General features: G+C 38.3%; 9 protein-coding genes across 21 annotated transcripts; 6 read left to right on the forward strand and 3 right to left on the reverse strand.

Annotated features, from left to right (window-relative positions):
* Positions 1 to 6,264: 6,264 nt before the first annotated feature.
* Positions 6,265 to 26,924, reverse strand: LOC139978347 (kinase suppressor of Ras 1-like). 2 transcript variants are annotated; one of them, XM_071988470.1, is made up of 12 exons: positions 26,641 to 26,924; positions 19,875 to 19,961; positions 18,347 to 18,438; positions 17,568 to 18,161; positions 16,537 to 16,603; positions 15,531 to 15,632; positions 14,586 to 14,747; positions 12,388 to 12,612; positions 11,795 to 11,929; positions 11,430 to 11,559; positions 10,979 to 11,059; positions 6,265 to 9,378 (listed from the first exon to the last, which is right to left on the reverse strand). In XM_071988470.1, the coding sequence occupies exons 1-12, from the start codon at positions 26,712 to 26,714 to the stop codon at positions 9,298 to 9,300; spliced, it is 1,830 nt and encodes a 609-aa protein (XP_071844571.1). In that variant the 5' UTR covers positions 26,715 to 26,924; the 3' UTR covers positions 6,265 to 9,297. The 2 variants fall into 2 exon arrangements, with proteins under 2 accessions (XP_071844571.1, XP_071844570.1); XM_071988469.1 differs by having other exon boundaries at positions 15,531 to 15,635.
* Positions 19,891 to 69,770, forward strand: LOC139978348 (uncharacterized). Of its 3 annotated transcripts, none has more exons than XM_071988471.1 (6): positions 19,891 to 20,031; positions 59,262 to 59,418; positions 59,946 to 60,084; positions 61,164 to 61,745; positions 62,538 to 62,678; positions 66,921 to 69,770. In XM_071988471.1, exons 1-6 carry the CDS (start codon positions 19,967 to 19,969, stop codon positions 67,148 to 67,150), a joined length of 1,314 nt encoding a protein of 437 aa, XP_071844572.1. In that variant the 5' UTR covers positions 19,891 to 19,966; the 3' UTR covers positions 67,151 to 69,770. The 3 variants fall into 3 exon arrangements, with proteins under 3 accessions (XP_071844572.1, XP_071844573.1, XP_071844575.1); XM_071988472.1 differs by lacking the exon at positions 19,891 to 20,031 and adding an exon at positions 45,967 to 46,237 and having other exon boundaries at positions 66,903 to 69,770; XM_071988474.1 differs by lacking the exon at positions 19,891 to 20,031 and adding an exon at positions 45,967 to 46,229 and having other exon boundaries at positions 66,903 to 69,770.
* Positions 69,499 to 106,529, reverse strand: LOC139978349 (monomeric sarcosine oxidase-like). 6 transcript variants are annotated; one of them, XM_071988476.1, is made up of 7 exons: positions 106,310 to 106,529; positions 89,255 to 89,380; positions 80,195 to 80,339; positions 77,098 to 77,233; positions 73,390 to 73,968; positions 72,481 to 72,621; positions 69,499 to 71,771 (listed from the first exon to the last, which is right to left on the reverse strand). In XM_071988476.1, exons 3-7 carry the CDS (start codon positions 80,318 to 80,320, stop codon positions 71,518 to 71,520), a joined length of 1,236 nt encoding a protein of 411 aa, XP_071844577.1. In that variant the 5' UTR covers positions 80,321 to 80,339; positions 89,255 to 89,380; positions 106,310 to 106,529; the 3' UTR covers positions 69,499 to 71,517. The 6 variants fall into 6 exon arrangements, with proteins under 6 accessions (XP_071844577.1, XP_071844580.1, XP_071844578.1 ...); XM_071988479.1 differs by lacking the exon at positions 89,255 to 89,380; XM_071988477.1 differs by lacking the exons at positions 89,255 to 89,380; positions 106,310 to 106,529 and adding an exon at positions 82,335 to 82,473.
* Positions 84,641 to 147,994, forward strand: LOC139978350 (homer protein homolog 2-like). Of its 3 annotated transcripts, none has more exons than XM_071988482.1 (10): positions 84,641 to 84,776; positions 91,237 to 91,373; positions 108,685 to 108,841; positions 109,549 to 109,680; positions 122,921 to 123,058; positions 126,388 to 126,491; positions 126,961 to 127,117; positions 129,068 to 129,172; positions 136,828 to 136,908; positions 137,638 to 147,994. In XM_071988482.1, the coding sequence occupies exons 2-10, from the start codon at positions 91,369 to 91,371 to the stop codon at positions 137,827 to 137,829; spliced, it is 1,071 nt and encodes a 356-aa protein (XP_071844583.1). In that variant the 5' UTR covers positions 84,641 to 84,776; positions 91,237 to 91,368; the 3' UTR covers positions 137,830 to 147,994. The 3 variants fall into 3 exon arrangements, with proteins under 3 accessions (XP_071844583.1, XP_071844584.1, XP_071844582.1); XM_071988483.1 differs by lacking the exon at positions 84,641 to 84,776 and adding an exon at positions 90,574 to 90,709; XM_071988481.1 differs by lacking the exons at positions 84,641 to 84,776; positions 91,237 to 91,373 and adding an exon at positions 106,759 to 107,871.
* A 5,391-nt stretch (positions 147,995 to 153,385) lies between these two features.
* On the forward strand, positions 153,386 to 177,989 carry LOC139979026 (myelin expression factor 2-like). Its single transcript, XM_071989662.1, has 13 exons — positions 153,386 to 153,625; positions 158,975 to 159,234; positions 159,433 to 159,485; positions 161,018 to 161,188; positions 165,847 to 165,987; positions 166,780 to 166,933; positions 167,469 to 167,518; positions 168,365 to 168,431; positions 168,800 to 169,240; positions 170,412 to 170,761; positions 171,661 to 171,712; positions 172,416 to 172,517; positions 173,398 to 177,989. Exons 1-13 carry the CDS (start codon positions 153,510 to 153,512, stop codon positions 173,457 to 173,459), a joined length of 2,019 nt encoding a protein of 672 aa, XP_071845763.1. The 5' UTR covers positions 153,386 to 153,509; the 3' UTR covers positions 173,460 to 177,989.
* On the reverse strand, positions 161,654 to 165,839 carry LOC139979001 (E3 SUMO-protein ligase ZBED1-like). The gene is made up of 3 exons (XM_071989641.1): positions 163,475 to 165,839; positions 162,810 to 162,982; positions 161,654 to 162,537 (listed from the first exon to the last, which is right to left on the reverse strand). The coding sequence occupies exons 1-3, from the start codon at positions 164,579 to 164,581 to the stop codon at positions 162,030 to 162,032; spliced, it is 1,788 nt and encodes a 595-aa protein (XP_071845742.1). The 5' UTR covers positions 164,582 to 165,839; the 3' UTR covers positions 161,654 to 162,029.
* A 16,018-nt stretch (positions 177,990 to 194,007) lies between the features above and the next one.
* On the forward strand, positions 194,008 to 211,293 carry LOC139978579 (neurotrypsin-like). 3 transcript variants are annotated; one of them, XM_071988910.1, is made up of 5 exons: positions 194,008 to 194,449; positions 194,922 to 194,948; positions 200,583 to 200,918; positions 201,392 to 201,572; positions 210,010 to 211,293. In XM_071988910.1, exons 3-5 carry the CDS (start codon positions 200,594 to 200,596, stop codon positions 210,050 to 210,052), a joined length of 549 nt encoding a protein of 182 aa, XP_071845011.1. In that variant the 5' UTR covers positions 194,008 to 194,449; positions 194,922 to 194,948; positions 200,583 to 200,593; the 3' UTR covers positions 210,053 to 211,293. The 3 variants fall into 3 exon arrangements, with proteins under 3 accessions (XP_071845011.1, XP_071845009.1, XP_071845010.1); XM_071988908.1 differs by lacking the exon at positions 194,008 to 194,449 and having other exon boundaries at positions 194,490 to 194,948; XM_071988909.1 differs by lacking the exons at positions 194,008 to 194,449; positions 210,010 to 211,293 and adding an exon at positions 202,750 to 202,798 and having other exon boundaries at positions 194,497 to 194,948.
* A 446-nt stretch (positions 211,294 to 211,739) lies between these two features.
* On the forward strand, positions 211,740 to 227,721 carry LOC139978584 (uncharacterized). The gene is made up of 4 exons (XM_071988926.1): positions 211,740 to 212,082; positions 219,955 to 220,284; positions 220,848 to 221,110; positions 225,610 to 227,721. The coding sequence occupies exons 1-4, from the start codon at positions 211,956 to 211,958 to the stop codon at positions 225,730 to 225,732; spliced, it is 843 nt and encodes a 280-aa protein (XP_071845027.1). The 5' UTR covers positions 211,740 to 211,955; the 3' UTR covers positions 225,733 to 227,721.
* Positions 227,722 to 237,141: 9,420 nt separating this feature from the next.
* On the forward strand, positions 237,142 to 247,030 carry LOC139978588 (uncharacterized). Its single transcript, XM_071988930.1, has 4 exons — positions 237,142 to 237,876; positions 241,735 to 242,070; positions 242,557 to 242,753; positions 245,236 to 247,030. Exons 1-4 carry the CDS (start codon positions 237,750 to 237,752, stop codon positions 245,356 to 245,358), a joined length of 783 nt encoding a protein of 260 aa, XP_071845031.1. The 5' UTR covers positions 237,142 to 237,749; the 3' UTR covers positions 245,359 to 247,030.
* Positions 247,031 to 258,996: the final 11,966 nt, after the last annotated feature.

Below are 258,996 nucleotides of genomic sequence, written 5' to 3' on the forward strand. Positions count from 1 at the left end.
ACAAACGGAAGCGGGCTCGAAACTGCTATTGTCTTTTCTTGATCATAGTTTGATGAAATGTGATTTGATGATTCTACTTGCATAATTGTGGGTGGTGTGGTGGGGTTGGGGTTGGGGTTGGGAGAGGAGTTCCGGTTGATGAGGTTCCTCTTGCAGTGTCTCGTGTCGTGTCAATTAATTTGTATGTATGTGTATGTATATTATATCCTCATGCAAGCAGGAACTCGCGAAGATGCCTCATTGGCTTATCAAAGCTGCAAGCTGACTGAAGTCAGTCTCTCACATTCATACTTAACATCCATGATTATGAATTGTCAATTGTCAATAAGGGGTTAATCAACGGTCTAGCGTGCGTTACTCACAGGATTAATGCACGATCGGGGGATAATGCAAGCGATGCACGAGGGCGGAGCCCGAGTGCATCCAGCGATAGCATTAACACCCGGAGTGCATTAATCATGTGAGTAACGCACGCTAGACCGTTGATTAACCCCGTTCATTCATACACTACCATTTGTGTGGGGGAAAAATCATAAAACAAAACATTTTTGGTTACATATAACCAAAGATTTATTAAAGTGATGCCCCGTAATTTTACCGTGCGTTACTCACAGGATTAACCACGGTCAGCTGACCTGAATGGACCAATAGGATTTAGGAATCTTTACTAAGTATGAATGAACAACTCTGTAACTGGACGACATACATTAATCTTGGAGTGACTCGAACCGAGGACCTTATGATTGGAAGGTACCGGCGTTAACCACTGAGCTAACACTCCACTATATCCACTCCACTATCCACTATACCACTGAGCTAACACTCCAATATCTCAAAGTAAGTTTATCGCATTACCCATGCAGATAGTGGTTCCAATAGGACTAAATACCGCCGATTGAGTTTCGCTGTTCAATCAAATGACCATTATACCCAATTCTCGACTGGGATTAATTAACGTCACTATCTGTATATATTCCGTACGATTGTTTTTATTTATTTCTTGTCGCACAGACGCGTTCACATGGCTGTAAAGTTAAACTAACATGACAGGTTTATGACCAAAAAAACGCCAGCCTCGATTTTTATATTCAAATTAGTCTAGACATATATATAAATATATAATGCCGATCTGAATATGACATCACTTTAACACGATGATAAATGACCGTCAAGTCTCACAAACCAGGGACGTAGTAAAACTCTTTTTTTTTGTGCGGGTGGGGAAGTCGGGGGGGGGGGGTAACACTTCTCTACGTGGGCACGTAGGCAGAGTGTATACTCACACCTATTATCTAAGGAAGGACAGACAACAAGTTCTACTCCCTCCCCCACCGTAGCTACCCCACTCTTCACATATGAAATCGGTGTGTAAAACCTTGCCGTATTGTTAATGTGGTGACCAATCCGGCGTAAGTTTTCTTGGCGTTACTATGTATCAGTAACTGTGATCTTATAAAACACATGATGTAAAGATGTTCTTCAGGGCCAGTTAACGTTGAAGTGAATGTTCTATATAACGACATACCAGTACTATCGCTGGTAATGGTAGGTTTTGAAGCTGCCTATGTATATGACCAATTTTGTCATTTTTGGGATATTGATTTTCTTCTCTAACCTCTGCAAAAAAAAACAACAACTATTACGTCACTTTGACGCCAATTTGAAAAACGTAAAATTTTACCTGGAAGAGCTGCAGTCTACTTCCCAACACCCAGTACCGTACCGGAGTAGATGAAAGACACATTTACCGTTATAGTAGTAATGACATGCTACCTGTATGGAAATATAGTTTAGAATAAATTTGGAATATTAAAATTTGTTTTCCTTGGCCTCATTAAACCCCAACCCATCCCTACAACTTCTCCCTTCCTTATTCTGTCCATAATAAATGAAAAGTTGGCAACGCAAAGTATCCCCCCACCCAAAAAAAAAAAAAAAAATTCCATACACAGTCAAATTACGTCATCGTTCTGTCCAAAACTTTGTTTGATAATCACCAATTCAGATTCCTGTTATGTATAGTATTGTATCATTTGAAATGAAAGGTCGAAAGTATACTAGTATAGTGAAGTCCTTCAAGTGGTCTTTACCAATTACGAGGTGATTTCACATTTTTTTTGGCTGAAAGTGTAATATAGACTTGGCAGGTTTCGTAACGAGTGTTAACGCTAACAACTCGTGCAATTATGTCAAGGTAATCAGAATTTCCCCAAATTTTAGTTTTAAAAAAAAGGGAAAAACAAGCTCTCTTCCGGAGATTCATATTCTTCTACTTTTTCACTGAATTATGCAAGCGTGTTACAACATACATCTCGGTATGTAAAACTACGCTAAATCGAGTGACAAGAAAATGTATGATCACGAGTGACCATATCTGAATTTCTACCATATTTTGGGGAAGTCCGGATTGTGAAGGATAACTCCTAATTGTGTTGCATGTGCTAAGCGAAAGCTTCTTCAGGCTGGAGGGGAATTTAGCCAAGAGCAAAGAAAAAAATATGATGAAATTTTCGGTATTGGCATAAAACAAAAAAGTAACAGTGAGGCATTAAAGAGGCATTAAAAATTAGAGACATTAGAGGCATTAAAAACAAGTCAAGGACCACGAGAATGTGGACGGGGACGCTGGCTTTATTGAACTCTGCCCCAGACCTGACAAAGCCCATACTTCTATAGTGAAAGGCCACACCCCCCTCTCCATCCCCATCAAAGTGTTCTTCACCACGTGTTGTCACTCTAGCCCACGTGCCAGCGGCGTAACGATGAGTCTGCAGGCCCCTGGGTCCAAGGAAGGAAGGGCCCCCTGGCTGCTGCGGAGAATCAACAGATGTGCGCGCAGCGCACATGACGAGCGCGGAGAGCGAAGTCCCAAAGGCGTGGGTCCAGGGCCCGCCTTAGGGCCCTGGAAGCTCTGGGGTTCTACAAGCTCTCTGGTGCAATCTAAGCCGTATATATGTAACATTTCGTGGTGATTTTATCGACTGAGATTTTGGGGAAAATCTGCGTTCATAGACACATTTTTGGTCCGCCTTGTCTGTCATACTGGGAACATGAAAAATGTGTTGCAAAGCTAGAATACATTAAGAGATTGAAAGGACAATAAGACCAAATGACCAATGTCCAATTAACATAAACATGTATATTTCCACCCGTGGCAAAATATCAGCAAAACGGTGGAAAATATGCCAAATTCGATTTACTGTCTGATACGGAAACATACAAATCCACACACAAATCTTAGGCATCGGCGATTTGGCCGATAGCTGAGGAAAGCATCAGCCAAAGGGGTTCAAAATATGCCAAATTTGTGTCATTTGGCCAGTTATCGGCCAATGTCATGTAGCAAAAGTATTGTATAGAGTGCGTGGAGTGCTTGCAGTATTAGGAAGAACTTTTCGGTTGTTCATATGTTATTTTTTTTGGGGGGGGGGGGGGGGCAGACAACACACCAGGGAGTATAGTCTGTAGGTACTTACAAAGTGAGGGAGTTGGCTACGCTGCTAGTCTTTGAAACTCCGAATGTCAAGCGAGTATATGAAACTTTAAGTTTAACGTCCAGTCATGTAGGTATCATCCACTGGACCAGTAATGCCAATATTGTAGCGCGCACGCGCACGACAATAATTAGCCGGACTGGAGCCGCCGTGGAGTAAACTTGGCTAAACCCCGCCCACGCACACTGGTTCGACTGATCTCAGAGCCAACTAATTCCACCGTTGTTACGTGGAAAATCTTCGGAAAATCTTTATTCGTGATGACTCATAGCCCTACGACTGACCCCCTTTCCACATCAACCTACTGATCGGCGCACGTGACAACGACTGTCTGCTGTGAACGACCGGGAACTGGTTTAGGTCATATCAAAGAACTAAATGGGTCAAATACAAAGTTATTAAACCCGTGATTGGTTGTATTTGATAAAAACTGTACATTTTCAGTCGTGAGACCGGCCCCCCCCCCGCCCCTTACCGCACACTGCACGACTGCTATAGTCGGGAAAACCTGTACTAACCTACAGAACATAGGCTATTCCGTATTCCGTATGCAGCACAGACCAAGTAAAAAGATGCACGTTCGTCCAACTCCCAAATATATAGCGTGATACGCTGTTGCATGAGACATATCATTTGGAAGCTTACTCGATCATTTGTTATATCTTCGAATGTTAGAAAATTTGCGTACAAAGTTGTGAATGTCTTTGTATTTTATAGCTGATGCATGTAACTATAGCAACCATTCGCACTTTCGGTTGCTTTTCAAATGTTAATGAAGTCACCAGATTAGAAATATTTCATACCAGCAGAAAATAAGTTCCCGTGACACAGTTGAAGAATGATGATTTTCAACGGTTATACTGTATGCATCACTATAAATAGAAAAAAAAATCAATTTGAATGGAAAGGGAGAAACCAATATGTTTGTGTAATCCTGTATTTGCACCACATCACAGGTTATTGCACATGCAGTGTACTATTAACATTCAAAGTAAATTGCATTTCAATATGTTATACCTAAACAACAGAACAAACAACAACATCGAGACTGTATCCCTGTGCTTCCTTTATGTACAAGATCAATATTATGTTTTGTCTATGTTGTCATTTGACATCGTGTTTCTTGTTTCGACCTGAAATTCTAAACCATAACGCATGTGAAAAGCTTATCGCATCTTTATGATCACATGTGTTTGGTGATAAATTGTAACGGGAGGGGTTGTTTTGGGGCTAAAGGCAAAGGAAGTCTTCACTCATGTGGTCTCAGTGTTAAGCTCTATATGCTATATTCAACTTTACTCAGAAACTAGTTTTTTTTTCTGTTTGTAGTTGGCAGAACGTGAATCAGTTTCCAATTGGAAGTTGTACACACCACATTAGTTAGACCACAAAAGAGCTAGGGGCGCGGGGCGATGGGCGGGTGGAACGGGCGCGATGAAGGTGGGAAGTGTGAGGGAAAAACGGAGAGAATTACTTTTGTCAGTACCTGTGTAGGGTTCAATCGCGGATCAATTTAGGTTAGAATTCAATTGTGTGCATATATATATATATAGCCTATATATATATATAGCCTATATATATATACAATTGAAAATCGTAATGAGTTGGAAAATCAAGAACAATGAAAAAACTTCCAGCCTCCACCGGGATTCGAACCCGTGCCTCTCGCTCTATACGCGGACACCCTAACCACTAGGCTGTGGATGCTGATTGTATGTCCAGAGGTTCGAAACCGGTAAGGAAGGCCATAATTCCACTGTAGGCGCTTGTCACCTGTATCGAACTATAGATATATTTGTTGAGGACATTCCGCGGTGGTGGTATTGCAGTGGTGTATTGGGTTTGTTCCTATCGTCTCGTGTCATTGTGTTACGTAATAGTTCTAGCGGTATAATGGCGTTTACGCCTGCAATAGGCAGACCTGCCCTGTTAGTTCTTAGGAACGGACTATATTTTGTTGTTGTTATAGTGTGTTCTTTGTATATTTCATGTGTATTTTGGTCTAAGGAGCCGACGACGAGTCCGACGCCCGTACTAGTAAGTTGTTTATAGCTTTACTTTACAAGGATGTACCTGTTCCGTTCCCCGGTCAATTCCCCGCTTCTTGTTTTAATGATATATGTTATCCAGGAGAATAAATTATACTTGTGTGTTTCATTGTTACTTTAACGTTTGCTTTGTGTACGTAAATGTCCTTCCTTCACCGTAACAAAACTTCATTAATTTACGCCTGCATTGTTTCATATAGACCTTCATTTTCATCTCTCTCTCTCCACCCCCCCCCCCCCACCCACCCCTTTCCTCTCACTCTCTGTCGTAGTTCCTTAACCGTAGACACACGGTGAATGATCTTACCTGAATTCATTGGGAGTTACAAAACACCGAAAATAAAAGGAATAAAAAGAATAACACACAAAGAAGACAAACTGAGTAGTTTTTGGTTTTGTTTTTGCTGTTTATATTCTATTATTTTCTGTTAGTGAGGTAGAAGGTACAAAAGTGTCTTATAAATACCAATAGGTTTTGTTCGTTTTGATCCGAGTATCGATGGTTCCTCTAAGTCGATGCATCTTTATAAATACTTCACAGACAAGTAATTAACTTGTTGTTTTTCTATCGTTATTTACCACAAAAAAAAAAAAAATTACCCCAATCATGAAATGTTTAATAATAATACAGTATGAAACACTAATGGTAACAAGAATAAAATAAATACAAATATCTTAATTATCATTGCACATGCTCTGGTGTAAGGCACTCGCTAACCCTCCTTCTTCTTCTTCTTCTCATCGCTACACTTTAATCACCGCCCCAAACACCTTCTTACTCCACTCCGCCAATAAAATAAACATAAAAATCGTCGTTACTTGACGTTTATCTCTTCCTCTCTTACAAAGCTAAATGATTTATGCTTCTTTAAGTTGTTGTGAAAACCTTTTTTTTTTGCGCCGTTTTAATTGTGAAACCATTTTGATTAATTTTTTCATCTGGCAATTTAGAAACAGTAAAGATGAGATAAATTCACCAACAGTTATAGAACCAAGCAGGATATCAAAATGAAATCAAAAAGTCAAATTAAGCTATAGGTAGAAGTTCCCTTCAACAGTATATATGCCAAACTTGAATAAGTATGGTTAAAGTTTAAAGTTATGTACTAAAGTCTGTATGATGACGTAACCAGATCACAGACGGTGGAAGGGACAGTAACTAATTTTTTTTTTTAAATTTTAACGTAGTTTTCACACATGGCTTCTAGGTATTGATTAACTGTGTTAATATATGTTATTTCAAACTTTTATTTTCAACTTGGAGGAAAAATTGAAAGTAAAAATATTAAAAATGAAACTTAACTCAAAAAGGGAATATCACAAAAACGGACCGAAACCAATACTTCATCACTTAGAAAAATATAAGAGAGGGGAACAATTTTGATGAGAGAATAAATTAAATCATAAACAAAAAAATATGACACAATGTTACATACATTGCACCACAAGATAAAAGTGCAGATTACTACGTAAATTTATGTCAATGAAATTTCTTCCTATACTCAGAAAGGTTGAAAGGTAACCTTATTTCTTAGAATCCGCTAAAAGATTTTGAAAAAAAACCACGAGAAAAAAAAAAGGGTTGACATCTTTTCATTAGTTATAAATCAAACAAATGCTGCATGACAGGTTAATTTCGTTCGCGACCCTCCACCCCCCCCCCACACTCTTAAAGTGTAAGTTCCTGGTATATGGTAAGTGATCTATCAATCACATCATAACAGGGTTTATACTTGATTACATACTGTCAGTACTAACCGAAGTCGATCTGTTATCTTTCCTTTTATTACCAGGGACCTGTTATCAATTAAGTTCATATGTATCACATCACCCTGCTCTGCTTTTCGTGCTTGTTTGGCTTCAGAACGTGGAAAGACCCTTTGAGGGGGTTTCCCTGGAATTTTTTAGTTTCCTTGTTTCAGTATACGTATCTCTACGATATGACATGCTATATATCACTTCCTCTTGTGGTATTCAACGTGACGTTTTTACTATAAGATTACGTTACTCATATCATAAGGAAAAAACATGAACCTATAACCCAGGCTGATTAACCTGAATTAAGTTCTTCCCCCCTTTTTTTTTCATTTTATAGAATTAGAAACATGTACACGTCCTTCGATGTGTAAATTGAATAAGAAACACTGTTTACTGTCAATGGACATAATATATAGGTTCAGTATATAGGAACGTTTACAATGCAGCAACATACATAGCCATGGTCTCTCTATTAGACCCGCTCCTCTTTTGCTTATAATAAAAGCCGCAGTATCGGGACGGGGGGGGGGGTAGGAGGACCGGGCCCGTTGCTAAAGGTGACCTGTAGCTTATAGAGAGAAAGGGTTCACTGGGGTCTTTGAGGGATGGTTCGAGCGAAACCGAAGCACAGCTGGACAATACCTTTGACTTGATGGCTATTGGCCAACATCTAGTCAGTCTATGCGCTAAATGTTTGTGGAGGTATACCTGTTACAGTATAGGAACCTCAACACGGGTCAATAAACTACTTAACAAGTATTTGAACGTGTATGACATATATTATGATATTACGGAGTATTATCAAAACCTCTTTGTATTAATACGGATAAATAATATTTTCGAAAATAACACCTCCACCCCTCCCGAAAGAAGTTATTTCATAATATTTTGAAAATATTAACTGATATTTCACGAAAATTTTTCAATCTTCCTGATAACATCCTATTCACTTAACTCGAAATGAACATACACAGTTTCTAAGAACAAGAGTAAATCAATTAACTTTCGGAAAACTTTCACTCTATTATTATAACCAAATACTTGAAAATGAAAGTGGAATTACTTTATGAAAGCTAGCCATACAATGGGAATGATGAAACTTGACAACCTAATTTTTTTCCTTTGACCTTTTAGGGTGGAAATGGGTGTCACAATTCCCAAGAATACAAGGGCGTTTTATCCGAGACTCACTGTGTCTGACAAAATCTGAAAAAAATATATTTCGCTGAAGAAGAAAATTAATGGTTATAGACCTTCATTTCAGCTGGTGAACTAGACATGAGAATAATATATAACTATACAACACATGCGGACGGACAAGAACATTCTTAAAATTCCTGGTACAGCCTATATATGAGAATTCATTACACTACTGTATCATCCATTTACACCCATAAACGTCTCCAATCACAATTCCTTATACAAAAAAAAAACTTCTCTCTCGATAGAACTTCTAAACTCTTTGGCAATTAATTTCTGAAAAGACATACCGTGCAAGCTTTCTTAATTTAATACCAGCAAGATCACCACTTTAGGTGACCATGCATAATCTTCATAAACTTCCGAATTTGACCATTTAAATACAGAAGTCGTTTGAAGTATTTTAATTCGTGGTCAAAACAGTAGTCTCTATCTACCAGTCGTTCCTTGTATGAATAAATATCTATCAATGACTTTAATTGGTTTTCATTTTGAAAGATAATTGCTAACCGTTGAAAGAGTTTGTTATACTTATATTACACGATGACCAAAAACTTTCGACTCTTTTAAGACTCGAGCTGTATAGTTGTGGCCTAGTCTTTTATCATGCGTTTCAGTAGCTTGATTGCTCTATCAGCTGTTGTTTTAGTCTGCAGAGGGAGTTGTCCTCAGCAGTCACGGGAAGCGTCGTACTAATAATGATTCCATCGGCTTGATTATGGGCTCATCTTTTATTCGTAACTGTAGTAGTAATAGTAGTATTAGTACACATAGCGATGCCGTATAAAATGTTCTGTTTATGAAGATATCCACGAAGGCCTACTTCGTCCCTTTAAATCGGCTTCAGAGAGGCTGTGTCGTCTGTTAACAAGGGCGACCTATCGAAGATTTAAAAAAAATACATATAAATATACATATATGGATAGCTTTATTCACTAAACAATAAAACACGAATTTCGCTATTCTTGACAATACCATATACAAGTCCTGACGGGCAAGAAAGCTCTAGCTGAGACAGACTATTTTAAATTCAAGTAAGTTATTATGCGGATCAAGAATTTACTTCTGAAGAGGAAATCAGTAATATTAGTTATCATGATATACCATCAACATTTTTTCATTCAATTCTTGTCTTTTATGTTTATGTATTGTTAATTTTTTTTCTTTTTTTCATACTATTCTTACACTTTTTCGTTATTATTATCTCTGATTCCTAAAAAGTTTGCCGACTTATTACTTCAAAGTCCTCTTGTTTCTTCATTATTGCCATCATCAAATTTAAAAGGGAAACAAAAATCAAGAGTGCATGTAGAATGGAGACAGGTAAGAGAGGAGTAAAAATAAATACATAAAAACCAACAGATAACCTATATACGGTGAAAACCATCACCACCACCTTCACTGAGCCATTTTCGTCAATCAAAATTGATATATTTTCTTCCATGTCTGGGAATTATTAGATTTTTAAGGCTTTAGGGACAAACAGGAGAGTATTTAATAACCGGAAGTGTATCTATGATTACTCTCCAATGTTCGGGCTTTTTATATTGTCTTTATTAACAGTCGAATTTTCATGACTTTCCCTCGTTTTACAAAAAAAAAAAAAATTGTATGTACAATTCTTAACGTTGTATGCAATCACGAAAATAAATGTCCATATAATCTAGTTCGGAGAAAATCATTGTTTACTTAACACTTTTCCAAACCTATATGGTACTTCAGCTGTAATTTTTGTTTTATACTGTAGTCTGTAGTGTATGCGTTGTAGGAGTATACTGCAGTAATAAATAGATATTTGCACAAAGTGACAACTTTCACGTATCTGTCATATTTAATACATTACTAGGATTCAACAGCTGCTCATAAATCGCGTATGAACAAAATATTGATTGTTCTTTTTTTTCTCTCGATAATTGCGCAATATATATCATACATCGAAAGCATGATGGGTTTTTTTTTCTTGGTGCATTGGTAGAATTCATTGCTTAATAAAGCATGTAAAGGAAATATCCCTAGCTATGTTATTGTAATATTGGCAGAATTAACTGGGAACTTATCCGGGTAGGGGTGGGGAGGAGGAGGGGGATAAGAATGGTGGAGCAAGGTGAATATAGTAAATCCATTTAACCAAATGACCTTGTGACACATGAAATATGGGGAAAGCCAATTCAACATGGAACAGAAAAGTAGCAGGCCCACTGCCATTCCCTACACCAAGTATCCCCTTCACAACCCCACCTATAAACCCCACCCATCTCGTGGGTAATATTTATATATATATATGTATATATATATATATATATATATATATTTATATATATATATATATATATATATATATATATATATATATATATATATATATATATATATATATATATATATATATATATATATATATATATATATATATATATATATACTGTTGACATGGTGCTCGAGAGTAAAAGTGTAAGCAATTAACTATAAAAGTCTTACGTTTTGGGAAAGCCGGGCGAGGATTGATGAGAAAGAAGGTCTTCCCTCTGGCTTTAAAGTCCAGCAGTCTTCATGTACTTTCTGATTAAAAAAGACACAAATGGAAGGAAAATTACTATTTGTCATGACTACAAATACATGTAAACAGAGATGCAATTCTTTGCTTTCATTTTATCAATCGTAGAGTATGTATGTGGTTAGTATCTTCATATATGTTTACACACCACAGCGAGAGAGAGAGAAAGGACAAATTCATACAGATTATACTAACATCTAAACTGCTTATCACTTCTTAAGAGAAGATTATCTCGCATCGAATGTTTGAAAGTCATTCAGAATGTCATACAATAGTTCTCTATACATGGAATAGGGCTTTACAATTCGTAATCAAAGACCAGACCAAAGATAACCTTCAACTTTAAGAAAATTATGATTGTTCACAAAAGCTCACCTTAATTGCCGGTGGACAACGAACACCATCTAAACTTGCCCTTTGACCCTTGCCGACCTTGTAGACTATGGTTTCCAGGCATTCCTTTTGAAATGGGAATCTTCCCGCCAATAACTCGAACAGTATCGTACTGCAAATGAGAACATCATACAGGTAATTATGCAAATTATGCAAATATGCATATTCATTATTTGATTTGTACATAATGCATATTATACATATCATAAATTTTCAGCAATATGCACAAACTCAGACATATTACTTCTTTCAATATGGAGACTCACATGTTTGTATTTATACATTTTCAAACAGTATTCGTCTATCAAAGCACAAACTTTGACTTTACTCTGGTTAATTAAACTTACCCAAATGCGAATACATCTGAGGCGGGTGTCTTAGCGTTGTTGTATTTCAAGTTTGGGGGATGCACCGCCGCTCCTCGTAACGTTTCTGGCGGTAGGTATTGTATTTCGCCTTTCTGTAGGCATGCATAATTTGGTCTGTGTAAGCAAGAAGAAATAGCACATACATTTATAAGATTTTCCTTCATCCAACCTTTCCTTTTGCAATTTTAAGACTGGTTTTTGTTTTCTTCTTACATTTAACATAGACTTGATGGTATGTGGCAAGTAGATGAATTTTCTGCATTGCTTATGTATCTCTCTGTTTTAGTTGGATGGGTGTTGCCAGTAGATGGACACTATTTACATATCTCTGATGGGGTGTGGCCAGTACATCTCCGCTGTTTTTTATATCTTCTTGTAAACATATCAATATACTCTGTACTATGTTCATGCAGTCTTCATGCTTGTCACTATAGCAACCAAGTAACACTGAACGGTATTAAAATGTCACATTTCATCTTAGATTTTTTTTTCAACTTTTTCAAAGTAATTAATATATTAACGATATGACAACAATTTATACATATGCATCATTTTTGTATGTAAAGCTGTACCTCTCATATTCGTCCGTTAAACAATGAGCATCTCCCATCATATCAATCTTGACCTTTGCCTCGAGGAAAACTGTTCGTGAACTCAGGTGGGGCACCATGATGTCTTTAGCATGGAGGTAGCTCATACCCTGGGCAATCTGTCTGGCCACGTTTACCCTGGATGATAGGGACATTTTACCGCACTCCACATGAATCCGTTTGTAAAGGGAGGGACCTTTATGGATGCTGTGATTAACAAAAGGGGGAAGAAAAAAATAATAATTGTTGGAAATGTCATGAACGAGTTTAAATATATGTCAGTTTGTAAATATGACCAAAAATCCCCCATAATATAAAGAAAACATATATATATATAAAATAATAAGTTTCCAAAAAATAAAATGATTTTATAACATTGGATTCACCTATACGCAGACATATTGTGTCATGTTGCTTGGGAGGGTAAAAACCCTTTGTAGTTTTTTTTTGTGACACAAAAGGACAGCATATTTTGCATTTCAAGTGTAATTTTCGAGGCGGAACAAGCTCGTTATATCTGTTAGAACTACAACCCCGAATAAATTTCTAACCCGCGTATATGCATAGCGTGTCAGCCGAGATGTAAAATTTGGACATGTGTGATGCAACATTTTACATACGTTTATACTCAAATTGAAATCTGTACAACCATTTAAGGTAATAGCGTCGTAATATTGTCGAGGAAGAGTATTTTCTCACGTTTTACTAAATTCCCACACGAATATCCAACCTAATTCCAGCCCATTTGTCGCCAACACAGGCCCTAGGTGTTATACTGCCCGACAATCGCTTTGAATATTGTATAACGGAATTAATCGATAACATAACCATGGAGTAAGAGACTCCATGATATAACCAAAGTTATACGCAGGCAGCGTGTTTCTGTGATGAAATGTTATTTGACTGACCATAATCTACCTGATGATTGTAGCTATATTCCCACGGTTAGAAACACTGGTAGATTTGTGTATGGCCTATTCAATCTTTTTATTTGTTTTTGGCCGATATTTTGGAGATAACTGTAGATTTGTAGTTTTCATGATGCACTGTGTAAAACTATGCTTGGTGGGCTTTCCCTTATTCCCGTTTTGAAATCACACACGTACAACATACAGACCTATTGTCACTATCATCATGAATATAGTACGGAAATGTAATATTTTAACGACATAAAAAGATGAGGATTTTTTTGTCTTCCTTCCCGCTACTTACGACGCGATATTCACAAGTCCAACAACAAGGAATATGTCAAACCTTATTAATTTTCCTATATTATAATTGTTGAAGTTATATGATCAAACTGTTTTTATTTGTTTTACAATCCAAAGACGTGCATAGGGGATCGCCTATATCAGACAAGCTTGTGATATAAGGCCACAAACACACACATGTAGGGATGCTTATATATATATATGTAGATATATATAGATATATATGTAGATATATATGTAGCCTACATGCAATGCGGTAACATAATAGCTATATAGCTTGCAGTCTCCAACACACGCATACTATATGTATACGTCCCTGTACAATAAAACGGGCAAACGTTTCAGTTCTCTTTATCTCTACCAGCAACTTTTTTTTGAATAAGAGCTATACGCACTCATACGAAACCGGTGGTAATTTAGACGTAACGTGTAGACTTTAATGCCTGCATATAAGACTAAATACTATAGCCTAGCTACACGCAATATCGTTTTCAATGTGTAATAAATTATTGTACTCTTTTTTAAGTCGGATGGTGGTCTTCATATATTGAGTTGTCTACAATATATATATATATATATATATATATATATATATATATATATATATATATATATATATGTAATATATATATATTTATATATATATTTTATATATATATATATATATATATATATATATATATATATATATATATATATATATATATATCTGTATTTAAAGTATTATTGAAAGTTGATTAAATATTAAGATAGCATGGACAGAAATACAAAGATGCAATCATACAAAAGGGCAAATGATCCCCCCCCCCCCGTCCCTGGTACCCCGTCCCTCCAGTCATAGATCTCTGACCCCTTCTCTCACATCAATTTTCTCCTCCTTTTAACAATCACATAGGTTTTCATTTTTTTAAAACTAAACTTTAAGTCATAAGGCTTACCATGGAGCTATAGCTCCATGGGCTTACTTACCTAGTTATGATTGCTAGGTGTGGTTCGTCAATACACGCACCCATGAAGAGGGCGATATTTTCGTGACGTACCATACTGAGCATGGCTACTTCGTCCAGGAAATGTTCAAGATTTTCGGCATTTGTTCGTGTGTGGATTAACACTTCCCCGTGCCAATGACCCCTGTAAAAAGGAGAAGATAAAAAAAAAATATTACATACAAACAAGGTATACTACGAATTTGACAAAAACACAAAAACTCAAGAGAGCGTGATACTGTATATAACAAAGTCTCTGTTATAAAAATGACATTTAAGAAATGATTAATCAAATTTTGACAAACCTCGCCAGATGTTTTTATTTTCTTTTGGGGGTTTTACTTTTCTTTTTAACCAATCATGACAAATTAACAAATGGGCAATGAAGCAAATACTTTTCAAAGCTTCAAGACGATGTAGGGGAAAGTCCCATATATTTCTGACGACTTCCCGACGATGTGTTTGCAACAGTTGCAAGTTATGACTATGCCGCCTATTTGTCCTATAGTTGGAACGGTTCCAACCATCGTCAAATTTACAAGTCATGTTGAATGAATGATTGAAATATCGCATAGGGCGAATTTGAACGGTCACGTGCATAATAGTACAGGGCACTTGAAACGTCTTATTGCACGTGATGAAGTCGTTAAAGGCGATGCATGCATATCCTGCTCGAGATATATCTTGCTACAATGAACAAACTTCATCCTAAATGTGAGAGCACAATAAATTATAGATGCATAGGGTAGTAAAACCCCGGAAAAGCTTCGAAAGAAGAAGTTCATGCTAATAAATGAATCATGTCACAGTCGAGATGTAATCTAGTTAAGGACCCGACAACAGGAGCCGTGGGGAAGGCACAAAATGGCCCCTTCATCACTTCCCAAATTTTCCACTATTCTGATATCCAATAAGCTTTCTCGTTTACCTGTACAAAGCACGATCCCGTCCTTTTCTGACGCATTCTCCGAATTTAAAGTCACTGTAGCTGATGGTCCACTCCTTCAGTCGTTCTCTCGCAGATATAGCGCTGCTGAAAACATGGAACGCCAAACGGTTACTCACGTCATTTCTAATAACATTATCACGTAAAATTACTTCCTTCAAGACAGATACATTGTTATACGTTCTGGTCGGTATGCTGTGGCCAACATAGATACAGTACATATGCCAACCGTATTCATACACACAGTAAATATTACACACACACAAATACATGCTTGTACCCATGCACACATTACATATTACACACGTTAAATTTTACACACAAACACGCATAACCTACACGCCTATACAGATAGGCCTATACATAGAGCATGTCATTTATATACAGTCATGGTCACCGCGTGTTGTGTTGTTACGAAAACCCACGCCTTTGGCCTGAAGCCACAGGCGATCACAATTTAACGTGAGGCGAAACTTAATATGTATACATATGTGTGTGAATATATATATATACTCTACAGCCTAGCTCCGAACTGGTTCGCTGATAGTGAAAATACCTCCCACTGTAATAGATTGCTATTTCATGCAATTATCACGTGGGTGGGAGAGAGGTGATTAATGGTTTCCATCAAGAGGAGAAATATATATTAGAAATTGTTATATCCGTATGCACTTCATAAGCTAATACTGAGATCAAACATGATTTCTCTACATGCAGGTCTAATTCTCATAATAAACAAATAAATATTAAATGGCTCCCCCCCTCGTCTTTCTTTTTATTCTCCTTTACTTAGCTTATCCCGACCAAGAGAAGCAGAGCGTGTAGTGGTTAATCTTACTGCAAGTTGTAGCCTAGTCACTAACATGGATACCCCCTCCCACCTCCACCTTCCCACCAACCCTACCCCCCCCCCATCCTCATCAATCTCACTCAAAGTTTCGTTTCAAAGTGTATCCATAATTGCTTCTTATTTCAAAGCTTTCTCTACCTTGATTCCTCGTTATCAGCCCCCTTCAGCCACTCCTGTACTCTGTCTTCAATCTCGTCGCATACATCTGAAAAAAGACAGACAAATATATATAGAAAAAGGGTGAATAATTAATACATATCACTGACTAACTTTCACCGCTTAATTGAAACGGCTGAGCGCCCGCGACTCGATGATTTCCAACGAATGTTTACCAACCCTAGTTTGTTGTCAATAATGTGTGCTATTGAAACGACCAACTATATTGTGTATTTTCAACTTTGTCCATATTTTTCTTCTCCCTTTTGTTTGATTTAACAATGTATGTTGTTAATAACTTTTTCAAAGAAAACAGTGCCGAGCGTATGTTCATTTCAAAATTAATATCACGTATGTTTAACAATATATGTATACATAAGCCTATAGGTAAGACGAGATCGTGTGTCTGTTGCAAAGTGCTTGATACTTAATTGCGTAGGATGTATTTAGGACGCACTGTCATTTGTCACAACTGAATTCTAATTTAATCGGCTCTTTTGGGCCAATTTCTCAGAATTTTTGTTAATTTAGAAGATGCGATGTTTATACGAGCTGGATCTCTTGTCCATGTATTCGATAAATTTATGAAACAAGATGCTATAATCCTTAGGGAAACGGACATATTGTATCCAACTTGTGTGCTTATCCATGCCCTTCCAGTTGATGACGTAGCGTGACGTCAGATGTCACACGCTTGACAAAGTAACGTATCGTTTGTCTCGACGGGTTTTCCATTAAGTTGCTGCAAGTTGCGAGCATGTGGGCGTTTGGGCATCTGGATCTGTTTTTTAATCCATTTTGTCCCCGTCTAATTTCAAGTACTTCGTAAACGATTTGTCCTGTTTGTTTCTAACGTTTTAGCACAGTATTGTAAAAACGGCTAAAACCCATATGCATGTATAAGCAACGTTAGCACACAATATTGAAATTGACATGTGAAACGAGAATAGAGATAGGGAGGGATGGAGAGAGGGTAGGGGGGATGATAAGCCCTGATGAAGTATTCAACTTACCATCTTGTACACCATGACAGTAAGGATCAGTCGGCCACGTGCCCGTGCGAGAGAAGCTGGCGTCCGTTGTAGCGCGATCCCGACGGTTGGTCCCTTTCGCTGGCGATACGGTATCTAATGTCTGCACCTTGCTAGAGGTCTTTGACCAGACTTTTCGCCGATCCTCCGCACGCATGGTGACGGATGAAACTGATCTGGTGCGAATACTGGGAGAGTCGCTCTCGGCCTGCCAACAACAGGTCTCCGACTCGGAGAGAGATCCGTAACCCTGAGATAAAGACGAATGGTTGGAATGCTCGGGTTGATCGACCCCGCAGAAGAGCATCCGATGGTCCTCGTAGAAGACAGAGTCCACTCCTGGGCTTAACATGCCACCGTGATTGCAGGGTGTTTCCAAGCGATTTGCGGCGGTAGAAAGGCACCCTTCCGAGCGGGTCGGGGCGGCTGAGATCGAGCCGGGCTTACGGGTGTCGGAGTGAGATCGTCCGCAATTGATCTTCCTACCGATGGCTCCGCTTCCGGTACCTGCCAAAAATTCGTCCACCCGCTCGCCGCTAACTGGGACCCTCCTGTCCCTGGTAACTAATTGGTCAGCTGGAGAAGAAATATGGCAAAATTTGAGTCAATTTATAATCATTAATATAGTATCATGACTGCAACATATATTCACTTCAGTTTCAGGTCGGTTCATATATAAACAGATATACGTGTGCAACATATGCATATCTATATGTTTATGCATATGTATGTGCAAAATATATATAAGGATAAATACTTACTGCTTTGTAATGCATCTCCGTTTGGAATTTTAGGAGCCGCTACGAAACACGTGGCTGGCGCGTGACTTGCACACTTGCGATGATAATTTTGCCTAATTGAAAGTAAGAGAAAAATGTACACAAATTTATGAAGAAATGTTTCGTGCTGCGAATTAATGCACATATAGAATGTGGTCTGGAGCACGGTTTATTTATACAGGATTTAAGCAAAGTCATTTTGTACTCTCAATTTGTTTTTCTACTTTTATAATTGCATACAAGGCGTTCCAAAGAATGTTCGCCATACATTATACTATTCTATATACTAAAATCTCACGCTCATACCCACGTTGTAGTGTAAAGTAACCGTCCGGTATATAATATGGTATATACTTCCTTCTTGGAGTGTTGACTCGGGGACGTACGGTAACTTATATGCACTATTTCGTGGAAACGATATAAACTCTATAGCAAACTGTAGAGGTATAATTGTATAGTGAAATACATACGTTTATGATTTAAAGGACTAGTGCCGTTCGTCGCTAACGACTTTTTTTATTTTTTAACCAAAAGAAGGTTTTAAGTCAGATAGCTCTGTATCAAGCCTTGTTCATAATTATGCGGAAAAAAGGAACTGTGCCAAAAAAATCGACCCTCTTAGAAAGAAACGTAGAGGTAACTCTCATACACACTCTGTCAAAGCGCTTACGTATGCTGTTTTGGGAAGCCGAAAGTACCACAGACAACAATGAGAACATACGTAACAGCACTATAAATAGGCACACTGTCACACTATTTAGTAGTATTACGACTGAGTATAATAAGTGAAACTTAAATCAGTAATAACGAAACAGGCACAACTCTCCATGTATGTATGTCTGCGTGTGTTTAAGTTCAACTTTCTGTTTAAAATTGTCACGTCCATTGAGTGCAGTAGTATAGCAAGCAAATTGTAGTACGACATGCTGCCTGCATTATATTAATTCCATATGCCACATATAGAACAATATATACATACTATACTATACTATGCTATGCTATGCTATACTATGCTATGCAATGCTATACTATACTATACTGTGGGACCTGTGACTGGCATGCAATAGAAACAGGAAATGCATTTTTGTTTTGTTACCAGCTCTTGGGCAGCCTCGGCAAAATTCAACAGATGTTTGTCTATATCTATACTTAAACTGCTTCACAAAATGCAGGCGGTATGGACTCCCCCAACAAAATGACTCAGGGGAATCATGGGAATGCAGCCCCGGGGACGGGGAAGGTGGGTCAGGGGAAACAGCCTCGGGGACGGGGAAGGTGGGTCAGGGGAATACAGCCCCCATGACCCGGTGTGTTTCTTCCTGGGCCCGACCTGGTTCTGGAACCCCTTGTAAACAATCAAACCAACAATTAATCTTGTTCTTTTGTTCCATATTTTACAGGTCTTCGTGTGGGGTGTCATGGGGGTGTGGAATGAATCCCACCCGGCAGGGGGGGGTCCCTACATGTATAAACAGAGGGATATCAAGAATTGCACGTCATGGATTCTTACCTGCAACCCTTGCACCGCAGAGCGACAAGAAACAACGATTTTTGGCAGAAATCGCACTTCTTACTGGTCACAATCTTCCGTGAATAACTGTAATGAAAAGAAGAGGTATACCGGTATATGAAGATAAAGTATATACATTTGACCCAAGGCTTTCCAGGTAAGAACATTTTCTTGCGATATTATGAACGTGCTATCAGAAATATCCTTCAGTATATCAGTTAAGACCATCAATATTGCCTCATTAGTTTATAAGGAAAAGACAATCTGCTAAAACTTTTTTTTTCAAACGTAGACACTCAAACTAATTTCCTAGACAAGAACTTTCCGCGACGAAATATGGTTTGGGTGACTCTTGAAACGTTTGCTGAAGATTGTATATGAGTGACCATTTTTGAGGGTTTATGGACGGTCTAGCATATTTTCGGGCGATATACCGTGCTCGTTAGATATCTGAAAATATTCAGCATCAATTTCCTCGATTTCTAACGAAAAAAAGTTACTGCATGGCGAAAACATATAGGCTGGTTTGAGACGAAATTAATCTAAAAATAACTTTAAAGAAAATTATTATTACTGTAATTATACCATTCCATAATGATAGCTTGGTTGTACGGCTTTATTACGACCTTGCCCAAATGTTTGTCATATTAACACCTATCATAATTATATTCCCACTCAGTCTATCTCACAACTAATAGATATATGCGGTTACAATCATACTCCTACATTTAGAGACCGTGTATATATATATATATATATATATATATATATATATATATATATATATATATATATATATATATATATAAGCCGTTTGAATCCAATGTAGCAAATTCCGTTTGTCACGTAAATGGATTGCATTAATATTTTATCTTTCTTTGCAAAAACCCTCGCGTCTAATTTTGTCATCCCACGTGCTATTTAAAACGATAAGCCGAGTTACGTGTGATAATGTTTACAGATACTGTGTATATGGTGAAACCAACCCTTAATAGTATAGCAAAATATGAAAACATATCTTTGACTGAAACCCACGCAAGGGGGAAAAACACATTACCGACCTTTCTAAACAAAACATGAAGCAATGTATATGTCTCTGCGTGTTGTTTTCGTAAACACTTCTCTGAAATATGTGTTCTATACCTCCCTATGTGACTTCCCTTTATAGACATAGTTTGCTTTTTTCCCGGATTTAGGTTTGGAATCTTTCGCAATATGTATCATGTTTCTGAGGGTTGTCTATACAGGTACAACCGAAACATTCAGTACAAATAATGTACGGTACCTCGCAAATATATAGGGAGAAATGTTGACTAGAGAGAGAAACTTAGACACAACGATATATTCATCATGATGGGTTGGAGGTGGGGGTGGGGAGGGGGGAGGCGTACTCATGTATCACGGAGGGGCGGCGTATGAAGTATACCGGTATCGATACGCATTTAATTTGAAGATTTTATATACTAAGAAATGAGATTGACAGACCACTGCAGTAGACTCTACCCCATCACGTATACTAAACAGTTGTCCTATATAAGGCGAAAATGGAAGGGAATGGTAGGTCAAGTTAAATCAAGTACATGGGCATGTGGGTTGACTGGAGTAAGGTTAACATGTAAGCCTGGTTACTCCCAACCCCCCCCCCCCCCCGGCCTTCTCCTCCCAGTTTACATTAAATTTCAAATTTACATCGCATTTAGTAATAGTCTAATAGTCTTAGAAGAGAGATAAGAAAAATATTTCGAGGATCCGACAATATATGATTGGTACTCGAACAACTGTAATGGAGGAAATATACTTAGTGTGTTTTCTGTTTCCATAATACAAAACTGAGCTATCATCACCGCGCGATAAAGCATGCTGCATAGTCCATATAGTTATTATTGGATGATTGCACCATTTATAAGACAATCGTCTGTCTGGTTCCCTGATAAGGTGACCATATACTAGAATTGCTTGGCGAGGTCAAATAGGCTAGACGAATGACATTACCAGGCACGGCCAGTTATAAGCAGACTATACTACGACGTGTCTTAGGAGATCATGCATGCACGTATCTCCCAAATTAACAATATGTTAACAATTTCTTTAAGGCTTTCCATATGTAGTATACTTTTCCAAGGACTCTTACCCACCCCCCCCCCCACCAACACCCCTACAACCCGAAAAATAGGTAATTTACCCCACGTTGCTGGTCTACATGTCCTCCCCCCCCCCCCCTCACCCTCCTCCTTGTTTGTTACACGCATATACTCGATGGAGTGTAAGGTTGTGAGCAAAATCGAAAGTGCAAATAAATTATGCGCAGTAGAAGTGAAAGGTAGAACTTGTATCATGATATACGTTGCGACATGTCGAAAAATGAAACTTCGACAAGTAGTTTATAAACAAAAGAAAAACAAAGTGTTCTTCATAGAATATCGTAGACGGGCAAACTCATTTTGGGAGTGGTTAATTCGTTCTAAAAATGGGAACTGAATGTTTCGAGAGAGGGAGATTTCAACTTTCACTTCGGTTGTATTCATTCGAAAAACACCCAGTGCATCATGTTATAAGGGAAAGTCATGACTTGGCATTCACCTGTTTATTAATCGATAAATAGGTGTGTTCTCATTCGAAAACGAAAGAAAGTTAAACAGACGGTTGTAAAGTTCATAGTTTGCATTTTTCAAAAGGTTACGAATGCCTCGATCGATACTCCTGAGAAGAGGTAACATGTGAGTCACGGGCGTGCCTGTGAGGTCACGTGTTTATGTTTTACCTTCAAAATGATTTTCGACCATGCCATGTGATGTTTCTCGCTCTTCAACGTGCGTGTTGGTTTCAATTGCTATAGGTTATAAACACGTCGTACTCCTCGCCCCTATACAGCGCAATTAAATACAACAGTATACAACAGCAGCCATATGGTCATGTCTATTATTTTGGTCTTCCATCACTGAGCACAATTGTAACATAATAACGGATTTTTTTTATTTTAAATCACATAAAAAGCCTGGTGTTTACATCTCATCTTCCACGCACTGTATATAAAGATCACCGAGTCAATTAATTCAATATGTTTGCTAATAAACAAACAACCACTAACATCATGTTAGGTGTGGCCCTCATTATGGTTCGTCTAAGCGCCTCTATAGGAACGTAATAAAGAGTAAATGATTCAACCTGCAGGTAACGGATATCATAGGAAAGCGAATACATTACACACACACATGCACACACAAATCGCATTCTTCCTTTGTAGTTTATTGCTTAAAATTTGATATTGCAATTCCTTGGACTGCGATATATTTTAAGTCATGGATTGTTTTTTCCATGCAGCGAGTATCATGATTATCTGTACATTAACGTATACAGACACATAATACCTGTTAACATTTACATACAGACACATAACATACAGACACATAATACCTGTAACATTAACATACAGACACATAATACCTGTGTCATGATGATTATTGTTGACAATATGCATCGTTGCCAGACGCACTGATACTAAGAAAGAATGTTGTTGACGACCGAGCGCCTTGCTGACGTCAGAGCCCGGGTTTATTTTACAGTGAACTGGCTATCAACTCTTCCGTAACTGGCTTAATCGTTCGGCGTATCTGATTGCTAACATGTATAATTATGGTCGTCTCTATTGGTTTTTATGTAAACACATGCTGATGTCAGGGGCACTATTTTCTCGGAACTCCAATTCATTATGCATGCAACATGTTATTATGTATGCAGCATAATATCATTATAGATTTAGATGCATGTACATATAGCATGTTGAGGTTGTTGATAAATATATATATATATATATGTCTATATATATATATCCAAATACTGAGGTAAACTTTTGTGTATAGTATGCATTCCGATATATTTTAATTCCGAAAGTGTCATACCGTATACATCTTAGCAAACATGTTGACATCTGCGCGATCTATATATATATATATATAATTTTCTTTATGTAACAATTTTTTGTATAACCATATCCTATGGTTGTTCCAGTTTACCTTGTAATGTGTTGTTTTGTGAAGGCTTATAAATAGTCTATCACTTGATAATGCGATGGCCGTCAGTTGACCCCTCGTTTCCATAATATTCCGACCATATAACTAATCAATGCCTGGTCACTTTCTCTTGACCCAATATTTCAGCCGCTCTGCATTTGGCTAAGTTCATCCAGGGTAGCAATTTCCATCGTCTCCCCAGGTACGTCCTCGCCCTTTGTCCGTCAACCTTATACCAATACATATCAACCACTTATTGTGGCGAAAATGTATCCTTGTTTTTCTACTCTTTTTCTACCCCCTTCTTTTGTTTATTAAGAAATGGAATTTTGCTTAAATCGTTCAGCTCTGAACTAATCTTTAATATGACCAGTCTTCTTACGATGGCATATTATTATCAAACAGAATCCTAATTTCCATAAGATGCTTGCAGGAGATGAGTATAAATTGGATTTCGTGAGGAGAAAAAGCAACAACCTTGAACTGCAGTTAACCCGTACCACGTGACTATAGCTGTGTTAATTATGGAGACAGGTGACTTTTTTTTGGCATTACAAGACAATTTTATGAAGAATGGCTTGTAGAGAAATCTTCTGTTAAAAAAAGAATAAACTTTAAAAAAAAAAAGGTTTTTGTTTAGATATATGTAAGAAAGATAATACATATGCAGCCAAGTTAATCTTCCTATAACCGGTTTTCATTCTAGGTCGAAGGTTCAGGGCTCGGCATTATAGCCTAAGGGCTACGATTTCACAATGCACTGGCTATTGTATAGGGATCAAGGTCGAATCGCTACAGGGAACAAAAGAGTTTGGCACACCCCTTGATAAAGAAACCCCAGTTTGAAAATATATGAACCTTTGTCGATAAACCACTGCACATTTTGGTAAAGGTTTAGGAATTTTCGAAAATGACATCCACATTTTGCATAATCTTTTCAAATCACTTTTATGTAAAACCGCGTGCAAATCTGCATAAAAACAAGATTGTGGTCATATAATATTTATTACAAAGGACTACATAATATTGCAATTTGTTTCTCGGGCTAGAACTCTACAATAACGGTGTGTAAAAAAAAGGAGACAAATGCAGTTAACAACTACATGTATTTGACCATTTGTAAAGATGTGATCCAGTTTATATAAACTAATGCAGTTTAAAAATACCCTCATAGAATCAGCATCAGCTGTGTCACTTTCTTACACTGAGTCTAGTAGAAGCACGTACACTGCGAACAGTCTCATTGGCTTTCACACCACTTATGACACGTTGTCGAAGACCACTACTACGTGATGTGTGTGAACTTTTCACCTGACAAGGGTCTGTGTGAAGACTAATTTACCAAAAGAATATTTAAAAAAAAAGAAGCTTAATAGCAATGACCTTGAGGGCAAACCTCGTTGACTGAACCTGTGTATAGCTTCGGGAATGTCAAGTTGGCCAGGGAGTGTGTACGAGATAATGATAATCTCGATATATAGCCTATGTGTAAGTGTAGATGTCTGTACGTATGAATGGTAATCGAGTGAAGCTTCATTTAACATAATACACACACACATGTGCATGATTGTTCCGCGAATAGACATGCGTCATATACCAATTGCACTATACGCAAAAGGCATATCAGCCAAATACTGGGAAGTACCTAACCGAAGCTCATGTTTACAGTCCGTATCGTGGAATGTCACGAGGGAAAACTTGATACGTACAGAAATGAATGTCCTGGTAATTTGTTTATGTTTCTATTGGCAAAGGGACACATCAGTGAAGCTCCGTAAAGCCAGGCATGGGACTTGGCTCGTGACAAGGATCTCTACTAGATAATGTGAACTATACTCGGAATGCGGAAAGGGGGATACGTTAGGGGAGGGGACCGGTGGAGGGGGGGGGGGTTAATTGTACATGCAAATATATTCGGAGGTAACGTGAATCTTCAAGGTAGGCTAACAATAGAGTTAAGAGGGAAGGGGGGAGGGGAAAGGGGCGCCAAAATTTCAACCACTGTATCCCTATACCATACGGAGATATAAACATCATTGTGAATGAACGCATGAACCGACTGTCATACTTCATGGCGTAAAGTGGTTAGACATGTCTTGATCAATTTATTATACAGACGGGAAAGAATGCACAGACTTTATAACACCAATAGAACCATAGGGCCTATATTAATCGGATCCGCTAATTTTGACCAACTGATGTTTCTGTACAAAAGAATGCTATAGCACAGCCTGTTGCGTTTTTGCTATGTGATGCTGCATCAACACTTGTTAGAAAATTGGCATATATATATATCTAACCTACGTACTAAGACAATAATTTAAGTGGATATTCAAAAGGGGAAGGCAAGCTCAAATATGACACCACAAAACGATCGACTACATTCCCAAACGATTAAGCCTTCCCCACAATCTATAACAGATAATAAAAAACCACTACCATGGACCCCTATACACCGCGTGTAGTGTTTGAATAGGAACATTTGGGGAAGTGTAGGTGAACAATGCAATATGAAAATTTGTCAAGGCTGAGAAAACACGAGCATCGCACACAAGATTTACGCCAAATAAAACCCGAGATTGATGCATGTCTCAAATTGATCTATTGAACAACATACAAAGTATTACACACGTACACCACAGAAGCAGATTGATTGTAATAAACTCCGACTGACGATTTAAAAAAAATAATAATAATAATGATAAAAAAAAACATGACAGTGTTTGAAAATATTAACAGAGCAAAATTAAACTTACCAGTGTGACTCCCGTTTAAGACAGTTTTCTCGTATAAATTCCAGAAAATTTCTCCGGCTATCTTGTTTCTCCATCGTATTTGCACGAGTTATAGAGCAAACAAGCACTTGTCCGTATTCGGTATTTTAAAATCCAACCGCAGTATATTGGCTTTCACAGGTACAGCAATACACAAAACTGAACGTGGATAATGTCAACTTGTTCGAAACTCCGCTACATGTTAGTTTATATACTCCGAACACTATAGGCACAGAATCTCTTCTGATTAGCTTTTCCACGCGCGATCGTATTCATTGCCAGTTTATTCTTCCCCATATAATAAACGTTATCAACCGCCACAACAGCACGTGCATGGGCGGGGCTTAGGAGTTAAAAGTTTACCATACTCGCGAATTCAATACGTACGTGAAAGGCGGGCCACGGTTGGGTAATAAATTTAGTTGTGCTGGAAATAGAACAAAGTGGGAAATTTCAACGAGCAATGATTGACACCAATCAGTAAGGAGAATTCGCAGTGGTTTCGCTGATAGGTCTTTGTGGGGAAAGGGTTTCCTTCTTCTGTTATTACCTCCATATTCTTCCCGACCAAGTAAGGAATGTCTTTGTTTGCGGTGTGGAGTTGTTCGACACTTACCTGGGGAAAATTACCAAGAAGTCTTTGTTTGTTTTCAGCAAGTTTTCTGAGCAAGTTTACCTAAGTTCTCCGCCTCAGTAATGATGTCAAACCATGAAAGTATTAGTATTACCCTGTATTGTCGGGTATGCAGCTGAATATAAAAAATATATACAAATAAAATACTGTGTCGTGAAGAAGATTAAAAGACAAGTTGGAAAGTTAAAAAGACGAGTCCAAATCGCAAAATGCAATAGAATTGCATGAGAGGGGACACCTGTATTTCATTGAGATGCCTAGTAACAATGTTCCTTAGTTGTATCATCAGGTGCGTATCCAGGGGGGGCGTTGGGGGCGCGCGCCCCCCGGGTAAGGAAAAAAAGGAGAGAAAAAAAAGAGAAGAAAAAAGGGAAAAGGAGGGGAAAAAAGAAAAGGAGGAGAGGAAGGAAGGGAAAAGAAAAAGAAAAAAGAGAGAAAAAGGAGAAAAGGAGGGAGTAGAAGATAGCCAAGACCTCGGGAAGAGAAAGATCCCTATTATATACACAGGACAGCCAGTGACAGATCAAGGATTACGGAGGGGGTGTGCGCCTCACCCTACCCCTTACCCCGACAACTCCATTTTTGACGTTTCCGTTTTTCCTCTCTTACTAATGTACTTGAACTCGACCGAGTCGTCGGGGAACATAACGCATTTCGGGAAGGGGGCGACCGCCCCCCCCCCCCGAGCAAATTTTCTTTATGACATCGCTAGTAATTTCAAAATAGACAATGCTTAGATGCAACTTACAAGGCCTGGGAAGTGTCATTTCCAGCGATCTGGGAGGCATTTTCGGCCAAAATTTTTCTTGTACGCTTCGCGCCAACTCATGGTGGCGCTTCGCTTAGATAGTTTGCTTACAGGCTTCGCCCTCCCTTGGCAATTACTCGCTACACGCCTGTTCGAATTTGTAAAGCAAAGAGCAGATATAACATCGTATCAATGAGCATTGAAATGCATGTTCCACGATGTACAGCCTCAAAAACTGTCAATGTGTGTAGTCAAAGGCGTAGGAGCCAGATTGGATTTGGGGGCTGTAATGACTTGCCCGAAAAAAAAGCCAAAATTTTTCGCGCAAGAAGCGCGCATTCAACATGTCGATGCCAATACCATATAGGCAAGATCGGTCATTACATCAAATGGCATCGTGTACCGCACGGTCCGTCAAAGTTGCACAGTATACCGCCGGATGCTAATGTAAACAACCAAATGTCTTATGTAGATGGAGAAAAACCATACAGATCCATTTATGTCAAAACTCTCTTTTACAGTAGTAATGTCGGCCAAGCTTACAACTTTATTTCAATTACCAAGGAGATCATTTTAAGCTATTCATTGCTATTTATTTTTCTTTCAGTAGGTGCCCAAAAAAATGGGAAAACAATTGGGGGGGGGGGGCTGCAGCCCCCGCCTCCTACGGGACCTACGCCTATGAGTGAAGTGTTCGGTTTCGATATACCTGATATCGGAAATATCTGCTATTTTTCTGTTCCTTCAACCAAGTTTTGTAAAAGCCATTATAAGAGGTTGCAATATTTCTACACCAATAACTTAACTCTGTCGGAATTTTCCAAAATTTCCTCACCAACATTCTTCATCATACTTTCCTCTACTCGTTCAATTTGGACCTGTCTGTTAGGGGTTCAAGGAGGTTTTTCTATATTGGTTGTCTATAGATTGAATTTTCTGCAACATTATGGGTATCTTTTCAAGTGATTTTATTCACGAGAAAAGTGAATTTTCAAATTCTCAACAAGTAATGGGCTTAAAACCTTCAAAAGTGGGGCTTTCGGATATTGTGGGCCGTGACGTAGAATAACCTACAAAAGCAATCATCCATAGGACATGCAATCAGGTCCAACATGATGTGTGACTGGTGACAATCTTCAAAAAGGTTATGGATGGAAAAAACTTTTGGGAAATACTTGGTTCTCAGGCAAAAGTCTACATCTGGTTGCTCATTTTCAAGCCCGAGAAGTGCCATTTCCGGTGATCTGGGGGGTATCAAAACCAGAAATTTTCTTGTACGCTCCGCGCCAACCGATGGTGGCGCTCCGCTTAGATAGTAATTCGCGCCCCCCGGGTTAGAAAATCCTGGATACGCGCCTGATCATGGATGATAAAACACACACAGGGAGCAAGCATCAAATATTATAAGAATAATTACATTGTTGCAAAATTGAGACAGTTCGGCGATGTCTGTGTTACATGTAGGCTACATATTGTTCAACAAGTTGGCTTTTTTTTTTAAGCTGGTGTGGTTCAAATGCAGTGAAGGTTAAACGATTCCACCATATACATGTTTCCTGGTTCGAGGATCAGTTTTAACCTTACAGTGAAAGAACTTAAAATTCTTGGATCAGGTACAACCATTACCCGGTAACAGTGAGTCACGCAAGTAGGCTGAACTAAGGGAGGTGTTGAAATTTGTTTATAAACAGGCATTGAAAAGGAAAATCTCTTCAATTTAGTGTAGAATACGCAATACGTATTTAGCGACATTAGTATTTGATAAAATCAAGAAAATCTCTACCCGAATGTCGATACTTAAATGTGCGTCGGAGGGGTGGGGTGGAGATGGGGGTGTACTTGGTTAAACACAATGTAACCTTATTACATTGGGGGGGGGGGATGATGCGACGATTGACGGCTATATCAACATGATTATAGGGGGTGTGGTTAAGGGGTATACATTCTTCGAAGGGGAAGGGGGAGGGGCACATGATGCGAATGGCAGTGAGACATGTGACTTTGATTTGAGGAAGCAGATCACAAAGTCACCTCAAAACGTAACAACATACGGACCCTCTGTACTTTGAACCCAATGTAGAATCCACCACATGCACAAGTGTCGTTAAAGCAGAGATTATGATGGTTTGAATGAACTTCAGGTGTCACGTTTATCATAGAATAAATGCATAAATACAAAACGATGGGCGTCAAACTATAGTCCAATAACGGAAAGTAAAAGCCAATCTTTCTCTTCTCCGCCCTTCCACGCTCCCTTTGTTCCAGTCTCGAAAAAAAAAACATCGGGTGTGGTCATTATTTACATCAGCGTTCATGCTTCCCTTTTACTCAATTCGTTTCAAGGAGCAGGTTCTTAAAACGAGGCTTATTGTACAATGATGTTAATTAGGGGGTTCTGGGACGGAGAGGGGGGGGGGAGAGTGTGTGGGGGTTGGGAAGGGAGAGGGTGGGGGTTGGGAAGGGGGTACGGTTCTTTATGTATGTATCGTTCTGTTGTTTATTTTTTTACGTAAGTGACCCTTGACCTTGTGATAGTCAAAATCTCCTCCACTTTTGAATAATATTAAAATGAGCCGCTGTCATGCTGGTCATTTAAAGTTTGCCATTTATTTGCTTCATTTTTCTTAAAATTATTTGATATTTCTATTGTATATGCATTTCAAGTCAATGGCTATCTATATAGAGAATCAAATCCATGCCTGAATATTAGCGCTATCAAGTTCTACTTTACATACTGCTTGAATTTATCAGACGGATTGTTAATTTTAAGTCATCCAGAGACGCAAAAACTATCACGAATCAGAGTAGACGATTTATCTGGCAGTATACCTCACAAATCAAGTAATTTCAATTCAATTCAATTCATAAGACTTTATTTATAGAAATCAAGGGCGTAGGAACCGGGGGGGGCTGGGGGCGCCAGCCCCCAGTGAAAAAATGTGGAGGGGCGGAAGTATCATTCCGCCCCCCCCCCCCCCCGCTTCGCAAGCCAGAAAACCCCTTTTTCATTTCCAAATGAGAAAAAAAATTTGGAGCACCAAATTGCATCTAAGGCCTGGTGAAAATACAAAATTAAGTTTACAAAATGGAGTGGGCGTTGAAGTGTGCTATATTGCACCAAATTGCATCTGAGGGACACCCCCTCCCCTTAGACCCCTCCCCCAGGCCGGCCATCAGTCTTCAGCCCCCCCCCCCACTCAAAAGTACCTTCCTACGCCACTGAATTTATCAGACGGATTGTTAATTTTAAGTCATCCAGAGACGCCAAAACTATCACGAATCAGAGTAGACGATTTATCTGGCAGTATAGCTCACAAATCAAGTAATTTATAGAAATGGTGGATGTTGAAAAGAAAATGAAGGACAATAGGTGGAGAGAGAGAGAGTGAGAGCAGGAGAGACAGAGAAAAGGAATTTTGGATGAATAAACAGTCATGTATGGATGCACGTAACCAAGGACACTTGTTAAATGTAGGTTGACTATATCGAACTGTTCTGTTATGAAAAGTGCTGGAGTATATATAGTATCTATTCATTTTTTTTTTGACACAAGATTAGTGCGCACATGTTTTTGTAATGAATTTTTGTTATCATAAATCATAAACCAAAGTCTGTGTGTGTGTGTGTTGGCGTTTAGTTGATGAATGTGGGTGTGTATGTATGTGTGTGCGTAAAGTATAACGATGCTAACAGGGTATGTTGCAACATAATACGACTTATAATTGTCACACAAAATACCAAAGAATACAGTGTTAAGGTAATGTAGCTATTTTCTTTGAACATGTCTGATACCTAGTGCCAGGTGAATCGAATCACTTTGTCTGTCAGTTTTCAGCGTAAAAGAGCTTCGTTCTCAGTCTTTCGAGGAAGGGGAGGGGGAGGCTGAAGGGGAAGGGTGAGTAGGTACCGGGTAGGCTATATCTAACAGCCATGTTGTTTATGTGCTTCTTGACAAGTGCATTTCCATTTATGGAGGGGATGTTTCTGGAAGCTTGCCCCTCCAATTCTTTGAAAAGATCGACGCCCGCCCACCCACCCACTCGGTTAACCCAGTTACGCCTAACACTCCCTGTCAGTCAATACTTTATATGATGTAATGTACGCAAAAGTAACCAATATAAAATATTACGGTACTGCATCCTGTTACTGCGGCACACAACGAAAGTATAGCCTATAGTGTCCGTGACACATAAGTCTATATATAGCCTATATATAGCCTATATACAGCCTATATATATATATATATATACATACATACATACATACATATATACATATATATATATATATATATATATATATATATATAGATATATATATATATATATATATATATATATATATATATATATATATATATATATATATATATATATATATATATATATATATATATATATATATAAACATGCGTGGGCACATGCCGGAAAAATATATATGATTGATAATCCATTTACCAGAATTGCGCATTAGGCCCACGCGTATATGTTTCATTATTGCATTTGATAATAACGTTGTACAAAAAACAGCACGGAAACCAATAATCAAGTTGCATTTTTTGAAAGTAAAAACCCCCGCCTGCTAACTTGAAGCAGAGTTTATAGGTGATGTCATTTGTTCTGGATGATATTATATTTTGATCATGTTCATGCTAATAACAATTGAAAGGTGCAATGTGGTCATATATATCGAATACAATAGGATGTTTTACTGAATAGTCTTCATCTGGTAGGAATTTAATGCATCACTCCCCTGGTTTGGAGGGAAGGGAGGGGGTGTGCAGAGAGGACGAAGCCCCAAGACGATGCAGTATCATTTTTTTTTTGATCTCTGGTAGTGATTTTCCAACACGCAGGTATATGTTATAAAGGGAAGATGCTCTGAAATTAATTTGGAATATTTGCTTATTTTTCTGTTTTCTTCTGATTGTTTGAGTTTTATGCTAGTTTTTATATTTTTTTTTAAATATTTTTTTCTATATGAGAAGTTAGTATCCTGTATTCCCCTCCCCCGGTTCCTATACGCCTATGCATATTTACACAATGTATATGCTCTGTGCATAATTTTATCTATACTGTAACTATATTCTGTATGAAATAAATCATATATGTATTTAACAGGTAATGCTGATCTGTTGTAACACAAAAGCTATATGCTGTGCCTACATCATCAAATGAAAGTAGATTAATCTGTAAATGTTTAAATCCCGCCGAAATTGTACCAGGAATAATAGGATTAGCCGGGTAATCCAATTTTGTCAATGCTGACGTAAGAAACATACTTGTCCAACTTGCGAAAAACTCCATACAGACGAAACAGTACCGTACACAATAATGCGTTGTTCAATCTTGTTATATAGGTAATAGAGCCATTAAGAGGGTGGGTGGGTGAGTGTGTATTGGGGGGGGGGGTTGTTCCGCAGTTCCATATATTATCAAGTAAGACATTTCAGCTTGAAACACAACTATGATATGTTTTATTACCCGTAATACGGTAACTAGTCAACGAGGAATGCAGAAAGGTCAATGGTAATTATGTTTAAAAGGTCTTTGGTCTCTATAAATATGACATGAGAAACCGCAAGCACCCGGTAACTTTATCCACAAGTATATATGGTCACACGTTATATTCTCTGTGACTTTCAGTTTGTTTTATATCACCTTAGACAGTGGGCTTTCTGACTAGTTTCAATGGTAAGAACTTAAGTAGAAGTTTTGGGGAAAACATTTTAGCAAATTCTAACTTGCAATCAATTTTTTGGCATAGCGTATCTCTAAAACGTGCTTCTTCTTTGTTTTTGCCAACCACTGCTTTAAACGGTCTTACATACATGAAAGTTAGCAAATTGATATTGGCATACAACAACTTAATATTTGCTTGCTATTTATGGCGGCACAAAGAAATTAATACAATCATATAGGCCTATATATATTTCGATACCCGATTTCTTATCTACAATGTGGTCACCCATATATATACATGTGGCTGGTTTTTGTTGTACTACCACCATCCAGCCATTGGCTTCAGTTCGATAAGTATAAAGTGTGATGAGTTCGAAAATCCAGAAAAGTGAAAAATCTTCGATCCTCCACCACCGGGATTCGAATCCAGGCTTCCCGCTTTATATATATATATATATATATATATATATGTATATATATATATATATATATATATATATATATATATATATATATATATATATATATATATATATATATATATATATATATGTCACTACTAATGACAACATATATCAAGGGGTTGTCTCATCCAGCTTCGTGCATAGGTTTATCAGCTCCTTGCATATGTTAACGAGAGGAAATATTGTTGAGACTGTCATATGTTGTATATCCGGACGTATTTTATCATACATTACCGTAGACGAGCCTTCCTTGTATAATAGCTGAACCGTTGTTACTCATAGACCATTATCACATCAGTGAGTAATCGATGGGTGACGCCAGTTTTGATTGGCAGCTTTTCGCTGCCAACAAAAGAATACGGCCTCTTGAGGACACGTGCCAGATGTCTCATGATACTCAGGGCACGCGAGTCTAAATTGTCGTTGCTATGGTGATAAATCCAGGGACCAAGGAAAGTCTGTGAAGGAACTGTTAGTAGATTTTAACCCGAAGCAAGCTAAAAATTGGTTTGAAAAGTACAGTATAATGACCACACTGCACAGCATTGTTCGTTAGCATATCATATATATAGAAATATATACAAGATGGTCGTGTCTATAAAGGGAGAATGATTGGTTCGAAATTAAGACGGATTGGCCGTCCCCGAAATACATTTGCGAAGCAATCACGGAACAACGGCCACATTATTACAACTGACGCCGATTTCTCGTCTGTAGTGATATTGCATCGCTAACCCTGCCAGTTTGAACAGACTATAACACTTAGGGCCTAACATTAATTACTGATGAAAGAAATGTTCATGTCTTCTTCTTGAGGACACTGGGATGTGTGTGTGCATGTGTGCGTGTTCGTGCGTGAGAGTGTGTGTGTGAGGGGACGGGGGAACACCCACAAGTGAGTTTCCGTCGTTTATTCGAACTGACAGTTAGGTGGGCGATATGAAAGGAAAAATGGATATAGCGTGATTGTTCAATTTCTAATATAGTTCGGTGCCAATATCCTTTACGAAAATTGACGAGTTTTCGTTTTGGAATTTAAGGCGTTGGAATTAGATATTGAATTACTTCTGTTTCATCATCAACTTCAAATGTCAACATTTCTGGAGGGACAAAACTGAGATTTTTTTGGGTCCGACGAAAATGCCAGCAACAAATTCAAAAGTCCATAATACGAAGTTAAACTGGGTCCATTTACAGTACCCTATCAGGACTGTGATCACGTGATCATAAAGATTATAGGAATATGTTAGGGGGATCAGAATATTTGCTTCTATAAAAGAGGGGGTCGGGGGAAAAGAAAACGCAGCCTATACGTGTGTATGTAAGCGAATGTGTTTGCGATATGTTTTGTTTGCGTCCACGGTATATAATATGTGTGTGTGTGTATACCGTATATGTCTTTCCGTGCGTGACACCTGTCACGAGTTATAAATTTGTCTCGTTTGGCCGAGTAACGCATGTAGCGTTCCCGTATAAGCCAGTCTACTATCAGGCCGCGATTTCTACGAACATTACGTGCAAAGCTTTCCGAAATAATCGTTATACACGATTACATCGAAGATTGGGTATTAATTCTTCTCGAGACATTGCCCGTGCTGTATGTATAGAGAGAGTGACGATGAATCAGACGTGAGCTGAGTCTCGAATTCCGAGATACTCAACCGATTGAATGACGTCATCGTATCAATCAGCCAATCAGAATCGACGGAACTTATCATTAGGAAGAATAACCATTTATTTATAGAATCTCGTCTTTGAATCATCGTGGTAGTTTTGAAAGACACAAAAACACTCTAAAAATGAAAAAAAAAAATATTTAGAAGAAATAAGAAAACAAACCCCACACATTTCACACCATATTTTTTTTTGTGCGTTATCCTCAAGTCAACGACCTTCCTTCTAGATATACCGGTTCATCTCCGGATTTCGAGTAATTTGTAACAAGCGGCATTTAGAAGGGGATCGCCTCCATATCCATCATTTTTTGGGGGGGTAAATTTACTCCTCTGGTTTTCCCGGTCTTTGTTCAGATTAACCCATATTATTTTTAACCTTTTTCATCATACACACTTCGCCTTGGAAAGGTGGGTAGGTTGCACGAAATGGCAATCTATTACTGGCAGATTACAGCACATTGAAATAACACCACGAATTATGATGAAATAACACCACGAATTATGAAATCAGGTATACACACTTCAAAGCTTTGGAAAAGAAAAGAAAGAAATAAACAAACAAACAAACAAATTCATTTTTAATCGTGAAAAATGATTCCCCCTTTGAGCAAAATAATTCATAACTTGCTTATTATAGATACATTAGTCAAATGGTTGTTAGAACAATTATATGTTAGTAAGACTGAGGGGGTTTCTAAGTTTTTGCATGAACCTGGCCGCATGGAGCACCCAGTTGGGACAATTTTTTCTATACTGTTATGTCATGTCCTGCTTCAGAGCACTCGTATTGTCAGTATAAGCAGTGTGAATATCATGTTTCTATCAGATCAAGGTTGGGAACTGTTTGTACTGTCAATACCAGTGCCTTGGAGAGCATGATACTGGAGTACAGTTTAGAGAGGCATTAGCATTAGTATCAGATCAAGGTTAGGAACTGTTTTTACTGTCAATACCAGTGCCTTGGAGAGCATGATACTGGAGTACAGTTTAGAGAGGCATTAGCATTAGTATCAGATCAAGGTTAGGAACTGTTTGTACTGTCAATACCAGTGCTTTGAAGCATGATATTGGAGGACAGATATAGAGAGGTACTAGCATTAGGAAAATGTCCCAACTTGAAGAATAGTTATACCAGGGAGGCTCAGTCAGTCAATTCCCTTGTGGGGGGGGGGGGGGGGTCTTCCCATAGAAACAAATCCACTTTTAGACGTGAAATGGTGCATTCCAAGTCATTTATATGCAATAAATCTGATCTATCATTAGGTCTCTTACAAGGTTGTTATAATGAGCTATTTTTAATTCTTTGTATATATATATATATCTATATATATATATATATATATATATACATACAGTGGCGTAGGAAGGTACTTTTGAGTGGGGGGGGGGCTGAAGACTGATGGCCGGCCTGGGGGAGGGGTCTAAGGGGAGGGGGTGCCCCCTCCCCTTTGGAATTTTTGTGCATTTCCAGGTGGCCTCAGATGCAATTTGGTGCAATATAGCACACTTCAACACCCACTCCATTTTGTAAAGAATTTTTGCATTTTCACCTGGCTTTAGATGCAATTTGGTGCTTCAAATGAGATTTTTTTCTCATTTGGAAATGAAAAAGGGGTTTTCTGACTTGCGGAGTGGGGGGGGGGCGGAACGATACTTCCGCCCCCCATATTTTTCACTGGGGGGGCTGGCGCCCCCAGCCCCCCGGTTCCTACGCCCTTGTATATTTATATATATATATATATATATATATATATATATATATATATATATATATATATATACACGTTGATCCCGAAGGACGGTCGAGTTGTGACGTTAGCGTGTTAGTATACCGGTAACACGACTAATCGTCCGGGAATACGATATTTGACTTGCTGACAAGATACATTAACATGACATCATCACGAAAATCATCGTGTTGCTGCGTTACACGTAACCCGTAAAATGTACATGAAAGAATGTAATTTTCAAATGATGCAAAACTCATTATACGCCTAACAATGTAACGCTTTCGCATCAAATGTTATGACAATAGTATCGTTACGCAATAAAAAATGCATGATGGCATATCGTTGGTCACCGACATGCAGAAAGTCGGTTACTTTTTAGCACAAACATCAACCGCACCCAATTTCAACAGTTTCATTGCAAGCATAGAATAACATAGCCTATACTACTTTAAATATAAAATCGGTGGGGGTTGTGCTTTGAACCGGTAGGAATAAGTATAACAGCCGGTGGTGTAGCAAGGAGGGACCTTGCCCCGGTCCAGCCATAGGATTTGCCCCTGGGCCAAAGAAAACTTCACTTTCACCCAAGCTCAACTTGTTCTTACATATATAGCACTAGATATAAGGCCTAGATAAGGCACTCTATATATTAGGCCTAGACATAAGGGCTTTCTCTGTTGAGGACAGACTTCCGTTTGAATTCCCAATTTGGTGACTTTCTGGAGAGATTTTTTTTTATGAACAAACCATACTGAAAAGTATTTAAGACATACGAAAATGAATCAAACTTTTCTTCAGCCGATTGGTGGTCATATACTTTTTTCGGCAGTTGACATCCAGGTCACACGGGCCTAGTTTCGCCACTGCTACACTAACTACCAGCCAGATAGCCTACTATATATGATATACTGTAGCGAATCGAGGATAGGCCTACTTCACACTATTGCGCACACATGTGCAGAGCCTTGTATGAACTATATAAACAACTGCTGAAACCCTTACACAGTAACTGTGTTAACATAGGAATTAAACTTGCGCAATCAGTAATACGGTATGAATTCACTCCGACTCTCCATACAAAAACGTGTTTTTCTTTCAATTTTCCTTTCTTTCTTTCCTTTGTGCCGACTATAGACTATGTAATGTTTTAACTGTACCGTGCTTAACTACCCGTAATTGTAACGAAGGAGATAGGGAGAGAGAAAAACAATAACAAATATAGTTCCTATTGTGCTTCCCCAATGAATGAGCCAAGTTTATAGTTATGCTAGAAATACTTACTGTACATGAGGGGTGAAAAGTTTAAAAGTTGCAAGACTAAGTTTGCAACCAAAACAAGAAAGTAAAATGGATTTTGAAATAGGGAAGTAAAATGTCGAGGCGAGTTTCTCACCTATTGAACCCTTATTATACCCACTACAAAAACCCACCAGTTCATAACTATACTTATGGCCTCTGGGTTGCCCCTGATGAGACTGGTTCATAAACCTGTCAATAACAGTAGATACTGTTTATAACAGGAAAATAGAGTTAAAAGTTCAAATTGTTATAGCTTACTATCAAAATGAACTGTAGAATACCAATTTCTGCCCTTTTGAACTATTCCCAGTTACGTTTGCCTCCTCAGAGGTGTCAAAGAATCCCCGAACGCCGTCCGCACACCCACCAATAGGGGGTGTATCTTTCCCCTGTAACCCTCCCCTCCGCTCCCGCCCCGCATCGGTCACCCACTACCAAATTTACATCTCTATATGGTGTTGTCATTAATAATAGATATGAGCAATGCACGTGCATGCATATACAAGGGAACGAGAAGTGGTTCCTTCGAGCGATCATTCATGAAGCAGCGACCCGTTGTATGGCGTGTATATACCGGAAAACGGGAGGCTCATTTAAAATTCCGGGTTTGATTTACCCGGCCGGGTATAAGTAAGGTGGGTTTTTCATCCAAGAGCAATCTATGGTTTTTCCAAATCTGAAATGACTTTCTAAATTGAAAAAATTCCAAATTTGAATGATCTTTTTCGGGTTCTCTCCCACATTTGTGGTCGCGTTAAGCGTCGTAAAAACACTGCTATGATTATGATTATTATGATTATTATGATGATTATGATGATTATGATGATTATGATGATGATGATTTTTATGATGATGATGATTTTTATGATGATGATGATTATGATTATTATGATTACGATGATTATGATGATGATGATGATGATGATGATGATGATGATGATGATGATGATGATGATGATGATGATGATGATGATGATGATGATGATGATGATGATGATGATGATGATGATGATGATGATTATGATTATTATGATTACGATGATTATGATGATGATGATGATGATGATGATGATGATGATGATGATGATGATGATGATGATGATGATGATGATGATGATGATGATGATGATGATGATGATGATGATGATGATCATGATGATCATGATGATCATGATCATGATCATGATGATGATCATCATGATGATGATCATGATCATGATGATCATGATCATGATCATGATCATGATGATGATCATGATCATGATGATCATGATCATGATCATGATGATGATCATCATGATGATGATCATGATCATGATGATGATGATGATGATGATGATGATGATGATGATGATGATCATGATCATGATAATCATCATGATCATATTGTCATCATTAAGTCATGTATTGCCAAATGACGACATTCTTAATCCCTGTCCTCCAACATTAGGATTGTGGTCACGTGATCAGCACACTTACATGCAGTACCTCATTATCGCATAAAAGAACAAATGAAGCAATACCGTAGGGAACCCGCGCCCCACACCCTCCACACACACGCAGGCATGTGCAGGGACGAAACGGTTGGGTGGGGACGGCAACAACAAAAAATGTCAAAAGAAAATTTAATAGCAATGATATACATATATGATCATAAATGATCTGCTTCTGGGTACATTGGGATACGTACCTCCATCTCTCCCCTCTCTCCGGCCCTCAACCCCCCCCCCCACCCCCGAAAAAAACCTCCCAATTGGCATAAACTTGATAACACATGCACACAAATTATACACAAAGGAAGAAAACGTGATGGAAATGACACGACTTTTCAACTTAAATTCCCCGACTCTTATATAACTGGCGTGAACGAAATTTACCTCCCACCCACCCCCCACCTCCACCCCCTCACTAATCACGAAGGCTGGCTACGAGCCTGTATATATCGAACTGTGATTATTTCAGTATCAAGTGTCGCATGAGAAAGAAACACCATAACACATTAAAAATAAGAAAAATGCAATATAGTTTTTGCGGCAACATAGTCACAATGGCCCTAACTCAGCAACAGTCCATTGACATCAAGGGTCGGGTGGGTCACAAGACAGATACAATGTATATATTGTATGTTGCTATCCCTCGCCTGAGACGCGTGCCAACATTTGTACAAAGAAACTACACACAGAAACAATTATTTTTACCAGGCACGCGCGCGACTCTTTTTCTTTGTGCTCTTTTCATTACCAGCAAGTGTATATATTTGCTAGCTGATGGCCTTTTAACTTCGTTTCTAAGACACAATTAGCTTTACTCTTTGTAAACAGAAATTTGTGGTCATTTCGGATTCACGGGGAGTCTCTTCTGTAACTAACAAAGATCTGTTGTTAAGTATGGAGAGGGCACGCGACACACAAAGGCAAGTGACAGGTGCCACGCGTGGGTATACATCGTCTACTGAATAGGTTCATTTATTGATTTCTTCTCACTCCTAACAGGGTTGTGTGGTATTCAAAACTGCTGGGTGCATGCTAATTGTGCTAACACCCTCTGAATGGCATTCACCAATTCCCTGGAAGTATTAACAGCTCCTCTGGTATTATATAATTAAAGGCTCCCTGATATATCCCGAACTGACTTAACGGCAATAAAGAGGGATTCCTTTATTACTAGGGCTGCTCTACGGAGAGCCAAACGTTCCATAAATGTCGAAAAAGAAAGTGAAGTGTCCAAGTTAATATATATATATGTCCAAATTATAGCACGACGTAAATATAGCATGTTGACATGGCCAGTGTAGTACGTGTCATGCTGTCACAAGTTTTCGACATGCTGATGCTGAATTTGACATGTTGATAGACGCAATGGCATATTGTATTTTGTTTCGACATGTTCATATGGAATTGTAACATGCTGATATCGAATTGTAACATGTTGATATCGAATTGGACATATATATATATTAACTTGGACACTTCACTTTCTTTTTCGACATTTATGGAACGTTTGGCTCTCCGTACTGCTCCTATCACATTTCAATTCAGCATGCATGGGCTTATGCATGGGCATATATAGGCTATATATATATATATATATAGCCTATATATATATATATATTTATATATATATATATATATATATATATATATATAGCCTATATATGTAGACAATATATACATATGTATATAGCCTATATATGTAGACTATATATACATATGTATATAGCCTATATATGTAGACTATATATACATATGTATATAGCCTATATATGTAGACTATATATACATATGTATATAGCCTATATATGTAGACTATATAGCCTATATATATAGCCTATATATATATACATATGTATATATATATATATATAGTTCGTAATTCCACTGTAGGCTTTTGCCACCTGTATGAACAATGCTAGTTCTGTTGTGGTGATATGTGTATATATGTATGTATGTATGTATGTGCGTGTGTATGTTTATGTATTTTGATAGACCTATAGATATGTCAATAGAAACATGCATGTAATAGGTCGATTGTACGGTCTAGCATATATCCTGTTCATAAATCATGATTTGTCAATAACTGCTTGATAGCGTACAACGCGGCAATGTCATTAAAATCAATTCCTCGAAAAGATGATCTTATACCGTACACCTACGTAATAAAAATGACGTTTATTATAACTTAGTGTCTTCCAATCCATGGTAGACATACATGGTCTCATTTGGGCTTTACATACGTTCATCTTTGACCAGGTGACGACGATAAGTACGATATTGTACGGACAGCATTGGATTTAGCAATGAACTAGTACCGAGTATTTGCTAAAATTAAAACTAGAAAAACCTTTTAACCACGCTCACCGACATTCACCGATAATAACAAAAACAACAACAACAGCAACAATAAAATAATATATAAACAAAATACAGTCGAATACTATATTGTATTTGAAATTTAAATGCAGCTATTAAGATGGAATATAAGGATGTAAGTAAGATATAAACTGCGTTGAACATTCGCCTATATGCATAGTGCGCGATTTCATACCCCCCCCCCCCCATGAGCAATTGAGATTCGACCGAAATATTAACCCCCTATAACCCGCTGTCGTTATATCTCAAGCTTTTCACGTTAATACACTTGGTCTGTATACTACGTCTATTCATTCAAAAACAAACACCAACCAACCACAAAGAAGAAGAAAAAAACCCTGTACATCTACTTGTTAAGTTATTAAGAATCGAGAGAAGAGACAAGTCTATGAATTACGTCATTAGGTACCTGGCGAAGAGACTAGGTATGTCTTTGAGTGTTAATGCGATCTTACTACGGACGTAAAACCCGTCATCGACACTTGAATGGAAACCCTGTTATCGCCCTCCCGCTGAAATTTGTTTTCCATATCAGAAAACATACTCAACAAATGGTTAAATATAGATTTTTTTTCGTCTTCTTTTCTTCACTTGTTGGTGAAACAGGCTGGATTACCTTACAGCTTACAAGTCTCAGCTGCTGACGTTAATCGCAATTGGAGACATATATACAACTAGTATGAGATATACCAATAAACTTATGACAAAGTATAATATATAACTTGCACTCAGACATAAAACAGAATCTTTCTTAATTGTGTGTTTGTCCCTCTTATAACATATAGATTCTATCACAAATCACATATACTTAAAAAAAAAAAATAGGTCCCAAAATTAACATACCTGCAACTTTTTTCATATTGTATATAATTTCCAAATATACATATATATAGCTTTAGTTGAGCATCAGGACGAGATTTTTTAATTTTTAATTTTTTTTTTATATATTTTTTTATTTCCTACGCAGGTGTACACGCCCCTATAGTGATAATTTAAACTAATTTATGTTTGCATAAAATACTGCACTTTCTAGTTAAGTGAAATCAGATAGGTTGTGAATTTATAATATATGACTGTAATTAAAAACATATTCAGGTATTTACTACAGGGACATGGTGAAGAGTCGTTCACAAAAGTGAAACCAGGAAATGGGTTGGTTTTTCGCTGATGCAACTATAGTCTATACAATAATCAAGGCTGCGTTGTCTCTTTTGTGTAATGAGGGATGTATCGGGCAAACGTGCAAAGCTCCAACCAGCTGTAATAAGGGAAGAGTTAACATAATGAAATAGGTGGTTCAAATAACAGTATATAATATTGTTTTCTAGTTGTGAATTGTCGCAATGTCACACGTGTTTTCTTTTCTTTTTGGCTGTGAATATGCAACATATCCATTTAGAGTTCTTATACATTTGAACTATTTCATCATTAACGACAAACACCGTCGTTCGTTTGCTGTCATCTGAACATATCGTTAGATGTATAACTATCAATGCCTTTGTTGTTGGTACTTTTCTATAAGTGTGCCTCATATATGAACAGCGCCAATAGATGGCGCTATAGCACAAAATCGGAATAGAATTCATTATAACGTGATCTACTGCGTTCCAAAAAATAGATAAATAAATAGGAAACAAAAAGGGAACCACCTTCAGAAGTACTACCCTGTCAAGGTAATCAATGTTATTCGCCCGCCCCATATTAAGAAAGTGACCGAAATTAATAATAAAAAAAAATAATAAAAAAAATTATGTCACTGGATTATTTATTATGAATCGGATCAACATTAGGCGCTCTCTACTAGACTGTTTTCAACAAAACTTTATTAAGCAAGTGGTAAATTATTCCACAGGCGATTCTAAGAAAATCGTAGTTCTTACACATATTTAAATTACTGTTCATCCTATGCATTTAAAGTAAATGAGAAAGTTTGAAAGAATGTCCAAAATGTTCCCTGTTGTTAAAATTTAAGTTAAGTTAATATATTGTATTGTTGAAGAATAAACAAATTTAAGCGAAAGTAAGAAGATCCTTTTTACAGAGGTAAACATGGGTTTTAGTTTCGATTTTCTGAAGTTGTTAACATGAGCGTTACAATCAGATTTTGTATTTTTCATTTTACAAGGAAAAACAGAATATTGACATTTTCAAAGTACATCATCATGGAAACTTGATAGGCTTGCCAGAAATAGCAATTTCGAATTATACCTTGCAAACAAAACCTTAACTGCTCAGAATCGAAACTAAAAATTGAAGTAACATTCACGATAGGCAGCACGAATATGCTCCAAGTTTTCATTTTCGATATGAAAGAAAATACAGGATGAGAGAGGCTGGGGCGGTTGGGGGGGGGGGGGGTTGGGGGTGGGGTATACTTCGCCATTTAAGGGACATTCCCCGCGGGAAAATATGGCATTAATATAAAAGCGAAATCGCCATCTAATTTGAGATTATCGTTGGAAAGAATAAAAGCAACTTTTACAAGATGAATCCGTCCATACTCTACAAAGTGGATCATAGCATCGGTGGTCTGTACTGCCATCATGTACGAATTTCTTAAACCGCTTCGTACTTCAGATATTGTTGGTGATTAGTCCATGCAGGGCCTGTGATACATATTTACAACGTTCAATGTTCTCCTCAGTTTTGTAGAATTTCTTCCATATGCAATTGTTTTGTTGTTTTAAGAGTCTCGCGCATGCTGTTGCTAGATAGGCTACCTTCATGATGTATTTCACCAAATAGTATAAATTACGATACAAATGTTGTTGAGATGTGGTTTTGGTCGTGTTATGAAGAAAACTTCCAGCAATTTTTTGACAGATCCCATTACTGAAAGCAAGTGTTTGGTTCCAAGGACAATGTGTATAGGAAAAGAAAATTGAAATTAATATGGAGGCTGAGTACGACACGAGTGGGAATTTTGTAACCTTATTCTCTTTATTTTTATCAGTAACGAGCATAAGCCAGCATTCCATTCTCTCTGGCAGTATAGGTGAAATGCCACCCCCACCCCAACCCCCAAAGGAGGATCATTTCTATATTACGAAACATTGGGTGTCCTCCAGCTCCATGGTTTAAGTAAATTAAAATGAATGAAATCACCTCGAAATACGAGTATATAAGTAAGAGGTGTTAGGTGGTATACGCGATTAAGCGGCAGTGTCTCTGTAAAGTAGTATAGCGCCGCCTTTTTTCAGTCGTTGCTTGTGACGTATGTCAAAGTATTAATCTAGGTTGGAAAATAATAACGGTCTGTTGGGTTTAAGGCACGTGTGCTCGTCACATTGGCGGAATGTTATCAATCTCCGACTATCGGATGTGATTACTACAGTGAGCTATATCAGGTGGTTCATAGTGCATCCCGGTAAACTGTGAACAAGAGTGACAACGGAAGTTGAATCCAGCCTGAGCAGAACTATAAGAAGCCAGTATATCAAAGTCCGAAAGTTTTGTATCTATCTGCAAAGGTAATACGGTATGTATTATTCATGGTATCATTCCCCAATTAGGTGGAAAGCATTCCCCTCTTGATATAGCATTCCTATACTATATGACATCTTGAGGAAGGGAAACGGGTAGAAATGGTAGAGCCTTTCCCTATTATTTCCTATACCAATCTGACATTTGTTAATGGCTGTGAATAATTGTCTTTCTATGACGTCTAGTTTGATCGAAGTGTCATATTGACGTTTCTTTGATTTCTACTGCATTGTATAGCGAGAGGTGCTCGCTTTAAAATTGAGTGGTTGTTACGTAACAGTTCAACCATATCTAAATGAAGGTATCATACGCCCCATTTACTTTACGCACTAAATCACACCAGTAATGTGATCTCTAAGTCTAGATAGAAGTTCTCACTAGCTAAACGCTACCTATCACCGGATGGATAGCTGACAAGTTGGCCTTTCATAGTACTATCAATTTTCCGTATCATGACCATGTAGATTTTTTTTTGCTATGAAAGCCTGAAGTTTTCGTCACTTGTAAACAAACCTCTTCACTCAGTAGTAAACAATTTTCATACGCTGCTCCTGGGAGGCGTAATGGGGCTTAAAATTGCCTCAATTGACCCACTTTTTGCATCACATGTACTCCCCCATTCATGCTCTCCAACACACACACATATATAGCCTATATATATATTTTTATATATATATATATACATATATATATACATATATATATATACATATATATATATAGATACATCTAGATCTATATATATATATACATATATATATATATATATATAGATATATCTAGATCTATCTATATATATATATATATACATATATATATAGATATATCTAGATCTATATATATATATACATATATATATAGATATATCTAGATCTATATATATATATATATATATATATATATATATATATATATATATATATATATATACATATACATATATAGTTGTCTGAAGATCGCAATAAAGCGTGAAACTCCGAGTTACAACTACTAGTGTTCCACTAGTCTCATCTAGTATCAACATATACATATATATATATATAGATATATCTACATCTACATCTACATCAACACCTACACCAACACCAACACTAACACCAACATCGACATCAACATCAACATCAACCTCAATATAAATATATAAATGCATTCAAATGCATGCTGCAGTAAACTAGAAATAGGTATATTGCAAACCCGTTAAAGTTTATTTGCCAACTGCAACTATCAAAGCTCCCGGTCATTCAGAGGATGAGATCTTGTTATCAGTTGGTTCCTGAAATTAACCTCGACTTTGGAGAAGAGAACAAATATATAACCTACTCATGTGTATTCTTCAAAAGTCAATGTAGGCCATCCATTGGATATCACTTGCTTCTTTGGAATTAGCTAATGAGTGTCGCTTATAGGTATAGGCTACCTTTTACTATAAATATGCCGGACGTATTACGTTCTGTAAAATCATGATTTTACCAATGCAAACGGAACTTTCGATATCGAAAAGGAGCTATTCTTACGCGAATATAGAGATTCTATGGGAATTGTCGTGAATTTCATAACTTTTTGTCGTAATACGTAAGTTGTAGAGGTGCATGTCGGAAACATATATAGTAAAAGCTAGACAAGGTAGAAATTAGATATATTTATTCGACAATGAGTAACGTTTACCTGTAGAAATTCCTAAGTTTGTCATAATTGAATCCTCTAGGTACGCTTCTAATTGTATTGTCGGCGAGGTCTGCTGTGAATGCATTTCTGCCTTGTTTACTTTTATGTTTGAACGTTAATTACACAGAAGCTGAAGCTCATAAATATGTGCTGAAGTTAAATAGAAATAAGTATTTTACAAACCCGCGTATTTATATCAACCTCCCATTAAAGAGGATGAGATATTAATTTGTTATCAATTGGTTCCTGGAGTTAACTATGGCAATATCAGTTGGTTCCTGGAGTTGCCATAGCAACGGTTGTTATGATAACAATATTTTTTTCTGACAAGCGAGTTGCTATAACTCCAATTAGAAGCACTGAATTGAATTGCGATCTCTACAGGTTTTTACATATCTTTACAAATCAATAGTTTTCACGGTAGCTGAGGTGAAAGGTCAACGAGAGGTCAAAGGTCAGAAATCAAGTCGAGCAAAGACGCGGGTCAAAGGGCGAATGCATATATATTTAGTGCTTCTATATGCAAAGGAAAATTGAGGTCAAGGCGCACTTGCAAAGGGTAAAAAGGCCTAATGCTGTTTGTCCGGTTCGGAGTTCACGAATGCAGGATGTGAACTTTAAAAGTGCAACTATATAGCCCATAATTGTTCACGAATGGTGATGAATGGTGATATTCACGAATGGTGTTTGCGATGAGATATGCAACTCCGACACCAGTGGTTTACCCTCTTCTTTTCTTATCAATTCCTTAATTCCGATACAAGCACGTCCCAGTAAATGCCCGTATGTCACTATCGACTGTGGTATAAGTTAATGACAAATGCGGCCATTTTATTTTGATCTGTTACAAATCGCATCATTATTTTTTACTTTGTACTTAAAACATGAAGTAAAACCATTTGATGCGTAGTATGTGATATTTACCTTCTTGTTCAGGTGAATCTTCGCATGTATTTAACACACACTGACTGGATAATGGATGAAAAGTTTAGTGTTCTGCAATGATAACCTTATTTCTTCAGTATACACCATACGCCAACTGTAACGTGCCCGATTGTGACATTCTTATATGCTGTGTTCCTTCCATGTCTCGCTTCAAAGCACTCCTATTCAAAGTATATAAGTAGTACGAATATCATGTTTCTATCAGATAAAGCCGGTTAGGAACTATTCATACTGTCATAATGATTATCAGTAAGGCTTGAATCGAGAAGCCAACCTCATCATCATTTCAGCCTTAGAAATTTAGCATATATTTTAAAGGTGAATCTCTTGAAGACCGAAATAGTAGTACCGTGTAGTAGGACCAGGTAGTAGTACCGTGTAGTAGTACCGTGTAGTAGTGCCGTGTAGTAGTACCGTGTAGTAGTACCAGGTAGTAGTACCGTGTAGTGGTACCGTGTAGTAGTACCGTGTAGTAGTACCGTGTAGTAGTATACCGTGTGGTAGTGCCGTGTAGTAGTGCCGTGTAGTAGTAGCGTGTAGTAGTAGCGTGTAGTAGTGCCGTGTAGTAGTACCGTGTAGTAGTAGCGTGTAGTAGTGCCGTGTAGTAGTGCCGTGTAGTAGTAGCGTGTAGTAGTAGCGTGTAGTAGTACCGTGTAGTAGTACCGTGTAGTAGTACCGTGTAGTAGTGCCGTGTAGTAGTACCGTGTAGTAGTATACCGTGTAGTAGTACCGGGTAGTAGTACCGTGTAGTAGTGCCGTGTAGTAGTAGCGTGTAGTAGTGCCGTGTAGTAGTGCCGTGTAGTAGTAGCGTGTAGTAGTGCCGTGTAGTAGTAGCGTGTAGTAGTACCGTGTAGTAGTACCGTGTAGTAGTACCGTGTAGTAGTACCGTGTAGTAGTGCCGTGTAGTAGTACCGTGTAGTAGTATACCGTGTAGTAGTACCGGGTAGTAGTACCGGGTAGTAGTGCCGTGTAGTAGTGCCGTGTAGTAGTGCCGTGTAGTAGTACTGTGTAGTAGTGCCGTGTAGTAGTGCCGTGTAGTAGTGCCGTGTAGTAGTGCCGTGTAGTAGTGCCGTGTAGTAGTGCCGTGTAGTAGTGCCGTGTAGTAGTAGCGTGTAGTAGTAGCGTGTAGTAGTAGCGTGTAGTAGTAGCGTGCAGTGGTACCGTGTAGTGGTACCGTGTAGTAGTATACCGTGTAGTAGTATACCGTGTAGTAGTACCGGGTAGTAGTACCGTGTAGTAGTGCCGTGTAGTAGTGCCGTGTAGTAGTGCCGTGTAGTAGTGCCGTGTAGTAGTAGCGTGTAGTAGTACCGTGTAGTAGTGCCGTGTAGTAGTGCCGTGTAGTAGTAGCGTGTAGTAGTGCCGTGTAGTAGTGCCGTGTAGTAGTAGCGTGTAGTAGTAGCGTGTAGTAGTAGCGTGTAGTAGTAGCGTGTAGTAGTATACCGTGTAGTAGTGCCGTGTAGTAGTACCGTGTAGTAGTATACCGTGTAGTAGTACCGGGTAGTAGTACCGGGTAGTAGTGCCGTGTAGTAGTGCCGTGTAGTAGTATCGTGTACTAGTGCCGTGTAGTAGTGCCGTGTAGTAGTGCCGTGTAGTAGTGCCGTGTAGTAGTGCCGTGTAGTAGTGCCGTGTAGTAGTAGCATGTAGTAGTAGCGTGTAGTAGTAGCGTGTAGTAGTAGCGTGTAGTAGTATACCGTGTAGTAGTATACCGTGTAGTAGTACCGGGTAGTAGTGCCGTGTAGTAGTGCCGTGTAGTAGTGCCGTGTAGTAGTGCCGTGTAGTAGTACCGTGTAGTAGTACCGTGTAGTAGTACCGTGTAGTAGTGCCGTGTAGTAGTACCGTGTAGTAGTATACCGTGTAGTAGTACCGGGTAGTAGTACCGGGTAGTAATGCCGTGTAGTAGTGCCGTGTAGTAGTAGCGTGTAGTAGTACTGTGTAGTAGTGCCGTGTAGTAGTGCCGTGTAGTAGTGCCGTGTAGTAGTGCCGTGTAGTAGTGCCGTGTAGTAGTGCCGTGTAGTAGTGCCGTGTAGTAGTAGCGTGTAGTAGTAGCGTGTAGTAGTAGCGTGTAGTAGTAGCGTGCAGTGGTACCGTGTAGTGGTACCGTGTAGTAGTATACCGTGTAGTAGTATACCGTGTAGTAGTACCGGGTAGTAGTACCGTGTAGTAGTGCCGTGTAGTAGTGCCGTGTAGTAGTGCCGTGTAGTAGTGCCGTGTAGTAGTAGCGTGTAGTAGTACCGTGTAGTAGTGCCGTGTAGTAGTGCCGTGTAGTAGTAGCGTGTAGTAGTGCCGTGTAGTAGTGCCGTGTAGTAGTAGCGTGTAGTAGTAGCGTGTAGTAGTAGCGTGTAGTAGTAGCGTGTAGTAGTATACCGTGTAGTAGTGCCGTGTAGTAGTACCGTGTAGTAGTATACCGTGTAGTAGTACCGGGTAGTAGTACCGGGTAGTAGTGCCGTGTAGTAGTGCCGTGTAGTAGTATCGTGTCCTAGTGCCGTGTAGTAGTGCCGTGTAGTAGTGCCGTGTAGTAGTGCCGTGTAGTAGTGCCGTGTAGTAGTGCCGTGTAGTAGTGCCGTGTAGTAGTAGCATGTAGTAGTAGCGTGTAGTAGTAGCGTGTAGTAGTAGCGTGTAGTAGTATACCGTGTAGTAGTATACCGTGTAGTAGTGCCGTGTAGTAGTACCGTGTAGTAGTAGCGTGTAGTAGTGCCGTGTAGTAGTGCCGTGTAGTAGTGCCGTGTAGTAGTACCGTGTAGTAGTACCGTGTAGTAGTGCCGTGTAGTAGTGCCGTGTAGTAGTGCCGTGTAGTAGTAGCGTGTAGTAGTGCCGTGTAGTAGTGCCGTGTAGTAGTAGCGTGTAGTAGTAGCGTGTAGTAGTACCGTGTAGTAGTACCGTGTAGTAGTGCCGTGTAGTAGTGCCGTGTAGTAGTACCGTGTAGTAGTATACCGTGTAGTAGTACCGGGTAGTAGTACCGGGTAGTAGTGCCGTGTAGTAGTGCCGTGTAGTAGTATCGTGTAGTAGTACCGTGTAGTAGTGCCGTGTAGTAGTGCCGTGTATTAGTGCCGTGTAGTAGTGCCGTGTAGTAGTATACCGTGTAGTAGTACCGGGTAGTAGTACCGGGTAGTAGTGCCGTGTAGTAGTGCCGTGTAGTAGTATCGTGTCCTAGTGCCGTGTAGTAGTGCCGTGTAGTAGTACCGTGTAGTAGTATACCGTGTAGTAGTACCGGGTAGTAGTACCGGGTAGTAGTGCCGTGTAGTAGTGCCGTGTAGTAGTATCGTGTCCTAGTGCCGTGTAGTAGTGCCGTGTAGTAGTGCCGTGTAGTAGTGCCGTGTAGTAGTGCCGTGTAGTAGTGCCGTGTAGTAGTGCCGTGTAGTAGTAGCATGTAGTAGTAGCGTGTAGTAGTAGCGTGTAGTAGTAGCGTGTAGTAGTATACCGTGTAGTAGTATACCGTGTAGTAGTACCGGGTAGTAGTACCGGGTAGTAGTGCCGTGTAGTAGTGCCGTGTAGTAGTATCGTGTCCTAGTGCCGTGTAGTAGTGCCGTGTAGTAGTGCCGTGTAGTAGTGCCGTGTAGTAGTGCCGTGTAGTAGTGCCGTGTAGTAGTGCCGTGTAGTAGTAGCATGTAGTAGTAGCGTGTAGTAGTAGCGTGTAGTAGTAGCGTGTAGTAGTATACCGTGTAGTAGTATACCGTGTAGTAGTGCCGTGTAGTAGTACCGTGTAGTAGTAGCGTGTAGTAGTGCCGTGTAGTAGTGCCGTGTAGTAGTGCCGTGTAGTAGTACCGTGTAGTAGTACCGTGTAGTAGTGCCGTGTAGTAGTGCCGTGTAGTAGTGCCGTGTAGTAGTAGCGTGTAGTAGTGCCGTGTAGTAGTGCCGTGTAGTAGTAGCGTGTAGTAGTAGCGTGTAGTAGTACCGTGTAGTAGTACCGTGTAGTAGTGCCGTGTAGTAGTGCCGTGTAGTAGTACCGTGTAGTAGTATACCGTGTAGTAGTACCGGGTAGTAGTACCGGGTAGTAGTGCCGTGTAGTAGTGCCGTGTAGTAGTATCGTGTAGTAGTACCGTGTAGTAGTGCCGTGTAGTAGTGCCGTGTATTAGTGCCGTGTAGTAGTGCCGTGTAGTAGTGCCGTGTAGTAGTAGCGTGTAGTAGTAGCGTGTAGTAGTACCGTGTAGTCGTACCGTGTAGTAGTACCGTGTAGTAGTATACCGTGTAGTAGTATACCGTGTAGTAGTACCGGGTAGTAGTACCGTGTAGTAGTGCCGTGTAGTAGTGCCGTGTAGTAGTGCCGGGTAGTAGTACCGTGTAGTAGTATACCGTGTAGTAGTACCGGGTAGTAGTACCGTGTAGTTGTACCGTGTAGTAGTACCGTGTAGTAGTACCGTGTAGTTGTGCCGTGTAGTAGTACCGTGTAGTAGTAGCGTGTAGTAGTAGCGTGTACCGTGTAGTAGTACCGTGTCTGGATCACAACCATTCAATATCCTATTTTTATAAAGGATGACGTCATGGTGACCTGAAGGTCATTCTTTCCTGTGTTTTAGACATTGACATCCTTATATCTAGTAACAATCGGAGATGTCCTTGGGAAGAACATAGGGTATAGCATACGCCTATTAAATGCCTCATTGACTTACACACTAAATCATAAAAGTAATGTGGGTCCAAATAGAGGTTCTCACTAGCTACACGCTACCCAGCCCTGGATAGATGACAAGTTGGCAATTCATGCATGGCACCATCAATTTTTTGCATCTTAACCATGCAGTTGTTTTGCTATGAGAGCCTGAAGTTGTCGTCACTTGTAAACAAATCTCTTTACTCCGTAGTAAACAATTTTCGTACTCTGCTCCTGCAGGGAGGGCTACAGTGGTCTAAAATTGCCTCAATTGACCGACTTTTTGCATCACATGTACTCCCCCATTCATGCTCTTCAACATCCAAATTCCTAATTGATAACATATCCAAAAAGTCGTTCTACTGCTGCTTTTGGCACTTTTCCTGCAAGAGAACACTTGATACGCTATTATAGTAGTGTGCATGGGGGAGGGAGTAGATCTGATTCGTTGATTTGTTGTTTGTTTGAGTGTTGACTATTGTTTGTAGCTGTGTCTGAGTTCGGAAGAGGGGATGACTATGAATGACAATAACGGTTATAGCAAGCCATGTGGGACAAACACCGCATATCCGCGTATTAATTTGAATAGATACAAAAGAAAGCTATAACAGTTGAAACATTGTCAGATTCCCCTACCAAATGCACAGACCAATGACCTGCCTGGACATGTCAATATACAATAACACTACAGCAGGTTAGAACACATAATAATAAAGCAATGACAATAATTGAGCAAATATTCGATTTTTTATAATATTATCATAGTGTAATTTTACATGATCATCGTGTAGACTCTTACATTACCATCGTATACACATTTTTTTCCAGTTTGCTTTTTATTCTTATAGGCTACAAAATCGGGTACACGTTGTCAGTCCGACACGTTTTCAGTCCGAAAATAAAATACACGTTTTTAGTCCGAAAAAACGAGTTTTCAGTCCGAAAAAACGTTTTTAGTCCGAAAATGAAAATCCACGTTCTCAGTCCGAAAAAACGAGTTTCAGTCCGACACGTTTTCAGTCCGAAAATAAATACACGTTTTCAGTCCGAGAATAAAATACACGTTTTCAGTCCGAAAAAACGAGTTTTCAGTCCGACACGTTCTCAGTCCGAAAATAAAATCCACTTTCTCATAAAATCCACGTTCTCAGTCGGAGCTTAAATATATACTGTTCATTATATATATAGGCCTATATATTATTAAATTATCATATATATATATATATATATATATATGAGTTGTCTGGCGATCGCTTTAACGCGTGAAACTCCGAGTTACAACTACTAGTGTTCCACGAGTCTCAACTAGTATCAACATATATATATATATATAGTTATATATATATATATATAGTTATATATATAGTTATATATATAGTTATATAGTTATATATGTTGTTTCGGATAGAATAAGCTGAGGAAAAGGTGAAGAAAGTGTTTTCCCTCAGTATGCTGTTTGCTAATTAATTTTTATACTCATATCCAGGTCTCGCATAAACCCCATGGGAGTCCGTGCACGGTTGGGGGGGGGCGGGGATAACCATTCCCTACATGCGCATGTATACGTTACGTTCGATTTATATCTGTAAATCTGTAAATGTTTACCTGCATCTCATAAAATTTGATTCGCTGTTCTTTTTATGTAGGTAACATTGAAAACGATATAATTAACATATATGTTCAGTGACGGGATACAATATTGAAAATAAATCTTTATTTGCACATAATAAATTATGTTCGTTACAAGTATATATGAGGACGCGATAACTTTTAATAATATTTTAATACCTACTTCTTTCTTTTTCTTTCTGGAATACACACGTCTACGCGGAAATATTATATTCAAAACTGAAATAATTAGTCATATGATATAAACCATTTAGACACTTTCAAAATTAATCATCAAAAAAGATGATTTGTTTCTAAAAGATCTTTCTACATTTTCCTTCAAAATTTGCTTTGTATACCGTATATCGGCCATACTGAACCTTGCTCATTTGTATTAATAATAGGCATATATGCAAAGCAGTGATAAAGCCATATGACGAAAAAAAATATCAATATGGAATTAGGAAAATTCTAAGAATAGATATATTTACATCAAAGTATATTTACAATGCTTGTGGTGATAATAATAAAAAAAATGTAATAATCTAAAGAGACAGCAGAAAACCTCCCCGTTTATACCGTATTATGTTGAGTTTTGAAGTTGAGTTATATTGCCTGTTGAATTACTTGAATGGCCAATATATATGAACATTTCTGTCTCAATAGATACATCTTACTGAGAGAACAAAGGCCGCACACATGAGTTTGAAATCGATTATCTCTAAACACCATAAAAGACAATTAAAAGGAATAACAAAGGGTTTCTTATCGTCATGTGTTTCTTTAAACTGATCATTGTGTACAAATTATCAATCTTGATAGAAGCAACCACGGCTTCAAAATTCTACAATATTAAAAAAAAAAAAAGTCGCTCGCTTCAAGATTATTACTACCTCATAAAAAAATCATAGCCCGAGTTTAGTTCATTTTGTGCGATTACTGATTTTTAATTGTTCCTCTTGTAAATATATAAGACGAAATGAACCATAATCCTCGGCTCCTCGGTCGAAGAGTCTTGTCAAGTCAAACTTAAATTAACGTTACGTTTATAAATGAATCAAGCTTGCCAGTGTTTAACGACAAGGCTTTCTTATAGCCTTTTCTGAATTGCATACAAGATGTCGGTTGTATTATTGCTGATACGTATTGTAGAAGATGTAGAAAAAAGTATCGTATATGAACAAGATTATCGAGTTCGAGGGCGAGGGGGATATAAGAGGGTGAGGAGGGGGTGAGGGGTGTAAGAGGGGAGAAGGGGGTGAGGGGGTGCACGAGGCCGAGAAGGGGTGAGGGAGTGTCCAAAATTACATCAGTTAAATGTTTGCTTTATAATCATTGCATTTAGAGGTCTAGTTATGATCACATTTTCAAACGTTCACGCCCCACCCTCCACCGTATAATAATAATAATAATAATAATAATAATAATAATAATATCCCTGCTCCTAGTATCCCTGCTCCTAGTAGAATGTGTCCAATTGTAAAAATAACAATTTACCTAGTTTGACGTCAGGTCTACGAGTCTATGTGTGAGTCTGAAGGTTCAGTTTATGGATGGGGGGCGCGGGGGTGACTTCCAAGGGCAGTGGTACACTTAACTTTGGTATGAAGGGGAAAACCACAAAATCACCTAAAACTGCCCCAACAAAGTGGACCTTCTGTGCATTTTGTACTACATATTCAAGTATTTGAATGTTGTTTTATTAAATTGCAAAAAAATATATATATATATATATATATATATATATATATATATATACATATATTTTGTTGTTGCAATTTTTGCAATGCTACGACTCATAATTGACAAATAAGGAGTAAAGTTTTAGAAAATATATTGAGACCTTCGTCAGCAATACTTGGCAGTCGTTTGAAAAGTACAAAATGTAACACAATGAAAGTATGACGCTAGGTAAGTGTAAATTGCATTGATGGAATTAGAACCAAATAAACCATGACTATACAGGAAGCAGATTAAGGAGCAAAGAACGGATTACATACGTTTGTAACTGATAGTTGTTAAGGGGTCCCAAGTATTTGTTGAGGCCGGCGATGTGAGACATAAAACGAAAGATTCAATCGATTTCTTTACTATCAGTTCGGGCTGTCACCGTTTATTGGTGGTATTATGGCATTAAAACTGCATGCTTTCATTTTCGGACTGAAAACGTGTATTTCATTTTCGGACTGAAAACGTGTATTTCATTTTCGGACTGAAAACGTGTATTTTATTTTCGGACTGAAAACTTGTCGGACTGAAAACTTGTCGGACTGAGGGGTGTACCCCACAAAATCACGATACATGGTTTCCTACATTTACTCCCTGTTCAAACTCGTTAACAGTTATTGGTTTTCAATACCCTGCATTTTACGCCATTTTTTTTTTGTTGGAGAAAAATATAAGCGGGTGAATTATTAATTACCTGATGTTATGACTGTGACATTGCAACTTAATAGCGTTACGGGCTAACATAGGCATCAAAATGCAAATGACTTTGGATTCTGAGGTATATGAAACGAAAAAAATCAACAGCAACTAAAAAGCAAAATAAGTCATCATTTGATTGCCTCACTACTCTTGTGTACGGGTGTGTTGGGTTGCAGGTTTTAACATTTCGGCAACCACAAGAGAGGGTAAAAGGTCATTTGTCGCCGACACTCTATTCAAGGTTCCAAACTACAGAATGCTGAGGGTGACGAAATGCATTAGTGTCCCGCCCTCCTCCCCGGGTACACATGTGAATTTACGTCCTTATTTTCTGTTAAGTACAACAATTCGACTGCAAAGTTTTCTTCTTTAATCATATGGATGAGTGTTTCCTACTTTCCTACTTATTTTTTACTGATGGTGGATCTGTAATACCACAATTGCCTTCGCATGGTAATGGATATACCGCATGTGGTCGATTTGCCTTTTTTTTGGTGTGTGGAAAAAGTCACTCAAGCAAGTACCTGGGCACGAAACCCAATCAACCAAACGACTGATCCGCTTTTGAAACCCTAATCCCCTTTCATCGAGACTTTGACTGCATGTGTGATCATCGTCAGATGTGTATCACGATCCCACTAGAAGGGGAACAGATACCTCATATGATAATTAGCCAAAAGGGCAGAGAAGCGATTGATGTGTCATATCACAAAACATACTACGTACGACAAGTGGTCGATTTACTTTCTACTCAACATCTGCATTTTCCCATCTATACCTAACTACACATTGGAACGTTTAAGCACTGCGCCCTCGCTCCCGAGACACCGCCCACTTACACCTCCTTCCGAATCTACCACCCAGGATGAAAACTACATAATTTTGTTAGCAAGATTTGCTTAGCATTTTTCGACCATATTTTACCGTTTTGGGGAATTTATGTCTGGTTTATTGAAGGCGATTTACAGCTTTCTCTAAGGTGTAATGATCTATAGGTATAGGTTAAGTATATATACCAATTTTGTATATTTGTGACAGTTGCGAAAACTGTCACTTTAAAGTTAGATAAAATAAAACTGTTAGCAAACTGCTTATCCACTATAGAGAGCCTGTTTAGGAGAATGTGTAAAAGTTAGTTGGCCTGACGTTTCGATCCTAACAGGATCTCTTTGTGTTCCCCATGTCTGTATTCTGTGCATGTTTTTCGGTCCCTTCTGTTATTGTTACTTGTCATTATAGCCTTTGAAGAAGATCATGCTAGGATCGAAACGTCAGGCCAACTTACTTTTACAGATTAAATTTAGCACAGACAGCAACAATTTCACGCAATAACACTTGCATTCATACCAAATGTTACGTGAGTGTTAATAACGACGGTGTTCTGACATGGGCTGTAGTGTAAAACTGTCTTTCGCTGGTTCGATATCCTTGGATCGTTGCTCTCAGAACGTTTGAACGTTGCCGCGTTTGTTTATTCGGTATTACGGTACTTTTACGTTCATAAAATTCAGATATTTTACAGAACGGGGAACGAACGTTAACTAAACATTAGCAAACGATGAATGCAAATGCTAAATAACTGTTCACGTTATTTCAACCTTACATTTTATTAAATATTATAAACACGGCGTGCCATAGTTATATTACTTCGACACTGCACCTTTAATTTACGTTGTTTTTAGTTGATAACAGTGAATATAGTTGTTGTTAAATCATTCTCACATTTAACAACAGTTTGAATTTTACTGTAAAGTCATCTCATCTCATTTTGTTTTTTTCTTTCCAGATATTGTGCAACTCTCGATTTTACTGCCATGGAGGACTCTAAATTCGATATCTGTGTAATTGGTGGCGGTCTTTGGGGTTCTGCTGCGGCCAGATATATCTCCCAGCGTGATCACATAAAGGTCTGTCTTATCGGACCAAAGGAACCAGGAGTTGATGTAAGTTAAAACATACTTCTGGTTGCCAACCCTGGCAAGAAGAAAATGCTAAAAACCAGGGAAATATCACGGGCCCTTTATCTTTCTGTTAGTTACTGTGTGTGTGTGGGGGGGGGGGGGGAGGGGCTGAGGGACCTTTAGAAATAGCATTATATTTGCATTTCCCAGCCTTGTATATATTGTTCTGTTTCTATTTTCTTGGACCGATATACTCTTTGTTAGTGATTGGTAGAGCTTATGGATTATTTTAAAGATTTTACAGTTGAAGTTAGGTGATGGTCAGTTACTTTAAGTTTTGTTGTATTAAAGTCTGCGAAAGTCGTTAAGTGTTCCATATGTATTGTTTTGTTATATCAGCCATTCGAATTGGGAATTGTACATAAATGTCAATAAGTTGATTTCTTACTATATCTTTCTATCGATATTAATTATGTTGGTAAAGAAGATTTCGTTCTGCTAAATGGTCTTATTATTGTGTTTGTTTCATTGTTTCTTTATTTGTGTCTTTGTTTGCTTGCTTGCTTTAGGAGTACCAAAACGCAAATGTTCTTGGATCTCATTATGACGAAGGCAGAATTGCATGTCAATTCGAACAGCCAGGAACTATTTGGCCAGTTTTAACCCACCGATCTATTTGTAGTTTTCGCCATCTTGAAACACTCTCTGGTAAGAACATCAAACATAGTATTACATTTATGAAAAAGCATTCAATTTGATAATTGTCTCTCTTACGCCTCGTCCAAGCCCTATTCGCTGAAGGCATGAACCAAATAATTTCGGCAAATGGAGTTTTCGCAGAACTGTAGTCAAGGCTATGGTGGTGCGGTAGGGACAGAAGAGAGTGTTTTTGGGAGGGGGGGGGGGGAGGGGGCAGGGGTGAAGTTCCACTGACGTTTAAGGAATTTAAAAGTTCTTTTGGAAGATGTCGATTGCTGCCATTCTCAGTAGTGATAATTAGCTCGTGTACGTCACTGTTATACAACTGTATACTCAATCAATCAATCAATAACGCCCAGCCAATTGCTGGTTAGCTGAATCAATATATTTATAATACCAATGACACCTTCATTCATTATAGTAAAAACGGTCTAGTCTCGGCATATCTGCTATTTGAAGTGTGTTAAGTTAAGTTTACTCAACCGTTTATTTTTGCTTTGAAGATTAGGCTAACAACAAGTTCTGAAGATTTTTTTGTTCGTGTTCGATTTTCATAATTGTCATAAGTTTGTATACTTAATACTGTGATGAGAAATAAGACTGCAGTGACGCTTGAAAATAAACCTTACCTAAAGTTACCTCGAGTTGACGGTAGTTTCTGTTCAGGCATTTTCCACAGCGAGAGAAAGTTACAGGTCAAACACAAAATAAAAACATTGTGGCTTGATCTACACCGTAACACAATCAAGCTTCTATCTTTCGTTATTCGCATTTCTGTTTGTGGGTTCCAGTTGGGTTTTTGGTGGTTGTTGTACAGACTGGGATTGTGTTTGGTTCTGTTGACCTTTGGTCCGTGTCCGTTTTCTTTGCACGTAAAAAGCACTTCTCGGCCATTTTATCTAACATCATGTGTAGTATATGTTCCCTTTCGAGGGGAATGGTGATACACACCCGACGATGATCACACAGTCACAGTCCCGATGCAAGGGGACTGGGGTTGAGAGTGGATCTGTCGTTTGTTTTTCGTGCCCAAGTTCTTTCCTGGGTGACTTTTCTTAAACAGTATCTTTTCGTTTTTCCATGTGCAGGTATAAACTTTTTCTCCGAAGTAGGCTCATTAATATGCCGTGAGGAAGGAAGTAACTTTTGTGAAGATGTTGAAAAGTTATCTCAAGAATTAGGTTTCGATATCACCATCTGTACGGCTAAAGAATTGAACCATTTATTTCCAGCAGTGAAAACTCGTCCGTTTAGGAAGTATTGGTATGCAAAAAACAGCTCCGGATACATTTCACCAAGGTCATTAATATCAGCTCAACAAAAAGTGGCAGCGTCACAAGGCTGTCGCATAGTGACTGACACAGTTTTAACGGTCAACGAGACGCTGCGAATGGGACAAAAGGTCATTTACGTTCGAACGAAAACTGGACAAGAAATGTACGCGAATAAGGTACTACTATGTACCGGTGCCTTTACAAACTTTTACGACATTTTACCGGAAAGTATGAAGTTGGATTTAGTGCCTTGTTCGGAAATGGTAGTCAAAGTTGAGATTGAAAGTAAAATAGCCGAAGACAAGTTTGGGGATTTGCCGCCTTTACTCTGTGAGAACGGAGTATCACCTGATCTCTGTGATTTCTATCTGCTGCCACCAATTAAATATCCAAACGGTGAGAAGCATATGAAATTGTAAAAATAATTAATTGTGTTGACATGTGCTTTGGGTGTTGATATGATAAAGGTAGGGGGGGGGGGTATACATATATATGGAATGTATGTGTATCAAGTGGTTTGACAATCAAGTGGTTTGACAATAAAAGATATACAATAAATTATTAAAGATCAACACACCAGAAAAATTCCATTTAACATGTTTTGTTCATCAGGCGAAGGAAGCTATTGAACCCCAGACCTTCGTGTCACATAAATTAGTTATATATATATAGCATCAAGATAAACAGGGGGATTAATAATGACGCCACTACTACGCACATTACAAGAGGCGTAACATCTGCCTTAGGCATTCAACCAAACTTTGCAGTGCATTTGACAAACTCGTTTTTTTCGTCGTTCAAAACAAGCAGATTATTGCGCGTCCACCGCCTGAACCCTTCAAGTAACACACATCATGTGACACATCATCGGCATATAACATGTACTTCAAACCATGAGGAGTATAAATATATATATATAGCCTATATATATATAGCCTATATATATAGCCTATATATATATATAGCCTATATATATATATAGCCTATATATATAGCCTATATAGCCTATATATATATATATATATATATATATATATATATATATATATATATATATATATATATCAATCGATAACCCCCAAATCACCTGTTAAACCTTTGGCAAGGAAAATCTGCATAACCAGCCAGTCTGCTATAAGTTGTTTGACAATTTCTACTTTTCCCCCTGTTTTTCATAACCTGTTATAGGTAAAGTTTACTTCAAGTTGGGCCACGGTGAAGACTTCTGCGTTGGATTACATACTTTAGAAGATATCAGAAGTTGGTATTGCAACAAAGGAAATGCCTGGCTTGGTCAAATCTTGGTGAAGTTATTCAACAGTGCCATAGGTAAACATTTCAACGTATCACTTTCCTTCATTATGCAAATAAAACAACGTCACTTTACAAGGTCTAAGTTAATTTGCTATGGTATTAATAATTGTCAATTTTACGTCGCCAATACCTCCACCTCTCCATCCCTCCATACTCACCTCATGCAAACAATGTCCAAAGAAATATGTGTCGTGACCATGTATATATGTATACTTTTACGGGTAGGGTGGCAGCATTGCTCTTTAGGATAATCCTCTGTTTGGAACTCGAACATTCAGGAACCTTCAAACTTTAGACGGCGACGTCGACAGCAGCCATGAGCCTCCATGATTTTATAAAGTAGAGGGTCATGTGGCCCTGCGGTCATGTAGCCCTGCGGTCATGTAGGGGGAAGAGGTAGGGGTTCTCCTCCAGATTTCTTTTTAAAAGATGAAAAAAGGGTGCATTCTGAGGCATATTTAGACTATAAAGTAGGTGTATTATTAGATCTTAACGCAAGATAGTGCTAATTAATGCTTTTTGTTTTATGTGAGTCTGGTAGGGTTGGGCGATATTTGCTTTTTAACGTCACGATAAATAGTTCAAAAATTATCGCGATATTTCGATAATTACGATAATTTTTCCTTGTTGTTTTTAGTGTGTTCGCAAACACACTAAAAACAACTGCCGATTTACCACCGGTGTTTTCGCGCAGCGAACACACCAACCCCTGTTGCGTGCGAGCATAATGGCGTGGGGTCAAGGGGCCCGCCTTAGGGCCCCAGTGGGGTTAAGGGATGGAACCCCTTGTGCGGGGTCCAGGGGCGAAGGCCCCGGAAAATTTTAGTATTTTTGCGTGTCTGGCGATAACAAACTCGCAGTTGAGGATTCAAAGTACTAACAACTTTTTGAATATAAATTGTCACGAAACTGATGAAAATTTGAAAATGACAAGTTAGAGTAGCTATATTATGTGATAAAATGAAAAGAGATTTAATCTGTCTTACAATCTTTAAAAAGTTTAACTTACAAAACTGACGATATTATGAAAGAAACTGTGTTCGACAAAGCCCCATTTCTAGACTGCCTAACAATGAAAAGCGTGCGCTATACGTACATCAGTTTACAAGTTAACTGCAGTGTTTACCCCTACTTAAATATCACGGTAGGCTACTGTACATGTGCTGCGGATTTTCCCAGGTAAATTGCCAAACAACCCCCCTAACACCTGTTTGTTAACATTTTTGGCACGTGTCCAAAAAACTTTTTATGGAGTAAACTATTTTGACTCCACTCTAGAATTAATTAGGTCAGTCAGTAAAGGATCTGTGAAGTTATGCGAAATATTATTTTAGACGTTTAAGAAAATTTATATCCCCGTAACATTAAGGTAGGTAAAACCATGGAGGTAAAAACACACCTCAAGCCAACCGACTCATCCGCATGAACAAAACAATATGTTCCCCATGATACACGAGGCACAGTCTATACCATACAGACAGCACGATATCAAGGCCCCAGTAGCTACAGTATGGCCATCTTTATGAAAGTATATCTTGCAATCCCATGTTTTAGGCCATTTGGCATTATTAACTAAATGCTAAATATTGTTTCCATGTCCTTGTAGAAAACGTCAACTTCGCAAAATACAATTAGTTGTGTTTTTGTTGTTACGTGAGATTCGTAACCAACGAAGTGGTTAGGCTATGTACTATACTCCTAACTATGGTAGGATATTTTTTTTTCCTTTTTTTGTGGAAATTCTAGAAAATACTTTCTCTTTCCCCCGCTTAACAGCAGATGTGGTCGTATGGTTTATTCATAAATGGGTGTACTAGAGCCTTGTTTACATGACATTTGTTGCATTTAGCACGATATGCCAGTTTCGCGTGAATTTTTCGAAAGTATTTTGCTCGATCTTTCGTAAAATTTGAAAGGTGTACCAACTTAATGTTCGTGCACATTTGGTAATTTCTCTACTGATTTTCGAGGTTTTTTATACAGTTAATGTTGTAAAGGACGGGTTTTTTACGAAGTTCAAAAGTCAGTAAATGAAGTTGATAAACTTTATTTTGTTTCAACTTCCTTAACCATGGAATGCTAGAATAAACATTTACACATAAAACGGAGAAAGGATAATCGCATTTTTATCCACACTTATTTCAAATTTCTTTCACAAGAAATTATCGTCATTTGTTCAATCCTCAAAAAATATCGTCTTGAAAAAAAATTATCGCGATAATAATAATTTTCGATATATCGCCCAACCCTAGAGTCTGGTGGAATCAATAACTTGTTTCCTCATTATACTTTGCTTAATAGTGCTATATTCGAACTCAATATCCCTCATTAGTGGCGGATGGGAATTTTTAAAAACACATTAAAAATGCTAGATTATTTATGTTTAGGTACACGAATGTACAAAGGGCCTAGCTCACCTTCCCTGGAAAGAGAGGAACTTGTCAACCCTTCGATACACTAGCCGTGTTGTGAGGAGGGAGAGAGAGAGAGAGTGGGGGGGGGGGGGGAGCAGTATTAAATTTAAAAAAACTATAAAATTAGTATTTGCAAATGAAGCCTGGGATGGTTTTCTCTGTTTATGGTTTGGCTCTCTACGTTACTGAATATGAAGTTATTAATACATCCTTTGATATCGCTCTTTTTGTGCTGATTTTGATGTTTTATAAAACTAACCCTATATCATATGAAAATACCCACAAGGATTTTTTTTAATATATAGGTCGTTTTGATAAAATTTTCTTTCATGTTGCTTTTCCTTTGTGATTAATGTAAGAAATATTGAAAATAGCTTTGCATGGATTCCTTATTTACTCGTCTTTGAAAATTCATTTGGTGGAAACAAAACTAGAAGGTTCTTATCGGTTTCAAAAATGGCAAATCTTATGATAATGGATAGTACTCTGTAGGTTTAATAAACTCATCGAAACGCTGTTTTAAACCAGTCATCAGTATCGGGCCCCAACTGTGCTAGAAAATCACATAATGGTCAATTAGACTCCAACTTCGATATCGTGAGACATTTTATTGAATTCTCTAATATGAACACATTTGTAATGTAACCTTTGGCGTCAATATGACCGATGATTTTTCCCCCACACAAATGGTAGTGTATGAACGGGTGTTAATGCTATCGCTGGATGCACTCGGGCTCCGCCCTCGTGCATCGCTTGCATTACCCCCCGATCGTGCATTAATCCTGTGAGTAACGCACGCTAGACCGTTGATTAACCCCTTATATACAACAGTCGATAAACTGTTTACAACAGTCGTTTACTGTTTACAACAGTCGATAAACAGGAGTGTTAGATCAGTGGTTAACGCCGGTGCCTTTCAATCATAAGGTCCCGAGTTCGAGTCACTCCAAGATTAATGTATGTCGTCCAGTTACAGCGTTGTTGACAATTGACAATTCATAATCATGGACGTTAAATATGAATCTAAGAGGTGCCTTAGTATACTCTTTGTATATTCTCAGTCATGTTTACGTAGACTTCTATTATCGGCTTCCGCAATTTTACCACGAAACCCGTAGCAGCTCGAACGGATACATTCATGATTCATACATACCTGTCTAATAAGTAGACAGCACCTTGGCCGACTGAATGCGACCAGACTCAAGTCGACTGTCCCAACTAGCTTCGGCGATAGTCGTCAAAACTCACGCATAGTCGTAAAAGTGTCCCCCGCATTCTGAACGACTGATGAGCGCAGACTACACGACTGTTTTATTCTGTCATCGAGCAGTAGTCGTTCAGGTCACATGCAAAAGTTAGTTCTCTGTGACTCTATAAAAGGTTACATCTGTTCATAGTTTGTTTGGCGCTATATAAAAATTATGTATTATTATTATTATTATCTGCTGAAACAGCAGGGCTGTTGAAGTCGTCGACGGCCAGACACAATTGATTGTCAATCGGGGTCGGGAAAATTAAATACTGAATTATCCCCGACTGCCTAAGTTTCCATCAGTAATATTCTTATAAGGATATACGCGCACTGCCTGACTATATTATTATAGGTATTCTAGGTAATACTGAGCTTCGAGTTGAGTCGGGTCTCGTTCAGTGTGCGACCGGCTTTAGAGTTCACAATTTATGTGTAGTTTGATATCACTGTTTTGTTGACGGCAAGAACAATTTTACTGGCATGAGTGGCACCCTTAAGATGATACATTAAAATTTAATAGTTATTTTTGACAGTATTATACGTTTATTTTACTTCAAGATTAACAATATGCAGTTTTTACCACCCTCGTAGATGTGAAAGCTACTTCAATAGAGTATGACGCCGGAGTGACCGCTCACACGCCCAATGATTGTCCATATTGCGGGATGTTGACCCCCAACCTTGGGGTCCTGGTAGGAGGTAACGGGAGTGGAGCTGGTAGCTCAGATGAACTTGGAAAGATGGGGGCTCAGATGATAATAAAAGGAGAGTGGGACCATGATCTGGACGAGCAACTCTTTAAACCACAATTAAGAAGATGAATCATGTGGTCAGTGTGTATTATTATTATTATTACTTAAGGGGATCACTCAGTTTTATCCCCAACTTTGCTGAAGAGAAAGATAATGGTCTTTCCATATCAAAACAATTAAACATTTAATTTACTGTCACCTTCGATAAAGCGTTATACCTCAGAGTGACATTTAACTGTTAAATTGAACATTCCATAAAACATCTGTGAACAAATTTGGAGAATCAATTTACTAGGTTAGAAAAATGCATGCGAGTCCCACGGTCAACATAAAAAGGGTGAATTCATTGCTACATATTATGCAATAGAAAAAGGCATGGTCAATGCTTTCTCACAACGTGGACTTGTCTAGAAGAAGGTTAATATATATATATATATCAGGCGAGTATCCAGGGGGGGCGTTGGGGGCGCGCGCCCGCCGGGTAAGAAAAAGAGGAGAGAAAAAAAGAGAAGAAAAAAGGGAAAAAAGAAGGGGAAAAGAGGAGGAGGAGAGGAAGGAAGGGAAAAGAAAAAGAAGAAAGAGAGAAAAAGGAGAAAAGGGGGAGTAAAAGAAAAACGCCAAGGCACCGGGAAGAGAAAGAGGAACAGTGACATCATTACAGCTCTATATACACAGGGTAGAGAGTGACGGATCAAGGATTTCGGAAGGGCGTGCGCCTCACCCTACCCCTTACACCGACAACTCCATTTTTGACGTTTCCATATTTCCTCTCTCACTAATGTATCTATATTTATATATATAGGGTCTATCATAACGCGTGTGTGAGTATACGCCATAAACAATTGTAGAATTGTGCTATGAAACCAACTGTGGCTGGTCTCGAACTCGACCGTGTCGTCGGGGAACATGACGCATTTCGGGAAGGGGGCGACCGCCCCCCCCCTTAACCTTTTTTTTATGATATCGCTAGTAATTTCTAAATAGAAAATGCTTAGATGCAACTTACAAGGCCTGGGAAGTACAATTTCCAGCGATCTGGGAGGCATTATCGGCCAAAATTTTCTTGTACGCTTCGCGCGAACTCATGGTGGCGCTACGCTTAGATAGTTTGCCTGGAAGCTTCGCCCTTCCCTTGGCAAATTCCTCGCTACGCGCCTGTTCGAAATTGTAAAGCAAACAGCAGATATCACATCATATCAATCAGCATGAAAATGGCGTTCCAGGATGAACAGCCTCAAAACTGTCTATGTGTTTAGTCATGGCCGTAGAAGCCCAATTTGATTTGGGGCTGTAACGACTTGCCCGAAAAAAATAACAATTTTTTTTTTCGCGCCCTCCGCGCGTGTTCAACTTGGAAATATCAATACAAGCATCGGTTATTAAATCGCATGCCATCGTGTACCATACGGTCCGTGAAAGTTGCGCAGTATACCACGGGATGCTAGTGTAAACAACGAAATGTCTTATGTAGATGGAGAAAAAGCATAGAGGTCCAATTATGTCAAAACTCTCTTTTACATTGGTAATGGCGAATTAGGGGCTGCAGCTCCCCCCCCTCCTACGCCTATGTGTGTAGTGTTCGGTTTCGGAAATGTCTGCTATTTTTTCATTTCCTTCAACGAAGTTTTATAATAGCCGTTATAAGAGGTCTTTATATTTCTACACCAATAAATTAACAGTGTCTGAATTTTCGAAAGAATCCTCACCAACATTCTTCATCATACTTCCCTCTACTCTTGCAATTTTGACCGGTCTGTTAGAGGTTGAAGGAGGTTTTTCTATATTGGTTGTCCATAGATGAAATTTTGTGCAACATTATGGGTATGTTTTGAAGTGAGTTTATTCACGAGAAATGTGAATTTTCAAATTCTGAACAAATAATGGGCTTAAAAACCTTGAAAAGTGGGCTGTCGGGTATTGTGGGCCGCGACGTAGAATCACCTACAAAAGCAATGATCCACGGGAAATGCGATGAGGTCGAACATGGTGTGTGACTGGTGACAATCTTCAAAAAGGTTATGGATGGAAACAAAAAACTATTGGGAAATACTTGGTTCTCAGGCAAAAAGTGTACGCATGGTTGGTTATTTTCAAGCCCGAGAAGTGCCATTTCCGGTGATCTGGGGGGTATCAAAACCAGAAATTTTCTTGTACGCTGCGCGCCAACCGATGGTGGCGCTCCGCTTAGATAGTAATTCGCGCCCCCGGGTTAGAAAATCCTGGATACGCCCCTGTATATATATATATATCCATTATTATCCATTTGCCGACATTATATGGTTCATGCCTTCAGCGAATAGGGCTTGGACGAGGTGTAATAGAGACAATTATCAAATTGAATGCATATTCATAAATCTATATATAACGTTTGATGTCCTTACCAGAGAGTGTTTCATGTGAGCAAAAACAACAATCTAAACGATTCAACATTATATTCATATATTTAAATAAATATTAATTTTGATAACAAAATCATTCATAAATAAAGATACAATCACCAGCATATATTATTTATATATATTATGAACTACCGAACTAGAAATACTTTTGGAAAATATTTTCACCAGTTTAATGGTTTATATATGATTAAACTTGATATCTTTTAGTATATTGTCACACACAAGGTTATAGTTTTATATGCACTGATTTCACCACAATACATCATAATGATTAAAAGAAAAAATAAAAACTTTTGGAATGTTATCTGGTTAACCCTAGCCAAGTGAACTCAGACGAGGAATGATGAATTGATTTATTTGCTTATGAAGAATGAAAGCGTTTAATAACATTTGCTTGAGACTAAAACTTCTCTAATGGAATAAAACAATTAATAAATCGCTAATGAATATTAGCCAAAGGTTGCGACCTTACATATCTCTTATTTAAGAGGTATCATCAAACAACATGCAAATAAAGTAATAGAGAGAGAAAAGTAAAGCCAGCTATCGATTTCAGCTATACGATAGTGAGCAAAATATCTATGGTAGACCTTGCTTTGTTTGTATCAGCTTTCAGGGGCTGCATTCAGACGTTAAAAGTGTTGGGGTTTTGCCCTGGGATTGTTGAAGCTGAGTCCCATGTAGGTGGGTTTGAGGGTCTTCCCACCCCCACCCAAACAAAATGTTTCTGTATTAAATTTTGCGTTTTATGTTTTAAATTATAGTTGTATGGAAAGTGGTGTATTCTGAGGCATGTTTAAGGTATAAGGTCTATAATTTGGTCTGCATGCAAGGTTGTTCCAATATCTTTTTGTAAATGTGCCTTGGGTCCACCCCCCCCCCCCCCCCCTTTCGGATCTGCACCTGGCTTCATCAATCTGTGGTGATGTAGTGCCACCAGGAGGTGAAACATTTTATATTCTCTATTTCTCATTATATTCAATGTTAATGTAAGGGTAATGTTTGATTATTATTACAGTGTTATTAAATACCACAAGTGCAACGACAAACCATTTTAATTTTTTTTGGGTTTTTGTAATAGCTGGACTAGCCAAGTCTCATTCCATATAATGATGGGAAAGGTAAGGAAAAAAAATGTGAAAACTTGTAAATTTTGCAGTACATGGGATTAATACTGATATGAAGATTTACCAGAAAACAATACATTTAGAATTGAATGGATTCAGTAATTATTTCCCTATAAAACTTTGGTGAAAAGGTCAAGGAGGGTATCCATCTTAGTTTGATTAATTTCAATACTATTTCTACGAAATACTTTGTCAGATTTATTAAAATTGCTGACCTGATGCTGAAAGCTTCTTCAAGCCATTCCTGTAAACCCCATTGAGATACCAGGAGGGTGTTTATACAGATGTAGAAGTAACATTCAAAATGCGTCGTCAATGGGCGCTTTTTCTTGTTCAATGCTTGTGCTTGAAGGGCCCTTTCTTTGCCCCTGAAAACCATGCAAGCATATAGACCCTCCTTCCAAATGGACGCTAAAGCTTTCCTACTTTGGGGAAATTCTCAGACAATGATGCAGTAAAGACAATGCTTGGTTGAGATACGTTGCGACAAGTAGAAGCAAGGCTTACCGATAGTCCTTAATACAAAATGACGATGACTTTCAGGGTGGTAGTCTAACAATAATAAATTCCTTTTAATTTTATAGTACTGAATTCTTTTCATAAAACATGTGCCTGAAAAAGAACGTTGATGGTCCTTACAAAGTGACAATGACTTTCGGGTGGGTGGTAGTCAAACAATAAAAAATTCCTTTCGATTAATAGTACTGAATTCTTTTCATAAAAAATGTACCGAACAAAGAATGTCATAAAAAAGTCAGATAAAGTGCTGTTTAGTTTTGCTTGGTTTGATCACTTCTAACGGTCTACATAAATTTGGCTAAGAAAATTAAAGCTGCAGAAGTGAAGTTAACTCACGCACGAAAAAAAATGGGGGAAAGACGAAAAAAAAAGACCATGCAGGATGAAAAGACTAAAGTTTTGACTTATTAGACTTCTGTGACTTAAACTGAGGTCTAAATAATTCCTCAGGCAAATCATGATCCCACTCTCCTTTAGCAATCAGCTTTGCACCCATCCTGCCGATCTCATCGGAAGATTTTGCTCCATAACCATTGCCACCTGTCAGAATACCAATACTGGGAGATACCATTCCACAGAAAGGGTACTTTGTGGGTGTACCTGCAGTTACTGCTCCATCAATTTCTACAGAAGTTTCTTCAAAATCTGTTAAAATAAAGAAAGAAGAAAAAAGAAAATTCACACTGCTAACTTCCTTTTGGCATTTGTTGATGAAAATATAGTCGGACTGGTTTTGAACCTGGCCGACATTTTATGGGTACGCGCAGTGTGTTTATCATGAAAAGTTCAGTCGCACATTACGGCTTGGAATTTATCTGAACCTCTTTAGCTGAATCCATTATCCAACCATTGTAACTTGTATCATAATACATTGGTATATATGCCTTCCTTGAGTGTACAGAGTGAACCACACAAAACACAACACAAATGGAACAGTAACATGTTGAAGCACTTTAACTAAAAGTCATTGCTATCATAGAATGGTTTGTATGGTCCGTTACAATAACAAACTACACTATAGTATAAAAAACTACACTAGTATAACAAACCACACGATAGTATAACAAACCACACCATAGTATAACAAACCACACCATAGTATAACAAACTACACTATAGTATCACAAACTACACTATAGTATAACAAATGTGACCATCTACATGTTTGCACCCTCCAGACAAATTATTCCGGCCTGACGTTATCTCTATACCGCACTGATAAGCTAGGCATGGTTTACAAGACATTATGGTATACTGAACAAAAAATATGAATAAAAGTGCAGAGAACTGATTGAAAAATTTAGAATGTAAGTTTTGCTTAACTGTTCTACCCCAATGTGAGAGGTAAACCAACCTATATAGTGGTGCAACAATTGCAAGAGGAATTCCCCGATATCCTTGTCGCCACTTTTCGCAAACCACTGTTTGACTTCCTCCAGATTTTTCAACTCCTTCTTGAAGGATTTGTGATGGCCAATTTTCATGTAATGCTTACCTGGTATAAAAGAGAAGGAATAATTCACATTTAATGATATGCAGATATATGCAGTCATATAGCTATCTATGCTGGATGGCAGCTAGTGGTTGGCATCCACCAACAAACAGCTCTTACCAACCAGCATCAATCAAAAATAGATACCTTTCCAACCAGCACTTGCTTGATTGCAACAACCAGCATTCTAGACATTTTCACATAATGACCAAAACTAACCAGACCACTGACAAAATGGAAAAGAGCCTATCCTGGCTTCATCCCTTAATATCCCTGAATAAGTCAACATTATACATCTACTGTATATACTGATGTCATCACTCCAGCAAAGTTTATTGGCTGACAGTTTACTTCTGGATTGAATGATCATAAAATAATATACATACGTAAACCATAGATTAGCAGTGTTGGTGAAGTTTTAACTTCAATCGGCAATGTTACTACAGCAAGCTTGGGTTTGAATTGAAGTTCTTTATCATATATCATCAAATTCTATGGGCATACATTACGATCACCGTACATAACTTTTCCTTGGGTTTGTATCCTAACAACTTTGGTGACCTAGGCGATGCTAGGCAATCATGCCCCCCCCCCCAAGAGATGGTGGCAATACAGTAATTGTTTATGAAATATCAGGTTTATTTAAATGATATTTTACGTCCCCTACAGTGCATTGCTTTTTTTCTTTTATCAATGGACTATCGCCATACATAATGTGTAGCTTTGCAAATCACACATTTATCAATCGGTATGATAATTATCGATACTCACCATTAGGATACTGGATTGGTGGAAGCAAGTAAAAATCATCGACGTCCGGCATCTTTCCCGTAAACATGATCATAACAGGCATCTCCTTTAACCTGGCTAATTCCTTTCCCGATACCTCGGCCCTGACGGCCAATTCGGTATCAACTTTGACCTCCACTTCACATCCTTCCGGTAACAGTCTGTGGTAGTTTATGAAAGCGCCCGGGCAGAGTAAGACTCTTCTCGCGTAGATGTCACCGTTCTTACGGGTGCCGATAACGACTTCACCTTGGTCACCCTCGAGAGCTTTCTGAATGGATATGGCAGTATCGTTGATGATTTCGCAGCCTCGGAGATGTGCGGCCGTCTTCTGCGCCATGACTAATCTTCTCGGTGAGATGTGTCCGGACCTGCTTTTGGTGAATAAGTAAGTCTTTGTATGATCCCTTCTCAGATAAGGAAACAGCGTCTGTAAGTCCTGCTTGATGCATCTCTGGATAGGTATATTCTGCTTCTGACTGTTTCTCTCTACAGATTCAGTATAGGCTGACCCCTTAGGTCCAATGGTCAAACATCCGACCTCCGAATAAAAGGATATTCCTAGAAAGAGAAAGTCATACATGTTAAAAAATTTACATTGCAATAAGCAAACCAAAAAGGCTGGCAGTATTCATATAGCAGTTCGGCTTTTACACGATATAAAGAAACACTTTTGATAAAATTTTCGCAGGAAATTGCAGAGAACTTTTCAAAAGTAGGCACCAACTTATAGACTTATTATATACTATTTGCTAATGATAATGAACAAAGGTTCATAAAAATGCTGTGATATGATGTCACAGATTTCACTTTTCAGTCGTTTTTTTTTATCAAATACGTCAAGTAGTTGTCAAACAAGCTCATAACTTCAAAATTTCGTTGATATGCTGTCTTTGTCTGAGGATTTTCTAGATCCCATGTGAAGGGCAAATCATCATTAGTTCCAAAAGGGGGTAAGTGATAGACTTGTCCATCACATGACTAGAACATGGAAAAAGGATTTAACTAACTCTCAGGTATGTATCTAAGGAAGGGAAGAGAGTGTTGCTTCTACTATCACCGCCCTGGTCACAGTCTAACAGAAATTTTCTGGGTGATGTTTTTGTAATTGTTGATTTATATTTATTAAAAATAACCTTCTGAAAATACACTTATTGAGATACTAATTATTGCCATGAGTATGTATTCACATACTTTAAAAACAAAAAAAGATAAAAAAAGAAGAAAGAAAAAAAGAAAGCAAAAGGGACAGAGAAAGTTTAATGAGTGTGATTTCACAAATTTTCATTTTCAAATGCTTTGTTCGAGAAGAATAACTGATTAGCAGAGCTTTCTATAGATAATTAATCGGAATAGCAGCACATGTCAATTGTTCATTTTGAAGGTCCACAAATTGTCAGGACTCGAGAGGTGCATATGTAACTGGAGCCTCCTCCCCTCCCACTACCCCCCACCCCCCATCTCCACTAAGCTTCCTATCTCAAATCTACCAGTGCCATGAAATAATTCATCTGGTTTAATAAAGCAAAACGTTATCCAAATTTGTCAATTTGCTATGCTACTGTAAACATGTATCAGACTATGATATTAGTATATTAAACCACGCAAGAACAGTGGTGTGGTAATTATGCTCTTTTGCTCTGTGTTGTTGACTAGCAGAGTTATTACTAAATCAAATTGTCAAAAGTAATTATAATCTGGTGGCAGATACCAGCAAATACTAGCGACTTCAGTGTACATAAATTTTAATTTAGTTGTAAAAGAAATATTAGGCAAAATCATGTTTTACATAATTAAGGCTTTAATAATCCCAAAGGATGTCATTTAATTAAACCATAAATTAAACCTCAACAAGGATGGAGGAAAAGTGTTAAATTAAAGCTAGCAAATGGTAGACACTGTGTAACAATACTGTTCCCTGTGATTAAATTGAATATTTTACTTGTAAGTCACAAACTGTCAAAACCCTAGAGGACATTGACCATTACTCTTGTTACTCTGTGATGAGAAATTAACACTTTTGACACTGGAAAAAATTTTCATGTAAATTTCTATATTATTACAGTTTAGAGGGAGGTAGATGATTTTAAGGAAATTGTAGAAAAGCATTTTCAAAAGTAATTATAATCTGTTGGCAGATACCAGCAATTACTAGCGACTTCAGTGTACATAAATGTTAATCATTTCTGACAAATTAAAATCTTTTGACACTGGCAAAAAAAAATTCATGTTAATTTCTCTATTATTACAGTTTAGAGGGAGGTAGACGGTTTTAAGGAAATTGTAGTAAAACATTTACGACTTGTTCACAAACTCTTTAGTTAATGTGAAATAGTCACAATAAATTTGTCTACAACTGTGACAAATTACAAATAACTGAGTAGAGAAACCCAAAATGTGTTTGGTTACTACAGAAGATTTTCTACACAACATCAGCTGATGACTCTTTATCCCTACCGACCAATCATCGCAACTCATGAGGTGACAGTGGGCCTAAGTGGTAGTTTTTAGTACAACTTTTAACATAAGAGGTCTTCCTTGTGGGTTAAGGCTTTGTCTTTCTCTTGATGCAACATTGTTGCGTAATTAAGCAAAACAGAAACAAGGGCATATTTAACTGATTTTTGTCATTACTTGAAACATGGTCTGGAGGTACTGATAGAAGAACTCAGGTTGGGAAAATTTTGCTAAAAACTAGTTGCAGTCCAAACAACCATCAACAGAAGGCATTTCAAAGGACAATATACTACATGTTGGGAAAATACTTCTATACACAGTAATTATATGGTTAAAACACACACACACTCGCACACACACACGTTTGTATTACATTCAGACCGAGGACCCCATTGTATTTTCCATTGTTCAAATCCACGTACCCTAACCTTAACAATACCCCATACAATAGAATTCTTCCGAGGACGTGGTGATTCTTTAGAAATCACAACCGAGGACTTGAAATTCTTTTGTTCAAGTCGTCGGTCAGATAGCAAAACAAACGCATGCATACACACACAAACCAGTACAAATTCAGCAGCTGGGGTAGTGTTATCTGAAGGAATTCTGACTTCTGAAGTCACAAGTGCAATGAATGACAGTTACTGATGTCTAAATGCAAATTATGCAAATTTATGCAAACACTTGCTCTACACATGACTAGACACTATCGGTGGTTGAATGAGGAGGCCGGTACGCTGTCCAGGCTACGTCACCATGCAGCTGATGCTAGACATGTATGAGTGCCATAGTTGTGAGGAGACAGGTAAGGCAGCAGTGTCAATTGAAAGACTCTTAAAGGCATTGAAGACTCGCCCCAAACCGTGTGCCGCCCTCTGAAAAAGTTAACTTGCCGTTGCTTGCAATTGAGGTTTTCTTCTTGTCGCTACAAAATGCAGACAGTAATGAAATGTGATACCTTGTTATCTGGACCTGAGATAACCATCGCTGCTATGTACACTGTGTTGTGGGTATTGACCGTAACTGCATGTATTTGACTGTACACTAGTGTCTAATTACCGACGATAGTAAGCTGTGTGTGTATTTTCTGGGATCGATTGTGGTGTCTAACACTTCTATTACACCTCATTCGAAACTAGGTCAAATTACCGGCATTAGACGTTTCTTGCGTGAGTCCTCACTCCCTTTGACTCTATATAAGTTCTCCATGAGTGAGCTCTCCAATGAAATTACCTGTTTTAGTTTCTAAATTTCTGTAGTTGGCTATCGATCTCTGAGCCAAAGTGGCCCAGATTGGATCTGCATCGGTCTCTCTTGTGATTCTACCTTCATCGTAATGGGACCCGAGGACATCTGCTTCTAGGTACTCCTGTAAAACAACATAAAAGTCACGAATCTCATTCCCAGCACCATATCACATGTTCAGTGGACGTGTCATTAAAGTTGAGCATACGTATAGTAGCTATCTTAAGTTCTTGCAAACAGTACCTTTCCTGGCGTTTCTAATGGATCAACAGGTTAAATCTCTGATATTGGTGAGAATCCAACTAGACAATCACACAGAGTGTAAGAGTGTACAGCACAGTATGTTGCAGAACAATTGATCCGGAATTGCATTGCAAACTGCTACACAAGTGCAAAGATAGAAGTACTTATAATAAGGGACAAAATTCACTACCTTCCAAAAGTAGATGCTACATTTTCTGCTGTTATGTACATCTGAAAATGAACAAAACGTTAGAGCTCACCATCCAATTAGCGAAAAACAATTTAAAACAATAAAACAGAAACTCTACCTAATGCTCAGTTTAACACAGCATGATTAAACCAGGACTTTTCCAAATCTGTTCTGTGAATTTAGACTCTTTTGCTTCCTATCTATGATGAGAATTGCTATTCTTTAGGGTATCACTTGCTCCCTCTGTAAATAACTGCAGCACAGTGACTCTTGGCAAATTTTCAATTAGTGTACACGTCATTTACTGTCAAAAGTCTACAACAATATTATTTTTGCACCTGAAATTCCGACATCAAGGTTTATTTTAGCTGAAAAACAATTGCGACAAGTTTTGTGTGTATACAATTTGCACAGTACCATAGATATGGTTCTACCTTTGTTGGATGTCCAAACGAAGCTCATGATTAAATCTAAAACAAATATACACAGACCAAACTTGATGTTGTTAAGCAAATAAAGAGATACTGCACACTGAAATGGGAAGTAGGATGGGAAGAGCAACATACGGACAGTGGGGTCGCCAAGGGGTGTCCTGGGGGGAGGCACGTATCCTACCCCAAAAAATTGTGCCCCCCCAGATGAGATTTGTAGTTTTAAAAGATAAATTACTCAAACAAAACGATTTGTAGTGTTAAAAGATAAAATACTCAAAACTTTTTTTACAAAGGACGAAATGTATTATTTTCATCAGTAAACTGACTTCTTTCCACCGACCATCACAATAACCAGTTGTTTTCTTAGCTTTCTGGTCACTTCGCCCAACAACCATTTCGCCCAACTGCCATTTCGCCCAACCAGCCTGGTCATTTCGCCCAACCAGGCTGGTCATTTCGCCCAACCAGCCTGGTCATTTCGCCCAACCAGCATGGTCATTTCGCCCAACCAGCATGATCATTTCGCCAAACCTTTTTGTACTAATATTCAGTCAGAATATTATTACTTTTTCTATTTCACTAGTTCAGTTTGATTTATTTTGGGTTATGTTACTTTGTGGTAGGTAAATAAAGTGAGGTCCGCTCGATATCGATCGGAGTCTAAGCAGTTATTTCGGGTATAATGGGAGGATTACACTACTTTAGGCGCTTAGGCATACAATGGAAGTTATTTTATTACACAAAGGGGAATCGGTGTGGAATAATATCACCTTTTCTATTTCATTAGTTCAATTTGGATTATTAATCCACAGCTATTGTTCTGCTTGATGACTTCGGTCAAGCGTTTATCAAGTCCGCCAGGCATTAATCAAGGGTATTGTTCATAGCAGTTAGGTGTTTATCTAGTTCCACATAGTGTTAATTTAATGTTTTACAAACAAAGGGGAATCGGTCTCCATAAAAACCTATCAAACCTAACCCCTAAGACACTGATCAATCCTACCGACTATTCCCGAACGTTTCCTTATTAAATTGAAAAAAATATCAAAATATAAAACCCGTCCGTAATATTGAAGTACTATATTTAATCAATGTAACCACTGTATCAATGTAACCACATATGTAATCACATATGTAATCAATTTAACCACGAATTCAAGTTTCCTTAAAATTTGGTTCGTATCCCGTAACGTTAACAATTCCCGAACGTTTCCTTACTAAAGTATCATATTTAATCAAGGTTGGGCGAAATGACCAGGCTGGTTGGGCGAAATGACCAGGCTGGTTGGGCGAAATGACCAGGCTGGTTGGGCGAAATAACCAGGCTGGTTGGGCGAAATGACCAGGCTGGTTGGGCGAAATGGTAAGGTTGGGCGAAATGGCAGTTGGGTGAAATGTTTGTTGGGCGAAGTGACCTGCTTCCGTTTTCTTACTACAAGGTCACAGAGGCCCTAGCGTGAACCACTAGTGCTTAAACTTTACCACTACCCTGCATAAATTTCAATTTCAACACTCTTATTACAAAAAAATCAAAGCAAAAGGGTTTATTTCCATTTTTTTTAATAACTTTTTTATCCGCCTCAATTATAAACATAAATATGGCACAGACTAAGCCGGAAAATTCTTGAACATAAAGTTACTTCAAGTTGCAAAATATAGCACTATATTGCATCTAAAGACCCTTAATTAATCATCAAAGTTTCTCCCTCCCCCTCCCCTTTAAACCCCTCCCCCAGGACAGCATTCACAAAAAAACATTGTTCCCCGCTAATTAAGTGCTGTGCCCTCCCTGTGCCCCCCAAGATTGAAACGCAACTGCATAGGGAATTACCAAATCTTTAGATTGATGTAATTTAATGTAAACAATATATGACCCCAAAGCTAACTAGAAATTTTAAGTTTGAAAGAGGAATAAAATGAATGGGTTGGAACAGGTTTTCAATCTGTGACCTTAAATTTTAAGTTCCTAGTACTGTCAATCTACCAACCGAGCTTTCAATGTCACAGTTGGTCGCTAATTCATATGATGAAACCTTGAAAGTGGCAGGAAGGTTATTCCAAGAGATATTTAAGGTTTTTATTTTTTTTTAAATTATAAATAAATAAAATATGAACGGAAATGTGACTGGGACATTGCATAAGAATTTTGAACGATAAAACAAAAATAAACACAATTTTGTCAAAATTCCAGCTCTGAGACATTCGATAAATACCATACCTCCTTATTCGGCTCCTCTGGGCCAACCAGACACACCCTGATGTTCTTGTTTTCAGATAAATATTTGGCAGCTGCTGATCCCCACAATCCTGCTCCAACCACACAAATATCAAATACTCTGTTCATTATCTCTTATGTCGGAGATCTGAAGTTAGAAAAACAAAAACAAAGGAAGGCTTTGGTGACAGTTAATTTGCAAACAGAATGACCACTGAATATGTTCATACATTTGAGATACAACAGTATAGTTACAAATTCAGTGTGTGGTATGTACATATAGTGATACCCTAAGGCAAAATAAGCTTACGTAATGTTCCCCCTTAATTGCTTGATCCTTCCCCCTTCCCCAACTCAAAAGAAGAACTAAATCTTTATAATTCGGAGAGTAAAAATATTCAGAACTGCAGTCTTCTAGTACTACCTTGTGGGATCTACTCAAGTGTTTACGTTGAATTCCCCCCCCCCCCCCCCTCACCTTGCACTTCACTAATTTGCTGCTGTGGGGCCAAGAACAATGATGCTTGGATTTACACTTTACATGTTAAAATTTACAGTCACCAACAGCATCACAATTCACTTGTCTATATTTTAATGACCAATTAATACCACATCTCCTGAGACTTTACTGTGGTCGTTTGCAAAACGCTTAATATGTATTGCAAAAGAGGAAGACTACCTCGAAAGATTGACTTGATGAAAAGGTCTAACATATCCTTGTAGGCTGGTCAGTTAAAAAAATTTCGGATTATTCTAACTGGTGTGTTCAGTGTAACATTACATTAATAGTTATATCACAACACAAACATTTAAAATATAAGACTTAGCTCTTATCATGTTGTTACTGGTACTTGGTAGGCTATCCCCTAACGTTAGGACTAGTAGGATTAGGAACTCAGTTACTTAGGCCTGAACCTAGGCTAAGTGACGGGAGTTAGTTCACAGTACTTGCAAAGTTTTAACAATTTTCGTCAAACTGACCTCGTGAACAATTGCGGTAAACGTTTAAGTAGTTAATGACGCTGGACCAATAACACCACGATCGACCATTTGGAGAGATCGTGTCAGCTGGAAGTTCTGAACTTACTTGAGTGACGAATTTGTTTACCTTTGGCCTTGCTGGTTTACATAGACGTGATTTACGGTTACATGCGTATATAATTAATGTTTCATGCACTTCTCCACTCTCTCCCGATTCACATAGTATCAAACAATAATATTGAATCATAATAATACAATTTAAAACACCACCATAATATTGTTGCAAATAGTATGGTACAATTGTTAACTTTTAAATATTACAGTACAAATATTGTATACTAGCAGGGCCATAACAACTCCCTGATACTAGCTAGCATGTAAACCGGTATCGCTGCCACTCTGCGCTAAATATGACCCATACGTGAAAGTAAAGTAACGTTAAAGTAAATCATGATTATCCATATTTTTTTTATTATTTTTTTATTAACTTTATTCGTAACCAGGGGTCCTGTCACTGGTAAACCAGTGTTCTCCCCAGGATCCCTGCACATATAAAACATACAAAATATAACAAACAGAACACATAAATAAATACAGAATACAGATATAAAAATTTAAAAAAAAAAAAAAAAATATATATATATAAAAATCTAATTCGATTTCAAAGATTCCAGAAAGCCAGGCCATTTCTAATTGCACATTTTAGTTTATTTTTAAAGGTATCAGTGTTATTGCACATACGAATATGCCGAGGCAGTGCATTCCATTGATTAACCCCATGGCAAGTTTGACGACGTCTCCCCCAAATAGTGTTGGAATGTGGAAGGCAGAAACCACCAGAGGTAGAAGCTCTTGTGGCAGATTCACTCGAGGAGACATGGGCATACTTGTCACAGAGATAGTCAGGAGCAGCTGCTATGTGGATTTTATGCATAAAAACCTGGCGGTGATAATTCCATCTTTGCTCTATAGGGATCCAGGATAGAGCTGAGAGAACATCAGCTGTAGGTGCAGTCCTAGGAAGATCTAGAATAATCCGACCAGCTCTTCCTTGCAGAGATACCAGACATTTTTTATACTTGGCACAGGTGTTAGACCAGGTACAACTAGCATAATCAAAGTGGGGGCTTATCAAACTATTGTACACCATATAACAGAATACCTCTTCAATAACGTGTGGATAAGATCAAGAGGATGCGTGATTTACATTGACCATCCTGCGCTTAGTTACACTTTCAGATGTTACTTTTTGGAGGCACCTTGTTGCCATACATATAGGCATTTAGAAATCATGACTGTTGTGGCGCTATTTAAATTTTGCTCGCCCAGCGTCAACATGTAAACATGCAACATCTGCATGAATGTGTTTATTATTACAAACGTTCACAGCTAGGCCAAACGCTACGTTAGAATTGAAATATAATCTAACGTTAATTCGGCAGCAGTCATCAAGGTAATTACTAACCGAGAAACATACTGGAAACAGCCGTTTAAAACACCTTTCAAAAGTTCATGAACTATGATTCATCTGTTCAGGTTTTGGTCTTATTTAGCCCTGTGTCAACGTTACTACGTTTTGTATCAGAAAAGGGCTAGGCTAAGCTACCAACTTTGCATAGCCTAGTAGCAGTAGCCCAGGCGCAGGAAGGCTAATTCGGACTTAGGCTAGGCCTTTACCTGCCGATAATATTGGCTAGCATAGGCTTAATAAATTATTCAGGCATAATCTAATAGTATACTAATAGATTATGCCTGAATAATTAATTTATCTTTTGCCTTCAAATGAGCTTCTGTTTGCTTCCAAACACTTTCAATTAAAATAACATTTTATACCTAACCCAAGCCTAATGTTAAGTCTAATTCATAAGGTAGCATACGCCCATTAAAAGCCCCATTGACTTACACACTAAATCACAAACGTAATGTGGTCTCTAAGTCTAGATAGAAGTTTTCACTAGCTTAACGCTACCCATCACCGGATAGCTGACAAGTTGGCCTTTCATGGCACCATCAATTTTCCGTACCATGACCGTGAAAATTTTTTGCTATCCGAGCCGGAAGTTTTCGTCACTTGTAAACAAACCTCTTCACTCAGTGGTAAACAAATTTCCTACGCTGCTCCTGGGAAGCCTAAAGGGGTCTAAAATTGCCTCAATTGACCCAATTTTTTCACCACGTGTACTTCCATTCATGCTCTTCAACATGAAAGCCACAAGAAACTTGGAGAGATCGTGTCAGCTGGAAGTTCTGAACTTACTTGAGTGACGAATTTGTTTACCTTTGGCCTTGCTGGTTTACATAGACGTGATTTACGGTTACATGCGTATATAATTAATGTTTCATGCACTTCTCCACTCTCTCCCGATTCACATAGTATCAAACAATAATATTGAATCATAATAATACAATTTAAAACACCACCATAATATTGTTGCAAATAGTATGGTACAATTGTTAACTTTTAAATATTACAGTACAAATATTGTATACTAGCAGGGCCATAACAACTCCCTGATACTAGCTAGCATGTAAACCGGTATCGCTGCCACTCTGCGCTAAATATGACCCATACGTGAAAGTAAAGTAACGTTAAAGTAAATCATGATTATCCATATTTTTTTTATTATTTTTTTATTAACTTTATTCGTAACCAGGGGTCCTGTCACTGGTAAACCAGTGTTCTCCCCAGGATCCCTGCACATATAAAACATACAAAATATAACAAACAGAACACATAAATAAATACAGAATACAGATATAAAAATTTAAAAAAAAAAAAAAAAATATATATATATAAAAATCTAATTCGATTTCAAAGATTCCAGAAAGCCAGGCCATTTCTAATTGCACATTTTAGTTTATTTTTAAAGGTATCAGTGTTATTGCACATACGAATATGCCGAGGCAGTGCATTCCATTGATTAACCCCATGGCAAGTTTGACGACGTCTCCCCCAAATAGTGTTGGAATGTGGAAGGCAGAAACCACCAGAGGTAGAAGCTCTTGTGGCAGATTCACTCGAGGAGACATGGGCATACTTGTCACAGAGATAGTCAGGAGCAGCTGCTATGTGGATTTTATGCATAAAAACCTGGCGGTGATAATTCCATCTTTGCTCTATAGGGATCCAGGATAGAGCTGAGAGAACATCAGCTGTAGGTGCAGTCCTAGGAAGATCTAGAATAATCCGACCAGCTCTTCCTTGCAGAGATACCAGACATTTTTTATACTTGGCACAGGTGTTAGACCAGGTACAACTAGCATAATCAAAGTGGGGGCTTATCAAACTATTGTACACCATATAACAGAATACCTCTTCAATAACGTGTGGATAAGATCAAGAGGATGCGTGATTTACATTGACCATCCTGCGCTTAGTTACACTTTCAGATGTTACTTTTTGGAGGCACCTTGTTGCCATACATATAGGCATTTAGAAATCATGACTGTTGTGGCGCTATTTAAATTTTGCTCGCCCAGCGTCAACATGTAAACATGCAACATCTGCATGAATGTGTTTATTATTACAAACGTTCACAGCTAGGCCAAACGCTACGTTAGAATTGAAATATAATCTAACGTTAATTCGGCAGCAGTCATCAAGGTAATTACTAACCGAGAAACATACTGGAAACAGCCGTTTAAAACACCTTTCAAAAGTTCATGAACTATGATTCATCTGTTCAGGTTTTGGTCTTATTTAGCCCTGTGTCAACGTTACTACGTTTTGTATCAGAAAAGGGCTAGGCTAAGCTACCAACTTTGCATAGCCTAGTAGCAGTAGCCCAGGCGCAGGAAGGCTAATTCGGACTTAGGCTAGGCCTTTACCTGCCGATAATATTGGCTAGCATAGGCTTAATAAATTATTCAGGCATAATCTAATAGTATACTAATAGATTATGCCTGAATAATTAATTTATCTTTTGCCTTCAAATGAGCTTCTGTTTGCTTCCAAACACTTTCAATTAAAATAACATTTTATACCTAACCCAAGCCTAATGTTAAGTCTAATTCATAAGGTAGCATACGCCCATTAAAAGCCCCATTGACTTACACACTAAATCACAAACGTAATGTGGTCTCTAAGTCTAGATAGAAGTTTTCACTAGCTTAACGCTACCCATCACCGGATAGCTGACAAGTTGGCCTTTCATGGCACCATCAATTTTCCGTACCATGACCGTGAAAATTTTTTGCTATCCGAGCCGGAAGTTTTCGTCACTTGTAAACAAACCTCTTCACTCAGTGGTAAACAAATTTCCTACGCTGCTCCTGGGAAGCCTAAAGGGGTCTAAAATTGCCTCAATTGACCCAATTTTTTCACCACGTGTACTTCCATTCATGCTCTTCAACATGAAAGCCACAAGAAACTAGATTATGATTGATAACAGGTCACAAGAGATGTTCTCCTGCTGCTTTTTGGCACTTTTCCTGAAGGAGAACAATCGAGCGGATTGATATAGACTCTAATAGGAGTATGCCACCTTAAGTGAGAGTTGAATTTTTTTTTTTTTTCCAAAATGATACTTTTCATAGTCGTCACAATATAAACCACAACAGAATTATATGCAATTATCATTTTAGGTCCATAAAGATGTATTTTCAGAGATTTCAGTATGCACGGTGCAGTGTGTAAATACACATATGAGCAATACTGTGTAAGCAGTAACCAGGTCTATGTCTGCAACAACACTTCCAGTCACCAATTTTGATAAGCTTGACCAATTTGGGTGCATCTATGATTCTTGCAGGTATTATTGGTATCCCTGATCACAATCCACTTGGTCTGGCTTGCCCTACCTGCAGAAACATCATCCATAGAAGGGTTAGCGGTGAGGGCTTTTTCGTCTCTGGCTCTGAAAAGTGATGAAAACTACTTTTGTTTAGCTCAGCAGATTCCTCACAAACTGACCCACAGGACATACCCCAATGTATTCCTGAACTGTTTGGAACATGTTAAACTGATATTGCATGTCACTCCAGTGCAACTGTTAAGTTACTAAGAATAAAAGAAGAGAATTGAAGGTGTTCTTTGCCAAAACTGGATCATCGGGATTTGTAAACAACAGTCTCACTGTAACAGTATTACAGCAGTCAAAAGGAAAGCTTACTGGAATGCTATCTAGATACACTGTTCACCTCAATAGCATATCCAGTCCATTTAAAGGTTTGTGCATAGGTTGTTACAATGTATTAAAGACAGTTATAAGAGAAGAGAGGTGGATAGGGGGGCATATTTCATGATAAAACATTCAAATTTGTTGCTCGGCAGAGAACAACAACGTCAAATTACCTTATTCTCCATTGGTTGCAAGCACTGGTTCCTATAGTTACTACAGTAGATCTCCCATGGAAGCATCAGGATATCTCTTTCTGCTGTCAGAGTTGTTTGGGATTTGTTGTTACCTCATCTAACCAGTTGAGTCCATTGATACCGCACCCATTCAAAGTATATTGCTGTGCATGCTGAGGACTTAGCACATCAACTTTCTCTGAAATTGACAAAACAACAGAAAACTAATGAGGAGTGAATAGGCTCAAAAACCCCTTGATGCACATTGGCAGAAGCAGAATATGCATACCTTTGTGGATTATTTGCTAAATAAGACTCAAAACATTCTCTGTGCAAGGTATTAGCCCTCAGCAGCCACTCCACTTAGGATACAGACCTCATACAACATTGTGCTACAGCTGGTGTAGACTTGGTCTAGGATACTAACGTAGCGCCATTATGAACCTGAGGCCTAGGCCTAAGCTAACAACATTAGGGGTATTTCATGCATTGAAACTGAGTTTTTGTCCTTAGTTAAACACCAGGTACTTCCAGCTTTAGCAAAAATAACCTAAAGTATGATTACCATGTAATTTAGGTGCCCACAGATGTCAAATTTCACTGAACTTAGTCGTTCACGTCACACACACTGCAGGCTTTTTGGTCTGATTCTGAAGGATTTTGAATTTCGTGCATTTGGCACCTACTTAGCAGATTCAAGGCAGGAATCATACTACGGAAGCTTTGGTAGGTCAAGGCTTAATGACCCAATAGTTTATTGGAGAGGAAAACTGGTTAGAAATGCTCAGAAGGCTGTTCTAGTCTAATGTATGGACACGCACATGCTCTTTGTGGTACTTTAAGGCTGTAATACTAATTTATGCGTAAAAATCACCCAAGCGTGAAATTTTCTGACGTTTGCTTGAAAACCATTTTTACACACCATAGCAACTACTTTGATCCAAAATTGGGACTTCTAGCACTTAAAATGAAAAATTTGGCATTTTTGCTTAAGGTAGCATACGCCCATTAAAAGCCCCATTGACTTACACACTAAATCACAAACGTAATGTGGTCTCTAAGTCTAGATAGAAGTTTTCACTAGCTTAACGCTACCCATCACCGGATAGCTGACAAGTTGGCCTTTCATGGCACCATCAATTTTCCGTACCATGACCGTGAAAATTTTTTGCTATCCGAGCCGGAAGTTTTCGTCACTTGTAAACAAACCTCTTCACTCAGTGGTAAACAAATTTCCTACGCTGCTCCTGGGAAGCCTAAAGGGGTCTAAAATTGCCTCAATTGACCCAATTTTTTCACCACGTGTACTTCCATTCATGCTCTTCAACATGAAAGCCACAAGAAACTAGATTATGATTGATAACAGGTCACAAGAGATGTTCTCCTGCTGCTTTTTGGCACTTTTCCTGAAGGAGAACAATCGAGCGGATTGATATAGACTCTAATAGGAGTATGCCACCATAACTGTTCTCTAAGCTAATACTAGTAGGCCTAGCCTAGCTTCTACTGTATTAACTATTATAGTCAGTATTGCGAAGTTCGGAACACTGTGAAGTTCGGACACCCCTAAGAAATACACGATTTCACCATGACAACCTATGTACAGGAAGAGCCAAATTTCACCAAAAAGTACGAAGCTACAGTTATTTTCTCTCCAAAATGACCCGTGTGCAAGCAAGTACTTACATATTTGTCAATAAAAGGAAGTTATAGTTTTGGGGTGTTAAATGCTTAGGTGTCCGAACTTCGCAGTGTCCATGCTACTAGTAGTACTACTAGCCTACGTTAATGACATCAACAGCCACATACGTAGGCCAGACTACGTACCCATAATGTAGCCTAAGGTTGTACTTGTTGAGCCCTCAGTTAGGAAATAACTAACAAAAACAAACTTAAGCCTGGTCACTCACAGGTATTATTACAGTAAGCCCTAGTCCATTTGAAGAGAAAAAGGCCCATAATATTGCTGTGACAAAGATCCTGTTTAAATTAAAACATCATTGGACTTCATTCTTACAGGCTTTTGAAATAGGCCCTAAGCCTAGTCTAGATAACCAGTTTATTATCAAGTTTTTTTTCTCTCTACAAAGCACTAAAGTAAATGGATTTGGTAATAGGCCTTTTTGTTCAGTTGACTGAAAGTGTAGCATTTTGAATTTGAAAAGAAACAGGACATTCTTGGAATTAGGAAAAGAAAAGTTTTTAGAGCACAACTTTTGATGGTATCAATCAGTCTGAATTATGTAAAGCATTTGATTGTGAATGGATTGACAAGATAAGCTTGAACAAATTTATGTTGGAGACTTTTAAAAGGCTCAGCTCCGTCAAATTTTCCTAGCCAAAATGTAATTAAGCCCTCAGAACTGTGCATATTATCTTTCCTGGAAGCTCAGATGCATGCAACTACTTTTTCTTTGGAAAGCTATTTCAATATTTTCAAATTGAACAACTTTTAGGCAAATTGGAATGGTTCATACCTTATGAACACTTTAATTGTAGAACTACAGTAGCCTATGCATATTACATGAAAATGACATAGGCCTATATTGTGACACATGAAAATAAGTCAAGAGAGTACTAAACTAGTAATACCACAACCCTATACAGAATCTTCCCAGGCATTTGCTCGTTTGTTGTTTGCCATGCAGTGTCCTGTAGGCTTTAAAACATGCCAAGCTTCTACCAAGTGCAAAACACCTTAAGCTATAGTTTTGTAAAATTTTATAATTTGAATGAAAATATCTGGTTGCATCTTTGTTTCACAATTGTCACTTGAAACGGTTTCTGACCTCTTATGAGTTGCTCTGTTAACTCCCATGACCCGTGTTGTTCTGATTAGAGAGTGCTTCATCATTTCTACATCTTCCACTGACTTTGTAGTATTGGTGATAGTTTGCTTTGAATCAGCCAGGACCCTATCACAAAAAAATAAAACAGAATTAAAGAAAGAAAATGAAAATTGCCAATTTTACCCCCCTCCCTCTCCCCTCTGTCCTTGTATACCAAAACTTGAACGTGAGTTACACAGATTCCGTCTGGACAATTGGTCATCAAAATTGCCAAGTTTTGTGCATATTTTCCTCTGATTGTTAGCAACTGGTATATCTGAGAGTATTCCGATGTTGATTGGTTGGTGACAATATGATTGCCATTTAGGCATGAAGGTGTTGACTTCTGGGAAATCTGTAAGCCCAGGAGAAACTTCTCCCAGGATATGAAATCAACTTCCCAAGAGGTTTTCGGTAACTAATTTACTAAATAGAGACTTTGTGAAACCAGGCTTGAAATTAAAAACTTTCATATTGACCTTAGCTCATTAAAAGTGGTATTTACGATATTTATATCCCTTTTGAACAATTCCAATTTAATATCAAGTTTTGACAAATTATGAAGTATGGAATTTTAGCCAAACATGTTTAGAATACAGAATATACTCTGAAGCTGCAACAGTATTGCTAATTCAAACCTTTCTTAATTTATGGACTTTTTTGTTCACTGGCAGCATGTGTCTTCCAATGCTTTACTTTGCCCCCACCAAACCAGACATTTTCCACATCCCCATAGCCTTCCTTTCCCCCAAAGAAAAGGGGGGAGGGGAGAAATACTCCATTTTAAGCCCAACTCCTGCCCTTCCCAATGTTTTGAGCAGCTACTTGATAACTCTGCATCCATGCATCCATTATGTGAGTTTTTCCCAAATTTTGACTGACAGATACATTCAAATTTGAAAGATTGGGCAGGATATTATGAAAGTTGTACTATCACCCTTTCTCCTTCATCAATAGAAAATCATTTTTCTGCTACTCAGAAAAGAAATATGATCCTATATAGTATAGTTTCTTTAATGAGTAACACTTCCAGGAGTTCAATGTTTTCATTCTGACAGAGTTTTCCTCAGACAAAAACATGAGTTCTCTGTGTAAAATGTAGTATTCTACTAGCAAGTGGAACTAATCTGTAGGGGTGTCATAACCAATATGGTTGGGATTGATAACTCATTGCCTAAGTACTCACAAAGCTGACCTCCCTCAAGGAATAATAGAACAGTCTAGATATAAGCCCCTCCCCTTTTAGCAATAGTTTAGTGGAGATTAGTAGAGAGTTTCAAATGAAGCTTTGCTGTCTATGTAGCCTAGTAACTGAGTATTAACAGAATCTGTACGATGCATTGATAATATACACTGGGAATTTATATACGACAATTGGACAGAAATATAATGGATTTATGAAGAAAAATTTGGGAAGTAAGAGTGTTTTAAAAGTTATCTTTTTTTGTTTTTTTGTTTTTTCAACATTCTTTTGTGGCATAAAGTATAATTTCAACATTCTTTTGTTGCATAAAATATAAAGGAACATAACATGAAAAATAATTTATACGATTGAAAATTTTTTAAAAGTTATCTTATATTTTTTAATTTTGAGGGATATCACCCCAAGTTTTTTGCCTTTCTTCATTTGTGGTATTCATATCAAAAATTGGATGTGGAGAATTTACTTGTAAATTGAGGATTAAAAGTTGCTATGGCAAAAGGAGTACATTGGGTGAAGTAATCACTTTTCTTTTGTATTTTAATTCTGGTCCGCTTACTGTAAGCATCTGAACAGTTTTGGAGACCATTTCAATAATGCTATATCGAATCTGTATGTTAGTCCCAGAGGAAATATTTGTCTTTCTTTTGGGGAAATTTTTATGATTTGTTACCCTGCAAGATACTGCATCTAGAATTATATCCTTTGTAATAAAAGCATATTTCTTTCTGTTTTCATGCAGGCTTCAGTGTAGAAGAAATTGGAATTTGCCCAGATAACAGACCTAGAAGAAGGTGATAATTGCACAGAGCATATTACTGTTACATCATTCCTCATTGGAAACCCTTCCAGAGTGAAATAATACGAAAGCATCATGGGGTAAGAAATTTTCAACATTTCCTATATTTGTAAAGTGTGGCTGCACGGCACAAATTTCAAGAGTTGCCCAGGTTGTCCTTCTGATGACCTGTTCCTAAAATTAGGTCGTCAGAATATGTGGTCGTTCAAAAAAAAAATGCCTATATATACTGCTATGTACTATGTACATAGAAAGTAATCCATTCCTGTCACTCAAAATGGGCATTGTTGCAGCACAGATTCCTCCCCCCCCCAAATTATCTCTTAGTCAATAAGCTGTACAACTTAAAACTTTACTATTACAGCTGCTCTGCATTTTGGCATAGCATTTGCTGTGGAATTTTAAATATATTATTCCTGCTGGGCAATATTGCACAAGTTATTTGAGTGAGACTGATGGGGAAATTTCTTGTGCTTTTGTTAATTTGGAAGTGAATTGCTATAAATTTATTAACAAATTGCTCCAGGGAGCCAATCCCAAGTGAAGACGAAGTGATGTTCAAGTCAACTCCTGCCTTCATGTGTACCTGTCAAGACGGCAGAGTTTGAAATCTCATCGTTTTGGAAGGGTTATTTTTAGATAATGTCAAGCAAATCTATTTCTTAATTTCACATTTCAGGGATGTCTGAAAAACTAGGGAATACTGTATCTCCAGGGTAGTTATATAGAGACTTAACTTAGCTTATTGGAGTATATAAATTTAATTATTCCATACTTTAAAATTAATTACAGAGTGAGAGTGAAAATGTTCACTTTCAAGCTTAGTACGTGTTGCCAAATGTGAACTTTAAGCAACCAGAAGTGAACTTGTCATATTGTAGATTTACAATCACAAAAAATTATGTTGGATTTTTATCTTTCACTTATTATCATTTTGACCTTGGATTGGGTACAGTTCCTAGTTTCACTGCTAGACTTGTATCTAGCAGTTTGTCATACTGTACCACTGAATTTGTAATGAAAGAAACAAATTACTGGGTAAAACTAATTGTAAAAACCTCAGAAGTTTGACTTCAACAAGAAAGTTCTTGAATATTGAATAGACCCATTGAAGTAATTAATAGGATTATAATATATGCTGAATTCTACTGTTAAATTTAATTCTTACTTTTGTGTATTGAAAACAAAGTTTGTTTAAAAGAACAGTATTGTTCAAACAGAGACTCTCTTGTAAATAAAGTTTGTTGTTGTGGATGATTGAACAAGTCTGTGAGTTAGAAAGGTGTTTTCATTTATGATTTTTTTTTTAACCAAAATATGACATAATTGGTTTCATATTTACAGCTAGAGCTATTAAACGAGCATCCATATTTATCGGTACTGTACATACAGTAGCAAACAAATTTGTTGATAAATCAGACATACCAGTTGTGTAGTTGCTTCTTAATCCATAAATAGCAAAAAGGGAAAGCATTTATATAAACTTCATTAAATTACAGATACTCCATATTTACACATGTATAGATCTGCAGTATATTTACTAAGGTGTGTATGACTTCTTTGACTTCTCAATTACAGCTGCCATCTGACAGAAAGCGTTTCTACATTTGGTACAATTTGACTGCTTGATGCGATTGAAAAACATTTCTTACTGTGCAACCTTATTAAGGCTTAGAACAGCAGCATGTTCTACTGATCAAACTTTGCCTCAAAGGACTCTTATTGGTTGATAATTTATGTCTAATAAAATGTCCTCAGGAGGCTTTTGATTTCATTAAAGACGGATTTTGTGATAGTGCTTTCTTTACCTGCCTGAGGCACAAATGTACATGTGGCAAATTTATAATTAGCCGTGTCGCAGATTCATTGACGAGGGAAGCAATATATTACAATGACATTACAATGACATGTTACAATTCATTGCAGTTGTTTCAATCCTTAGGTATTAATAAGATAACTTGAGTACTGTACAATCACAGCTGGAGACTTTGTGATTTGTATCGGTACCTACTTACTGGAACTTTCTGTAAATTACAGTAATATTGAGCTGCACTTAGTGGTTAGAAAGTTACACTTGCAGTACTACTGTACATTCCAGACAAGAAAAAAGCAAAAAAATGTACCAACCTTATTTAAGCACAACCTTAATTAAGCATACCTGCATTCAATTTCTTAAGTTGGTCTGCCAATGATCTGGCAGTTTTTGTCTGAGCCTCACTGCAATTTAACAAGTACTGTGTATATAATATTTCACTGCAAATTTATTTATTTATGATTTATTTTTTTGGGCTGTGTGAATCTTGGCTGTCACGCAAATGTATGTACAGCCATTAGTGTGTGCACGTATCCTTGTTGTACTTCATGACGAATTCCTACCTGATTACAGAAACTGAATTACTAATGACTTGTCATGCATGCTTGGAATATTATGGAACAGTACACTAGAACTACACTTTCAGTGTCACAGAATTGGCTCTCTTCATCAACAGTATTACAGTAAGTACAGTAGCGACTTGTTAACTTGCATTGGTACAGACTTAACAAGCTGATGGAGTTTGCAATCTGTACTGTATGTAATTTTACTGATCACAGAGAGATGACTCACAAACAAAAAAGAAACAAAAGAGAAAAAAAAAGTAGTTAGTATCTCTGAGTAATTAAACTACGTAAGTTACTATTCTAGGCTACTCTATAGCCGTACAGGATGACGTTAATTACAACTTGACCACATGCTCAAACATATCAACCAGTTTTATTTACAAAGTACATTTTACAAGAGCTGCTCTTGTAACTTTAATTAAAATTCTGCCCTTGCTGACTTTTTGCCAAATTTTTTGGTTTGCAGAAAATTCATTGTTGGTTTGCTACATCTTCCCCCCTGGTCCCCCCGGTCCCCCTTTCTTTCCCAACAAAAAAAGAAAATAAAAAAATGAAAAATGAAAGTATTGCTTTGGATTTCTTGTAATAAGTTTCTTTTCTATTAAAAATGAAAGCAATTTATCAAGCAAAACAGTATCCATGATTACAGTACTTAAAAAACCCATCCAGGATTGCTGTTAACTTTAGTATACAGTACAGTACATGTCCTATCATATATGACAATTATGGTTTTAGTAGGCACCAGTAACTTTGGGACAGATTTAATGCAGGGAGACTGTCACCAAACTGCTCTCTACAGTACTTGATGCCAAGAATTTTCGTTCCATTGATTGATGGTCTAAAAATAGTATCTTTGGGTTTAATTAATTTGCAAGTTTTGTGACACGTACCCTCCGGAATGCATTCTGTGGTTTTGACTCCCCATTGAACTACAGTAGTAGCCTGCATATCCAGTAAATCATTTAAAAGTGTGTGTCTTGCTATTAGTATTCATAATTCGTAACCTAACGTGTCCAAAGGGAGGTGCATACTACAGACTAAGATGTGAACTGTAGCTGCTCTGGAATGATCGTAACCTCCTGTGTCCGTTGGGAGGTGGGTACCATACAGTAGATGAGATGGGAATCTGACGTAGCTTGTCGGCTTTGTTGACACTAATTGTATTCAAACATATTCAGAGTTTTAATGAAGAGGCGCGATTGAAGTTCATTGCCGATTCACTTCATGCATACTGATAATTACTTGTCATAAAACTCAGGCGATAAATAATGCTGCCAATACGTAGCGCTACTGTACGTCCCCCTACACTGTTTGAAAGTCTGAACGCAATGTGCACACAGTAAGTGGTAATACAAAGACATAAATTATGAGATATTCTTCAACATACCTGAGCACTAGCTTTATAATCAAAGAATTGATGTGCTGTGCTTTAAAATGTACACAAGTTACGAAAAAGAAACAAATTATGCAAAGCTAAAATAAAACTGTTTTTGACGAAAAAGTGTGTATTCAGTAGCTTTTATGACAAATAGTATTTTCTGTTGAAAACTGAAAGCAAGGTATTCCAAGTGGTAAAACATGTAATAAATGATATATTCTTAAACATACTGGAGTAGTAAGTTACCTATTGATGAATTGATAACCAGGTACTGAATTTCCCAATTAACGAAAGAAGCAATAAGCAAACTTCTTCCGGGGGGGGGGGATTGTGGGGGGTTAACAGAAAGACCAAACAGTTGGAAATGAAAGATCTTGTTTATAAGTGTGTCTTCATTAGCTTTTATGATAAAACATCGTTTCGTTTGAGAGACTGAAAGCAAGGTACTGTTAGAGGTACAGTAATACCATGTACAGAGCAACTTAATAAATGATAAGATAGTCTGTAATTTACTGGAGTACAAGTTATAATCAATGAATTGAAGACCTGTGCTGGATTCCACAATTTACCAAAGAAACAAATTGAAAGCTAAATACAAAATCATCCTTTTTGCTCAATGGGATTTAAGAAAAAGACCAAACTGTTGGCCCGAGTAGTTAATGGTTACAAGTGTGTATTCCATAGTATTAGCAAATTGTGGTGTTACTTAGTTCAGATTTTGTAATTTTGTTCTTTAACTGTACCTTTGGTAATAGAAATCAATTATGACATATATACATGTGCAGTTTCCATTGTAAGTATTTATTTAAATAGCAATAATTTAATTGTAAGTATTTATTTAAATAGCAATAATTTATTTAAATAGCAATAATTCACATTCTGTTTCACTTTTGCCATTGAATCAGTATTGTTTGGTTAATTGCATAGCAGTGCCATTCCACTTTTTAATTAATAACTAGTATGTGTTGACCTCTGTTGATTATAGTGTATGAATCACACAATTGCAATTCACACACACACCCACATCCAACACACACACACACAGTATGACTAACAGTGCAATGACATTGTTCTTCCTCATGAGTAACACACAGAATTCAACTATTAGGTAAACAGAACTTTAATTAGTACTGTAGAAAACTTTTGTTTTGTTTATTATGTATATAAGTACTGTAACACAGTGACGACTAACTGTCTTACTGCATGTACTGTATCCATTTAGACAGTGTCCAAACAAATATTGTACTGGTCACCTGACCTGCTATTGACCTCAGTGGTGCTGCAAGTTATTAAGTAAACTTGACATCGTTAGTATTGGTCTGGTCACTGTTGACAGATGTATGTCATGAAGGAATTGTGTGTGTGATTAAATTAGTTAAGTGTAGATACAGTACTAAAATGCAAACAATAGGTAATTTGACACTTGAAATTATTGAAAATCAAGATTAAACAACAATGTCAGCATGTAATAAGGGATTAAATTTCTGAGCGCTGACCTATATGCATACTGTACTGTACATATGATAAGTACATAGGCGTAGGAGGCGGGGGGGGGGCTGGGGGGCTGCAGCCCCCCAACCAAATATTTTTGAAAAAATTTGGGCAATATGCTGATAATTTTTCGGGCACCTTCTGAAAGAAACATTTAATTTGCAATGTGTTTTTCAATGGTTAAACTTATATTATTATGATCATGATTATTGTACCGACTTCCCCAATAATCTTAACCAATATGGAAGGGTAATAACACGGCAAATGATTGTATGTTATTGGCATGTGATGTAATACACATACCTAGGGGTTGTACTGGATAACTCCTTGTCCTGGCATAGCCATGTTGATGCCACACTTGAAGAAACTTAACTCTAGAATGCACTGCCTGCGTAAAATGAAAACTTTTCAAATTGATGAACGTATTCTGACTATGTTTTATACTTCCACCATTTGTGGGGTATGGAAATACATTTTGATTTCTTGGAGCGGGAATGCGAGAAAGGAAGATCAGAACCGTATAGACTCTTTAATCCGTCAGGCGGGCGGCATAATTGGCAACAGCCAACCCTCTTACTCATCAAGTTATACCCATCTACTCCAACAGAAGTTAGACATGATTTTGGATGATGCTGACCACCCACTGCATGGACAATTTCAGAATGCAGTGATTCCTCGGAGCGGGAGGATGAGGCTGCCGACAGCAAAAGCTAATCGTCACCTCTCCTCATTCGTCCCACAGTGCATCAGAATCCATAATCAAAATTACAATCGCTAGTGTTCTTGCCCTCTGGTAACACCTTCACTGTTTTTGTCATACTTAGTCTTGCCATTGTTGGACTTTGTAATTTTATTGTCTTATTGTTTTATGTGTGTCAATTTCCATGTGCTGTATTTTAATGTTATATCCATCTTAAAAAAAAAAATTTTGGTTATATTTTCGGGCAAGTCGTTACAGCCCACCCAAATCAAATTGGTCTCCTACGCCTATGGATAAGTATCATTTAGAGAAGCTGCTAAACCGGAAATACCTAGCGACAGCCAATCAAGACTGACATTTTCAAACGGTCTTGAAAATTGAAAAAGTACGATGAATAAAATCCTGTTTAATATTTAGGGAGTTGAAAAATACATGACAATTTAATTTGAATACATATATTAGTAAGTTTTGTGATGTACTGTACAGTACGCTTCCACCAGAATATCTTGTACTGTATGCACATCCTTCTTGGGTTTAAAAGCTCATAGCAGATTTTTCCTCAGAGCTATTCAATGTTTACGTTACTGTAGTTTGAAACCACTGAACAGATCCCTAACCCTTGTAGCTCGTGTATAGAGCAAATACCCAGAGTCTTCAAAATCCCATTAGGGACAATGTGCATTAGGATTATTTCCTGTGTCAGCTTTTTCTTAAAAGTTTTAGTAAATTGGGAAGGTTACAAAGTACCTAACGTGCATGCTTATTCACAAATGTTAAATGTCTTTTTAGGAAAAGTTTTCTCTTACATGTATGCGAAATTGTACAGGCCGAATTAGGGTTTTATGGAAACCAGTGAACAGTTGACAGAAAATAAAAAACACTGTAAGCCTTTTAGCTCAATTTGTAGAGCAAATACCCAGAGCCTACAAATGTCCCACAGTGGGCACAACACTTAAAGTCTCAGTACGTGTTTGCCAAATTTAAGCTTCGGCCTTTCTAGCTTACTACACTAAAAGTTCAGTGAAAATGACACTGTTCTATGCAAATTTCATTTCATTATTCATTATTTTATTGAGTTATCTGTCGTTAAAAATGTTGAGCTGAATAAAATTCGCCAGATTTTATTAACATTAAGCCTAACAGTAGTAAACAAAAACGAGAGGTTTGGTTGGCGCATTGATAGGGACTTGTTACAAGTCCCTAGAATAGATTCTACAAACTTCAATCAAAATTTGCAATCCCTGCCCAACAGATCATGCGCCAATCAAACCTCTCGTTTTTGTTTACGACTGTTAGGCTTAGGCTTACTATCACTTTCGTGGCTAACCTGTCTTAGGTCCCCACTCTTGTTTCTTTCTGTAGTTTGCAAAATTGTGTCATTTCCTTCCATTGCAATGATTAAACAGGTTTTTTCAGATGTTTCCTTCATGGAATTTTAAAAAGTGGATGATACGAGTATAGTGACCGTTAAAATCTTGGTCTGGCTGCATATGTAGAGTATTTTGTTTACATTTGTGTAATTGAACATGGTGAAATGGGCGGTCGCAGTGATTTTACGGCAAATTTTTCGTGCAATGAGGGCAACAGAAAATAAATTTCTTTCTTTTAACTGCAACAGCTTTTCTCCATTAAACCCACCTGGCCAGAGTGCATTTAGAATAAGAAACATTGAATCTACTTCGGCAGTTTGTTTTACGAAATTCATCAGCAAACAAGTATTGAGACTTTAATCCATGTGACCCACAAAACCCCACAGACTGTGGACATGTGTTTATTGTGGTCACAGTGCATTTATATACAACTCTGAGCTGGTCACCACCTGACTGACATTCCTCAGAAATACTCAATTTTAATGCTGTTTTTTTGCTCTTTCCTATCATTGCAAATGGGCATATAATTATGTCATACATGTCACAAATTTGGGTTAATAGAAAATTTTATCTGAAGATTAAGTTTTACAACTTCACAAAAAGAAAAAGGAATTTCTAATAAATCTAATTTCAGGCCTGGCATAAACAGTAAGATCTCAGAAAAGACATGTATAGTTTGTATACAGTATGTGAGCTGATTTGGTTAATTGTGGTCGCAATGCATTATTCCAATGCTGTTTCTTCCAAATCTGTGAGGGTCACTTGGGAAATTTTAGAATACTGGTTGATTTGACAAAGATTGACCCAATATGTAGAGTTGTAACACTGTACTTTACACATTGACTGAGCTGTAACACTGTACACTACTATTTATGCATTGACAAATTCCCAGGAGAAATTTTGTAAATTATATTAAGTTTGGTCAATCCAAAGATGTCCATGTACACAAACTGATATATGCATGTGTTTACACACAGAACTGTTTGCACAGTATATAATTATAGTCGCTTGGGACTGTTAAGTACGGTGCTGTGGTCAATCTGAAAATGTATTCCATATGCCGCACGTACTTCAGCAATGCAACTCAGTGTGATTTCAAGTCATGGAAAAGACTTGGGTACAGAATATATATAAATAAATAATATAGACAAATATAAACATGGTTTGCAATCGGAATGTACTTGTAGTTCACAGTAAGTTGGAGTTTACAAGAGATTTATGACCGGATAGTCCGAGGCAACAAATGTGACCTGGTGAAAATGTTGTCAGAATTGTGATATTGTGGGATTAAATAAATCTGTATTCCATCAAATTGATCAGCAAGATTTCGTTGAATGCAAAGAGCTGTAGAATGATTCCTTCAGTTTGATCAATTATGTACAGTCATATTTTGAATAATGGTTCATTCAGAGTCGTTCGATTGTCAAGTCCTAGAGGTTAAAGTTAAAGAAATGTTACAGTACATGTTAAAGCTCCATACACACATACACAAAACAAAATGCTTTGCACTAGAGCTCCAAAAGCATGAAGTGTGCAATTAAATAAACCATTCCATCGTAAATATAAATTAATTTATAAATGCTAGATGCTAGAATGCTAGAACAAGTAGGATTTACATGTTTACCTAGATTAATTCTGCTGTTTGTATACAATACAACCCAATGCTTTCTGATAAGATGAGCTACATGTACCCAACCTTCCTCTGATTTTTTACATAAATTATACACCTGAGCTTCTTCTGTTTGTCTGTACAGACAAGGTGTCAAATCTATGCAAGTGAACAAATCACTTTATCACGCTGCAGTTTCCGCCCACTGTAACACTATCATCCTGATGATGGGCATGTTTACTACACACTTCATCTCTGTACAAGTAAATTCTAAATGTCAGTCTACTGTTTTATCGTCCTAGATGGGAACATTGTTTATATGATCATACTGTGTAGATCTTTGTATTAGATATATGTGTGTACATACTGTACATGTATGGCATATATATGCTGCTGTTGCTGCTATTGTATAATGTGCAAGCTCTCTGATATATCTTGCAATGTGACATGTAACCCATAAGGCAGATTATTTCCTTTTCCTTGTTTTGAAAAAGCATGTGTTGCTTCCTGCTTGGAGTAAATATTTTATCAGGATGACAACTTGTGGTTGTCATATTGCCCGCTCATATTTTGTGTGACTGAAACACTACAGTGGACCGTTCTGCTATATGGTTCATTTCAGTGCATAAGAATGTGCAAAGGTAATACCTACAGTATATACCAAATCACCATCAATCGTGTACTGCTGGTGTGGTCATAATGTAAAAACAGATGTGTACCTGTAGTGTTAGATCTTCAGTAGCAAATAATGGCCGAAATCAATTTGATCTCTCATCAAAGAATCAATGAGAATTAGTCCTAGACCTAAGTCGTTCTAATATTGAAAGGATAAAAGTTGCCCTCCTCACAGAATCTCATATAACTACTCTCTAGTTCTACTCTGTCCAGTCTAGAGCAACAACAGGCACATAGCTAGAGGTGCAACAACAGGTACAGTACATAGCTAGAGGTGCAACAACAGGTACATAGCTAGAGGTGCAACAACAGGTACATAGCTAGAGGTGCAACAACAGGCACATAGCTAGAGGTGCAACAACAGGTACATAGCTAGAGGTGCAACAACAGGCACATAGCTAGAGGTGCAACAACAGGTACAGTACATAGCTAGAGGTGCAACAACAGGTACATAGCTAGAGGTGCAACAACAGGTACATAGCTAGAGGTGCAACAACAGGCACATAGCTAGAGGTGCAACAACAGGTACATAGCTAGAGGTGCAACAACATGTACATAGCTAGAGGATACAGCTCAATTGCTCAGTCACTGGTTCCAATCTACCCACAAATTTCTTTGCTCTTTTCCATTGTCTATAATTCTCTCCTGGGAGTCAGTTTTCCATTGTCCATTAACTTATTTAATATGAAGTTCTGTTTTTTAGTTAAGATGCATTCCAATAATTATTAATACTGTACATTTGCTATGATGACCATTGGGAGGAAATGGTATAGTCACCTGAATTAGTGCAGCAATTAATTAACCCGCCTCATATTCGTTCATGCAGATATTAATTGCTAGTGAATGGTGATCCAATTTAGTATTTTGAAACGGAATTTGGAGCTCGGGTTTTGTTTTGATTACAGTTGTGAAGAGAAGCACTTCCTTGTTTTAACAGTCTGTTCCATGTCTCACCTGTGTACATACATTAAAACCTAGATGCAGCATACATGTTATCATGGCTTTAGTTGCACAAAAAACTAAGGAGTATACTACTGCTCAATTAAATGTAACTACCCTTATTACACTGTAAGTTAACTTAACACTGTTTCTAAAATTTCAAAACCACTTAAAATAAAGGTCACAACTACTGACACAACTACTGTATAGTCAAAAGTGCTGACATGAGAGTCTCGGTATGTACTGTACGCCTACCTACTATTCTTGTACATGTATACTGAACATCAAAGTCAAGCTCACCTTTTGTTGTGTGTCATTGAGAAGAAGACATAAAATGCTGTAAATGTATGTATTCTGCTTACAGTCCAACTCTCCCACACAGTTCTTGAGCCTGTCTACTGTACATAGCAATCTTATTGTATTGTAAGACCTGTGGTATCCTTATTGGTACATTCTCATTGATTCAGTGTATAGTAGGTGTTGATGTACTGTACACAATACTGTAGTGTAACTTTCTCATGGAATTTATCCTTCTAATATTCAGTTCTAGTCTCTCGTCATTCATCCATGGATAGTTTACTAGGGAAAGAGATGAAAGGTAGCAATTTAATAGTAGTCTTGACTTAGAACTATCACAAAACCCAGTATCCTGAAATGTCACCAGTGTTAATTGTTCTTAAATATGAGCTAGTTAATCAAAAAATGGTCGCTCATGCTGGAAATTGTGCAAGAATTTTACTGCTGCCACTCCAAAGCATTTTTGTCCTCACTGAGACCCTTTCATTGTCTGATTGAACAATCCTTAATGTCTGTATTATAATAATAATATTAAAGAACTGTACAATAATAAAGACAGAACCTGTAGGACATTGCAAATTTTTAGTAATTATTAGTAACTGTAATCTAGGACCGGTTTAAATTACACTTTGACCTTTAACCTTAGAACTAACAAGTCTTAGTACTTAGAAGACTTGTTATTCCCAGATGTAACGTCACATTTTCACATCTACTGTAAAAGTACAACTTACTTTTGTGGATATTCTTGTCTGTTTATTGGGAATATATACATATACATACAGCACTCCTTCCTTCCTGACTGAATGGTGGATTATGCAGGAAGCCCTGGTGATCTATTCACATCCCAAGATGTGATGATAGAATTATGAACAAAAGGAAAAGAATTAAGAGAATAAAGGGAGAATAGCTTAGGACAGGAAACTATTCATTTGTGGAGTTGAGCTCATTTTACCCACAGCATTGCAGCACACAGCTGTGTAATCTGCAGATAAACATTCTGGACACTAATAGTCCTGGTTGTGGTTTGGAAGAAGGTTTATTTACAGTACCAGTAAATTGTATCTGAGGACCAAGAATAAACAATTGGCAATATAATTTATGCCACATGTTGTTTTGTTGTTCAGCTCTATTTGTACCCCATTCCCTTCCTTCCATCCTCTCCATCTCCCCCTCAAGAGGTTGGGAAATTGTTGAGAGAACATTCAAAACTGACCACAAAAAAAAAAAAAAAAACAGCTGAAAGTTAATAAAAGGAAATGGTTAACCATGTTGTTGATAGGCATAGTCTGCTGTACATAATGTAGTTTATAATTTTCGTGTAGGTATGCTGGAAAATGAAACAGTATGCATTCAAATTTTCTAATATATGTAGAGCAAAAGATCACCTGAATAAGTGATGGAATAAGGTTCAAGTTTGAATTGATAGTGAAAGATACATTAGGTGATGATGGTCTGTGAGCACTATCCATAAAACTGTCTCACAGTAAAAAAAAGGATTTATTATGATACATTATTATGCTGGAGGAGTGAATAAACATTGTGCTGTATACCCACAATGCATGTTTTAACCATTAAGTATGAGGCTGATGATTTCAGCCAACCGTGTTGTCATAAAACGTGTGGCTGTAGCGTCATCATGCATGCAGATCTATACATGTACATGTTGCAAAGTGATGTAGAGAGTGCTGTACATATGTGATGTATGATGTTGTTGATTAGTATGTTCTTCTGCGATAACAGGATGGTTAAATAAGATCGGTGCAGCGTGCATTTAACACAGATTTGTATGGTATTTTTCTTAAAACATTAACAGTTTAATTTCAATAACAACATCCTTGTCTTATAATCCTTAAAAGCCAACTGTAGAAAAAGAAATTGAGGTACTGTACTGACTTTTATCCAGGTACTTTTGTACATAATGGAAGCATTGCTTTAACAATATATATATTGATTTGATTCTTAGAGCTTTGAACATGTTTGTCTGGATGAAATGAACAACAACAGCAAAGAAAACAGTTTGTTGTATTTACAGTGATTAAATATTGATTTAATATATAAGAAAATTTCGAGTGTGTGAAGTTATGGAGGTGTGGACATATAGATGACATCATATAATGTAAACACTATAGGGTGTGAATGCGGTATAAAAGCTTCAATAAATTGACATGTACTAGGGTTCAAATTAAAATGAGTGGTAACATGGATGTTTAAAAGGGGGAGCTCCCCAGATAATTGATGTAAAATTTGGCCGATTTTAAGATTTGGGGGAGGAGTTTCAATTTTTATTGGGGGGGGGTGGGGCCGGGGCTGGGATATCTTGAAGCGAGAGATAGAATACTGTACAAAAGACAAATCTGTACAACCTGAACAGCTTACATGCAAAATATTAACAGACGGAAACTGTTATAAAAAAACGGCTGTAAAAAAACCCCTCCTTAAGGAAAACAAGGATACTTTTTCTGACTGTGACGCTTGGTAAACACTTCAGTATCCAAGATTTGGAAAAACTTAACATCCTTGGTTACAGTTCCTACAACAAGTAAAGAGAAAGAGATGGATTTGATGGGAGTTGCAGCTTTCTTCATGATTTCTAACGCCTATTAGAGTGATTAGGCCAATGTTGTTCCTAGGTGTCCATAGACCTTTAAATACAGTAGAACTGTAAGTGTCATGCTTTAATATGTTTATTTAATAAAGGGAAGAGATTCTTATGTAATTTGACCTTTAAATACAACTTTAACTGTCATTTGTCATTTTGAGCACATCCCTGGAAATCCTTATACATGTGTAGAAATTGGACATTTACTGTTCACGACACAGACCAGATGATTGGTACAAATTATCATCCAGATGTTACAATATGCTTTATAACCAGAGGTTATTTACTCAAGTTGACTCTGGCAGTACTCAAGAAGCAGTCATCCTCAACAATATTCTGTAATTACCTTACAAGCTTAAGGCAATTTCATTTGTCCACCGCTTTCTGTTGACTCTACAAACACGAAGCATTGCGCACTATAGATACTGTACTGATATAGGACAGGTTGTGCAATAATGCTGGCACGAATCAGCGATGTGCTCAGGAATATTTGAGTTCCGGGCGAGTTTGTGTGGTAGTGTGATCCACATCCGGTGGGAGTAGTCTAAGGGTGAGGGTGTCCCCCTCCCCTTTGGAAAAAGCAGTACTACAACTAGTAAAGCAGTACTTCAAGCAGTACTACAACCAGTACAGCCATACTACAACCAGTACAGCCATACTACAACCAGTACTACAACCAGTATAGCCGTACTACAACCATTACAGCCATACTACAACCAGTACTAAAACCAGTACTACAACCAGTATAGCCGTACTACAACCAGTACAGCCCTACTACAACCAGTACAGCCCTACTACAACCAGTATAGCCCTACTACAACCAGTACAGCCCCACTACAACCAGTATAGCCCCAATACAACCAGTATAGCCCCACTACAACCAGTATAGCCCTACTACAACCAGTACAGCCCTACTACAACCAGTATAGCCCTACTACAACCAGTACAGCCCTCCTACAACCAGTATAGCCCCACTACAACCAGTATAACCCTACGACAACCAGTATAGCTGTACTACTGTACAACCAGTTTAGCCGTACTACAACCAGTATAGCCCCACTACAACCAGTATAACCCTACTACAACCAGTATAGCTGTACTACTGTACAACCAGTATAGCCCTACTACAACCAGTATAGCCCTACTACAACCAGTACAGCCCTACTACAACAAGTATAGCCCCACTACAACCAGTATAACCCTACTACAACATGTATACTGTAGCTGTACTACTGTACAACCAGTATAGCCGTACTACAACCAGTATAGCCCCACTACAACCAGTATAACCCTACTACAACCAGTATAGCTGTCCTACTGTACAACCAGTATAGCCGTACTACAACCAGTACTACAACCAGTACGTCAACCAGTACGTCAATCAGTATAGCCGTACTACAAGTAAAGCTGAGCACTACACATGATTTTTGAGAAAGTTGACAAACATTAAAGTTAAACTAAAAAGTTTTGAACTTTCAAGTATTAGGATACTCTGTACTAATTCAACCTAGATAAGTGAGATGTACATTGGATTAGCCAACTTACTACCAACATTAGAAGTCCATTATGAGTTTCTCACCTTCCCATGTTGCTCTGGAAATATAAAGTTAAAGTCATTTCCTCCATAAAATCTTCTGTTCTTCTCAGTTGAAGTTTTCTCTGCATGATCTCTTAATGCTGCACTGAAAATGCCGAAATCTTAAAGGACTCAGATGATCTCCGAAATCCACTCTAGGATGAAAAGTATATCTTGAAACTTTAGAAGCAATTGCTGGTGCCAGAGTGTGCTGCGTTGTACAGATATATTCAGTATATGTACAAACATGGTTATGATTTAACACTGTAAGGTATATATGGTATTAAGTTACTTGTTACAGGATACTCATATCATATCGAAAGGAACACTTTAGTAGGATGTGACCCTTTTCAAAACAGGACAAGACTTCTTTGTTTACAATACTGTATACAATTACACCAACATTAATCTGTATACATGTTATGTTTAGGACTGGGTTCATTCACTTCGTGCTGGCTGTACGGTATATCGCAGCACATTCAGATTTCAATGATGCTGCACTCACTAGACTTGCTCTAAGTACACAGGTATTCACATATATACCGTAGTACTATGGAAACTTGGATACAAATTTCTAAAGCTAAACAGCATTGGAAAGTTCCACTCAGTTGTTTTCTATTCTGAAGGATCGTATAATTACAAGCGTTACTGTATAGTACTCTGTCCAAAACTATGGGACAATATTTACAGTATAGATGTTCAACCTTTTTTTTTAAATAATCTTAGTTCTGGTTGTGAAGATGACATAAATGATGTTTGCGGTTATGGATGAGGAATACCCTGGATGTGGTTTACTTTATACTGGAGGGAAATGAAATTGGAAAATAATGAGTGTCTTTGTCTCTGCTTTAATTAATGTCAGTTGAAACTTTTATTATGAGTTTTGTTTGCTCTTGTCAGATTTTGCTTTGCTAAAGAGCAGAACTTAAAACCCCCAAAGGTTTTAATGCCTCATGATAGCTCAAATATGTGTTATCCGATATTGCTCAATTTCATAATGAGGAGTTGTGGTACATGAATGGGGTGGGTTAGCTTCTTCCTCCTTATCATTCTCTCATAGTGATTACTGCGAAGCTCAATTTACAACAGGAAGTAAGGTCTTGGCCAATACTTCTCAAGTAACAAATTTCTTTTCCTTCAGAATCGAAAGAATTTTCAGCTATTTTGTGGTTACATAGTGAATCTAGCAAGGATATATACATGCACAAAAGCACAATTTCTCCAAGATTCAGGAAAGTGCACACAGCAGCTGTAGTAATTTAGTAACAAGATGAATGGGTAATTACAATTTGGTCAGCATTGTTACCTTTGAAACTGTGTTGAAGTGCCATTAAAAAGGAGGCGATTGTGAAAGTGATTTGCTAGTGTCTTCGTAGAAGACTGGCTGGCCTGTGAACCCCGTACAGTACAGTATGACTTGAGAGAAGCAGGCAAAGAAGTCAGTGATTTACCTACAGTGCAGTGCTTGTGTATCGTAATAGGATAGAAAGCACACAGAGCTGGATACATTGTAAAAACAGTATGTCTGGAGAGAAAGCTATCAAGCTGCTCAAACTTGGTTTAAGGTGAGAAGAGCTTGCAGATTATGGTAATGTTTACACAGTTTCTATTGGTATAAAAGATAAGTTCAGTACTGTATGTACAGTATATCATCCTTCATGTTAGTTACATCAACATAGTAGTACAACCACATTTCCTTCTGGAAAACACCCATTGCTATGTTTAATCTTTTACTAAAAAGTGTGAAAAGAAAGTGAAATTGATATATAAGTGCAGTATGTGATATGTGGCTGTTCATGTCATGTTCCTAATTATCATCATTAGCTTTGTATAGAAGATATTTGTGATGAATGACTCAGGGAGTACAGTATAGTGCTGAAAGTCGACTCTTTCTTTGGTAGTCGATTAATCGCATTGCTCTGCTTACAATTACTGACAAGCAAAGGCATGAATCTTACCGGAGCAGGTGCTAGGGTAGCATTGTGAGAACCTGTATACTTTTGCGTTATTTGCTGACAAACTGCTAATTAGTGTTGTTTTTGATAGCTTAGGCTATTTTTCAATTGCAGATTATGTGTAGTGCTAGCTTGTAGTCCAGTAATCGCAACTTAGGTTTTGAGCGTGATTAATCAAACTTCCAAAGTGTAGTGGCAGTTACTGGCGATTAATTGAATACCACTATCAGCACTAGAGTACAGTATCGAAGAACTTTCTGGTACATTCGTGCCCTTTCCCCTCCTCTCCTCCCCAGTCCCCCCTCCCACGACCCTTGCAGAGGTCATTGCCGTCCTCCCAGGAACCAGGGTGTCTTACAATCAATCAGGATCAGTCTATAATACTGCACTACTCATGTTTACTCTTTCTTACTCCTTGTGTAGCGAACAACCGCTCTTCACTTCAAGAGCTCATGTCTTCCAGATTGACCCGGTCAGCAAGAAGAGCTGGCTCCCAGCCAGTAAACAGGCTGTGGCTGTGTCATTCTTCTTTGACAATACACGTAACAGTTTCAGGATCATTAGCGTGGATGGATCAAAGGTAAAAGACAACAACTTAAACTATTTAAGTTATAAATGTACAGTACTTGTTCTGACTGTGTTGGAAGGCAAGCTTGTTTGTTTTGATGTTAACAAGTTGTTACTTAAATGATAATTAAATTTTTATGTGGGCTAACTTTGCATAATTTTGCACACATTTCTTATATAGTTTTCATGTGACATATCCAAAAACATCTTATCTGATTAGTTGAAATTTCTCTCCGATATGACTGACAATTCACTTCAGTGATTTGTCTGTAATATTTATTGATGGTTCTTGTGTAATGTTAGCCTTACAAATGAATACAAGGATTGTGTCTTGGAATCCATATGGGGTAGGCGTGACAGCTTTGAAGCATGACTTATGCTTGATACCAGTGACACAAACACTTGACAACACTTGAAAACACTTGATGCAAAGTGACGCACAAGCAAAGGATACATATTGTATAAATACATAAATACAGTATCATTTTCAGATGAGTTAGAAGATAATTAGATATTTCCTGGTGTACGAGTTAGGCACCAGTGGTCAGGATCATGAAGTTACAACGTTACATATATATGAAAATAATGCTGCTGCTGAGTGATGTGAACAGGCCAATAGTTTTGACATGTTCAAGCCTAAATTTTACTTCTAACTTGGTATGTTCCATACGTTCCAGTTACTTACATTCATGAATGTTTTGATTTTCTTTCATTACTCAGGCTATCATTAATAGCATCATTACTACCAACATGATGTTCACAAAGACATCCCAGAAGTTTGGTCAGTGGGCGGACAGCCGAGCCAACACAGTTTACGGATTAGGGTTTGGCTCAGAGGCAGAGCTTAACAAGGTGAGATTAAAGGTTAGGTTTAAGCTTGTAGACTGTTGTTACATGTATTTATGCTTACGTGTCTCCTCACAAAGTCAGCACTCTCACCGTGCAGCCCTCAATGACCAGACCCTGCTTTGAATGGTCTTTGAAGGAAGGACTTCCTCAGAAAGTCTCTGGTCCAGTTCTTTTTCACACTACAGTTAAGTAGGGTTAACAGCTTAGTAGTTTGTTCAAGAAGATAACTTAGTTTAGTTTAGTTTAGATTAGTAGAAAAAAGGATCAGGAGGAACACTCAAGTCCCCACCAAGGACCCTATAGGAGAGAAAAAAAACTGAGGACACAAAAAATCAGACCAGATGTCAATGCTCAAAGTGCTTGTCCAAAGCATTCTTAAACCCATTCGCACTACTTGCAAGTACAACTTTCTCAGGCAAACTGTTCCACTCATTCACAACCTATTAGAAAAAATGTTATGCCGAATATTAATCCTACTTTGGAGTTTAAGACAATGACTTTTGGTACAACTACTATTAGCAAACATGAAAAAGTCTGTGAAGGATAAATTATCAAAACCATACACAATCTTGAAAACCTGAATCAAGACAACCACGTAACCTCCTAAGCTCCAGTGTGGTGAGATTCAACAGTTGTAACCGCCTATAATATGGAACACCCTTTAAGGAACTGATCATCCTAGTAGCCCTCCTGTGGACCTTTTCGAGTACTTCCTTATCCTTAGCAAATTTGGGTTCCAAGCCTGTACAGCATACTCCAGATGAGGCCTAACCAACTGCTTATAAAGCCTAACTACTATGTCCTCTTTCAGAAACTTGGAAGATCAAAGGATTGACATTATGTAGGTCCCTCATAATTAACTTTGTTGTCGTTTAGGAAGTGTCATCTGTTTTATGTTGTTAGATTGAAGGGACAATTATACCAATAGTATGTTAGCTTTAAAGCTAAGTTCTAAACTTTTTTTTTAAAGTTTAAATCCAGTCATACCTTAGTGTTGAATGGGTTCAAAGCAAAAAGTGAAAATAGGTAAGATTTCAAAATCTGATGTGGACACAGGAAGTGTGGTCACACTTTAATTAAATACGAATCTGATGTGCGTAACGAAAATTTGGTCATAATGTTTCTATCCTGTTTTGGAAAGAGAAAATGTTTGTCATTTCTTAATAACTATACAAAAGTGTTGTGGGTAGTGCAAATGTCATCATACAAATTGATGTGGGTTGGGAAAATTTGGTCATAGGTGTACTATGCAAATTTATTTTGGATAATGAACAATAGGTCATTCTTTAATCTAAAGAATTAACAGCACATCAGTTGCAGGGAATACAGTTGTGTAGCAGTTATAACAGAACTTTGTCAACAACATTGTAAGATAACTCTGTACAAAGACTCCCGTACATTTTTGCGCTTGTATCACTATTTTCCCATTTTGTATAGAATTTTGCTAGTAAACCAGATAGATTATTTGCTGGTTTGCTTGCATGACAGGGACTGCAACTTGTCAAGTTTTTGTCAAAACTAGATGAGACCGATATGACATCTCCCTCTGTTGATTTCGGGCTTTCATAGAGGGCCCCATCAGCAGTTAAAAGTAGAAATTTGTCTTCAGACAAGATCCAAATTATAGCAACATTATCTTGCCTACAATAATCAGAACATCAGGAGATAGATGTGTACAAAGTTTTTTGTTTAATATTTTTTTTCACACAGATTTACATTTCAATGATGTTCTGTCACTTGTACTTTGCCCACACTGTCATTTTCTCTTATCATAAAAAAGAAAGTCAGGAATAAGGTTTTCCAGAAAGGAACCAGTTGCCTCTTTATAACCGCATTTCACTTTTGACTGCATTTCAATGACGTCAGTCAGATTGTGAAATGTTACTTTCTGCAGAAAGGCAGTTTTAATTGATCCTTAACCTGAACGATAAATGACAATGACACCTTTAGCCCAGAATCTTTTATACAATGTAGGCTAGGCTAGAGACCTCTTGTATGATACTGTTGGATGTCAATGGTGAGAACTATTTGGTTTACAAAAGTAAACAGACTTTCTTAAGATTTAACAAGATCTACATTAATACAACAAACAAACAGTCTTGTACCAAACATTTCAATATATTTGACGTTGAGAGAAATCACTTTAACTCTAGCTACTGTGAATCTGCAGTCGTTGAGGAAGATCGTCAGTTACTCACGGAACAAAGCCAAACATCAGAAACAGACAAGAATGCCAGTCGCGTGTCAAAGGAGTTTTACTTTTCATTCACCTCTAAATTTACTAGACAAAGTATAACAGTCAGACAGTTTTAAGTTCCTTCTTTCATCTTTGAAAGTGCCACTTCACACTTTTAGAAAATAAAACGTCCCATCCAGATTGATAAATGCTGGGGTAATTGTATTTCCTTGAAGAAGTGGGTTTATGCACTTTTACCAATTGCTTCCCCCCCCCCCCCCCCTTACTAGAATCACCTTGAGTTACTCACTGTTTGCCAGCTGCTTCTCGCTTACCTGTCTCCCCACAAACTTAGCACCCTCGTTCCACCGAACCATGTCCTGGTAACCGTTTTACATTGTGACCGGCCCCTCCGGTCAATGCCCTTCCTTCTCATTCTACCCTCCAAAATGCCTGGATCACATATTTTTTCCTTCGGATTTTGTCCATAAATGGTAAATGCCTAGGATTTGAGATTTTTCCACTCACTATTTCCACTCACTCACTATTTGCCAGCTGTGTTTAAATATCTATTTCTTCTTGTCAAGTAGCTGGGTACTCAGCCTCATGCCGATAATTATTAGCTCATACCAGCATGCTGGTGTGAGCTATTGTTACAGTGCGGCGTCTATCACTCTATCACTCTATCATTCTATCACTCTATCACTCTATCACTCTATCCGTCAACAATTGGTAAAACCTCTCCCACTCGCACAGTGTTTGATGGAATTTCATGAAACTTGGACACAAGGACCATTGGGTATAGGGTCATCAGAGATGGTCCAAAATTTGGGGTCAAAGGTCACCTGTGGGCCGTAATGGGCCATTTTGTGGAAATACGCAAAATGCTTCTTCTCCTACAGATTCCAACAGTACAATGTTGAGGGTTTGTCACGATAGTGCTATGGTAGTTTTACCTTCAGGGTGTTCATGAATTTGAGATCAAAGATCAACAAGGGGTCTTTTGTGGCCCGGGCCGCGGCCCTATATTTTCAAATTGCTCCTGTTCGTACAGTGTATGGCCAATTATAATGAAACTTGGTCACAATGTTCCTCGAGATGAGAGTTACGAGGGGTGTTCGGAAAATTGAGGTCAAAGGTCATTTAGGGGGCCATCGGGGGTCATTCTTTGTAATATTTTCAAATATCTCAATCTCCTCAATATTTTGATGGATCATATTCAAAGTTGAACTGATGATTGTTGGATTGTGTATGAATAAGGTGATGCCTAAAAATTTTTGGTCAAAAGTAAATTAATTACAATTAATCCCCATTGTTTAAAAAAATCTGAGCCTTCACTTTTTGCCAAAGCTCCTTTAATTTGTCTCCCAGTCCCTGCAGTGTTTGTTTACATTTGTGGTTAAGCTCTGCAGAGGATGTTAGTGGAATTAAAGCAGGACTGGGAGTTGTTATTAACTGTTGAACTGTAAGCATGAGAGCCCTATAGCCAATCAGCACTTGCCGATTCTTAGAAGTCTTTGAGCCTGAGGTATGTAGGCAGCTTGTGAAGTTATGTCTTGTAGGGAGTGCTTGTTATGTCTGCTAAGGTAGAGGGGAGAAAGTTTAATAGGGTAGGCCAGTGGTATTGTTTGAGAGAGTGGGTAAAATAGGATTTAAAGGGGAAAATAGGAATTATAGCCAGTGGTGTGGCCAGGATTCTGCTAACGGAGGGGGGGGGGGGGGGGTTATCCCTCACGGGCCCAAAATTGGTTTTGTGGGCCCTACATTTTTCAGCTCGAAAAGGTATGAGCTTCTGCACCATTGGTGCTCTAGTTAAAAGAAAGTGTAGAATCTGGTGACGATTATGTAACTACTGTATACTGTCTAAGTATACTGTACTGTAGTCTAAGCAATCGCCCCACATACAGTAATGCGTGTGCGCACATTGCGAACAGATATGACCTTTGAACCCTAGACATAACATCAGGCTTTATAAATTATGCTTATATATACTGTAGTCCAGTTGGGTTTTATATTTAATGCACAGGTAAAGTACTAGGAGACTGAAATTAACAAATGAGTACCACAGAGGAAAATCTGGTAACATTTCTATGACCAATGTATCATTGCATTGATAACTGTTCCCCCCCCCCCCCCACCCGTTGAATACAAGAAGCCATTTGTTTTGGTGAAAGCCTAAGGTAATTTGAGGTTATCATGGTGAAAAAATGTATAGACCTAAAAATATCTCATGTATTTTTGTAAATGATGCAAACTTTGTGTACAATGCTTCCTTTCTGTAAATGTTATTGTAATGCTTATATCTGTAGGAGAGAATGTCCTAATCTCCCACCAGACTTTGTCCAAACATGAAAAGAGGTATTTGAGGAATTTTTTGGAAAAACAGGCAGTGTTGGACTCTGTTGTTATGTTAGCTATTTTTCTTGTTGTTCAAATTTCATGCTTTTAGCATCAAGATGTATAATTGATTGATCAAGTTGAGAGATCTGTCACATAACATTGACTGCCTTGTTTATATTAGCCAAAGGGCTTGTTCACTTTATTACCCTGTACTGTACTGTATAAGTACTGTATACTTTACACATGAACATTCACTGGTATAAATGACATTATGAAGTACATGTCCTTGATGTAGAATGGCTCTCAGGATAAAAAAAAAGCTCTGTGTGAGACTATTGTGCAAAGTCATGACCTTTGATTGCATGATTTGCATAAGGTATATAAATGTTGTATGAAAAATATCTTAAAGGAACTAAAAATGTATTTCAAATTGCTGTTTATAACAGCAGTCTGCTTCCCACCATATTCAGTTTTTCTTCTAGCCCAACAATGTATGTAGAACATTTTGGTACTTCTTGTTAATTAGTCTATTTAATAAGAACTTCAGCCCTGAGCCCCTGACTAGGCTGCAGTACTGTAGGTTATTAGCCTAGGCTACATAGGGTATTAAACTAGGCTTTGTACATCAACTCCGAAAGTGTGATAGGTCTAGCAAATGTTGCTCATGGGTTTGAAAAGTGTAAACCATACAGTGCTCTTTCAAGATTTGATGAGTCTGATGTTTTATAGATGTAGCTATCAGACTTACTGTCTGTTTATGTGCATGTGATGGGAAGAATGGTGATACAGCAACCACACAGCAGGGTTTCCCATGCGCAGTCATGGAAAAGTCATGGAACTTTAAAATCAATTTGCATGGAAAATGTCATGATTTTGCTAATTTGCAACAAAAATGGCAATTATTTTCTTTTCAAGTATATTTGATGGCAAGAATATTGCTAGTCAAACAACTGGCAAAACAGGGTTCCCACAAGTCACAGGAAATGTGGAAGTCATGGAACATTGGGAATCAAATTTCAAGCCTGTAAAGTTCACAGTAAAAAAATAAATAAAATAGTCATGGAAAACGGAATGACTTCATTCAAGTTTGTTTTTATTACCTGAGTGTTTATTTCTCACCAAAGGAATGTTCAATCTCATTCGCTATGGTTAAGATCAGTGGAAATGTATTTTTAAATCGTTTGTCATGGAAAAGTCATGGAATTTTATGAGAAAGAGTCAGAACCATGAAAAAACCAGTATCGTTTAAAGTCTACTGATTAATAGTCAAAGGCAGAAATGAGGGATGTCAGAATAGGATGGGGGGGGGGGGGGAATAAATATGGAAACCTCTAGATGGTCATGAATATGATTTAATATACATGTAGCATTCATTAATGCCTAAACCAACTTTCTGTATACTGGACCAGTCTCGAATGCGATTCGAGACTGGTCAAGTGTATAGAGAGGAGAATTACTTCAGGATCGAAATGTTAGACAAACACTGGTTTGTTGCCGTGGCAATCATGAAGTCATAATTAAAAGAAATGAAGACATGGTGTAACGTTGCCATGAGTATATATACAAATATGTTTATTGGCAAAGATATGTTCCAAATTGCAAAGGAATACTGTACAGTATACTGTACCTACTTGCAATTAGTTACAGCAGTAGTGCTGTATATGTTTTCACACACACACCGAGTCTCAATACACACTGAACGTACTTCTTAAATCATCCAGCTAAATACTTTGAGTAACATGAATGACTTAGGGATTAATTTTGAGCTTAATTTTGAGCTTGAGTCAATGTCAGCAACCTTATCGAGGTGCTTCAACGAAGAACCGAAGCGTAAAGCGTCCAATGTTGACACTAACAGAAGAAACCTTTTCGCTAAGCCTAATAATAACGTTAGCACTACTACTAGCAGTAACGACATGACTAACCAGGGACTAGGCCTAGCGATCTGTCAGACTCGCAATAACACTGCGGTTACTACAAGTACAAACCTGTCGAACAATGGGGCTCGGAACCTCTTCAAAAACTGCTCATTCTCAGGCCCAGTAAACGTTTATTTGAACGGTTCATCTACCGACCAGGGATAGACAAGTTCTACTCAAAAGAATGTTAGCAACAGGCAACGTTGCTAGCCTAACTGTTGTAGCGTTTACGGACTTTCCAGAACACACACAACCCAGCATCTGTTTATTGCGCAATTTGACCTGGTAGGTCAAAAAAACGTTTTAAAATGTTATCTTTAGAAATGTGCTCATCTGTTCTTATTCAATTTGCATTTCCCTCCATTTTTTAGTGTTTGAATTGATTAAACTACAAAAATTTAAGACCAAACGACACTGCTTCATTCGTATTTTTTCGCTCTTAATGTTCGTCGGAAGAAAATGCTGTTTTACATGAGGTGACTATTACATCATTCAGGAAAAAGATCAAGGGAGGCATAAGGAGAATTAAATACAGATCAGCAAAAATTAGCAAAAAAATGCCGTTTTCTAACATTTGTGAGGGTCAGTTGTGAATGGGGATAAAAACAAGGGTACCCGGTCTGAAATTTGATTTGAGACCTCTGATGACGTCATCGAGAAGGGCAGAGGACCTCGACTATCGCCTCGGTCCGTTCAGCCTCCTCGATGACGGCATCATCGGTCTAAAATCAAATTTAAGACCGGTTCCCCTCGTATTTATCCCCTAATTACATATTAGACTCGGTGACATGTGCCTTTACTTATTCCTATTTCTCACAAAATCATTGCAATGTATTGTCACTGTACTGATTACAGACTAAACTTCCTTAAGAACCATAGAATAGGAAAGTGTGACCAAATGGTCTGTCAATTTTACAAATTTTTAGTTAATGATCAATTAAAAATAAAATTGATATAGGAAATTATTAACAAAGTTTGAATTATTAAAAAAGGTTTTAATTGGCTACGTACATACTGTAGAAGTTAATTTGAACAATTGGCACAGGAAAAATAGTCTATTTATATATAATTGAAAGTTTCTTTGCTATATGCTAAAGTCTGAAATAACAGAACTTTGCATCTAATCTACAGTAGCACTAAAAGTTATTCTCGTTTGCTTTTGATCAAGGCAAGTCTGGCATTACTGTGTAGATATACTTATAATTTTGAAATCAAAGCAACTATTTTTTTTTTTTCTTTTCTAAAACGATTCAGCCCTGATTCCCTTCCCCACTATGTTTTTATTAGTTAGTTAGTTAGTTTTGCTCTCAATTTTAATTTAGTAAATTGCTGTGTATGCAAATTTAGCATAGAGTAAATCCATCATCACCAAAGGGATGCACTTCACTGATAATTAACCTAATTAAATTAATAGTTAGTTAAAATGACATTCACAGCCTCAATATTTTATGCAGATTATTATCAAGACTCTTATTAATCCCAATCTAAGGATGCACCTACTGTACCTGAATTCTTCTGCCAAAAAGAAATCCCTAGTTTTAAGCAAGTTTCGTATTTGGTCCAACACTTTCACTTTTTGTGATAATTTCCTTACTGTATGTTATGGGAAAATTTATCTTAATTGTCTTACTAATTGCATTTGAATTAACCTTGATGTGTCATACTGTCATGGAACATTTATTGTTTTAAGACATTAAAGCCTCATTATGCATTCAGTTCATGACAGTCTAAAAACAATGGGTTTTTTTTTGGCTCAGTCTTTATTCATGCATTGATCAAGTTTTAGCTGAAGAGTACATCTTCATGATTACATGATAGTTACCAACAAAAAGAAAAAAACGTAGAGTTACAGAGCTGTCAGTTCATGACATGTGTTTTAGTGGAATGCATAAATGAGGCTTAAATATCAAAATCAACTAAATGATGCTAGCATTGTTTGTAATATAAGCTACAGTAGGCCATTTAATGTGGAATCTCTTAGTATGTTAGACGTTCATGATGAATTAGTAACATATTTACAGTGTTTACTGTATGTACAGGACAAGAAACCTGTGAACCAATGAATTCAATCAGGATACAATCTCTCTTTGTGTCTGTAGTTTAGGGATGGTTGCGTGTTGTTCCAAGATTCAGTAGTAGAAACTTCAGTAGTAGAAAACATCTAGCCTCCTAGTGTACTTGATGGGCCCAGTTGAGCCATGCCACAATTTCATCGAGAGAAGCAAATGTTGAGACAAACTTTCTATATAGATCAGCCCTGGTTTAGATTGCTGGTAGAAATAAGCTCAGTTGAAAGATTCATATTCACACGTTGTAAGATTCATATCAACAATTCATTCATGAAAAGAAGTTTAAAATCTGTTGAATAGATGGGTCCAAGCTACAACGTTTTGCTCTGACTGTTAATTATTCAGAAGTCCATGTCATTGATTCATTGAAGTGAATCAGCTTCCCTCGCCCGAGATAAGTTCCCCATAGTTTATGTTAAATATTACTTGTCATGTTTAGTCTTTATTGTTAATCCCAGCAGGGTTTGTCTGTTTCTCCATTACACTTTTAATGAGTGGTAAATCTAATCAAGAATTCATGACCTGGGTCTGAGTTTACTCTGACCGATGCTTTTCGGCTTGGAGTAAAGGCTGTCGGGTTTGGGAAGTATCGAGTGTCGATGGAACTTGTTTGTCAGGCAGGATTTCCTGTCGATGTTTCTGACTAATTTTATGATGATGCGTTTGTGAATCATGATCGATATGATATCTCACAGTATTGATGAGTTGATAACAAGAGAAAGATATGAAGTGATTATAAATCCAACTTCAAACTTAAATCAAATTTAACTAAAAAGAGGCCTGTTTTGATTTTATTATGCATCTCATAAAGCTGCCTTTGTAAAATACAGTACTGCAATAATTTAATGCTGAGTATCTCAAGAAATTAGGAACTTGAGATTTACATGGCTCTCCTCTGAAGCTACAGTAATATCAACACTTTGCCTTGACAGTCGCAAAGTTACCTGGACCTAGGAGATGTTCGTTTGCTTTAGATTGCAGGGTTTGAAATGTGTAGGAGTCAAACCCAGTACATGGCTCTAGTCCTTTAAGTCCATACAATCCTGTAAGTCTTTATCACCATGCAAATACTAGCTGAGAGAGAGTTGAAATGACGAACCTTTCCAAAAATCGAAACCACATTACTAAAATATGAGGCACTTCATTCACACCTTTAATGGTTTGTTTAAACATTTCATGTAAAAGGCTTACTTGATTTCATGATATAGCAAATGTTTCCCCAAGGGCCCCTTTTGTTAATAGAATGTTGATCAATAAAATTGTGAAATCTATTATTATTTTATATATTTTTCTTAATTTTTTTTTTATTTCTCATGACATATATACATGTGAAATCTACTATGGCTTTGTGTAAAATAATTGTTCTGTTGGAGCTCTTACGTGATTAATATAATATTTAAGCTTTAAAATTGACACAAAGGAATCCAAAGCTGTAAGTTTATGAATTTTAATGCTCATCAATTACAGGTTGGTCTTTTACAATACACTATACTGTTAGTGGCAAAATACTATCTGCATTGTACCATAGATTGAAAGTTTTTATTCTTGTGATAACATTACTGAAGATTACAACAGGTATCAGAAATATTGAATTTTGACACTTTTAGAGGTACATGTGCTTTACTTAAAAAACATTAGTAATGAGCTACAGTATGCCTAGCAATCACTTCTACAAGTTTGATTTCTTTGATCGTTGGCTCGGGATTGGTTCTTCATAGCTTCCTTTTATCGAATTTTCATCAAGGTGAAGATGCTAGTGTCTTTATGAAATCTTCACTTGTTGTTTTCTGCCTCAACGGAACCGAATTGTTAGTATAAAGTATAAACTACTTATTCTGACCTTTTGTGCTCATCATCTGGAACAGCCTGTGTACCTGTCGCAACTTCTCTTGCCATATATTCCGACTTGCACACTTCATTCCTCCAACAAACTGTATTTAACTGTTCCTAAACCACGCTTGAAGACCTACAGTATGGTTACAGAAGCTTCGAATACTCTGGCTCTTACCTCTGGAACAAGTTACCAGATCACATTCAAACATGCTCTAAACTTTCTACATTCAAAAGTCTACTTAAGACCCATCTTTTCACTTGTTCTTTTGTAAATTAATCTGCTTTCTTTGTAAAGCGCCTTGAGCAGTGACTTTTGTCTACTGATTTGGCGCTATATAAGTATCATTTATTATTATTTTTATTATTATAAAGGATGTCTATATCGATGCATCATTGCAAATCAACCAGCATTTGCACACACGGCTTATATGTATACTCAGATAGTGAATAATTTCACAGAGAGGATTCCTTTGGTAGAGGTAACACCTGGATGAGATCATGTGTAGAATCTGTTTCTGTTCACCATGTATGCACAGTGAAGATCTCTCTTCAACCTTTAACTTCAATTAAAAACATACAGTGCAGTATATATTCCCATTCAAAGGGACTACTGTAAGTATCAAAGGCAATGTGGTTGGACTTGGAGTGGATCGAGTCGTTGGGTTTCATGGGTGCCCCAGGCTCATCTTGGATGACTTTTCTTAAAAAGTGGTCCCTTCGTAGATTAATATTAGAAATTATTGCTTCGTTCTCAGGTAAAATTATATTTTATCGAGCCCGCGAGTCTAGCAGGATATGACTCATGATCACTTTTAATGGTAAAGTAAGGATTTTGTTAGGTTTTGCTTTCTTTTGAGGAGTAGTGAACTTTCAACTTTGCAACCTAATCTCTGAGTGGCATTACAAATCTTGTATGTTTTGAATGATTGTTCATATCAGATTCATTATATTATAAATTGGTCATATTCAAGATTACTGACTGTAATACAAACTGTTGATACACGTACAGTACTGTTGTATTTCTGTAACATTGTAGCACAAATATTACCAAAAGTGTACTAAGCATATATTCTATTCATAATGACATAAAAATTAAGACATTTTCTGTTTTGTTCCTAACATTTCAGTATTGGGCTTACTATGTGGTACTACTGTATATTAATATTCACCGAATTGGTGGCATTCTAATTGCTATTAGAGTGCACTCTATCTGCGACACGCTCACCGAAGAAGGTGTCATGGGGAATATACAGTTAGCTGTTCTGGGTTTTAAACATTACGGAATAATGAGTGTATAGAGATACAGTATGTTTAATATTCAGTGACATTTGCATTGCTGATTCACAGAGAGCAAGATATATATATATGCTAATTAGATATTTACACATTGCCGGATAATGATTCCTTCAATGATACATATCCCATTGTTGAATTTAATGGAGTTGTAAAGAGCAAGTTATTCTGCTATGTAAGGGTTAACATAACCTACTGTATGAATGGTTAATTAATTAATCCTACTGTAGGAATGGTTAAAGGTGACATAACTGTCATCATGAGTCTATGTGATAGAGATGAATGGGAGAATAATAATAATATTAATTTATATTGCGAGCATATCCACCCAGAAGAGTGCTCAAGGTGCGGACGAACAACTTCTCCAAACAGCTACCGTATGAAAAAAAATCTATATTCCATTTGGGAGATATCGCAGATTTAATATTCCTTCACACAAAAGGAGACTAGATCAATTCTAAATATGACATCGTTGAGCCACACTGCCTCATTTTTCTTGTGGTTTTCTTAAGTTATTACAATGTTTTATTTTCTGTCATGGGAATATTACTATTGAAGCCTCTTCACTTTATGACCTAATGATGGCCTTGGTTTCAGTATCAGGTAGTGTGAACATTTTACCTGGAAAATATGAAAAGAGAAAGTAAAAGGTATTTGATCCTAGTGGCAATATGACATCAGAGATTTATAAGATGACAGCTACCAGACATGACTTGTAGACTTGTAGAATGTAGATAATAACTCCTAAATGGAGCAAGTTCTCAAAGTGGCTGTTGGGGGGGGGGGGGGAGGCGTTGTTCTTCACCGAAGTCTCTGCCATATTTGCACAGAATGATGTTTAGATTTTTGTCTCCTTTAATGCCAGATAATGAAAGATGTGGATGGAAAAAGTAATTTCAACAACAGAAAGCTGTCAAAGGTTGAACTAAATGTTTATCCGAACTAAAAGTTATATTTGATGTTATTTCACATGACCACAGTGTGCAAATAAGAATGTCTGGTATTTGTCACAATGTCAGAACCACGTAATGAAATTAGCAAGTTTTTGCCCCATGTGGTGTTAATGTCCCATTCTGCATTCCATAAGTAGATTGATCATGTGGGGTAAATAAACTATAAAGGTCTGTGTTGGATACAGCAATGCATTTATTTACAGTATGGGACTTTCCATGTGATGCTGTCAAAAAAAGTGGGGTTAAGAAAGTTTTTTGGTGACAAACTGTTAAGAATAGAATGAAATAATTAATTACTTACTTACAGTACGTGTACAGTATGTGTTAAGTATTATAGAATATTGTAGGTTTGGTAAACTTTCCGACCAAATACAGAAAGCTGCTTTAATTTTGACAGAGCTGCATGACTGACTTTTGTCTCCTTTTGCTATAAAAAAATGACCAGAATCAAAAACAGACTTTCAAAAATGTTGACATTAGATTACAAAGTTTCCAACTTTCAAATTAAAATAGATGAGGAATACTAAACAGGCAAATTCTAGGCTTGCGCATTTCACCATGGGGGCACAGAATTTGATTATATTTCACTGATTACGTTAACAAATTTGTTGATCACGTTCTATGATTTTAAGCAGAATGTTAATTGTCTTTTCTCATCAGTTTGTGGAGAAGTTCAACGAGCTTAAAGAAGCCGCCTTAGCAGGAGGCACGGATAAAAAAGCAGCAGGTGAAGGGAAGCCCTTACCTAATGGTGTACAGGAGAAGGAGACCAATGGCAGTCCAAGGAATCACGCAAGGGTAAGTATATAAGCATTAGTTTAGGTAAATAACAGTGTACAAATATTGCATTAATATCTATTTAAGTATAACAGCAGTCAGGGGTAACCATATCTATGTATAACATTAGTCAGGTATAACAGTACTACCTATGAAGTATAACAGTAGTCAGGTATAACAGTGTATAGATATGACAGTAATCAGGTATAATGGTATCTGTGAAGTATGACTGTAGGTTTACAAGTTGTCAGGTGTAAGGGTGTTTAGGTTTGACATTAGTCAGATATAACAGTAATCAGGTAAAACTGTATCTATGAAATATAACAGTGTATAGTAGGTATACCAGTTGTCAGGTATAACAGTGTTAACAGTAATCAGGTATAATGGTATCTATGAAATATAACAGTGTTGTCAGGTATAACAGTGTACAGATGTAACAGTAATCAGGTATAATGGTATCTATGAAGTATAACAGTGTATAGGTTTACAAGTTGTCAGGTGTAAGGGTGTTTAGGTATGACATTAGTCAGATATGACAGTAATCAGGTAAAACTGTATCTATGAAATATAACAGTGTATAGTAGGTATACCAGTTGTCAGGTATAACAGTGTTAACAGTAATCAGGTATAATGGTATCTATGAAATATAACAGTGTTGTCAGGTATAACAGTGTACAGATGTAACAGTAATCAGGTATAATGGTATCTATGAAGTATAACAGTGTATAGGTTTACAAGTTGTCAGGTGTAAGAGTGTTTAGGTATGACATTAGTCAGATATGACAGTAATCAGGTATATAACAGTAGTCATGTATAATAGTATAACAGTATTCAGGTATAACAGTAGCTCATCATAACAGTAGTCATGTATAATAGTATCACAGTAGTCAGGTATAACAGTAGCTCATCATAACAGTAGTCATGTATAATAGTATCACAGTAGTCAGGTATAACAGTAGCTCATCATAACAGTAGTCATGTATAATAGTATCACAGTAGTCAGGTAAAACAGTAGCTCATCATAACAGTAGTCATGTATAATAGTATAACAGCAGTCAGGTATAAAAGTAGCTCATCATAACAGTAGTCATGTATAATAGTATAACAGTAGTCAGGTATAACAGTAGCTCATCATAACAGTAGTCATGTATAATAGTATAACAGCAGTCAGGTATAACAGTAGCTTATAATAACAGTAGTCATGTATAATAGTATAACAGTAGTCAGGTATAACAGTAGCTCATCATAACAGTAGTCATGTATAATAGTATCTCAGTAGTCAGGTATAACAGTAGCTCATCATAACAGTAGTCATGTATAATAGTATAACAGTAGTCAGGTATAACAGTAGCTCATCATAACAGTAGTCATGTATAATAGTATAACAGTAGTCAGGTATAACAGTAGCTCATCATAACAGTAGTCATGTATAATAGTATAACAGCAGTCAGGTATAACAGTAGCTTATAATAACAGTATTCATGTATAATAGTATCACAGTAGTCAGGTATAACAGTAGCTTATAATAACAGTAGTCATGTATAATAGTATAACAGCAGTCAGGTATAACAGTAGCTCATCATAACAGTAGTCATGTATAATAGTATATAACAGCAGTCAGGTATAACAGTAGCTCATCATAACAGTAGTCATGTATAATAGTATATAACAGCAGTCAGGTATAACAGTAGCTCATCATAACAGTAGTCATGTATAATAGTATAACAGTAGTCAGGTATAACAGTAGCTCATCATAACAGTAGTCATGTATAATAGTATCACAGTAGTCAGGTATAACAGTAGCTCATCATAACAGTAGTCATGTATAATAGTATAACAGCAGTCAGGTATAACAGTAGCTCATCATAACAGTAGTCATGTATAATAGTATAACAGCAGTCAGGTATAATAGTAGCTCATCATAACAGTAGTCATGTATAATAGTATAACAGCAGTCAGGTATAACAGTAGCTCATCATAACAGTAGTCATGTATAATAGTATAACAGTAGTTAGGTATAACAGCAGCTAATCACAACAGTAGTCATGTATAATAGTATAACAGTAGTCAGGTATAACAGTAGCTCATCATAACAGTAGTCATGTATAATAGTATCACAGTAGTCAGGTATAACAGTAGCTCATCATAACAGTAGTCATGTATAATAGTATAACAGCAGTCAGGTAAAACAGTAGCTCATAATATCAGTAGTCATGTATAATAGTATAACAGTAGTTAGGTATAACAGCAGCTAATCACAACAGTAGTCATGTATAACAGTAGTCAGGTATAACAGTAGTCAGGTATAACAGTAGTCAGGTATAACAGTAGTCAGGTATAACAGTAGCTAATCACAATAGTAGTCATGTATAATAGTATAACAGCAGTCAGGTATAACAGTAGCTCATCATAACAGTAGTCATGTATAATAGTATAACAGCAGTCAGGTATAACAGTAGCTCATCATAACAGTAGTCATGTATAATAGTATAACAGTAGTCAGGTATAACAGTAGCTCATCATAACAGTAGTCATGTATAATAGTATAACAGCAGTCAGGTATAACAGTAGCTCATCATAACAGTAGTCATGTATAATAGTATAACAGTAGTCAGGTATAACAGTAGCTCATCATAACAGTAGTCATGTATAATAGTATAACAGCAGTCAGGTATAACAGTAGCTCATCATAACAGTAGTCATGTATAATAGTATAACAGCAGTCAGGTATAACAGTAGCTCATCATAACAGTAGTCATGTATAATAGTATAACAGTAGTCAGGTATAACAGTAGCTATTCACAACAGTAGTCATGTACAATAATAACAGTATACTATTTTCTTTTACTTTTTAAGAAGTAGATGCAGTATGCCTGTTTATGTATCAAGGAAGTAATATTATGATAATATGTGCCCAGGTAACTTTGAGAATAAAGCTAACCACAGTCAGCAGTGCTAATGTTTATGACAGCCTCTTGACCTTTGAAAAGCTGAGCTGTACCAAGGGCAGTGACATGAGCTGTTATGAATACATGTATGAAGAATGATATTGTCAGGATTTTAAGGGATTTATTTCCATATTTTATGATTTAGAAAAGATTTAGGTATCCTTTTAACATAATGTAATATCTTTGTAAATTGGTTGCCATAGTTTCTGTGCCTTTTTATTGTATTTTGTGTCAGAACAGTTATAACCTTTTGCACAGGAGCATACTTGTCTCAAAGGTGTGTTAATAATTAAAGATATGAAGAAAGCATGTCTGTCGTTCAAAGTGTGCATAGTTTCCACTGATACACATATGTACACAAAAACCTCTATATAGTCTGTACTCTCTTTCTCTCTCCTGCAGCAACCGTCTGGAGATGCAAGCAATCCAGGGGTACCCATATTGTCAACAAGTGACTCTCAACTTAAGTATGAAAATGACAGACTCAAGATTGCTTTAGCTCAAAGGTTAGCAGTTTCTAATTATTTAAAGTTGATTGCTTGTATTTTTCCATTTGTTACTGTGTAATGTTGGATAAGGATTTGAAATTTGATTTTTTTTTAATATTTTATTTAAATTCAGCAGTAGTTTTAGAAGTAAAAATTGCAAAATTTGTCAAAGAAATCTGGCCGAGCAAAGTAAATACTAGTTCTGATGAACATAAATCTTCAGAAGAGATATTATTCTTATTATTATTTTTTTAATAATATTTTATTTTCATTGATGCAGTGCTAGTCATTTCAGAACATATACTGTAGGAAGGCAGGGATGGTTGAGGGGGGGGGGGCACTTATAATTATAATTCTCTGCAAAATCATAAGGGTTTAGCATGTACCTTGTGTGGATAGTGTGTGCCACTTCAAAGGATATGGTAGCTAGTGTTATTGTATTGGATGAATGACAGTATATAACTGCACCCCTTTTTACACTGCACAGCTCTAACAATGCCAAGAAGTGGGAGGCCGAACTGCAGACACTGAAAAACAACAATGCCAGATTAACGACGGCTTTGCAGGAGAGCACGACAAATGTTGAAGAATGGCAGAAACAACTGAAACTCTACAAAGAAGACAATACCAGGCTGAAACTGAAGGTAAGTGAAAACGATTGAAAAAACTTGAAAAATTCAAGTAATTCTGTGTTAGCATGGATAGCTGTTATATAATCATACTGAAAAAACACAAAAAACACACATTTACTGACTTGCAGGGTAGGCCTACTCTTCAAGCCTTATTTTAACCAAGATTATCCGACTTTGGACCTTTGAACTTTGGAACTTTGAACCTGCCAGCTTCAGTTTAGGTTATTAAATGGATGGAAACTATATCTTTACTTTGACTGCCCAAGAAGTTTACATGCCAGTTGCTCTGCTTGTATTATTTTTTCAAAGTTGTCATATGCCTTTATTATTTTCCTGAGAAGCTATTGTATGAGAAACTCAAGAAAAAAATTGCAAGTTGCTTCATTAGTTTTACTTGCATAATTTCTGTTTTTGTCTTTGCATCGTGTGTGCATTCTGAGGTTGATTACAATCATGAACGATGCATCGATGCCCAGGGCTTTTTCCTGCTTACGACTTCCAAATGTTATTTGTTGATTACAATCATGAACAATGCATCGATGCCCAGGGCTTTTTCCTGCTTACGACTTCCAAATGTTATTCGTTGATTACAATCATGAACAATGCATCGATGACCAGGGCTTTTTCCTGCTTACGACTTCCAAATGTTTATTCGTTGATTACAATCATGAACAATGCATCGATGCCCAGGGCTTTTTCCTGCTTACGACTTCCAAATGTTATTCGTTGATTACAATCATGAACAAGCAACGATGCTGAGGGCTTGCTCCTATTTCCAATTGTTATTCTTCACATTGACCTATCCTATAATGGCCATGGTATTCTTCCACTGGGATAACTGTCATTTCCAATTTTTATTGTTCACATTGACCTATCCTATAATGGCCATGGTATTCTTCCACTGGGATAACTGTTCATGCTGTAAATTGTTAGTTTTAATTTTGCAGTTTATGCTCAATGCTGGCATTTTTGTCAGGTTTTGTTCCAGTGGTGTGAACACATTCAAGGTCAATGCCAGGGTGACTCAGGTTGTTAAAAGCACACCTGCTACTTATAGAAGGAAATGAGCCAAAATGATGGATTGAAATATTTACAAATGATGCAGAAGGATCTCTTTCTAAAAACTGGATTAAGTCAGAAGGAAAGATTATAAATGGATCACTTCTAAGTTAGCATTTGTCATCGCACGTGAGAGACAGGAAGGCAGAGGATGAACTGAAAGGTTAAAGTTATTGACTTGGTATATTTTTTTCCAGAGTGAATGGGGAATAGCTCAAGATTCTCAATAAAAATTTCACATGTGCAATTGCTTTAACCTTTAATGAAAGTTACAGAATTCATCAAATTGTGGGATACACTGATAAGAATGAATTTGTACTGAAGAATGGCTGAAGAATGGAATAAGTTAGGATAATGTTCTGGTTTACCAGGTTTGCAGGAAACACCAGCAAAGACATTTTTCTGGCAATTTCGCTTAGCGACAAATAATATGTAAAATGGGCAGATTGATACATGACTGCAAATGTGCCCGACAGTTTTTGTACAATTTTTTGTACACAGAACCACATTATTTACAGTACTTTTTGCAAAATCAAGATCATAACCATCAAATTCGCTTCACTTGTGAATATGTCAAATTTACTTCGTTCCTCGCTTACCTGTCTCCCCACAACCTTAGCACCTCCTTCAACCGTGCCTATGTTATTCCTTCTACGTTATTCCTGGGATGCCAGCCAACACATGACCTGGAATATATATGGATGAAAGATACAAGACCACATCTGTTGAGTGTGAAACAAGCCCGGTGGGTTAGTCTTGTTCATACACAGGGTTATGGTTTTAGACCGATTTCCTCCTGAAAGGAAAAATGTGGCAAATAGTTGATATTTCATATTGTTTTGTTATTTTCAACTCTCATCATCTCATCTTTGTATCGTCTCTCTTTCCACATCTTTGTACTAGATTCAAGAGTTGGAGGGACACGTGTCAGATAATCCAGGGAGCGGATCGTCAGATATGGAGCAGAGACTCTCAGCTATGAGAGTATCACACCAGGCCAAGGAACAGGTCAGTTTAATATACATACAAGAATGAGATGTACCATGATCAATCTTTGTGCAGTGCTCTTTATAATTCGCACAATGCTTTACTGGATTGTGACTCCTTGACGTGCACCATGTCTGGTCTATGAGCCACTTAAGGGAGATGTAGTGTGTAGTGCTTTTGTAAACAGCACAAATAAAAATATCAAAATAGTAACAGCTTGTAACAGTTGAAATTACCACACAAACCAAAATGCACTTTGGGTCTGTGGTTCATGATGTTCTAAGCTATAAATGTGTTTTTAAGAATATGTGTGGATACAATGAAAAGCCAGTCACTTAGATGACTATACTTATATGTGACCTCTGACCTATGAATTTAAAATGAAAACTAAACTTAAATGACCTAATCATAGCAGATTTGATGAGGTTATGATCTTAGTCACTCAGTTGACTCTTCAGTGAAGCTAGTAGAGGAAGCTAGCTTAGCTTCCTCTAGGAACTCTGGGAATGGGCCCTTCAGTGGGTGGAAATGAAGGTTAGTTGAGATATACTGGGAGTGAAATCACAGTAAATCCCTCTCTAGGTTGTTCATTTCATGCAATATTGAAAGCAGTGATGATTGAGAATTTACTTCGCTCCTCGCTTACCTGTCTCCTCACAACCTTAGCACCTCATTCTACCGTGCCTATAAAGTCCTGGTAAATAAATAACACTGTGCGCCCTCTATGACCGGACCCCCCTTCCGGTCCCTCCTTTTTCATTCTACCATTCCAAGTGCCTACACGCATATTTTTCTTGTGGATAGTTTCCTTGGAAAATTGTCTTGGTTTTCTTCGACGATCGCCGGAAGTTTTTTAGCTTCGGATCTTTAGAAGTTTGACAGTCCTTTCCTGACCGATAAGTATCCTTTTTATCAAAAAGGGAGGGTTTTGGGGACTGTTTTCGTAGTGCGTTTCCTCCTCGGGTTGGTTTGCGGCGGGGTTAGCAGTTCCGCGAAACTGCCTAGGTTCCCGCCCTATTCCTCCCCACGCTATAGCGTGTTGTTGTTTTTGTGTTTTCTTAGCTTGTTTACTAGCTTTCTTCCCCCCAATTAGTTTCTCTCGTCCCCCTTTTGGGGATTCATATTGCTCACATATATTCACTCTTTTTCGTATGTATTTCTCGCTCTCTCATTTTTGTTTCAGCTTGCATTTTCACGTTAGGCCACCCCGTAGCGTTACCTTGTTTACCGTTGCTAGGTTACGCTACGCTCCACCTAAGCCTAATTCCCTCCCTAGTTCTCCCCTCTTACGTTAAGCTTCTATTGTTGTTCATTTTCACTAAGAAGTAATCTTCCTTAATCCGGGTATTCAGCATGTCACGCAATCCATTGAAGTGCATCAACTGCTCTATGTTTCGCCCAGGCAGAGCCTGGGACGAACACGACCTTTGTCCAAAATGCAGATCCTGCACTCGACGAGACCCCTGCCTGGTGTGTATTAAGTTTACACCAGCTCAGTGGCAGGACATCGACCTGTGGCTTGAGGGCTTACGTAGCAAGCTCCAGGGAAGGCTGGACTCGATCCCGAGCGCAATCGGGGCGCCGGAGGTTCCAGGAATAACGGGAGATAGAGAGGAGGAGGGAGTAGTAGAGAGAGAGGTGGAGGAGAGTGGCCAGGAGAGGGCCGAAGGAGAGAAAGAGGTAGAGAGAGAGGAAAGAGAAAGAGAAAGAATTCCCCTAACGGCCCCGGCTACGTCCGGATCAGTTACGGCCAGAGGGAAGGGCAGGAGCAAAGGCAAGGCTCCTGCCAGGAAAAGACCTCCAAAGCAGAGGCACAGCTCGGCCGGGCTGGAGACTCCGTCTCAGTCCGGGCCGCAGCTAAACAGACCCACAGAGCGCGGCCCCCCGGCCGTGGGAGGCTCGGGTCCTAAAGAGAGAGCAACCGAGGGGACGCGGAGACGGAGCCGGTCCCGTTCCAGGGAGCCGGACAGGGAGCCGGAGAGGCGGGTTCCGACGGAGATCCCGGCCCGAGAAAGTAGGGAGAGAGAGTCCTCCCGCCGACCCAGAAGGGAGAGATCGGGGTCGCATACAAGATCCCCAAGACGTAGAGAGAGGAAGAGATACTCTCCAATCTCCGACGAGTCCTCGGACTCTTCCGACGATGGATACAGAAGATCCAAGAGGAGGCGCCGGTCCCCGAGACGGCGTCAGGAAGAGGAACCAGCTTGGCTTTCCAAACTCACCGGCCTGCTACGGCCCCTGCTGGAGCAAAGGACGTCCACGGTAGCCGACGTGGCACCGGGCCCTACCAGCCCCGTATCGACCATGGCCCCGCAACCGGCCCCGGACCCGGACGCTCTGGATTGCAGAGCGTCGGTGAATCTTTCCGGCTTGGAGGACGAAGGGGAGCCCATAGATCCAGATCCTCTCGACTACGATCCTATGGAGGACAGCTTTGGTCACAATTACGAACCGGAGGAAGCACCCGTGACAGGAGGAGCCCTCCCACAGGAGCTAATAACACGGGCGGCAGACATATTCAGACGACACCTGGGGTTCGAGGAACCCGAGACGCAACCGCAGAAGGCGGGCCGGGTATCAAAATTGACGGCGACCGGCGAAGCGTCATATAAGCCCAAAACTACCATACCAGTAGACGCAACCTGTTATGACAGATTTGAGGCCATTGCCAACAAGACCAAGTGGACGGCCTTCCCGGCCAGGGCAGATAGAGCGGTCAGGGTACCTGACGAGGCATGGAAGGATCTATTCAGATGCCCAACCATTCCCCAGGAGGCCAAGGAGAGATTAAAAGCCGAACAAGGGGCCTCATCCACACACGTGTTCAAGACCCCGGACCAGAGGAAGCTAGAAGAGCTTTTGGTAGAGGTGGACATGGCAGCCCGTTCGGGCATGAAGTTCGCATCGGTACTAATGCTATCAGCCGAAGTCCTTATGCGACACCACCAACAGCTCCCTGAGGACAGCAGCCAAGTATCCAGGGACGAAGCGGGCCAGCTCCTCCTGCTGCTGGGCCCCCTCGTCAGACTCGCGTACGATCAATTTGCAAGGGTCGCTACCAGGTCCGTTAAGGCCCGTAGACAAAACATCGTCTCCGCCATCCACTGGCCTTCGACGGAGGCGAAGGACAGAATGCTGGAACTACCAATCCTCGGGGAAGACCTTTTTGCGGGCTGCTTCCAAAAGAAACTCCAGGAAGAGGTAGCCCGAAGGGAGACTCTGGCCAAATCAGAATTCCGACCCCCACCTACCCAGAGAACCAGACCCTTCCGCCCGAGGGAGAGCAGAGCACCTAGGGGAACGAGAGCAGCACCCGCCAAATCTATGAGCAGAGGAGCTCTCAGAGGCCGAAGCCGGGGGGCAGCCTTCCGTCCAACCCGCCCCTGGGCCCCCAGAGGAGGCAGAGGCTCCACGTCGACCAGACGGGACAGTGACCGCTCCTCCAATCGACCAGCGTTCGCCGCCCAGCCCTAGGGGTGCCCACCTCACCGCGGCCATTCCGCCGGTGGGGGGGGGGAGACTAACAAACTTCTCCCAGCAATGGGAATTTATTGGCGGGGACAAGTGGGTGTTGGACACAGTCAAACACGGGTACAAAATAGAATTCTCCTCCAGCCCACCTTTCGGGGGCGGAGGAAGGCAGACACTCACACCCACGGACCCCGTCAAACGCTTAGCCCTAGAAGGGGAAATTCTGGCCCTGCTGGCCAAGCAGGCAATTACAAGAGTTCCGGAAGAGACGGGACCACTCTTCCGGTCCTCCTTTTTTCTGACCAAAAAACGGGACGGCACCTGGCGTCCCATTCTAAACCTAAAACCCCTGAACACAAAACACATCAGACCAAAACACTTCCGTATGGAGACCTTAAACTTAATATTACCCCTACTCAGAAAAGGCATGTGGGCGGCGACCGTAGACTTACGGGACGCCTACCTGCACATCTTGATACACAAAGAACACCGACGATTCCTAGCGTTCCGGTACGCAGAACAAGACTACCAGTTCCGGGCGCTCCCATTCGGCCTAGCCACGGCTCCCAGAACCTTCACGAGAGTCGCGGGAGCAGTAGTCGCCTACCTCAGAAAAAGAGGGGTCACCCTCTACGTATATCTAGACGACTGGTTGGTAGTAGGGAACAGTCTATCGGAAGCAACCAACAACGTCCACAAAACGCTCCAGACCCTTCAAGAACTGGGCTGGATCGTGAACCAGAAGAAATCACGGCTATCACCCTCCCAGACGATCCAGTTCCTCGGGGCCATACTGGACTTCACCACCGGGGTAGCCCGACCCTCAGAAGAAAGAGTCGCGGCAGTCAAGGCGACCACACAACAGATCTTGGCACACCGGGGGTCACCAACGGGGACATGGCTCCGGGCCCTGGGACTCATGGCCAGCCTCGTCGATATAGTGAGACTGTGCAGGCTACACATGCGACCTCTGCAACTGCACCTGCTGAGGTCCGCAGACCCTACAGACCCAGACAAAACAACGCTCATCTACAGGTCAGAGGAGGTCACACAACACTTTCGATGGTGGCTCGACCCAAACAACTGGAGTTCAGGGGTACCCTTTGCGATACAGCTACCAATGACATCGATAACGACGGACGCGTCACTGTCCGGATGGGGAGCTCACTGGAGCAATCGCACAGCATGGGGGACGTGGTCCCAAACAGAAACATCTCTCCACATCAACATCCTGGAGATGATGGCGGTCAAAAGAGCCCTGGAAGCTTTCAACGACCACGTACAGGGAACGATAACCACAATCTTCACCGACAACACGACAGTGGTGGCCTACATCAATCGGCAGGGGGGCACCCGCTCAGAGAGACTGTGCCGACTCGCGTGGGAGGTGATAACAGCGGCCGAGGACTCCGGCACGATCCTAAGGGCTTCCCACATTGCAGGCAAGCTCAACGTGATGGCGGACGCCCTATCCAGGGGGCATATAGACCCCAACGAATGGTCTCTGGAACAGGAGACTTGCGACAGAATCTTTTCGATCTTCGGCAGGCCCACGATAGACCTGTTCGCAACACACAAGAACAACAAACTCCAGACCTTCTGTTCCAGACGATTCCACCCCCTGGCCTACCACACGGACGCAATGTCCCTCTCCTGGGACCACATGGATGCGTACATCTTCCCGCCGCTATGTATGATCGGACAAGTCCTCAGGAAAATTCGGAACTCCAAGGGCAGGTTCACACTAATAGCCCCGTTCTGGCCTCGCAGACCCTGGTTCGCCGAGATCCCCCAACTCCTCATGGACGTCCCAGTGAGTCTACCGGACAAGCCCCACCTACTGTCCCAGAGACAGGGAACTCTCTCCCACCCAGACATCAAGGGGTTACAATTAGTTGCCTGGAGGCTGTCCGGTCTTCCCTACGACAGAGACGCTTTTCAGAAGCAGCTGCCGCGATGGCAGCCGACGCTAGAAGGGGAACGACCGCAGCGACTTACGATTCCCGTCTGCGGAAGTTCGACCAATGGTGCCGACCGAGACAGATACTGCTGCCTGCTGCCTCTGTGACACAGATAGCCGAGTTCCTCCTCTCACTCTTCGGAGAAGGGAGACAAGTCTCCACTATCAGGAATTACAGGTCGGCCATCGCTGCCATCCACCAGGGCTTCCCAGATGGCTCCACACTGAGCAATAACCCGTACATTGCACAACTCATCAAAGGCATGGCGAATCGTCGCCCACAGATCAGACGGCTGGCCCCCTCCTGGGGACTCTCAGCAGTGTTACATGCCCTGGCAGGACCACCATACGAACCAATGGCTAACGCCTCCCTGGCTGCCCTCACAAAAAAGACACTCTTCCTCGTCGCAGTTGCGTCAGCAAGAAGGAGGAGTTGCCTCCACGCCCTATCCACCAAGCAGAATCACATCAGATTTGAGGGCCACGGGGTGAGGATGGTTCCAGACCCGTCATTTATTGCAAAGAACCAGACCTTGACCTTCTTGCCAGGAGACATTTTCATCCCGGAAATTAAGACCATGTCATCAGTAGCCGAGGACAAACGATGGTGTCCAGTCAGGGCACTGAAGTGGTACCTGAACAAGACAGAGAAGTTAAGACAATCAACTTCTCTCTTCATCATACCACGACCACCCTACGCAGCGGCCTCCAAAGACACTCTATCCAGGTGGCTAGTAGAGATCATACGCCCGTTCACATCGGGGACCTCCCGACCAAGGGCTCACGACGTCAGAGGGGTCGCGGCCTCTACAGCCCTATTCGCCGGCATCCCGGTAGAGGACATACTCAAAGCAGCAGCGTGGAAAACTCCAACTACGTTCGTCGCCTGCTACTTGACCGACACTTTACACGCCGAAGCGGCATTTGGTAGCGCGGTGATGCGAGGTCCGGTGGGTAACAGGTCCCACCCCTCGGGCCTCCCACCATCGGGCAGTGCCACTCGGTGCTAAGGTTGTGAGGAGACAGGTAAGCGAGGAGCGAAGTAAATATCCCAAAACTTACTGGTTTGGATATTTACGAGTGACGAGCTTACCTGTCTCCATTCCCGCCTCCCTCCCCCGAGAGGGTGGTGGGACACAGCCGGACGGAGGAGCGGTCGCTCGACTTGACTCATGACTCCGAGCTTCACACCAGATAGACAGAACCACCATCCACCAGAGAGCCATCGACTATGTCTATCGGGGAGTGTACCTATGTGTTTCCGTATGCGTTTGCGTACATAGTCTTCCACTTACGTTCTTACCTAAGTTGATCTAAGGGTAACAAGTGGCGGACCGTAAATCTTTAGGCTCCTTGTTAGTGTAAGGGGTAGTTCCGCCTGCAGGGTTCAGGAGAGTGTCCCCCCTTCCCGCTGCGCCGGGGAGGGTTACACTCCCCCCTGCTAAGAAGGCGTCAGTGAATTTTTTGTTAGGGGTTCACTTTGGGAAGTTAACTCGACGGGGGTCGTTGGGGGTGGCCAGACCTTGCCACCCCCACTCCCGTGTCCGTGAGGCCACTCTTTAGGAATGGTCTCATGAGAAAGGAGGAGGGACCGGAAGGGGGGTCCGGTCATAGAGGGCGCACAGTGTTATTTATTTACCAGGACTTTATAGGCACGGTAGAATGAGGTGCTAAGGTTGTGAGGAGACAGGTAAGCTCGTCACTCGTAAATATCCAAACCAGTAAGTTTTGGGATTTTTAACATTTTAGGGTTATTTAACCTAAGCCCCTACCTCTCCCCCTTCCCCCTTCCTTTAGGCTAGCTAGTTGCATAGGATTATGTAAAGAACCTTTCTCTAGGTATCTCTACTGCTTGTTTTAGGACATGGTACTTGTCATAGTAGAAGGACATATGTGTGCAGTATAGCTACTTGGCCTATCAGGCATAACTAGAAAAGGAAGCCTGCATTATGCAATAGATATCCCTTCTCTATAAATTGAAGAACAGACTACAATTTACCTCTGTGAGTAATTTCTCTCTGTGTCGGTCTGGAACCCTGAGCTGTCATTTTTGTGGATACGGAAAAGAAGTCCCATTCTTTATAGAAGCGACGATAGTTCAACTGTCGTATACATAATGATAAATAAAAAGGAGAGATAGCCAAAATGATTTCTGGTTGAAACAGTTTGAAGTCACCAAATCTTCCGCTGCATCTTTGTTAAAGTGAGTAAAAAAATGGTAATATTTTTTCCTTCATGTTCACAGGAAGTGGCTGACTTGACTAGAAAATTGCAGGACACCCTACACATCAAGCAAGATAACAGTAGACTCCAGGGAGAGCTAGAGGTATGGAATAAATCCATTGCATTTTACCAGTGTATGGGCACCTGTTTGTTCTAGGTTATATGTAACAGGGTCTAAACAAAGGTGTAGATACAATGAAAAATTCCTAATGGACAATGTTCATTTATTCATTCATTCATTCATTCATTCATTTATTCATTATTGTAGTAGGTCAGTTATTGACTTCAAGGTGTAGATACAATGAAAAATTCCAAATGGACAATGTTCATTCATTCATTCATTAATTTATTAATTATTGTAGTAGGCCAGTTATTAATCTTATGAATCCAAACTGAATTAAAGTTCAGATGAAAAAAATGTGTTCATTGTTTTTGTTAGCTGAGTTACTGTTGAGTGCAATTGGAAAGAGCAAGAAAATTTTGTGTTTTTCAAAAAATGTCGATATCAAACCAGTGACCCTAGGGGTACAAGTCATGTACATATATCAAGTTGATCTAAAATCCAACCTCTGAGTCAGCAACAATTTCTGTGTAACCTTTGCTCTTCTCAAGGTAGCTAGGCTGAAATGTGGCCCTTGGACCAAACAAGGTCAACTATCTCAGGTGAAGATGGTAACACGATGAGAAACAATGTGTAATCTCTGCTACCATCCCACGTCCACCTCACCCCTCCCTATATCTCCCTCACCCCATCTTCCACATCAATAACCCACCTTAAATTAAAAATTATTATAAGTCTTAAAAGACCGTTTTCAATGTCTTCCCCGTGCAGGAGCTTCGAAAATCGAAAGAGAGTCTGACAGCACAAGTATCTGAACTACAGGCCAAGGTAACAGCAACGTCAGAGGGCAAAAGAGTCACTTCAGAACAGTTTCAGCAGCTTCACTCACAGCTTGGCAATACTCTACAACAACTTAACACAATTCATCAACAAATGGCAAAGAATGCTTCGATCGACATCTAGCAGGCACGCTGGTTGGTGGCGGATCAGAGGATCCCGCTGGTCGGTGGCGGGGATCAGATGATCCCAGAGAGGATCTAGTAAGATGTGCTAATTTGAGGGATGCAACATTTATTCAGTTTAATAAGGAAATAAAGTTATGCACTATGTGGGGCCAGTTAGACAGCACCCACTTTTATTCGCATCCGCTTGTTTAGGATTATATATGGAATATTTTTTTAAAAGAAAATGGAGTAGTAAACAAGAAACTAAAAAATTTGGCTAAACCTGATGATTGTGAAGGTGAAAGCAGTTACAGGAAATTCTTTCAACTAAATTTGAACTGAATGCTTCCTTCCAGAGAGCAAATGTTGTTCATGTTTGCATGTTGTTATGGCTTTGTTGCAATCTGGTCATTTAATACAGGGATATTTTAAGGAAAGACGGTGTATCTGGGGTCATGTTGTGTAACTTGAGACTGCCATACTTGCATTATCAGGAAACAATGGTCACACTTAAGCAAAACCTTCAAAGGTTGGCCAATGTATGATAATAACATCTGTGCCACACAGCTCTAGATTGTCAGGGGGGGGGGGGTGGAGTAGAAGGTTAGTAAGTCACACATGAAGCAGGAGTGAGAGGTTGTTACACCAAGGGATCCCTTAGATAGATTTTGGTGTATTCAATTATGTTTAAAGTTCACATGGCTCTGCCAGAGGGCAGCTCCATGCAAACATGCAGCTTGAAGACAGGTGTGTATAAACAGGTGTTTGAAATAAACGACAGTTGACCTATTTCTTTCATCCTACCAAGATCTTCATCAATAGAAGTCTGTACCAATTGTTTGTAATTATTCCTGTTTCTAAGTTGTTTAGCTTACTTGGCTTGCAATGACGATTTAATTAAGCCTAACTTTGTAACTTACGATGTGATACATTCTGATGAGGTCTGCAAGATAAGAGCTGATTTTTTGAAAGATTACAAGGTGAGATAGAGCTCTAATTGTCAATATTGAGTAACTACATAAAACTTACAGATCCAATCAAGCAGTGGAGAAATAGAATGTGTTTCTTTTCAAATAGAATTATATTGATTGGCTACTCCGTTCATATCTACATTAGCAAGAGAGTTAAAATGGTGGTCTTTTTAAGTAAAAAACGGTTGTCATGCAATTTATTTGCTGCATTATTCACATCTCGCATTTTATCGCTCAGCTGAAAATTAGTTCAGGAAAGCTTTCATGCACCACTTTTAAGGTTCATCGTGTAGCAAAATAATACAAAGTAGATAAAATTTTGGGAGCATTTGGTAAACTGCTCAATTAGTAAACAAATTTGCGTAGGTAAATTTTTCAAAATCTACAGAGAGTTTCATTATGATTTCTACTAGTAGGATTTTCTGCAAAGGTCAGTTGTCGTTTGGAGAAAACTACTAGGATTAAATGATCTTCTACACATAATTGTCGTAATGCTTGAAAAAAAATTCAAATTATTTTATCCCGACCTGAAACTGAAAGCTGTGTACAGCTTCAATGATTTCTCCAGTGAATCCTTTTCTTTTTGTATTGCTACTATTGTTGTTTTTATATGAGTTCAACCAGGGTTCTAAAAATTTGCTCTCCCAAGAGATATTTTTTGGGTAAAAGAGGCTCAGGGTTTGTGGTAAACCAGATGAGGCTTTAACTATAACCATCTTCTTTTACTCTTTTTTTAGTTTTTGTTTCGTTTTGTTTGTTACATTGCTTTGCAGTATCCAAAGTTTTGTTTTGTTTTTATGAAATATTTTATTTTAGCGTTCTTCTTTAGTCCGTTCGGATTGAAAAAAGTGACCAGCAGAGAGAGAAATTGTTATATTCGTTGGAAGATTTCAGTTGTAATGATTGGTAAATACAGCATTTCAGATCCATGTCAATGCCATTTTGATGAGGACGAGTTCTGTGTATTATAAACTAGCTCATGAAGGCTACAGAATGTTCCTGTTTAGTGTATGCAGTTTTGTTTGTCTACATCTAATATCTTGTTATGCTGCCTAATGAATCACTTATAGGGGAAAATTGGTGCCTAAGCATTAAAACTAGTACCCCCTATTTTGGAAATGTATCTGGCAACAGCAGAATGGATGATGTCATCAGGGCAATTCAGCTAAAAAATTTTTTCTTTTCCTTTATAATTTGTCAATCAATATTTCTACAGAAAAACTTACATTTTGATGACATTATAAAGTACAAAGAACAGTGATAGCTAATCAAACAATCCAGCTGTATCACGTTTTAAGGTTAAATCAACAAGAAGATTGAAATAGCCAAAGTAAAGCTTTTGAAGAGCATTTGTCCAGATCGTATCACAGACCCCCTACTGTGATCCATTTTCCTGTATTAGTTGAACGATTAGTCAGTCAAAATAGGTTATATTCAATAAACCGTATCTCAAGATAGGGACACGATATCGAGATGGGGATTTCAACTGGTACACTGAAATATTATTCGATTCAATAATAAACTTCACACTATTACTCCTGTGAAAATCCTTTGAACCCCACATCTGATTGAGACTTTGGGTCGAAGTTTGGTTGTAGGTCATTAACAACATATCATGCTTGTACACTACAACCTATTCTTTTTTTTGTTGTGTAGCTAGGACTAACTTTAATATGACTAAATTATTGGATACACATATGGACTCATGGCTACATCTGGCTTACTTCTTAATCTGATGTACACAGCTTGATGTATGGTTGGCTGCATGCCTTAAGCCAAGCTTTCAGAACCTACTGATAGTGATGATGAAGGTGCTGTGGTGATGTCATAGATGATACAGGAGTCAATACAACCACAAAATGTTTCCTTGCATCCTTGTATCGTACCTAGATATAAGGATTAATATTTCACCACTCAGATGATGATGGGGGTAAGGTATGGGTGGAGAGGTGTGTATGTGAGGGGGGGGAGGGGCAAAGTATTAAGTGAAGATGAGACCAAGCATCTAGGTGTTACTAGCACTGTTTAAAGGTGATATCTGGCAGTGCTTTATGTCTATACTTTTTTCTCTTCTAATTTCTAACTAATTCTCTATGCATTTGTACGTATTTGCCAAAAGTTTTTTCATGCAAGTTTGAATGAAATCACATACAGTGAAATTAGTTGACAGTTAGATTGAAGAGATTCTCAAATGTATTCAGTCAGCAATGTACTTTAGAAATGAGAATGGGGAGTAGGCTGGGGGAGGGGGAGGGAGAGGCTCATGGGTGGGAGGGGCTGGTGGAAGGAACAATATTGACCTGTTGTAGTCATATTTCGTGTGATCGGAGTTGGAAGATGTTCTGTATATATCAGTATTGTGATCCCTTTGCTGCAAATTTTAAATGATTGTGAATCAGCATCTTTGAAGAACTCTTCTAGGTTGTTGAGTATTTCTGTGACTAATTGAGGAGTTTCTTTGTTGATTATGATTGAAGCTTGCTTGAATTAATCAATTAATCTGTTGCCGTAATTTGTGCACAGTCTTGGTACATTGTTGCATCATATTGTGAAAAAACAATTGTTAGGAAAAAATCAATAAGTGTTATGCCGAAATTGGTAAAAATGTATTTTCTGTTTATATTAAAGAAGGTTTGCAGGGCTTGACATGGTGTTGTCAGCATTTTTATGGAAGATTCAACGTAAAAAGTACATTAGTGTCTTTCATGTGACCTCATAAATAACTTTGATTATTTGGACATGTCTAGACCAATAATTCCTCATAAATGTGAAATGCAGTTTATAGGGAGGCTGACTTTTCGCTAATGTTTATATACAGCAACTATATGTGTTGTAAATGCTTGCAAATATAAATAATGATTATATCCCATTGGTAGGCAGTTATTTCACACCGAAATGGCTTATTACTTTACACCGCATGTTGGGGTGGCCATCCAATATACAGTTATAGCTCATTCTAGATGTTTTTTAAGTTTTGAAGACTACGATATCAGATAGGTAAAACCAAGGATTTCCTCAGGATGAAAACCCACTTTACTTTGGCTGGCCAGGGGTCAAATCCATGACCTCCCAGTTGCTAGATTTCATTGCACCCAATTCCATCGCCTTATCCACCTGACCGTAGCACTGGTATTTATGCTAAAAAAGTAATATTGAACTTATAACTCTATGAACTCGATATCTGTGCAATGTTCGGTAATGTACAAAACCAATGGTTAGTTATCACATCCAGATAATCCATGGTCCTGGTTTATAGAGGCTAGGATCATCCAGGTTTAACATATCTGACTATTTTAGCAATCTTCTACAGTTTCTCTGATTGTAAGATTAGCTCGTAAAATGACAATAGATACATATGATATCCAGATAAATCCATGGTCCTGTTTATAGAGGCCAGGGTGGTCCAGGTTTAACAAATCTGACTATATTTGCAATCTTGTACGGTTTCTCTCATTGTAAGATTAGCTCGTAATATGACAATAGATACATATGTTATGACGTATGTAGGCTTCTAAGTACTTCTATACCCCCTTGACTGGTAAATCTAACTGCAACAGTACTTAGTAAAAAAATGTAGAAATGATGTCAATTTCAGTTGAAGATGTGCCTCCTTTCATATGTGCCTATGTTATGTATATATAATTATATATATACACTGAACCGATACCTACCTTCACTAGTTGCAGTTATGTTAATATTCAGTGTGACACTCTCTGATGATCTTTTTGTTTGGTAGTTTGTAGTTAGCTCTTGGCAAACCTGGACACGCCCTGGAGGATGTCTCCCCGGAGGTTGTCTCTCCGGAGGATGTCTCCCCGGAGGTTGTCTCCCCGGAGGTTGTCTCCCCGGAGGTTGTCTCCCCGGAGGTTGTCTCCCGGGGGTTGTCTTCCTGGGGGTTGACTCCCTGGAGGTTGTCTGAACAGCAAAGTTGGTTGTCCATCAAGATGATATGTTAGGGAAGAGGGACTAAGTTGCTCCCTGAGGTTGTATGAGGTACAACTACTGATTCATACAGTAAGCACCTCAATCCACATCTCCAGTCTCTCCTGTAGTACATAGTCCAAACACCTATAGAGATGCTATCTCTCTTGAGATTGTAAGCTCTCTGGGCCCACTTTGAACAGTGTGATCTAATTATACATGTGTAGGCCATGCTTAAATAGTTCATCCCAATAGATAGAACACTGCAAAAGTATACTGTTTGTTACCATTGTAAAATCACTTTTGGCTTTCAAGTTTCACTTAACAATAAGGAGGGCATTTGCAGGCTTAGGTATTCGTACAGTAATGTTGCTGATCTCCTTAAGCCCTGCTGGTTGGACCATTGCTTTTGTTTTCATGATATGGAGACAGATCAATTTTATATATTTTTTTTTATTTTTATGTTAAGCTAAACCTTTCTAGTGTCTTACCTCTAATTGTGATTTATTGTTTCCCCCTTCCCATCCTTTTGTTTGTTGTTGTTAACCTTACCCTACCACCTTTTTTGTTTGTGACAGTAGTTCTGTCACAAACATTAAAATTAGGTGTAGTCTATATGTCATTCAAATTATTTCTTCGATGGGTTGGTTCTTGTAATAGGTTATGCCAACAACACTTGTCTTTTTATACTCCGTTTTGTGCTAAGAGGTATGACTTTTAAGTTCTGCTCAATTTTATGCCATTGTTACATGAAGAAGGTGTACTTTTGTGTGCATGTTGAAACAAAAAAATTCCTTAAAACATTTTTTAAGTTTTTCCCTCCACAAGTGCTATGTATAAAAGTTAACAGTGTAAGTAAACAAATGGTAATTAAACAATGTGATAGGTATGAAGGCTGTTTTAATGGCTTGACACAGGGACAGAATATTTTAGTCTTGTTAATCCTTATGTAAAGAAGGCAGGGTGTTGTCTGAAGGGGAAACCCTTTGCGTCCTCGGTTAGATGTCGTTTCGGGGTATACTTCTTAAATAATCCATTCTATAGTCAGTGATGTTTCCTCAAAACAAGAGTTTTTGAGTTGAGTTTCAAAATTTGGCTATGCCATTAGAAATTTAGATCTTGCGACAGTGTATGTCATAGCTTGACTAGCAAAGGTGCATTTCAAATATCAAAGTAAAATTTTCAATTTTTGAAATTCATTTTGTTTCAAGTTTGATAATACTACTCCAAAAAGTGTTTCGACAATGAAATGCAGAGAATCAAAAACCAAAAATTAAAAAAAAATGTCATTAAATACTCCCTCCTTCCTTCATTTTGGTGAAAAAGAAACTCAAGGAAGGTGTCTTAGTATAACTGGTTTCATTTTGATTTTTGAGTTATACTTTGTATGGATCTTCTTAACCTAAACTAAAATGGCTGCTTCAAGCACAGTCTAATGTAAACAGACATTGACTGAACTCTACATGTATGATACATGCAGTTAAGTGAGGAATCTTTGATTGTGAATGAAACAAAAAGAAATCTTGAATGATTAATGGAATGAATTGGGGACTCATAAATCATCTACAGAGACATTTGTTTCCATGTTGTACATAAATATACTGGTTTCATTTTGTGTCCTTTTGTGAGGCATCTTGGGGGAATTACATTTGCCAATTTCGATCAGTCATGTTTGATAATGAATATTTTTGAGTACTCATATATATATGTATTTATGATGGTTAGAGTTATTTTGAGACAGTTTGGACCAGTTATTAATAGGATAGTTTAGAGGGAACAGCACAGTTTGTACCATAGGTGAAAGGTGAAACTTAAAGCAAACAGGTGTGATGTCATAGCTGCACCCTGAAAGCAACATGTTACCCCCTCCCCCTTTATTTTACATGTTATTGATTGGACCTTGTATGGCTAGAGTTCCAACTTTACCCAAAGGTCATGTGAAGATAACAATTATGCCAATGGCTGAGGTTTGTTTATATTGAGATGTATTCCTTTTTGATTTTGTTGAAGTAGGAAATTGGATGTTAATTTTTGAAGATAAAAAACACTTAAAAGGAATATTGTTTTTGTCACCACTTGGTTGCTTCAAGTTCAATTTGGTCACAAAATGTGGCAGATGCTTTTCGTCAGTGGCGGCGGAACCGGGGGGGCTTGGGGGGGCTCAGCCCCCCCAATGAAAAAGTTGAGGGGGCAAATGAATGATAAGCCCCCCCAATATTTACCAAGGCTCCGAAACGTGCATCTGCCCATTTTTCAATGCATACTTGTCGATCTGTCCGATGCACATGTATACTATATAGGTGTAATAATTTTAGTAAATGCTGGGGGGACCCTCGGCCCGTCCCCTGGCTATAGACCACATTGATTGTCTGTATCATGCCTCATCGAATATTAGTGTTTTAAATAAGAGTGTAATAAGCTAAACGCTACACTCATCAAAATTTGCGTTTACACTATGAGTACACGCAAGGCATGGAACATGGCTCTATGTTTAAACGCAATCAATTATTAAACGAACAAAAACACAATATTAGCATTGCACCTGTACTGTATAGGGTACATGCATTCGTGACAGTGCTTGGTTCGTAGAAATTTGTTGGCAACTGCACATGGTTTTGGAATTACCCATTTGTTGACATTAAGAAATGCTTTCTGTTTTTTCTTATGACATTTATTTAATTATTGCAAATAATTGCAAGTAGTAATTTATACTACACTCAAAAACGTCTTTGCAAGTACACTACGAGTAATAGCTACTCTCTTAAAACACCATCGAATATACAAATTACAATGTTTTTACAGTTTTTTACTTGCAATCTGAGAAATTGCAGGCTTGAACCCCATATTTTAGGGCTAGGTATTCGCAGCAAAAAACACTCGGGAAGTGCCGTTTACGGCCATCTAGGGGTTTGAAAAACCCAAAATTTTCTTGTACGCTCCGCGCCAACCGATGGTGGCGCTCCGCTTAGATAGTCTCCACACATTAGCCCCCCCAATAATTTTCCCGTTCCGCCGCGCCTGCTTTTTGTTGGAGTTAAATGCAAATTTTACAAGGACACTAAATAAAGAACTTGTTCCTCTTTCCTCAGTCGAAAAGTAAATTTTCATCTGAACTATCCTTTTAAAGGCATTGAAGACTCTCCCCAAACCATGTGCGGCCATCTGAAAAAGTTAACTTTCTGTTGCTTGCAAGTGATGTTTTGTTCGTGTCGCTACAAAATGCAGACAGTAATGAAACGTGATACCTTGTTATCTTTAGCTGGACCTGAGATGTCCATCGCTGTATCGTTTGTATACTGTGCTGTGGGTATTGACCGCAGCTGTATGTACTGACTGTACACTAGTGTTTAATTACCGACGGTAGCAAGCTGTGTGTGTATTTTCTGGGATCAATGGTGGTGTTAAACACTTCTGTTACACCTCATTCAAAAGTAGGTCAGATTACCGGCATTAGACGTTTCTTTTTGCGCAAGTCTTCACACCCTTTAAGGCTTTTGAGGGCAACACATACGACCCTTCGATAGCTAATGTAGCTTTGGTTTGCAGTGACTCTTAGTTGACACATGATGTAGTTTGCCTCTACTTGAGTGTGTGCGGATGGAATAGAGATATGTACCTCAGATTTGAGTTTAAAAGTCTTCTCAATGGAATGTCATAGAGAATTAAGGCCAAGTGATTTAAAGTTTCTGTCGTAACCAAAGAACCTTGTGTTATGTTGAGAGTATTGTTCTGTCCTGTTTATAGATTTTTATTGTAGGAAGTTAGGAAGATTAGTTATGTTGGACTCATGTTTTCTGTTAAAGCAATAGTTAACATTGAGTGGGAAAGGTCAGTATTTATAATGAAACAGTAATGGATGGCATTGTGATCTAGTCGTTGTTCTCCCTTTCAAGTTGAATTAATACTTTTTATTCTGTTTTTGTGAATGAAAAACGGCGGTTTCTTCTCATCACGATTGATATCGTGACTGGTCATACTCCAAATTTATCCTTTTAATTTGTACAGATTTGCATCATAAACTTGCTTTTGCATGGCTCATATCGATATTACTACGTATATTCAGTTGATTTATAATGTCAGTTTAATCACAAACAGAACAACGCTGTATATATCAAAGACAAAGAAAAACTTGATAGTGATGAAAGTTGGAAACTTTTTTCCCTTTATAAATGTAAGTTATATCATCTAAACTAAAACAATGTGGTGAGAAGTGGATTCACAAGTATAAACCAAGGATTTGTTGCATTTTAAAGTAGCTGGTTGATACCTTTCATAGCCATATCCCACAAATTTATAATTTGTATGACCTTTTCTTTGATTAACAAGATTGAATTTACTATTATTACTGAAAACTTCCCAACTCCAATTTTCCAAATCAAGCTGTATTCTTTAGAAGTACCTTATGTTATAATGAAAATACCGAAGGTGTTAGGTGTAAAGTGGATGATAAAGTGAATACAGAATTGTTCTTTGAAATCGTCCTAAGTAACAAATTGTGGTTAATATATCAATAGTGCAAAGTATTAAAACCTTGTATGAAATGTCCCCATTGTATAGTAAATCCTGTATTGTTCTACAGGTGATAAGTGTTATTTGTATAATTCTGTAATGTCCCCCTCTCTCTATCTCTTGTTTTGTTTTTCACCCTATAACTAATGATACTCTGGTACTCACTACACTCAACATATTTTACACAATGCAATCGCCCAGTTTGGGACATATAAACAAAATTCTCCTTTTGTTTTGGTCAACTGATAGTTTTGTCCACTTCAAAGCATGACACTGGCAGTATGAATATTCTGGGTTTATCAGATAATGGCCCAAAAACCTTTCATACTTGTCAGTAATATTTACTCTGAAGCATTACATTTCAAGTACCATATAGAGTGGTACTAGTAGTAGTGTGCAAACTTACTGATGTATTGCTAGATGTACTGCATATTTATGACTTAATTGGTGAAATTGTTGGAGTATTAACCAATCAGATTTTATCTTCCCTTTTCCTTTTTTTGTTGTCCATGTGATTATTATTAAGTTTCCTTCCATATAGTTATATACCACCTCTTCCATAGACAGCAAATGAAAGCAAAATGTGTTTTTAATGTATATCATTGCTTTGTACATGCTTTTAAGTTTATTATTCTTTGCATGCTGCTGTTGCATCGATTTTTAAGTCAGTAATATTATGATGATTATTATTTTTTAATTAACTGCATTTTTGTTCATGGTTTGCTCATGTTTTGCAGGCCATTAACAATGAAGCATATGAAACAGAAAAGTATTTGACACATGTGAGAGCCTTCGAAGCGTCTTTATTTCTTCTCGTCTGATTTAATAGTTTACGAATCTATAAGAACTTTCCCCTTTTCCAACTTTCCTCCTGTGATTTAAACTTTGAGCAACTATAAAGGCCTGGTCACACTACAGCGATATTCTATCGGAATACGGTCCGATTTTTCCGATTTTAGGACGAAGAGTGAGGTTTGTGGTAGTGAATGCAATGGGTGCAGTGGAGTATTCGAATACCTACTCCAAATCTGAGGGGTTCTGGAACGGACTACATTATGAAGTGACGTCACATCGAAAAACGATAAAAATCGGAAGAGAAATCGGATAGCTATCCGATGAAAGGAAACGGAGTCAATATCAAAAGTTAGGAGCGGGCTATTCCACATCGGAATGGCTCAACATATAGCAAATCAGGTCCTTTATCACTGTGGCTAGAAGACCCGAACGAAAAACTGGCTGTTTCGATACCTCTGGGAAAATCGGATAGTATTCCGATAAAAAATCGGTATAGTGTGACCGGGCCTTAACTCATAGCTAGTGAATGCACTTTTCCCATAGCAGAAACACTGAGGTGTGTTCCATTGGAATTATCTGAACCATTGTCTTAGTGAAGCTGATGATACATAGGTAGAGAAACATCTTTCTTGTGATACCAGTGGCGTAGGAAGGTACTTTTGAGTGGGGGGGCTGAAGATGGATGGCCGGCCTGGGGGAGGGGTCTAAGGGGAGGGGGTGTCCCCCTCCCCTTTGGATTTTTTTTGCATTTCCAAGTGGCCTCAGATGCAATTTGGTGCAATATAGCACACTTCAACCCTCCCACTCCATTTTGTATATAATTTTGCATTTTCACCTGGCCTTAGATGCAATTTGGTGCTCTAAATGAGATTTTTTTCTCATTTGGAAATGAAAAAGGGGTTTTCTGACTTGCGAAGCAGGGGGGGGGGCGGAATGATACTTCCGCCCCTCCACATTTTTCACTGGGGGGGCTGGCGCCCCCCCCCCCCCCAGCCCCCCGGTTCCTACGCCCTTGTGTGATACTAATTTAAGTAAGCCTTTCCTGTTAGACTTGATGGCTCACGTATTGGTGATGGTCATGTGTTGCCCATGCAACTCGACAGATATCATTCCAACAACTTACCATCTACTTCTACCATCAACTGATTATTGTAGTGCGTGTGGTTTCGAAATAATTTTATCCGACATGGCTGCACTGCAGTGGTGTCGAATGGGGTGCCTTTGCCTACCTCAGTATTTAGAAAGTGGTCAGATGCTGGGGATATACTCTCCTCCGTCGGATGGGGACGTTACATGGTGGTCCTGTGAGCAGGAAGGGGAGCGAATTCACATATATGCCTCGTTATCCTCTGTCTGAACACTTATCGAAAAGAGAAGGTTTGAAATAATTATTTCAAATCTAACCGGTGTTCATCCACGAAATAACACGGATAGGGTCTCAAATAAGCTACTGTAAGGCTTCCTGAACCTTGGGTCTCTAAACTAAAACGAAACTAAGTCGGAGGCACTGAATCCACCACCAGGTTGAGTGCCAAAGGATCCGATTGGTGTCTCACAAAATATGCTAATTACGTCCGAGGCGTCAAGTGCGCCTTTTGTTTCAAGCCCGCAGCGACTTTATTAACGTAACTTGACGTATTTGTTTTGTATTTGTGTAATTGGTATTCGAGCGAGGGATGGGGGAGGAGAGGAGCTTGGGAGAGAAGTGAGTGAACTTGTGACCATCAAGGATTTAAACAACCCCCTACGATAATCTTACCCTGATACATAGAGCAGAATATATATATATTCTGCTCTTTGTCATCCTGGTATCATCGTTCAAAGCCATGTCAGTGGCTGCCATCTTGTCAGTATGTGGTGTCATATGCCTATATTGTGACAAGAGGGTGAAACTTATACTTTACCTGTTGCTGGTTTTTCATCATTTTCGAGGTGCCAATGTAAAAGATGTTGACACTGATACCAGAAAGCATCAGTTTGAGTTCTTTTTAAAAGAATTTCAATACTTGAAATCAGCATATGGTAAGACCCATATTCCACGGTTTCAAGGAATAAACATTGTAAACAAAATTTAGCAGTTAAAAATAACACATGGCGCGATTACGTCATATTTAGACTTGCTCAAGCCGTAGTCCTCTTTTTCCCGAAAATCAGGACCGTGATGTCTCCTAAATGAGAATCAGATATTTGTTTGTAGAAGTTGCTCAACGGTAGTATCTCCTTCACACAGACCAAAAATAATGGTTGGGTTTGCTGCTCCTATACACTCTAAATTGTACATTTTGAAGGTTTCAAGCAAAAAGAAAATATTTCACATACAACACATCCATCTGTCATTGCCTAATTAGAGGTGTTGACCGGTGTGACAGTGCAAAGTCCCCCCCCCCCCCCCTGAGTATTTCATCCGGGAAATTACAGTTTAGTTTAAAACGACGAGCAAATTGGTTGACCACGTTCAGGTTCTTCAAATTCGTGCAGCTATAGATTAGTCCTGGGATGTGGGCTTTGGGATGTGCAAGTTACAGATAATTTTGTTGAATTGAAGTGGCTAAATGTCCGTCAACATGCATTATATTTCAGGAATATTCTAATGTATAGATGTATCCACGGCCTGGCTCCAGATTTACTTGCTGATAATACAATTCTACTGAGAGATAGCCATTCGATCTAGCTGATCTAATAATGTTTTATCTGCTCCTGTTAGATCTAGGAATGGTATAGAAGGTCTTTTAAATTTTCTGGAGGTAGATCGTGGAACATGCAGTCTTTCCCCAAATTTGAAATGCTTGCCAATGTTAATATTTTTAAACGCAATATGAAAACTTATACTTGTTTAGTTGTCTGATATTTGTTTGTCTATCCTTTTGCCGTCATTTTTGTGCTTTTGGATGTTTACAGTTTTTCTACTGCATAATATTGTATAATTTGTATTGAGGGATTCTCTGGAAAGCAGTGCTTCTGCACTGAGCAGGACTACCCTCATTAAAGATGACAATAATAAACAAAAAATAAATAATAATAAAAACATCCTGCCGTTAATATCCCCTATACTCAGGGCATGTGATCAATGGTGTTCAAGTTGGCCTACCCTAAGCGGACAGAGGGGATTTAGACTCGATAAACTTCTTCAACACAAACGCGACATTATATTTCTGATGACTGTGATGACTGCATAACGAGTATATTTTACAAATGGTTCAAAACACCAATCCAAATGTGTTAATATTTTGAACATTTTTGTACATAATTCAATTATATTTTACGAAACTCAAAGTGCATATCAAACGTTATCTGGAAGAGCCCTCTGAAGGTTGTACCACTCCAATAGTCTGCTGTCAAAGTTCCCCTAATGCCATGGCAGTTGTCCCATTGGCCTTTTGTCACAATTTCTCCGTCTCGGCAAAGAGGTTAAGTTCACGTGATAAGGCTCGACAAAGCATACAGCTACACAATTTCTGAATTGAAAACGTCAACGGAGCGGATGAACTATATACTAGACTGTGTCGTGTATCCATCCGCATATTTACATCATTCGACCCCTTAATCGTAAAACTGTCAGAGGACACACCAGGACTTCGCAATTAAAACTAACAAAGGGATTTAAATAATCACTGGGGATCTTCTACACTGTCACACTTGTTGTCAGTTATTTAATCATAAATTGTAAATTTGGTACAATGTAGACACGCAATCTGTAAGGTTCGAAAAAAAAAAGCGTTTTACTTTGGTATATTTTCAGTTATTTAGGCCTACATTGCGAAAAAGAAGGATTGAAGGTGAGTTAAAGCGTTTTTTTGCGGGGCAGAATGTGGTATATACATTATTCTGAGCGAGCAGTCGGAAAGTCTTGGGGTTCAGTTTGCCAAACTTGCTCCTCTTCTAGTTCAAAACCCAAAGGGTTAAAAAAATGGCACTTTCAGCCGCGATGATAGGCTAAGCCATCAGCCACCATGTGTTTGGTAGGATATGCCAGCCTTGAAGGCTCTTAAAGGCTATTCACCGATTTCGTGTGTAAGTTGTTTTATTATAACAAGACATTTCCTATGTTGTTGCTAAAGATTATAACGAATTATTTAAGGAGGTGTACAAATACCAACTCTTTACACACCTTTAAACAATATATCCAAGTCATTTATTATGTTTCTTAGTTTGTTTTATTTCGTTAATTGTTCGTTGTACTATTATTTTGATGTTATATTAGTTGCATGGGCGGCGATCCTGGGGGGGGGGGGGAAGGGGGGGGATATATCCCCCCATGAAAATGGGTGGAGGGGATGTAATATACCATATCCCCCCACCAAATGCCAGGGATAAGAATTTTTTCATGCCTACATTTATGCATCATCGTGAATTTACGGCTCTTTTTTAGCTTCATTTCTCGCCTACCATAAACGCAGTGCGATCTTTTCAAATAAAGCGTCTTTATAAAGCAAGAATAGTTGACTGTAGGCTTCATTGGCCCTATAACAACAAAATGTATTATTGCGCCCACGGTATTGATATAGTACATATATGCACCCTCATAGTATTCATATAGGCCCTATAGTAGGCCTACCTACACACGTACATGTTCCCTTGAACAGCTGAGAATCTCATGTTACCAGGGTAATGCTTAATACACGTTTCACCTGGATGCCCTAGCAATCGGTACCTAGGAATGTAACTATGTGTAATTGTGTATTGCATGTGTATAGGCCTATAACAGCCTGCATGAGGCCATTTTCTTCATCGAATAATATAAAAGAGCTCTCGGACATTCTAACGTAGCGCCTGAAACAAGATTGACAGGGGCAATTTTTCCAAAATAACACCCGAAAAAAAAAAGAAAAAAGTATTTTGGATCCTGATTATGAGATATTTCGGACATGATATCCCTATTTTAAAGTTGGGTATATGCCGCTTGGAAACCTCGGGAAGTGCCGTTTCCGGCCAACTAGAGGGTTTGTAAATCCCAAAATTTTCTTGTACGCTTCGCGCCAACCCGTGGTGGCGCTGCGCTTAGATAGTCAACCAGAGCCGTATATACGGCTCTGATAGTCAACAAGGTCATATCCCCCCCACTCGGAAGTACGGATCGCCGCCCATGATTAGTTGTTGTATTTTTGTTGCCATTGTAATTTATTTTCTGTTTCCCTTATTGTCGTCATTTTATACTCGTTTGTCTTCTTTATGATTTTTTATTTTTGCATCTTTTTTTTTATCAGGGCCTCGGGGAAATAAGCTAGACGTTAATCGATTTTTGAAATAAAAATAAATAAGTCAAAGAACTTAGTTGTAGTACGACCCCTCATGTGAAAGTATATTAGAATGTGAGGACGCTATAACAATATCGAAAATTCACAATGGTGCACATGTATGCATGGGCAACATACGCTGAACGCCTTCTCTGTTACAAGAAGCCTACCATAACGTAACGCACGCGTTGGTTAGAGCAATAGCCTAACATTATTTACTCTACTTCGTTGATTCTAAACAGGCCCAGTTAGTAACTCACTGCAACGAAATGGCAGATTTCGGTGATAACGGATTTGAAGAAGGTGTAGAGGATTCTGGACCTTTGGGAGATGCAAGCTTTCCGCAGTCGTTTTCAAGCGGAAACGGAGGAATAGACACAAAAAGGTACAAAACTAACCGTCCAAATTCTATGTCTGTGGACTTAACGTTAACTTGGGTAGCATAACGCTATATCCTAACTTAACGTTAGGCTTAACCTTGATTTGGGCAATAGGCTCGGGCCTGACGTTAGGCCTACCGTCAGTTTAATCAATAATATTTGCCTAGATACAGTACTTGCAGATGGACGGGTTCCATTAGGGAATAACGGTTACCTAAGTTATTAGCGAATCAGGAGAATAAAGCCTAGGCCTATGCCTAACAACATAGCCTAGGCCTATTTAGGCTAGTAGGAGTCCTAGTGACAAGGATCAACACAAAAAAGATATAACCAGTTTTACTAAAAGTAATACCAAACCTTGGGCCCAGTCATTGCTTAGAATAGATGCCAGTTCCTACAACCAACAATCCCAATGACTGTTACACAGTACTACCTAGTCCAAGCCCAAAGAAGAACAAGCCTTAGCCTAAGTTTGGCTACTTTCTTGAAAATGTTAGGAGTGCCGGTAATTGCATGACCAAGGTTACCTTAAGTTAAGCCTGGGCTTAAGCCTTACATAAACTTACTTTGTTATGTACACTGTAAGTGTAATAGCTGCCAAACACTAACACTAACAGCGGTCAAATGCCATAAACATGTGATAAGTGCCCAGTGTAATGTAGTATAGTCAGTATTGCGAAGTTCGCCATACTGCGAAGTTCGGGCACCCTAAGAAATACACGATTTTCACCATGAAAACCTACAGGAAGAGCCAAATTTCACCAAAAAGTACGAAGCTACAGTTATTTTCTCTCCAAAATGACCCGTGTGCAAGAAATTACTTACATATTTGTCAATAAAATGACGAAGATCTATGAAGTCTGTTATAATTACTGAAAAAGCAACAGCGCCACCAATTTTTACCAGCGCCACACTGTAGGTTGCGTGGCCGAAATTCGCAATACTCTAGCAAGAAATACAAGTTCCACAATCACGAAGAATCTTCTTGGAAAACAACGTGAAAACAGTTTGCAGGAAAGAAAGTTTGGCCGTGTATCGTACTATAACAAAATTCTCCCACCATATGAAGTATATTTTCAAATGATTTATACCAGAAGATTTAGTTTTGGGGTGTTTTAAGTCTTAAGTGGGCGAACTTCGAAGTCACCATCCTACAGTTGATACTAGTCTACTTTTTCTTTGGTAGTTGGTTAATCATCTGTAGTAAATCAAAAACTTTTGAATGAATCTACAAGGCTACTACAACTACAAGCACTAATAAAAGTAGACATGCAAAAATGGTTGTAACACCTTGTAGTGATGTGATGATCAGTATGCAAGACTTTTCTGTAGAAGGACGTTCAACGTTCTAGGCTAGGCTTTAGCCTTGCGCCATAGCAGGCACATATTTTTCACATTGAAATGAAACTACACTGCAATCGACACACTCTATCAGACATCCGATGAATGTGAACCAAGCCAGTAATGAAGAAATTGTAAACATGTCTGAAGAAATGACAAATACTTTGGCAATCCTAAAAGATTAATAAGTACCAACTTGCGATTATGTGCAATGATTAAACATTGTCAGGACTGAATATTGCACTTCAGAACAAGCATATTTCTGACAAACAAATGCATGAATCTAACTGGAGCAGGTGCTTGATAATTTTTAACACGGCACAGTGCTACTGTAGTGTAGCATTGTGAAAACCTGTATACTTATTGCGATATTTGCTGACAAACTGCTTTAGTGTCGTTTGTGATAGCTAAGGCTATTCTTCAAAAGCAGATTACAGTGGTGTTCCGTCGAGGTTGACCTAGTCGTCCGATTTCAAATGTCCGAAAACGTCCGAAAATGTCTGAAAGTGTCAGGAACTGTCTGGTTCTGTCCAAGCATCCGGTTAGAAAAAAAACCGTCATACCCAGTATTCAAAGCCAAAAGTGTCCGAAAACGTCCGATGTATAGTTTACTAGCCCAATAGTAACAAAAGAGTGGAGTGTTTATCTAGAGCATTTGCGGTCACACGGCCGCGATGATTCCTCAGCGTGATAACAATAGTCTGTAAGGATTACAAGTTCACTGACAAAAACTCTGTGCAGAAATATTTACTCACTATCATTTACTATTTTGATACTTACAGCTAGCAAGGAACAGTTTTTCCTGTCAGATGGATACGACAATATAATATCGCTAAATACATACAACACTTTTCGTTTACACTTTTCGTTTATTAGAAGCGTGCTAAGTTCAAAGTTCGATTCCTCCCGCGAGGTGGTACAGTACCGTCTCGTCAATTTGACATGAGACACGGACGAAGCTCTGTGCCTAAATTGAGATTTTAAAGGTTACTAGGATACAGTTTAACAAAATTGAAGCTGCAATATAAGGTGATGAAATAAATTTCATCGTGAAAAACTTTATCGATATAATGCAAGTTCACAATCGATGATAAATTCGATCTTGTCCTAAACATTCAGAGTGGAATATTATCTACAATTAAGAAATGTATGGTAATTCTTTGTCGCAAGAAGTGTTTTATTAGAAAGTATGTATTGAAAGAGGCAGAGAATTTGCCGCAAAACGGCGGACCTTTCATATAAAAATATGTATTATTGACATTTTCCGACAGTTCAAACCTTCATTGAACATCCTGTTCTCCCTCAGTTGATTTGAGTAGGCCTATGCTAAAACAAAACTTTGAACAAAAAAGAGGTGTTACGTAAAAAAACTTATACTTCTTAGAAGGTAGGAAAACAGTTTCCAATTGCATGACTTTTGTCCTTGAATGTCCGTTTGCCAAATAAAAATCATTTAGGATCCACAGACTGATTGGCCATGACAAAAGTGTTCGAGCACAATTTAAAATGGCGCTAAGATGCTTACCAGCTCCATTCAACTTGACATTATAAGAGCCAGTTGTAATCGAACATCAGTAGTAAAAGAGTAAAATCCACGTATTCCAACAGTAAGTTTCATTTGAGGTTTTCGTTTTCACATGTCATGCGTACAAAAACGTGATCACCAAATATCCCAACTGCAGGTGCGCGTGCGGAATATTGACTACCCTGGAAATCTAGGTCATGTCCTGGTTTCTGCTCACAAGCCTGACACCTGTTTATTTGCATTCCATTCTGACTTAACAAGGAGTTGTTACAACCCTGGCAAACTGCCAAGAAACGTGCAACGCTATATTAACCCGTCTTGTAAGAGAGGAGGGGTGGCCCAAGCAGTCTCCCAGGTACCTTGCTTAGCGCGTGTGAGCTCAACCTTTGCAGCAACGAGCTTTACCGTGGATTCCTGGAAGTACAAGTATGTTCGCGAGATTTTACGCCCTGGGATTAGTTTCTCAATATATTCAAATTTTGCGAATAACATTTCCTCATTGTCAAAAAACAAACTTCGATAACCATTGAAGAAAAAAAAAGAAGGAAAATAACCGGACGATTGAACGGTGAGAAAAATACACTTAACATAGGGGTAAAACGTTCGTAACATTTGCATATTAATAGTACTTTCAGATGTTTCCGACTTTTTAAACAGTGTTACATTTCGTGGCGCCTTGTGTGTCTGGTAATGGCGGTACGTTCGGCGTTATCAATAAAAAGCTTAGCAACTTTTAAGGAGCTACGGGAGTGACATGTTAAAACATTGAAATTATTTAAAAAAAAAGTTCAATACGTATCTCCGTGTTACATATTAAACATTAAACATTTTCGGTTGTGTCGGCAGGAGGTAAAGAATAAAGTAACGATGCTGTAGTGTATTTATATTCGTTATTCAGTCTGGGATTTATTGGATTACTTCATGTGTACCGTTGTTTTGAAAATATTTTGTGCGACGTTTTGAGCCTAGGTAAAACGATATTTTTGTTGAACTGAAGCCACTCAGAACCAGGATAAGATATAGTGGGAATGGTTGGTTGTCGCCCGACACCAATGGGCATTATCATCAATATGTCGATATTTCTCTTATTTCTTGTTACTGCTCCCCACTCCTTCTGCTTGAATTTTTGTTTCAAAAGGTTAGTAAATAGTTGTTGTACATTGCATGCTTTTGCTACTTCAATATATTTCTTCGCAGCAATTTTGTGTTCAAAGTTGTATCACCTTTGATTTTGTTCGTAGCAGAAATACTACCCTGTGCTGATAGTTTATTCCGTCCGGATTATCGGACGGATTCAGACGTTTTGCGAGCTGATATTAGAACTGCCTCTAAAATCGCTTTTGAATAGAAACATAGTTTAGCCTTAAGCGTCCGGATTATCGGACACATGACGCTTTTCTGAAATGAAAGGGTTCTTGCCTCTGTAATCCATACTGTTTTGTTACTTGAGTCGGGCTAAAAACGTCCGGATTATCGGACAGAATCGGACATATCACCATTGTAACTTCTATTGTAACAAACTGAGAAGATCGATTTAATCTGGTGTGAAAAAGTAGGCAGTAAACCACTTGTTCCGTCCGGATTAAAAGTGAATATTGTTGGAGTAAAATGTACAAAAGCGTCCGACCGTCCGGAGGTGTCAGAAAACGTCCTAAAGTGTCCTAAAGTGTCTGGAAACATCTGAAAACTTCGCGTCCGGACGGTCGTGTCAACCTCGACGGAACACCACTGTATGTGTAGTGCTAGCTTGCAGTCGAGTAATCGCAACTTAGGTTTTGAGGGCGATTAATCAAACTTCCAAAGTGTAATCGCGATAACTGGCAATTAATCGATTACGACTATCAGCACTAGTGTAATGACAAGCCTAGACCAGCTCTTATTGTAACCAAATGTAACTTAAAGCCTCTGAGTCTGACAATATTAGACCAAATATGGAAGATATCTGACTTAACTTCAGACTAGAGACAGTAACCCATTCCCAACCTGTTAGCTCACATGACCCCACCAGTTCATCCCTTACAATAAAACATGCTATTTGGTTCTGTTGCAAATGTAGCCTAATCAGTTCTTGTCATAAAAAGTCACTCTGAACAAGCCTTCAATACAATACCTTATAATGAATAGTTTCATTCTGTACAGCAAAAAGAAAAATATGGCTCCAGCAATTTACATAAAAACAAATTTATAATTTTTTATTAGTAAATTGTAATAAAAAGACTTAGCATTTTGTTTTGTTGTTGCGATGATACTATATACAGATATTATTGATAATGGACTGTATGGGTAATGCACGTATGTAGTGTAGAATTATGATGGTTTGGATACCAGATTTAGGTATTTATTACACTAAAAGTATAATAGGTTTTGATAGTTGGGGCTCTAAGTACTGTCACTCTTTGGTCAACATAAAAAGTGAAGAAAACATTCAGTGTTAACACTTCAGAATTTTATCTAGGAAATATAATTTGTCATTTGTAAACTTTCACAGAGAACAGCTTGACTCAAGAAACAGATCAAGAAGCAGAAGCCCGGCCAGAAATTACGATGACAATAAACGACGAGATAGGAGTGATCGTAGAGATCGGGAACGAAGAAGAGATAGAGGGCAGAGCAGATCGCAATATGCTAGCATAATCGACCAAAGGACGGGGAAAGAACGAAGAGTGAACTACGAGTATTGCGTCTTTGTTAGTAACATTCCATATGAAGTAACATGGTCGGAACTGAAGACACTAATGTCTGAACATGGTTAGTATTGTTGGCTGTAACAGCCAATTTTTTGTAATGTTCAGTGATGAATGTATGTCCTTACTAGCCAACCCACTGGCTTCATTTTAATGAATTAGCTGTAATATTTTTGTTGATGTTAACCATCACATCATCACCCCCAAGTGTCAAAATTCATTAATCTGTTAAATGATATATTTTGTCTTCATCTTTCTGCAGTTGGACCTGTCGCTTATGTAGAATGCTTCCAGGATGTTGATGGCAAACCAGCTGTAAGTACTCCTCCCCCCCCCCCCCCCCATAAAAAAGCCTTTAATAACAACTGTGGATGATGTAAATGTTATGATAATACTTATATATTTCCTTAAATTACGTGAAAAAAATATATCAAATGTTGAGAAAGTTTTCCTGATGTCTTAAATTAGCTAATACTGACATTTCTAGCAATTGTTTCGTGTAAACACTAGGAACCTCTTCTTTTGGCACAATTACAACCAGCTTGTAAATAACCCAATAACTTGATTGTAGTAAAATATTCAGCCTAGAAATGTACATGCAAATTAAGGGCAGAACTAGATACACCAGGCTATTACAAAGTGTTGTAATGCTTATATAGTATGCTTAGTATTGATACTTGAAAATTAGTTTTGAAGGCCCTAATCAACAATTGAGCTCCTACTGTAACACACTATGCTGGTTTGTCAGTGTAGAATAGCACCCCTCTCAGACCTAAGGTAAGGCAACATATACGCTTCACCCTTAATACCTCCAGTGACGATATGTCTGGTGGTCTCAATGTTCTGGAGTGACTAAAGTTTCACATTTTATGATTCACTCATTAATTTTCCTTTGGTAAAAATGTATTGGAGAGTGTTTTAGTTTGATCAATTGTTATCCCACTTTGTGTAATATTCGTAATACTTGTGTAAAATTACCAGCAAATGCAAAATCTAAGCTGCCTTCATATTTGGAATATATGGTGTTTTATTCTTTTTGTATCTTCACTCTCTTTTCTTCTGCATATATTCTTGGTTTCTTATGGCTCTGTTTGGATCCCAGGGATGTGCGTAAGTATTTATGTGTGTAAGGATAAAGTATTGTAGTATTTAACTGGAGTTTTTCATGTTTCGTTATAAGTGTATGTCATTACATGCTTTTGAATACCTATGGCAGTAACTACATAGTTCTCTATCCCTAGCATGTCTTATTTGTGTACGTGCCTTTGAATACCTACAGTAGTAACTACATAATTCTCTATCCCTAGCATGTCTTATTTGTGTAGATGCCTTCGTATACCTACGGTAGTAACTACATAATTCTCTATCCCTAGCATGTCCTATTTGTGTAGATGCCTTCGTATACCTACGGTAGTAACTACATAATTCTCTATCCCTAGCATGTCCTATTTGTGTAGATGCCTTCGTATACCTACGGTAGTAACTACATAATTCTCTATCCCTAGTATGTCTTATTTGTGTACAGTACATGCCTTCATATACCTAAGGTAATTGGAATATTGAAAATGGCAAAGTCTAATTTTCCTCTTGCTATGGACTTGTTTGACTTACAGTGTGGATATACACTTCAGTACTGTATCTGTTAAATCCTGTACAGTATTTAATTTTTTAGCGTTTGTTAATAATTGTAATGAGTATTAGATTCCGATGTGTTGACCTCATCATATATTTGAGCTCTACAGCTTGGACTGAGACTTTTCATTCTTGAATATCAGTCACAGATGCTGTGTTGGTCAGAGAAATAGTCACTGGCCCAAAGCAGTTATTAATATGTAATTGTACAGTAGTTGTTAGGAAGTGTGCCTTATGGAACAACCGATGGCCTGAGTATTACAGTAGTGTTTATATTCATTTCTGTTTGCAGGTTTGTAGAGTTCAAAGAAAAAGACTCCGCCACGAAAAGTGTGGAATCCATGGACAAATATGACATTCGAGGGAGGAAACTTGTTGTCAAACCAGTAAGTTTCACAAACTGTCATTTCTAAATGTGATTTTCTTCTTTTAATTTGTGCCCATTGAAAGGAACATCATTCTGTATTTCATTGTAAAGCTTCTTTGGGTAAGAGGTCACCTAAACCTCCAAAGAATAAATATTTCAAAGGTTGCACAAACATGAATAGATCTGTAGCAGAAAAGATCTGGGCCACGAAGACGTGAAAGGGGCAAGAATGCTGGTTAAAAAGTTGACTTATAATGCATCCAATAATAGGTCAAAGTCACATCTTGGGATATGCAGAGTGCAGACCACATCTGAACTAAATTTGTGTTATATCCTGAATGAAGGTATCCTAGAGATCTGTTTAATTATTACCAACAGTGAGTAACAGTTACTTACCAACTGTAACAATGCAGCAAGGTGTGAGAGTCTGTCATATATAATATATATGACAGACTCTCACACCTTGCTGTAGGTCTATGGAGTCACTGGAGTGGAAAGGGACTTATGAAGAGGGGGAGGAAACATATTTTAAGGAGGCAGACAGTTGTGAAGAAATAAAAAGAAGGAAAAATTCAAGGAGTTTGTTAATGTCAACATGTTGATATAGCATTTTGCAACTGTTTATCAAAGTACAAGAATTATCACAGAATGTAAAGTAAACTTTGAAAAGTAAAGAAAGTTTGCTGATAAACATATCTGATAAAATAATTATAAGCTGATTTTTTTTTTTAACTCAATGAAATGCAAGAATTAGATTAAATACTCACTGGAGGTTGAGTAATTAGAACAAGTAAAAACAAGGTGGTGAAATCATGCAAACAGTGATTAAACCATATAAACAGCATTTGCACAAAAAAATTCTATAAATTTTTGTTCCAAAAAACTAAAATATTAACATTGGCAGGTAAGAAGCAGCTTCTTTTTGAATTTACAATGTTCCCAGCAGTAGAAAAAATCCTTTCACTCGGGACAGACGTTGACGGTGTTCCTAAATACCTTTGAGCTAGGGTGGAAAGAATAGGAAAATTTGTGTGATATTGCTTCCACCAAAGGTTAGGGTTGGAGTTGTGACTGGGAGTTGGGAGGCCGATGTAGTGGGCGAGCTCCCTCTCGTCAAAGTCGTCACATTGGGGTGTCTGGTTGTCGTCGCCATCGCCCAACAAGAAGTCCATCGCGCTTCTTTGTGGCTCTGCAACGTTGCTGCTTCGGCGCCGCTTCTTGGTGGCGGGTTGTTGTTCCGAGATGTGTTCCTTCATTTTGTCTTGTACCATTACTTGCTCTTCCTTTGAAAGGAACTTCAGGCCTTTGTACCGAGGGTCCAGGAACGAGGCCAGCTGGGCTCTGCTGACTTCCTCACTTGGTGTGAACCTGTTGAATATTAAAAATGATGAAATGTTTATGTTGTACAAAGAAAAGCTAAAGTTGTAATGGGGAAAATTGTGGCAGGTTAGTGATACGCTGGCAGATGAACACCATGGGAATTCAAGAAACTGCGTTAGCGATAAGTGATCTGTTGGAAATAAACAATTTTTTTTATTATCCCCAGCTCACCTTCAGTTGATCGATCACCATGGGGATCCGAGTTCCTCCGTTGGGGATAATTAATCTGTAGGAAAGAAAACTTTTTTTCACATGCTCACCTTCTTTTCAAGTCATTTGATGTAGTAATCTTGAAGGCCTTCACTGCAGGAATGTCCTCAGCATCCACTTTCAGGTGCCTCTTCACTAGTCCGCTGACTATCGGCAGGACACTGGAGAGGGAAGTGTTTTGCTCGGACGACAAAACAGTCGTTGCAATCTGCAAAATAAAAAAACAAAATTATAAATCAATTACTCTTTTGTTGTGTTAAAAGTAAAGAAAGAATATGTAAACCCCAAATTTGGTAAAATGACACAAAAAATTCTCCACAATTTTTTTGGGTAAGTCAAGAGGACCACCATTGAGTGTAAGAAGAACTCGGTTTACAGAATGTAAAAAAAAATAGTTGAAATAATTGAATTTGTAATTCAATTATATTTAACATAAAATATGGTCAAGTTTTCTGATATTTTTGTTGTTGTAGAATGTCATTAATAATTTCTGGGAGGGGGATGGGGGGTCATGCAATCAATGTTCAAAATGCTACAAAAATAATTATTATAAAAAATCCAGTTTAGTTTAACCAAAGTTGCAAAATAATTCAAATTTATAAAATCCTATAGATGCAATTTTTTTCTATAAGTCAAGAAAAAGTACCACTTATGAGTGTTGGAACTCTGTTAGGAGATGTTTGTTAGACTTAGCATGTTATAAAGTATTTGGGAAGGGGAAAACAATCAATGCCAAAAATATTACCTGTAGTGGTTCCAGGCAAGCCAACAGCTCCTCCGCAATCCTCCAGTCTTCATCCCGAATTTCTAAGGTCCTCACATCAGTTAAAGAAGTGAAGTGACGGTCACTTAGCACAGCACAAACTGCCCAACGCTGTTCTACAAGTCTTTTCAGCATCTCGAAAACAGAGTTCCAACGTGTGCAAACACTCTGAATAAGTTTGTGCTTAGGCAAACCTAACTGCTCTTGCTTTACTTCCAAAGCCTTTGTAGCTGTAACACTCTTTCGAAAATGTGCAACAAGTTTCTTCCCACAAGCAATCAAACGTCCGATTTGAGGATGAGCTTTTAATCCGTTGTTAACACATAACTGTAGGGTGTGTCCAGCACACGCAACGTCGTCCACTCCAAGGGATTCCCCTAAATGTTTAACATTACTGGCGTTGTCGTGGACGATCGCATCAAGTTTATTTTCCAAGCCCCATTCCTTGACGATCCTGGACATCTGTGTAGTGAGGGCATCTGCAGTGTGGCGTACCACTGTGTCCTGGCCACCCTCTTGATTCACTACCGGTGTAGTGTCTAGGACATAGCTCCGATTTACCCAGTCCCCATCTAAACCATGTGCTGTGACGGTCATGTAGCCCTCTGATGACCTAGAGGTCCAACAGTCTGTTGTGACGGACATGAAGGCAATCTTCTCCAAATCGGTCTGCAAAGTCGTCTTCTTTTCCTCGTACTTTGCTTTCAGTAACGCTGACATGGTCTTCCTTGATGGTACCACATAGCTTGGCTCGATGGCCTTCATGAGGGCACGAAATCCATCTCCTTCGATGAAGCTGACTGGTAGCGCATCCTTGGCTACCATTTCGACGAGTAGGTTGTTGAGCCTCTCAGCTTTCTTCGGGTTGCAGACTGTTCGGCTGATAAAAGCGTCCATAGTTGCTGACAGTGCCTTCTCTGCAACCTGATGCCTGAGTTTCAGATGTTTGGTCATTGACCCAGTCGAACCTCCTAGGTACTTCAATAAGGTGCCGCAGATCTTGCACTTCACTGACGACTGCACCGACTTCTCGAAAGAGTTCCATACTTTGGAAGGCATTTTGAGATATCCTTGAACGTAGTATGTAGTTGAGCTTGAGAGTATTGACTTGCAATGAGAACCCTCAAAATTCGTGCCTGCTTTTATCCTTATTACAACCTTTGATCTCCCTCCGACATCATTAGAAATCTTTGAAGAGGTACCGCTTTCTAAGGGTGTTTCAGACTTCGTAATTAATTGATAAAAGGGAACTTTGTATACGTTTCGAATGTTCGAAAAGATTACCAATTTCGAAGAGTATTTCAGACTTGGTAGTCAATTACTTATCAGACTTTGTAGACATTTAAAATGTTGTTTAGATAGTTACGGAGGTTTCAAGATTATAGTGAAAATGATCACAAAATTTGAAAGGATTAGATGCAGGCTCGCCTCATTGTCGAACGGGGTAACAATAGGCGCTACACGGGTCAGTAATCCCTTCAATCGTACCGCCGATCTTAAAAATCTTTTGTATGGATGCGTGATAAAGTTTGCCATTGTTACGTGATTTTCGGCAAGCAACTGTTGCGGTCTATTTCGGGAACAAAGTGATGTGAAGACGCGCCATAGCGACTGTGTAATTGGCATTACAAAAACGGTTAAACTTATACGATGTACGGCGGATGCTTATCCGGCCGTTCGGTCGGTTAACCGGTTAACCGTTTAACTGTTACAGCCCTAATATATATAAATGGCATCCTTCATGTGTGGACCGTCAACAAAAAGGGGTAGGGGAGGTGCCAGGTGGGGTATCGTAGATATAAAGGGAGGTCTCTTGCTAAGTAGTCATACTGTAGTTACCCAGTGTGCTATCCTTCGGTGTTAAGTAAGGGCGTGTATACAGAATGAACAGAGACAGAGAGCAAACTAGAGACGTGTGTTATGATGCTCTACGTACAATATTCTAATCTTCAAATCTGTCCGTTATCGTCCAATACGGTATATAAAGTTAATAACAGAAAGGTGGCGGTATACTACTTCATCTTTACTACATTACATCGGTTCTTTATAAGTATCGTTTCAAAGGAAACTCATAGTTCTGGAGCTGACTTTTGAAGATGACACCATTCATCTCTTTAACACCGTATCTGCTTGTCTTATATAACAACACAAACACATATTCAATACAAGGAGACTGCAGTGAGACATTAATAGTCTTTTATAGTCACAAACTCAACAAACAACTGCCATAGCTTAAAAATCTGGTAATTCAGTTTTTGTGTTATTGAGTTAATTACTAGTCATTCTATGCATCTTCCTCTGATGTGCGTCTGTTTCTTTCACAGGATTTTGATGGTCACCACAGCAGCAAATTCCGTCGTAGGAAAGAGCAAGATATGAGAGCTCATGCACTGCTGACTCCTCAACTGCTCCAGAGTTTGAGCCTTGATCCAGATTGTCTGTCAGATACTGTTTTTGTTGCTAATGTAAGTCTTGATTTTCATCAGTAAGTCTAGTTTCTTGCAATGTTTTTAATTAAGGAGAGTAGAATAGTAGAGTTTCCCACCAGCTGAGCATTCAGGTGGGCAAAAATAGAGAAAAAGGGAGTTATAGGTTAGGGGTTTTGAGATGTATGTATGTATGTATTTAAGATCCTCCTGCAAGCAGGAACTTGCGAAGAAGCCATCATTGGCTTATCAAAGCCGCAAGCTGACCGAAGTCAGTCTCACATTCATATTTAACGTCCATGGTTATGAATTGTCAACAACTCTGTAACTGGACGACATACATTAATTTTGGAGTGACTTGAACTCGGGACCTTATGATTGGAAGTCACAGGCATTAACCACTGAGCTAACACTCCAATGTGATACACATGTGCCAATGTGCTAATGTGCTAACACTCCTAGATGTGATACTGAGGTAGCAGTGTTGGATGTTTTCATCATCCATTCAGTTGGCACAGTGCCACAGTTACCTGTTAACGATTACAACCAGTTCTGAGCTTTGTATCGTGCAGGATCCGTTGTGTTGGTGTTGACTAATAGAAAAGGAACAGAAAGTAGGAAGAAGATGAAAAAGAAAAGCAAAGAAAAGGGACGTAAAATAAACTATCAAGCAGCGAGTGCAAGTAAATGCTGTAAGGAGTATTTTTTCTTCCGTAGTAGAACAATCAGTTGATAGTAGGTGCGGGTTTGATCCTCGTCTTACACTTCTTAGTCTCAGGTACAAGTTAGCACTCTGTCGTAACATTCTCTCACGTTTACTCGTTCTCTCAGCTCTTCTACAAGATGGATTGGAGAGACATCAAGGACGTGTTCAGGGTCGCCGGTAACGTAGAACGGGTCGAGGTCTTCAAGGACAAAGACGAACGCAGCAAGGGTCTGGCAGTCGTCAAATTTGAATCGGTGGTGGACGCCGTGAATGCCATCTGTATCCTTTATGAAGTAGAAATCGTTTCAGAGACACGGCGAATATTTGATGTCTATTTGACAGGTTTACAGGACATTGTATAGATATGTTGTTCACAGACAGAGGGGGACTAGGAAGACATTGAAAGCTATATCGGTAAAATGGAAGTGTTATCAAGTAAACAGACAGTGGAAAAAATTATGGTTAAAAGATAATGTCTGAAGGATAGTGGAATACTTAATATGAAGTTTGAAAAGCTGATGTCAAATATATATTTGACAACATTAGTCAAACTTGTATATCATCAATGATAGTTTTCAACTCAAAATCTAGCTTTCATTGAAGAAATAGTATATTATTTTTTTAGCTACTTATGAGGAGAGATATAAAGCCGATGGTAAAGATTGTGGCCAAAGAATTCATGTACTGACCTCTATTAGTTTAGGGCTGATGTAAATACCATGGACTTTTGTTTTATACAAACAGTTGTAGGAAAGATTGTGAAGAATAAAAAAAAAAGGATGGATTTTGAAAAGTTCCTTAACGTACATATCAGGTATGCTGAATGGAAGAATGTTACACAACAGAGAACTGTTAGTGAGAATGGTAAGGTATTATTATGGTTGAGGGATTTTTTTCTATGTTGCAAATTTTAAAGGAGGTTTTCTGGGTTTTTTGGCCAGAAAAGGTAGCAAATAACAAAGAACGAACAATATATACACTGTAGGAAAGATGTGTAGGTTTGGTGAATATAACACCAATATGTACGCTGTAGGAGAGATCTGTAGGTTTGGTGTATAGAACACTGATATGTATGCTGTAGGAGAGATGTGTGGGTTTTGTAAATAGAACACCAATATGTACACTGTAGGAGAGATGTGTAGGTTTGGTGTATAGAACACCGATATGTATGCTGTACGAGAGATGTGTGGGTTTTGTAAATAGAACACCAATATGTACACTGTAGGAGAGAGGGGTAGGTTTGGTGAATAGAACACCAATATGTACACTGTAGAAGAGATGTGTAGGTTTGGTGAATAGAACACTGATATGTATGCTGTAGGAGAGATGTGTGGGTTTTGTAAATAGAACACCGATATGTACACTGTAGGAGAGAGGGGTAGGTTTGGTGAATAGAACACCGATATGTACACTGTAGGAGAGATGTGTGGGTTTGGTGAATAGAAAACTGATATGTATGCTGTAGGAGAGATGTGTGGGTTTTGTAAATAGAACACCAATATGTACACTGTAGGAGAGATGTGTAGGTTTGGTAAATAGAACACCAGCTTTGGGTCAGTGAAACTCCAATTTGGTGTCATATGTCAACAAGTTTTGTCATCAGCTATTAAGCTTTTGATGGTAGCTATGTCCCCAAAAACTGAATTTTGCTCGCAAAGTGTGCAAGATATAATTGTTACCATTTATCGGTTGAAATTTTCTACAAATTAGAATCGTGAGAAGAACCTCAACCAAAGAGAGAGGGAACCACCTAAACCAAAGCCCGTTCCAATTCCACGTGAGTCGTTTCTATTTACTATAAAAAAAATTATCCGTCAATAATTCTATTTCTTTTATCCACCTGACTTTTGTTTACAATCTTGACTCTTGCTGTGTTTAAACAAAGCATCCTTCTAAACATTTGGTGTTTGCTTAATTTTATTTACATGTTTTATGATATTCTCATTAGTTGTTTGGTTATTCCATTCTGTGGGTAGTAGGGGGACTGTGGTGTGCCTGTTGCAACTTATAAAGCAAGATGCTTGTTATAACACTCAACTGTGAATCAGTTTTGACTACTCCATTCAGTAGATAGGGGAAATAATTTCTTATTGGTGTTGTTACATCCGTGCGTTAACTCAGTTTTTGCCTATTCCATTTCTGCAGGTGGGTTAGAGAGTATGGGACCAAGCCTGGAGCAGATAGCCCAAGGAATACATACAGGACCTGGCAATATGGGTGGTGGAAGAATGGGAGGAAATATAGGGATGGGTGGTGGTGGAAGTCTAGGTGGAGGGGGTATTGGTGGTGGAGGTGGAGGCTTAGGGGGTGGTCTGGGTGGTTTTCAAGGACTTGGCGGTGGTTTGGGGAGTGGTCTAGGCGGAGGGCTCGGCTCTGGAGGGTTAGGAGGAGGGCTAGGTGGGGGATTAAGCAGTGGTGGTTTAGGAGGACCAGGTTCATCGTCCCTTGGATTGGGCAGCAGTGGTGCTGGGTTGGGTCTAGGTGGATTAGGGTTAGGTGGAGGGCTGGGTAGTCTGAACCCAAACATGGGTAACTTGGGTAACTTATCGGGTGGACTTGGATCCAGCAGCAACCTTGGAAATTTGGGTGAGTGCCATCTTCCTTTGTCTTTTGTATGTGTATGTGTATGTGTGGTAATTGAACAATAGAGCTCACAATTGAGTAAATTAATCTTAAGAAATGGGTAAAGAATTATTGGTGATATGGGTATTAAGGTTATATTGGTTCATGCAGGAGAATTTGTGATACCCACTTGTTGTCATCAACCAGCCTTACTACTGCCCATGTCATCAACCCTTCACAAGTGTTCTCTACAACAGGATGAATGTCATCACGACAAATTAGTGCTGAAATTTTCTGTAAAAACAGGAAACAATGCTCGTGTTTTATATTTTGTGTAGTGATTTGGAGATTTATGGACTTTGCTAGTACTTAAAAATGATAGCAAATGCTGAGGATCAGTACTGTTTATAATAAATGCTATGGATCAGTAGTTTGTACATAACTGCATTTTTCACATCTTTGCAATCGGATAGCAGTTTTTAAATTTGCATAGCATTTTGCTGTGTGCACCATGCCAGATAAATGCTTCCTTAATCCAAGCTTCTTGTTGCAAATTTTAGAAGTGCTTGTTGCAGATCTGGTGAAGTTGATAGTTGTATTTTGGTATGGATAGTTTTATTTCACATGAATGTTACTTAGCCATATAATAATTCCACATCACATTTTTGGATACCATGTGGTGTGAGTAAGAAATCCATTGAGCTGATCCTAATAAGAGAATGTTTGAGTTCATTAATAAAAATTTCTCCCTTCAACTATTGTAACATTATATCCTTTCACTCGCAAACCGAATTCACTGTTTGTCAAATTGTTCAGTTCCTGGAGCAGTTTCTTTCTGGTTGTGAGTTAACAGTTACAATTATATCTTCGGGGGCCTTATCGTGCCTTTCAGCAATAATCAGCGAACCACCAGATTATGCCAAACCCATCACAAAATGTACTTTGTGAGCAACAATTTGATTAAGAAAGCCTGGTTTTGACTTGAATAAAGAGGCCGTTCAGAGTCTGGATCGAGTAAAAGTAAAGTGACATCAATCCAGTCTTCGATTATCAAGACATCTCCAAAATAGATATCATTCCAGATAAAGGTTTCATTTATGGGTTATGTTGTACTGTACTCATTTGAAAAATGTACAAATAGAATTGAAAGTCTTAGAAAGTATTGATTTTGTCTTTTCTTTTGAATGATGTGCAGGTGGTTTAGGTTCCAGTGATATGGGCCGTTCCCTCGGGGGAGGTGTAGGGTTAGACAGACTCCAGAGTGAGCTCTCGCCGCGATTCAGCAATTTACGTGATGACCTTCCTCGTGATATCGGCCAGTCCAGGGGATCCAGCAGTTACGGTCACCGGGATAACTACCCCCAGGATATGGGCTACAGGGATAGGGATATGGACCGACACGGCATGGGTAGAGACCGTGGGGACAGAGGTGGACATGGCGGGCACAGTAGCGGTCATGACAGGGATCATCGTGATCGCAGCAGTGGAGGTGGAAACTTGGCTGGCACCCCAAAAGAAGGAGGTTGCCAAATCTTTGTTAGAAATGTGAGTCAAATTTCTGCCTTGATTTGTGAACAATATTTTTTTTAATCATTTTTAAGCACACTCCTCATGTCCTGTTTTAGTCTCCCTTGGGGTCTTTTTCCAAAGAGCGATTAGAATTATCATTTCGTTTTGTTTTGTTGTGTTTGGATTTCCAGACTTATGATTGATATAAGAAAGCCTTATCATAAGATCCCAAGCAGAAGCCAAAGATGTAGATAAAGCTACCCAACAAAACATACTATTCTCTCTCTCTGTTGGCGCCTTTAATAGGAAACATAAGTGGTATTGATCAAAAGTGCCATGCTTCACAGAGAAAGAACGCAGCATTTAACGGAAACTTGGCAAGAGGACCGACAATATCTCTATTCAAAAGCTCTCCTATTGAATATGAAAACTAAGCTGTTGTGTGGATCTTAATTATGTTTACTTTGTCTCAACATAATCTACAGACCATTTTGGGAGTAAGCAAATTTTGTCAATGATGAAAAATTGGGTGAGAAAATGCTCAAATATCACTTTCATAAGTGATGAAAATATTCTGTCAGACTGTTCTTCACTCCAAGGGAACCGTTAAAGAATCGTTTGGATTTAATGGCACTGGGCTGTAGCTAATGTTTCAGTGTTAAGAGGATGATTTATCAACACACAGATTGCAAAGTGGCCTTCCAGTTTGGTTTAAGATTACAATTGCAATGTGTGATAAATTATGCTAATGAATAGTTTGGATTTAATGGCGTCTTGGCATGTAGCTGATGTTTCAGTGTTAGGAGGATGATTTATCAACACACATATTGCATAGTGGCCTTCCAGTGTGGTTTAAGATAACTATTGCACTGTGTGATAAATTATGTAGCAAAACTGGAGGTAAAACAAATATATTTTCTCCATTTTCTTTTCAGCTGCCATTTTCAGTGGACTGGCATCAATTGAAGGATGCCTTTAAAGACATTGGTGAGCTCATGTGTGTCCAACCTACACTATAGTTTAGTGTAGAGGTGGATGAGTCAATAAGAATCTGATTTATTAAAAAAGCACATATTTTATCATGTCTAAATGTATCATTTGCGTAGAAAACCCCGCAATATGACATATTACAGAGAAAAACTTGGTACTGTTGTACCACACTTACCTCACATGCACAGATCAAAGGCTACATTTTCAAGGAAAAGGCCTGTTTATTTTCAAATTGCTGTCAATCCAGCTTCATTCATTTTGAATACGATTTGGTCCTAGAAGCCAACGACAGTTCAGTTCTTTTATCTGGGCTTGTCTAACATGGAATAATGGAAAACGAGGCTGAACAATTGGAAATTCATGTTTTGAATACAACAACAAAAATGTTGATGGAGGTCAAAGGTCCACCTTTTTACAAGAATCCTGCTATTTTCTGTGGAGGTCAGAGGTTATTTCAGGTCGACAGAAATCAAAGTACAAAGACCCTTTTATACATGATAAACTTCATATGTGGTGTGGTCCGGTGGACAAAGTTGATGTGTAGGGTCCACTGTGTGCAAGGACCTTGATGATTGCTGGAGGTCAGCAGTGCTTAACACTTGAAATCTGATGTGCATTGTTACATGAAGTATGCTGCTCCTCAAATGAAATGTGGGAAGAAATAGCTAAGCCTCTTTGTCTTTCTGGTTGCATTTGTCAGGCCATGTGATGTATGCCGATGTCAAGATGGACGACCAGAACCGGTCCAAGGGATACGGCACAGTGCGGTTCGAAAGAGCAGAAGAAGCCTATAGGGCCATCAGTATCCTTTATACTATAAATAGCTCTATCTCAGATCTAGGCTGGTTTTAACTTCCGTTGAAAACAATCAGGGGTCTGCAAAAGTGTCTCAGATGGTGTTTCTTTTGTTTATATAAGAAGCTAGTCACAAATATAAAATATGAATGTGCAGCAACTTGTAAACCAGGTGACATGTAGATCCAGCTTGGTGAGTACTAGGGTGCTATTGAAAGTGTTTGATGTCAAAGATCGGTAGAGGTCAACAGAGCTCAAAATCTGACAACCTTGTGAATATGGTGATTCTTATCATACATGGTATGTATGACCCACCTCATTGAGTACAACCCTAATCTTATCTGTTTTCTCAAAGGTCATTTGAGGTCAAAAATCTTAAAAATTTTGTAAACATGCATCCGATAACTCAAAAGCTGTATCTTTTATTGAAGTTCATTCTTGGTTAATGTAGATCCTGTAGGACATGATAACCGCAAATATAAATCTTGGATCATGAACTTCTTTCTAGATAGGTACAGTAAGTTCTCCATTTGTGCAAGAAACTTGCTGATAACTTAAGTGACTTGTGGTCAACATATAAGAATCTTGTTTGTAGTGTTACTGTTTTAATTTTCCTATACAACAATGTGGCAAAGAATCACAAGCCAACTGGCTTGCTGGTCATGTTTTGTCTCGGTATTATGAATTGTCCATCTGGACAATAGAGGTGAAAATGTTTTTTTCTCAAAGTTTGTGAAGGATTTGGTAGTGCAACCTGGACTGACAGGTAGTTTGTATTTAAATTGCCTGTATCGTGCCAAAGCTCCAATGTCTACCCACGGTCATCCCATTGAGAACTGTACTTCAGTATGATTTGCAAAATTTTCCCTTAACAGAAATTTCTGCAGGTATGATGAATGGACGATCCATCAAGGGACGCAATCTGGACGTGTCTTTGGATCGTTACTAGCGATGGTCTCGTTCAGCAGTAATTTTTTTGTCTACCTTTTTAATTTGTAAATATAGTGACCCAGTCGGTCTTCTGTATTGTTTTAGAAGAGTCGTTTGTTCCAGATTGAACTTCTTCGTCAGCTGTAGAATGTACTTGTACTTCACAATCAGACATGAGGGTCACTGGAAGATTGTACTCTCTATCTGAATAGACCAGTATTCAGTTGCTGACATTCTGTGGGGGACTACTGTGGTCCTGTAGGGACCACTCTCGTCCTGCAGGGACCTTTCTGGTCCTTTTGGCCTTAAAATAGTATAAGCTTTTGCATAGTCTGCAAATTGTTGCAAATTACAGAAGACAAAGACTAGGTTTTTATATTGTCATTTCGAATAGAAGTAGGATGAAGCTTTAATTTCTCTGCCGAGAAGTTTGGGTTTGAGAACTCTCCGTATTTCAATTGTTTGTTTACTGTCGTAGCAGACACTTGTGCTTCTGTTGAACCAAGACTCTGTCTCTTGATTTTCCATGAACATCTTCATCTTGTATCACAGGGAATAACAAACTGGATGAAAGAGATTATCCCCATTCCCTTTACCCTCAAATCCCTTCAGATGTAATAAAGACACGAGTAAGTTCAAGGTTGTGTCGTGAAACTGATTGTGTCAACTTTCAGTGGAACTGAAGCACAGAAACTGATCTCAGCTCTGTTGAAGTGAATTTCATTTGACCTTTGTGCTTGTCTCCAGGACTGCTATGTTGAAAGAGATGAGTCGAATGGGGAAAGAAAATCCTTCTCCGTAGTATTTCACTGTTGTCTTTTCCATCTAAACAATCTTTTGATGATAGTACTTAAAAGCAAACTTTTTATGGCATTGGTTTCATATTTGCAATTATTAGTACTTTTGTTAATGGGGTACTTTTGATTCCCCTTTTTTTGTTTCTATTGGAAGTTTATAAGTCTGTAAGATGCACACTACACAATTATAGTGGCAACAGACTTCTAAATGGCTGTTTCCGTGGAAACGTATCTTTAAGCATATGTTTAATTTTTACTCTGTTATATAACAGACCAAACCAGCTTCATGACAGAATTTTGCAGACATTCAAGGTGTTTTTCTTTGTGTTTTTTTTCCGTCTGAATTTGTTTATGAAAATGTTAATTGTGTGCTGTGAAGCGTATGCTGTTTATCACAATCCCTGACTCAGATGTGTAAAAGGAAGAGCAAATCTTACGGTTGTAAAGATAGTTGAGATGTTTGACCTATTTGTCCAGCCTAAAATCATGGGTTTTGTTTTATCCTTTGTTACTTTTCTTTGGTTAAAAGGGTAAAATATTCAAAGAAACTTGAAGAGGTTATATAAATTTTTAAATGAGAATTGACATTTTGCTATGATTTGTATAATTGTAACTTACCAATGTCCCTGTGTGTCAGTGTTTGATACCTGTCATCTTGAGGACTTTATTTCAGGAAGGAATGTAGCAAGAATGTGATCATTGTTGGGCTTTTTTTGAGGATTTGTTGGAAGAATTTGTAACAACCCTTGTTTTCTTTATGCATTGTTTTTTGTTATTGTTGTTGCATGCTAGATATTTGTAAAGTTTAGATATGACTTTTTACTACAAGCAAGTGTCTTCAAAGATATACTGCTCCATCTGGATGTCAAGCTTACATTGAAGTGATTTGTACCAATGGGTGGTCTCTGGAATAACATCCTGTTATTCCATGAATAGTGTATCTACATAATTCTCATTGCATTGGCTGTTTGTTCCCTTTGGAATTTGGTATTTAAGAGAGGGACATATATCACCCAGCAGCTTCCCCCATCCACTGCTCTGAAGGAGTCTAAACGAGGAGTATTCCATGTTTATTATGTGCGTTGGTGTCTCTTCCAAACTTACCGTAGGGCAGAACCTCTTAACCTGTTGTGTGGGGGTGTTAATGAGTCCAGTGTTTGGTTTGTTTGGTATTGGGCCTTATTTAGTCAGTTTTAAGAAACCTTGTTTGCAATGACTTTTGTGATGTTGCATTGGTTTATTTGTTTGTTTGGTTGGGAAATTTCAGAATGACTGGTCTTTCTGTTGAATGGGGATATGAAAGGGCTGTTATTGAGAAGGGGAATGGGAGTAAGTACCACTAGGGCTACTGTGGAATCATTTTAACCTTGTTGCAAGTAAAACACCCCATTGCATGGTCTCCTAATGCCTAGGTTTCCAAGCTAAAGGCTCCAGTGCCCCCCCTCCTTTCCCCCTCCAATAATTGTTTTTTGTGTCCTGTGAGAAAGTGAATTTATAAGATCTTGTGTCTCTTTGCATCATTTATTTCTCTGTAATACTTATGCTGAATATTTCAGGTTTATTTGAAAGTTCTGATCCCGATGAGTATTACCCATTTATAAGTATACTCAAGGTTTTTGTCTCAGTGTAATTATATACTACTAATTCATCATAAGTCTTGTAATGAAGACATTCTAAGGCAGTTAGCTGTTAATCCTACTGTCCTTGCATTTTGTTACTCATTATTACATATTTTTGATGGAATTATGAGATTTGTATCATGGTGTCGTAGTCGCCAGAAAGTTTGTTGACCGGAGAAATGCACGTGTCTGAAATGTTTTCACGTTTATGTTCCGTCGGCTGGTACATTCCATCGTCCTTTTCACCTTTTGTGTGCATTGCCTTCCATTATCTCTCATCACGCAACCAATTACAAGTAGTGCATTTATAAGTAGTGCATCAAGACACAGTCAGTGGTCACCGGTCAGACCTTTGTCATTAGTCATTAAATGTCCGACAATTCCTTCTTTGTTGTACAGAGTTTTATTGCTTGTTGTTGCATTTGGCAATATTATGCCAATAATATCTTTAATGAATATGCTGATATTTTTTTAATTTTTAATTTTAGCAATGTTGACTCTTGTTGCTTTACGTAGTAGCCTATATCTGGTAAAACTTAATGATAATGAAACTTAGAAGATCTGCATAGGTGACCATCGCTATGTATCAATGACTGAACCGTCCCTGATCATCAGTGAGTCAGTCAGTTGGTGTAACTTATATGTTTTGTGGATTCTGGATTGCTTGAATGTAAACTGGTTTTAATGACAATCAGCTCCACAGTCCAATTATTTAGTATGGATCGTCGTTTTTTTCTTTCTTTCTGATAAGTTGGTGAGCTTCAGTAAACAACGATTTATTGTGGATATGCCTTAAAGTTGCTCATTACGTAACACATTCTATCAGAGATCATGGTGTCATAGTTATTGGTCAGAATATTATGGAGTGTCTGAAAAAACATCTTATGTAGCTACTTTGAAAGCTATTCACTGGATCTGTGATCTATGAGAAGAAATCATCTTAAAATAATAAAAACCATTGACTAATAAAAAGGATTTTTGGTAAGGGTAAGGTGGCATGAGCAGAATGGGTTTGTGATGTTTTTTTTTCGTTTCAAGCAGATTTTGCTCATGACTTTAGATTCTACCAGGATCATGATTTTTGACCAGTGTCTGGAATTAAATTTGTGCGTTTCCTTTTACAGGCAATGATAGAGAAAATGGTTTTTGAAAGTTCTCACCAGAGCAGAGAGATTGACACTTAGCAGTAATTGTTAATAGCACACTTTGTATAATGACAACTGCTGTATTGATCTTATTATATATCCAGGCTAGAAAATTTTCAGATGCAGTTCCTTCAGATTAGTTATATGGTTACAGTTTTATTATGATGGATATATCGGAAGAATCAATTTACAACGTCCCAGGTGATTGTTAAATGTAGTAGACGGAGATTGGTATCTTCTCCATGAAGGAGAGAGAGATCGAGAGACGTGATCTGTGACTGATAACATTGGACAATGTCTGCCTGTTAGCGTTATCCACCGACTGATTGATCATACATATTGGGCCGTGGAAGATTACCGTGCTGTCCTTTGTGCCTGCATTAACCTGTCTATTCAACATTAGAACATTAGTTGATCATCGGAGCGAGCGGACCATGACTTTGATATACATAAGACCTGATTGTATCCTTCAGAGCTGTTGGTTTTGTTTTTTTGATAGCATTGTGAAGCGCACGATGTCGTTTTGAGGAGAAGTTATCAACTAAGCCACTAATTGATTGATAGTGTGAACATCTGTAACACTGATGGGAATCGTTTTGTGAGGTTTTTCCCCTTCTCGTTCAAGACTATTGTTGTAGGTTATTTTAAAATTGGGTACTCTCTGTGTAAAAATAGAGATTAAACGAAGTCGGCGGAGTTATGTGGTATAAATTTCTTATTCTATTAATTATTTTTGTACCCATATAAACTTTAAAAGTATGATCAATTTTCTGTTACTTGGCTTATTTAAGTTTCCGTGTTCCGTCTGTCTGACACGACTCAGGAGTACGGTTTTACTCCATTTTTTCCCGCCTTTTTGTTTTCCATTTATTTGTGTAATGTCAGGACTTTTTATGCGATTTCTGGCAGGTGAGAGCTGAAAAATGACAATATATGAAATAGATTCAGTAGGTTAGTGATGAGATGATTAGCAAATTGTTGAATTAATTTCTATTTTCTTCTGTCTTTCATTATATTCCTGTGTTGTGTTTGTATTCCTGCGCTGGCTGGTTTGAAAGATCGCATTCTGAATTTTAAAACCAAAGACAATAGAAATCATATATTGAAATATTCCCACCAGAGTTGAATTCGAGATCTTTCTTGGACATCTTATATTTTAGATATATTTTATAAGAAAGTTTGGGATTTGAGTAAAAGATCTCAAGGTTCGTACTTGCTACCCTCGCCTTTCATTCCATTTTCAAGCAGAACACTTGAAACGACTGTATTCCTTAATTTTTTTATTTTTTGTTAATTTTATTTTGTTAATTCTTTTTAGTACAATGACTTCATGCCAGTAGAGTTGGTTTCCCCAGACCAATGAGGCTGTTACAACCCGGCCTTTATTGGTGTTGAAATTGAAGTAGTTTATTACATTACGGAAATCTGGTAAAATAAAATTAACTTTGTTTGAGGACCTCATATTCAAGTTCAAGGAACAATCAGAAAAGATTCAATGTAGGTCCTGTGAAAGAAGTAGAATGTGTTTGTTGATGCATTTTACAGGGATGCCAGAATTCCGCCAATAACCGGAATTCCGGCCTTTTCTCGATTTGGAAATTTGGTTCCGGCTCCACACGATCTTTCCGTCCCAGTTGAAACAGGCAGTTTTTTATCTATTATCCTAACACACTGTAGCATACGCAAATTGGAGCCTATACCGCAATTTTTTCTCTGGATTTCCCAATAAGTTCCCAATATTATTGCAATGATATTTTCCTAAGTTATCATGATTTTCAAGTATTTTAGTATCATTAGAGTAGGGACAAATATTAAAATTTGTTTAGAAAGCTACTCGGAAGCCTTAGAAAACTTTAGAAGGCTACTCGGAAACGGAGATAATTCCGGAAATTTCCTCTCTGCCTTAGAAAGCTATATTTCCTCTCTGCCTTAGAAAGAGATAATTCCGGAATTCCGGATTGGCCTGGCAATTCAGAATGAGACTTCTGCGGTACTTAGGCATATTTCACCTTTACCGAAAGTGCCATTTAACACAATTTAACACATGACCATTATCCAGTTATGTGTGTTTTAATCTTATGGTGTTGTTTCTGACATGATTTTAATTTTGTATTTTTTATAGTATTTTCTTGGAAGTGTAAATTTCTAAAACATGATATCTCAAAATAAAGTTCAGATAAGAATCAAATTCAGATGCAACATACAGGGCCTGGGAAGTTTCATTTCCGGTGATCTGGGAGGGATATTTTGCCAAAATATTCTTGCAACGTTACGCGCCAACCAGGGTGTGCGCTCCGCTTAGATAGTCTTTGGGACGTCTGAGTCCCCAAACTTTCAGGCCCTAGGGGCAAACCCTGCTGGCATCCCTGATTTTAATTCCTAGGTGTTAAAAAGTCGTCTTAGCTAGTACTTCTCAACTCATGTTTTCTACACGTTGGAGAGTGTCTGATTCTCTATGCTTCTGATCCACTTAACCAGCTGGTTTCAGGCCATGAAAATATACGGGGTAACCACTTTACTTTGCTTTATAAGTTTAACAAGTTCAGTTGTGGCGGCTTGGTATCAGCTTTGGGTGCACGGAAATCAACTTTGTGGAAATAAACTTGAGATGAGAATGAAAAGGACAATTTTGTAAGCAAGTCAAAAGCACTGGTCGGTCGTACCATCTCCAATGTAGATTTCCTTGTATTAGTACAACAATTCCCAACCTCTGATGCAGCATAATGAATGACTTTTTACGAAAGTATCGTTCTTCGCAAGAAAGTGTCCACTTTGGGGCTGGTCTTGTTGCTTCGTCTCCATTCAGATTTTGGTTGGAGGAATGAAACCAGCCCAGAGTTCAACCAGTATGTACCACAACTAATAGACCAATTGTTTACATGTCGTCATAACGGTTACAGTTGTAGCTTGTGTGATCCGATAAAAGTCAGTTATCCTCCCAATCCCGTCATCCTCTCCACCCAGTCATCCTCTTTGCCTTGTCTTATATCTCTTGCAGAATAATAGCGACTACGTTGAACACTTTCGATTTTAGTCCGAGTAAACCATAACGATTTCTAATGCGCAATTTTCGGTAACTCTGGTCACGTTGGCCAATACAGTTGTATAACCTGATGCTAATGTATGTATTAATTGCGAGTTTCATATTTGTTCCGTTCAAGCCTCTTATTTGATACGACCATTCGTTTGGAATGTTTTCCTTAAACGTTACTCTCTTGGTCAATGTGATCGTCTACGGATTTTGTGACATATGACATAAACTCGTGATTCCAAAATCATGTCGGCCTAATCTGCAAGTACTAAAATGATATCATTTTATGGAACGCCACTAGGGACATTATTACAGTATTGTAATGCTCTGACTAAAGTCGTTTTCGTGCCAGATTTATTCATGTATTTCTCTAAATGAGCTTATTTCTTGGCAAGCGACATATTCCTCTGTAAATGGACTAAACGTATGATGGAAGTCTGCGGTAACGGAAGGCTCCTAAATTAGGTATCGTTCCTTCATGGTGTGGTAATTTGAATAGCCAGTCATTTCTGCATGTCCTTGGAAAATGCAAGAACAAAAACAAACAAAAAATTTGAAGAAGAAAGAAAGCCTTTCAACTCTTTCTTGGCATAAAGAAGATCATCATATTTTCTGGCATAGCCTTGTTGCGGGCAGTCGGTTGAATATAAGGTTTATGGGCCGTGGTTATTAGCTACGAAATGGTTTCTGGCATAGCCTTGTTGCGGCAGTCGGTTGAATATAAGGTTTATGGGCCGTGGTTATTAGCTACGAAATGGTTTCTGGCATAGCCTTTTTGCGGGTAGTCGGTTGAATATAAGGTTTATGGGCCGTGATTATTAGCTACGAAATGATTTCTGGTGATCTTTGGTCTTAACTTGAAGGTTTCTTTTTGATGAAGACAAAACTGCGATTGCAACCCATGTGGTAAGTATTTTTTTTTTTTATTACAGTTAAGTACTGTTTGACAAGTATTATATGTTTCTCCGTTAAGGGGGGTGGGGGTGGCACTTGGTTGTAAAGACAGGGAGGTGGTGGTACAGAGGACAAGTACGAAATGTCAATGAATTGCTCCAATCTCAGAGGTAGAATTTTGTTATTTTGTTGATTGATCGGCAAATCCACACTCCTCTTCATCAGATAATATATAGCATTCTTGAAATAAAATCTATCACCGCGTGGATATTTATGACATTGTATTATCGAGAAAGCAGCTGTAGTTTGTCATTTGCATTTGAAGAATACAGTTACATTTGAAGAATACAGAATACACAGAAGAATACAATAAAGTATCTTATGAGAAATATAGCTCTTCAAATTGTATCATATTTTGCGTATTAGGTCATTTTAATTTGTATCCAGTGGCATTGCGTCATATACCACCAAGAGGTACCAAAAGTGGGCGCGGGTCCATTGGATGCGTTCGTGCCTGTTCGGTTTATGTCGATTTCACCCGAATATTAGTAGTTACCCAAGTTAAGTCCAGTCACTCATTGCCTTAGCCTTGTTCAAGCAGTGGCGCAGCTACAGGGGTGGGGGGGGGGGGGTTATAGTCTACCTTTTGTCTACCTCCCCCAAAACTAAAGTCAGAAAAGAGAAATAAGGAGAACAGTTATTTGCCTGACCCCTAGAAGGGTATTGAATCCCTTAGAAAAGAAGTTCAGCTACGCCCCTGAGTGCGAGTCTTGTTATGCAGTTCCACCCATCCCCTTTAAACAGTCATGCATATTAAGGACCGTAGTCGAGCCAGGTTCATTATGCGATCCTCCATTTTAGCCCCCCCCCTCCCGACCACACAGACACTCAAAAGCCCGGTTGCGCCCCTGGCATTGAGTATTTTCGGACCAAATTATTGTGTTGATGAAACGTGTTGTGTGACCCTTTGACATGCACACATGAACAATAATAGTAGACTGGATGTTCATTAAACCTCCTTAAAGGTCTGATGTATAGACCCCAACTATAGCACGCTATCATGGAAAAGTTTCTTGAGATTACGTAATCGACCTGTCTTGGTCGTAAAATAAAAAATTCAAACGAGACCTTATAGGATTGAAGTTTGATAGTGATTCTGCCTATAAATGACATGAACGGAGGGATAACAATGTAGCGATCAAACTGTTTCTACATGTAATACCAGTGGCGTAGGAAGTTACTTTTGAGTGGGGGGGGGGGGGCTGAAGACTGATGGCCGGCCTGGGGGAGGGGTCTAAGGGGAGGGGGTGTCCCCCTCCCCTTTGGATTTTTTTGCATTTCCAGGTGGCCTCAGATGCAATTTGGTGCAATATAGCACACTTCAACACCCACTCCATTTTGTAAACTTAATTTTGTATTTTCACCTGGCCTTAGATGCAATTTGGTGCTCCAAATGAGATTTTTTTCTCATTTGGAAATGAAAAAGGGGTTTTTTGACTTGCGAAGTGGGGGGGATACTTCCGCCCCTCCACATTTTTCACTGGGGGGGGGGGGCTGGCGCCCCCCAGCCCCCCCGGTTCCTACGCCCTTGTGTAATACCGAAGTGTAGTGTGATGTATGGTAGAATTACCTCTTTTTACTTATTAGTCTGCAACGCCTGCACATATTTATTGTGTAAGGGTCTTTGTGTGAACGCTGTATGATTAACTACACTATAGAGATGAACATATTTCCACAGTGTTTACACAAAGAGCCTAATGATGTTGAGAAGCTGTGCAGGCTAATTGTGAGGCATGAGGTCGATTTACGACCTTGGCAGGTCGATGACGTAACCACAACACTTTCCTATTGCTATAGCGTGCTGTACGTAATTGGAGCCAATAAGCAGATCTTTAAAGGCATTGAATACTCGCCCCAAACCGCGTGTCGCCCTCTGAAACAAGTTAACTTTTCCGTTGCTTGCAAGTGAAGTTATCTTCTTGTCGCTAAAAAATGCAGACAGTAATGAAACGTGATACCTTGTTATCTTTATCTGGACCTGAGATGTCCAGCGCTGCTATGTACACTGTGTTGTGGGTATTGACCGTAGCTACATGTATTGGCCTGTACACTAGTGTCTAATTACCGACCGTCGTAAGCTGTGTGCGTATATTTCTGGGATCGATGGTGGTGTCTAACACTTCGGGGGATTAAACTCCCTCCTCCTCCCCCAACCTCATAAAACTTCACAAGCATTTATTTACACATTGGCGATTTTGTTGATACGGGTAGACACATGTGTGTCAATTGCAATTTCGACAGTCTAAAGTGCCAAATAACCAGAGTCAAGTTCGTTGTGGGCTCGGTCAAAGGTTAATTGAATAATTTGCAATTCCAAGAGACAGTTGATCCTCCTTCACATAGTAAGGGATTTCATAAGTTAATCTGGAAAAGCTTGGCGGGGTGTTACAAAAAAGTAATCGGGGAAATTTAGTTTGGCTTGTGAAAGGTAACTTTATAAGTATCAAGTGATAGTGTTCTTATATGTCAAAGGTTAACTTGCAGCAAGCAGGTGTGATGTCATTGATACACATGAGGACAATAAAAAAAGGTGTCTCCTTTTATTTTTCACTCACTTGGTTTGAGTACGGTAGCATCTTTCCTCATAGGGATTGTCGAGCCAATAAAATACTCATAAAACGAGTGTTTTTATATTCTTATACATCCATCATGGGTTAAAATTATGTAAATTTTGAACAAAATATATTTTATCTTTGTGCTGTTGTTTATTCAAGTTCACTTTTTTTACAACACATATATATATAGACATCACAAATCCAATTATGCTTAGTTGACATTTGTCCATAACAGTTGCGTAACCAAACCTTTTCATCGGGGGGGGGGGGTGGGGTGGGGGACTGAGGGGGGGGGGCAAAAGAGTTCGATTAGAGGTTAAGTTTCGCGCGCGACCAGTTCGGACATGTTAGGTACATTTGCAATATGCCCCATTCCCAAACACTTGAAACCATGGTAACGGTACAATTATGAACGTCTCTTTACCCAAATTGAAGAGTTTATTCCTGAGCTCCATCTGCTAATTTGTGAAAGGGATAGTCGAAATAAAAATATGAACTTGGTATATATTGTACAGAAAGTCAAGCGCGTAGCCAGGATTTCATCTTCGGTGGTAGGGTGGATTCAATTATCCAATTGGCCTAGAATTATACATGTAAAATTATATTAAATTGTTCAAAATACTGCATATGATTAGCCTAATATTGATTCGTTGGGTAGAAATGAAACGATCTCCCCCTGTTTGAAGGGTTTATTGATAACCATATGTGCTCTGTTCTCATACTGTTTACAGTACATAAATGTATCGTTTACACTTTGTTTACAAAAGCATGTATTTCTTTCAAATTGGATGATATGTTTTTTGCAGTAACTTTTGTTATATGCCGAATCAAATTTAGAATTGGATACTAAAAGTCAAATATGATATAGCGATGGGATTTTGACAATTGGGTCCAGTTTTTCGTCCTTTCAGTTGTTTTGTCTGAAGTTCTCATTTTGGTCTGGACTATTCTTTCAACAGTAAGCTATCTCATCGTTTATGAATTTAACTATAACTATGATTTAAATAATTTGTATATGAAGCTCAGTTTCATCGACTTTGGCTTCATTCATTCAGCCCGGTCAGCACCATAGTCCATCGGTTTTTATTGTATATTCGTCAGAAACAATATTTCTGTTACGCCTATACTAACGACTGATTAGTCTGTGTGAGGTTTACACGTGCTATGTTGAAATTACGTAATATATCACACAGCAGCTTCCAAGTAGCAATATCGGACGATCAATATAACGATGATATAAAAAAAAACGCGAACTGGTTTTACTGATCCTTTAAATGCATCTTGTAATTTTCGTCCGTTATTATTATTTTTGTTTCCACCAATATCATTGGTGGGGGGGGGGGGGAGTAAACTGGGTATAGTTTTAAGGTATAGTAAATTTATTAAATCAATATATGCCCATTAAGCTTTGTGACAATGGATGAGGTGTATACTTCCAGGCAGTACTACTGAACTAATGCTGGAATCAAAATTCTTTCATTTTTGGTAATTTACAAAGTGAAATTTGGAGGCTTGAATGACTCCGATCCTGTCAGAAATTCTTTAATTTTAATCACGTGGGCAATTTCTTTCCAAAGTTGCATCCCTTAACCTTCTTTGGATGAGCTAAATGGCTAGTATTCAAACTATGTTTTTATTGGTGACTCCAATTTCAACATCTTGTCGAACCGCCAGTCCTGGATCTTGTCTTTTGGGGAAGACGCCTACGCAAGAAAGTATCCGTCCTTCCCTGTTTATATAATATTTTATATCTAAGGATGCCTAATTTCAAAGTGGTGTTAAATGTTGCAACATTTGAAGTAACTTATCTTCAAGGGATTCCCCCCTTTGATCCCTACAAAATATCGGCCATTATTTTCACTTCCGCATATTTTGGCGGTACACCAAAATATTTCCCTCCACATTGGAGACCAGGGAGCTAAACAATTATTCCATAAAAATTGTTGAAAGACAATTGAATGAGATCTAAGGACTCTGGACCCCGCCAAACAACGAATAGGTCTACCTGAATCATGATATTGCCCAGATGAAATTAAAACTCCAATAGACTTAGAGCTTGCTGGAAGTAACGAAATTATGATTTTGTACGGCATAGTAGGTGAGCAATTGGGTTTTAAATGATCGACCGTAAATTGGACTGTGGAAGGCGAAGAGGGTGCTGCTTTGATCGCAGGAGGCAAACCAAAGAAATTATTCTCACACTTCCGACAAAATGGGTCTTTGGACATTCCGTACCACAAATTTAATTACATGTTCTACTCAAGTTTTCGACGAAAGGGCCCATTTTGCATATCAAAGGTCATTTTTCAATTGCATATATGGAAACAACGGGGACGTTTTGTAGGTTTTTCAAAAACTGGAAGGGTAGGTGGGGGGGGGGAGGGACGTGCCAGTTTTCTGATGAAGAGACTATAGGAGAACTACTCGGCTTAGATGTTTGCAGTACTGGCACCACTGGGGACGAGCAAGCTGGTTTTAGAGCTAATGACTCCACACTATCACATCAGGTACCGATTTGGGGTTTTCTGTAAAAGGAGTTCATTGTACTTTTACTGATTATAAAAAAGTTTTGAATTGTTTCAGCCCCCCTCTTTACCCTCAACTGGTTGAATGAATGACACTATTACAAACATGCGTGTTTAGGCCTAATATAGATTTATACGAAAGTGCCAAATCGTGCGTGTACTTAAAATATAGGTAAAACATCTCCAAAATATTATTGTAAGCTTGGAGAAAGTCAAGGTTCAGCGTTGTCTCCAGTGCACTTGACTGTCACTTTGAAAGATTTATCGCTCGGAACTACATAGTTTGAAAATACTTTAGTATTTTATACTTCAGTGCCATGGGGGGGGGGGACATTTTTGAGTCATGATGTTTAAAGTTATGTGATAAACATCATTCAAGCATAGTAGCATATAAGGAGATATCTCTACATAACTAACTTGAAGAATACAATCTTCAGATAGATTAGAATTAATGCCAATTGGTATGTTGCAATACATCATATTCATTTGGTAATGTAAATAATAATAAAGCAAATTCTTTAAAGACATAAATTAGGAAGATACACCACATTTTTCTTAAGAGATGAAGTTCTAGAGGTCGCCAACGACTTCATTTAGGAATTCATGTGAACTTTATTACCAGCTACACAAATATAGAGTTGAAACAAGTTTTTAAATTCCAGTGAACACTTTAAAGTTTATCAAAATTATCAGAGGCCTATACGATCTCCATCTACATCACCATTTAAAGACGCAACTGTTTGACAAGATGGGCTCACCTAGCATGGTTAACCCTATGTTGGGAAATTGGAGATGTGAAGACTTAAATTTGAAATTAAAATTTGAAATTAAAAATGAGCAAAAAGTTGCTTAAATGAAATTAATTGTACGACCAATTAAGGGTATGACTTTATAATGAGTACCGTGTAAACGACTACAACTGAAAATAGTTTATTCCTTTAATTCCTGGATTAATAATCGGTTATCCGTCAGGAGGGAGGGCAGTTATGATACGACGATAAGCAGCTACATATGTATATGTGGAAAAAGTAAGATTACTTTGTTTTAGTTGATTTATTATGGCACGAAACAGTCAACATTTTCTTTATATCAAATTCAATCCACTTGGTCGGAATCCGTCCAGGCGCGTAGCCAGGAATTTTCCAAGGGAGGGGCGAAACTGTAGATTCGGCATTGCAAACTATCTAAGCGTAGCGTAACCATGGTTGGCGCGAAGCGTACAAGAAAATTTTGGCTGAAAATGCCTCCCAGATCGCTGGAAATGGCACTTCCCAGGCCTTGTCAGTTGCATCTTAGCATTTTCTCTTTTGAAAATACTAGCGATATCATAAAACATTAAAAAAAATTGTTAAAAATATGCTCAAGGGGGGGGGGGGGGCTGCCCCCTTCGCCTCCCCCCTTGGCTACGCGCCTGAATCCGTCCGAGACAAGTTCATGAATCTAAATCCCTGAGTACGAATCGACATTTTTCTGATTTTACCGAGTAACGGAAGAGATGGTGGTGTATTACGTATTACATTCGGGGAATACATGTGCCGAGGGAAATTTAAGATTTTCCCCCCGTATGTATAGGTGTACGTGTGTATATGTGTGTGTATGTATGTATATTAGTTTACACCCTACTTAACAGTACCGAGTAAAACACTAATTACTAATGTTGCCCTGTAGTTTGTTCTTGTTTCTGAGGTAACAAAATGTTTCAACATTCCGAATATATTTGAAAGATCATATTTCGTTTCATGACAGTATTTTTTTTTTAATGGAGCTGTTATTCATTTCATGGGCTTGACATTTATGTCGTTATTTTTAAACAAGTGGGTGAGCCTGATTTAGGTAAAAGGTAACGCTCGTGTTCCTCCTTGATACATCTTGCAGTTATACGTAGAATTTCGAATGATATAAAAAATAATAATAAAATTAAAATTAAAATAAGAAACAAAAACAATCTGAAAGAAACCTAAACCTAAATGGCAGATGAGATTATTTAAATACATTATATATGACATAAATAATTACCTTGGGGTACTTTTCTTCATTACAGACGTGCAGAAGAGGACTTTTCATTAACAAAGGAACACTTCTAATAATGGAAAGGGGCGTCTTAGATTTTTCACAAAATATAAGGGGAGGGGGTAAGGGCGAAGAACTGTGTGGGAGGTGCACCCAATCCTTCCTGAACCGCCCACCGCTCGTCGAACGGCCCTGCCGCACTTTTCAGTTTATACGGTTCATAAGTTTATCGTAGAGAAGAGCAGAATGTAAAAAGGTATCACTGGCTTTTGTTTTAACATCAGTTTTCTGAGCTTTATAAAATAGAGGGGAATGGCCACCTTTATGGTCAACGTTTACACTACAATAGAGATAGCAAAACACGACGAAGGGTTGCGGTGGGCGGGGGAGGGAGGAGGGAGGGAGTAGGTTACGTCTCTCTGGTGATCCAAATGTTATCTGCTGCACGGAATTCGCAATGCCCGTGCATGAAGCTGCTTTATCAGGATTGATTCTTGATAAATGTCCTCAGTATTGCCCCGAAATATGTTAGAATGTCAAATATGAAAGATTTCATATTCTCAAATTCCATCAAGCACTTTACTGTCAATCATAAAATAGAGGTAAATCACACCGCTGAGATATTCAGTTATCTATTTTTTTAATCTTCAATGTTATCTACGAAGAAAAGGTTGATGACGAAAATCCCCAGGATAGTGGGGAGGGAGTGGGGGGCTAATACTGATGCATTTTAGAAGCAACATAGCGTTGAATGAGTAGTTAAATCTTCTGAAAATTGTCACTTTACAAACCATCAACACAAATCACATGTTATGGGTGACGCATGAGCTATACGGCACCCGGAGCAGTCGTATTTAGTAGACCGTGTTTGGCCAATACGTAACGATTTCTGATTGGTCAAGAGATTTCAGCGCTCACAGGTAACCAGCTTTGTTCCTTTCGAATGTACCTGGATTATTGTAAATGAGCAGGACGACATTGGTCTTGTACCCAAACCAGGGACGTTGCCAGGGGGGGGGGGGGAGCAGGGGGAGCGACCGCTCCCCCCCTTTCAGTGTCGATTTTTTGATTCCTTGGCGGTAGCCGTAGGAATCTATGCGGTCATGACTGCGTGTGTATATGTGTATGTGTGTGTGTGCGTGTGTGTGTCTGTGTGTGTGTGACGCAAAGCTTGAAATTAGGTTTTCTCAGCAATCCCAAGGTAGATTGATCTCATTCTTGGTACATAGGTTACCCATCATGAGTAGACGATCCCTATTTATTTTGGTGCTAATATCATGCATATTAATGAGTGGGCGGGGCTTAGAGTGATTTTCAACAAATGTCAATATCTTCGCAACCGTAAGTTCAATTTTCATGGAACTTGATTTGGTGGTACAAGAGGAAAGTCCTCTATATGAATATGGTGACAGTTTGTCCAATCTCATTATTATTCATGAGGGGCGGGGCTAAGTGTTGTTTTTCGCAAAAAAAGCTTGAAATTAGGTTTTCTCAGCAATCCCAAGGTAGATTGATCTCATTCTTGGTACATAGGTTACCCATGATGAGTAGACGATCCCTATTTATTTTGGTGCTAATATCATGAATATTAATGAGTGGGCGGGGCTTAGAGTGATTTTCAACAAATGTCAATATCTTCGCAACCGTAAGTTCAATTTTCATGGAACTTGGTTTGGTGGTACAAGAGGAAAGTCCTCTATATGAATATGGTGACAGTTTGTCCAATCTCATTATTATTCATGAGGGGCGGGGCTAAGTTGTTTTTCGCAAAAAAGCTTGAAATTAGGTTTTCTCAGCAATCCCAAGGTAGATTGATCTCATTCTTGGTACATAGGTTACCCATCATGAGTAGACGATCCCTATTTATTTTGGTGCTAATATCATGAATATTAATGAGTGGGCAGGGCTTAGAGTGATTTTCAACACATCTTCAGTATGACCCGGCCAGGAGTCGAACCTTTAACCTTCCAGCTGCAAGTCGGAATTCTACCCCAATACTATTAATGAGGGGGCATGAATATTAATGAGTGGTAGAGCTTAAAGCAAATTCTTTAAAATATCAATTTGTTCATCAAACTTGAGCTGATAGCAAGGAACAACATTTGTGTTGATGCTACATTAATATTCATAAAAGGTCGGAACCAAGTGTACACAATGAACCTACAGTAATATTTAGATGCCAAGGAATCTCAAAACCTCTTGGTTTTCTTGTTTTTTTTTAAACTCGTTTTTTTAGCATGGTATTTTGTCAGTGCTCTTTTGATCTTGAATACTCGTCAGCTCCGTTAACTCGATTGTAATCGTAGTAACATTCACGCCTACTGATTCAACTACTTACTTAGTTTGGCAGATGCAATTAGCTAAATTTAGCTTATAGCCAATTACAAGCCTACAGTTGGCCACTGCATAATAAAATACATATTGCCTACCTAACCGCACTCTATGGAATGTCACGAACTGTATGCACAACAACGTCGACAATGTTCGTTCAATGAGTCGTCCTAAGTTGTTGCACGAACAGCATGCTATGAAGCTAAGCTAGCAGTCGTACGTGATACGCACTTCCTATAAATAATTATTACACTGCTAATACACTGCGATAACGATATTTGTTTTTAGGCCACTGCATATCTGGCTGTATTACAAAATATGAAAGTTTATATTGTCCATCAGTTAAGTTCGTCAAATGTATTAAAGTCCAGACATTGGACAATAAACAAGAATCATCCTACTGGAAAACTTGTAAAAGAGCACTATGTTTGTCTTTCTGATATATTATGTAAAAGAACATGTAAAGGAATTTAAACAGGAAACAAAATCTGCTGATACTGATATCATATGATCAGGGCGTAGCCAGTATGTAGCACGATAGTTTCATTCAACACTCTACCCGCCGAAAAAGACTATAGGATCCGATCTTGTCAGTTTTTTAACATGTAGTTAAGAACCCGTTTACGCAGATAATATTTCAGTTGAGAAAACACTTGAGAAATTTGCATCAGATGGCAATCGTCGGATAGCTCTCGCCTTCTCTTATTAGGCTAACTTAAACATTTACTAGCTACAGTTGTATCAAAGACATTTCTGGACTATCTTTGTATCTACAAGTATCAGAAGTTGAAAAGTAAGACTACTCTGTACATGTACCTTCAAGGGCGGCGGAACCGTGGGGCACAGGGGGCAAGTGCCCCCCACTTTTCCTCAGGTTAAAAATGTGCCCTTTTTCTACATAAAACTTGTACTCTTGATCACCTTATTAGGTCAGCGATATTTCAGTAAGAGATCTAATCCTAATTTAGAACTATCAGGGGCGTAGCCAGTGTGTAGCACTGTAGGCCCGGGCGTACACTTTTTTTGGCCAAGTTATCTTTTTTATTAAAACACCCATAATTCAAATCCATAAGCTTGCTGGACGAGTTTAAGAGTCTAGACAGGAAAAACTATTGAAATGAACGTAGCAAGATTATGGCTAAATTAGGTGACCTATTCTTCTGTCATCTAGGCTGTCATTCATATCGCGTGCCGTTTCATTCAATACTCTACCCGCCGAAAAAGAATAGGATACGATCTTGTCAGTTTTTTAACATCTACTTTAGAACCCGTTTACGCAGATAAAATTTCAGTTGAGAACATTCCACAGTCAAATAAGCCTATCGTTGATTAACAGACTTTATATGTATAGAGCTGCAGCACTTTGTTGCCTGTTGTTGTCACGATCAGCGTTCCAAGTTCCAAAACAGCCTTTTCGATAAACATTTACTAGCTACAGTTGTATCAAAGACAAATACTGGCTAAGGTTGTATCAAAGACATTTCTGGCCTATCTTTGTATCTACAAGTATCAGAAGTTGAAAAGTAAGACTACTAAGACGGGGGGGGGGGGGGGGGGGAGGGGGGCGTTGATGGAGTGATGTGTATACGCAAATAAGATAATACAATAAGATTTATAAAGGGTACTAAATATCAGGCTGCATCAGTCCAATCGAATTTCTGCAAAGTGCCCTTTGACGTCGGTGCCCCCCCCCCCAGATTAAAAGTGCTTCCGCCGCCCTTGTGTATGTACCTTGCTAATTTTAATACATTATGTATTATTGAATTACGTACTATTTTAACTCGTTTGTTTTTTGGGTTTAAAAGTGATATTGAATGAGGTGTCTCAAGTTAGCAAGAGGCCAGGGAACCAGAATGATGGGAAGGGCCGTTTCCAGCCATCTGGGGGGTTTGTAAAACCAAAAATTTTCTTGTACGCTCCGCGCCAACCGATGGTGGCGCTCCGCTCAGATAGTCGTGCCTACAACTTTGAAAATTCATATCCATCGCAAAAAGTGCTCCCCCCTTTCAAATTCCTGGCTACGTCGCTGACCCAAACTTTGTCGACTACCAGTGAGAAACTTTGCTGATATTTTCAAGAAATGCTGCAGAAATAGAGGATATTCCGGGACACGTTGGCTGTGCTGCAGCAACATATCTTTACATTGTTCCCGAAGTGACAAGCACAGAATGGAGATTTTGGCGGTAAAATTGGGACGAACTGGATGATGATCGGGAGGAACAGCAGTAACGGCCATGACTAGCTTAGATTAAACGTTGTAACGTAGTCAAATATTGTGACCATAATGAAAACCAAATGTTGTACAGTTTTAGGTTTGAATGTCTTCAGAGTTAGAATGGCAGGAATAGTCTTGTGTTAATGTGTATTGCATAATGGTTTGTTTTTCAGTGAACAGTAACACTACCTAATGTAGTAAAAGACCAGTATGTTATCCACCAACAACAAGCAGCCCCAAAGTATGCTTAATGAACAGGGATATGAGAGAATTTTTTTCCCGTTTTATATATTCACAACCACACATTCATTCTTGTAAATGACTATAACTCATATGAATAACGCGTGTTATATTAACCGAGACAGGCCTACCTAATATTTGCCAGACTGAATGATTCGAAACCCTGACCTCCACCAAAATCGTCATCAAAAATATATCAATTAAAATATTTGCAACTCGAAAACCACACGTATACTCCTATTATATTCTTTTGATATTTCGTCAAGAAATAGGAAATATAGTTTGGTATTTACACATTATAAAGCATTCAGTCCCGGTGTGTCATTGAGCCGCCGTATATGTTTACGTGCTAAGTTGCGATTGCTAATGAGCAAAAGGAACTAACAATATGGTTTCACTTTCAAATTGCAACTTGGCCGAACACTTGTCTTTATACGGCGCTGACGGTGCCATGAACGGAACGTTCCGTGTGGCCAATAAATGTCAGGTCTGGATTGGATATTACAGAAAGGTTGCATTACTCGAATACCGAGAAAATTAACTAACATTCTCTTTAGATTTTCTAGCACGTAAAACACAATAAAATATGATAACCCGTCCCTGCATTCGGGGTTTGCCCTCTACATTAGGGTTGTCCTATAGGTTCCTACTATGTGGCAAATAAATGTCAGCCCTGTATTGGATATCACAGTTTAAAGCACTTAAAACACCTTTTTCTTAAAATTAAAACCCGTCCCTGTATATATATGTATATATTGGTAGAGCATATTTCCATAGTGCTTATCACTGTTTATTCCAGTTGTCATTTCGCTTCACATAGTTTACCATTTATGACGCACTTTGACTGGCATTTATGAATCAAAATATGCTGCTTTCTTTGAAACCTGGCAAAGCTTGCCCTCCACATACGGGGTTCCTTTTCTTAAGGTTTTATTGGTTTGCTGCTATGTTAAGTATTCATCATTATATGTATTAAGTGGTCGCCATACAGCGATTGGCGAATACGGACTGACCAGAAAAGAAATGCAAACCCCAGTTGTTCAGGCTCAGGCCAGGTACAATAATGTTTCCATGATACAATACTGCTATCATATCAAAGAGTAATTATGTTCCTCCCTCTCCCTCCCCCTACATCCCCAGACTCGTCAGTAGTCAAAGATAGGCACCCGAACAGCTCTGCACAAAGTGTGACAAAAAACAGACAACCATAAGGCAGTCGCCGAGCAGCAAATATATCGTCATAAAAATGATAAAGTGGTTCTACAATGGTCCAAATTTTGTCACTGAAATCTCATTGGCCAGGCTCACATACTATAGCTTAATTTAGCAAATTTATGAAACTACAATAATGGCCATTGTTTTAATGATATTGTAATACATTGTAATACACAATGGTGGTTTGTGACGTCACTAGCATATGTCACGCCATATTATCATTGACATGCAACGTATTAAGTTGTGTAATCCAAGTCTAGAGGGAATAAGTCCATTCTAACGCAAAAGCCAATGCCCAACAACTATCCCATCCAGAGACGTAGCCACGAACATTAGTATTCGGTTGCTGTTGGCGTTCCATACTTATATTTGGTATGTAGATGCGGTTTATAGATGTGGCAGGGTTTTTTCGGTATAGAGTTATTTTGGGAAGATTTACCTAATACGACATACTGTTGACCTCTTTTAAATTGAAGAATACTTTAAAAGGATATGTTATGTGCGAATACAAGTCACCTGCGCCAACGTCTGTGAACCCTTTCAAAAAGAGCTATGTCGTAGTACACGGAATAGTGTTGTCCAGACTCGTCAAATATATCCATCATATTTAAACTGTGATCGACATGCAACTATACAAATTCAATATTTCTTTAGGGTGAAGCCAAATGTGATACTTACAAAGGAGGCATTACCATTTCAAGTCATTTGCTTGTGCTTGAATAACACCCTGTAGTCTTCTTGTCAGTGAATGTGCTGGCCATTTCGACTCTTGCTTTACTTCGTAAATCCATGTTAGCCATGTTTTCTATTGATCATTTGCATCTTTTTGTCTTTCTTTGTGCAGTTTGCCAAGCTGAAATTCAGGACGGAGGTAAGTGTGCATTTTTTAAAATATGCTTTCTATATCTTAAACTGCGTCTTCCCCTTCACTTTTGGGAAAAGAATGCTCCTTGATTTGTTATAGTAGACGGCATAATGTCCCATAGCGATCGAACCCATCTATCGCCCGAGGAGCCCATTGACATGTCGTTTTCATTTTGCTTTCTAATCCATCCTAGAGTCTTTAAGCGGTATCAAACAGATTTTATATAGAAAAAATATTATTGTATCATATTTCCGCACATCTTAAGTCACTCTCTACGATACTAGTCATAGTGTATAGTTTTGCCTATACGTATAGGTAGGACCAACATATATACAAATATCCTCCCGTGTTAGGACTACCGTAGTTGTTATCCTTTTTAATGTCGTCCATGTACAGCTCTTTCTCTTGTTCCTTCCCTTCTCCTTCTCTTCGTCATTTTCTTGCTCCTTATTCTTGGTCTGTTGCCCCTTTCCTGGTTGTTTTCTTTCTCGATTTGCTCCTTCTTCCCTGATCCTTTCCTGCTTCTCGTTCTCGTTCTGCTGCTCCTTCCCCGTGCTTCTCCTTCCCTGCTCCATTCCTGCTCCGCGTTCCCATTCTGCAGCGTCCTCTCCTATTCATTCACAGGAAGATCTCTGCTCCTTTCAATGTTCTAGTTAATTCTTGTCGCGCTGAGCCTTGGTAATTTTGTTGTTCAGCAGAAAGCTGTCAGCTCTGCTATAGCGATCGTGCGAGGCTGTCAAAATTCTGTTAGCTTTTGACATCGCGTTGGAATGACGGTCATTCTATTTGGCTGAAATTTCATCAGAGGTTTGTGTGAGTGACGTTTTCATATACATGCGATCATATTTTATAAAGTTGACGGTAATTTGAGGTCACTAGAGGTCGTTTTTCTGAAAACGTAAAAAATGCTACTCCTACTAGAGCTTTTGTCCAAATTTCCTGACATGGTAGTGAACCAAAGGTGTTCAGGAAAATGATTTGTGTCGTCATTTGAGGGGCCCAAAACAGGGTCTTCTGTAGAGATCTCACTTATTATGAAATGTAGCCACATATCATATGCAAATGATTATGATTGGTTATTTTCATCTTTTATTTTGTATTCAAGACCACTTTATATGCGTTTTGGTGTGAATAGCAAAAATGTCTTCCATCTTTTCCAATTTTCCCGTCATTACGAAAATAATTCCATCCGTGGGAGGCTTGATCAAGTCAAATATTTACTTGTGTTATTCAGACGTCCAATCTAGTTCGTTCCCATTCTCTGTGAAAGGACTACCGGTACTTGGCAGATTTGAAATTTGAACTTTTCCACAGTTTTTGTGTGGAATACATTTAAGAATGACCTATATTGTTGGAGCCGATGCCGATTTCTGTTCTTTAACGTTTCTTTGCGGTACGTCGGTAGTAAACAAGTTACAGTTAGTTCTATTATAGTGTATGGGTGCAATTTTTCGTGAGCAATTTTGGGTAAACACAATTCAAACGTGATATCCACAACATTTTAGCAGATTTAGCGGAGAAATATCTTCTCTTTTACATTTTCATTATATTACTGTATGAATGAAATATACGAAATGCATATAATGTTGGTTCTTTGTTTATGGCAATGGGGCATAGTATTTCCTAGTAATAATTACAACGATATATTGCATACAATAAGTTTGTTACAGTGTTTCCACATATATCGGAAATTTTTCGGGGACTAACAAAGGGGCCATTGTTAAACGCCCTACAGTACTTAGGGCTAGAAACCGTTGAAATCGGTTCATTATACCAGATTACAGGGAAAATGGAGATGGGAGGAAAGGAAATGATACCGTTATCCCGCATATGTCTTATATTTTTCGCACACACACCTTGATAAGCTGCTCAGATATATTGCCAATAAAAACAAATCACTCAAATAGAGGCTTAGAGGAGCTTCTGCAGCGTTTCTGACCTTGCTTTCTTCTGTTCCCGCTCTTGCTCCTGCTCATACCGTTTCTTCTATCCCTTTTACTTCTGTATGATATCACTCTCGTCATCATCCACACCATCACCAACCATCAAAAACCATCACCAACCATCACCAACCATCACCAACCACCACCAACCATCACCAAAAACATCACTTAACCCTATCCTTGGCGTCAACATCAACGTTACTATTCTAACCGTCAATATACCGCTTCCCTTATCAGTGTCATTATCATCATCTTTGTAGTTCGATTAGAATTGCTTTGATTTTTTCATGGAATGACTAGAGAATACATAACTTTGGCAGAGACCAGGTGGGGATGCCGTATACTTTTACGGATCGTTTCGTGTTCAAAATAGATTCAACGTCAGAACCGCAGTTAGGCCTAGACACAGAGGGTCGTACCCCTCCCCAACGCCTCGGGCAAACTACTGTGTACCCGTCACCTATATGTATTACCATCCTGTATCCAATAACTTCACAAGTTACAGGCTTCGAGTATTGTGTCCCTCACTCCCTCTTTAAATTGTTGATGCCCTCTTCAAATTGTTGCCTCATCCAACTCGTATGCACGAGGCTACATTACTGGTCACTGGTGGTAGTCCCTGATCATGGACCTGGTTACGTACCCGTGCCCCACAGGCAAAATTTCGAAATGTGGATGTCGATTTTTTTTTTATCGAAAAAAAAATGACACAAGTTTTAAGAAAACTGTCGCAAGTTCGTAAAAAGTGGCGAAATTTGAGATAAAGTTGTCCATTTTTAAGATAGTTGAGATTACGGTACATGATATGAAACAAAATCGAAATATATATCTAAATGTGCAAAGTTCGATTTGTGCCTTGGCTATGTCGACTTTTTATATCGACAAAGGCAAAAATCGAAATTGCGAAAAACGTACTTAAATAGAGAGATAAAGCAATCGAACGTCTTGAAATAAGAAATCGAAATTTCGGTATTAAAAAATTCTAGCATAGAAAGTCGTATACTGGATAGCAGCCACGTTGGGCATGCATTGCAACCTTCCAGGCAATTACAGCATGATGATCAGCAAATTATATCAGAGCTTTAACTATTGCCTTTGAGGGGTCGAGAGTTTGTTGACTCAATACCAACCTCTTCTCTTACCGAGGACGGTATTCACCCAAGCGAGTCTGCTAAGGTGTAAACAGATTTAACCATGGCCTCAATGACAGGTCACACGTTGGTGTCTCTGCCCCCTTTTCTAGATTTCGGATTTTCAGATTGCTCTCATTCATGTTAACATTGCATTGATACCTTAATTGTTGACCTAGTCTATATGTCGAGATATGTACCTCAGAATACACACCACACACCGCCTACTCATGAGCTGGGATCCTCAGAATACACACCGCCTACTCATGAGCTGGGATCGGCCACATGGCATCCCCTCTCATTTATAAAATCACTGATATGAGTTCGTGAGTACAAATCTCTGACGGGGTACAATAATTTAAACTTGCAGTAGTATCTATTCTAGATTTCCAAACTGCCTCACGTGTGTGATCTACGAGTACTCGTGCGAGTACAAACCCACGAGGACTACTACATACGGATTCATGTGAGTCTGCTAGAAAACGATTAGAAGTACAGAATCAGTTCAAGTCATAAATAACATAATCACTGGGCACTATAGTCTATGTGCCAACCAAAGGCATGTATAGAACCACGAGGCTATGTTAAGTAAATTAACCGTTGGATGAATGGATGGACGGATGGTTGGGTGGGTGGATGAATGGTTGGTTGGATGGATGGATGGATGGTTGGGCGGGTAGGTGGGTGGATGGATGGATATAGATCTTGATATTGATATAGATATCACAGCATACGAGTTCAGCCATCTCCCTTGCAATGTGTCACAATGTGTTCTTTTGAAATATGTAAACTTCAGGTAAGGCAGATATATACGGCGGACATGATAAGCTAAGTTACCAAAAAATGTAAACTTTCCTCGCTCGTAAAAAGAGTAGGAACTTTCAAAGAAGACACGACAAAGTCTTACCATGCACACGATTCTGAATCTCAATTTTTTATCACATTTGGGATATTTATTGCCCACTTTGAATCTCCCCGACGAAGCCATATATTTAATTTATTGGACACAAGCGTGACAGTAGTAGTAAATTATGCTGGTTTACAGCTTTGGAAACGATCTAACTCGGGAATTTCGAAATTTTAATTTTTCAATCAAGAAAAAAAGAAAGGAAATTGTCCAACCGTAGAATTGTTCCCTCCAATGAAGTCTTGATATGACAATAAATACAAATTTGTGTCATCGTCGTTTTACAAACATGTTACTATTTTGTAAACAAGGAGAAAAAGCAATAGTCTCGTTGCACTTTCTGTGAGTACATTATGAAACCTTAGGAGATTTATTCTGAGGCTGTACGTTACTTCTAACTTGTTTCTCTCCTAAGATGTGGAAAAGGTGTTTAATGGGTTTTTTCTTCTGGTGGCTGAAGGTGATTCCTTAACAATATCGCTGAACCTTTTACGGAATCTTTGGGCGAAAACCTAAACCTTTGTATCGCAATGAAATGTTTCAAATTTGAGGATATTTTGTTAATGCATCTGGCAACAGCAGAATGGGTGATGTCACTAGGGTCAACTCAGCTGAAAATGTCTTTGCTTTTCTTTATTGTAAGTCAATTATTTATCCAGAGAGGAAAAGGACATTTCTAGAAGAAAAAAGTGCAGAGAACTTTGACAGCTCAGCAGACGCTCCAGCATTATAAGTGTTAGAAAGATGATAATAGACTTAGTATAGCTTTTGAAGAGCATTTGTCCAGATGACATCACAGACCTCCCACTGATCCAATTCCTGGAGTAGGTTGGTTGTAGGTTTATTAAATCAACCACATTTCGAGTCAGAGGCGTGATAGTGAGATGTGGTTTTAAGGAAATGTTTTAGCTTGTCTATTGGTGTCATGTAACACACCTTAATCACTTTCTTATATTCCTACATGTAATATATCATATTTAGAATTGAAACTTTATTGTAAGCCACTTAAACTAGGGACCAATTTCTAACATGTAGTGTATGCATCTTTTAACTTAAAGTGGCTCCACTTTCCTCTCTTTTTATCCTCTTCACATTTCCACTGTTCCTACAACATTTTCCCTTCCGCTGCTATGCTGCGCCAACCGTATACGTTGGATACTCAAAGGTGAAAACATACTGGCCTACATGTTCTTTGTGTATTTGCTTTCAAGCAAAACTTAATCATAAAGCCCATAGGCCTTGCGTATGCGTATATGCATGTATACTTTTTCTTAGCATGTTGATGTCAATTCTGAAACGAATGGCATCGCCCATGAATTGATTTATGAAAATGGAAATACTTATCTCAGCCAGTGTTACTTTGAAGGGGTTCTGTAAGATGTGTGATTATGATTTTACATAGAGCAAATCGATGTTATTACGAGGCCATAACAAGGAAGACTATTTATAAATAGGCCTACACTATTGTGTATGCTATAAAAGATGAGTAGTTGTTTACGCGTACAGAAAAAGGGTTCGAGTGCAACTTCGAGTACGTACTCGTGTACTGAATCTGGCTAGTAGCCTAATGACCAATCATTAAATTGTATATGATAAGTAATGCAGTATTAAATATAGTCCTGTAATGCTAACATGTACTATGCCTCCTACATTCGTATAGATATTCGCATCATGTCAGATAATCCTCGCGAGGGACACGTAGAAGTTTTCTTAGAGGATGAGTGGGGGACTATTTCCACAATCGAATTTGATGACGCTACAACCACGGTGGTCTGCAGACAACTAGGATTTCACGGTCCAGCAGAATCGATTAAATCCACAGAGCATCTTGGACTGCTCAGCTCACCCGAATGGAACATTAAGTGTCCTGAGGGGGCAGAGTCAATCCTTGACTGTGACAGAAGTAAAAGGGAGGGCATTACAGACGATGTATCCTATGCATCGAAGGATTACATTTACTGGGATCATGAACACGACCTAGGTGTTAGTTGTGTAGGTAAGTCTCTATGGGTCGTACACAACGTCGATTCGGGAAGGAAATATATGAACTTCTTCGAGTGAACTGATGAATGGGATATTTACACATCCACATCGCCTTCTCGATCATTGCAGACACATCGCACAGTTTTGGAAACCTGGTAGTGTTACCAATTATATTGTTACTCTATATTAATCTAAACCTTATATTGTTGCTCCATATTAATCTAAACCTTATATGGTTGCTCCATATTAATGTAAACCTTCAACATATCGTCAATATGGAATTTCGGAATTTGGAATTTCCGTAACCGCCATGCTTCTATCCACCCTTACAATGATGTCTTTATAATATTCGTGATTCCATCTTGATCGTTGACTTTTAACTTTTTTTTTTGAGTTTTAAACAAGCTATACGACTAAATCGATATTTATTATCAGCATAAAGTATCCATTTTCTGTGATATTGTTATACTTTTTATTCTTTTGTAGGGTTTTATGAACCTTCAGTGGTGTTCCTGGGTCTCCTTGGTGGTTTATCCCTGTTGTTGTTTGTCTTCATTGTATGTTTGGTTTATTTGGCCTGTCATAAGACGACTGCCCAACCCGGAGCCACAGTTAATCCCGAGCATTCGGCCAATAGCAATGACCACAACCCGATGCCTCAACCAAGGTAAGATTACATTTCATCCGAATCCGAATCTGTAGCGGGAACACGGAAGTGATATATCCTTGAAAATGTGACGATTGTTTGAAGAGAGTAGAATAATCTAACAAAAACTGTGACAGAAAAATATTAATCAAGCCGCTGCAGTTATCCAATACTAAAATTCGGTGATTGTATTTGTGTGGTAATTAGTGAAAATCGGTCGGAAAGGAATAGCAAATGTGGTAATACGAATTCCTTCGTTGTGTATTGCGTGATTGGCATGTTTACTTTTAAGTTGTTTAAGTTTACTGAACAGGTAAGCTTGAGAAGTAGAAGTAGATATGGAGATTAGATCTCTCTCAGCCACAGGTGTCTGACCCATAAAGGATGTTCTGTGATCTCATCTACAAAATCGCTGTTACTACCACGAAGAAAAGAATGTTTTGCTGTCATCCCCTCAAATATACAAGTTACTTTGTTATGGCAATATGTTACTAATGACTAGCGTTGAAAAGTTGATAAATTTCATTTCAAAAATGCTGCTTTAAAGATATTAGACCTATTGATGATATTTTGAGTAGGTGCCGCCGTGATCTGAGGTACAGACAGGTCTAACGGTCCCTTATCCGCACCCCGAGTGAAGATGGAAGTACGGCACTCCCTTTGCATACGCCACAGATCATCATTTAAGCTTTGTAATAACCTTCCTATCCTATCCAGGCCTGAAGAGTGAGGGAGAAGGGGAGAGAGAGAAAGAGAGAGCAGAGGGTTATAGCATCTAGGGCCGAGAAAATATGGAGGGACCAGGAAATATGGGATAAAGAATGATTGTAATTTGTATTGTTATTTTCAAAATACACTTAAGCAAAAAAATAAACAAATAATGAAAAGAAGGAAGAGTGCAAGAAGGGGCCAACGACGAAATGGTCTCCGGGGCCCGACAGGTCTCTAAATCGCATCTGATTGTATCTTTATCGGCATTGTCTTAGCTTTCGGATATTAATTAGCAAATTTCTGTACCCTTCACTTGCCTCATCGTTCATCACCACTTGTCATTCAGAAAATGGGCCACAGTGCCCAGGTCAGAATAGTCAACTGTTCATTTTCCGTTCACCAAGGCCATTATTCTTGGGCTGCCAAAAAATTGGACTTTGGCTAGAAACTTTCATTGTACGGTACATTTTTTCTTGTTTCGATTCAGTATTCCCACTGGCTGGTCGTAACAGAAGAAGCAAACAAACAAAAAAACAGAGGAAGCACAAGGAATCAAACTGAAGAAGCTGCAGAAAATATATGTCTCTTCTACTTTTGCTTTTTGGGACCGTGGTTAAAGCACCTGCTTGCCAATCTATTAATCGTGAAAATGGGTTTTAAGCGACCATTTATAATTATTGCCTAAACAACTCATCAATGAAGTTATACCAGCCTGCATTGTATTCTAATGCAACCCTCTAAAGCCGATGTGTTGTCTGTGCATTTTGTTTGTAATAAGTCATTCTGAACAAGCCATGTTCAATTAGGCCCATAACTGGACCCTGAATATACCGAAGATGTCCGTATGGTTATAACACACAACCATGTCTCTTCTCTCCAAAATAAATAAGTCACTGCTTAATCCTAACATGATTGTTTTATTATAATATTGTTTTGCTTCTTTTGCAGAGGATATCATTATCAGGCATATCCTTCATTCTGCTTTATGTCACCTTTGTGGACTACAAACCAGCACTATTTGTTTGTCTGTGTGTATTGTTTTGAGCAAGGTTAATTACCACCTTATGAAAACAATAAAACATTTAGTCATAAAGGGAGTTTAGTAAATACTACAGTTAAATACTGTTGTTATTTCATAGTTGCTAACTAACGTATTGCACAAGTGTTATGATTGTACACAGTTCACCGCGGGTGCTTACAATCTGACAATTTGACAAAGAATTGACAGTTATACAAAGGCAGTTTATACGCATTCACACACCTGTAGAATCCCTGTGGTTGAGTGGTACGGTCTGTTACACAAGTTCCGGTCTTCGATTCACTGATCTGTACACTCAGTGGTTCGATTCCTACCTTCGCCTGACGAGTCCCAAAAGGACGAAACCTGTCGTGAAGTGGATTTTTCTGGTGTGTTGATCATTAATATATATATATTTTATATATATATATATATATATATATATATATATATATATATATATATATATATATATATATATATATATATATATATATACATATACATATATATATATATATATATATATATATATATATATATATATATATATATATATATATATATATATATATATATACAGGCGCGTATCTAGGATTTTGTAACCCGGGGGGCGCGAATTACTATCTAAGCGGAGCGCCACCATCGGTTGGCGCGCAACGTACAAGAAAATTTCTTGTTTTGATACCACCCAGATCACCGGAAACGGCACTTCTCGGGCTTGAAATGACCAACCAGATGTACACTTTTTGCCTAAGAACCAAGTATTTCCTAATAGTTTTTTTTTTTCATCCATAAACTTTTTGAAGATTGTCAACCCGGCACACATCATGTTCGACCTGATCGCATCTCCTGTGGGTCATTGCTTTTGTAGGTGATTCTACGTCGCGGCCCACAATACCCGTCAGCCCCACTTTTCAAGGTTTTAAGCCCATTATTTGTTCAGAAATTTTCGAAAATTCAGACACAGTTAATTTATTGGTGTAGAAATATTAAAACCTCTTATAACGGCTATTATAAAACTTGGTTGAAGGAAACCGAACACTACACACATAGGCGTAGGAGGCGCGGCGGGGGGTGAAGCCCCTAATTCGCCATTACTAATGTAAAAGAGAGTTTTGACATAATTGGACCTCCATGCTTTTTATACATCTACATAACACATTTCGTTGTTTTCATTAGCATCCCGCGGTATACTGCGCAATTTTAACGGACCGTACGGCACACGATGGCATGCGATGTAATAAGCGATGCTGCTGATATGATATTGACATTAACATGTTGAACGCGCGCGAAAATTTCTGGTTATTTTTTTCAGGCTCACTGATATGATGTGATATCTGCTGTTTGCTTTACAAATTCGAACAGGCGCGTAGCGAGGAATTTGCCAAGGGAGGGCCGAAGCCTGTAGGCAAATTATCTAAGCGTAGCGCCACCATAGGTTGGCGCGAAGCGTACAAGAAAAGTTTGGCCGAAAATGCCTCCCAGATCGCTGGAAATGGCACTACCAGGACCATTTGTTGGCGCGAAGCGTACAAGCAAATTTTTGCCGAAAATGTCTCCCAGATCGCTGGAAATGACACTTCCCAGGCCTTGTAAGTTGCATCCAAGCACTTTCTATTTTGAAATTACTAGCGATATCATTAAAAAAATATATATACTGAATGGGGGGGGGGCGGTCGACCCCATCCCAAAATGCGTCGTGTTCCCCGACGACACGGTCGAGTTCGAGACCAGCCACAGTTGGTTTCATAGCACAATTCTACAATTGTTTAAGGCGTATATACACACACACGCGTTATGATATACCATATTTAGTATATATATAGATCATGAGTGAGAGAGGAAAATGGAAACGTCAAAAAATGGAGTTGTCGGTGTAAGGGGTAGGGTGATTCACACCCTTACGAAATCATTGATCCGTCACTGGCTACCCTGTGTATATAAAAGGGATCAGCGCTGTAATGATGTCACTGTTCCTCATTCTCTTCCCGGTGTCTTGGCGTTTTTCTTTTTCTCCTTCCTTTTCTCCTTTTTCTCTCTTTCTTCTTTTTCTTTTCCCTTCCTTCCTCTCCTCCTCCTCCTCCTCCTCCTCCTCCTCCTCCTCCTCCTCCTCCTCCTCCTCCTCCTCCTCCTCCTCCTCCTCCTCCTCCTCCTCCTCCTCCTCCTCCTCCTCCCCCCTCCTCCTCCTCCTCCTCCTCCTCCTCTTTTTTCCTTTTTTCTTCTCTTTTTTTTCTCTCCTCTTTTTCTTACCCGGGGGGCGCGCGCCCCCAACGCCCCCCCCTGGATACGCACCTGATATATATATATATATATATATATATATATATATATATATATATATATATATATATATATATATATATATATATATAGATGGTCAAGATGTATAGAAAAAACTGGTGAATTTTTAATATGAAAGCAATGTATTCCTTTGTTCAGTAATGCTCCAGTGCCGAATGAGTGATTTATTTGTAATTTGTGAAGGCCCGTTAGACATTGCGACTCGGGAACCTAACGTGTGCTTAATAGATTTACTTGTCACAAAAGAACATATATTAGAATCCGGTACGTGTGTATGATACTGATAAAGAGCAAAGAAGTGTATAAATCTGTATTTTGGAACCTTAAATGTGCTTAGTTGAAACACTTGTGTATGATGCTGATAAAGAACAAAGAATGTGTTTACAAATTTGTACTTTTGTCATGGTTTTTGTTTCTGGCATCCTCTGTTAGTGTATGACTAATTTCCGTGTTTTGCTTTACACAACACCACATTCAACAGAGCATGTCTACGCGTGCGCAATGGGTTCCCGTTTGTTTTTCGTTCATTTTACTGGTTCTACAGGGCTATACATTGGGCTCCGTGGTTTGGTTCTAACCTTTTTAGCGAAACGAATCACAACTATACCAGTCATACCTTAGCATGAATAATTGAATGAACTGAATGAGACTGTCGGTTGCTTTAGTCGTGCTAGGGCTTATGGCATACGGTCTCATGTCATGTGTCCCTTGATGCCGCAAAAGAACCCGAGCGGATGCGCAGACGATCGGTCTAGGTGGCAGCGACGTAGCCAGGAATTTGAAAGGGGGGGGGGGAGCACTTTTTGCGATTGATATGGATTTTCAAAGTTGTAGGCACGACTATCTGAGCGGAGCGCCACCATCGGTTGGCGCGGAGCGTACAAGAAAATTTTTGGTTTTACAAACCCCCCAGATGGCTGGAAACGGCCCTTCCCTAGTGTTCATTCTGGTTCCCTGGCCTCTTACTAACTTGAGACACCTCATATAATATCACTTTTAAACCAAAAAAACAAACGAGTTAAAATAGTACGTAATTCAAAAATACATAATGTATTGAAATTAGCAAGGTACACAAGGGCAGCGGAAGCACTTTTAATCTGGGGGGGGGGGGGCACCGACGTCAAAGGGCACTTTGCAGAAATTCGATTGGACTGATGCAGCCTGATATTTAGTACCCTTTATAAATCTTATTGTATTATCTTATTTGCGTATACACATCACTCCATCAACGCCCCCCCCCCCCCCCCCCCCGTCTTAGTAGTCTTACTTTTCAACTTCTGATACTTGTAGATACAAAGATAGGCCAGAAATGTCTTTGATACAACCATAGCCAGTATTTGTCTTTGATACAACTGTAGCTAGTAAATGTTTATCGAAAAGGCTGTTTTGGAACTTGGAACGCCGATCGTGACAACAACAGGCAACAAAGTGCTGCAGCTCTATACATACAAAGTCTGTTAATCAACGATAGGCTTATTTGACTGTGGAATGTTCTCAACTGAAATTTTATCGCGTAAACGGGTTCTTAACTAGATGTTAAAAAACTGACAAGATCGTATCCTAGTCTTTTTCGGCGGGTAGAGTATTGAATGAAACGGCACGCGATATGAATGGCAGCCTAGGTGACAGAAGAATAGGTCACCTAATTTAGCCATAATCTTGCTACGTTCATTTCAATAGTTTTTCCTGTCTAGACTCTTAAACTCGTCCAGCAAGCTTATGGATTTGAATTATGGGTGTTTTAATAAAAAAGATACCTTGGCCAAAAAAAGTGTAGGCCCGGGCCTACAGTGCTACATACTTAGTTCTAAATTAGGATTAGATCTCTTACTGAAATATCGCTGACCTAATAAGGTGATCAAGAGTACAAGTTTTAGGTAGAAAAAGGGCACATTTTTAACTTGAGGAAAAGTGGGGGGCACTTGCCCCCTGTGCCCCCCGGTTCCGCCGCCCTTGAAGGTACATGTACAGAGTAGTCTTACTTTTCAACTTCTGATACTAGTAGATACAAAGATAGTCCAGAAATGTCTTTGATGCAACTGTAGCTAGTAAATGTTTAAGTTAGCCTACTAAGAGAAGGCGAGAGCTATCCGACGATTGCCATCTGATGCAATTTCTCAAGTGTTTTCTCAACTGAAATATTATCTGCGTAAACGGGTTCTTAACTACATGTTAAAAAACTGACAAGATCGGATCCTATAGTCTTTTTCGGCGGGTAGAGTGTTGAATGAAACTATCGTGCTACATACTGCCCTGATCATATGATATCAGTATCAGCAGATTTTGTTTCCTGTTTAAATTCTTTTACATGTTCTTTTACATAATATATCAGAAAGACAAACATAGTGCTCTTTTACAAGTTTTCCAGTAGGATGATTCTTGTTTATTGTCCAATGTCTGGACTTTAATACATTTGACGAACTTAACTGATGGACAATATAAACTTTCATATTTTGTAATACAGCCAGATATGCAGTGGCCTAAAAACAAATATCGTTATCGCAGTGTATTAGCAGTGTAATAATTATTTATAGGAAGTGCGTATCACGTACGATTGCTAGCTTAGCTTCATAACATGCTGTTCGTGCAACAACTTAGAACGACTCATTGAACGAACGTTGTCGACGTTGTTGTGCATACAGTTCGTGACATTCCATAGAGTGCGGTTAGGTAGGCAATATGTATTTTATTACGCAGTGGCCAACTGTAGGCTTGTAATTGGCTATAAGCTAAATTTAGCTAATTGCATCTGCCAAACTATATAAGTAAGTAGTTGAATCAGTAGGCGTGAATGTTACTACGATTACAATCGAGTTAACGGAGCTGACGAGTATTCAAGATCAAAAGAGCACTGACAAAATACCATGCTAAAAAAACGACAGTTTAAAAAAAAAAAATCGACACTGAAAGGGGGGGAGCGGTCGCTCCCCCTGCTCCCCCTGGCTACGTCCCTGCTAGGTGGAGTGCGTGAATCCTTGTTTATGGCCTGGGGGTTGAAACACTCTTTGCGACAGGCATGTGTGAAGCCATCTTCCACTGAATATGTTGTCTGAGGTGGTATTCTCCTAAAACGGAATGTATGGATGCTTGTAAGGGAAATAATATACTTTTCTATTAAAATAGCGTTGAATTTTAAATTAGCGCCTTCTTTTTTCATGAAGTGTTCTTGATCTCTATACTTGGTTTGTTTGTTACAGCTCAGTTGACATACTGTAGGTGAACTCAATTTAATTGAAAGGCATTATTTATTGTTGGCCAAGCAAAAACAATAAAACATTCGTGTGGTTGAACAGGCCCGGAGTCTCCAGCAACCTTAGCAAAAAATATTTTATTCGACATATTCGAAACACGCTTGATATCTGACGGGTAATGATGAACAGGCAAGATGCAAAAGTGTTATGCACAGTACTTAACGGATAATAACTCGAGATGATATGATGGGTAGACAGGTTGTTATCATAAATCTGATATGGTTCCAATCAGAGAGTTGTCCATAATAACTCCTTGTTCCAATCATGATGTGCAAGTATTACTTGGCATAGTAAAAGTAACGGACGCTGTGTACAAAGCAACGGAAAGTGCAGATTTAAATCAATCGTTGAGTGGCAATTCTTAATAATGGCCTATGCAGTACACCGTGATGATATAATGACCGTGAGACCCTAGCCAGAAGTAAGTTCACACAAAACTAATGTCTCCTTGGAAAATAGTTTTGAGAATGGTGTTTCATGAAAAACGAACTTCAAGTCAATAAGGGGCCTGGGCGATGCAATTGTGATCAGCCCGTTCCAAATCTGGTCTTGTGCCCGTTAGAAGAATGCCGATAACAATACGCATTCACCCGCTTTATAATTCACGTCCGTATTGCGCCCCAACTAACACCATTTCACATGCATATACATACTGCACCGACAAATTTCCCATGTCCGTAATTTACAGTTTGGCAAATAAATGTTAAAACATATGAACAACCTATGTGCATGTGCTTGGAGAGAAGCTTACAAATTGTTGTGTAAAACTATCTATTGGACTTTAGCAGGCAACTAATGATTCTATTCGGTTGTAAACGTGTTTGCTACCACAATAGCAAGTCTTGACAGTGATCTGAAAAGTATAAACAAAGACGGTAATGATAAATTAAAAGACATTTAAGTTCCTTTCACCTAATAAATCGGTCAATGAATATCATCGTCTTTAATTTCAAACAGATTACAACACTTCAAAACTTCGATTGGGAAGCTCTATAGAGAGTGAGCTGTCACTCTCCAAATGAAAGTCTAAATCTATTAAATTGTTTTCTTCATAATACTTATAGTAAGTGAAGTAAAATGAGGTAAATGAAGGACACAATATCGGTAAGATATATTAAAAGACAATGAAACACTCATGAGTGAATTGTTCCTGATAAATATGTACTCTCTGCAGGTACAGTAGGAACTTCCAGATGACGTGTAAGAGCCAGTGGTAGATGCATTCTGGGATACATCCGTGGAGGTAACACCGTGCTCTGACGAACCCCAAACTCGCGAACCATCACATGGTGTTATTATAAGTTGTCTCCGGACACATAAACTTATCATTTCAGAAAGAAATTTATTTCTGACCCGCTTGCAGTAAGCTTTCAAGGAAATTGCAAGACATCAATTGCTTCAATTTGAAGACTCTAAGGCTCTTCAAAGAGATGTTTTTAATGAAAGTGTTTAGCATTCAGAACTCAGTTATCATTTAATAGTATGAATCAAAATGTCCAAGTCATATAATTGCAATGGTTCATAGGACATATAAATATCATATAAAGGTATCGCGTAAGATAGGCCTATTTGTAATAGAATCGAAATAAGTAAGTGCTAACACGTCACGTCACATACAACCCTCCAATCTTGGTATATTTCTTACTATGCAGTGAAACGGCAAGAATAATACATGTCGCTGATATATACGTAGTGCATCGTTTGTTTCCATTATGGCGAAACAATGCAACACCTCAGTGAAGGATTGATTGCATTGATTAATTACGTAACACTGATCCATTGACTCATCAAGAAAGGTCCAATCTAATAAATCTACAAAAAAAAAAACATGATTTGATATCCGACGAAAAGCATACATATAGTTTGAATATAAATAGCAACGTGAGCGACAGTTCTCTCTCACATATCATTCCTTCGCAACATAAAAACGTTTAAGACTAAATTACATCATTTAGACTAGTAGGTGTGTGATTAATGGACAGATGGGTGGGTGCAGTGTGTAGGCGATTTATAATCGTGTCGGTAGACTAAAATGTACTGCGATGCTCGCTAAAGCCCCCCGGGTCCCTACATCATGATTGTAAACTTGATTGTAACAAAGGCCGAGTACGGAATGTACTTCATATGATTCGATAAATAATAATTCCAACCATGGCCAATTTTAAAGACATCAACAGTACTTTTATATTCAATTCGAAGGTCACGAACACGCTAACAGTCAACGTCTTGGTCTACAGTGTCCTCCTAATCAGACAGTTTTTTTTATTTATTCACAATTATTTTAGGGCTAACACGAATACTAAATTAGCACTCTAAGATTCTTCTTTTTTCAAGCTTACATTCATAATGTCCAAGAGGTTCGTCAAACCTAAGAAACTATCGATATCGAGACCGCATGAAAGAATATGTGAAATGATCTCCACTGCAACATTGGTCAATATAGTTTACAACAATGGGACATGCACTCAGACACTCAGACATCGTACGTAGACAGTATGGTTACAATTTCGTAACCACGTTTCTAGTTTGTGATGTCACATGTTTCTTGAACATCTGTTGATTGATATCCGAAATTTACGTCTTTCTTTTGTCCAGTAATTCAACCCCAGAATAAGGAGGTTGCTATCCTGGCAGATCGAAACAAGTGAAACAAGTCAAATGTAACGTCATGTCTACGATGTGTAATCCAGTTTCGGATAGTGTAAACTGTGTTTAGTCTTAACGAAACGTTCACGAAATTAACCATTATACAGCGGACATAGAAATAGAACAATTTCTTGGAAGTTCAGTTTCACTTTGTGCCACAATTGAATGTTGAACTTCGACCCATTGGCTAAATGCAACAGGAGTTTCCGGTACTGCTATGTTTAGTGCCTAGTCGTGATACATCCTGCTGCCGTATGTGTTGCAGTGACACATCACATGGAAGAGAGTAGCTTACTACACAACTGCAGTATAATTCACCCATCAATGCAAACTTTGATAGACGTGAAGCGACAACCTTAATATCCTCCCAGTTGAAGTCAAAAGCGATAAGCCTACTGATCAAGACGGCTACACCATTTCATTAATGATTATACCAGTTCAGATATAGTTGACCTGCTTGTAGTCTGCTTTTCAATGAATATGGTGGACGTAATGACTTTTACTTCAGTTTCTAAATCGATGTTAGCCATGTTTTCTTATAGGCTCATTGGTATATCTCTTATTACTGTTTTCGTTTGCCAAGCTCAAGTTATGGACGGAGGTAAGTTGGCACTTTTTTCGCTTTTCCCTTTTGTATATAATTTGTAGAACTGGAATAAATACCAGCGAGTGTGTTTATGTTGTCATTTTGCTCCTTTTGGATAAGTTCATGTGTAGCATTGTTTTCCCCTTGTAGGGTAATCGTGATACACCTCAGTGACGATGACCACACAGTCACAGTCTCGATGCAAGGAGACTGGGGTTGAGAAATTTTCTTAGCTATGGTGGTCGCAACGGTTTCACATTTGAGTCAGTTGGCGTCAAATGACTTTGGCCTTATGTAATATCAAGGGGTTTGTCCAACTCAGAATGGGTAACTTACATGTTTCCATTCTTCAGATACGGAAGGTAGAAGTTGTTCGCTGTATTGTCCTGTTGACTTCAGATGACCCATGACCTCCGATAAAATCGATAAGTTCTCTAAAACGCTAACATGATTGAAAAAGGTTTTCGGAGGGGTTGTACAGTATAACACAGTACTGTATCTTAGCAAGCGCTGTAGAAACGTGGTTATGATAAAAAAAGACAATATCGCACTGCACTATACTTGACAATGGTGTAACCACGATGATGCCTTATATGGTTTAGATATATGTTGCGTACCATCTGATTTCCTCGATGGACAACCATTGTTCCACAAGGGAGTGACGAATGTGCGACATGTGATCATTGCATTGCAGGTGCGATCAATAACCAGTGTTTCCACATTTCAGAAATAAATTTCCCCGAATTGCGACACTGCATATTCTGAAATCGGGTGACAATTTCCCAAAATGGACTGATTAAAACGGTTGTTACCTCGCCTTGATTACTGATATGCGAACCCGCCCACTTGTTAGTCCCAGAAATAATTCCTGATATTGTCATATTTCGGTGAATTTTTCCTTTAAATTCCTTAATAGTGAGACACTGTCACGAACTTATTTATGCAATATATAGATCGTCGTACGTATTACTAGGGATAAACTTACCTCATTGCCAAAAAAAGGGGAAAAAAGGGCCAACAGTCTATGCACTTCTTAGTTTTCATTTATGCAATAATAAAACGAAAACGTAAAACAAATATTTCTCTGCTAAATCTACTAAAATGTTGTGAATCTCACGTTTGAATTGTGCTAACCCCAAATTGCTCACGAAAGTTGCACCCATACATTAATAGAAACACCTGCAACTTGTTTATAATCGACGTACCACAGAAAAACGTTAAAGAGGTTATGAAATGAAAATTGTTCATGTCTTGGAATGGTTTATCTACATTACTACAACACCACCCATGCACAACTTTCCGTAAATACGGCTTCAAACGGCAGAAATTCGCTGTCAAAGTATTCCCTAGAGACCTCTCGAGCTGCCACTCGTAAAAAAAAGCAAAGCTGCCCACCGCAGTTCATCTGACGTCATCAAAGGAACCATTTCAGCCAAAGCCGACTCCCCGCTGTTGACCGATACGGCGTTACACAGTTTACTACATGTAACCACAACACTCTTCTCATCAATTGAAAATGTCTTCTCCCGGATCTTCCGATTCCGAGGAAATAGGACTTCACCTTTCAGGACATTCGTAAACTTTGACGAAAATTATTTTCTCGAGGAAGAAGAGGAGGAAATAGTTTTCGAGTTTGATGAACATAATATCGGTGTTTCCCTATCAATTGAGCCCCTTGCAGAAGAATTGTAAAACTATCCCGATGGCCGAGACGCGTCGCTGCCGATCGAAGTCCCCGAGCAGAACGGTTGGACGACCCTGAACCGAAACTGGTCGGTTGAGCATAAACAAAACCACCGTTATTAAGACCATCAGATCGCAGTATTGAGTATTGATCGAGTATTGATTGTTCTAAAACCAACTGGCTTTAAGTTTTGTGCAAAATATAAGGTAATCAAAAAAAAAAATCGTCATTTGCTGTATCAAGTAGGCCTAGGCTATGGTCATAGCAAGTAATTTGGCAACAGTATAGGCAGGGAGTTGTTATGGAACAACTCCCTGGTATAGGCCTACAGGCACTCGTAACGTTGTGTATGTGTAGTGTTTTGAGCGAGTCGTGTTCAAATTCTTCAATTTCTGTCATCTTTTGGAAAAGCTTGCAGTAGAAATCCGTCTTTACTTGTGGTGGAGCAACCTGATAACACATATCGGCTCGGCATATTTAACAGTTACGAGATAAATTTACGTAAAAACAAAACTCCAAACACCAAATCTCAATTACTACGGAGCACTGCAACAGTGTAATGTTGTGTGTTCTCAGACGTTTAAGAATGTAAACATAGCGTCTCGGGAGTGAGCTGAGTTCCTCGACTGACGTCACGCCGCATTACCGTAAAATCAACAATTTTTAGAAAGTTTTTATTACCCTCGAATTTTTGATCGTTTATTCCTCGAGGATGCAAGCCTCGTTTGACACAAATTGTGTGTCATTGGAAAGCTACCGTACGAGTGTACAGAATACGATGATAAAGAAAATCTTTCCATTTCATAACCTCTTTAAAGAGCAGATATCGGAACCGGCTCCAACTATAGACCATTCTCACATGTCGTATTCCACACACAAACTATTGAAAAGTTAATATTTCAAATCTGCCAAGTAGTACTTTTTGGAGGGAATGACATCGAACTACATAGCAAGCTAGACTAACAAGTAAAGATTTAACTTCATCAAGTCTCCCACGGGTGGAATTATTTCCGAAAATGACGGGAAAATTAGGATGGAAGACAGGTTGCTACTCACACCAAAACGCATACTGGTCATGAACACTAAACACTTGGTAAAGAAATTCATGATCATTGAATATGATATTTGGCCTACACTTATACGTAACTGAACTCTTTACAGAAGGCGGCCATGTTTTGGGCCCTCACAGGACGATAAAAATCTTTTTCCTGAACAACTTTGGTTCATCACCTTCAAACATTATATCCACATTTCAACAAATTTGGACAAACGCTCTAGGAGTAGCATTTGTTACGGTTTCTGAAAATGGCCTCTCGTGACCTCAAATGGCCTTCAAATTATGTATGAAAATTAACTCACACAGACCACTGACGAAATTCCAGTCAAATCAAATGCAAAATGAGGAAATGTGAGTCATTCGAACAGGGTGTCAAAAAGTGACAGAATATCTGCAGAATCGCACGATCGCTCTAGCTAAGCAGACGCCATTCAGCTGAGCTAGCAACTGTCAATTAAAGGTGAAAGTTTGACGTAACATTACTGCGGCACGACGTTTGTATTGTGCAGCAGCTTTTTACTTCTAAAATAACAGGAAAATGTTATTAAGCATGTGTGTACCCTCACTTCCCGCTCTATACAATCACAGGACGTTATAATAAGTAAAAGTACTAAGATACTGTATACTTACCAGGGTTCTGCCCAGGGTGGATTGAGTGCCGGCAGGACTATCTAAGCGGAGCGCCACCATCGGTTGGCGCGGAGCGTACACGAAAATTTTGGGTTTTAGAAACCCCCCAGAAACGGCCCTTCCCGAGTATTCTGAGCCACATGTAGACAGCTTTGAAATGAGATCTCATATCTGGAATTTTTCATAATTAATGAAAAAAGTTAGGACAAATATCTGGATCACCAGAGTACAGACCAGCCGGTGGTGCCTATTAAATAAATCATTCAGGCTGAGATGATAATTTTAGATGGACAGTGAGTGAGAGTCCACTCCCAAATAAAGACGAATCATAATGAATTATGTATTCTCTCTCATTTATTCAACATCGGGCCTATGAAATCGGTCCATTGAAAGGATATCACATAATTACAGCCGTGACTGCCGACTCTGACCACTCAGCAGACGCAGTGTGTGAGTCTTCGATTCTTCTTCCTAGCCCAGAGTTGCACTGCCCTTCTGACAGGGAATTTATCCAGGGGAGGACCTTCTATCACAACCCTAAGAATAGCATCAAGTGTTTATTATAGCAGTGTTTAACCCTACCCAACTACCACGGTACATGTGCTGCGAATTTTCCCAGGTACCTTGCCAAACAACTGTGAGCTCATCCCCTGTCTAACACCTGTTTGTTAACATTTTTTGGCACGTTGCCAGGGAACTTTTCATGGAGTAAACTTTTTTCGTTCCACTCTAGAATTAATTAGGTCAGTCAGTAAAGGATCGGTAAAGTTATGCGAAATGATATCTTAGACGTTCAAGAAAAGTAGGTAAAATATCCCCGTTACATTTAGGTAAGTAAAACACACCTCAAGCCAACTGACTCCTCCGCATGCACACCCCATGAAACACGAGGCACAGTCCATACCATACACGCATAGCACGATATCAAGGTCCCTTGCTATGGCCATCTTTATGAAAGTTACCCTTGTAATCACATGTTTTAGGCCACTTGGCATGATTAACTCAATGCTAAATATTGTTTCCATGTTCTTGTAGAAAACGGAAACTCCGCAAAATACAATTAGTTGTGATTTTGTAGTTACGTGAGATCCGTTATAACCGCCGAGGTGGTAAGGCTATTTGCTATACACTTAACTATGGTAGGATATTATTTTTTCGGTATTTTTGGAAATGCTAGAAAATACTTTCTTTCCCCCCCCCCCCCCCGCTTAACATCAGATGTGGTCTTACGGTATATTCATAAATGGATGCACTAGAGCCTTGTTTACATGACATTAGTTGCATTTAGCACGATATGCAAGTTTGGCCCGCGTGAATTTTCCGAAAGTGCTTTGCTCGATCTTTCGTAAAATTTGAAAGGTGTAGCCTACCACCTTTCCGTACACAATTGGTACACAATTAATTTTCAGTTTTTTTTCTCTATACGGTCAAGTGAATAAGTTGTACATTGAGTATAAACTCATCGCGAATGCAAAAAACGATGCGGGGATTTCCAGCAGACAAATGTTTTCTTTGCGGGATTACTGAGTCAGTTGAAGGGAATCCCGCACCTTAGTGGGAACACTGAACTGAAGTCAAATTCATACGAAAGAAAACGTTTACTAACCAACATACAATACAAATATGAAAGAACGTGGAATGGCAATATTGTTCAAAACATTTCCCGCGAGGCTGATTTATTACAGCAACCTTCCCGCGCTGGGCCGTGGGTGTCCGTGTGACACGTATACCCTGAAGCTTGCGAAATAGCCATTGTAAGTGGGTTGGGGACACATCATTACTCGTTGGTATTGTGACTAAAATTGCGAGCACGCTCTCTGAACATTTTCCTTTTGTTTCTGAAACTTTTCTTGTGAAATTTTACTTTTTTTTTTTTATAGATGCACTTATTTGTCCTTTGTGTTTTTTTTTTTAGTTTTTCGTCCCGTTTTTTTTCTATTTTTGTTTTTGTCCGATTTCTTTTTTCGCCAGCCGGGCTGGATTTCCCGCGAGCATCGCGGATTTCCCGCGAACCTGGTTCGGACGGTTCGCAAGGTTTTCCAGCCCTTGTCACTCGTGCCTAATGCAATATGATGTAAATTCACCCGCTACGAAGGTTAACGGCCGTATGTGTACTAGCTAGCTGGATAGTGCCTGTGTCTCGCGCGATAAAAATAGATACAAATGAAACTATCAAAAGTACGATCGGGAGTTGGAAACGGAAAACAGTCATTGGTCTGGAATGCGGAACTCCGGTAATTTTTACTAAGTATGACACTGTGATGTGTTGGATATTTTGAACAGTTATGAACTGGATTTCCCCTAGTCTCAAACAGATTGTTTCTGTACGTTCGACCCTCCGGCTATGGAGCTGTTTTTTGGAGTTCCTATCGAAAATAAGTGCCGGTCGGAAAAGTCACTCAGGCAGATTGTGGCGGTCGGTAATTCAGCGTGCTGGTCGGGCCCGACCGGCGCCGACCGGCAGCGGCAGAACCCTGACTTACATTCACCCTTGGTCGTAGAATAAAAGTGAGAATGCACTTTTAATTAACCGTGGATATATGAATCGATAAATGTGCAAATAAACTAACACACATCGGGCACTGCATATTCATAATTATTTGCATATTCATAGTAATGTTGTTACCCAAATTTTCTTGATTAGATACCCGTTATGTGATTTCGGTGCTTGATTATGAACCTAACGTGTTTAACTTATAAGGTAGGCTGTTAGAAATATTGCATTTGATATGAAAGGGTGTATTTTTTGCTCGAAAACTGTTCTCGTTTGGGCTGCATGTAAAGTGACAGTGTTCACTGTTATCTTCAACACACAAAATCTGAATGTATATTTGACTTGGCTTTCAACAATTAGTACCTACACGTGCACTACATCTATTACTTAAGCATGATAAACAGATCACTTGTAACAGTCACAATCCCGATGCAAGGGGACTGGGCTGAGAGCGGATCAGTCGTTCAGTTGTTTGGTTATGGTGCCCAGGTTCTTTCCTGGGTGACTTTTCTAAAAAAACGTACACACTAAGCTGTTTTGGTACTCATTCTTAATTACACGGGATGAGTTTATAAAGTAAGTACAAAATTAGTCAACATTGATCTGATATCAATAGGAGACGTTGACATGAGAGGGAGTTGTTCTTTAACTGAATTCTAATGACGTGATTTTACCGTTCGAACGTCAAAAAACGTCGCACCGTTTCCTCCCTTAAAAACTGCAGTTAAATTGCGTCTCCATAGCACAGGGCTATAAAATGGGCTGCATAGCACATTGATTGTCGGTTATCTACAACTTTGCTTCACAGTGTAGTTGTGTGTATGTGGTGTTTATGATATGTAGGAGTGCAAACTGAAACTGAAAGAAAGTTAACTTATTCATTCATACAGTTTTCATCATTCAGGAAGTCAAAATTTATCATGCAACTTTGCAGTTACCGCAAGAACAAATGAACTAAATTAACTAGGTAAAACAGAAGAGTTTTAAAAAATAATAAATGCCCAGATGAGCGACAAATTCCAGCCTAGATTTCTGATAAAAGAGTTAAATATGTGAAGGGAGTGACAAATGTTTCATATAATAATGTGTACAGATGCATAATGCCAATTGTAGTATTGTCAAATCAGAATGAAATAAAAGCAGATAGCTGGATCCAGTTCAATCTTAATTGGAATCCAAAACGACACTATACTTGTCCAAAAAAATTGTGTTCGAGTCTGGCTCGCAGCAATGACCAATCATTAAATTGTATATGATAAGTAGTGCAGTATTTAATACATTCCTGTAATGTTAACATGTTCTATGCCTTCTAAATTCGTATAGATATTCGCATCATGTCAGCTAATCCTCGCGAGGGACACGTAGAAGTTTTCTAGGGACCAATTTCTAACATGTAGTGTATGCATCTTTTAACTTAAAGTGGCTCCACTTTCCTCTCTTTTTATCCTCTTCACATTTCCACTGTTCCTACAACATTTTCCCTTCCGCTGCTATGCTGCGCCAACCGTATACGTTGGATACTCAAAGGTGAAAACATACTGGCTTACATGTTCTTTGTGTATTTGCTTTCAAGCAAAACTTAATCATAAAGCCCATAGGCCTTGCGTATGCGTATATGCATGTATACTTTTTCTTAGCATGTTGATGTCCATTCTGAAACGAATGGCATCGCCCATGGATTGATTTATGAAAATGGAAATACTTATCTCAGCCAGTGTTACTTTAAAGGGGTTCTGTAAGATGTGTGATTATGATTTTACATAGAGCAAATCGATGTTATTACGAGGCCATAACAAGAAAGACTATTTATTAATAGGCCTACACTATTGTGTATGCTATAAAAGATGAGTAGTTGTTTACGCGTACACAAAAAGGGTTCGAGTGCAACTTCGAGTACGTACTCGTGTACTGAATCTGGCTAGTAGCCTAATGACCAATCATTAAATTGCATATGATAAGTAATGCAGTATTAAATATAGTCCTGTAATGCTAACATGTACTATGCCTCCTACATTCGTATAGATATTCGCATCATGTCAGATAATCCTCGCGAGGGACACGTAGAAGTTTTCTTAGAGGATGAGTGGGGGACTATTTCCACAATCGAATTTGTTGACGCTACAACCACGGTGGTCTGCAGACAACTAGGATTTCACGGTCCAGCAGAATCGATTAAATCCACAGAGCATCTTGGACCCCTCAGCTCACCGGAATGGAACCTTATGTGTCCCGAGGGGGCAGAGTCAATCCTTGACTGTGACAGAAGTAAAAGGGAGGGCAATGTCATAGACCTGGAATACGGGACAATGCTTTCCTGGAAGCATGACAATGACCTCGGGGTCATCTGTAAAGGTAAGTCTACGTGCAGCCGCGTCCCCTTGTCTTCTGAATGTTCTGGGGATAAGAAAGAAGATTTATACCATATTGAATTTAGTATTGACAAAATCTTACACGATAACACTATATCCTGACATATTGATATATATATATATATATATATATATATATATATATTTGTATATGCTATAAATGCTATATATGTTATATATCACCATGTTTTAATTTCGACGTAAAGGTATTTGGTTTGAATAGTGGAGGAGATGTTCAGTTTCCGTACCCAGTTCTTATCTTGGGCAAAGTTATTAAATACAATATCGAATTGTTTAACAACTCGTTAGACCAATCACAACAAACTTTTGCGCGGACTCCATTGCTTATGCTCGATTTTCGAATTCTTATGTGAAAAGAAGAAATTGCACAGCAAATGTTTCCTTTTCTTCTTTGTTAGAGTGCCAATTTTTTGTTAATGTTTAAAAAATATTTTTATAATTTTAATAATTATTTTGAATTTTTCAATTCAATTTTCATTTTTTTTTATAATTATACAGAAATGTTTTCTTCCATTTTCCGTTTAGAATTAGAAAGTTTCCCTTCTTGGATGTTAGTAGTCGATGTGGCATTATCCCTTCTCCTGTTTGCCTTCATACTCTTGTTTGCATATTTGGCCTACTACTTCGCTAAGCGTGGGAAGACGACTCCGTGTACCAATACACCCACCAACCCCGACCCTTCTTCCAACGTTGGCTATGTCACCCAAATCGACACGTCCACCAATTCACCCCCCAACCCCGAGCCTTCTTCCGACGTTAACTATATCACCCCAATCGGAACCCCAAAGGTAAGATGGAATTTCCTCTGAACGTAAAAATAGGAACTTATTTTATTATCAAAACTGGTGATATGTAAGACTGACAGCTCATTTTGCTGTGCGATTATATATATATATATATATATATATATTATATATATATATATATATATATATATATATATATAGATCTATATATATATATATATTTGTTATGTATATTCGTCCATTGTCCATTATCAGTCGCAGCATGGAGATTGTTTTTCCAAATCCAATAGTACTTATTATAGCAAAACCTTGTGTTTAGACCTACTGTATAGCCAGGGGAAGGATCCCCAGACTTCCCCTGCAGGGGACTTGCATTCATCAACCACACCACTACACGCATCATTCGCCTATAGCAACCCGTCCATAAAGGTTCACGCTCCTCCTACCTAAGTCGGGGGAACATTTGCATTCCCCGCTAACAGCTCCCACCTTTAAATATTGTGGGCACGTGACTGAATTAATTTGTTGTGTTAGATATCAATTGATAGGCCAGATTATTTCTATTACCAGGATAATCGATCGAGAAACATCGATTATCGGTTGATTTAACAACTTAATTGATATTTATTAGGAATAACCATGAAGTATCAATGTATAAGCCAGGCGTTTCGTTTGTTAATCGAGCTCCATCGATCGATAGATGAGGTCTACCACCGGAAACCGTCTTAATTTCAGTATTGAGCCACATTGGCTTGTCATATACACGCTAAGACCGATGTAGCAAAAAGTGCCTAACATTGAAGAATGTAACTTTTTTGCTAAAGAGTGTTTAGTACAGGTTTTTCCTAAACTTTTGAGTAACAGTATTCTTCAAAATGTGGCAATATCTAAGTTGCTAAACTATGGGCAAATTCATATTTACCCAATATTTATGAAATATTTTACCAAAAAGTTTAAGAATAACCTGTGCTAAATACAGTTTAGCAAAAAGACTACTGCATTGTATGTTCTATGTTTCCCCAATTTCTAGCACTTACTATTCTCTAAAATTGGTCACTTTTTGCTTCACTTGATCCTTTATTTAAACAGCGATAACAAAAATGCAAATCACAATAACAGAATAGACCACAGTAAATTTCTGATCCGCAAACTACTTTATTTTTCACTTTCTTTCAAACAAATGGCAATTTAAACAACTGCTCTTACAGTTAGGTATTCTTTTCTTTATCTTGTGGTGCAAGTTTTGAGTGCACCTGTACGTATGATTACGTAACAATTCCCCAACAGGATTACCACTTGGTTTCAATTTGAACAAGCAAAAATGTGATACCCCCCCAAAATTGGTATCTTTCACTGAAAAATGAAGCTTGTGGTGCTGACCTTGACATATCGATGAAAATCTCCTCACTGTGTAATAACAAATTATGCTATCAATATTGTGGAATATGTTGGACCTGTCTGAAGACAAATCTTTGTTTAACTGCATTTCATGGCATATCAAGTAAGTTCATGGCATTTCATGGCATATCACAAGTGTAAGTTCATATGGTCATAGGCTGCCAACAGATATGTATATATATCCAGCCACCATCATGTATGTATCGAATGAATCAATACTTTCAAGTCGGATGTCAATGAGTGCTTTAACACCGGCGGAAACTGACATTGATCCTCTGTCCTTCATTCTCTTTTTTTTATTTTTTTTTATTTGAATATATTGTCGACAATTGGAAATTCGCCATACACAGGTCTTAAACGAAAAAAGAAAAGAAAAAAGAAAAGCAATAGTATAAGTATCAATATACTGCGATACACATACAGTAATACAAACATATATACAGCAAGTCCTACAAATAAGAAATCTTCTCACTTGTGACTTAAATATATGGATAGAATTAGGCACAAATGAGTATCTGTAGCGGCCCATAAGTGCACGTGGTGGGCATAACCGCAGTCCAGAGCGGTTGTAATTGCAGTGCTCAAACAAAGAGTGTGTTGGATCGTGCATGATTTGTTTCAATTTATTGCAGACCCTTTCATGATACAACTACTCTAACGATCGTAATTGAGCACCGATTACACGCTGAGCAACTTTTGGCGACTTTGCAACACGCATGCAAAGCGATTATTCTAAGTTCCTCTTCTGTCACTTTCGAAACACAGAAGATTGTTTAATGTTAAAATGTACATATAGACTGTAATGCAAACTTGCAGGATTCTACAAACAGTTACATACGCCTGTCTTTAGTGCTTTGCCCTAATTCATGGGTGGCCATCTCCATCTTTCTGCAGGGAAGGGATGTCCAAATTTTTAGGGGTGACAACATATGCTGAAACAGAAGTCAACGGCACTTGACGATGGAAATTGCTAAATGTCTTGTCTTCTGTGTGTGTCATATGCACCTTAACTTTTGCCAAGGTTTAATATCGTCAATATCGTCATCATTAAAATTAGCTTTGTATAACTATACGCATTCACACCAGTAGAATCACTGTGGTCGAGTGGTACGGACTTCGGTTCGTGACACAAGATTCGGGGGTTCGATTCCTACCTTCGCCTGATGAGTCCCAAAAGGACGAAACCGGTCGTGAAGTGGATTTTTTTCTATATATATATATATATATATATATATAAATAGTAGTGGTCCATACTGATAATAGGCTATAAAAGATAAGCAAGCGAATATTTTTAACAACGACATACTGCTATATTTCGGAGTGGTCACCACTCCATCGTCAGGCAATTGTCCACAATTACCTGACGATGGAGTGGTGACCACTCCGAAATATAGCAGTATGTCGTTGTTAAAAATATTCGCTTGTTTATATATATATATATATATATAAATATATATATATATATATATATATATATATATATATATATATATATATATATATATATATATATATATATATATATATATATATATATATCAGTTCATCGTTTAGTTTATCGTTCTTTGACCATTCATGGTTTTAATATATGATAACAGTTAATTTATAAGCATATATGTATAATTTATATTACAGGACATATAGTGTACGAAGCTGCGTATACATTATATGAGTGTACGTGGCATACTATTAACAGGCACAGCACAAGGAATATTCTTGATTATTTCTGCTACATGTAACAAAACCTATGATCGGGTTGTTTCGTTTTAAGCTTGTATAAACACCAAGAGCTTTCCATCCGCCCAACTTCAATTTCGGGCAATTGGCGGTTTCCTGTGCACTAAACATGCATGATTCATTCACTGTTTGGATCTCTGACTGTTGATGGCGCGAGCGAGTGGGTGTAGGTGACAAGGTCCACCTCTTCAGCTCCGCTCCATTCAGATCGTCGAGGCAAGAAATTAGATTTGCATCGGTTTGCAAACAAACTCTTTTCCCCAGTTCAACCAATACCAACCCCTTCCCACTGCCCCCACTTTGCTTCTCCACAAATGTCTCCCACAATGATTTGACCAAATTTGGACGAAAGGATGTTTCATGAACGGCATCAGATCTGGTGTGCGTATGCCTCTGTAAGGCCTACTGAGCCTCCTTGTTAAATGACGTCATTCAGTCAAAAGTTCAGAGATAGAATAAGGTGACCATAGTTTTTTTTTCCAGGAGATCCGGGGACATGTGGACATCAAGGGTTAGTGTACATACACTGTACTTTGAAAAAAGGCATTTTGATGGTCACTCAGTATTTTGGTTGTCTAGGTTTCCAAAATTGCTCCAATGTTAATTACAGGCTATGAAATTATTCAGCGGTCTGGGTTGCCTAGCTTTATCTGTGAGTCATGCATGAAATGTATGTATGTAGCCTAGTTGTAAACAGTCACAGCTCAGCCTAAGTTCAAGCTGAGGAGGCCAATCAAGGAAACTTGAAATTATTCATGGTATTTCAAAAAACTTCATAGATATTCCAGGGAAGACACATAAATGCGGGGCAATTCCGTGGACACTCTTAATCCGGGGACGACGCATGAAATATGGGGACTGTCCCCGGAAATCGGGACGTCTGGTCAGATTGAAGTTCATTAAGCTATCTTTAGCTTTCACAAAACTTACAAAAATGTTTCTTGTTATGTTGGAAAACTGCAGACTTCAAATTGTGTTGCAAACTTCTCTTTAACCATGAGAACAGTGGACTGCAAGTTTTGATTGACCTTTGCCGTTGACGTTTTAGGGTCAACCGTCAGAGGTCATTAAACCCAGAACTTTGGGTTTTTATTTTAAAAAACCCCACTGATTTCGTCTAAGTTATCATACTTTTAATATCTACATTGTATTACATTTCCAAGATCAGTTGAGTTTCAAAGTTAACAAAGAAACTGTATAGCAAACTGCTCTTAAACTGTAAAGGTCTTGCACTTCAAACTTGGTTGGTGGTAAATAGGACATTGCGATGACTTCGTACCGTCTTTGGTCAAAGTAATGGCATAAGACCAAAATTCGTAGATGAAACCTGCAAATCCCTAAATGGCATCATTGTTAATGTTTGCTATTTAAAGTTAATCACAATATTTTTTCTTCTTCCATTTTAGCATGAGTACTCCAGGCGTGTGGTGGTAGAAGAAAGGGCATCGGGGGAAGCAGAAGACATCAACATGAAGGTCATGACGATTGTAGAAGATAAAGAGGGTTCTACCTACGCTACTTGTGAATAAAGACAAACCAAAATGGTGGACTACCAGTAAACCATAGCCACCTTGTTTTACCATATCTAGTTGGAATGGATATAGTCCATTGTATTGCATAGGGTTAGTCTATAATGATATATGTTGTGAAACGGGTTTTTAAAAATATTTTTTTTATAGCTTGCTAAGTGTCAGTCACATTTGGATATGACCTACGACCGCATAAGAGGTGTTACTTTCTATTGTAGCTATGAACATTAAACTAGCCTTTGGTCAACAACATTTGCCTAAAGCTGAAGAAGCTAAAGAGGAGGCAAAACTTTCAATTGGCCATCTTTAGTAGTAATAGTAAACTGAATCTATTATCAGCAGACTATTGGTGCATGAATAGCCACTTGACGGCATTTATATAAACCACTATAGTTCCTTGTTTTAATGGAGGGAAAGTAGAATCTGTTATTATCAAGTTTTGGTATTTAAACGCAACAGGTTGATTTAAAGGAATTGTCTGGTGGAAATTTTGATACATTATCATTGTAGTTCTTATTTTTTTCTTTCTAACCATTTGAAAATTGTCCCCATTCGACATTTTCTTCTTGTAGAAATCTGGTTTTCAAATAGTTGAAGTTAGCACTCCTATTTCCGCAGCAAATACACTCTCGTGTGTACACGCACAGGTGATTGCCTATTATCAATACGTTCATATCGCGAACGTATACAGCCTACTATACCATGCCCAGTTGGTATACGTACGTAGCGTTGCACATACTACACTATCGCACTCAAACCACAGTACATAAACTGTTCTTTGAAATCGCTGAGATAAAATTCACGGATCAACTTTACAGTAAAAGGAAACTTAAAAAGTATTCGGAACACCGAAATAACTTGGCGGAATCGATGTCAGGGCAGAACGTAGTACTGAGAAGCTTAGGCTTCGCAGAACTGTCCGATTGTAAACGTTAGAGCAGCCTACATGCGAACATTCTTTGCATCGTAGCTGAACATCGCAATGTAAACAACGAAGAGTCTGCTGTTCAAAATTATCTTGTGTTACACAAAGACCACGAAACCACTGATCTACTACATATATGGCGGTTTAAGGAGTTTTTAAAAACATATCTAATTTACAAGAAATTTCACCAACAATTAAGGAAGAAATTAAGCTTAATACAAACGCGCTTTGTGGGTTATGTCGCTAATAATTTATCGATTTTTAAGGTAAATTCTTAGAGCTACCAGACATTCCTTTTAAGCCTAACAAAGAGAGGGTTCTAGTTTTACTCAGATATGACTAAAACAAAGATGTGATATACTGCTTTTTATCAGATACGTTCGTCGTGTTTTACCGAGGGTGCCGTGCAGGTGTTCTTTTCTCTCGGGTTTCTTTCAAGACAGCTTTATAATTAGTTACGTTTATCGGTCACCGGCTCTTGTAAAATATAACCTTTCTTTATGTTTTTTATATCCAAGAAATATAAGCGTATTTTAAATAACAACTAATGAATGTTTCCATTAATTTCTATAAAAGACACTTTTCTTGGGGGTTTACGAGTATTAATCATGCAATTCACAAATCTCGAATTTTCAAACTTATCGGTATTGCTTTTGTTATTAAGAATCCAACCTGCAGACTAACGGTACACAGTATAGTCAAAACAAGGAACAAATTGGTTATAGGATCTAAATATTGAATTGAATTTCCATTTACTACAATCAACTAAAAAAGCTACTGGTTTAAAAAAAAATCATTAATATTCTTTCGTGCGAGTTTATTGACCGTTTTAGTTTAACTTCTGAGATTTGAAATTAACGTGCGCTCCTTTGAATGATATTGTTAGATTGTTTTTGCCTGAAGTATATTGCACAGCATGTTTTTGGTGAAATTGTCTCAAAAAAAAAAATACATGGGAAAATAAGGTAAAATTGCAGTTTTATAGTATTTGATAAGCTACTTACAATAGAAAATGACTATATTGACAATAGAAAGAATATTATATATGTTTATTGATACAAGGACATAGTCTGTCTTTTTTTTATTGTTTATTCCAAATGTAGCCAAATTGGAGTACTACAAAGGTTTTTTGATTACTTGTGAATAAGCTTAACGTTAGAAGGAAGATGCATAAGCTGTATTCTCCATTGGATTGATTCTTACCACCCAATGACATCTACCTATTCCCTATACATCGGAATGCAATTGCGATGACCAGGGAAATCAACGTTAATGCTACAACCTAGATGTTTAAAAGGAACGTCATATATAACATAGGATTTAAAAATAAAATAGAACTGTTAGCAAACCGCTTATCCACTAAAGAGCCTGTGTAGGAGAATGTGAAAAAGTAAGTTGGCCTGACGTTTCGATCCTAGCAGAATCTTCTTCAAAGGCTAAATGACAAGTAACAGTAACAGAAGGGACAAAACACGCACAAAATACAGACAGTTAATGAGCATGGTGAACACAAGGAGATAGATGTAAGGGGACAAGTAGACAAGGGATGGAGAGAAGAAAGAAAGAAACCAACAACGGAAGAGAAGAGGTGGGAGATGAACAGTGGAGGGACAAAGGGAAGGGGGGGGGGTAGGGAAATAAACTGGAGAAGGACAAAGACAGAAAGGTGTGGAGAAAAAAGGGTGGAAGAGAGCTATGAGAAGAGGAGTGATGAGGGGGGGGGGAACAAGGGGAGAAGGAAGGGGGTCAGAAGAAAAGTAGTCATGTCCTTCCTGAATGTTGAGCCCAAGGGGTTGAATGGTGCTCAGGCATTGCATCCACAGCCTCTCTGTGCTGATTCGTCAGGACGGCTACCTAAGGATTCAATCCCCTGTAGGGACATGTTATTAATGGTATGCTTGGGAAGGTTAAAGTGTTCTCCAACTGGGTTCTCAGTCTTCATGGTGTTTACTGTGGATCTGTGACCATAGAATCGCTTCTTGAGGGTGGTTTTGGTTTCACCATCATACTGGATGCCGAAAACTCTACAAGAGATCAGATATATGACATTAGTGGTTGTGCAAGTGATGTGACCCTTAGTCTTGTGTGTGAGTTGCATGCTGTGGCTGGTGACGGAATTGGATTCAACAATGTGGTGGCTGCAGATGATGCATCTCGAAGTACGATCACATTTGAAAGTACCATGCTGAATGGGTGTAGGGTTAGAAGTTAGAGGTGGAACAGCTGCACGCACAAGGTCTCGTAGGTTGCGTGGTCGTCTGTAGGCGATGATGGGTTTTCAGGGACGGCTCGTTGGAGTCTATCTAAAGTGAGGAGAATGTTGTGGTTGTTAGAGGTGATTTGCTGAAAAGGAGGAAGATTTGGGTGGAAAGTAACAACTAGGGGGAGCTTGTTGTTGCAATCTCGTCCCTTTTTGTTCTTCACTGCCAAAGTAGATGATCTGGAAAGGGAGCGGACTCTCTGAATGGCTTTACGCATCCTTCTGGCACCATGTCCCCTGGCTGTAAGGTGTTTTTTCCAAAGCATCTGTAAGGCGAATGAAAGAGGAATTGTTAGAGCAAATGCGACGAAGACGAAGTGCTTGACTGTAGGCAATTCCAGACTTGCAGTGACGGGGATGGCAGCTTGAAGAATGGAGATACTGGTGTGTGTCTGTGGGCTTGGTGTATAAGTCTGTATAGAGAGAACCGTGTTCCTTGCGAACAGTCACATCGAGAAAGTTAACCTGTTGGTGAGAGTAATCAGAGGTGAATTTGATGGTGCTGTGGAAAGAATTGATGTGATTGATGAAGGTGAGCAGGCTATCCTCATCACTGGTCCAAACGAAAAAGATGTCATCAATGTAGCGCCACCAGATAATAGGACGGCAGGGAGCTGTACTGAGCATGCGTTCTTCAAGGCTAGACATGAACAGGCAAGCAAAGGAAGGAGGCATCCTGGTACCCATGGCAGTCCCGTGTCTTTGAAGGTAATGCTTGTCCATGAACGTGAAGTTGTTTTTGGTGAGAACCTGTTGCATGAGAACTTTGATGTCAGAGATGGGTGGACAACGGTGGACCTTCTTAGACAGGGCTGCACACGTGGCTGCGATGCCTCCAGCATGAGGGATGTTAGTGTAAAGATGAGTGACGTCGAAAGAACCGATGATGGCGCTGTACTAGGGATTTGGTTCTTGATATCTTAAAGTTTCCCGAGGAAATCTGGAGTGTAAGAGATGTAAGAGTTAATCTGAGGAACTAGGGGTTTGATGAAGTGGTCCACAAACAAGGATATCTTCTCGGTGGGGACCCATTACCTGAGATGATAGGCCTACCAGGGTTACCAGGATTGTGAATTTTGGGCAGAAGATAAAAGCTGGCTGCCTTACAGTCTGTGGGAGAAAGGAAAGAAACATCCTTCTTAGAGATCTGGTTCCGCTGGTACATATCAGTGATGGTCTGTTTTATCTGCTGGGAGAAAATAACTGTGGTAACAGAATCAAGAAGAGTGTAAATATCGCTGTTGGAGAGATGACGCATGGCTTCCTTGATGTAATCCTGTCGATCCTGGATGACAACTGCAGAACCTTTGTCGGCTAGCATGATGATAATGTCACTGCGAGACATCAGTGAGGAGAGTGCTGTACGCTCATTTCTTGGGGGGTTGTCGTGTGTTCTGCGCAGAGGAGAGTTTGACTGGTTAGTCTCAGAGCTGACGACTTGTGTGTAGACTTCATAGGATTTAATCAGATTCGTTGTACACAGTTGCTGTACGAGGTTCTTAGGAGACAAATTGTACTGACAAAAAGTAAATGCAAATAACAGCTGGAAAGTAGGGAATATACTAGCAAGCCCACTTAAGTAATGTATAACAGTAGTTTAATGGACTATAAAGGTAAATAAGTTTGTTTTATAACTTTTAGATTTAAACGTGGATGTATGCGAATATAAATATAAACGTGCTTTTCGAACCGATAAACTGAAAGTTTTAGCAAGGTACCCCCATTCAAAGGTAAAAACGGCATAGTGTAAAGTAAGTAGAATCACATAATTTGTCTGTCAATGTGCCCTCAATACAACATCATAGATTACCTGAAGTTCCTTTTTGCAACACTGAAATGCGGAATACTATGTGAAAACTGACGGCTTGTAGGAATAACATTTGAACTTCGGCACTATGCTCTTAGATTAATTTCCATCATCTATAGGCCTAAGAAAGTTATTGTCTCTAAACTCTTCCTGGCGCTTTCCTAAACAACATATTACACAGACCCATATGTCTTGAACGCATCTTCTCGATCATAGCAAATCATGTAACCAATAAAGATACATGTTAAGGGTATGAGTTGTGCAAAATTTATTGTTTTTTAGTTTAAATGAGTCTAATACTGTTCATAATAAATAAAAACAAAAATTTCCTAACTCGCCTTATTTTCGATTTCATATACCTACGGACATTGGCTTGTACGTAATGAAAGATGTGGACGAAGGAACGGAGGGGGGGGGGGGGGATGAGTAATTTCTCCGACTGATTTAAGGATAGGATGTGAACCATTATGTAAGAGCCAGTGAAGAGTGAAGGGTTATATGAGGGTGTGGCCCTGGCGTCACTGAAGGTGACGCCCATGTAGACGAGCTGGGAATCTTTCAGTCTGTAATTCGCAAGGTTTTGCCAATAAATACTCATAATTTCTACGTTGTGCACAGTGTAGCAAAATCACGTGACCTGAAGCATTTGTCTAGACATCCATTCAGTCTTGAGGGTTGCAGGTGGGCGCAATGTTTCATGGACACCACAACGAGGTGCACTCGCAAAAGATCGTCGAGATGTATAAAAAATAGTGAAGCTTAGATTTGTTAGGAATGCATTTCTTTGTTCAGTAGTACCCTTGTGCCGAATGAGTTATTAACTTATAATTTGTGGAGGCATGTTTGGCATTGGAACTTGGGAAACTTATGAAAAAGATGTGAATTGCCTTGTTTTGAACTTAGAACTCAGAAAAGTCAAACGCAAACAAGATCACCATCGGTGGTTGAGCTACGAAGATATAACAAAATATGGAGGGGGGGGGGGCGGGGGAGCTGGCGGGGGTTAGTGCAAAACGTTGAACAGATTGGCTATCTTCGAAAAACGAACTTAGTTACTTTCGTTCATGCTAAGTTGAACTAGATGTGACACTGAAAATTTCAACGATTTATCTAAAAATGTGCACACTTTCACAACTTTCACCTTTTTCCTCAGAGTTTGGATTTGTCTAAAAAATTCTGACTTTTGCTCTCGAATTGTCAAACTTTAATACCGAAGTTTCTGCGTTTTATCTAAAGTTTGACTATTTCAACTTTTTTACTAGTTATTTCAAACGTTCGACTTATGCTATCGTACGTAAGTTGGCGCAGCATTTCATGCATTAACATCGTTAACGATCATCCTTTATTAATGGTTTGAAGTCGTCAGTATCATATAGTACTGAATATACATACAGATATTACAAAGAAACCAACATTCTTTTTTCTGTGCGCTACAATTAATAGCAATCGTTGTAGCTTAACGATATCTCTTCATTATTAATGGTTTGAAGTCGTCAGTATCATATAGTACTGAATATACATACAGATATTACAAAGAAACCAACATTCTTTTTTCTGTGCGCTACAATTAATAGCAATCGTTGTAGCTTAACGATATCTCTTCATTATTCTTCTACTTGCTTTGAAGTCATCAATAGCATTGCAGTGTAAGTCTATTGTACATTTAGATCTTTCAAAGAGAACATTACTCGCTTCCAGTGTGTTGCGATGTAATAAACATTGCAACATTATTGTGCACTTAAGAATACTCATCCATTGTGCTAATGTCAGTAACGTTGTTTGCAAGGAATGTTTGTTGAAAGTACGGGAATGTATTGCGATGAATACACATTGTACAACCGTCACGATAAATTTAATTTATTTAAGAAGTAGGCTACCTAGTCATTGGGCTCAGTGGTAGAGATGTGGACTGGTAACCAGGTGTTCCGAGCTCGAGTCCATCTGAAGTTACGTATATTTATAACAGTTGACGTGGTGGCCGGTGCTATACCGGGTAGATGAACAACTATTGCTCTGCCGGTCGCTTGAGTCGTGCTATATGGTTCAAGTCAAACTGGGATTTGTAACGCTCTGGTGGTAGTATGACACAATTTGTGGTCTAGGATCCCGTTTTCATTTCTCCTTTGGTGGCGCAGAAAACCCGGACGAATGCGCAGAGGGTTGGTCTAGGTGGCGTGCGTGAATTCTGGATTATGACCAGGGGTTGAAACACTCTTTTCGACCGGCATGTGTGAAGCCACCTGCCACTGAATATGTGGCCTGATGAGGCACTATTCTCAAAAAACGGAATGTATGTATGCTTTTCAGAGACATAATAAAATTTTCTATTAAAATGAGTTTTAAGCTAGCGCCTTTTTTCATAAAGTGTTCTGTATCTCTACTTGGTTTGTTTGTTACAGCAAAGTTGACATACTGTAGGTGGACTCAATTCAATCATTTATTGTTGACCAAGCAAAAACAATAAAACATTCATGGGGTTGAACAGGACCGGGTCTCAAGCGACCTTAGCAAAAAAAAAAAAATATTCGAAATATATACGCTTGTGAAACATCTGCTAGTTAAATTATGTAACACGAGGGGACACCCTCATCGCCATCCATCTTTCCACCCCAAGAGAGAGCTTCGTTCAATATCATATTTCAAATTTAAAGATGGTTGTACTGTACTATTAGAGTTGATTGTGTCAATCCATAGAATACATGGAGTTAAACGTTCAGAGATATTCTTTATCTTCTTCTACAATATTTATAGTTGAACAGCAAAACTATCTATTGATCATTTTAATGCATTGTTTAAAGATTTTTCAACTAAGTGTGCTGTCGACCTGTGTTTGTGCACGTCGGTCTTCAAAAATGGATATTGACGAATGTCACTGACTTCTGGTTGCCGTTGTAATCTACAAGTCAATGAGTTTACATTCAGATGAACAATGAAAGCTTTGACTGTTCGTTTCCTGTTCATTTTCTATTATGTCATCTTGTTTCGACGTGTACGACAGGTTATCTTTGCTAGGATTACTCCAATTCACACTGTGAAATGATTTCCAGTAACACTTTTCTATCTGGCTATATCCCTAAATGCATTACCAAGTCATGCTATTTTATCAAAACATTACTAGGAAAGTTGAACTTACAATTCTTTCCCAAAAAACAATAGAAGATGCAGAAGTGTTATGCACAGTACTTGACAGATAATAACTCGCGATAATATGATGGGTAAGGTTGTTATGATAAATCTAATATGGTTCCAATCAGAGAGTTGTCCATAATAACTCCCTGTTTCAATCATCAAGTATTACTTGGCCTGGTAAAAGTCACGTAAGCTTACAAAGCAACGAAAATCGCATATTAATCATTGAGTGACAATTTTTAGTAGAGCCTATGCAGTACACTTTGATGATATACTGACACTCTAAACAGGAGAAAGTTCCCAAAAAGTTAATTTCTCTTTGAAATTTTTTTTTGAGAATTTTGTTTCATGAAAAACAAAGTCAGTAAGGGGCTTTGCGAATGCAATTGTGATCAGCCCGTTCCGAATCTGGTCTTGTACCGGTAAGAAGAATGCCGATAACATTACACATTCACCCGCCTTATAAGTTTGACCGTATTACGCCCCAACTAACGCCATGTAAAATGCATATACGTTTTGCCAGACAAATTTCCCATATCCGTAATTTACAGTTTGGCAAGTAAAGGTTAAAACATCTGAACGACCTTTGCGTGGTTGGACAGTAGTTAACAAATTGTTGTGTAAAACAATCATTGGACTTGAGCAGGTAACTAATGAGACTATTCGGTTGTCAACCTGTTTGCTGCCATAATCACAAGTCTTGACAGTGATCTGAAAAGAATAAACAAGGACAGTAATGACAAATCAAACAGATTTAAGTTCCTTTCACCTAATAAATCGGTCAATGAATATCATCGTCTTTTATTTCAAAAAGATTACAAAAGTTCAATTCTTCGATTGAGAAGCTCTAGAGAATGAGCTGTCGCCCTTAAAATGAAGTCAAACCTATTAAATTGTTTTCTTCATAACATTTGTTGTGAATGAAGTAAAATGAGGTAAATAAAGGACCCATTATCGGTAAGATATATTACAAGACAATAAAACACTCATGAGTGATTTTTTCTGGATAAATATTTACTCTCTGGCACAGTAGGAACTTCCAGATGACGTGTAAGAACCAATGGTAGATGCATTCTGGGATACATCCGTGGAGGTAACACCGCGCTCTGAAGACATCAAACCAGCGTACCATCACATGTTCTTAATATAAGTTGTCTTTAGACACATTGACTTAGACTGTATCAATTCAGAAAGAAATTTATTTCTGACCCGCTTGCAGTAAGCTTTCAAGAAAATTGCAGTACAACAATTGATTTAATTTGAAGACTATACGGCTCTTCAAAGAGATGGATTAAAATAAAAGTGGTTATTATTCAGAAATCAGATATCATTTAATAGTATGGAAACGAGATGTCCAAAGTCATATAATTGCAATGGTCCATAAGACATATGCATATTATATAAAGGTATCGCGTAGGATATGCTTATATGTAAAAGTATCAGAGTAAGTGCTAGCACGTCACATGCAACTCTCCAGTCTTGGTACAGTTTCTTATGATGTAGTGAAACGGCAAGATTTATACATGTTGCTCATTTATACATTGTTAATGGTTTGCTTCCATTATGGCGAAACAATGAACACTTCAGTGTGGAATTGATTGCATTGGTTAATTACGTAACACCGATCCATTGACTCACCAAAAATTGGCAAATCTAATAAATCTACAAAATAAATGATTTGATATCCGACGAAGAGCATACATATAGTTTGAATATAAATATATCCACTGCAACATTTGGTCAATATATTTTACAACGAAGGCACATCCATCGTCTGCCAAAGCTTTGGCACTCATACATCATGCGTAGACAGTGTGGTTACAATTACATACCGAGTTTATATTTTGTGATGTCACATAATTCTTGAACATCTGATGACATACATTCTAAATTTACGTCTTTTCTTTTGTTCAGTAATTCAACCCTAGAAGAAGGGAGTTGCTATCCTGGATGAAACAAGTCAAATGTTACGTCATGTATATGTAATCAAATTTCAGACAGTGTAAACTGTGCCTAGTCTTAAAAAGGGGGTGAAATGGAAAAATTTATATTAATCATCGTTTTTTATACACTCGTAGCTTTCCAGTGATACCCAATTTGTGTCAAACAAAGCTTGCATCCTCGAGGAATAAACGATCAAACATTCGAGGGTAATAAAACCTTCTAAATATTGTTGTATATACGGCAATGCGGCGTGACGTCAGTCGAGGAACTCAGCTCATTTCCAGAACACTATGTTTACATTCTTAAACGTCTAGAAACACACAACGTTACTCTTTTACAGTGCTATGAGATTTGTAGTTTTGTTTTTACGTAAATTTATCTCGTTACTGTTAAATATGCGGTGGTCCCAGGCTGCTCCACCACAAGTAAAGACGGAATTAAAGTGCACGCTTTTCCAAAAGATGACAGAAATCGAGGAATTTGGACACGACTCGTTCAAAACACTACACATAAACAATGTCACGAGTGCCTGTGGGCCTATACTATTGTCAAATTACTTGTTATGACCATAGCTTAGGCCTCCTTGATGCAGCAAATGACGATTCTTTTTTTTTTTTTTGGGGGGGGGGGTTACCTAATATTTTGTACAAATCTTAAAGCCAGTTGGTTTTCAGAACAATCAATACTACATCTGCATTTTTTCTTTTGTGGTAAAACTGGCCTTGTGTTATGATTTTACGTAACAGTTTGATGATACAAGTACACAGGCTAGCCTGTTATACAACGTCTATTAGTTAGGTCTAGACCCCATGTTACCACGACTAGTACTATAGGATTGCACTTGCACAGAATATCACACTTTCCTTGCACTGTAAGTAAAAAAAATCTAGAAACTTCGCTACGAAGTTAAGTAGCAGGATCATTTTAAATTATAAATCATATTATGGTCTTAATAACGGTGGTTTTGTTTATGCTCAACCGACCAGTTTCAGGATAGTCGAACCGTTCTGCTCGGTGACTTCGATCGGCAGCGACGCGTCTCGGCCATCGGGATCGTTTTACAATTCTTCTGCAAGGGGCTCAATTGATATGGAAAAACACCGATATCTTCATCACCCTCGAAAACTATTTTTCATCTTCTTCTTCAAGAAAATCATTTTCGTCAAAGCTTGACGAAGTTTCTGAGAGGTTATTCCCATTTCCTCGGAATCGGAAGATTCGAGAGAACACATGTTCAATTGATGAGCAAAGTGTTGTGGTTACATGTAGTAAACTGTATGACGCCGTATCGGTAAAAAACGGGGAGTCGGCTTTGGCTGAAATGGTTTCTTCGATGACGTCATATGAACTGCGATGGGCCGCTTTGAATTGTTTATGAGTGGCAGCTCGAGAGGTCTTTAGGGAATACTTTGACAGCAAATTGCTGGCGTTCGAAGCCGCATTTACCGAAAGTTGTGAATGAGTGGTGTTATAATTATGTAGATAAACCATTCCAAGACATGAAAACCCACCACTTCATAACCTCTTTAATGAAGCGTTCACGAAAATTAACCATTTTACAGCAGACATAGACATCTTGTAGAGACAATCTCTTGGATGTTCTGTTCCTCTTTGTGTCACATTTGAATGTTGAACTAAGACCAATTGGCTACATACACTAGGAGTTTCCGGTACTGCTATGTATAATACCAGTTGGAATGTACTGCTCAGTCGAGATACATCCTGCTTCCCGTATGTGTTACAGTGACGCATCACATAGAAGAACTTAGCTTACTACACAAAAACCGTCTAATTCATTCATCACTTCAAAGTGTGATAGACGTGAAGCGACAACCTTAATATCCTCCCGGTTGAAGTCAAAAGCGATAAGCCCACTGATCAAGACGGCTAAACCATTACATTCATGATTATACCAGTTTAGATATAGTTGACCTCCTGTAGTCTGCTTTTCAATGAATATGGTGGACGTAGTGACTCTGAATTCAGTTTCTAAATCGATGTTAGCCATGTTCTCTTATAGACTCATTGGTATCTTTCTTGTTACTGTTTGCGTTTGCCAAGCTCAAGTTATGGACGGAGGTAAGTTGACACTTTTTATCCCTTTTCCTTTTAAATTAAAAATTATTTGTAGAACTGGAATATCAACAGTGAATGTGTTTATGTTGTCATGTGTCCTTGGCAAAGATCATGTGTAACATTATGTTCCCCTTGTTAGAGAATTGTGATACACAACTGACGATGAGCGAATCAGTCGGTTCGTTACACACACACATATATATATATATATATCTATTTATATCTACATATTAAATAAATATATATAATTTGGTCTTAAACGTTATAATATTGAAAAGGAATGAGAGACAGAACGGTCGCTTACGTGGCTATTTGCATTCACTCTATATGTATGCTCCTCTTCGAATATCAAATCATGTTTTATTTTTCAGAGTTATTAGATTGAGCATTTCTCGATGAGTCAATGGATCAGTGTTACGTAATTAATCAATGCTATCAATCCCCCACTGAAGTGTTTCATAGTTTCGCAATAATCGAAGCAAACATTCACCATGTATACATGAGCGACATGTATAAATCTTGCCGTTCCTTGCATAGCAAGGAAACGTACCAAGACTGGAGGGTCGTCCGTGAGTTAAAATTGTAGTGATTTGGAAAATCCAGAACAGTGAAAAACCTTTCAGCCGCCACCGTGATTCGAACTTCGGTATTCACAAATGATTGCGGGTCGGTTTGAATCATGATTGATCTCTGAGAATATTTCTACGCAGTTTATCCATTTAGGTTTGAGAAAAATATAAGACAAGGGATAACAGTGTCATTTCCTTTCCTCCCATCTCCTTTTCCTTGCCTCATGTTCCTTCTTTTTAAGGAAATAAACCATGATACAAGTTTGAAATAAGATTGAAAAGTAAAATGGCGGTTTTTACTGCTAAAATAAAAGTAACCGCTATAAAGCATGTTTATTCATTGTGTACCATTGTGTACCAACACTTCCCGTTCTATAAAACCACAGGACGTAATTGAAGTAAAAATACTATGATACCATATACTAACATTCACCTTTGGTCGTAGAATAACAGTGAGAATGCTCTTTTAATTAACCGTGGATATTATGACTCATTTCATTTTTTTTTTGCATTTCATTTATTTTTTCATTTATTTATTTCCAGTATAAATATAAATTATAAAAAGGACATCAAAAGTGAGTATGTAACAAGAAATTATTTTAAAATGTTAGTGTACAAAACACAAAAACAATAAATAAATAAATAAATATATATATATATATATATATATATACATATATACACACATATATATATACACACATACATATACACACATGTACACATATATGCACATACACACACACACATACACATACATACATATACACATATACATATATATATATATATATATATATATATATATATATATATATATATATATATATATATATATATATATATATACAAAACGTACAAGTGCAGCTGTCTGCAATAAATTTTCCAGATTACCATTTTGTAAATAAATAGCAGCACGATAAATAAAATTATTTCTATACACATTAATTCTGAATTTTGGTGTTATTGCTTTGTTTCTCAAATTATACCTAGTAGTTTCTCGAAGTAGAGAGTTAAGTTCGGTATGCAAAGAATGCCTGTCATTTTTCTGTATGCAATTTACACTTCTAAAGAACTCATTTTTAGCAGCATTGCTTAAAGTACTCATAAGAAAGTTAAAATCTATATTAAAAATTCTAGAACAATACTTTAAAAAAGTAATAATTCTCTTATTATCTTTAATTAGTGAAAAGTGATACCAAGCAGAAACAGCATATATTAGGTGTGGTAAGATATTGGCAGTAAAAACTCTTTTCCTTACATCAACATGAAAATATGGAACTATATACGATAGAGTTGAGACTATGAAGTACACCCGTTTAAGTATTCTGCTTATATGACCAGTGAAACTTAGTTTGTCATCAATACAAACACCTAGATATACTGTATGATGAGTGCGTTCTACTTCGGCATCTTTAATTGAGATTTTAGTTAACTTACATGATACAAGACCTTCATGTTTAATATTTATATTCTCAAAAACCATTTCCTTAGATTTCTTTGGATTGAGTCTTAAATTCTTCCCATCACACAGATCTACAATATTTGATACATCAGTTTTATAACTTGCTTGGTCAGCCTGATGCGTTCGCTTTGATACATTGCACACTATAGCAGTAAACATATTATTTACCCTTTGCGTCAAATTTTGTGCATTTAAACTAAAGTGACAGTGTTCACCATAATCTTCAATACACAAAATCGGAATGTATAGCTGACTTGGCTTTCAACTATTATAACCTACACAAGTGCACTTCATCTATTACTTAAACACGTTAAACAGATCACTTTTCGGCCTTTTGATTAAGATCATGTGTAGTATATGTTCCCCTTTTAGTGGAATCGTGATACACGTGACGATGATCACACAGTCACAGTCTCGTTGCAAGGGGACTATAGGGTTGAGAGCGGATCAGTCGTTTAGTAGTTTGGTTGTTCGTATACCAGGTTCTTTCCCGGGTGACTTTTCTTAAAAAGTTAAACAGATCACTAGTACCATGTGTTGAATATGTTCCCCTTGAATGGGAATCGTGATACACATCCTGACGATGATCTCACAGTCTCGATGCAAGGGGACTATAGGGGCGGATCAGTCGTTCCGTTGTTTGGTTATGGTGCCCAGGTTCTTTCCTGGGTGACTTTTCTAAAAAAACGTACACATTAAGCTGTTGTGGTACTCATTCGTAATTATACAGAATAAGTTTATATTGTAAGTACATAATTAGTCACCATTGATCTGATAACGGTCAAATCGTTTACATGAGAGGAGCTGTTCTTTAATTGAAATCTTATTGACGTGATTTTACCGTTCGAACGTCAAAAAAAAAAAAAAAAATCGTCGCACCGTTCCCCCCCCCCCCCCCTTAAAAACTGCAGTTCAATTGCGTCTTATGGCACAGGGCTATAACAGGGACTACATAGCACATTGACTGTCGGTAATCTACCGTAAAATTACAACACATTTCTTAACAGTGTAGTTATGTGTATGTGGTGCTTATGATATGTAGCATAAGTCAAAGGTTCAAGAAAGTGAAAGAAAATAAACGAATTCATTTATACAATTTTCATCTTTCAGGAAGTCAAAATTCAAATAAATTCCCCGAATATACCGAACAAAGCGTTCAAAAAGATAAATCAAGGCTTTTATCACAAGCATCTGTAAATTCATATTATATGTCATCTTTGTTTGATGGTAGCTGACTGAATAAAAAGGATTTGGTTATAATTGTAAACAATTTCAAGTGAAATATCGTTCAACTTTGCAGTTACGGCAAGAAACTAATCACATACAATTAACTATGTAAACAAGAAGAGACTTTTCAATTATTATTTTATTATTGTATATTATTTTAAATAATACAGGCGTACATGATCGACAAATTCCATCCTAGACTTCTAATAAAGAATACATATAGGTGAGGAGATTCTGCATAATCAATAGCGTTAACTAATCACAATCGTGTATATAAGTAAAGGATACTGAGCTAGAGTTTACACTTTCAGTTTGTAACATTAGGGAGGGGGAGGGGAAATGACATATTTTCATGTACTAATGTGTACAGATACAAAAAGCCAATGGTAGTACTGTCAGATCAGAATGATATAAACGCAGATAGCTGGATCCAGTTCAATCTTACTTGGAATCCAAAATAACACTTTACTAGTCACAGAAAAGTGTGTTCGAGTCTTGCTCGCAGCAATGACCAATCATGAAATTGTATATGATAAGTAGTGCAGTATTTAATATAGTCCTGTCATGTTAGCATGTACTATGTCTACTACTTTCGTACAGATATTCGCATCGTGCCAGATAATCCTCGCGAGGGACACGTAGAAGTTTTCTTAGAGGATGAGTGGGGAACTATTTCCACAATCGAATTTGATGAGGCTACAACCACGGTGGTCTGCAGACAACAAGGATTTCAAGGTCCGGCAGAATCGATTAAATCCACAGAGCATCTTGGACCCCTCAGCTCACCCGAATGGAACATTATGTGTTCTGAGGGGGCAGAGTCAATCCTTGACTGTGACAGAAGTAAAAGGGAGGGTAATGTCCAAGTCTTGCCCTACATGAACTTTACATTTACAACCTGGAAGCATGACAATGACCTCGGGGTCATCTGCAAAGGTAAGTTTACGAATAGCCACGTCCCCTTGTCTTCTGAATGAGGAATGCTCTGGAATAAGAAAGAAGATTTATACCATATTGAATTTAGTATATATATATATATATTTATATATATATATATATATATATATATATATATATATATATATATATATATATATATATATATATATATATATATATATATATATATATATATATTCTAACCCTGGTTACAATATCGAAGTAAATGTATTTGGTTTGAAAATTGGAGGGAGGAGTTCAGTTTCCGTTTCTAGTTTCTATATATCTTGGGGGAATTTATTGAATAAAATATCGCCTTTTATAAACAACTCATAAGACCAATCACATCAAACTGTTTTGCCGACTACATTGCGTATGCTCGAATTCGTTTTCTTTTCTTCTTTGTAAGAATGGCAATTAAGGACATCGAGATTTAATTTTCATTATGATACAGAGATGTTTTCTTTTCATTTTTCGTTTAGAAAAAAAAAAGTTCAGCGACGAGGATGTTAGTAGTCGATGTGGCTTTATCCCTGCTCCTGTTTGCTTTCATACTCTTGTTTGCCTATTTGGCCTACTACTGCGCTAAGCGTGGAAAGACGACTCCGTCGACCACTACAGCCCCCAACCCCGACCCTTCTTCCAACGATGACGATGTCACCACTATCGACGCCCCAAAGGTAAGATTGTAAGAACGTAAAGAATGAAATTTCTTTTCTTTTCAAAACTGGTGTTGTTTATAAAAAGAGTTTTTCAATCTTAAAATAAGAATCTTGCTGCTCCGCTCGTAAGTGTATTAATTATTCGACTGTAGTATATATATATATATATATATATATATATATATATATATATATATATATATATATATATATATATATATATATATATATATATATATATACATATATATATATATATATGTTATGTATCTTCGTCATGACATCTTATAGATGATTTCATGTTCTAACACTATACAGGCTAACAGCTATCAGATAAACGTAAGCTAGGTTTTCACTCATCGAAAGAAACATTTATTATTGTTCCAGTGGTGTGCACAAAGAAAAGGTGTGGGCGTGGGTGGGGGGAGGGGGGAAAAGGCGCAGGTTTCCCCAAAATCCATTGTCAGTCGCGGCGAATACGTTTAGTATGGAGATTGTTTTTAACCAAATTTAATAAACTTATTAGCAAAACCTTGTGTTTAGACTTACTGTTTAGCCAGGGGGTTCCCCAGACTTCCCTTGCAGGGGACATTTGGCATTCCCTGCTTAAAGCTCCCACCTTTAAATATTGTGGGCACGTGACTGAATTAATAGGTTGTGTTAGATACTAATTGATAGGCCAGATTATTTCTATAACCAGGATAATTAATCGAGAAACATCGATCATCAGTTGATTTACCAACTTAATTGATATCTAGTAAGGATAACCATGGAGTATGGATGTAAAAACCTAGCGTTTTTGTTTTAATCGAGCTGTATGGATCGATGATCAAGTATCTCTCATCGTTTTGATATTATAACATTTAATTTATAACGTATTCTCCTTTACTTTGGGAACTGCATAATTTATATTACAGTACATATAGCCTACACCTAAGGCTGCTAATACGTTATTTTAATGAGTGTAGCATACTATTAACAAGCAAAGCACAAGGAGTATTCTGCATTATTTCTACATGTGACAAAACCTATTAGCCTTATCGGGTTGTTCCGCTTTAAGCTTGTATGAACACCAAAAAGCTTTCCATCCGCCCAACTTTCACTTTCGGCAATTGACGGACTCCTGTGCACTAAACATGCATGATTCATTCACTGCTAGGATCTCTCACAGTTTTTGGCGGGAAGGAGTGGATGTAGGTGACAAGGTCTACCCATTCCCTTCCACTCCATTCAGATCGTTGTGGGAAGGAATTACATTGACACATCTTGGAGAATAAAATGCATATTTGCTTTCATCGGTTTGCAAACAAACTATTTCCCCAAGTTCATCCAATACCAACCCATCCCCATTGCCCCACTTTCCTCCTCCAAAAATGTCTCCCAATATGATTTGACCAAATTTGGACGAAAGAATGTTTCATTAACGGCATCAGATCTGGTGTGCGTATGCCTCTGTAAGGCCTTCTGAGCCTCCTTGTTAAATGACGTCACTCAGTCAAGGGTTCAGAGATAGAATAAGGTGACCATAGTTTTTTTCCAGGAGATCCGGGGACATGTTGACATCAAGGGTCAGTACCTATACTGTACTTTGAAAGAAAGGCATTTTGATGGTCACTCAGTATTTTGGTTGTCTAGGTTTCCAAAATCGACCCAAGGTTAATTACAGGCTATGAAATTATTCAGCGATCTAGGTTGCCTAGCTTTATCTGTGTGCAATGCATGAAAATATATTTATGTAGCCTAGTTGTAAACAGTCACAGCTCAACTTAAGTTCAAGCTGAGAACGCCAAACAAGGAAACTTGGAAAGAAAAATTTCATGGATATTCCAGGGAAGACATATAAATGCGGGGACTGTCCCCGGAAATCGGGTACGTGTGGTCAGATAGAAGGCCATTAAAACTTTCTTTAGCTTTCACAAAACTTACCAAAATGTTTCTTGCCATGTTGGAAAACTTCAGACTACATTAATTTCGCATTACTTATCACAAACCTTATTGAGGTCTCGTGATGAGACTTAAAATTGTGTTAACTTGGAAACTTCTCTTAAACCATAGGAACATTGGACTGCAAGTTTTGATTGACAATTGCCGATGACGTTTTAGTGTCAAAAGTCAGAGATCAAAGGTCATTAAAACCAACAAACTGGGTTTTCATTTGTTTAACAACAAAAAAACATCAGTAGCATGAACAATCACCGAAACCACTGATTCCGTCTAATTTATCAGACTTAATTTCTACATCTTATTACATTTCAAAGGTCAGTGGATTTTCAAAGTTAAATAAGGAAATGTGTAGCAAACAGCTCTTAAACTGCAAAGGTCCTGTACTTCAAACTTGGATGGTGGTAAATAGGACATTGTGTTGGCATCGTACCGTCTCTGGTCAAAGTAATGGCATACGATCAAATTCTTTGAGGAGACCTGCAACTCCCTGGATCGCCTAGTTGTTAATGTTTGCTATTTAAAGTTAATCACAATATTTCTTCTTCTTCCTTTTTAGCATGAGTACTCCAGGTGTGTGGTGGTAGAAGGAAGGGCATCGAAGGAAGCAGAAGACATCAATATGAAGGACATGACGATTGTAGAAGATAAAGAGGTTCATGCATACGCTACTTTTACATAAAGACCAAAATGGCGGACTACCAGTGAAACATAGCCATCTAACATATCTAGTTAGAATGGATCTAGTCCTTTGTACTGCATAGGGTTAATCTATAATGATATATATGTTACGTTGGGTTGTAATTTTGACCAAATCATGTTACATTCACACATAATATATAGGCATATATATATATACACACTTACAGACCTGCTAATATAACACTGATGTATGCGCTAACGATATAGTCATGTGTTTTTACCGATGATGCAGTTTTCACCGATGTAATCTAGCTAAAACAAAAGAAGCTTTTGTTTCCTACGAATTCCTATTATCCCTTTTGCCGCAAAGATTTGGGCAGTTATTCTTAATATTTTATATCCCCAGAAGCCCCCACCAAAGAAAAAGAAGAAATTTTAGACGTCATATTTGGCTTTTCATTAGGTCTACACGTAATGCTGTGCTGCTATATGTTTACATTTTGTGTGTGGTTGAAAGGGTCGTGATATGGATTTTCAAAATATTTGTTATAGCTTGCTAAGTGTCAGTCACATTTGGATATGACCTACGACGCATACAAAGGTGTTAATTTCTATTGTAGCTCTATTGTAAGTTACATTAAATTAGCCTTTGGTCAACAACATTTGCCTAAAGCTGAGGAAGCTAAAGAGAAAGCGAAACTTGTTATGAGCCATATTCAGTAGTAATAGTACACTGAATCTATTATCAGCAGAATATGAGTGCATTAAAAGCCAAAAACTCGTTGATTTAAGCCTAACAATGAGAGGATTCTAGTTTTACTCAGAAATGACTAAAAGAAAGATGTGATAAACTGCTTTTTATGAGATACGTTCGCTGTGTTGTACCTTAATTTCTATAAAAGACATTTTCTTGGGGGTTTACGAGTATTGATCAGCAATTCACAAATCTCGATATGACAAATTGATCAATATTGTCTTTGTTATTTAGAATCCAACCTGCAGGCTAACGGTTCACCGTATAGTCAAAACAAGGAACATATTGGTTATGAGACCTTAACATCGTATTTTATCGCCATTTACTACAATCAACTCAAGTAGCTACTGGTTTCAAAATAGACCATTAATATTCTTTCGTGCGAGTGTATTGATCGTTTTAGTTTAACTCCTGTGACTTGAAATTAACGTGCGCTCCTTTGAATAATATTGTAGGAACTTCTGCCTGAGGTATATTGTACTGCCTAGCACAGTGGCGTAGGAAGGTACTTTTGAGTGGGGGGGGGGGGCTGAATCCCTCCCCTTTGGATTTTTTTTGCATTTCCAGGTGGCCTCAGATGCAATTTGGTGCAATATATCACACTTCAACACTCACTCCATTTTGTAAATAATTTTGTATTTTCACCTGGCCTTAGATGCAATTTGGTGCTCCAAATGAGTTTTTTTTTCTCATTTGGAAATGAAAAAGGGGCTTTCTGACTTGCGAAGCGGGCGGAATGATACTAACGCCCCTCCATATTTTTCACTGGGGGGCTGGCGCCCCCAGCCCCCCCCGTTCCTACACCCTTGGCCTAGCATGTTTTTGGTGGAGTTGTAAAAAAACATATATGGGAATATGAGGCAAAATTGCAGTATTATAGTATTTGATAAGCTACTTACAATAAAAAATGACTATATTGACAATAGAAAAAATAGAAAATATATGTTAATTGAAACAATAGCATAGTATGTCTTTCTTTCTTTCTATTGTTTATTCCAAATGTCGCCAAATTTGAATCTTAATTTTTTGTTTTATTACTTGTGTATAAGCTTAACGTTAAAAGGAAGATGCATAAGCTGTATTCTACATTGATTTGATTCTTACCACATATATTGAAAAAGAAATCACACAATGACTTCATACAAGATGTTACTAACAATTTCAAAATCTGCTAATATTGCTTGTTTTCGTCCAACTCCCGCGCTCCCCTCCCTTCCCTTCCCACCCAACCACCACCACCCGGCCATCCAGTACCTCTGCAAGCCGCCTAAATTCTGTATGATGATTAAGGAAGGCAAGACGAGTGCAGGAGAAAGTCACTGGAAAAGCATGTGCTATACGTAGAACCAATCATTATTTAATATCCATATCAAATCAATGAGCCCAAATGTTCTCTACTCCTTGCAGACACATTGGCGAAAGGCAACAGGAGAAAATGTATTTCCATATATGTTATCAAAGAGGACTAAGTGTTTGGGGCTTGAATATCAAAGTACATAAATCGAAGTACATGTGATGCAGAAATAAGAACATTGAGCTAATTTTAGGCCACTTTAGGCCTTGGCAAGAGCAACGTAGGATATATATATATATATATATATATATATATATATATATATATATATATATATATATATGTATAATATTATTTTTTACTTAGTTGTGAATTAAAAAGATCGAGGTTTGTTAACAAGTGATGCAAACATAATTTTGTGCTCTCCGGTTGTTGAAATCTAGGCATAGACATGTAACGGAAAATGAAAGGTCCGATGAATGATGACTTGTGCCCAATATTCAGTGAGGGGTAGCTTTTACCCGGTGAGAACTTCTACAATGCTTTAAAGAGTGCGCCACATTACTTTGACGATTTAACGTGTAATTCAAAGGGGAATTTACATGGCGTGCGATATCTAAAGGCTAATTTATCTCCAATCTACATAAGGGACGCAAAGTCGTTTAAATTTATTTTAAAGCAAAACAATACGTCCCGTGAAGTACCTTAGACTATGTCTATATGATGCAGGTGGAAGAAGCTGACCATAAAACTTCTGTCGACTTGATCTTGATCTCAGCTCACACTTAGTGTAATTTCACTCACAAACACACACACACAAAATGTGTGGTAAACTATAACCTAAGCTATTCAGTACCGTGCATATGTCGGCGTGTAGCGTATACAACCACGATATTTCACACCATGAAACATCAATAGCGACTGTATGTTTCGATATATCAGATAAGCTACAAGGAAATGGTTTCTAATCTCAGTTTATTGGTGGAGCGGTCGTACAGCAATTTTTGTTCACACAATGAATTTCTGCCACTGGAAAATCCCTTTTTTTTGTCCTATGTCAATGGAGCGAATGCTACGTTTCGTATTTATTTGGGATAAGCTAATTTCGAGATGATATCCATCATGTCGGAAATTCCTTCATATATGCAAAACTACAAAAGCACTAGCCCTGTGGCTGTTTATGTATGTTGTATGTATGCGTGTATGTATGTATGTATGTATGTGTGGGTGCGTGTATGTTTGTATATTGCTAGTCTGCATATATAACTATTAACGGCAATAGAAAGTAATCAGTTTATCTGGGGCAAACCAAGAAATGTCTACCTTGAAAATTTCCAGAGATGTCTGGCAATGATTCAAAAGCGTTCTCAAAATCTTGTGCTTCGTTGATAGATAATACTAAATAAAGATTTATATCTAAATCATTGTATGATCAGTGGAGTAGGAAGGTACTTTTGAGTGGGGGGGGGGGCTGAAGACTGATGGCCGGCCTGGGGGAGGGGTCTAAGGTCTAAGGTGGCCTCAGATGCAATTTGGTGCAATATAGCACACTTGAACACCCACTCCATTTTGTAAATAATTTTGCATTTTCACCTGGCCTTAGATGCGATTTGGTGCTCCAAATGAGATTGTTTTCTGATTTGGAAATGAAAAAGGGGTTTTCTGACTTGCTGAGAGGGGGCGGGGCGGAATGATACTTCCGCCCCCCATATTTTTCACGGGGGGGGGGGCTGGCGCCCCCAGCCCCCCGGTTCCTACGCCCTTGTGTATGATCAATTAGTAGCTCTCACTTTTTTCCCTCCTCTCATTTGTTCTCAATCTTAAATATTACAATGTTTTTCTAGTTCTTAAAATTTAGTTTGTCACAAACATTGAATTCCATGTAACTAACCAATTATTACAATATACTGTTGCGCGAAGGGAAACCCCCCTTAAGTTGCGTTCATGCATAATATCCTGTTGCTACATAAATTTCAACAGTGGGGAAATATTTAAGCCGATTTCAAGGAAACAACGCAATACACTTATTTTGTTGTTTTGCTTGTAATGTGACGTCATTGACATTTACCTGACCAGGTATGAAGTCAATATTAGCTTGTATTTGACCAAACAAGGACATTCACCTACATTTTTGTTAGGGCTAAGGTGCCAATTCATTTCCGTCAGAACGTTTACGGTGAATTTTACGGTCCTATGATCTTTTGACTTGACTAGTATCCTATAGAAGGCATAGAACGAGATTTTCTTGAGGTTTTAAACCTCTTTCATGCATCAGTTCACGTGCTGTTCAAATATATTTGCATGGCATTACTATGTCTCGCTAAATACGCATTACGTTATGCTATTTGGAAGATTACAGTAAGATTCCGGTCTGAATCAGACATTAAAGCAGCTGTCTCTACGCTTAGTCAGCAATGTTACGAAGACTTTACCTAGAATAATTCAAAATTAAGATGGTAAACTTGATGAAACTGAGATCAAAGCTATGAGAAATCCTGTTTTTAGATATTTTACCAACTGAAGGTTTCTAAGGGGAGGAGGTGGATACATGTCTCTGACACTCCGCCCCAACCCCTGGCACTTATCATATTATTAATTGTTAATTTGTATAAATGTCAGGCAATTGAAAACAATATTCAAATGAGTCGATTTTCGATTCATTACTTGAAATGAAACTTGAGTATAGTCAAGTTGTTGGTCTGTATTGTTATGCATAGGATTTAACAGCATCAAATGATATATGATCGCAAAATTGATCGAAATAAACTACCGTAGACGCCACTTTAATAATTACTTCATACTGTCCACTCCTTTCCCGAAAACTATCGAGCTGGTTTAATAAAGCGCTCTCTTTGGGGAAATATTTCAGAGGTTAGCAGCATGACACAAATACTTCAAGCAAATCTATAGTATCATACATACCAGTTCTTCAATGACAATATTTTCAGTGCAAATGCAGTGTTCCTAGTTTTAATTGGGTACTCCAGCAAACGTCGGTATCTGCCACAATCGTCCATTCAATATACAAACTATATATTGAAAAATAATGAAATTATCACTCTTTCAGGAAATGCATTGTTTTTGCCTACGGATTTGCACATCATGGAGCCCTGTTTCGCCCGTCTAAACTTAAAGGTGGCGGCATTAGAAAAGCTGAATGTCAAGGGAAAAGTCTTTGCAGAACTGTACGGTTCGAAACACGGCGTCAGGTCGAAGAACGGCGTTCTTTGCATAGCAATCATTTGCAGTTTGTAGAAAAGAACTGTCACAAAAAAAGGGGGGGGGGAATGAAAATTTATGAAAGGTTAAGTTTAAATGATAATTGACACATTTTCGTATACAACGTAAAAGAAATCTTCGTGTTAAAATTCATTCGATTTTTCAAACGGAAGGAAACGACCACAACGCGGTATTGTGTTCAAACTTAGAGGAAATAACAACGATCCATCATACCTGGAACTTAAAGTGATTACGTGCGTGCCGGAAAAACATAAGTTAATGTTTGTTGTTTTATTTAATTTATTTATGTTTCAATGTAGCACCGGCGTTGTTCATGGATGAAGTATGTCAGGGGAAAAGGCGTAAAAAACGGCAAAATTTGAAAGCATTTTTGAAATAACGGTTCTCATTGTAAGAGCTGGACCACGCCTACATGTGAGTTTAGTAATGAATATGTAACACTAAACAGCGACGGCGTCACCGTTGCAACTTATGCATTGTACTCAAGTTTTAGTTTTAGATTCAAATTTGAGTTAAAGTGTTGACTCGGATTCCACCCCACGTGAAGTTGTAATCCATAGCCCTTGCGGGCTTTTCACACATTCATGACAACATATCCTCGTAAAAATAACTGTTTCATGGCCTGTGTTTATGTATTTAGCTCTATGGTCGCATCGGCAGTATTCACTACTGATAATGGTGCATTGGTATAAGGTATGCAAACTGTACATATACTACGCACTAATCCTGTTAGAAAGCAGTAGGCTGTACTAGTGGTGCAACCGGTTAATATACCGGTTAATTCTTCCTCTGGGTTAGGTTTTATCACCGGATACATTGTTTCATTCATTTTTTTTCGACGATGAAACCATCTCATGAATTTAAACTCATGAACAACTAAAAAGGCAATGAGCACTTTAGAGATATATCTACATTCTACATCCAACAACTCCTGCTTCAAGGCGTATTATGATAGCTTGTAACATTATTGTCGTTCTAAAACAGTCTGCAAAATCTATCACGTCGAAAGAAAATGAGACGAAATTTGTTTTTGTGTTTTATTGTTAAAGTTACAACGAGCACTTTTCGAGGTTTGTGTGAACGAACCTAATATTGTCAATATAAAAACGAGGGCGCTCTACCTATTATCATGTTTTATAAGACGTTTTGTTTTGAACCGAGATGTAATGGTTTTAACAGTGTAAGAAAAAATGAAAATTCAAAAACTACTTTCTTTTCGCTTTTTTTTTTACTAAAATGTGATTTGAGACATCTACATTGAGTAAGAAATGCACCTTTCTCAGGTAAGAAAATAGACCGTCTCTATAACGACGAATTGGGAAATTGGAAAAAGTAGATAACGTTCTTGAAATTCACGGAACGGCTTCTCTCTTAGATCAATAGTCAAATTTAGCATAGTGAATGTCGAATATATAAACGAGTGTACGGTGTACGGGTATAGGGAGTGGTTTAGTTCCTTCCTCAATTTAATTCATTTTATTTGTATTATTAGTATTTATATATATATACATATTTAGGGGGAGGGGGTTATAAACTGTACATCTCGTTTTCCTAGAGCTTTCTATCTGTCAATCGGTAAATGAATTTAGACCAATTGATCTTGCCTGTATAAGTATTAATTGTATGCAGAAATTGATCGTGCCTCAAATAACCCAAGCCATTGATCAATATGGAGATAGCAATCAATTTGCTTATAGGAAGGGGTTGTCATTTACCGATGCTGTTTTAACACTTATTCACAATATTGTCACAGGATTAAATAACAAAGATACTACTATTTCTAAGGTCTTATTTCTCGATTTTTCCAGTGCTTTTAACACGGTTCTTCCAAATCGTTTAATCAAGGACATGCAAGGGTTCGCTGAAGAGCCATGGTTGTTACATTGGATATCAAATTTTATGAATGGCTGGTCTAGACAGGTAAAATATTCTAAAGGTCTGACGGAAAAATCAAAACTGTTGGTGTCCCTCAAGGCGGTCCTCTGTCTTCTCTTCTGTTCACAATATATACTGACGAAATAAGATCTACTTCTAAATGTGTACTGTGGTGAAATATGCTGATGACACTACTATAGTGTGCAATGTATCAAAGCGAACGCATCAGGCTGACCAAGCAAGTTATAAAACTGATGTATCAAATATTGCAGATCTGTGTGATGGGAAGAATTTAAGACTCAATCCAAAGAAATCTAAGGAAATGGTTTTTGAGAATATAAATATTAAACATGAAGGTCTTGTATCATGTAAGTTAACTAAAATCTCAATTAAAGATGCGGAAGTAGAACGCATTCATCATACAGTATATCTAGGTGTTTGTATTGATGACAAACTAAGTTTCACTGGTCATATAAGCAGAATACTTAAACGGGTGTACTTCATAGTCTCAACTGTATCGTATATAGTTCCATATTTTCATGTTGATGTAAGGAAAAGAGTTTTTACTGCCAATATCTTACCACACCTAATATATGCTGTTTCTGCTTGGTATCACTTTTTACTAATTAAAGATAATAAGAGAATTATTATTCTTTTAAAGTATTGTTCTAGAATATTTAATATAGATTTTAACTTTCTTATGAGTACTGTAAACAATGCTGCTAAAAATGAGTTCATTAGAAGTGTAAATTGCATACAGAAAAATGACAGACATTCTTTGCATACCGAACTTAACTCTCTACTTCGAGAAACTACTAGGTATAATTTGAGAAACAAAGCAATAACACCAAAATTCAGAATTAATGTGCATAGAAATAGTTTTATTTATCGTGCTGCTATTTTTTTACAAAATGGTAATCTGGAAAATTTATTGTAGACAGCTGCACGTTTTGTATATGTTTATGTATGTATGTGTGGGTGTGGGTGGGTGTGGGTGTGCGTGTATGTGTATGTGCATGTATGTGTGCATATGTGTATATATGTATGTATGTATGTGTGTATATGTATATGTTTGTATATAGGTATATATATATATATATAAATATATATATATATTTATTTATTGTTTTGTGTTTTGTACACTAACATTTTAAAATAATTTCTTGTAACATACTCACTTTTGATGTCCTTTTTATATATATTTATATTTATACTGGAAATAAATAAATGAACAAATGAAATGGGAAAGGACAGTCCAACAGATTATGTCACACTGGCCTTTTTTAGTGGTGATACACTCATATTGTTTCTGAATGCGTCTTACTTGATCCTCGTTACACAAGAACTGCTGACATCTTTGTTTTAACCGAGTGAAAGCCATTCACCAGCTAAGTTATATCTAGTTTAGTAAAGTGTTACAAGGGAACATTATACTATACCGCCTTGAGTGAATCTAGTGCAAAGTGAAATAACGAAATGCAATCCATATATATTTATGTCACATACGTTTGTAGTAACCATTCCAATTTATAGGTAATCTGGTACTAATACTGGTCATTAAAATGCCCGCCCCCCCTCAAAAAAAAAATCCTAACTCGCCATATTGTTATGGCTACGGACATTGGCATGTACGTAATATAAAAGGTGTGGGCGATGGGAGGGATAGGGGATGGATAACTTCCCCAAATGATTTAAGAATAGGATGTGAACCGGTATGTAAGAGCCAATGGCTATATGTATGAGGGTGTGACCCTGGGGTCACCAAAGGCGACGGCCATATAGAGGAGCTGGGAATCCTTGCCCGGAAAAAAATGCTGAGACATAAAATGGTTGTGCTAATAAATACTCATATTTTCTATGATGTGCACTGTGTAGCAAAATCACGTGACCTGAAGCTTTCGTCTTGACATCCATTCCGTCTTTAGGATTGGAGGTTAGCTCAATGTTTCATGGACACCACAATGAGGTGAACTCGCAAAAGGTGGTCGAGATGTATAAAAAATAGTGAATATTAGATATCAAAGCAATGTCTTTTTTTTTAAAGTATTGTTCCAGTGCCGAATGAGTAATAAACTTGTAACTTGTGGAGGCCCGTGTGACAATGGAACTCGGGAATCTTAAATGTGCTTAATTGATTTACTTGTTACAAAAGAACATATATATTATAATTTGTTACGTGTATGATGCTGATACAGAGCAAAGAAGTGATTATGTTTTTTTTATGTCATGGTTTTTGTTTCTGGAATCATTCGTTAGTTTGTGACTTAACTCCTTGTTTTGCTATACACAACACATTAAAACAGAGCTTGTCTACGCGTGCGCAAGGTGTACCGTACGTTGATTTCGTTCATTCAACTAATTCCCCCAGTTCTCTACATGGGGCTCCAATGTTTGGTTGTTACTATACCAGTCACGTCTTTGCATGAATAATTACAAAGACTGTAGTCATCGGGCTCTGTGGGTAGAGCTGTGAACTGGTAACCGGGTGTTCCGGGCTCGAATCCATCTGAAGTTACTTTATGTAAAACTGCTTTCCATTTTTCTTTATTTGGTAATTAATAGTATATTTAAACAGCAGACGTGGTGTGCGGTGCTATACGGGGTAGATGAAAAACTAATGCTCTGCCGGTTGCTAAATCGTGATATAGGGTTCAAGTCAAACTGGAGTCATAACGCTCTGGAGGTAGTATGGCATTTTGTGTTCCAATGATTCCTTGTCGTTGTCTCCCTTGGTGCCGCAAAAGAACATGTGGCCTGATGAGGCGCTATTCTCCTAAATCGGAATGTATGGATGCTTTTGAAAGACATCATATAATTTTCTATTAAAATAGCGTTGAGTTTTAAACTAGCGCCTTCTTTTTTTTCAGTAAGTGTTCTGCATCTCTACTTGGTTTGTTTGTTACAGCTAACTTGACATACTGTAGGTGGACTCAATGCAATTGAAAGGCATCATTTATTGTTGGCCAAGCAAAAACAATTAAACATGCATGGTGTTGAACATGAGTTTCCAGCAACCTTAGCAAAAACTAATTTATTCGGCATATATACGCTAGCCTAGTGAAACATACGTTAGTGAAATTATATAGCATGAGGGAACACCCTCATTCACATCCCTCATCCCACCCCAAGAGATAGTTTCGTTAAATATAATTATTCAAATTTAAAGAGTGTTGTACTATTAGGGTGGATTGTATCAATCCATAGAATACATGGAGTTTAACGCTCAGAGAGTTTTTTTATCATCTTCTACAATATTCAGAGTTGAACAGCAAAACTATCTATTGATCATTTTAATGCATTGTTTGAAGATTTTTCAACAAAGTGTGATGTCGACCTCTGTTTGTGCACGTCGGTGATCAAAAATGGATATTGACGAATGTCACTGACTTCTGGTTGCCGTTGTAATCTAAAGTCAATGAGTTTACATTTTGATGATCGATGAAAACTTAGACTGGAATGTTAATTGGCACCAGATATAGCCAATACATAATGGACACTTTTGTGGAAACACGCTTGATACCTTATTTATACCTTATTTATACATTATCACCTTTACTTCAAACTGAAGAATTAATATTATGTATGAATCAAGTGGTAGATGTTATACTGACAAGTTTCATTTCTTGTTCATTTCCTATTATGCCATTTGGGTTTGAAGTGTACGACAGGTTATCTTCGCTTTGAGTACTCCAAAACTCACACTGTAAAAATTACTTCCAGTCACACTATTATATCTGGTTGAGTGTCCCTAATTATTTTACCATGTAATGCTATTTTATCAAACAAATTCCTAGGAAAGTCGAAATTACACTTCTTTTCCAATAAACAACAGAAGACGCGAAAGTGTTATGCATTGTACTCAACGGATAATACCTCGCGATAATATGATGGGTAGATAGGTTGTTATGATAAATCTCGTATGGTTACAATCAGGGAGTTGTCCATAATAACTCCCTGTTTCAATCATGTACAAGTATTATGCGGATTGGTAAAAGCAGGGAGTTGTAACAACTTCCTGGTAAAAGTCTTGCTTTCAAAGCAACGAAAAGTGCAGATTTCAATTAATCATTGAGTGACAATTCTTAATCATAACCTATGCAGTACACTGTGATGATGTAATGACCGTGGCACCCTTGACAGAGGTAAGTTCCCACAAAACTAATTTATCCTTGGAAAATAGTTTTGAGATTGTTGTTTCATGAAAAACGAACTCAATAATGGGCTTTGCGAAATGCAATTATGATCAGCCCGTTCCGAATCTGGTCTTACACCCGTAAGAAGAATGCCGATAACATTACACATTCACCTGCTTTATAATTCACGACCGTATTGCGCCCCAACTAACATCATGTCTAAATGTATATACAATCTGCCCTGACAAATTTCCCATATCCGCAATACACAGTTTAGTAAATAAAGGTCAAAACATATGAACGACCTATGTGTCCTAATACAATAGCTTACAAATTGTTGTGTAAAACGCTCTATTGGACTTAAGCAGGTAATTCATGATTCCATTCGGTTGACAACGTGTTTACCACCACGATCGCAAGTCTTGATTGTGATCTAAAAAGAATAAACAAGGACAGTAAATTATAAATCAAAGACATTTAAGTTCCTTTCACCTATTATATCGGTCAATGAATATCATCGTCTTTAATTTCAAAAGATTTAAAAAAATACAAATTTTCGATTGAGACGCTCCTTAGAGAGGGAGTTGTCACCTTCCAAATGAAAGTCTAAACCTATTAAATTGTTTTCTTCATAACACTCGTTGTGAATGAAGAAAATGAGCTAAATGAAGGAAACAACATCGATAAGATATATCACAAGACAATAAAACACTCATGCGTTAAATGTTCAGGATAAATATTTACTCCCTTACACAGTAAGAACTTCCAGAAGACGTGTAAGAACCAGCGGTAGATACATTCTGGGATACATTCGTGGAGGTAACACCGTACTCTGAAGACATCAAACCAGCGTACCATCACATGGTCTTATTATAAGTTGTCTTCGGACACAGTAACATACACTGTAGGATTTCAGAAAGAAATTTGTTTCTGACTAGCTTCAGTAAGCTCTCGAAGTAATTGCAAGAAAACAATTGCTTCAGTTTGAAGACTGTAGGGCTCTTCAAAGAGATGGTTTGGAAAAAAAGTGGTTAGCGTTCAGAAATCAGTTATCATTAATAGTATGGAATGAGATGTCCAAAGTCATATGATTGCTATGGGGCATAGGACAAATACATATAATATAAAGGTATCGAGGTAAAAACAGAGTATCAAAGTAAGTGCTAACACGTCACATACGACCGTCCAGTCTTTGTACATTTTCTTACTATGCAGTGAAACGACAAGATTTATACATGTCGCTCATGTATGTATGGTAATTTGTTTGCTTCCAATATGGCGAAACAATGAAACACTTCAGTGTGGAATTGATTGCTTTGATTTTTTACGTAACACTGATACATTGACTCATCAAGAAATGTCCGATCTAATAAATCTACAAAATAAAACATGATTTGATATCCGACGAAGAGCATACATATAGTTTGAATATAAATAGCCACGTGAGCAACCGTTCTCTCTCACATATCATTCCTTTTCAAATAGGTGTGTGATTAATGGACAGGTGGTTGGGGTGCAGTGTGAAGGGTGGAGTGTGAAACACATTTTTAACTCGGCGATTTTATAATCTTGTCGGTAAATCAAAATTTACCCTGGTGCTTGCTGAAGCCCCTCCCCCCCCCCGGTCCCGCCGTCCCTGCATCCTGATTGTAAGCTTGACAAAGACCGAGTACGGAATTTAATTTAATTTAATAAGTGATAATTCCAACAAGGCCAATTTTACAGACATCAACAGTACTTTGATATTCAATTCGAAGATCACGAATACGCTAACAATCATCACCTTGGTCTACACTTTCCTCCTAATCAGACATTTTAAATTTTTACAATTGTTGTACGACTAACACGAATACTCAATTAACACTCTCAGATTCTTCCTCTCCCTAGGTTACCTTCATTATATGTCGAACAGGTTCGGCACACCTAAGAAACTATCGATATAGCGACCAAATAAAAGAATGCATGAAATGATCTCTACTTCAACATTTGGTCAAAATAGTTTACAACGAGGGCATTTGCATCGTCTGCCAATGCGTTTGGCACTCATACATCATACGAAGACAGTATACAATTTCGTAACCACGTTTCTAGTTTGTGATGTCACATAATTCTTGAACATCTGATGATATACATCCTAATTTATGTCTTTTCTTTTGGCCAGTAACTCAACACCCCCGGGAGTTGCTATCCTGGATGAAGCAAGTCAAATGTAACGTCATGGGTAGCCATTCCTGTATGTCTACGATATGTAATCACATTTCAGATAGTGTAAATTGTGTCTAGTCTTAACGAAGCGTTCACGAATTTAACAATTTTACAGAGGACATAGACATCTTGTAGAAATCAATCTCTTGGAAGTTCTGTCCCTCTCTATTCATTTAT

This window comes from Apostichopus japonicus, chromosome 13 (genome assembly GCF_037975245.1).
Source record: "Apostichopus japonicus isolate 1M-3 chromosome 13, ASM3797524v1, whole genome shotgun sequence".
In the NCBI taxonomy this organism is placed as follows: Eukaryota; Metazoa; Echinodermata; class Holothuroidea; order Aspidochirotida; family Stichopodidae; genus Apostichopus; species Apostichopus japonicus.

Bases quoted from the DNA above. Each gene is read 5' to 3' on its own strand.
- LOC139978348 (XM_071988471.1), top strand. From the start codon at position 19,967: ATGAAAAGAAGAGGTATACCGGTATATGAAGATAAAGTATATACATTT. The intron at 20,032-59,261 runs GTAAGAACATTT...TTTTCTTTCCAG, and splicing joins TTTGACCCAAGGCTTTCCAG to ATATTGTGCAACTCTCGATT. The intron at 60,085-61,163 runs GTAAGAACATCA...TTCCATGTGCAG, and splicing joins CCATCTTGAAACACTCTCTG to GTATAAACTTTTTCTCCGAA.
- LOC139978347 (XM_071988469.1), bottom strand. From the start codon at position 26,714: ATGGAGAAACAAGATAGCCGGAGAAATTTTCTGGAATTTATACGAGAA. The intron at 18,439-19,874 runs GTAAGAATCCAT...ACTTTCAATTAG, and splicing joins CTGCGGTGCAAGGGTTGCAG to GCAAAATTATCATCGCAAGT. The intron at 11,930-12,387 runs GTACAGCTTTAC...TTGCTTACACAG, and splicing joins TTAACGGACGAATATGAGAG to ACCAAATTATGCATGCCTAC.
- LOC139978349 (XM_071988479.1), bottom strand. From the start codon at position 80,320: ATGAACAGAGTATTTGATATTTGTGTGGTTGGAGCAGGATTGTGGGGA. The intron at 77,234-80,194 runs GTATGGTATTTA...GTTGTTTTACAG, and splicing joins CAGAGGAGCCGAATAAGGAG to GAGTACCTAGAAGCAGATGT. The intron at 73,969-77,097 runs GTAATTTCATTG...TTCTCTTTCTAG, and splicing joins AAATTTAGAAACTAAAACAG to GAATATCCTTTTATTCGGAG.
- LOC139978350 (XM_071988481.1), top strand. From the start codon at position 107,828: ATGTCTGGAGAGAAAGCTATCAAGCTGCTCAAACTTGGTTTAAG. The intron at 126,492-126,960 runs GTTAGCAGTTTC...TACACTGCACAG, and splicing joins AAGATTGCTTTAGCTCAAAG to CTCTAACAATGCCAAGAAGT. The intron at 127,118-129,067 runs GTAAGTGAAAAC...TCTTTGTACTAG, and splicing joins ATACCAGGCTGAAACTGAAG to ATTCAAGAGTTGGAGGGACA.
- LOC139979026 (XM_071989662.1), top strand. From the start codon at position 153,510: ATGGCAGATTTCGGTGATAACGGATTTGAAGAAGGTGTAGAGGATTCT. The intron at 165,988-166,779 runs GTAAGTCTTGAT...TCGTTCTCTCAG, and splicing joins ATACTGTTTTTGTTGCTAAT to CTCTTCTACAAGATGGATTG. The intron at 169,241-170,411 runs GTGAGTGCCATC...AATGATGTGCAG, and splicing joins CAGCAACCTTGGAAATTTGG to GTGGTTTAGGTTCCAGTGAT.
- LOC139979001 (XM_071989641.1), bottom strand. From the start codon at position 164,581: ATGCCTTCCAAAGTATGGAACTCTTTCGAGAAGTCGGTGCAGTCGTCA. The intron at 162,983-163,474 runs TTCCCAAATACT...TTATAATTTTGT, and splicing joins TGGCATTGATTGTTTTCCCC to TTTTTTATTTTGCAGATTGC. The intron at 162,538-162,809 runs GTGAGCATGTGA...AATATTCAACAG, and splicing joins TCAAATGACTTGAAAAGAAG to GTTCACACCAAGTGAGGAAG.
- LOC139978579 (XM_071988908.1), top strand. From the start codon at position 194,867: ATGTTAGCCATGTTTTCTATTGATCATTTGCATCTTTTTGTCTTTCTT. The intron at 194,949-200,582 runs GTAAGTGTGCAT...ACATTCGTATAG, and splicing joins AGCTGAAATTCAGGACGGAG to ATATTCGCATCATGTCAGAT. The intron at 201,573-210,009 runs GTAAGATTACAT...TACTCTCTGCAG, and splicing joins AACCCGATGCCTCAACCAAG to GTACAGTAGGAACTTCCAGA.
- LOC139978584 (XM_071988926.1), top strand. From the start codon at position 211,956: ATGAATATGGTGGACGTAATGACTTTTACTTCAGTTTCTAAATCGATG. The intron at 220,285-220,847 runs GTAAGTCTACGT...TTTTCCGTTTAG, and splicing joins CCTCGGGGTCATCTGTAAAG to AATTAGAAAGTTTCCCTTCT. The intron at 221,111-225,609 runs GTAAGATGGAAT...CTTCCATTTTAG, and splicing joins CCCCAATCGGAACCCCAAAG to CATGAGTACTCCAGGCGTGT.
- LOC139978588 (XM_071988930.1), top strand. From the start codon at position 237,750: ATGAATATGGTGGACGTAGTGACTCTGAATTCAGTTTCTAAATCGATG. The intron at 242,071-242,556 runs GTAAGTTTACGA...TTTTCGTTTAGA, and splicing joins CCTCGGGGTCATCTGCAAAG to AAAAAAAAAGTTCAGCGACG. The intron at 242,754-245,235 runs GTAAGATTGTAA...CTTCCTTTTTAG, and splicing joins CCACTATCGACGCCCCAAAG to CATGAGTACTCCAGGTGTGT.